Genomic DNA, 288,358 nt, shown 5'->3' with positions numbered 1-288,358 from the left:
TTTACAATTACATTAGATAGAGCTCCAACTAACAATGCAATATTCTTCTGCTTCATTTACTCAGTGCTCAGTAGTCTACTGTATAACAGTAGCATCTGGCTGTGTTGAGAATCTTTTGTGAGATCTCAGAGGTGAAAACTCAGATAATAAAACAAATATCCCACAATGCAAGCTTAGCTGCTAAAGCCAAGTCTAAACCCAAATATATTACTAACAGGGAAAAACATTTTTCCAGACTCTAGGACAAATTGCAGGATGGCAGCGTCTTTCATGGTGTGCTATTTAACTATGAAGGCTCTGCAGATCTCTCCTTCCTCTGCCCCATAAAATTCACACTGGCTCCATCAGTGCACCTGCAGATGAGAAATGACAAAGGCAAATGAGGAGGCAAAGTTGCACTTAGCATCTGCCATCCCTTGCAAACTGGAAATATGGAAACCAGAGAGAGTGAATATTCCCAAATGAGTAGGGGGTATCTGTCTTGTCTTTTTTCCTCCTAGAAACAGCACAGTATTTTGTGAACTAAATCAGAGAAAAAGCTTCTCACCATTACAGCTTATTCCAAGGGAATGAGTAGCCCTGGGAGTGTCATTCTGCAAGAAGCATGAAGGCCAAATATATGAGGACAACGTTGCCCCAGCCTCAAAAGCATGCTGCTCTTATTGCAATAATGGGCTCCCCCAGAAAACACTGTCTGCCCACATTTACTGGCTAGTCCTGGTCGGACCAAGAGGAATTAAATACATGGTTAGAAGCACTGAGCACTTGCAAGTCAATACCTGAACTGATTGGATTAGTGAACCAACCAAAAGCTTAAATCAATTGTCCGTTTTTCCATAATGATGGGAGACAAATAGGAACAACTATAAAACATTTTGTGGATAAAGACCAGCAAGAGCAGTAATTAGCCAAAAATCTAAATAATTATTTTACTGACTGAGAGAAATTATTGTTATTTCTGATAGGGAAACAAGGGAAGAAAACAACATCAGGTATGTGTTCTGCCATGTAGAATCAGCTGTTCAAGTAATACAGGACAGACCCACAACTTTTGTAGTGTCTGATGAAAGTTACATGGAAATTCACTGAGTTTGGAGAATGGGCATCTTTGTCTGATGAAAGTTACATGGAAATTCACTGAGTTTGGAGAATGGGCATCTTTGTTCTTGAAAGAAGATTGCAACCTGGTTGATGCTGCAATTTTCTGCATTTCAAGGGAGAAGTTTGTTGGTTTTTTTCTTGGTAGCTTTTTGCAAATATCCGTGGTGTCCTTGTGAGGGGAGAAAATGATTAAACCAAAGAGTTGAAGAATAACTTCATTTTTCCACAGAGATGGATGTGAATGGGGGATGCAGGGACTAACAAATTCTTAGAAAACTCCTTGTGGGGAAAGAACTATCAGCCCGGCCCAAGTGCAGAGACAGAGACACCCTGCAAGCCCTGATATCTGCCTACAAAAGGAATGAACACCCAGAGCAAGGAGTGTTAAACCTTGCAAGGAGAGACACCTGCCTCTATCACTGTTCAGCTGCCTAAAACAAAAAAGGCAATGGCAGATGCAGCTGCACCAGCTGTGCCCACCTCTGCACCAAAGCTGGAACTTTTGAGTGAGGGCAGGGCAAGAAAAGCGTTGGGAATTTTCATGACAGCTCATCCTGAGCACCAGACCAGAATTCTTTGGAGCAAGCTCCACCACATAAAAGATGCTCCTTGGAATAGTTCCTCCAGCATGCACTGTCACTTGAGTGACAAAGACAGCATACTGTGTATTACCCCATTTCATTCTCCTTGTGGCAAAACCTACCTTGGAATTTCATCCTGAATGCTAAATGGTGGCTTTTCTCTGGAGTCTGAGTGATTCTCTTTCACATCTTGTTCCTCCTCTTTCTGCTGATGCTTGCCTGCTACAAAAACATTTATAGCAGTAATTCCTCTGGCAACTTACTATGAACCAATCTTTGACTATTCAGGCAAGCACTGCCTTTGCTTGACTCCCACAGCTTTTAGAGTCTTGGAGCCTGGTTGGATCCAACTTCCTGAGCAAAATTACTCTCTGATGATAAATATAGCTCACAGGCTGCTGGGCCTCCAAGGGAGGGAAAATGACCCCACCAGACATCTTTGCTCAGGTGTAGCTGGCTGTGATCACACAGAGAGTGCTAGCCCACATTTGTGAGCAAGAGATGCAAACAGTAGAGAGTAAAAAAAATCTGCTCTCACCCCGATTGTGGCCATTTGAAACCCTTCTCACTGGCTTTCTGAGGCTTCCTCTAAAACTGGGTATGAGGTGCTGTAAAATCAGAATCTCCAGCGTCAGATAAGAAACTGTAAAATAAAGCATTGAGCCAAACAGAAAATGGCTATTCCTTACTCTTAACATATACATTTCCTCTTCCTTACAACCCTCCCCCACAAAAAAAAAAAAAAAAAAAAAAAACAAACACCAAAAAAAAAAAAAAAAAAAAACCCAAAACAAAACCCAAAAAATCTACAGCTATTTAAACTGCTGTTTACTTTAAATTTGGCATCAAAAGTTGGCTGGGTCTTCTGAGTGCATCCTGTTTTCTGGGCTGTTTTGCCAAGGGTGGGCCATGCCAGTGCCCCCACTATGGCAGTAGCCTATGTGAGTAAACCCAACCAGAACCAGCTCTGGCTCACACTTGCTCTGCATCATTGCAAAATACCCACTCCTCTGTGAACAGACACAGCAGCAGATTGAGCAGATGCTCAGTGAGAGTCTTCAAATTTCTAAAGAAATGCTTTTCTTGTCTGCAATGTTCTTTCAGAAGCAGTACAAATAAACATTCAAGGATGATAGCTAAATCTATTGTCAGGTTCCACTTAGCACTTGTTCTAAATTGAATTTTATGTGTTTGCATTAAACACAGTTGGGGCAGGGAAAAAAAGGGAAGCCATCAGCAGAAAAATCTTTCTTAACTAAATTCTATGCTTTTTTTCTATCTGTAAGTGAAGCCATTCAGTTCTGTGAAATACTGGCAACAATTTCTTTGCACCAGTTAACAAGTAGATTGAAATCCTCATGAACTGGAGAAGAATATGAAAAAAAAATGTTACTTACCAGTGTAATCAAATTCTTGATTAAATCAGAGACAAGTGTGAAGAGAAAGTAACTGCAATGGAACTATGTCACAGCCATGAGGTTTAGGTAACTCATCCTGTGCTCTTCAGCAAAACACTGAGCAAGTGGAAGCTTAGTGACTGCCACAAAAGGTGGGCTTGAAACAGATGTGAGTGGCTGACAATGCATGGCCTCTGAAATGCAGGAGGTCAAGCTATATAATCCAAAAGGACTCTCTAGCATGGGAATGTATTAATTTATGATAACATTGCTCTTAGATCAGCCACAAGGCCTATCAGGTCATGGAATATGCTGATAAACTTGACAAGTAATCAGAATATATGATTATTGGAAAATGTTCACAGTTGTTAGAAGTGAGCCAAAGGTGTTCACACATGGTTATCGAAGACTTGGCTTAATGACACCAGATAATTAAAGCATTACCCATTTAGTCTTTATGGCCAGTATATTACCGTTTATTTTTCAAATGCTTCAAGCTACTAAATATGATGAGGAATTAATAATAAAAGAAATAAAGCAGGAAGATAATTCTACTGAGCCAAGTTTCACATATATAATTGATGTTCATTCCATTACCAGAGGCCAAACATTCCTTGTTTCACTGACATGAATAGCCCCACTGATATAGTGCAAGTACTAAGTAGGATCCAGCCTCTGATGAGATGCTTATGTGGTATTCCAAGCTTGAACAATATTGTACTATTTTAAATGGATGATAAATTCTCAGGGATTGAAAAATATTGATGTGGCCCTGTTACTTTGTAGAATTGAAAAATTACACATGGTCCAATATTTTGAGTGCAGATATTTTAAAGCAACAGTCATTACTAGAAATCCTTACCAACATTTCTTAAAGAGTTTGTTAAAACATTTGGAATGCAAAGTATTCACAGATAATTCTTATTTTCCTTTGGCTAAAAGGAAGCTTTGTAAAGTAAGACTGCTCCTGGAAGCTTTTAAATGACACTAAGTATGGTAACCAGTGCCCTTTTTTCAGGGCAGAGTAAAGGTCTGCAGCTGTTGTTGCTTTTGTTAAAATCTGATTCTGTTTCCTTGAAGAGAAGACAAACTACATAAAAGCAAAAACAAAAGATTGATGCAGCGTCTGTGTCAGATAACAGCTCTTTCTTGTAGCTCCTTTTTTTTCTTTAGCTTGAGCACAGCACTCAGTTTTACAGGCCAATCTGAGATGTTGCAGAATTGTTGTTGCATCAGGCTTGACAAAGTGTTGCTTATCCAGACTCAGAGTGATGGTCCTGGCTGGCAGATTCAGGCTTAAAAAAAAAAAAAAAATTGAAAGAATTAACAGAAGTGATGAAACAACACAAGATAAAGGTGACAAAAGGAAATTCAAGTCCTGTGTTCTGGATGATATATGTTAATAGAAGTTTAAAGTCTGCAAATACAGCATATGAGGCTCAAACTGAGCGTCCTGGTGAACGCCAAGGCTGTGTGATCCCCACCACTGTGCAAAAATGTCCCAAGGGAACGTATTAACTCCATACTGAAAAGGAGAACTGAAATCAAATTAACCATCCAGGATCACACCACAGAGACATTCTTCTTCTCTAAATTTAGTGAAGAGCATGAGATTATGAGTTACTTCATCCATCTGTATCTTGCAACACCCTGTATTTCAAACCATGTATCCTAGATCTTTGGAAAGCCAGCCTGAAGGATGATCCATGTATCTCATGGCATCATTCTGAAAAATTTAATAATTGTCTTTTCCTAGAGGTGTTCTCTGAAGCTGCAAATAGCAGTGACTGAAAGAAACTGAAAAGTGTTCAGACTTGCAGGCACCTTCCAGAAATATCACAAGACATATTTTTATGTCTGATTAAGAAGAAATCTTTTCGTGCTTCTTTCCCAATTCTAGCAATATAATCCAAATGCACTAATCAAATAAACAGCCCTTACACTTGAAAAGGGATGCAGAAAAGCAGGAGTCTTAGACATGTTCTGCATGTAGTTGAACTGAGGAAAACTTACATTTTCAGCGCTGGTTCTTTTTGACACCTAAACTATCTGACTAAAATCAGCCTGGTTTCAGAATTTCTGAGTTCTCACCACTATCCCTACTTTTGCATGGTAGCTTCCAAGATGAAAACCTGATTTTAAAAAGAAAGATCAAAGCCTAATTCTGTAGTATCTGCATATGGTGTGGCTGCTTGCAACATGAGGATCAAGCAGGGCTCAGCCAGCTCTTTAATAGCCAGAGCTTTCCACTCTTAGTCATAGATTCATATTTACCCTGAACACCATAACCATTTCCCCAGAATTCTTGGTGTTAAATTCCAAGTTAAAATGGGAATAGATGCTTTTCCTGCTGAGCACAGAAGTAAATCAAAATGAAGCAATAAAATGAAAGCTTCGTTGCTGTCTACAAAGCTATTTTGTATTAAGAATTTAGTATACAAAACTGTACTCCTGTTGTGCAAAATGTTTGGTATACTTCGATAAGAAGCCAATGGTAATGGCTTTCTTAGACAATTTAATTTATTTTATACTGATTGCAGGACCTAACAAAACCACAAATTCTTGGCTTGGCATGCATTAAAGGAAACATAATGAAAACTGCAAAATGCCCTGTGCACAAAAAAAATCCAGCAACAGAATGAAGGAAAATGTGACTACCCATAAGGAAGCCAAGAGTGTGGATAACAACAACATTGAAACTTATCTAAACTTTACATTTGCACAGAAGGAACTGCCACTTGCAGCACTTTTGAAAGAAATTTAAGAAAGTTTTGCCTTGCTAATGCAGTATACTCTTTCTATCATGATAAACCACAAGGTAATGAACTTATAGCAATGAGTCTGCCTGACCTCCCTATCTTGTCCAAAAGACAATGAACAACAAGTGTCAGGCAAAGAACCCAAAGAATGCCATCTCAGTAGTTACTTCCATTACACTGGCACCAAATAATAACAATTAGAAGCCAAAGTAGGAAGGAATTCTTGCCCCAGAGGGCTCATATCCCAAGGCCTCAGTTCTGCAAAAATTCAGGTAGAAATAATTCTTTGGGTTTTTTAAAAAGCAACATTGGCATGTATGAGCAGAACCTGATGTCAGGTGTTTGAGGAGGGTTTTCTACCACAAATCTCTCTCTATCTCTCTCCAACAGATAACAATTTTGACACTGCCACACACAAGCTGGTTCTCTATCTAAGCAGCAGATCTAAGGGTGCAGATGACCTGTCACCTAAACTGAAGTTCTGGGATTTTTATATTTCTGTGCACTTTTTTTTTTTTTTTTAATTCCACTCCTGAGATTTTCTGCAGGGAAAGTCAAGAAACCTGCAGCAGGTCTGGTCTACTTTTTATTTATATAGTCATAAACAGGAGTAACTGCACTGAAACAACTGAGAACTCAGGAGGGAGTGGGATCGGTCTGTGGTCATCAGGATTCCTTCCATTTTATTTGTTATATTTACCTCTGTCATTTTGACATCAGAAAACACAAGAGGAATAAGCTGAACTAGCAAGGGACTTTTGTGTCCACAATTTGAGGGATATAGCAGTTAGAAAAGGACCCTTATTCCTTTGGCTTATAAACACAGAACACAGAGCATTTCAGGAAGCTGAATCACCGTGTTGGAGATGTATCCTTCACTCTGGACTCTGACAGAGCGTAGCCACTGAGATCTTCAGACCTGCTCATTAGGATAGGCCTCATGCCCCTCATGAACCCATGGACTAAATCACCTAAATTTTGATGTCACAATATTTTCAGAGATTTAACTCAAGCTTATACTCCAGACAACAGCCTTCTCTCACTTTCCTACAGGCCCAGGCTTCCAGTCACCTTTAAAGTAAACCCACCTTTACCAATGTGTAGCACAGAAAGCCTACTCCATTTTCCCTGGTAGATTAGAGCCCTGAACTATAGCAAGGAGACACACATAAACAAGTCTTTGCTATGCCCCAGTTGGAGCAAAACATTGGACCCAAAGGGGTCTCTTTTTGCCAGTCTATTAAACATTCCCAGTTAAGGATTTCTAAAGCTCTGCTGAAGCTGTTAAACTTCACCAGAAAATTACTCTCTGAGCCAGAGAGGAAGGAAAACTAAATGGTTGAGAAAGGATGATTCAAGACCATGCTCTGAGGGGTAATGAATTCTTTACAAGAAGTAAAACTGTTTCACAAGTTAAATTTGTCATTTCTCCTCCAAGAGCAGCAAGATCCAGTGTTGAGTTTCTGAGCACAGTTTCAAACCTGAGTCTCTTAAAACCCTCCAGGCTTGTATAGCCAAACACTTAACAGTTCAATCTCCAAAGGTCTTGAGTTTGTTCCTGATAATTTCAGCTGTAAAGATTAATCAAACAACAACTAAATCAGGCTACAGAAGACCACAGAGGAGAGAAACAAAGGGGATAGATGGTCAGAAGGCCCAAAGGGGAGATAGCTGTGTGACTTTGGATACTCCCAATGGGACTGTGGATGTCTTGGGATGTTAAAGCCCAATTTGTAGCTGAAGAGGCTTTAAGACTTTCAACAAGGCCAAAGCAGTCAATTTAGGTACTCAATGTGGCTCTTAAGATTCAAACGTCATTATTATTCAAACCCAAAAAATTTTTGCTGAAATTCTGCAGCTCCTGCACCTTCCAGACCTCTGTCATTTATTTCCCAGCCAGAAGCAACCTATTAGAATGAATGGAAAAAATCTGACACTACAAATTCAGTCCAAATAAAAACCACTCTACAAATTCAGAATATGGTTATTCAGATGATTTACTGGACTGTATCTAAACCTACTTTTGATTGTCAAATGTTAATAGAAACCATTGTAGCTGTTTTTTAAGAGAGAGAATTTTTATAGAGTTAAAGAACATCTTTACTAACTGGACTAAACAGGACAAACTGTTCTCTGACAGTTCAGCTACCAGTGGCAAGGAGCAGCCTAAAGTGAATCAATTGTTAGGGGACAGAGAGGGACATAGCTCTGAAAGTCAGAACATCCAAACTCTGCTTCTCTCTCCTCAAGCAGAAGCTTAGCCAGAAATCATTAAATCTGTGTACAAAGCTGCCATGGAGCCTCCACTCTCCTTTCCTCTCTTTCTCCCTCCCACAGGTGTGGAATTAGCAGCACACCTGACTTCTGATTTCACCCTCTTTTAAAATACTGTATCTCACTCCTCTCCTTCTGGGGAAAAAGTCATATCAGCTGTATACCCTGATGTCTGCAGCCTTTAAAATAAAGGGCAGCAGGTACAGGTCTAATTAATTGTCTGATAACGTTGCTATTTGTCTCAAAAAATGTGGACAGTAAAAAAAAAAAAACTGCTATAAATAGAACTTCAAAGCATAAATCCTTCAGGTTCACTGTAGAGACATGTAAACCATAATTCAGAAAGTCTTAGGAGGGAGACCAAAACCTAGACACAGGTATGGACTCTTTGGGGTAAACAAGCTTCTAAGAACTCCAGGCAGTATCCCCCAGTGTGCTGGGATCCATAATGGCTGAGTATGGTTCACAGCCATAAGAGATGTCCATTTCCCCTTAAGGAGGGCCTTAAGCAGCAAAATAGGATGAAGAAAGCAACAAAGAGACCAAGGTATCACTCCAAAGAGACGTGAGGAAGTGTCATAATTTTTACTTTAAAATAAGTAACTTACTGCCATGTACTCCAGGGTCTGCCCCAACCACCACTTTGAGGTGCTCAGGCTTCTAAAATAAGGCTATGGAGGGAGCTGGGCACTTGCACAAGGAAGCAGAGTCCCAGTACATAGAGCAGAGACCCAAGTCAGGGCACCTTGGAGACAACACGGTGTAAAAGGTGCATCAGGCCTCGTTCACAAGCATTCCCATGCTTCAGCTCCTAGGAGAGCTGGCAGTGTGTGCCCACTGCTTGCTCATGGAAGGAGTCATTTTTCCTAAGACTGCACCATCAGTAGTGCTGTAGGTGGTCACTACTTGGCTACAAGCCATCAGGTAGGATCACTTGCCCAGCAAGTAGAAGACCAGGGTTTATTTCCTGGTTGCTCTGCTTCGTCTGAAGCTGGGCTCTTCAAACTGTTCCCTGTAATTGCTTTTAGGCTGTGTTCTCACCCATGGGAAAGGTAGATTTGAATTCCCCAAGGGAGTTACCCTATGTGTGTTGGAGTGCTCTGACTTCTCTGGAGGCAAACAAACACAGGAGTGGTGTTTATCCCACAGTATGACCCTCTGTGTTCCATGGTACAATTTGTGAGAATGTATTCCCTGGGTGAAGTCCTCCAACTATCACACAGAAAAAAGAAGAGTTTCTGATTTCACAGGGCACTAGGATGGGAGATAAGCACTGAACTCTTCAGCTCTGACAAGTCAAGGTATTCCTGAGCAAGATCCTTCAATGGATGGATGGATGGATGGATGGATGGATGGATAGATGGATGGATGTAGCAGCCTGAACTGCTACAAGTAAAGTCCAGGGTAAAGAAGCAGAAAGGGCCTTTGCATGGTATCCACAGATGTTTAATTCAGCCGTGAGGTGAGCTGTTCAGAGTTCCCCCAGCACACACACATCTCAGCTCTCCCTGCTCTCTCCGCAGGGGTCCGGGGCTGAACCTGGTCTCGGGGCAGCACAAACATGAAGGCCAATCAGGGAATAGGGAGCGAGTGGCTCAGGGACATAGGAACAGACATAGGAACAGGGAAAGGAGCAAATGGGGTCTAACAGCTTTTTGAGGGAAGCTTCTTGTGTCTCCCTAAACCAGGGAAATGCCCTTCAGGGTCTCTGTAGATGGATGGATGGATGGATGGATGGATGGATGGATGGATGGATGGATGGATGGATCAATGGATGGATCAATGGATGGATCAATCATAAGGATGGAGCCTGTCAATTTAGGCAATAGCTGAAGTTTGAAGAAGTTTTCAGATTAAGGCCTTCCAGCCCCACCCAGCTGTATGGCATTGTGGTGGCTTGGTTATCTATTATGACACTAGGAGTTTGGGAGAGAAAGCAAAGCTACATAACATCATCCTTCAGAGAAGTCTCTGGATCTCTGGACCAGCTTTCCTCCCCTGGGTCACATACAAATCCATAATCTTGTGGGTCACAGCTTAGACAAGTCTATGCCCAAATAGAAGATACTGGAGGGAGGAAGTAACCTTCATTAGGGGGGAGTATTTTGGCTTTGCTATAGTCCTGGCAATTAATAACTCACTGGCCACTTTGTTGACAAAGTGCAGCTCCCCAGGCATTCTTGGAACTGTTACAGTGATATATCTGTTAAAATTTTCAATCCACTCCAAAATTTAAAAAAAACATTTATTTTTCCCCAGTTCATTCTGTTGTCAGGAGACAAATGCTGTAGTCCACACTCCTTCAGACTAAACAGCAAAAAGAAACTCAAAAAACCTGCTGTCCTGATTTAGAGACAATGATTTTCTGTTCTATTTCTGTTTTATCTCCTTCTCTCCTCTTTATTAATCTATTGCAAAGTAGGGAACATCTCCTCTGCCTTCAGTATCAACACAGAAAAAGAGCTAAGAAGGCAATGCATCTCACCTTGGTCCTCAAAACCAAACCAACTTCCCTTTCTTTCTAAAACAAAGTAGGGAATACATCTTCCCTTTAGGGCACTTTCACTGATATGGGCAGTGGTGTTTTTCTTCTAAGCCACCTTGTTGATCTGTTTAGAGAAAATTTCCTCTGCTCTCCCTGTTTCTAATGTCAAGCTACAAAAAACTAGTTGGGTTTAAGAACGTGACTGGTTAACTTATACCCTGTAGTCCTTAGCAGTCCATGTGAAGCTGAATTCCCACTGTGAAAAAGGACTTAATTGCCAGCCCAGATTGGCTGTCTCATGGTCCCACCACAGCAGGCACTGGGCTAATTCACTTCAGACCTTCACACAGGAGTCGAGTCAGTTTACTTTTTAAAAAGTATCTTTGTGTTGCTGAAAATCTTCAAATTACAAATAAGAAAACCACAATCCACCTTTCCCATGGAGTCTGAAATTTCTGACTTATCTAGAGGTTGTTTCACCAAGACCCAAATTCCATACTGGGGGAGCCTATTCCTCTTTCCTCTTTGCTTGCATAAATCCCAGACTACACAAATTCATTTCAAGTTCTCTTTATATTCAACATTACTGTCAGTCCCATTTTCTCCAAGTTTGTGCAATATTGTGGGTTTGGCCTATGGGAGCTCCCATGCAACCCTGCATGAGCATGTGCTTCAAGGGATGGTCTGAAAACATATTTTCAGTGACAACCCAGACAGAACTTTAGAAGATAATGCTAGAAAGGTTCAGTTCTCTTTTGAACCCAACCCCAAAACATCTTGAAAGAGAATACATAGCCTTCTATAAAAACATCACCCAGTTTATTGTTAGAGATATATTTCTAAAATGTCAAGGTATGCAAGAGCATTTTAGGTAGCCTGTTGAGGGATTTTTTCAATTTTTCAAGTTTTCTACGATCACTTTCCACATATCTTATCTGAAAAAGTGCAAGATGCTGAGCTCTGTGTTTGCAGTCATTAAGGAACCGAAAATCGGCACCAAAAGGGTTATCTGGGCTACCAGAAAAATGAAAGATACTCATCTTGGTAGCAGACATTCTCTGGTATGAATAGCATTTCTTTCTTGCTCACACAAATGCTGGAAAATCCAGTGGAGGCAAGTGCAACTTTGTGAGAAAGTCATATTTTAGAAAGCCTGTTTCAATAAACATAATGTTGCATAAGTGGAACTCAAAACAGAAATAAAAAGGCATCTTTGCCTTTTATTAAGTGTTGATTGTTAACAACTGGGACCTAGGCCCTCGGAGTTCTGTCTTTTCTTGCCTGTGGATCCTGCATCACTCCAGACACTTTTGTTCCAACACAGCCATATAGGCTAGAGGGTCTACTTCTGCTCACAAGGATTTTTACAGAAAGGCAAAGCTGTGCTTGTATCTGGGACATAAGTCTTGAGCTCCTTCATCAAAGAATTCAATATCTTAGTTATATTCTTCATTCCTGAAAACCACTTCCCTAGTTCTGAGGAATTTCCACTGAGGAAAAAGAAAAAAAAAATCTATATTTCAATGTGTTTATCTTTTAAGGAACCTTCATATATGAATAGCTTAAAGGATCCTTTAAATTTTCCACTACGAGTGAAAGACAATTGGACAAAGGAGTTGGAGCAGAAAACCATCCTCAAAGCAGCTGTTCCAGGATAGAAACACAAAGGAAGACTCTTGTGGTTTTTGAGTGAGTGTGGGGCCAGTTGGTTTTCCAGAGGTCATTATCCTCCACTTCACCACCATTGCACTTAATAGGTTAAGTCTGAATTCCTGGAGGAATCTGAACTATGTAGCTTAGGCTGCCAGGGTGAAAGAATCATGAACAGGTGTTTATTAAAAAATGAAAAACATATTAAAATAGAAACCTAGCACCCAGATGCAAAAGATGCCTTTTAGTTCATTGCTAAAAAATAATTGATGCAAAATCCCTAGATAAACGCTGAAATGCCAAACTCATCTGCTGCTGTCGTTGGGCTAATTATAGTGGTTTCTGAACCTCTGCAGTTAAGCAAATGACAGGGTTTCTATTATAAACTTAATTTTTAAAATTCATCAGTGAAAAAAGAGCCCTGCTTTGAACTGAAACTCACAAGCTAAAAAAAGTACATGATTTTGCAGACATAGAAAGCTTGTTTTATAGCAGGAGAAATAAAAATGTAGCTAATAATTTTGATTAGTAACTAGTTTCAAAATATCTCCTGCACTGGATTTACCTCTAGTATTTTTATGATATATTTTGCTGCATAACCTAAACATTTATATTTCAATAAGTAGGACTCAATAAATTTTAAATGGTTTGAATATAATAGCCGGAGACAAAAAATAGCAAACAACACAATTCATTCCAGTAGAGATAAAGAGATCATATTTCAAATAAATGTTTAAGCTTACACAATGGATATCTAAGGCATCCACTATTATTTTTCAGAATTTCCATTTAGACTATTTGAAAATATCTCCCTAAGTGTTATTCCCAGCATATTTACAAGTATTTTTCACAAGGAAATGCAATAAAGATATGATAAATAGTCCTATCTGGCCATGCCTTTCAATATTGGTGTAATTTTCTGGAGTCAACAAGTGCCAGTCTAAAACAACCTTATCTAAATATATGCTGATGGCAGAGCCCTCTCAACAGCAAGGTCCAGGCTCAGAGAAATGCAGAGGCATAAACCCACTGCTTCAAAAAGGAGGTTTTCTGTTTAATGATCTCTTACTGAACTTCACCCTTTTCCTGTGCCATGAGCAACCAACAAGTAACATATTTAGGATCATCTCTTACTGATCCCCTGTTCCATCTTGAGCTGAAATTCAGTTTTCATGGTATTGAGCACTAAAGCAACGCACAGAATAATTTCTGCAAAAGCATCAAGCACTAAGATATTTTTGACCAGCAATTCAAGAAAACAGCACAGGACTACTTTTTAGTAAGAGTGTATATTTTAGTAAGAGTGTATCTTTGAAGGACCTGGACCGCACAATAATTATTCACTGTGCCACTTTTCAACATTCACTTCTCCAACTTTTGACCGCTCTAATAGTAAAAAGGGTACAAATAGATCTTTTACTTACTTGCTGTCCTTCTGTTGTACTTTACACTGAGTTTTTCATTCTTTGTAAAAAAAAATCTCAAAGTGACTCTTCCAAAGAATACTCCTTTGCACTATCAATCAGCCTGTTCCAGAAATTCAAACATCTGTAAGTCCCAGTAATGACACGACCCCAAAACATTCATCTAGCAGCCTCCACCCAATGAGCTGGTGGCCCTTGCAAAGAGACCAGAATTCTTAAAAGATGTTACTTAAGTATCAGTAAGCTAAAATAACATTTTAAGTATTGGGAATTCACCTGAATACAAATATATTTTTGATTTTTAAAGATTTACCTGTACATTTAAAAAAAATATTTTGCAAAGGAAGATATATTGAGCCTGGAGAGACTTCAATGATTTTACTTTATATACCTCTACAAACCTATGGTTATCAATTCCAACAATACAATGTTATTTTTTCAAAATAACTGTAAAGAGAAAACAGGACAAAAATAAGGCACTGGAATAACAGGTCATTCATCACAAAATTAAATATTCTGAAAACAAGGGTCTACTTTTAATTGCAACACCAGCCCAGTATTTTTATGACTGTTATTTGTGCACTAAATTATTTAATAATTATGCAAAAAGCCCTGAAATTATGCAAGTTCAAAGCTATTTCTCTTTAACCTTTGTACAGTATGTAAAGTAAGAAAACTACTTGTCTTTGTGCATTTTTTCATATTCTCTGAAGACTGTAGGTTCACTTTTTCACGCTAACATTAAAATACCAAACATGAACAGATGTTATAAATAAGTATATAAGTACTCCTGCACTAAGTTGGGTACTCGCATTTCCTTGGTGCCCAGTTGCTACTGGTTATTCCTTTCTCTTCCCTTTTGTTGTTGGGGTTTGTTTTCCCTTTAATTGAGTACTCCAAGGATCTGGTCTCCATCATAAGCTGAGGAACCAAATCCTGAAACAGATTGGGATGGGATAGAAAAGTTTCTGCTTTTTTTAAGTTGTACTGAAAAAAAACTCTCATTTGAACCATTTTCTCTTCGACAAGCTCTCCGTGCATGTCCTCAGATTCTTTGTGATTTGCTGGAGTAGGGATGTTTTGGCCGAGAACAGATCCATTTACCAGACCTGCAGAACAACCAGGGACCTCAGAGGTCCTCTGGCTGGTCAAAGGTCCTCTGCACAAAGCTCACTGGTCAAAGCTTACTGCATAACTGCAGCTCAGGAAAGTTTCTGACCAGATATAAATTTTGGGGGTTTGGTGCAACTCATTCCCAAACCAAGCTGAAATAAAAGCCACATGAATGAACATGGTGAATGTATTCGTGGCTGGAAGAGAATAGCAGGGGGTGAAACAAACTATACCTTTCTGAGACAGTTCATTGCTGTAATCCTTGCTTTTGGTGGTGTTAATATGTTCCTGTTTTACCCCACAGACAGGGCAGCAAGGCTGCATGAGACATGCTGGAGAGAAAAGTCAGAGTTACAACCTAACACAGCAGGTTAAAGTTTTCCCCAGAGAACAGTCTTGTACTGAAATATAACATTTTTTTATAGTGTTGAGCCTTCAGTGTGGAAATCCTGATTTCTATAAAAACTTTGTTATGAGAAAGTAAAACAAATCAGTGAAACCTCAGATTACAATGCTTATATTTAACTCAATACCTATATTTAATAGGTATTTTTTTCCTTGAGATCTTTGTAAAATACATCAACTACCAACACTCAAGTAAGAATTAAAAGATATTTATTTTGTTGAAACACAATTCCTCAAGAAATCCAGCATTAAATATGTATAACATTTCCACTCCACTTGAAATTTCAGATTTGGTAGTTTTACAGCACAGTGTAACAAGTTTTGAAACCCTTTCCCACAATACGGGAATTCCTATTTTTGCTCTCATCTACAGTCTCTTGACAAAAATCATACACACACACCCCTTTCATACAAGTAATGAACATGGCTGGAATGTCAAAATGAATACATTATTTTATAGGTGCTGTCACTGTGTTCAGTGTTGGCACCCCAGGCATCCAGGGAGCACACAAACAATTGGCATGGGTGGAATCAGTGGAGCATAGATCAGTACCCAACTGGTCATATTTACCCAATACTGGTTATATTTGCTAGGATGGTGACAGGCAATGAGAAGATATTTACTCCTGAGTTGAAGCATGAAGAGATTAGCAACAGCCAAATAGTAACTGGAATAGGGATCCCTCAGTATGACACAGCCTTACCCTAAATGAGCCACAGGCCCAAAGGGTCCTGTCTCTAGAACTCTTTCTGCACCTTGTAATTTTAAATTCTTTGACAATGATATAGCCAAATATAAAGATATAGCCAAATATACTGGAGCTAAACATGAAGATATGCTTCATGGGGGCCATTTCATAGACATAAAAAGGATCCCCTTTCCTCTTCAGTCGGTGGTTACATTCTTGTTTTCCAAACACATTAATTAGAAAGCAGAGATCTTGACTCATTTTAATTTATGTGACTAACAGATTGAACACAAGATGGGCGATGCCAATTCCAGAATATGAATATTTGCCACCTGGATCCACTCCATTTCTGATTTAAGAAGATTTTTCAGTGATAAGAAATGAAGCTGCAACTTCTGTATCTTTGACTCTGTAACCACGGAAACCAGCATTAATTATATGTATCACTAAGTTTTAAATGTATTCAAATTTAACACATAATTCTGAAAATATTGAAGATGTTTTTCCTTTTCTCGCTCACCTTAATATGTTACAGTTTGCCTTCTGGCTTATTTGGCTTATAAGCAGTTTCACTTATAAAATTATAAAAGTATGTAGGTGAAAATTACACTCATTTTCTTTTATGTAACCAAGAGGTAAAGCCATGTAAATGTTTGATCACTCACCTCCTACCACTGCTGTAATCACATGTGTGGGGTTACATTTCATGTTAAGGAGGTGCCATTCCCAACAGGGAGAAAGCAGCAAAGTTCTGCCAATGACTTTACAAAATAGCAACATCTCTATGCAGGACAACAGTGAGGGCTCATGGAAACAGGAATATGAAGGAAAGGAAACAAGGAGGAAAGAACCACAAAATTTTCTCATTCTTCCCACTGCTGTACCATAACCCCATAATAAATGTCAGAGGAAAAGCTGAAATAAACCTCTGAGGAAATTTTAATTCCCAGACTTGCAACTGACATTTTGGTTTAGTGAACTGCCAAATTTCTGACCATGCTTGCTCTGTTTTACCAAATTCCATGACTGATGCCAGAAGGATCCTGAACCTGCATATTCATCATTTAGGCCGTGAAATTATCAGAGACACATTCAACTACTTCATATTTTTTTCCTCAGCTAAAAGGGCATCTGCTATAGTCAAAAATATTATGTGGAAGCACCAGAGAACTGACAGCATAAGGCTTTAGATCAAAAGCCTTATCAGTTATTATCCCTTTTTTAATTCATACCAATAGCTGAGTATGGAAATGCAACTCCAGTGCCAGAACCCAGGTGGATGACAATGATCCAGGCTTGGACCAGAGCTTCTGGGTATGATCACACAAGTGAGCTGAGCAGTATCTGGGATTAATCCCTGGAAGCAGAATTCAATCATAGCAGTGTTAAATTGTGAGGCACATCCTCTGGATGGTTCTGGCCAGAAGCAGTTAAGTTTCCAAACAATTCTGAGATACAGCTCAAGAGCTGATACAGATCCAGGACTTTTTGTAATGCATATTTTGGTTGTGGCTACTCTATTTTGGACACCAAAGGCACCCATTAGCATGGACACAGCCCAGAAGTGCCAAAACCCAGACTCAATAGGATATCTATTATAGCACAAAAAGTACCACTGAGTTTGACTTGACAAGTTTGACTTGATGCACACATGTACTCTGTCATGCAGAGAAACTTGTTCAGTTCTCCATGACATCTGGCTGTTGGTCTCCATCTATATATCACAGAAATTTCTCACATTGATATCAATCAAACTGAACTGAAGGAACTGCACAGGAGCCCGAGAAGGCTACAGAATCCTCCAGGGCTATGTTTTCTCTGACCAATTTAGTGTTCATAACCAGCCTGCAAATAAAAACTACCCATCTCTGGAGTCAACAAAGGACAAGGGCTGTTTTGGTATTTAGGGAGAGGTCACAAGCTTTCCTAGGTTCCTTATTTTGTCAATGCAGAGACAGATCCCTCCAGTAGGTGATTCAAATGAATTGTTGAAATTCAGCTGCAGTAGAGGGCAATTCAGGGCCAGGAGCCTCCTAAGACAGGTTAACTTCAGGTGCCACCCATCACAGTTGAATTCCTCAGAACATTTCAAGATAATATTTGATAATTTATTAACTTAAATCAAACACTTTGCATTTCATAATAAAACTTCAACAAGCAACTGCTACTTTAGAATGTCACCTCTAGTAGATAAGACAGAGGAAAAAAGAGGAATGCCAAGTGAAAGTCTTCTGTTAAATGGTCACAGGCAAATCAGCTTAAACAAAATCTGATATCCACAGAGAGTTTGATTCTCTGTGTTTAATAATATCCAAGAAATCCAGGTGGGAAGAAATACATGAAGCTATCAACTGAAAATTAAAAAAAAAAAAAAAAAAAAAAAAAAAAAAAGCAATACTGATAGGGTTGCCTCATTTATCCTGTCCTGGTTCACAGAAGTAACTTTAGATCCAGGTGCTGCTTTCTACCTGGTCTTATTGTGCCAACATTGTAAATCAAAGATCATGTTTATTCAACAACAAAGTACCAAAATGATCACTTCTTGTTTCAGGAAAATAACAGATTTGAGAAGCAGAAGTAGATACTCCTGAACCAAAGACACTAGCTAAAATATATACCTTTTCCTTCTTATGCTATTGATTTGCTCACTGGTGTTGAGATGCAACATTTATCTTTGGTCTACTTACTTTTAATGGTAGCTTTCAAGACACTAAAATGTGGGCACTGTAATGAATCCCCTGAAGCCTATGGGAGCAATTTAGTAACCTCTGGGAATGACATATTAGGACTGCATAGACCTTTTTGTTTATATTGTAGTAGTTCCTATCACTAGTGGACATTTTGGAGACAAGCTGGTGCAGCCCCTGTGCCAGGTTGGGCCAGCAATTATTTGTCCTTGCTGGGAGTCAGGGCACTGCAGTGGTATGCCAATGGGCTAATTAACTCCTGAAAATACAAGCTGCCCTAATTAAAAAGCTGTAAAAACACAACACATTTTGAAACAACTTGAGTTCCACATGGGATAGCAGTAGTTGACACCACTGAATTTTCTCCCCATTTTGTGGGGCCAAATGAAGTTAATGGTTTGTTTCCACTAGGCAGCCACTGAATCTGATTTACTCTCAGTATGTATCCCCATGCAAAAATCACTTCAACTCAGATTCCTCAGCTTAAGTAGAAGCTCAACTGGAAAGAAAGTAGTATACATATGTGTACTGTCACAGTAGGTGTAAGGGGGAGAAATAAGGAATGACCACCAACTGTTTCTTACTATACAAAATTTAGAATCAACTAATGAAGCTACCAGGCAATAAGATGAGAATAAGTGAAAAGAAATTGTCTACCCCCAAGATATACACAAAATAATAATTAAATTACACAGCTTGTTACCACAGGATACAGTGGTTTATAATCAAGTTCAAATAGGGATAAATTCAGAGAATCCACCAAATACAAATGGCCCAGATGTAGAATCTCCTTTAACACTGTTGTTTTATTTAAATACTTGCTGTAACCATTTGTTACCAACCAATGACAAAGAGAGCAGGCAGGATTTGTACCTGAGTTATTGTGCCTGTAGTTCTCTTAGTTTGTCTTGGTCACATCCTCAGGACTTAAGAATGAGAACTAATTGTACTTAGTGCAGACTCCAAGGGGATTGCAAGGCAGTTTTGGAGACACATTTCCCTCACCGAGTGGATCAAGGGCCTGATTATGCAGACCTATTCCTAAAATATGACCACATATTGGTCCCATATGACCACAGATCCTCTGGCAAACCCACTGCAAATGCTGTTATGTTGTACAACATGCAAAGCTTGCTTGTTGCACTTAAGGATTTTAAAATCTCCATTGCTGGTAATTTTTTTCCAAGTTTATTAAATATTTTCTTCCATATTACTAGATTATTGAAGTCCTAAACTCATCCCCTTATTATTTTTCAAAAGATAAAGAGCTGAGAGAAGAGGATGGGAGTGCAGAATAATGGAGTTTGCCTCCTCTTTAGTTAATCAAGAGGGCTATCCCTTTAAAAAACAACCTCTTTGTTACTACAAGCTGCTCAGTACGCAAAGTCACTGCTCAATTGATCCTGGAAAATAACACTGACCTTTCATGAACTCTTCCCAGGATTTTCCAAATCTTTTTGGATTTGTATGTTTTTAATAAATTAAATATTTTACATTCAGCTATACTTTTACAGAAAAAATACTCCAATGAGAGATTTAGTGAGACTAAATGATAATGGTCTCTGAAACTGAGGTTGCTGAGAAGTCTAACTCAGATGAGTTTACCTTCTGAGTTCCAGTTCCATTATTTCCTATTCACTGCAGGTTGGACTGGCTGCCAAGGCTCACTGATATTAACCCTACTTCTGAACTCACCCCTAATTATCTCCAGAATATCTGACAGCCAACTGAGTGCAAAACTCATTGGCATTTCATCCTATTACAAGGGAAAGAAATGGGCCCATTGAACTGGTTTCTTTGTCCAAGCACAGCACTAAGCATCTGCATGAATTCCTATTCCCTTTCCCACAAAGCAAACATTGCTTTTGCTGTAAGAGGGTAGCAGCCCTATTCTGCAGTGCAGCTCAGTACTTCATGCCATTGTCTGCAATACACCCTCCTATAAAAGCAAACTCAAGCCCACCCCTGCCTGAAACTCATATTAGATAGTGGAATCTTAACAATCCATCAAAAAAACTGCCAGAATCCATTGTAATACAAGACTGTTTCAAGGAGGATTTACAGGTTGCAGGTCTTTGGTAGATGGTGGTGTTACACATCTGTGAATTCCCATTGCTGTGCATAATTAGGAAGTATTTACATATGCTACTGCTTTTCACTGTTCTGAGGCACTCAGAGGATGCCAAGCTATTGTATCATAAATCTCATTGTTGAAGCAGATGGAGCTCCTTGCTCAGTTAAAACTTAGAGTTAGGCTTAATTAGAAAAGCCTGTGCAGAATATTCTTTATTTCTTTACCAACTTATCAAGTTCTTTATATTGCAAAGCAATTCAGATGAGAGGTCTTTTGAAATGTGCTGCTAATAAGCATTTTTACACTTTCTCTTGCAGACGGCTCAATCACTACACACTGAATGATTATTTCCCACCCTTGTCCAGGCACAGTTACACTGCAATTTTCCTCTCTCTTTCCCTCTTCCAGAAAAATTACACAAGTGGCTGTTTCTCTAGTGTTGCCCATGTAAGGATATCACAACACTGCTCCTGTAAACTATCACAACAGCTCTTCAGGATGCTAATCTCATAAGCTTTTGAAGAAATTGAGTGCAAAGAGTTTAACATGAAAATTCTTTAAAAGCTGCTGAAGGTTTGGTTGCTTTTCTTTTTTAGCTCACACTAGCCTCACTTTCAGAAGCATAGCTCAGCCACAAACCCAAGCAGTGAAAACTATGAATGCTTCAAACCTTAGTTAATTTTGCAGAGGTCAAGTTGCATCTCTTTTGGTACCCTGACTAAGGTGCTGTTGCAATTCAAACCTGTAGAACATAATTTTGTAATTTTTGGTCAAGGGGTGGGCTGGACAAGCCTGCATAGTAGGAAATCCGTTTGGTATTTTAAAATAATTTAAGGAATTTAGTAATTTGCCCACACTGGTTCAGTTTTGCAAGGCTTCATCACTCAGTCCTGGGATTGTGTTTGAGAGGTTAGAGCTTCTCCACAGCACAACCCCCACCTCAGCTGGGTGGGCCATGGTGCAGACCAGCCCAAAAAAATCACTTCTTGCCTGTAGCAGCCACGCACAGCAGCCAAGAGGCTCCCCAAGCCATGTGCTGGGAAGCAGCTGCAGGGACACAGCTTCTGGGACAAATCAGATTGTGCACAGCTAGTGATATAAAACCCAGCTAAGATCAGTGTTAAATGCCATGGCCCTGGCCACACTTATGTTCTAGAAATACGATGCTGAGACCTGAGCTGGATCCAAAGGGATTTGTTTATTGGTCTTGGTGATGTGTTGGCAGCTGAGTTAGATAAACAAACAGCATTTCTAGATGCTGAAGTGCTGCACCTCAGCTTAGTAGCCCCTGCCAGATCCAAGCAAACTCTTCTATTGAGGCACTGACAATCCACTGCTTGGGTCCAGGGCATTTGCAACTGGCAGCCAATGCAGAATGTTGGTGCTGCACATAAAACCTTCTCCCTCCTCCTATCTATTCACCACATGGGATCTGTGGTCCAACTCTCTCTCCCCCTCAGGCTTCTCTGCAATTTAATACACTTCCATCTTCATAACAGTCTGGAGATGCAATCTTGTCAGAAGCACAAACATAATAGGAGTGACAGTAGCAATGTCCTCCTTCCCCCACCCAGTTACACCAAACATGACATTTTAAAACAAAATTTGGTCAGTGTTAGGAGCAAGATTACAGGATACAGGTTGCTTCTCATTTCATGTAAACAAACAGGAGACTTTGTATAGGGATTCTGAGCATGTAGTTCACTTTCCTTGGCAGAACAAGTATTTTGAGGCTTCTGCTCTATTCAGCCCTTGAGGATATATTTGCATTCAAGACAAAATTTCTTTCCTCTGTTTCATGCTTCTGTATATCTCTTTGTGGCTGCAGCGAGGCCAGCATCCTCTTAGGGGTATTAGACCAAACTAAAAGCAAAAGAACAGAAAGAACAGTAAGAAGGTAAAGCCCAGTCAAGCAATCAAAATGGACTTTGCACTCTGGTAATTCCCAGTTTGCACTCTACTCAAAAAAATAGCAAGCTATGTAAAATAATTTAAGAACTTCGGGGAAAAGCAAGCAGGTGAAACGTGCAAGTGCACATAAGCTATCATCACAACCCATCATAATCATGCTCTTCTCATGTTCCTGCTGTGACCACCTGCGACTCCTTAGCTCTCTTGGCATGGGAGAAATGCCAGTTTCTAGCCTCCCACCTTGGCTTCTTCTGATGTAACTTAGTGAGAAATTCTGTCACATACTACCACAGCCTGAAAATGCACATACTGTATCTGACTCACCACTCCTGACCCTTCCCAAACAGGGTTATGGCTTTCAATTTTGGGATCTGCTTAGCAGCAAAATCAGCTGCTGACAGAACATGATGCATTCAACAGTCCTGAAGCCTAGGGGAACACAACAAAGCTAAGTGGCTAGGCAAAGCCCACAGAGGTAATAAAGGAACAAAATTATTTACAATGGAGGAAACAATAGCAACTTCTCAAAAACAGATCTGTGAACATATTAACTTCTTGTTAATCACAGTAAGGAAACAGAGAGATCACATACCAGTCATTAACTGCTTCAAATGTCACCCTTTTATAATTCCCTCAAGCCACAGACAACCTGTGTTCCAAAATCTCCAGACTCACGCCATGGACATAGCACCACCAGCTGTGAAAGTCAAATTATCTGCCTTTCCAGTTCACATCCTCCTGAGCAATGGTTCTTCCACATTCAAAGATTGTGTATAGCAACTTCTTTCTTCCACCAACCTGTTATCTTCCAAAGATACCCATTGCTCCTCTTCAGGCCAAAATGTCTGTGAAGAGATCTATGCTGTGAGTTCTCAGCACCCTGGTCTCTCTAATATTGTTAGTGACTACTGTTTTTTCATCTTTATAGCCTTTTCTTGCTATGGCACATTCAGAGGCCTTGTCACAGCTTGATTTCTCTCCCTGGTCATAGTCTTCCTCTTCCCATTTTCAAAAGCTAACTACAAAGATTTCCCACACTTCATCTTTCTTTTCTGGTAAAATATTTTTCCTTCCCATTGCACAGGAAATGTGTACTTTGGTCTGTCCACCTGCTCAGAACTTCTTTCTTCCCTTCACACTGTGCAATTATCTTTCACAAGCTGCTTTAAGCTCTGTAGCAACCCCAAGTGCTGAAAATCCCAGCAAACATCACTGAACAACTTCTTCCCCCAGCGTGAAAAGCTCATAAATGTGAGATATGCCACTATGCGCAGTGTTATCTGTACATCTCCCTCCAATCTCCACCTCCAAAATAATCCCCCCACCTCTGGAATAGGAGAAGATGCTTAACTTTTAGAGCCAGAAGCTGCTTGCCACAAGTGTCAAATTAGCAGCAGAGGCTGAACCCTGATGAGTTTTTACAGCTTTCAAAAGCTGTGTCCCTCTCTATCTTCTGGTTTTTGAAATGATATCTCACCATTCACCCCATTGTCCTATCTCATCGATTCTTTTTAATGAGTTAAAGCTGTTCTTACATCTTATTTAATCCCTCACAGCAAAGCTCTGAAAAACTACAGGCACATTTGCTCCTTATATGTTATGATTCTAAGGTCTTTACAAGGGCAATTTTAAATTTTCCTTGCTCTATACAGCACCAAACACAGCAGGTCCTAACTCTGTGCATCACTAACCACTACACAGTGAAAGGCAAATAATGAATAGAGCTGTCAATATTTAACTTACTGAGCATTTCCCTGGGGCCCTCAACACACCTCTCAGAAACTCCTGCTTAGAGGTTCTTTCACAATGAAGAAAACCCATCCATTTGTTCACTCATTTTTTTGATTTTTCTGTGGTGTGACCTGCAAAATACCAATGATACTTCCATACCAAGTTCATCATCTCTCAACACAAGATCCACTGCCTTTTCACTCCCTCTCAGATCAAGGCAGCTCATTGAAGTGTGAGACTCCCTAATCTAATATCTTCAGCCTTTTCTCACCACACATTTCAAGTTCAATTAGTGAGAGTGGAGAGGGTACAATACTGACATGCAGGACAGACTTGAACAGGCTTTTTCCCTTTTTCCCCCTGCTGTGGTTTAACCCCAGCTGGCAACCAAGCCCCAGGCAGCCACTTGCTCACTCTCCCACCAGTGAGATCAGGGAGAGATTCAAAAGGGTAAAAGTCTGAAAACTCATGGGTTGAAATAAAAGCAGTTTACTAGGGAAAGCAAAAGCTGTGCACACAAGCTAAGCCAAACAAGGAATTAATTCATTATTTCCCATGGGCAGCCAGGTGTTCAGCCATCTCCAGGAGAGCAGGGCCCCATCACACATGACGGTGACTTGGGAAAACAAACAACATTACTCCAAATATCCACCCCTTCTTCTTTCTTCCTTCCATTTTATATACTGAGCATGATGTCATATGGTTTGGAATGTCCCTTTGGTCAGTTTGGAGCCACTGTGCCACTGTAAAGTGAATTAACTCTACCCCGGCTGAAACCACCACACCCCACAGACTCTGTGCTCAATAAAAAGTAGGCAAGAGAGAAACTTTAATGAAAAGGTTCCTTTTTCACACTTACAATTAAATCTATGTAATCCTTAAGGAGCTCTGAATATTCCAAGGGCACCCAGACTAGTCCAATGGGCAGGAGAAATTACATGCCAACAGGCTGATTCAGAAAGATGTATTCTTTCCCCAGAAAAATGGAAATTTCTGCAAACTAGAACAGTAGTCAGGTTTATAAAAGCAGACCTAATGAGCAGAAAAGGCACAGGAAAATAAAAAACAAGGGGAGAGAGGCACTGTCATAAGACTGTGTTTAGCAACTATGTTTCAAGGTCTTACTGAGCAATGTATAAAATGTAGCACACCAAGGCTTCAGTTTGAGGCAACAGGGAAGGGAAGGAGGGCTAATTCTGCAGGTCCTGCTGCTCTCTGATGCTGTGCCAACATTCAAACAGGGGAAAACCATGAGGATAATCTCCCTTCAGCTTGCAGCTTAAAAGTCCATATATGAGACAACTTCAAAATATATTAAAGCTTCCCACATAATTTCTAACATAAAGAAAATTAAGAAAGTCAGGCTTTGTCTTAAAGAATCACTTTCTTCAAATTGAGAAAGTGCTTAAAGTTGAAAGAGTCGTGAGCTAGATTCACAGTGGGTACAGACATAACCAGAACTTTTGAAAGGAATTACACTAACTTTCCTCTGATGAACATCTACCTCTGTTGTCCTGGTTGCAAAATCACTCATCTCAAAAACAGATCAACTTTTTGGAACACAAAAATGCATTCATGTTTGTATGATTTTTGTTGTAGTTTTGAAGTAGGATTGCATAGTCACTGATATATACAGAACTTATTTTGCCATGTCTGAATGTCTGATCCTGCATAAATAGATTTTTGTTTAACAAATCCTTTGTTTCCTGTTGCTTTGTTGCCCAGGGGTTAATTTTGGTATGCCACATGCTAAGGAATATATTGCTTTGAGTCAGAAAACAGCAGGGATGCTGTTTGGAATGTAAAGAGAATGGAGTGAATCACTGCAGAAAATAAACACTGGGCCCTATGCTTTGTCACTGCTCTGGTTCTGCTCTTGGTCTGCCTGATCACAAAAACCAGACATTTTTAATACAGTGACTCAGCCCATGTGTGTTCGCTACAGAGTGATACACCACTGTAAAACACTGAAGCATGATATCCAGAGGGACGTTCTGTCCCACTGGATGGAACAATTAGTGAAATTTTGCAAGCACAGCTCTACCCTTAAAGAATTCTGACTCACCAGAATACCATGGGAAACTTGCACTGGATTAGAAAATACTTCAATCAATAAGATGCAATGGGTGTTCCCAAATACCCACACAAAGGGTGAGACCATCAAGAATTAGGGGCCAAACAAGACAAGCAAAAAGGCAAGTATTAGTGGCTAAGGATATTCTAAGACTAGCCCCATGACTCAAGAGCTGCTAGAGGATTTGGTCTGGCAGCCTTCCAGGTCACTGCACACCAGCCTCGGCCAGCTTGTCAAAGCCGAGTAGATCTGAGCTGATCGTGTCCACTTGTTTCATCATCATGTACCATGAGATGGCTCTTAAGAGACCCCAACACCTGTGACACTTTAACAGGAGAGAGGTACAGAGCAGGGGTCTAGCAATACGAAAGGGAAAGCTCATCCTCTGCCCTCACATTTAGCCAGAAAAAGAGATTGTAGAGACAGTTCTTTGGAGAAAAAAATAGTAGTCCATCATTTCTGTAGTAGGTGGCACCATATTCTGCCTAGTACAAGGGCGAAGTGGCATCAGAATACTTATAAATGCCACATAAAAAAAAGAGGAATATTAAGATCTCCAGTGTGTGGCCCTCCAGCCTCTGCTTGAACAGATTGGAGGTTTTGTGGCACTGGCTTTGTAAAAAGGTGTGAGAAGGGACCAGGTGACCTCACCATTTAGGGGAGAATACTTTTGTCCTTCAACTAACAGCTGCTTTAGCCAACCTTCAGTTTGGTTGCACTGGGGAAGAAGTGGCCCACTGGAGAATGCCCCACATGAGGAATCCAGGCAAAGAAGATCAGTCAAAGGCTACATCTCTCCCCCACTCATGCCAGGCCAGAAGCCCTGTAGGTATCAGACAGTCCTGCTGCCATCAGTCGTGCCCACACAAGAGCAGCCTTCCTTTGGACAAAGGGGCAGGAAGGTTCCAGCACCACCCACATTCCAGCACCTGATGGAGAAAAGGGTTTACCCACCATCTCCCTTCTCTGCCTCAAGTACTACACAGAGGTGAAACCTGTCTCACACAACTCTGACCAGGCCCCTGGATCCCTGTTCATAAGAGAAGCAGAGAGGGTGGTAGAGGCAGTCTCTGAAAGCTCTATGTCTCACTTTGTCCTAAGGAGAGGGCAAGAAATGGGTTCAAATACTTGCAGGGTCCTTCTTTGTCATTCTCCCTCTTCCCATCTCCATCTCTGTAGCTTACACCTACAGAGAGAGGCCTGAGAGACTGTCCTGCTTTCTTGCTTCATGCAGATTTTCATCCTTCCTTTCTCAGAAGCCCTTAGCCTCTTTCTGTTTGAAAACAGCTTTCAGGCTTTCTGGACTTCCCTGCAAAATGCAATCCAAATAAAAAAGTCTTATTTCCCCTTCTTAGATTTCTTCCCAGCCTGGCTTTGGATCCACATCAGCAATGCTAGCATAGACAGAGACTGCAGGAATCCTCTCAGCTCATGCAAGAGCAGCCAGCCCAGAAATCCTTTAGAATTTTCCTCCAGAGCACACAGAGCCTTAGCCCTGAACATTTAAGCCAAAGGTCTGGTTCTCAAGCACATAGAGGCAAGAATCAAAGAGGTGGTGCTGGTTCCCTTCTTTTGTCTTTTAGGGCAGGAAACAAGTATAGGGGAGAATGAAAGGACAAGAATAAGGAAAGGAAGGCTCTCAGGATCTCTTTGCTTTGGTGACTCTCAAATGGGAAAATATGGCTGTACTGGTCCCCTGCAAGTCTTGAGAAGGTAGAAAGACTTTGGACCATGCAGGCAGTCAGATCTCAGGAGAGGAAGGTGTCTGCAACAGAGCCCAGAGCTCAGCTGGGTTGTACATGGTGTATTTATTAACAGCTTAGGTTCACAGTAGCCTCCAGGCTTATCCCTCTTTCCAGTCTTTTTCTCAGGTATTTTTCTCAGTGTGCTTTTTCTCAGGTACTTGTAGAGCCTAGAGCGAGTCTTGCTTTTGCTCCTTGGCCCAAATTACAGATGTAGCCCACCATTTCCTCCTGTTCTCTACTGAATAATGCTGTCTGGACTATGAGATCAAGGATTGAGGTCTCCATGTTTGACCACAGTGAGGTTCCTGCCACCCACAATTGCCCAGTTTCAGTTCTAGTTCCATTCTTATTCCTCAGCATAAGTGCAGTGACAAAAGTCTCATGCTTTGGGTCATGGCCAAGCATGGGCTCTTCTGACTGCCCTGACCGACCTCATAGTCTCACCCCCTGGGAAATGCACACATGAAGGACCCATAACTGCAAGACCATGGAACCATGGCCCCTACCTGCCTGCCTTCTCTGTCATCCTGACACAAGGCATCCCCAAGGCATCCCCACACACCTTTCATTAGCCAGCAGTTTTCTTATGAGAAAGGAAAAAGTGCCAAATCAGTGCCACACATCCAAGAGCACTTCTGCATCCTCCTTCCTCTCTCCTGTCTATCCCTATAATTCCCAAGCACTCTCACAACCCCATCCAAAGCAACCACGGCCTCAACACGTGCCACAAAAGCTGACACTACAAAATCAACTACTTGACTTTCAAAGTTATCCTTCCTGCCTGTGGGGAGCTATCAAACACAGCTCTTCTGGGTATGCCAGCAAAACCAGAGTGAAGCAACAGCATTACTGGGAGTTTAAATCTACTTGATACTGTTTTCCAGCAGCCATTTTCCAGGTTGATCTTTCAATTGATCAATGAAGATTCCTATGCTGCCTGAATAGAAACAGCAGCAGCTCCCAGTCCTGAGCAGCAATTCACTCACAACACTGCTCTGAAATCTAAGCCTGTGAACTGGTGTATTCAATCTCAAAGGACTGGACCAGCATCTATGACCCAAACTCTGCTCACAGATTCATTTTATATCAAAGGCCATAGTTTGGCACAGTTCTTGATGCTGCTGGGTTCTTTCGCCTGCCTGTTGTATACATGCAGTACTGAATAGCACTGTGGGGTATGTTTACCCTGTAGGGTAAACCCAAAAGAACAATTCAATCACTAGGAAGGAAAAGGGTTTTACTGTGGGGCAAACCTATCTGAGTGTCAGTAACTGATGCCCAAATGGTTACAAAGGGTTTAGTCCAACTCTCATTAATTTCCGGGACAGCTTCTTGGCTAAGTTACACACACTCCTTTGAACCATATCTTAAGGCCTTCATCCCCAAAGGAAAACAGCTTTTCAGGCAAAAATTAATGCAATGAATAAAACATTTAAGCAAGATCCTTGAGACTTTATTTTCCCTATGTGTTTGCCCAGTGGGCGCCTGGCATAAACATGCAGGTCAGAGACAAAGCTACAGAACAAATAATTGGTTATCACTTCTGCCAGCCTTAGAACTAATCACTACATGGATATCTGTACCACTCTTTCTGTCTTCTGCTTTTGACCTCTGCTTTAGTATGCTCTTTAAACAGAGTATTTTGAAAAAGAGCTTATGTATTTTGCCACTCCACTCCTCTGCAGCTTTAGGGAAAGCTCAGCAACACAGTTCTTTAGGTACCTTCAAAACTTCCAGCCCTGAATATTAACCCATTTCCCATTTTACCCTCACACTTCAGAGTTCTTCAGCACTACAAAAGAACATCAGTAGACTTTTAATTCTCTTTTTTACAATGGAAAAACATATTTCTCCTTCCTGCTGCTATGAAAAGTAAAGGATGCAAGAAACAAAAGTTAAATGTTCTGGCAGAGTCTTAGATGTCCAGCCAGTTATCAGTATCTCTTTCTTCATGCAGTTTTTATATCTCATGTCTTTAACCCCCCTTCATTTCCCAAGCCAATACAGGCCCACTCCTACAGCACTGTTCTCTAGCTTAGTGAAGGAAACATTTTGCTGATTAGCAAAGAAGAAATTCTAATTCTGTTTTCTTTACAGAAAGACTGGAATTGTCTCCTGAGGAAAGTCCTAGAAGGTCAATTGAGTGAAACAGTTGAAACAAGGTATCATGTTTTTCAGGAACAAGGGGGGAATACACTGTAAAGAGCAGTCCTTAACTGGCAAGAAGTAACTGTTACACCTAAATGTACAGAAAGTGCTTGATGATAGTGGGATGATACGGCTTCCACAGGGAATTTCTGCCAGGGAGGGGGAGAATAGCTGAGATGCAAAGGGAGATGTTTGTATCCTCCCTTTAGTCTGAGGAGACATGACACAAAGAAAATGCACTCCAGCATATCCCTTCCCTCCCCTTAACAGCATTCTAGATCCCTTTTCCCCCCACTTTCCTGCATTTTTTGTGCACTTCTAATGCTTTTTGGAGAGAATTATTCTGTATTGGGCCAAATAACAAGTGTTACTGTGGGAAGCCCCTACAAGGAGAAAGATAACTGAAAAGAGGTAGTGCTGTGGAGTCAATCTGACAGAAAGTGTTCATAAGGATCTACAAGGGGCTTATCAAAGTCAATATTAGCAGGGGAGTGGGTAGTTTTGCAAATGAGTTACAGGACGGGGGGAAGAATCAAAGCACAGTTCTGCCAAAATCTCATCCACCAGGCATCACTCCTGACATATCCTTACCTCATGCAGGAACTGTGCAGTGCTATGGCTTCTGTCCAACATCATGGCCCCACCACATGAGACTCTGCTAGCAACTCAAATCCACCAAGCATCTGCACTGGGGACACAGTCTCAGTGCAGGAGGAATGAGCACCTGGAATATGACATCTAGTTGAGTCTTACTACACACATGAAACCTGTACAACATGCTACTCCCACCTCCAGCCCATTTTATGACCAGATAGAGGAGGTCTCACCCACTGGGGGGACAAAAACACACCAAAAATGTGAGCATGGAGCTGTCCAGAGATAACACTAGATCCCAGACTCAGTATCTCTAAGCAGTGAGTGATCTAACACTAGTATAGCACAGGAGAGCATCCACAAAACATATGAAGAACAGTCAGGCCTAGCATCAAAGCCAAAACTGTAGTTTTGGTTTAACTGTAGTTTAAGTGAATGTTAAAGTTTACTTTAACTGTAGTTAAAGTGAATGCCTGAACATAAGTTCTGTACCACAGCACTGACCTTACAGAAAGTCTTCCTATAATTATATCAAACTCCACAGCAAATGTTTATGCCATACTGTAATTGGACCAGCTGCAAGATCTGCAATGATAGAAACCCTTTGAAAAGGTTAGAATTATAATTCTATAATATGAGACTATTAATGGACATTTTATCATTTAAACAGTGACTATGGGGAAATACTTTTCTTTCTTTCTTTCTTTCTTTCTTTCTTTCTTTCTTTCTTTCTTTCTTTCTTTCTTTCTTTCTTTCTTTCTCTTTCTTTCTTTCTTTCTTTCTTTTTCTTTTGCTGTAGATGCAGACATTGTGAGCAACTGTCACTCATATTTTTTTTTATTTGCAAATGTTTCTCTCCCTTTGGGAATAGCAATCATGAGATCATTTGAAAAGAGGGCTTAAAGGCTTTAAAAAGTTGTAGTATTTTGTGCTAAAAAGAAAGCTTTGGAAAAAAAATCTCTAAAGCAGTAGGGTTTTATACTGAATAAAAGCTAGGAATAATAATACTTTCTTTTCTTTCTTTTCTAAATGCCACTTTGCAACTTCAGAATTTAGAATTCAAAAATCTACTTTATTCCCAGCTAAATATAGCCCTGTATTTAGCCCTAGCTGAGGTTAAGGTGTTTCTACAGGGAACTCCTATTAGTCTGCCATATTCTCTAACCACAGCAACAGACAATTTTTTGTCATTATTAACGTGTGGTGCTGCATTTCCCAATGTTTTTGCAGGAATATGAATCACACTGACATTCAGCAGGATTTGTGCTCCTAGATAATATTTGAAAATTCTACCCATAAATATTTATATTCAAAATATTGCCTGAAATATATTTCAATAAAGCCACTGTCCCAGTTGCAGAGAGCAATGACAGAGTAGCATAAATAGTAACAGCAAAACCCAGGCATTGCACAGGTGAGCCACAAAAGTGAGTCTCTGAGGGGGAAGGCTGAGCATGGTCCAGTGTGGGATAGCACAGTGAACCACCTCACTGCAACCCTGACAGACAAGAGCAGAGCAGAAATGCCCTGGAACAGTTGGCATTTCAGTGGCATTTCAGCCCAGCACTTAGTGTACTAATTACAGCAAATGGCAATACCCTGTTCCAACAAGACAATGGGCGATGGTTTTAAACTGAAGGAAGATTTGGTTAGAATAGATATAAGAAATAAGTTTTTTATAATGAAAGTGGCAAAACAGTGGAAGAGGTTGCCCAGAGAGTGGTAGAGAACCCATTCCTGGAAACATTCAAGGCCAGTTTGGATGGAGTTCAAACCACCTAGTCTAGTGGAAGATGTCCCTGTCCATACTGGGGGGGTGGACTAGGTGACTTTTAAAGCTGCCTTCCAACCCAAACCATTCTACAGCTCTCTGATTCTATGAAATAACACAGCCCTGCCCTGTAAAGCTCGGTCAAGACTCTTGCACTTCACAGAGCACATGTGCACGGGCATCAGCAGGGCTTTTAGCCCCACAGGCAGGGCCACAGGCTGGATGCAGGCAGACAGAGGCAGGGTGCAGGTATGGCTGGCTCCAATGGGCTGCTATGAAACCTCCTGGCTGCAGGGCTAGGATCAGTCGGCTCACATTTGTACTGTTGCACAGGACTCAGACAAATGGCAAGCCAGAAAACTCAGATTCCATTTCCAAAGGTAGAGCTGGAGGGAGGAGAAGATAATTTTGCAAGGTTTCAGGGATGCACCTGAAGTGCTGCATCCTGGGATGGAGGTGTGAAAACAGGACAGCTGGGAGATGGCAGGCCCAGAGGATGGAGTAAAGAACAGTTCAGTGTCCTTCCAGATGGCCTCTGGATGACAAAGTAGAGTTTCAGCAGTGAAATCATTGTAGGAAAGCTTTCTTATCAGAAAGGAGGTGTGGAGGAAAGGTAAGTATGCCAAATGAATACAAAAGCTGTGGAACTGGAAACAGCAAATCTCTGTGTGAATTAGCATCAAGGGATCCGATCTGGCAATACTTGTCTAAGATTTATATAGCCCTCAAAGTAAAGTGAGAAAGACAAGAAGTAGATGCTGCACAAGTATTTCTCACAGGTGCTCAGGGTGAAAACCTTTAGGAATAAAACTCCAAAATTACCCAAAGAGACCCAGAAGCTAAAAGCAGACACGTAAACCCAAGAGAAGACTTTGATAAGCAGTTTTCCCATGTCAGAAAAGAGCCTGCACACACAGCACACGTGTTCCCACAGAAAGCAGTTCCAGAGTCCCATCATCTCTCCTGCCAGGACACAGCTGTCATGTGAGGGAAGCGCACCCACATGGGCCACTCCAGCAGGGAAGAGAGAGCAGAAAAGTTAAGTCCATAGAAAGACATTTTAAAAAAGGAAGTTTTCTCTTCCTTTCTCTTCCTTATTCACAAATTCAGCTTTGCCCCTGAAACAAAGACACAAAGCTCTAAACATAAACATCCCAGCACTCAATGTAAGTGCAGAGCAGTGGTGCTGGTCAGGTATGAGATCCTCAGCTTTGGCTCAAGGGCCACATTCCCCCTAGCACTTACTTATGTTCTGGGTACCCAAGAGTAGCCTAGATCATCTTAGCACAGCAGCAGAATTACAGCAGCTTATGCACCCCAAAGTAAGAGGCAAGGAAAACTCACCTGAGCTGTGATCTGCTGTGACGACTCTGCAGCTGATCCAAAAGCCAGCAAGTGAAAAGCTGCTGAGTATCTGCACAAGACTGCTGAAGTGTCCTGGCAAAATTTCCATGGAAGAGTAGTAGATGCCCAGCAACATAGCATCCTTTTGTTAAAAAGCAATAATTTCTCAGTTTCCAAGTGTTGCATTATTTTTCTATTCACCACCAAGCAAGAGAGAGAGGTTTCAAATATACATGTGACTGATCAGATTACCTAAGTGATCCACTGATTTCCTTAGGCAAATGAAACAAACAGAAATGTTAATGCTGCACAAGAACTGTACCTGATGTAGCATACCCTTCTCATCTGGCCAGTGCCTGTGTCACATAGAGCAGCAAATGGGCTCACTTTCACTAAAGTCCCAGCTTCAATAAATCCGTTGCTCTAGCAAGAACTACTCTGTGCAAGTTGGTTTGAAAAAAATTAAACCCTTTTTTTTTTTTTCTTCTCTGGTTGGCAGCTCTTCCTAACCCAAGTGACATCCACTTTTTATAGAACCCTTTCTCTGCACACCAGAGTGCTAGAGTATTCCCCAGCACTGAAATACCTTTGTCTCACATCTACCATTATTATCAGGTTTTTGTGTGAGTTCACCAAGCCAAAATGTCAAGCAGACCAGCCATAATCTCTACCCATGCATGATGCACTGCCCTTGATTCAGTGCTTCTGAAACAGCTACTGAGTGCAAGGCTGGACTGATGCCCACATCTCAGCACAATTGCCAGGGTGACATGACCCAGCTGGGTTCCACACGATTTGGATACATACTGCAACCACATCACCCTGTTGCACTAGGAATAAACTTTCACATCTGCTATTTGATAGGGGAAGGAGTGTGGTGAAAGGGCTGAGTGGGACAGAGTTAAGATTACAGTAAATGGGCTGTAATGTCACAGGCAGCAATAGCAGCCATGAGATCAGTTACATGCCATTAAGAGTGGTAACTCCTCATTTCCTTGTTTTTTTCTGGGTCTGAGTCTAGCATGTGGCTGCCTGAACAAATCAGCTTAATGTGTTTCTCCATCTGTTGGGATACAGTGTGATAAGCTTGTATAATTTGTAAGTTAATTATTTACATATGTTCCTGAAACTGGAGGAAAAGAGAAAACTGCATGCAGGGAATGAGCAAGGATGGAGGAAAGGCTGGGGGACATAATGACTGTGTTCACCTCTGATCTCACTGCAGCCAGGACAGTTTGTTGGTTCCTAAGGATTTTCAGAAAAAAATATGAGTGAAAGAAAGGAATCCAAAATGCAGTCATTGGGTTTCCAGCTAAGAAGAACTAATGCTGAAGGAACTTAAGGACTGTTATGAAGTCCAAAGTTACCCTGCTGAGGCACCAGGCTTCCAAGTGTGGCAGGAGGGAGCTGGGAGCCACTGGCACCCCGTGATCCTACTCCCCTACTGCAGCTCACCACCCTGGGAAACATGCTCAGACACGTTCATGGGCCAAACAGTCCCTCAGATAAAGGTGCTCCAGGCAATGTAAAGTGGAATCTTAACAATTTACCAAGTCTTTTATAATTTCAGTGTTTACCAAAACCAGTTTTTGTGAAAGAAATCTATTGCCATCAAAAGAAAATGTTTTCCAAACCTTCTACAACTTGTTATTAGCTAATTTCATATCACCCCATCTTACACTATAAGTACAGCCTTCAAGACCACATTGAGGTCAAGAGAAGATGCATCTGAGGCTACCCTGAGATGGTGCTCTTCCTTGCTACAGCATGTTATAGTAAACACATTCTCATAAGAATTCTGTGAGAAACAAATACAAAATTATACTGAATTAAAATTTCTTCTACAATGTGATGTTCCTGTTAGAGTTTTATTCCTAATGCAGACTTCCCACCAAAATCAGTGAAACTCATCTTTAACCAATCAGAACAGATGACAATAATTGCTGTGATTCACTTCTCATTTCTGAGAATGAGGGTCCTGGCTAGTTTTGACAAACAGACAATGCTGAGGAGAAAACGCCACAATACTGGAGAGATTTTCTGCAGTTCTACCTCGGAGAAGAAATTCGTAACAAGACAAGTAGCACCATCCTCTGGACATCAGTGGGAATCCAGCACAAAGCAAACAGGCTTGGTCCCTCAGGTAGTGCCAGATTCAGATCTCACCATCTGTGGAGTTCCTGGTCTCTGCAGCACTTGCTGGAATTCAGCATGAGGTCTCCCTCCACCCTGTGTTCAACAGTCTCACAAATTTAATTCAGTATAAAAGAAAAGCCAACGGAGCAACAGATTAAAGTTATAAGGAAGAAGAAATCAGCTAAAGAGATAAAACTAAGGAAAAGCAATATATATCAAGCTGTAAGCAGAGGTCTTCTGAGAGTTATTTACCGTAAAGTTTTACAAAATGTAGATCACTATCACATTCTCCAGATTAACACAGAGTCATTGAGCCAAAGCATAGCACAGAATTCATTCTGACATTTACATTAAGGAAGGTTTTGACTATGCATTAATATAAAATAAAATCTTGGGGGTTTTTTCATATTTCATCCATGAATTTAAGGACCTTGCAGAAAAAGAAATCCAGATGCTAGGAAGACTTATAGTTCAAAATAATTCCTCTGTCAATAGATTCTAGGAGATCCCAATTTCTTTATGTTATTTTCATATTTCTGTTTATTTCTAATCTATTTTCAAGTTTGCATGCTGTGTAAGAACAAATTAAAAACCTAACTGTTTCTTCTTAAAAACAGCACTAAATTGGGAAGTTCATTCTTGAGCAGAGATATCTGGATTTTTAACTGTCACGGGACAAAAGAAAAGATTCAAATCATCACCTCAGCTGGAAAAATCAATGGAGAGGTCCTGGCAGTAGTTTATCAGACAGCGTTGATAATTCCCTCTTGTTTCAATGATGTCTCTAACAGCATTTTAATTAAGTAACCTGCTTAAATGACAGAGCTTGAAGGCTGACATCACTTGTGCAAGATACAGAACCATGGAAGAGGCAAAATTCACAGCTCTTCGACCTACAACAGTGCCGGATAATACACAGGCATTGCATTAGGGGATAAGCAGAGATAATGACAAATCTAGATCAGATGGGACTGTAAGATCATTTCATTAGGTATTCAGACAGTGTCCTGAAAGAAAAATCATTTGGACTTTTAGGAAAAAACCCAAAGATCTTATTACTTTCAATATAGAGCAGAAAGGAGATTTAGCCTTCAATTTCCCTAAAAACACTGCCAATCCTAGAATCTGAATGCAAATCAGATGATCAGCCTGGCAGGTTGGTGTCTTCCTCTGTTTCACAAGATCAGATCCAAGTAATATCATCATCCTTATCGAGAAACATAAAAATATTTAATGCCAACAACTGGAGTCTATTCTGGGACACGTCCTTGCAGATGCTGAGTCTCCAATTTGGTGACAACAATGGCAACAAATGCTCAGCTGGGCCCATTCAAGGAAATAGCACCTGACTTTTGCTCCCCTGTAAATACCTCCTATGTAGATGTCAAGCACAGATCAAGCTAGGCTTTGGGGATGGTTCCTGATAAACCTACCAGGATCTTTGTGCAATGGCAACAATTGATTATAGCAACAGATAGCAGTGTGGACCAAACTTGCAATATCTTCTATGTAGAACCGCCTCATATCCTGACTATAGGAAAAAAAAAATTTAAAAAAAACTTATATTCACAGATGCAAAGACATTTTGCCCAACTTTGAACTCACTCCAGACATTGCAATTGGAAGCAGAGCTCAAAGCACTGCAGTCCTGGCCTCTTGCCAGCTCCCTGCCCAGTGCAGGCTGGTGCCGCTGCTGAAAGAAACTCTGAATTGGTTCAAGGCTGTGTTTCCCAGCCCAAGACAGAACTTTGCAGCACACAGATTAGGAGAGCTGAAGTCAAGGACTGCTGTCAAGGACAACTGCAAGCCACCTGGGCCTTGCATGGAAAGAAGGCAGTTGCTCCGTTCTGCTGTTCTTCTTGGGTTGTTGTGCTCTATTAGAAGGGAGCCCACATATGTGTATGTGCATATCCAGATGTGCTCTGCCTTCCTCTCACCAAAGGAGCAGACAGATGGCCCTCCCAATCTCCAGAAATTGTAGTGTCCAAGTGATGCTTCTTCTCTCTTGATACTGAATGAAGATCCACTGGACCATTATTCTTCTTGTTGTGCTCCAATCCCATTCTCCAGTGAACTGCTTTAGTGATATGTTCCTTATATCTATAATTGCATGGAAATAGAAATGCATGTCTTCTTCCACCTGCCATGCAATCTTCCAACAACACCCATCCATTCTTTGCAGATGAGTTTCTTAAATGGAAACCAGCTCAGAGCGTGATCATTTCTTCATGCAGTCAGCCTAAAAATAAAAATCTAAAGGTGAGGGATCCAAAATATGTGGTGCAATGACTGCAGTTATCAGATCTAAGGAAGATGAGAACACAAGGACTTTAGCTGCACAGTAGCTTCTAAAGAGATGAATGTACCGATTTCAGTGCTGAAAAACAATACTTCTGTCTTACCTTTTCTACTAAAGATGCAGAAAATTTTCACATAATACCTGTGTGTTCTTCTGCTATTGATGTTGAGCTCCTATGTACATCACACTGCTTAAGGCTGAATTTGTTTCACTTAAGTTAAAAAAGCAGCCTGCCCATTTCCCATTTCTTAAATGTTACTATTGTTATGTCTTTCTTCACAATGGTTTCCTAAACCCTCTCTAATGGCTTGGTGGTTGTTTAAAAAAACACAAAAACTATTTTATTGCCTTTTTTCCCCCTAGAATGTTTTGGCCACTGAAAGTGGAATCACAATCCCAGGGCTATTGGTCTGGGGAGATATGTATGCTCAACCAGTGCTGGGAACCTTTGGCCTCAAGCTTTGTGGCTCATTACCTACTGAAATGCAAGAAAATATGATACAGCCTGTAAGGGATGAGGGTCTCACTCCTTTTGCTCTATAAATGACTCCCCTTCCACTTAGGAAGAGGTGCATCAAGTTCTTCTGTGCACAATTCATACACAGCTCAAGAACCCAGCAGCTTTTATCTGGGATGCTGTAGGCTAAAACACACAAAAATTTCTTTCCCCCAAGTTCAGCAAACCAGAATTCTCCTTGCTCTAGTCTCCTGTTGTAATGCATGAATTGCACTGAAACAGAAAACTGGCTGGAAATCCAGTGATCACAGATACTCTAAAAATGTTCCCAGTGATTCCTGGTTTTCTGTCTGGTTGAAATTATCTGATACCCCTGATCACTTTTCTAAATGTCTAGAATTTCAATATGTCGTAGTAAACATTACAAACTAGAGGGACCATGCTTGAAATACTTGTAATAGTAAGAGAGCAGGGAATGTAACAGATGTTCATCTTCATCCTGGAGATCACTGAACTAGACCTGCCTTTACAGAGTACCAATGTTCAGAATGTGCCATATCCAAAAGCCCTGGTTTTTCTTCAAAAAAGCAGAGTGTAGCAGCTTTGCCTTCCCAGGTCCACTTCTGGTCCAGTGCTGACTTGGATGGAGCTGGGAGAGGGAACAGGCAAAAGGTAGGCAGAGAAGATGTGGTGCTGATGAAGGATCATCAGCCCTTCGATCCAAAAGGCATTACCACTTCCACAAGGAGGATGTTTTATGGTGTCTGTTCTCCTACTACAAACCTCACCTCAACATCTCCCTGAGAAATTGCAGCAACTGATCTCCCCAAAGGAACCCCAGTAGTCATTTTCTCCACTACAATTCTACAATTTAGAGCTGATTTTCTTCACTGTCTCCAAAACAGCAGTCTGAATTTCTCTAGTTTTGTGATGCTGCATTTTATAGTCCACTGGACAAAAAGTTTCAAACACTATGATTCTTCCCTTGCATTTATTGCATAGTTACTTGGAAAGGAAATCTTTAATTGCCAAGTTTTTCTCTTCGTTGGAGCCACCCATTGTAGTTATTCACAGGGCTTTTTGTTCCTGTTGCAGGCACAAAACTCTAAGTGATGCTAGTTAAGTTGCTGTGGTGTAAGTAAAGGCTAAGATTTTCTCATCCTAGAAAACTCCTGTAGCTTCATATTGTGACCTTTTGTAAATCCTCTCCTCTGTGCTGGTCCAGATATATCTCCAAATGCATGACATTTGAAAAGTAAGAACTCTACATATGCTATAATTATGTTTATTTTTGTCAAGGTCTGTGCTTTGAAACTCTTTGAAACACTTGCAGTAGGCCACAATCCAGCATACCCTGTAAGGCAGAATCAACTTCTAAGGAAACAGATTAATGTATTAAATATATTTGCATAGTGGTCTGCACAAGCACATTAGTGAAATTTTCAGCAATGAACCATCTCAGAATTTTCCCTGAGCTGTTTTGAGCAGAGCATTACTACAGCTCCTTCTGGAGCTGTTTCAGTGCATGCAGTACATTAGTCTGATGTACTCAGTGAGGAGAAAGGGAGTCCCATAGTGGACACTGGCCAAGAATTTGAATCCTTGTAATTTTGCCAGGCTACTCCAACAAGCCTTCTTCTGTTTCTCATAAAGAGTAAGATGAAAAGGCTTTATCTGTTTACCAGCTTCAGGTCAGAATTCCTTTGAAATGTCTGCGTCTTGTCTAGGGAAGAAGAAAAAGTTAATACTTTCCCCAACTCCTTTGCATAAGCCTTTGTGCTAATATTGTCCTGCTATTTTTTATTTGTCAGATCCCTTAAGGCCATTTCTATATGCATCTAAGCACACTAAAGCTTAAACAGAGAGGTTTCCCACTTAATAGCAGTACTGGTCATTCTCTTCTTGTCAGTACTAGAAGCATCGTGTCCTTTGACATTTCAGTGATGTATAAACCTGTTGTCTGGAATACAAATGTGAGCTGAGAACTGATTTTGTAACAGAGTAGATTTTAATTTTCTTGGAAAAATAGTTCAACCTTTTTAAGTTCTGTTTCCAGCTTTTCCACTGGACAGGCAGAATTTGCTATGATTACACAGCTGTGAATGAGTACTTCAACATGAATGTTACCTGACAGAAATGATTACTGCAATGCCCAGGAAAGTCCAGTTTAAGTGAAATGTCTTCTATTAGTTGCCTGGACTTAAGGTAATTGCTGCTTCTGCTTTGCAGGAGGTGCTGAGCTTAAACTGCAACTGGCTTATTAAGCAGATCCATTAAAACCAAAGACTGCCAGTACATTGCTTCCCTTAGCGTGAAGGTTATATGCTAAAAATCAAGATGTAAAATTGTAGGTTCCAAAATTTTCTTTAAGCCTATTTACAGAAATGGCAGACAGAGGATTGTCAGACTAACTCCAGATCCCTCCTCCAGGCAGGAGGCTGATCACTCCCTGCTCATCCGCTGGGTGAGCCCTTGTGCTTCCAGAGAAGAGACCTAATACACTTACACACAGACTCCCCTCTGGAGAAATGTATTGCTCTCCACTGATTGCCTAAGCCTCTTGTTTTAAAGACCCTTGACTTAGTTATGGAAAGTCAGGTACTGTCTTCTCCACTACCTCCACAAAATCAAGAAATCAAGTTCCACTTTTCTCTTAAAAAAATAAATAAAAGAAATGAAGAAGAGAAACCACAGATGTAGTTATAGAGCTGATGTGGTAATGACAGTCTAAGATTTTAATGAGAAAAGTTACCTTAACCAAATAAACCAGGTCTTCTAACATAATTTGAGAAACTATGTTCTGGATAGGTTCAATTATCTTCTGCTTGAGTATCTCAACTTTAAAATTTATTGGGGTTTATTTAAAAAGTTGTCAATCAGGTTCAGACTGTGACAGTAGCTTTTCCCTAAATTAGTGGTGAACCATTCTCTGCAGTCACACATTTTCAAAGTGGTATTTCAGTGACAATATGACTTAAGGGGGAGGAGGGGAGGCTAATAGACCTGACTTGTTTGACGACGTTCATGAAAAGGAGTACATTATGTCTTTTACAGCAGCAGGCTCCATAGCATCAGTTGCTCCATAATCCCATATTGCCTGGCATACGTCTGGCATGTAACTGCAAAGCAACACTAAGGAAGGATCAGTTTTGTCCAAATCTTAATTCACCACTATCTATTAGCATGTTTCTAAAGTTTCAGTCTTGAGTCTTTCAGACTCAGTTTTAAATTAAATAGTGTTATGGGAGGATGAAGGGGAGTTTGATGTTTTCATTTAAATAGCCTTTGCAGGTAAGATAATTCAGGCTCTCTTTTCCCTGCTGCAGCTGTGTGCAATTTCCAGTCAATAAGCTGAGCAAACGGCGTCTGCTCACAATAAAGCAACCAGCAACAGCCACAGCAGCTGATAAAGAAGCAGAAACATGTCCTAGCAGGGATTGCCCTTTTCCACAAAAGCCTTCAGGGCCAGGCTTATGTAGGGGAGACCACACACAGACAAGGGAGGCAACAAGTTCCCTGTGGCCCCAGGGCTCCTCCTCCTCCCAGCAAGACCGGTTTGGCAGCCAGCACGCTGGAGAAACCAGCGCGAGGTACAAGAGGTGTCAGCAACCTCCCAAATCAGGCACAGGTGACAGCCCTGTGCCACCCTCTGAAGGGCTGGTGGGGCATGTCACCTCTCTGAGGGCAAGAACCCTTTGCAGTCTTTTCCCATCATGCACAAGATGCTTTTCTTCTGCCCAGCTTCCTTTCTTGACCCCTTGTCAATGACCACTCTTCCTTGCCTCATTCTTTTATTCAGTTTCTCTTTCATATACTTACAAATTACTTAGTAATATACTTAAGATTCAGCAGGCCTAAAGCTCCCTCACCATTAAATGAAAAGCAAAAGGCTAGCATGGCTCTTTTCTCAGCTGGTTCCCACTCCCCCACATCCTCCTCAGCCGTCTCCATGTGCCTCCTCTAAGACAGTGAGACTTTGCTGTCTCACTGCTTTGGCACAGAAAAGACCCAGATATTTGTCAGCAGCATTATGCAAGTGAGCCAGATGTGACCCAAATATGGGATTTGCAGGTTGGGGTGGCCCATGAGCAAGACGCAATCCAAGAATGAATTTGTCTCAGTTCTGGTACCATCCACCACTGGGCAATGAAGCACACAAACCTATGACCAGACTGCTGTCTTCTTGTCCCAACAAAACATCAGGTGCTGACTCTTCCATTATGCTGTCTCAGACACTTGTGCTTGCATTTATGAGTCTTAATCAGCAGTGAGGATCCATTCCAGTGCTTGGTTCCCAGGCAAAAGTCACAGCAAAGCTTGGAGAGGCAGGATCACCCCCCTGGGAGTTTCAAAAACAGCACCTTTATTAATTTCTCAGTGGCTGTGGTTTTTAAAGGAGAAAAATCATCTCTTTCAACATCATGGTAGAAAAAAAAGTGAAATACAGACTTTGAAGTGGTGGGGAAGCACCATTACCTATTCACAGACAGCAGTCTGGTGTTCACTACATTTGATAGGGAGGCTACATGCAGCAAATGCATGTAAGGACACTTTTCCTCCAGAGAGCAGTAAAAGTGCACTCTTCACACTCACATGCCACATAAGCTACTTTTCACACAAGCAGCCCAGCTGGCTCCAGCTGTCCCCTGCTCTGGGGAGATGACTGCTCATCACTCTTTATCCTTTCTTCTTTCTGAGCCATTCCAAACTTGCTGAGAGTCCACCACGCAGGCAGATAGATTGTCATCCAGCTTTGGCCTTCTCAGTTCAGCTTCTTGTACCAAAATTTGCTTCTTCCAGCTTTCATCTCCTACCTACTTGAAAGGTTGAAGTACTTGATCTAGTTATATTTTATGTATCCCCAATCTCTGACAGCTGAGTTTTACAAGGAATGCTGAATTCATCATCTACGTCCCTTATCTTTTCTCTGCTTCTACTACTGTTCCTTTGTCCACCCATAGGCTTACTACAAATCCTGTAATGCAGGCCAAATTTCCAAAATACTAAGCTGGCTTTCAAAAGTTAATACCTGGGCCAGGTCTAAAAAAAAAAAAATCTATATTTAAATTGTCCAAGAAATTACAGTTCCTACTACGTAATAGCAGAATATTAGTTGAACAGATGATGGAGATTAATAGAAAAAGAAAAGAGTTTAGCTTTATTATTGCATTTCCTGGTTAGTCAGGAGTTTATTTTCTCCCCTTGGAGACTGCATTGGCATTGTTTGCATTGGATACTGTAGTCAGCCTGCACAGTGTGTTACCAAAGACACTCATGATGATATAGTCACTCAAAAAATAACACAAAGATAACTCACAGGGAAATATTGCAAATAATGAGAAGACTATGACTAGGGCTTGACATCTAGGACTATTCTCTCCTTTTCTTGGCTTTGTGGATTATATGTTTCCCTCCTACAAGCCTCACAACAAATTCACCTTGCCCACACAGCCCTGAACAGCCATAATTCTGCAGACCTGACGACTGCTCAGTTCACTTGAAAATTTCCAAATCAGAAGGCATGCACTAGGTATACACAAGAGTATCCCCAATGTTACATCCACTGTCAGGATGTAAGGACAGCAAAATCATCACTTTCCCACAGGTTTCCTCACTGGAGCAGATCCAGCGAGTCAGATTAACATGCTTCCCATCTTCCCCAAAAGTGCACCCATCCCAAACCTCTTCAATGCCCCTGTCATCCTCTGCCAGCCCCCAGCAAGCCTCCCCACCTGCCTGCGCAGAGATCTGACAGGCTGCGGAATCTCAGGGGGTTGTGGGGAAGCAATTACAAATGAATTTTGGATTCTGGATGAAAGAGCTTGACAACAACTGCTCCAGCCTTTCTGGGAAACACAGAGAAACCAGATCCTAATCTCCCAATCCTGTCCTGACAGTGTGATCTTGCATCAGTCACTGCCATCTGTGTGTTCAGATTTCTCAGGCACCAAACAAAGCCTGGCTGCACTCATTTACCTACAGAAGTGTGGGGATGCAGAGTGGATTCATTAGTACTCATGCAGAACTCCGAGAACAAAGTAGCCTTATGCTGCTAAATACCTTCAAGCCAAAGTCACCTCCGAACAGCCAGGTTCAAGCATGGATTTGGTCTATCATTCCCAGGTATTACTTTTCCTCTAAATAAGAATGATTTCAGCCTTTCCCAAGTTCAGAACCGGATGGGGACTGATTCCATGAAGCAAGCATTAAAATTGCTTTTGATCTCCTTCCATAAAAGTAGAAAGATTCAATACACACATTTAGAAGGTCACAAGAACCATTCCAGTAATGCTCCTGTTTCACATGCTCTAATTGTCTCCCTGTGCCATACTGGGGAAAACGTGCAATTTTGTTAGAAGAACCTCACAAGTGGTTGGGGCTTTCCCCCTAGTTAAAATAAAAATAATTTCAACAAACTGTACTTTCTCGGCTTCATTTAGATTCAGGCAGGATCTGAGCTCCCCCTGCTGTTTGCAAAAATAAAAGCGACGTATGGCTGAGCTAGCTGAATTCCTAATACCGCGTTTCTCCGGCCAAGGGCAGGCTCTAGGGATCACGCTATTTGGTCTTTGGCTCGGGCTGCTTCATGGAAAGAAATAAGTAGCTAAGCATCAGTAAAGGCCCGTTCTTACAGCCACACCACTGAACACGGAAAATATTACGTTCAGAAGGAGAGAAGAGAGCTTTGCGTAAAAACAACAATTTGATGTATGAGTCAGAAGAGGAGAACATTTACACTAGCCCAAAAAGGTATTGACCTTAAACTATCCTCTAATCTGTGGCCAGAAGAGGATCCAGCCCTTTTATAGCAGGCAATATTCCCAGCAACATTCCCAGAGCTGAGGCTGTGTGACGCTGAAATTACTACATCCTTTGTGGAAAGAGGTAGTCTGCCCATGGAAAGATGTACTTTTTATGTATGAAAATATTCTGATCTGAGGACCTCAGAAAAAAAGCCCAGTGCCCCTGCCAGAACAGCCTTAAGTCAATAGGGAGCAAGTTTACACTAGGGAATCAAGGGTTTGGGGATGCTCACCCCGACAGAACGAAGAGTCCGGTTATCATGAGCCAAGGGTTTCAAGTCCCATTATTAAAATGCCTCTGGCACCTCGGTGTGTGGTATGAATTCCCCTTAGATTAACCACTCATTGCCCTCAGACTTTTAACTCTCTCATCAAAGAGGCAGACACCTCTGAACTGCTCTCCAGGGAAGGCTAAATTAGATGCTCTGAATCACCCCCTGGACGAGCCCCTTGTGCGGCCCAGACGGGGAGAACATGGCAGGATCCTGAGCCAGCTGAGATGCATGAGTGCCTTCAGCACCAGCCCTTCATCTCCCCATCTCATTTGGTGCTTTTGAAAAATAATGTCTTTTACTGATGTTAACCCCAAGGGGGGAAGAAAAAATAAAAATTTTTAAAAATTTAAAAGTTTGGGGGAAAAAAAAGAGGGAAAAAAAAAAAAAGAAAGAAAGCCAAGTTCTTCCAATAAGAATTCCCAACTGCTAAAATATTTTCCTGTTTTTCTGGTTGTATGTCAAGTCTCATTAGGCTGTGTTAATGAACTTGTTCCAGGCAAGTTTTGGCATAGTTGTTGTTTGTGGTTTTGCCTAACACATGTTAAAGGGCAAACTAAGTCTGTCTCTTTTTCAAGTAAATTTAACAATCAGAAAAGTTGGGTGGGAATACAAAAGGAGAAACTCCTTGCAGTTTGCAATTCAGTACTTACTCTACAACAGTAAGAAAGAAAAAAATTGAAGTAGTGTTCTGCACTTAGATTTGTCCCTCTACCATGGTACAGGGATGAATGGCACTTTTAAGTGGGATTCAGTATGGTTTTGTCTACATTTGGGCTCTGTTTCAAAGAGCAGCAATCAGAAGGTACCTCACAAAAATCCTGCTGTGCTCTTGATGCAGCAAGTATTTACACCAGCACAGCCATTGCCATTCCTAGAAAGTTTCAGTAGATTAGATACATCTTTGTGCTGTAAACAGAAAGGTCACATACCACTTTTTGGAGCTAGAATTCCCCAGCTTCCAAGTATACATGGCACAAAAGAAGCCAGGTATGAATAGCAGAGATATCCAAAGCAATGAGGGCTACCAAAGCAAGAGCTTGGCATCATCAGTATTTTCAATATCTCACCCCAGCCATTGCATTCCTGGAATATCAGCACTCATTTCTGAAGAAAAGAAAGTTAATGGCGCTAAGGAAAAAAAATTCCATCTCCTAAACTTTGGCTACTGCAACAGAGATACTCTGTAAGAGAAATTGAAATCTCTAACAGCATCTGGATGATAACAGAGGGGGTGAGTCAGCCACATGTTGCTACTGCTTGCTTTGTTTATGTTTCCCATACTACTTTGAGTTTCTCCATTTTTATTTATTTTACAGCACTGGGATTGCAAAAACTGAGAGCTATTACAAAAACAAGGTCAATGCCCTGCTGAAAGCAAAGTTTTGCTAAACTATCTGTACAGCTGATTCTGCAATCCTCATATTGAAATGAATTGTGAGAGCCCAAAACAGCTGCCAGATCACAAACTCCAAGTAGAAGGCTTGCTCGATCTTCATCCATCTACTATGTGCATCAACAAATCAAAATAATTTAGAGATGTAAAGATTTCCACATCTCTACAATCAGCCAGGTGCACAATATGCACCATGCAGGACAAGCCTGTTAATACTGAAAAGCTAAATGAAAGCTGTACCACTCAAGAGCCATGTTTGGCAAGTCTGTACTACTGTCACTGACAGTAGTCACTCTGGTCCTAGAGAACTGCCTCTTCAGAACAAGTTTCTGAGGTGTATTTCTTTGTCCCACTGTTATCCAAGTGATAAACTGCTGTAGAATAGGAAGATGTTTATTCCTACCATCCTCTTTCTATCTAACTCCTGCCTGATATGCCACTAGCATCTCTTCAGCTCCAACAAGTATTTCTCAAATCAATTTAGCACTCTATTAACAGTTATCAAAATCCCTTGGTTAACCATCAGCCAAAGAACATCTTTCCAGCTCTCTATTCCTTCCTCCAGCACAGTGGCAAACAGCACCCAGTAGTTTTCTCTTACCACATCCCAACTCATACCTAATAGGCTCCCCTTACCATTTTTTCTACCTACCAACCTCTGCCAGCAGTACAGGTGCTTAGCCAAGACCCGAGAACTTTGGCCACATCGCAGCACTATCACACACCTTTAACAGGCCAATAAAGGTGGCTACACCACACAGCACATTGGCAGCACACAGAATCACCAGGAAAAGCCCATAGCATCCTCTAATGCAAAGTTGTTTAACCTGCCCCAAAGCACCACCGCTATCCTCTGCTTATACCCTTTGGACAGTTGCATCCAGGTTTCCTGAAAACTGGCAGTGTAAACACAGCTGTGGACTTGGGTTCTGCTGAAGCCTCATTATTGCAGTTCAATTATTGTTGGCTTTTCTCCTCCAAGTTCCCAAATTACCTCCAGCCTCTATGTTGTTATAAACTAATTAGGCTTTAATAAGTCAGAAAAGAAGGCAGATTAGGATAATTAGGCCCTATGATTGATTACTGGGGCTGTTGTGGAATATACCAGGTGAAAGGCAATGAAGGAGAGAGTGGGTATTTGCAGAGGCTGGGCAGGGCTAGAAAAACAGACACCCAGATTAACCCTGAGAAATATTAGTCTTGAGCTAAGCTCAGTCAATTAATTGTAAAAAAAAAAAAAACTTAGCATAGATTCTTTGTCATTCTTTGGTTGCAAAGGAAAAACCAAAAGCTTAGACATAAGATGCTGAGGGCCCACACCTCAGCATCTCACCTAATGTGCTCATCTCTCCCACTTGCTGAGGCAGCAGCCTGAGGGGTGCAGTGATGGCAGCGCTCTGTCCTTTGCATCAATCTGTCACACAGCACAGGAACAAGAAAAACACTGAGCCCTCCTCAGCTCTCCTTGCCTTGAGAGCTTCTAGTGAGGCTTTGAGTCCAGCAGAAGTACCTGCCCCTGTGGCCCATCCCACTGAGCACTTGCAGCCACCCAGCCAGAAGATCTTTAGCAAACACCCCAGAACAGAGCCAGCTCTGTGCTCTGACTCATGCCCTCTGAATCCAGGCATGCCATTTTATTTCCCACATGATAATAAAAGGGTAGTAATACTCAGCTAGTCGGCTCATCACATCAGCATAGCAAAGGTTTTATTTAATAACCTAATCCAGCTCTGAAATACATCCAGTTTTAAACCAGTTTAAAATAAAAACTTCTCCAAGCAGTTACGGATGAGTCAGTTTATCATGTTGCTTTAAGTGAACTTTGATAAAATGTTCAAAGAAAATTTCTGTCCCTGTGTGAAGCAACTCTGAGTAACAGGGAACATTTTCAAGAGACAGCTACATTTTGAAAAACACCCTAAGTAATAAGATTAAACCAAATAATTTCACCCATCCTTTCTTCTTATTATGTATCCTCAACACATCTGAAGATATTTAGAAACCTGCAAATGTTAGTCATATCTGGGCAGAATACAATTATGGTTCATTGAAGCTCTGGCTTATCAAACCCTTGGGTAAAACTGTATGGCAAAATTAGGAAATAGGGAAATTACAACTCTGTCTTGTGTGAAAATTAAAAAAAAAAAAAAAAAATTTGCTCCAGAATTAGAAAGTTCCATTTGGCAACATTAGGATTATGATTACTTAAATATGCCAAGTTATCAGTCCCTTGACAAGCACATTAGAGAAAAATCCTTTTAAGATGCCAGCCCTATAAATACACAGATTTAACAGGAAGCAGGTAGGCACTGATGAAAAAGAACCTCTTATCCAAGAGCTTTCTCTGAAGAGTATAGCAATGAGGTGCGGCTGCTCGATAAGATGAACTCAGGACCCAGGACTAAGTCACTGAACTTACACATTGCAGTAATCTACAGGACAAAGGTTTGTAGTGAAATATAATTGCAATAGCCTAGTCTGAGAAAACAGCACTTAAGTAAAGGTCTATGGGGTTAAAGCACTCAGCTAAGGCACAGAAAAACTATTGTGTCTCCAACCTGCATGGTTTTGGGCACATCATCAAATACTACCTTTAATTCTGGATCCAGCACCCACATTAGAAATAATTGTAAGCTCAGTTCAAAGTTGTGAACATGAACACCCCTGTTCAGCTGCCACATAAGCATCTCAGGTCATGACCCCACATCTTTTGACAAAATGCCAGGTTTTGTGAGGTTAAGCTACATCAAACCTTGTTCAAACCTAAACCCAGAATCCAGGTGTTCAGTCACAGCTCTTTCACAGACAGGTTCCTCAGGGAAAACTGTAGTACCTGATGCTCTTCTTGCAGAGCAAAAATCTAATAGTTTACACTCTCAGCCAGTAAGTGGGAAGCTGAAAGCTGAATTATTTCTTCTACTATCAGAAACAAAAAGCCCTGTTTCTCCTCTACTAGGTTACACATTGAAACACAAACACTCTGAAACAGAGGTACAGGTGCACTTCTACTCAAATAGTTTGGGAGTTTGCCTGCAAAGAACAGGCTGAGGACAGTTCTAGACAAAACCATTGCTGCTTTATGCTCTTTCTGAGCCAGCGAGAATATTTTCTGCACAGTGACAAGATTTTAAAAGAAAATAAGGGCGCTGTGCCCATATAGCAACCTGGATTGTGATATTCAGGGCATTTTTCAAGGAATTACTATTTGCACATTTGAAAGACTGGAGGTTCAGGAGAGAACAGCTTCTCCATAGCTGTTGGACTGGGTAGGTGATATCCTCAAAGTCCTTTTCTGATCCAAAAAATAAGACTCACAGTCAAAAATTAGAAGGTGTGTGCATTTCCCAGCTTTACTCTTTTGTCCCTACTACCCACCCCTCATTTTGGAGCAAGTGTTTCTAAGTAGGCACAGGGTTACAGGGAGGTGCTTGAGTTAAGGTTTCTGGGGCTTGGGATTTACCACCCACCCCTGTTCTCAGCCACCCTGACTAATGAGCCGTAGGCAGCTGCATGCTGCATATATTGACTCTGGGCAATTTGCTGCTTAATGTACCATCTCTCTGGGGTCATCAACTTTTCTGTGCCTCAATCCTCATCTAGAAAGACTGCATAGCCATGAGGGTATTTGTGTACATGGAAAATGGCCCCAGGAAGGAGATTCTATGGAGATGCCAAGTCCCTTTTTTCAACCCTTCTGATACATTAAAGACAGTGACAGCTTTTGATTCTGCTCTCGTCACTTGACTTTCAGATGCTGAAGCCCTTTTCCGGGTCTCTTCTTGTAATCCCCATTTCAAGAGCAGTTACAGAGAGGTGAGACTGACTCGTGGCACTCCCAGGAGTTTCTGCAGCACTGTTGCTAAAGGGCCACACGTTCCCTGCAGGTTGATGAGATGCATGCAGGGAGCTGCAGTAATTAATGCCAGGCAGATACGAAGAGGAAAAGGTTGTTTCTAGTTGTGAAGAAGCAGGTTTGGCAGAGGTTCTGCTAAGACAGTTCCCACACTTGAGCTGTAAAGTAAATGCAAATGTTTCATAGTGCCCTGAGCAAATTTCACGAAGTTCAAGCCAGGACAGCAGAATGGCTCCTCTGAAGAGCCTTCCTCCCCAGCTCCTCCTCAGTTTCTTCTCTGCTGCTCCTGTGCAAGAGAGGGAGGCACCAAGAGCTTCCTTTTCTTGGTGGCCTGCTGAAAATGTCTCCCTCCACATAAGCCATGGAGAGACAAGCAAAAGTGGGGACAAAAGCTCAAGCTTCTTTTCCTTGTATGTAGGGATGATTGTCATTATTAATCTCACAGCAGAGAGGTAAATATGATAACTTCATGACTCAGGATGTGCCTTAAAGGTCATTCTCTATTCCTATCCCAAGCCAAAGGGGAAGAAGGAAAAAAGCCTGTTGTATTCATGTTCTCATTTCTCTCTGAGGTGAGTCACCCTACCAGTTAAACGCTATAAAATGACAAACATTGGTAAATAAGATAGGATTAATGATACTGATGACTCAACTGAAATAAACACACATCAGTCACAGCTCAGCAGCCTGAAAGAACCTTCTGAAAAGAAAAAAACCTGCTCAAATCAAAGACAAGATGATTATTGCAAATCTGCTATTAATAAATATTTTTTATGACAAAGCATTCTACGCAGTATTTATATTCCATTATGCGCAACACAAACCAAGCGACTGAAAACATTACTCATAACAATTGTGGAAAAAAACTGTGAGAACTCTTTCTCATTTCTGCTAGGGCAATGCAATTGCCTCTTTTAAAATCAACAAACTTGCCTTCATATAAAACCCTTTTGTCCCCTGGCCTGGAAGATTAAGCTTTATTCACAGATTTGCACCTGTTTTCTAATGCCAAATCTGAGAAACGGTCTGAGTGACCAGCCAGCAGAGTGCCCGGCTCCCTAAATCACCACAGAACTGCACGGCATAGCAGGTGTACAGGGATGGAGGGCATGGAGGCAAGCCTGCAGCAGCTAGAGGGTGACAGCTTGGCTCTTCAGCTGCTGGTGAAAGGACTGTAGGCTTTCAGCCCAGGACGTTTCAGGGCAGAGCAGCCATCATGGACTTTGACTGCATTGCTCTTATGGCTATAGGTATTCCCTGAGGGAAAAGCACAAACAGTGGCACAGCACATCAGCAATGTTTTTATCACCAGCACACTCTCAGGATATGCTCACTTATGCACCTGTGACCGCCCCTCTCCAGCAATGGACTCAATAGACCCTGTGCTTCCTGCACATTCTCTCCCTCCTGTATTTTCATTTTTCCTAGATTAATAACTCTCATTCATCTGATAGCATTTTTGTCCCTAAACAATGTCTTCATCTATCTGGAAGAGTACAAATGAAAAAGATTGAGCCAAAATGAAGCCTAGATATTACAGGAATTGATGTGTGGGCTCTCTTGCAGGAGGCAATTCTTTTTCTGCTTCTGCAACAAACTCTCTTCCTGATAAAGTCTGGAGATAGAAATCTTGCCTCCCAATATGTGGCTCTCACTGAAGTCACCAGCAGGTGTTTGCAGACAGAGGGTGGAATTTGCACATGGGGAAGAATCATTTGCAGTTTGCTTTTCAGAGCAGTTAAGCCTGATCTGTTGGAGATATGTATGTGAGTCATCTCACACTCACTCACTTTTCTCCCCTTCTGAACAGTGAGAAAACTTCAGTCTAGTAACCACATATCTGCTCTGCAGCATCTTTATGTTTTCTTCTCCGAATACTTCACAGACAACTTATAGAGGGAGAAAATTTGTACCAAAATATTGAACAATTTTAGGCCTGATCTTGTGGAACAGAAATTATGGACTTTCCTCCTTGATCACATATGCCAGAGTGTTTTAATTTACCAGGATATAAACATAGAGAAAATTTAATGTCTTTGGGTGTAAATCAGAAATAACTCAAAGGAAGGCACTAGAGGATTTTTTTGTCATTACTGGTGGTATATGCCATATATCACATAAACCACAGACTTCAAGGCAAAACTCTGTTCTCATCTAACATGGTATAAATCCAGAGGAGCTCAGCTCAGCACACCAGTCTCCCCGTTACTAAATTCGTTCAGCTGTGTTTCTGATTTAGCAGTTGCAATGCAAATGTCAGTGCTGAAAAGGCTCTGAGGACACAAAGCAGCTCTGCAGTTAACCTTGAAGCTGGGAAACTCCTTTGGGCACCTGGCTCTGTCACAGGCTCAGTTCTCTAATTTCCTCAATCCCAAATCAATTCTGCCTCTTGCAAGCATAGTTTATAATTTTTCCCACAGTTTCTCTCATTTATCAATTCTTCATTACAAGGACAGGCCCTTAGTAAAAGTTAAAAATCTCTGACTAGGTGGAGAAATGTCCTGTGTTAAGTGCTCTGTTATACAATAAATGCAACTTAATCCCTGCATGGCACAACTCTGGCATTGAATACTGTCCATTTCCTTGCTCTGCTTGGCATTAATCATCCTTCTCTACAGGCTTTTTAAGCAAGAGGATTTTTAGGAGGTAAGTATTATTGGCTATGTGGCCTTATAACAAAACTGTCCTTTGGAACTTCTGAATGCTTCCCTGGGCAATTGCAATAATTTCAATAGCTCTGTGTCCCCCCCCCCCCCCCGAGTTCATATGAAAACAATTAGGTTCTGAGAAAGCATCTACACAGCTGAGCTTCCAGTCTAAAGGAATGAGGAAATCTCTCCTCCAGCTGCTGTGAATTTTACATAAAATTATCAGTGAGTGCAGTCCCAAATACAGCTTCTCCCCCTGAAAATAGTTTCTCCGAGTTAATGACTGAGGACTGAGCATTTTGCCATCATTTCTTTAATCTGCTTTGCTTAAATGATTATTAATTTAAAAAATTGGGTTTCTGAATGCTCTGGATTATTAATAAATCATTAACAGACACTAACTGGAGTTACATAAATAGCCATGGCACAGGAATATGATTAAGATGCCTGTCCCAGGTAAAGCATTATTTTCACATTTGAAGGGATATAACAAATAAAAATTTGCAACATGAAGAACTGAATACTGATAAAATAAGATAAAACAAGTGGTTTATCACACTGGCACAAATGTTACAAAGGGCAAAGGCAGTCCCTGGAATCCCATACTGTGAAACTAGTATGTTCAAGCAAAGAGCTGCTCCTGCTGCTGCCCCTGGCCTCACCCCCTGGTTTCCATCTCACCTGTGCCCCTATGCCTCTAAGAAGCCCTCTCCATCTCAGTGGTCCTTTCCAAAGAGGAATGGATCCCATCGCTTGCAACATCCAAAATAGAATAACTCCTTGTAATCTCAATTTCTGCCTATTACCAAGAGAATACAGCTGCCCCGAGGTGCTCTTGAATTTTGCCTGGGTAGCTCTTGTCCTTGGAAGGAGTCTCGTGACAATGTCTCAGGCCTACGTAGGTAATTTGTTAGGCAAACCTCTCTGCATGCCAGAGCTGATCAGTATATTTTCTACAAAGTAAAATTGGAAAATTGAAGTATTCTTGTCAAGACATCAGGTTTTGAGAAAGTTTTTTTGCAAGAGTCATATAATTTACATCCTGGTGGTTAGAGATGGGGCAGGTGAAAGAGCTGGGTGAAACTCCTTTCCCTGCACAGTTGAGGAAGAGCTGTAATGAAATCTTTCGACCAGGAAGAGGGATGGACTTAAACACACTCCAGGCACCAAGTGCCTTATAGATAAGGAACAAAAAAGCAGTCTGACACCTTGAAAATCACTGCAAACAGAGTAGTCATCTTCTAAGTCAGTTCTGCTTATACAGCAGGCCGAAGTAAAGTGGTTTCATGCAGAGAACAGTAATTGAAAACAGTCATTGAAGTGGTAAACAAAACCAGAATGCTAAATATGAATGTGCAGTAAGTGATGGTGTAGGTTTTCCTTCAATATTAAGGATTTAAATCCCACAGTGTATTTGCAATAACCCAGGCTTGTTTTTAAAACATTTTGTTCCAGATAGCTTAAAACCCTGCTCCCTCCTGGCAAGGAGAACAATAGTTTTCTACTGGAAGCTGAGGATAACTTGTGCTAGGGTGAGAAATTCTGCAAAGTTCAACCAAGGCGCTCACAGGCAAATGGGGTCTGTAGCAAGAATAGTGGGTCAGAATTTTTTTTTTTTTTTTTTTTTTTTACTTCTTGTCTGAAAAAGACACCTCCAACAACACAGAGCCACATAGCAACATGCTCGGGCATTGACTCTGCACTGAGTCAGAGGGAAGAATGCCATTTCATGACTCACCAGCACCACTTATGCTGCATTGTATAGTGCTAAATAATCTAATCTGTCTATCTACTTGAGAGCCTTTAAAGAGCACTAGTATGCAATGTAAAGAGTTTTCATTGGCATACATGAAAGGCATTAAAGTCTGGATCACACTCAATGGAAAGCTGCCATAATTTCCACTGGGAGTTGGACCAGAGTTTATATATGCAATGCATCATGTTTGGGAAAGCTCTTTGGGGGGGAAAAAGGAGGCTTTTAAAATCAAAAGGTAATAGCTATCAAAGACAGTGTTTTCTGGACAAAGTTTTGTTCTCAGGTATTCTGCATTATCTGCAGATGAAGATCTTTCTTTGATGTCGATGAGAAACCAGCTCATCAGGGGAGCCCTATGCTGACAGCCACATCTGCTCTTGCAGAGGAATCAGAGGACAGTTGGTCCTAAGCTCCTCAGACAGGCATTGGGTTTCCCGGCACTTTCCTGCAGGTGGCACTGCTAAATTTTTTAACAAAAGTGAATTTTTGTGAACTTGAAATTCTCAATCGTTTAGTAATCTTACCTGAGTGGAAAACCCAAACCACGGGCACCATTTCCCTGTCCCGCAGCATGCCTCACAGAGGCACAAAGAAGCCTGTGTCTGATCTTTTTTCCAGTGAAAGTCCAGGGGGAAAAGAAATGAAAGGTCAAGACCTGTACTCGTGTCATCAGCTGAATACTTTCCTGCTAGGAGCTCAGAGCAAATGGACAATTCTGGATTTAATTTCCTCTCAAGATGACAATTATAGGATCTCCCTACCTTCTAGATTACATAGTAATACGCAGGTGTGTCAGAGAGGTTTCTTGTCTCCAGCATAAAACTTGTGCTTCTCTTTCAGTTCACAGCCTGGGTTAAATGAGCCATGCTGCCTACTGTTGGCTCCTGCTAGCAATTCCAGTGCCTCACAAACAGTGCTGTAAGATCACCACAAGTGCCATGTTGCTTCTCATCTGGCAGAAGAATCGTTTCTTCTTCTCCAACTCTACTCACAAATATGGATATTTGCAGCAAATTAAAACAGTCAATCAAGGAAGGAAAAATCAAAGTGGCAATGGGAAAAAAGAGCCATCTGGAGGGCAGAGGATAATCCACCCCAAGGACTGTTCACCCCTCATCATCCCTGGGTATCCCATCTCAAATCCCTATGCCACAGAACTTCAGTGCGTTTGCATATAACATACAGTTAATGATGATACAAGAACCACTCAACAAAACATCTCCCCATGCAAGAGCCAAAGCCAAGTTGTCAGCTGGCTACTTAATAATGGACTGACACTGGAAAGGCAGTCCCAGACAAATCCAAGCATGTATGCAAATGTCAGCAATATGTGTCATTTCTCCTGCTAACACTATCTACTTAACATCTGATACGTAACTTCCGAATATGTTCTCTGAAGGTCAGTACTTTTCTCTCTGAATAGTGTAGGCAAATTCACAAGCTTTCAGAGTCCTGCAAAAGTTTGAGGAGCATCATGTGGCAGGAATTTCCAAGTGTATAATTATGTTATAAAAACATCCCTTTCTTGCACCAGTTATGGACCTGTCACCATCATTTCCTTGATCCCTTTTGTCATCAGATGCAAGGAACAGTAACTAGCAGGGACACATGCCTTTGGAACAACCTACACAGAAAGCCTTGTTCCTGTCCAGGCTATCAGTCCTGGACAGGAACAAGAAACTTCCAGTTTCTCCCCATACTGGCTGCTTTCCTTACAATGGGAAAGGAAGTCAGGCAGTAATCTGAGCATACCAAAATTATAGCTTCTCTGGTGGCCATATTTAAGGAAACATGAATATAATCATAAGCAGAGGCAAGCTTTTGTCATGACTGCCTTCTTTGTACCTCCTCTTCTCTTGATGGAGGATCTCTCAGCTTCTTATGGCAGCACTGAAAGATGAGAGAAAAAAATATTCCTCTTTTCTTTCTCTTGCATCTGTACTCATTTGACAGGCACTCAACCCAAGGACGCTTCTTGCCTTCCAAGGTGAAAGTTCTCAAAAAATGGATGCTGATGTATCCGGTAAACCCCTAGTTTTTACTATCATCATGGGATTCAAGTATCTGGAGAAGAGATTTGACTTATGAGGGATGGCAGCATTGGCAGCTCAAAAGTTCATTCATCCTCAAGAGCATATATATCAGCTGAAATGAGTTTCAAAGGACCATTTACTTGAACTGATTTACAGGTACACCAGCAGAGACAGAGACACTTCTTTCAATGACATAATTTTATTAGGCCAGAAGCATTTTTGCTACTACAGCCAAGATCAGGATATTTTTTTTTTTTTTTCAGAAGGGAAGCTTTACTTTGCATGCATTTAGCCTCAGGAATACAGTTTCCTGACAGTATTGCCAAGAGCACATAATTTTTGCAACAGAGGCAACACTGGGAAAATTATGTGCTTCACTGGTCTTGACTGGAGTCCATAAATGCTTTTGCAGCTGTCACAAAGGGCCTGAGCCAAAGTGTCCAGCGCAGGTATTCTGAGTGACCACATGATTCCAGCACTGCCCTTCTCTGTCCTGAGGCAGAGGCAGCTGCTTTGGGCTGCTTGTGCCTGCCAGCACTGGTGCAAGCTGCCCAGCTCCACCTCCAAGGAGACAAAGGTGCCTGCACGACTGCATGCACTGCCATCACAGGCAACACCGTGGAAGAGACTCTAGAGAAGGTGCAAATATGCTTTATTTGATTATACTGGGGTTTTTCTCAGTCCCAGGGACCTCAAACTACAAGCAAACAAAGTGCTTCCCAGGCAGTCGATGGTGTGGTGCATCAGCTCACCAGACAATCACACTCCTAAAGCAGAAGTATGAGCAATGTCCATGCACAGCAAGGCTGACGGTGACATGACAGGAGACAGTTTGTAGGGGGAAGGGGTAAATTGCATAACATTTCCCACCTCCTCAGCAAAGTCAGCACTTCATGAGGAAAAATGAGGTGGCACAGTTTTATATTTTTTCGCCCCCATGAGAAAAGGAAACTCTTCAGCCCTGGCATTTTCACCTCCAAACTGAGCCTGTGGGACAAATTTTCAGCTGCTGACTCAGACAAATGCCCAGTGCTTTCCATGGGAGTTTCACCCAAGCTGTGATTGCAGGATTTGGTCACTATTCTATATTAAGTAATTTTAACTCACATCTATGCCACTGTTCATGTAAGAGATTGCCAAAGTCCAGGTTATTCCAATGTCTCCTCAAAGCTTTTCTTTAAGTCAATGCAATTTTTTCTCTTTCACAAGGGTGGTGGGCAAAAAAAATTAGAGAACTGTGAATGATAATTCCTCATTTAAACTTCTCAGAGGAGAATGGGGTTTAAATCTAGGAAACACTAAGTATTGCTAGGTAGGGACCATTTTTTGTGCTTCTTCTGTGACAATAAGCATTTGGCTGAAATTTAACTAATAGTACCTGTGGATGGAATCATTGGCCCTGTAGAGGATCCCATACCTTGCTGTTGCAATAGAGTCATGTCAAATATAATGCATTCACGTTATAAATATTCTAACAGCAGAGACATAGTCAAACTTGCTTCCAGATACACAGGGCTCAGCCTGACCCAGCTGATCACAGAAATGCTTCACCCTGAAGCAGGGCAGGGGGTGGTGAGATGAAAGAATATTTTTTTACTCTCGTTTGTCTTAGATGTTTCAGCACTGGGGTTGTTGTACAGCAAGACATAATCGGGTACTTGGATGGCAGACAGCCATCAGCAGCACTGAGGTGAAAATTATCGTGCTATAATTCAAGCCCTGTCATGCCTCATTCCTTAATTATACAGTTGTGATTACAACGGAATCATCTTTCTATAGTATGTCCCAAGCTGACATCACTTTGATTAACAACTCATTTATCTGATTACATAGTAACTCAATAACATTTTGAATTGGAAGGAAACCAGGAAGCCCTTTCATGCCCATTCAGCTTCCTAGCTAGTATGCATATAAGTACCCTGTAATTTTATCTTTTTTATTTATAGCTTGAAGAATGCTTTAAGGACCTGGGGAATGGAACAAGCAGTAAGGTACAGAGATTTGGAGAAAATAAAAAACCTAAGAGCCCTGAGAGAAGGAGATAGATCCTAGGGACCTGTAGCATTCCTGCAGCTGGTGCCATCTTCAAGCTTATGTACGTAACCATTTGTTACAGAGGGACTCAGAGGCCCCAGGTATGTCATAGCCCTATTATGTTCTGAGCAGGCCTCTAATTGAGGAGAGTCTGTTTCAAAGAACTCACAGTCTTAGGCTTTGATTCAGCAAAGAACTGAGGCATTAAGTCTCTGACTTTAGGCTTCATTATCATACCTCCTCTTGCAACACCGACTCTTTCTTTTATGACTCCTAACGATTCCCATAATATGGTGCAGTTCAAATCTTCAAAGTGCTATAAAATATAAGTAAATTAAGCTTTAAACTGCCCCAGTGAGATCAGCAGACAGTTGGTTCAGAAGCAGAAACTGACTCATAGAAATATGAAGTGACTTACCCAAGGCCCCATGTTAAATCATTGATAGTAAGTTAAACAGAGAAATGTTAGTTCCTAAATCTCTGTTAGCCCACCACACCTTGCTATTTTTTCTTTATTCATCCATTTGCTTTAGGTAACTTCCTACATATGCTGTTGGAATAAGAGAAGATGGCCACTGCAAATGACCATACATCATGGCCTTAGTCACGGTAGGATCCAAGGGAGAGAACTATGGGACACTGCAAGCATATTTCAGCAGAAAGGATGCCCATCAGAAAGGGCTGGTTAAGTGAGATCAGTATTGCACAGAAGTGCACTCATTCCATTGAAATTCCCAGTTGGAGTCAAAGTAGCTAACAGAGCCATTGCTTGGTTCATTCTTCCTACTCAACTTGAGCAGCACTTCAGGGAACAGGAATGCCCACTGCAGTGGCTGGCATCTGCCTGCAACCCAGAAGGCTTTCCATTGCCTCATGTCTCCCTACAAAGCTAAGGCATTGACCAGAACTGTTGAAACAATTAAAAATCATGTAATCCAAAACTGTTTTTTAAATAAGATCTATGACATTTTTTTTTAAAGCTGATTTTTCACTCCAGCTTGTTCAGAACAGTTTTGATAACAAAATCATGCTTTTCTACATTCCACACAACAGTTTTAGCTGATTAAAATAGCACTCCAGCTTGTAACATCCTGAGGAAAGGGATGTCTGCCACACATGTAAGGCAGAGAACACCTGCCTTGTATGTTGCTCATTGTCAGTTCATGATTATAATTACTTTTCTTACCCCTTATATAAAGCTCTATTCAATTTCCAAGGCATTTCCAAAGCCAGTGTGTGGTGAACACATTGTTATCAACTCTGCATATAAATGTTGTGGAGGCATTTCATTAGTTGATATCTGCAGGCTGCTCTGAGTTTCCAAGACATAGTTATATCCACTAAACCCCAGATCAAGCCCCTTATGATGTGATGTGTTGCACAAATGCATATGAAATAAGCCATTTGCTATCAACGCTCACAACCTGTGTGACAGATCCAATGCAGCAGGTGTGACTATCACGTTCTCCAGTTGTTTCCTGGTCCAATGTCTGTTTATTGACCTCCCTGCAGTTAATCTGTGAATACTTCCCATTTCTCTTCTTAACTACACAGACATGGCATGCACTCTGCTGCAAGAGAAAGATAAAGTTCATCATGTGGATACTCCACTTGCCTCGAAATGTTTTCCTAAGTGCCACTGGAATTGAAATGCTGTGTACGCATTCATGGCAGATTGCAGTTGAACTGAACACAAAATGGCAGCTGCATGAAGATTACAATATCCTCTAATACATTTCGAGGGACAGCAGAAAGCAAATCAGCATTTCACCATCAGCACATGTGAGTTCATGCTGAAATGTAAAACCAGGGCATGATCAATTTTATTAACAAGCAGCAGGAAGAATCCACAAGAAAATTTCTAACCTGCTTCAAAACCACCAGGAACAAATCTCTACTGTACAGCTCATTGCAGTAACAGTTACTTAGCTGTCTCACCACACAAAGCCATCTGGCTTTGGTTTTTGTCCACAACCCAACATTCATTATTTGAAAAGCTGGAAAATGTCTCAGGCCAAAAGTTATCCGGCTCTGAGCAACTCTGGACAGATTGGGATTGTGGAGTGAGAACCATCATTACAGACGTTGGGATCCACAGATCTTGGTATAAATCCAAACTCGTAACTCATGAACACCCATCCCTCCCCAAATCTGAGCAAATGTACACTATCCTGAAGGGCTGAAGCCACTGCATTTGCTCTAGACGTGCTCTGCTTTCTAATGGGGAATAAAAGACAAATCACAGTGAAAACATGATTGTGAAAACTGATTGCAGGACCCGTCCTGCTTCACTTCTAGCCCAAGGCGTCGATGCTAGGGGAAGACAGCTATAAACAAGCTGCACATAATTATTCCATTATTACAGTACATGCCTACTGCGTGGGTGGGAATTCTTCTATCTCTAGCATGCTTCCCTGCCTAGCTTCCTCCATCCCCCATCATCTGTTCAATTAAGCAAGCCAACCAAAGGACATTACCTCAGTATATTTACAGGGCCTACCAAAGCAACAGCAGACAATGTTTGAGGAACTTTCAGACAGGTGTGCATTTGTCTGATTAATAATAATAGTAATAATAATAACAATAATAACAGCACTCCCACAACCTCCATGTTCTTTACTTCTTTTCTTTGACTTTCCAGCTATACCAGGTGTAAGTTATTTGCATTTTATTATTATTTTTTAAAGAGCAGTCATTAGGGAGGGTGTGAACATAGAAGCACACTGCATCTGGCTACAACCTTTGCCAAACTTTGACTCTTCCTTGCATTCCAGGATTAGGGTCAGGGTTAAGAACTCCTGTAATGTGGTGCTATAGAAACATGTACCTCTCAGCCAGGGCCTGATTCTTTACTCATTTATATGGATTAAATCAGGGTATCTGCTTCAAATCAGCTGAATATTACAGAGCTGAAATTGTAAGAGGAAATTTTCTTTTTTTCCTTAAAAAAAAAAAAATGGGGGAAACAGAATGTGTTTTCTTGTGACAGGTTTCCTTTGCATATTTATTCCCACAAGTACAGAGCTTTGTTTGTGTGGTTAATGACAAGGTGTATTAATTGGACAAGAAACTATGTATGAAATGATGACCAACAACTTCCCCAGAATATCCTAGCGCTTCCATCAGTTGAAAGGATTGCATAATGAAGTAGAATTTGGATAGGTCTTACTCTTTCTGTTGAAAAATGGGATGGACTAACTCTTTGTAGGGAAAATGTTTCCCACACTTTTATGACCCAAGCCTCAGTGGGCCTGACTGGAAGATGTTGCAGCACTCAGGAGTATCACTACATGATACTAAAATGCTAGTTAGGGAATAGTCCTAAATGATAACTTAAATTAGCAGTGTTCCCGAATATGTTGTCACAGAATTTGTGCTTTTCTTCCTCCACTTTGACTAACATAACACCAACTAGGATGGGTACCTCACCCACAAGGACAGGCTACATTAGAGTTGCCAGCCTCATATGTATCTCAGCAATTTGATATTTCTTCTGTTTATTGACACACAAGAGGCCTTTTCCAGTTTCCAAGCCCTTGAATTCACACTCAACTTTCAGCTTCCAGAGGATCATATTCTACAATAGCAGAGATATGAGGCAACACCTTGGCTGGCACATCACTACACTTTTCAGATCTGTTCACCTGTAGGGTAGGTGGGTCATTAAGTTCTTCAAAGACTGCATTCCTCTACCAGCTCCCTTCCAACTGAGCGCTACTTTATATTAGCATTCTTTATGGAGTAAAGGTTCATTTCTTCAGCTCCAGCTCACTCCTGGACTGTCCAGCCTGCCATTGTCCTGGACAAGGTGCTGCTGTTTACAGCTGTGCACCATGGAGGTAGGATATGGTGCCGTCACAAGTAAACATTGGTTCCTCCTTTTTGTGCTGCTGTAAAGGACTGTGCAAAGTAGATGGGAATGGAAAGACAGTTGCCTGTTCCCTTGAAGGACAACAGTGAATTCTGAACATGCAAATCAACTTTCTTGCCCAAGAACAAAGAAAGCAGGGCTCATGCATCTTCCTGATCCCTCAAAATTTTTGCAGTCAGAAGGTTTTGCTCATAAGACCTACATTAAACTTCTGAATTAACAGAAAGTAAAGGATTATTCTCCCTCATCTAGCATTTTCCCATTGTGTAAAAAGAAATAGATCTCAGTGTAGAGGAGATGGTTGTTCTGCCTTCTGCAGAACTGCTTTTCTCCATCAAAAGAGCAGAATGCTATAATTAGATGTTCAGGATTTGAAATACAGTTTTAGCTTTTAGCTTTTAAGACAATTTTTAGCTTTTAGATAATTTCATAGTTTTAGCTTTTAGATAATTTCATAGAAAAAAATCTACAGCCTTTTAAACTGTAGTGAAGAAATTATTTCTGTTCAGATAAAGACTAACATTTTGTACTCTGGAGTTTGCTAATAGCAAACAAAACTTGCATTTATTATCTGCAAGGTAGACTAAATTTGTGGCAAGACTGGACAAGGACAGTGTGACTTTAAAAAGGCCTGCTTTCCAAAGGACTTCAGAAGACATCTTACTATCACTAAGATCTTCAAAAATGCTGCTCAGCTGACATCTAGAGCTACAGGCAACCATGTTCATGCCAGAAGCAGCCTCTTCCTTCTGACACTATCAAGCTTTTTTGATAGCATCTTAACTAATGCTTGAATCCTGTCTGGGCAAGATTGAACCTACATATTCTCCCACTTGTCTCCAAGGTTCCAAAACAATAAATATATTCTAGGTATATTCTGTACATGGACCCAAATTCATGGCCAGGCATTGTACAGAATACCACTGTAGAGAAGGTGATTTTATATTTATCACAATACCATTTTAATCCAATCCTAGGTGATTACTTTTAGGATGGGTTTATTCCCTTTTCCAACAACTCAAGGGGTGGAAGAACAGAAAAACAAGTGTCTTGTCTCTTAAATGGTAGACCTAGCTCTGAATACCTTGGTACCAGTGAGAAGACATGTCCCTCTCCTCAGTGGGCAAAAATTCTAACAGCAAAATCCCACACAGTCTATACCAGGACTGTCCTGGAGGAAGGTACTCCATTCAAGGAGCCCAGCTGTTGAGCTCTTTTCCCCCATCTCTGCATGGTAAGGAAGTCTGAGTGGTGAACAGCCCAGAGTCAGGGTGCCATGAGACAGTAGGATGCCTGGAACTGGGCGATGCAATGTCTAAGAGCCCATAAGGAGCTGGCCCAAAGCGCCTCAGTAGTATTTCATAGAGAAATGAAACAGACTCTGACCATTGCAACATTTGACACCAGAACCTGCAAAGTCAGCTGATTTTGCGAGAAACTTGCTGGTGAACACAAGTGTTGGCAACATGTGCTTTGTACTTGCATGTGCTTTGAAACTGTAACATCTTAAACACCAGGCCAAATATGTTGTAATTATTCATTTTTCTCCTTCCACTATTTTTGATAAAACCACATTGCTTGTTAGAGGAAGCCTTCTCCCAAAAATCTTTACTGGTAAAATCAGTGAATCATATAAGTGACCTTTTCTCCATTTAACAGCCTCTTTCAAACTCCTCTTTCCAGCCCTCTAGTTGACAGAAGAAGCTAAGTGCAGCCTGTCCCAGTACACAGGAACTTCATTCTGGTCCTGGGTCTGACACCACGTTACTGCCTGACCTTCATCTCCATGGGAATCCATTTCCCTCTGTCGGCTCTGCCATCCCTTGCTCTTATTAGACTAAATTCTCCTAGAGAATGACTGCTTCTCATTAACATGAACTCTTTTACTTAGCTTAGTAGAAGCCTGACATAAACCCAAGAGTTTTAATGCTTAAATGATGTAACTGCCCACCTAGGGGAATTTAAAGAAGCCAACTACTAATGATACATTCAAAGATGATCCTCAGGCTGGAACTCCTTTAAGCTTTGGAGCAATATCAAGAGCCTGGAAATAATTCCCAATATTTCATTTGTATGTCTTGATTTTCCAGTTCTGATACAAATGCAGCCAGCAGTAGCTGGATTTTAAGGAGGAGACCTGTATACTGCCAAGAGAGATGATTTTGTGCAACCCTTATCATTCCATTTACAAGAGATGCCCAGAAAAGAAAAGAAGTTAATAAGCATCTTTTAACACTCAGGGGCTGCAGGAGAGGCTTCCTGGGTGCATGTGAAGTCTGCACTGTCTCAACCTTGAATGCACTGTCTGTTAGAAGTGAATTGCACAAGCTCAGATTTCCTCAGAAAACAGCAGTTTGTTACTGTGGGCCTGCAATAAGTTGCTACAGCACTGAGAAATATTCCAGATAAGCAAAATCTTCAGAATGTAATACAGTGTGATTGCTTTCAGGAAATGTTACAATGCTGACCCTGCTACATCTGTGAGTCAGGTTTGCATGGCAGGCAACTGGTCCCCGTGGGTGGGATTTCTTCACTCTCCAAAAGTCAAACTCCAAGATCTGCTCTAATCACCATGGGCTCACTATTTCACAAACAGTGAAAAAAATCACAAGCAATTTCACACCAATTTCTTCTTCCCTTTGACTAAATGCAAAAGATAAAAGTTGTCTAGGTCAAACGCACATTTATGTACCCTGTATCCTAGACCCAGAGATGGCTAAACCAGCACTAAACCCTGAAGCTGGAATCAAGGCCATCACCATTCTTTCTCCTTTCTGGTGCTTGTGTTCACACTGCCCAATTCAAATTCTTTCACACATGGTTTATCAGTCTGAGATGCAGGTATATAAACTGAGATGCAGATCATCACACCTACCTTCATAGAGTGTGACTGATGCTTTCAAGAGTTAACTTTGAATGGGAGATTCATAATACTAATGGATAAAGGTTTAAATGACAACAATATTCCTAAAGCCACACACCAAAAACCAAACCAAACCAAACCAACAAACAAACAAAAACTCTAACCAACCAACCAAAAAAAAAAATCCAGTTATCTTCATTTGATTCCTTCTTGAGCAGCTGTACTGCAATTCAGTGACCTCAGCTGGAGAAAAATAATAAATTTTTAGGCAAATCCTTGAATTTCAAATACCTTTAAGCAGGGCAGTACCAAGGCAGAGGGTGAACAAGGTAACAAGGTGACAAAGTGGTTAGGTAACAAGACAAGGTGAATCTGAAGACTCAATATTGAATATGTTTTTCAGTAATGACGGAAGTCTTTTTGATAGAATGATGGAACCTGCAACACATTTTGCTAATAAAATATCATCATCTTTTTTTTACCAGTAAGTCTTGATTTTTAAGCATTAGACAGAAGATTGAAACATGTTGTGAATTTCAAACACTCAAAAAATATATCCCAGAAAATCCTAGGATGTGCATCTGCTTGACATCACTGTTTGTACTGACAAAATTTGGGCTGGCATCTGAATCCAGGTACATCTTAAAGTCTTTCTTATGTTGGATTTCTGAGCCATGTGCCCAGTACACAAGATAACAAAAATCATCAAAGAGACACTAATTTTACAACCAGGAGCAATAAATCTCATAATCCTGTAGGATTTTTTTCTCCTTTGGTCAACACAGTAAACTCTCCTTCCAGAGTGATAACAAGGGTTCTGATCCATGTAGAAGATCCATTAGAAAATTTTTGGGACATGAAGCTTTAGAAATGTGAAAGTAATTTTGGATCAATAAGACACACAGGAGCAACACTTAGAAAACAATAGTTCAACAAACAGGGTTGCTGATCAGTTGAACATGGGCATGCTAACAAACAGAAAAGGTCTCATGTTTTGAAGGATTAGGTTAGCAGCATGATTTACCTAATAAATATAAATATATAAAATAAATATATAATTCACCAAGCCTCTGTCCTTCCCCCATCATATATTTCTCATCAAATATTGACTGAAAAAATGCTCCTTGTACTCTTCTACTCCAACTGAACTTTCTGGTCCCATTTCAGTTGTTTCTTATAACCCTTACTCAGTTTGCTCTCCACCAGTGGGGAGGTTTGGGGTACACAAGGAGTTGGGAGGGGACACAGCCAGGGCAGTTGACCTCATCTGACCAGAGGTATGTCCAGGGGATACAATATGGCATCCTGCTCAGTACATAAAGCTGAAAGAAAAACAAGGAAGGAAGAAGAACTTTTGAAGTGAAGGTGTTTGCCTTTCTAAGTCACCATTACACGTGATGGAGCTCTGATGTCCTGGGGATGGCTGAACACCTGCCTGCCCATGGGAAGCAGTGAATTTATTTCTTGTTTTGCTTTGTTTTATCTTGCTTGCATGTTCAGCTTCTGCTTTGCCTATTAAACTGTCTATATCTCCAATCCACAAGTTCTCTCACTTTCACCCTTTCAATTCTGTCCCTTATCCCTTTGCAGGGGCAGTAAGTAGCTGTGTGGTGCTCAGCTGCCTGCTGAGGTTAAACCATGGCAGGGGAGAAAGCACCAGAAACTGCTCAAAACCCAGCTCTCACCTGTGTGTGCTTGCAATGACCCTGCAAAGCACTCAAGCACCTGCTCAACTCAGCGCACAGGTATATCTTCATTGACTTTGCTTGGACAGGTATGCCAGGTATGCAACATCATAGAGGGCAAAGCTCTTCACACAGCAGTTTTCAAATGCTTCCCTGTTATAATTCAATTTCTGACATTCTCATGACTCTAAATATTCATCCAAACAGTTTAGTATCTGTTGAGTCAGGACGCCACTTGTAACCCACTTGGGGCATGACCTCTAGACTCAGAAGAACTGTCCTAAAGCCCTTTGAGCACACACCAAGTTTCTGTGGTGATTATATGTCAGTGTGTGACCACTACACAAGCAAGGGAAACCTCCCCTCTCTCATTACCAAGGCTGGTTTGGGCACTAGTCCAGTTCTGCCAAGTCCTTTATCTTCCCAAGTAGTTAGTAATCAGTTTGTTTCCACCTCACCCATATTTACTCTGGTAGCTGAACATCATCCCAATAAGGTGAGCAGCTCATTTGGTATTCCCTTTCCTAACTGGAGCCTTTAGGCATCAGATCATGTTCGTGCAAGACAGTAGAATAACTCAAAGTTATAACTCCAGTTATAATTCCAGTCCTAGTTGACTGGGGCAGTAGAGAGCATAGATATATATCATCTGCTGCATTTAAGATTAATTGGTTGCTGTGACCCAACATTTCAGATGAGTTTTAGGTACCATTTTATACCACTGGGATAGAGCATTCCCATATATCTGAAATATCTAGCATAGCTCCAGTTTCAACCTATGATTCTAAGTACAATATAACAAATTAAGTAACCAAAGGAGCCAACAATCAGATGTCTCATGCTAAGAGGCTAATAGCAGAAAATTAGCACAAAGGAAAATGTCATCTTAAATGACCATGTAACTGTCAGATAGTCCAGAAGAGGACTGCTGGATCCAAGTATATGATCTCTGTTGCAGCAGAGAAAGATGGTCAAAAATCATACATTTGCCCAGAAAGGAAATTTTTACCATGTATTCATGAAACCAACATTTAGAAAAAGAAATTTTAACACTTTCAAACACATGCCATCTCCTATTTTGACCCTCATTTTCCATGTAGACAAGTATTTTCTTAAAAAATCCAACACTGTCAGATTCATTAGTTTAAGTGACTAGACTACAAGCTGGGCAGCCCTTGAGGCTCCATCTATGCTCTGCAGTGAGACAAGACTTCTCAAAGGCAACTCAATCCCATCCTAGGCAAAGTAGGTTTTGTCACCTGATATTTTTTTCTTTCCCTTTAATTGAATGTTGCCTTGTTGTTTTATAGCTTGAGAGGTTAAATAGGAACACCACCACCCCCTCTTCGACTTTCTCTCTCCCATTCATTTATTTGTATAACTCTTAGTCATCTACTCCCTAACAAAGTAGTCCTATTCTTTTCAGTTTCTTCCTGAGGGAAGTCTGTCCATACTTAATTATTTCTGTTGCCTGTTCTCAACCCCCCTGTGTTTCTGCTGTCTCCTTTGTCAGGGCAAACTGCAGTTGGTAGTCCTGATTGTAGGGCTGACAATTCACACTAACAATTCACACTATGCTGACTAGTTGTGCAAGACATTCAAGTTAGGGGAAGAGAAACTCCACATATCTTGCGTAACGAACCAAAACCATGTAAATTACTACTGAATATGCAACTAGGACTGCTCTGCTTCCTACAGCAAAAACAAAAAGGATGGGAACTTGTTGGTAGGCTTTTTTGTGTGTCCTGCTTAAAAGCCAAGAAGAGCTGAGGCTGTAGGAAGAAGCAGGAGTGCTCCACAGAAAATTTAAATACAGTCTCAGACAGGGTGCCTTACTCTCTAAGCCCCCTGCTTGTCCTGTTTCACTGTCATGATTGTTACCTCACAGTCCCTTCTCCTTCCCCACAACCCCTGCCAGCCTGGACACCAGAGCAGCTCCTACCACTCTCAGCAACCAGCCCCAGAAATGCCCTGCTCTCTTATTTTGCCAGACTCACCTGTCTACTTGCAAATCCCCTTTCAGCCCATCACAGTGGCACAGACATCCCACCATGACCCCCCCCTCATCCCTCCTCAGATCTGCCCTTGCTCAAAGACAGTGGACAGCTCAAACAGACAGCATGTCCATAGGAGGAGGAGGATGCTCTCTGACAGACTTTGCCCTGAGGAGGGCAGTAATTGGGCTGACAGGGCCAGTTACCACAACTGACCATGTCCCTGACCTGCTCTTCCCACATAAACAATTTTCAATCTTTGTTCTGAAGGACACAACTAGAACATAGGCCACATTTCTCAAAAATTCTCCCTAAGTGGCACCCAAAAATGGATGAAAAGAACATGTCCAATGAAAAGCAAGAGCTGATGAAGCCCTCAAAACTGACTTCATTCCCCCCTTTCCTCCCCTTTTTTCTAAAAGCAGCTGAGTTATTGTCTGGCTGGATGGTAAATGTGATGCTCTGTCATGCTGTTCAGACCAAATGCAGGCGGAAAGCTGCTCACAAAAGATCATCAACCCATGAGTGACTTACAGTGAAAAAATGTGGCTGATTTTTGACAGTTGTGGGTGTGCATTATTGGTACCTGCAGCAAGATGGCCAAAGGAGGGGAGGCTTTCCCATGAACCAGCAGCAGGCTGGTATGTCCTTCTAACCTGATTAAATAACACAGTATTGACTCTGCCCCATGGCTGGGCATCTTAGGTAAGAGTGAATTGTGAAATCCCAGCCCAGTATTACCCTCTGACACTTGCTTTTGAAGAAGTTACCACAGAAACCTCAAAAGCAGGTTTCAGTGAAACACATAAGGCTTTAGTCCTGCACCAGCCCTGTACGAGAAAGTATATTTCATCCTTCCCAAGGCCCCAGAACTCCACAGGGGTCCTTGTCCCAAAGTCAGAACTGCCTTGATCCTCTGGAAATCCCCATAGATGCAGTGAGACCATAAACCCCCAGCGGAGTCTCAAGCTGAATCTGAGAAAAGAGCTGCTTGAAAACACCAAGTAACTGCCATGCATGTTTACAAACCCCAGTCTAGGTCTAGGTATCTGGCTGATGAATAGGGGTGGCAGCAGATGGCTGCAGGGGTTCCCATCTTCACCTCTGAGCCCTGCCCCTGCTTTGAGACAGCTCAGCTGCTGGTGTGGCAGTAATTGAACCACTGTAAATTACAGCCTAGTGTGTTAAGTAGAACCAAAGCCAGTGCCAGTTTTTCTGTTAATATTACTGGTCTGAAAATTGTGCTGGTTCAACAACTGCTTCCCAAAGAGCTAAGCCACCTTCACAGCATGAATGAACACTTCCAAGAGAGAGGTGGGGCAGAGAGCCAGCGGCAGGAATCACTGCAGCCATCCCCGGATAAGTCAACATTGCCCCATGAATCAAAGGACTTACAAACTGAATCCAAGATGGGATGTAAAATATTACACATAGCTCTAATAACTCTGGGGGTTTTTGGGCCTCATGATGTATGGCATTCCCCCATGGCACAGACTAAATCCATGACTGCATGCTTTCTAAGAAGCTTAGGAAGTGATTGTATAAAATTAGTATTAACTAGTTTCACTATTATTAAATGGAAAATTAAAGCTTTCAACGCTAAGCTATTCAAGGTGTTTGCTACACAAATGCTTTGTAATGCCCTCATCAACAATAACCATCATTACGGTTGCTCCTTAAAAGCTGGGGAAAAATGCATAATCTCTTGTAGTATAATCCACTTTCCTAGAGTAGGCATGAATTTAAAAATCTATTAAGAATGGTGTGTATGGAAAGCAATTTCCTGTAAGATCACAGAATGGTTTAGCCATAAATGGAGCAAACTCCATCAGTTAAGCTGCAAAGGATAATCAGACATATCCTGTCCCAGATTCATAACTTCAATTTATCTGCTTGGCTGACTTCGCTTCACTTACCATATTATAGTTTGTGGTTCCAGTGTACCAGGATACTTCAGGAAACCAAAAACCATGAAGGATATTTTCTTTGCACCACATTTTGGTAATCTTAAAAGTTATGAATTTTATTCTCCCCTTTTTCTCTTATTTTTTGAGGTCCTCAGCACTTACAGGCTTCAGATCCATTGTGTTACCTTTGGCCAGGCAAACAAGCACAAATTCCCCCTCCTGCGCCTGCTAAGACAAACCAAGAAAAAGCTAATATCACTGCCAGCAGGACAAAGCACTGCTACTAGAATAAGGGACAGCAACTGTTGCTGTGTCAGAGACTCAGAGTTGTCCATTTGCAAGAGGAGAAAAACAGGGTCAAAATACCCCAGGGTTACAATGAGGCATCAAGCTGCCAGGCTGAACCAGAGAGCTTTATCTGAGTAGAGCACAGTGGAGACGGTTCCTATAGTTTCCCTGTTTTGCAGATGAGAACATGGGGACCAAATTGTTTAAGGCCATCCTGTGGGTCAGTGGTAGGGCCAGGACTAGTTTTCTCACAGCCTCTGATCTGTACACATAGTTTTCTAGAATACCAAATTCTACATACAGCATTCAAAGTTAAATAAGGCTCTAGACATCAAGAACAAAGAACAGTTCAGATTTGCTGCTATAATGGCTTCTTGATTGCCTTCTTTGCTAGTATTCATAAGAAAGGAACATGAGGGGGGTAAAACAAATTTTAAACAATCTAAAATCCCCCCAAAACTTTCTGATTCTTGCAAATATTTGGGTGGGAAAAAGTTTTGTTGGACATCCCCATGTACACTGAACACAGAGGCAATAAATTCTCAAAGGCAGGGCAGTCTGCCAGGGACACAGGCAAGGTTTTAATGGATGAAGCTCTATGTTCAGCAGAAATTAACTGAATGTGAGATGTCTGAAGTGAGACACTTCTGTCTCAGTCCACATCAGAAGAACGCACCTCTGTACTCCCAGGACTGTCAGTCATGAGTTGTTCCTTGAGTGAAGCTCCCAAACCAGCCTTTTCTTATTAAAACAATAATTTAAAGAAAAAAACTTAATCATACAACTATAGTTGTTGGGTTCAGATTTCTGAAATTTTTGTGTTGGGGGGATGGAATGGCCTTGATTTTAGAGCTCCTTTATGACAAAGAAAAAATGCTGCACCAGTGTATGTGCAATATTCACTAGCCACCTTCTAGACAACACCGGCAAGCTTTCTCCAAATGCTTATTGTAGGAAGTACAGTCCTTGCTCTCTTCTTAAGATGCTGTGTGGCCAAATATACTCCAGAAATGCAAATCTGAGAATCCTGTGAAGTGCCAACATGAGTGGAGGCTGTGATATATCCCACATGTCAGCCCTTGGACACTTCTGCCTATGTTCACCTATGGAAACTGAGGTATCAGGAATTCTCTTGATCCCCTCAGCACAAATCTTCCCTCTCCCCCACACTCAGTGCAAAGCACTTTCCCTGAATATCCTGGCCTAGATTTTGCCATCAAATATCTTAGTGCCAACTCACTTTTGATTAAACAGGGTCTGTTCTTTCATAAAAAGAGCTTTAAATAAATCTCCTCTGTGAATACTCAGGGTACAAGAAGCAGGAAAAATCGGATTTTCAGGAGCCCTCACTGTTGTTTTTCATTAAAATTAGAAGCAAATGCTCCCATTAAACTTAAGGAGAACACTGCAACCAGTGCTAAGCTATTTTAAAATATCCTGTCTGTATTGACTAAAACCTACAGTCTTACTCCAAATGAAAATCAGTTCCATGCAAGAGGCTTAAAGGAACTAGACTATGAAAAATCCATAAATTAGCTCATAGGCTAATCATCTCTTCAAAGTCCTTCTTATTTGTTTCCTTGGAAATGTAAATGCAACCAGAAGAAAAAGTCCTGAAGCTCATGAAAGTGCTCTCTCTATAACTACATGAAAAAGATCTGAGGATTTAAGCAAACGATGAGTGCTCAGTAATAACCTCTTCAAAGTGCTCCCTGTATACTAATGTCCTTGATTGTGATAGTCAGAGGAATAATAAAATTATACTGACTGAGATTTGCTCATTCAAGTGGTGCCTGCTCGAAGCTAATTCTCTGCATGGAGGTCAAATTCAAGCCACTAAAAAACTAATTCAAGCCACTATACAACGAATAACTAGATAGTGCAGCGGTTGGTTGAAAACCCTACCAATGTTTCTAAAATATATGGCTGATGCCTTTCTCTTGGTTTTCATTGATCTCTCTTTTTCCTGTTCAGATTGTAAATGAAGAGGATTTGGAGGAATGGAGATTTAGTCTGCCAGATTTAATCCAGCATAAACCCCTGCTTCCACAAGGAGATACCTAGAAAGTGGTCATAGGCTTCTGTGAAACAAGTTGGTGGGAACATCTGGCAGCAAATTTCTTAGAAGATCATTGTTTCACAGGATTTTAAAAGGTCAGAGTATGATAAATTCCCCTACAATAGATACTACTGAGATTAATGCATTCTGGTTTAAATCTGTATTTGCCTTCATATTTCCCCATTTTACAGAATTTATACCATAACATCTAATCTCAGGAACACTGGCACAGAAGCTTTCTATTTTTGTTTGGATTTTCCTACATTGCAGGCAGAAATTATGCCCATTTTTAAAAAAGCAACACACCTTCTGTTATTTTTCTAATCAGTTATATTCTCAGGTTCCCTCATTGTTAAAGAACCTCCTTGATTTTACTGAAGTATGAGTTCTTTCCACTCAATCAGCAAAGAACAGTGTTTTAAATATATGTAATTTTTAATGTTTTCAGTCCTCTCTGGTGTAAAGACAAAACTCCAGTTCCTATTCCTCCATGCCACCAAGACTGAGCTATTCCTAAAGAAGCCTTCTTCTAGACAAGCATTTGTAAGTGGCTACCTCCTAACATCCCTAACCAAAACCTGACCTGAGAATTAGGCCACCCTACCACTCTACCCAACATTATATCAAGCCGTTCTAAAATTGCTTCTTCAGCAAATATATCGTATTACTTACCTCTTTTTGTCAGACAAAAGAAAGCATGACTGCCCACTTAGATAGTCCTAACTACATCTTCCCAGAAAGTCTAGCAGCAGTGAAATGTTCAAGCTTCCCTCTGGCAACTGAGGCTCCCAAGACTCCTGAGCACAAAAAGGGCAAAACCCCATACTAGAAAGCACAATGTCACTCGATCTCCAAAGGGTTATTTATTGCCCACATCACAGAAGCATTTTCACAGCGCATTCCCCAAAGAAATTCCCTCTTTAGGACTTTTGATGCCTTTGCTCAGCCAACTCAGAGGCCCTTGTGGATAATAAAACTACAGTGTAGCTCCTACACTGCTCCTACACTGAGTGGCTCTAGAAGAGAGAAGCTAACCTCCCTAGGCACCTTTGCCATCTCCCAAGAGGCTTCCAGGAATGTGGAGTCGCACGTACTTTTCTATTTGATGGGAAAAGAATAACAAGACATCTAATAGTCCTCTGCATGCTTACAAAGAAAGTAAGTTTAATCTGTGCATCAGGAATTTTGTACACCCTCTTATTCCAGTCCTTTCCACTAAAGGGCTGGCTTGAGAAAGCTTGGCTGTCGCCAGGGCATTTGCACTCTTACGCTGGCTTCGCTGAGAGTCCTTCCTGCCCAGATGAGCTCCCCGAACCCTGAGACAGCAGCGGGGACCATCCCCCGGGCCCACCGCCTGCCCCGCCGGGGCTCCCGCTGCGGCGGCGCCAGCTCCGCGCTGCCACCACGTGTCAGAGCCGGCTCCGCGCTCACACCCCTCCGGCAGTGCCCACCCCCAAACCGGGACCGTTCTGAAACCTCAGCCTCCTTCCAGTCAGGGCCGTGACCGCTGCTTGCAGAGGATTGACCCTGGCACGACGAGCACCCTCCACATTCTTCAGAGACCACACAGAGGGTGAAGAATGTCCCACCCTGAGACAGCTCCCAGCCCACTGACTGTGACAGTCATATGGGAGGTGTGGCTCTGACCTCCTCTGGTAAAGAGATGGAGGTTGTCTGTCCCACATTCTGGTTATATGTCCCACACCACAGGAATATCTAAGTGAAACTTTTAGAGGGAAGTTCTGATTTCATATGTGTGTTCTGTGATGTCTTCTAACTCAGATCCTAAGTGATAAATAGGAGCAGGGGGAATCGTGGATCATGGAGGGGTGTAGGCACTCTTCTACTCAAAGCAAAGCAGAAGCAGAAACAAAGGAGACATGCCTAGAAGCAGGGTTGTCAGGGATTCCCAGAACTTTGTTGGTGAAAACCTGGTGTCTGCTAGCTTTATATGCCTCCTAATTTGTAGTAGATTCGTTTGTTTAATGTCTGGGCTTGCTTTTCTCAAGGGCTGAGATTTCAATGCTGAAGTTGTACTGTGAATTCATCTTGACTATTATTAAATGGCTGGTGTACTAAGAGCACCATACCAGCATCTGGGAGAGTCACGTTCCAGTCCCTGCTCCAAATAGTTGTGTTTTTTGGTTTGTTGTGTTTTTGTTTTTTTTTTTAATGTGAAACAAAAGCCCACCATCCAGAGGCATTCATAATGATTCCCAAAGTCCCAGTTGACATGGAGTTGCATGCATATCCCAGTGCTCCACCACCATCCAAAAGCAGATCTGAGCCCTGGCTTCCCACATGCCATAAGTGCTTCCCAGTATTCTCATCCTCTCAGACATCAGTGGATTTTTTTCATATGCTGTTTCCTGAATCAGGCTGGACCATCACAGACAAACAGGTAGAAGTACACCTACCTTGTGAATCTCATTAATGAAGAAGCACACCATGGCCTGGTTTCTCCACAGAGTAATCCAGAAATGCAAACGTAGAAGTAATGAAGCAACAGAGATATTCCTGGAAGAAATGGTACTCCTCAGATACAAAAAAATGAGAGAGATATTTTGAGAGCTTAACTTGACAATTAGCCATTTGAATGTGCCTTTCAAGCTTATTTCCACACTTCTGGATCATGAGGATCTTCAGTATACTTCTACCTGCAGTAGCTCAGCATCTTTCTACACTACCTGTTTGTTTAGTAGAAGAAATACTGATGCTGTTGTCTCCATACATCACACTTGCAAGGACTGGAGATGAGTAGAAATGAGGTCATTAAAAGCTGGTAAATAAGCTATTATAGCCATTAAATGTGTGGATATAAATGCATGTATTCAGGCAGGACAATTAGGTTCAAGGCATCATTATATCCTACACTTCAGACACAAATATAATGCTGGATCCTGCCTGGAAAAGGTAACAAGGTGAAATAGAAAGTGGTTATTGGGTTGAGGGGTACTATTCCCTAGCATATTACACAATTACCCTATTTCCTGGGGCATTATAGTTAACATCACAATCTTGCACTCAGATAAATACAGGGAGAATACTTTGTGCTATACTCCTCGGGGGGTTTAAGGGCATTTTTTTCAAAAGCATTAGATTTTGATCCGTGTTTTCTGTCAAAATGCAGTGAATTTGGAGCAATACTGGGATAAGCAGAGTGTTCAGAAATGCTCAGGAACATATTCAGAGCTCTTAATATACTTCTGTTCTTCATAATAGGTAGAGGAGAAGAGGAAGAATTAGTAAAACTACATTGTCATAATCCCTTTTTGGTTTTTCTTCAGCTCCTAGAGATAAAATTTTAGCAGAAGGGCAGACCAACAAGAGAGCATGTGACATCTGGGTGAAAAGTTTCTTGCACTGTGGGATGGTAAGGAGCAGGCTAAGTTTTGAAAGCAGACTCTTTGACACAGGGTCTTGCATTTCATCTTGCTGTCATATTGTTACCACACCACATCACACTGTGTGACATAACCAACAAACCCTGTTGTAACCTGCCTTAGCGTGTGTCATGGGAAGGCAGCCTGCTGCTTGGTGCTTGTAAGGGTGCTTCAGGAAAAAGGCAATCCTGCTACTTCCCCACATTCTGAAGGGTACCAGAAAGGAAGTCAAACATAAAGAGCTGCTGTCCTCCTACCCATCCACAATCAGCTCCAAGCAGTCATCACTTGTTCCCCAGAACAGAACATTTCAGAAATTCCACAGTACATAGCAATATAATGCCGTTGAAATGGAGTAACGTCCCATGAAGAAAGAGGCTGCCTGTTGAAACCTACTATTTCATATTCAAGTAGGAGGTGGTAGGATAGAACACACCGCAGCAGTCCTGGCAGTGCTCACCAGGGAGGACAAATGAACTTTTAGCGCTGACTCAAGGCATTTAAATATTGTCTTCCACGGAAGTCTCTTCACACCTTGCCTTCTTCACAGCAGTGCTATCAGTTGGGAAGTGAAACCAAGTAACTACTCAGAACCTGAGAACTTTACCCTTTCCTTTTTGCTACATTCCACAGAAATTGCCAGTTGCCTCACTTTGTGGATGTCCCCACAGATGACGTTTAAACAAGCACTCTCCTGATTTATCTTGTCCCCGGGGGATTTCCAACCTATGTGGACTGTGTTTGTGGATGACAAAATACATTGTCATACCTCAAATTAAACGCATTAAACTAAATTACTGTCTCTCATGCTCTTTCTCATTTGTAAACTAGTAAATATGTATCATTGTTCCTGACATCTTCAACACCACAGACTCACCTTTAAATTCAGAGAATAAATTCTGTCCCAGAGCTCAATAAAGCTCTTTTTATATTCACCAAGCAGGTCTTTCACCTCTAGGTGCCAGCTCAGCCAAATGGTGAGACATTCCTTTGCACCTTAGCATAAGGGTGGATTTCATCCAGCAAGAAAATTTTGCTTCTTGGTGAACAGATTTTAACTGTGAGCCATGTAGATAAAAAGTCAAATTATTTCTCTTCTCAACATCCCCCCAAAACAGTTTTTTTGTCAACATGAGGTAATGGGAAGAAAACATCACTCTGTGCAATGTTATGTACAGACCCCTCTGGTGTCTACTTATCCCACCAAAAGCATCATAGTGCACAGGTGAGAGCATCTGTAATGCACTCATTGCAGGAGAACAGAATATTCACATCTTTAGATGTTTACAGTTTAGGGTGAAAAACTGGAGCAAACAAGATACAGGTCACATTCTCCCACCCAGCCTGCATTGTAATGCCTGAGCTCCGACTCACAGGGCCTTGTTCCTCTGCTCCCTTGCTGAATTTCCGCAGCAGACCGTACAGTGTGGCCATGACAGAGCTGTTGGCAACCTGCCTGGGTCTCTGCCTGCAGCAGCACACAGGGGCCATGCAAAGCCAACAAATCCCTGGGTCCTTTCATCAGGTGCTGAGAGTCCTTCAGTGCATCAAGGCAGAAATTTCACTGCGTGCAGGAGCAGCCCAGTGTGACCTCAGTGCAAGTGGCATGGGGAGGAGAGCAGCTCACCCCTGGGTGTGCAGCAGTTGCTGAAGCGAGCGGCTGTGGGCACTGGGATTAGTAAGAGCTGGGATATGCAGCTATCTCAGTGAGAGAAGCAGATTGGATTGCAGCATAGGTTAGTGTTCACATATGTGCAGGGAGAAAGACAGCATTAATGTTTCCAGGGACAAATGGGCATAACCACAGCCCCAGCTCTATAACCAGGCACCTTCAAGAGCCCCAGGATGCTGCAGCCATGGGCAGGTAATGAAGGAGAGGGGTGATGTGGGCTGAGACTTGGAGGGAGCAGGACTGACATTGTTACGGGGCCAAAGGCCCGACACTGGTGGCAGGACTCTACAGTCAACATCCTTCTTAGCTTTGAGGCTGCAGTATGGGGCAGATGCTGCTGCCACCATGGCCACAGACATGAGGTAAGGCTGGGATGGTGGCTGGCACTTGGCTCACAGACTTGACAGGACCCTGTGCTGGTGGCACATGTGGGATACTGACACAGCCACTGCAGCCAAGCAGCTGTCTGCCCTCAGGAGCAGGACTGGGACCAGCATCTGCAGAAAACAAAATCTCCAGTTGCTGGCAGGAGGCCTGCCCTCCTTGCACTGCAATCTCATCAGATAACCTCAGAGAAAATGGCTGAGTGCCTTGGCCAGCGCCCAGGCGGGACAACAAAGGGCGAGTGCAGGTGACTCAGGCCATGCCAGACACCTCTCTCTCATCAGCAGTGCCTGGCCCATGCTGCAGCAGCACCCACTCACCCCAGCCATGGGCACCACTGGGCTCCACTCCACAGGGACCTCATGACAACATTTTTAAGGGTTTAGTGCCAGTAAACCATCCCAGCTCCAGCATAAACCCTCTCAGCTGTTACAGGAGATTCTCAGTGCCACAGACTCCCACCCGCCCCAGAAGTGCCAGGCTTCATGCAGCCCCTCTCATCCCTACTTTACTCCCCAGACTGTGATTTCAATGTGCAGTTTTGGTGAATGAAATGGGAGCAGATTGCTTTTATACTGCTAAGTTTTGTTTTCCACGGTTTTGTCCATGCACAGCTCCTACTGCAAATCCCCAGTCCCTACAGGGTCCAGGCTCCTATAATTAGTATTAGGTAAGATAAGATAAAGGATAGATGCCTAGCTAATTTATTAAGGATACAAGATGGAATGTACCCTGAATGTTGAGGCATGTGACAGTTGAGGTCTATAATTTCTCACATCTTCAGCATCTTTAGTATTTTGAGGATTCCTTAGAGCAACAATTGCATCAAATTTGTTCACTGGGCATTTGAGACGCTTATCTGTAAAAGCACTGAAACAACATTCATGTTTTTCCATCCTATTTCTCAGCAGCCTTTATATACCAATTGCCCAGCTTTCAGAGGCAGCAAGTCATAGAGGAAAGGATTGCAGAGAAGGTTTTCAACCTTCATTTTCCAGGAAATTAAAAATCCTGGGGTCTCTTCAAAATTATAGAAATTAAAATGATTCAAGAAAACATGCAGATGATTGGAGGGGAGCAGAAGTCTCACAGCTGGAGAAATTTTATTCAATCAGATCATATCAGACATTACATCAATACAGATCAATGCTCAGAGAGCCCCAGATTTCCAGCCTTCTAACCCACAAGCCCATGTTTTGTTCACTTCATGTCCACTGCTTTGAGACTAGTGCAGTTACATATTGTAGCAAACAGAGATGTGCACCTCTATTACATTGTTGTTATCATATTTCTATCTCATACATTGATTTAAAATATTTTGTGTTCTCTGTGGGTATGCTTGTTCTTCTTAAAAGCGGAATATTTTACTACATTGCTATACAGTGTTTTTACAAATAGAAGCATTATTACTAATAGAATATCATATTCCAATTTACATTGAAGCATCTTTTGCTTCTGGCTGAAAAAGCATGCTTGCAGTGACTTCACAACCTCCTAAACTCTAGCTACAGCTATACAGCCTCTGTGAAAATATAAAAACAATTTGTCATGATTCATGGGTAACCCTCTCTGTTAATCCTAATAATAGGGTTAGAAGAAGAAATTTGCAACCTACTTTAACTTTTAGATTTAAGGATCTTCAAAATGTGTCCTTCTGCTGCTCTTCAGCACAAGGGCAAATGGATAGTGAAAGAGGAGCAGCACACTTGGCCATTCAAAGCCAGAAGTGCCAGATGAAAACAGGAAACCAATCCAGCCTAAGAGCAGCAGCAAACTGTAAATATGCATCTCATTGGAAACAGGTTCTCAATCTGCAGTGTTCTGAGCATACACCCTTATGCTTCACAAATGCCTGGAGGAGGACAGCAAAGCTATAAAACCAACTGCAAGCAATCTCATCTTCCAAGCTATGGTCTGGCAGTCATATAAATGGCTCAAGAATGTCATTCCTTTGTCCCTTGCCACTGAGTCACTGATTCCCACATCTTAGCTGGGGAATGGAGACACAGTCTCTTCTGACCCTGTGTTTTATGGTTCCCTGACCCCATTAATGCCTGCACAACCCTTATGGTAATAGAGAAGGGACCAAGTATAGCCTTTGCATGACAGTGAGACTCTCATCCATCCCTGTACCTGTGTGTCCCAGCTAATGTCATTTCTGCTCCCCAGTCCCCATCATTTACTAGCCTCATGACTGCTTCTTGCTGTATGAGCGAGACTCCCTGGCTGGAGTCCGTCTCTGTAATGCACTGCAGTCATCAAATTGCCGTGATGCATCCTGTCAGTGCAGACAGCATGGAGACTACAGCACAGTAAGTAAGGGTAATGTAATGCGGCCACGGGGCCAAGAGGCACAAGAGGAGCCGGGACTGGAAGCACAGGAAGCTTTCTCCATGAGGCATTAGAGATACTCATGCAGGCACTCTGATTAATGCTGCCTCTCCCAAAATGAAATATGCCATCTCAAGGTCAGCACATGAATGAAGAAGCGCATCAGGCTGAAACTCCCAGTTTGCTCATATTGAAAGAAGGAAAAAGAGGAGTGCAGAGCAGAGGAAAGCAAGCAGTAATAGCAATGAAGATTATAGAGGAACTTAATAGGGATTACTGCCTGTCATATAGTAAAGAGGGTAGCTTTTTCTCTCCCTTTTCCTCTTTTAATTCTTTCTAAAGAAACAACCTAGGCTGATAATTCTGCAGATGGGCACTGAACAGCAAGCCACTCTCAGTTCAGGAAGAAGTTCCCATTACAGTTGGCAAGGCATGCAGATGGAAGAAAGTTCAAAAGCCTCCACAGGAAAATTGGACAAAAAGTGCATGGTGTACAGAAATTGCCTCAAATAGGGACCTCTAAGGGTTTTAGCTAACCTTGAAGGCAAGTGGAAGGTGCTTAAATAATTCGCAGATGAGGAAGAAAGGGAGCAATACAGCATGTGGGGATTTGAACAGGTTTTTGCCTCTAGATTCCTGGCAGGGATATTTTTAATGGTCTGTGGGGGTGAGGTTTTTGCAGGAAGTCCAAGGAGGCTACAGGAATTGGTAATTGCTTGCAGGAGATTTGCTTCAGTGAATGCTGTGGTTTCATTACACCTCTGTAGAATCAGGCCCCATCATGTTTGTGAGTGACACCAGCTCATGGCGCTGTCTAAAGGCAGTGGTTATTATTAGCATCCATGCACCATGGATGTACAAGCTTTAACCACTTAGGCCCAGCCTTTGGGAAGAAACAGCCTGTGTTTAGCTGTGTACATTTGCAATGATTCATGAGATTGTCTGCAATCGCTGTAAAAATAGTACTTACGCAACTCAGGAGCTACTACTGAAATCCTGACATTATTGGGTCTTCCCCTCTTAGTCACACTCATTTCAATTAATTTCCATGCTGTCAAGAGAACTTCATGCAGAAAAGGCATAAACCTGAAAGAGGAACTGGGGGAGTTAGGAAATGCAGCAAAAGGGGATGATAATTTCTTTGCAATTGTGATGAGGAAAGATTGCAGCTGTTATTCCCCTGTAGAAGTGAAATGTGCAAACTCAACGAAAAAAGGGAGACAAATCTGTAGAGAGTGTTTTTCTTTTTTTTCCTTTTTTTTTTTTTTTTTTTTTTTTTTTTTTTTGCCAAGCTGATGTTTTTCTTTACTTTCAAGCTGAGCAGCTAAGGTAAGGCTCAGAGATATAAAGGAGCCTGTGTTTTTCCATCCATTTTTTTCCACTCAGCAACTACTAGTGCTGTCCAATCCCTTCTCCACTTCCACCTGGGCCCAGCTCTGCACTTTTTGCTGTATTCACAACCTAGAGTGTGCCACCTCAGCACCATACCCTGGTGTGGATCACTTGAAGGATGGCTCAGAGCACGCATAAGCACATTAGGTTTAGCCCAATCACACATAAGGAACCTGCCAGACCTCATCCACTGAGCTGTGGTTCACACCTGAGGCCCTTGTCCCCCACACCTTGGAGATTTTCCCAACCCAGACCTTATGTATCCACCACAAAAGCACAAACAGACAGAGAAGAGAGAAGGGCTCCTTATAGTGTTCACAGCTACTCTTAAAAATCTTTCTAAGTAGAACCTGAGCACCTTTCCTATACTGGCAAAATAACTTCAACTGCTGATAGATCCCTTAAATGCATGGGTATTTGGTGCAGGAGCAGCTCTCTACTGTGAAGAGCACAAAGGGTAGCCCACAGGCCCAGGCCATCAGGACAAGGGCACCTTTGGCACAAGAACTCTGTGAATTCCTGTTCACTCCCATATTAACTGAAGCCTGTGCTGTTACATATGCACAGAATTGCACTGGTGTGAGAGCTCAGCCTCAGCACTGCAGACTGGACTGGATTTGTTCCTGGTTTCTTTTACGAAACCTCTGAAATCGAGCTGGAAATTATAGAGCTCTGTGCATTTGGCCCCCTGAAAAACAAGGCTTTTGGACTGCACTCTCTCAAAATGCCAATTGGCTGACTCTGGAGTAGAATAATTTGTGTGTGAAGGAGGCCTAGATCAAGGCCTTCAGAAAGGTCTTGCCAGAAAGTTTGTCATGGACAGTGAAGGAAACCCAAATGACAAACTTTTTTATGGAAATCAAATCTCAGAGGGTACTCCTCATCTCCACAATAACAGCAAGGCAGGTGTGCAAAACGGAAATGAAAAAGAAGCAGATGTACCTGGGCCAACTCATACAATAAAATGTGGTGCACAAGCCAGATTTGGGTCCCTTATCACAATAATCTAATATCTGCTCAAGTGTCACTGTAGTACTACTGAGGCTTCCAGAGAATTTCTTCACCTTCTCACTCTGGAATTCCTCCTAATTCTTCACCTTGGCATGGAAATGGGATTTCAGAACTCAAGGTGCCCAACAATACAAGCAAAAGCAGTGTCAGCTTCCTAATAAGTTAAATAAAACTTATGCCTCACCAAGCCAAAAGTTTTCTCTTCGGGGCTCCGTGGTAGAGGATGCAAAGAGATGTGGGGTTTTTAGGAAAATAAGAACAAACAGTCTAGTACATATACACAAGATACTGAAAGATCCTTTTGCTGTACCCTGAGGTCTCCAACCTGTTAGACCTGCAGTTGGTATGAAAAGGAGCATTTAAACAGAGAGACACAACCAGGCCAGAGCTCTGACTTGAAATGTAAACACTGAAAGATTCTTAGGGCCATCACATCAGGCTGGGTACCTTTTATATGAGCAGTGTTTCAAAAAAATTTACAAGATTAGATCACAGCCTCTCAGAATGCTTGATCAGACAGCAGTGCAAAAAGCATAGCCCCTGAAACCTGCTCAAACAATGAGCAACAGCAGAGATGTGAAAGAGGCAGATAGGACAAAAAGCTTTTCTCTAGTGTTTTCTGTCCTTTCTAGCAGTGTGATGCTAGTTAAGGACATTGGTGTAATCTAGCTCCAAAATGCTTATTTCCAAAATGCTCTCCAAAAAGACAAAGAGATGTAGCAGGTCAATGTTCTTGTTACTCATCTCTCTCCTGATACTGAGACAGAGAAATGTCCTTCAGAGAGACGTCCTCTGTACCCATTTCATCGGGTAATGCAAACAGAGGTGGTGATTTGCATATAGACAGCTTTCTACTGGAAAATTGTTCTTTTTTGTAGAGCAGAGAGCAGGCTTCCATTGGTAATTAACGATCTGTGTTATGGAGCCAGCCAGCACTCAATGCAGTGGTGCTGTACACACCATTCAGATGTGGCACAACTGTTCAGAGGTCATGTTTTTCTGTCCCACAACTGGACTTCTGCAAGCAAGGCCCTTCATTAAAAAAGGGCTCAGGATTGCAGAAGAAAAGAGAAGACCATGAAGAAGAACAGGAAGGATGACAGGGAACAACACAGATTAAGAAACATCTGGACAGTTTACTGTGAAAATGTTCCCCCATATGAGACAAAGTAATAAAAAGGGTAAATCTCATTTGTGCTCCACTGATTCTCTGTGTAACAGCCTGACTGAGCTCTCTCTTGTCCAGAGTACAATCATGGACACCTAATTCATGGCAATTAAAAGGCCAAAAGTATTCAGAAATAATCAAAACCTGAAGTAGCAGAAGAAAGTGTAGGATACTGGATTTTCTCTGGACACGGGTAAGCTTAGGTAAGGAGCAGACATTCACTGAAGCATCCATTACCCCACATGTAAGGACTCATCAAGTACTTCCTTTCCAGTCTGCTCCCAAGAAGGGAGCTCTCACTGATTCAACACTCAGAAACAAACATGGAATTTCCATGTGGTTTGGGTCCTCATTGCATAAGCTTCTTTCTTCAAACCTCATGGTCAGAAAGCTTTCTCCTGAAATCCATCTTCATATACCCTTTCTCTAACTGTCTGTCATCCTCCCATGCTTCATATTTTCCCTTGGTCAGAGGAACCAAAAACCTGTGTTTGCCCACCAACAACATTAGCTTTCCTTTAAAGCTGCAGTTATCACTCTCACCCAGCAACATGGGCATGGGAAGCTCAGGGCAGAGGGAAAGAGAGCTGAGGTGTTCATGGCACAGCAGTGAGCAGTACTACTGGGAACCACTCAGTACTGGAGAGCCCTAATGAACTACATTGGCACCAGTATAAACCATTGTCTCTCTGATTACAAAATGGCTGTGTTGAAATGACTTCCAGGCCCTGCTAAAACACCAAGCTCTTATATACCACTTGTCAGCCATCATTTTCAAAGCAGTTTCAGAGGGTGGGAAATGATTTATGCAAGGTCACTGAATAGAAGCAAAATTAAACCCCTCTGTGTCTGAGTCATCTGCCAGCATCCTAACCACTGAGCTACTCCAGGAAACCCTGGTTTCTTTGTCCTGTTAGCCATCTACAGCACAGGATATAGCAACAGCAACAGCTACAGCTGTACAGCTGGAATATCCCAAGTTATCAGGACGGATTTCGTGGTGCAGATCTGAAGCACTATATGTGAGAAACAGATCTTCTTTTCATGTGCAGCAAAGTGATGCAAATCACAGCATATTTCTTCTCTGAAATCTATGGGACAGAGGTTCTCAGTAAGGCCACACTAGTATCACATTCACACTTAAAGTCGTCAAAGCAGGAAACGAATAATTTGTGAGATAGAAGAAAAACTGCAAACTCTACAGTTGCATGTAGTTAATGATCCTTCTGTGACCTTTCAGTTTTGCACCTTATCTTTCATTTAAACTATTTATTTAGAGACATAGGGTTTTATATGAAGCATACACTTCTATCCCTTTTCTTAAAGCATTTCAAGATTAAAGTGAAATGTTTTGGTAAGGAAGTTAGAGAAAAAGACACAGTGTTTTTCTCTAAGCAGTTTTACAGAGCTAAGCAGGGATTCTGCCCAGTGAGGCACAAATGAAGCAGGGAAATAAGGCTAAAGTTTTGGGTTCGCCAAATAATGCCAGGTTAGCCATATCATCACTCAGCTTTTGGTATTTTGCTTGGCTGGGGAAATGGTTATCTCAGCTCTCTGTACTGTGAATGGAAGGAGGTAACAATGCCAAGTTACAACTTAAACTGAGAGATAGACCTATGAAAAACTCAGGGTAATATGTCTATCAACGATAGGAACACTCACTACTAAAGCTGGATGGCCTGGCTTCACTCCATGTCAAGGTCACCCCTCTCAAGTACCTCCCTTTGTTTGACAGAAGAATTAGGAACCATAAAATAGTTCTCAAGATACCAAAAAGTATTTTCTTAGAGAGATAGAGTGGAAGACTAAATTGTACAGGATTAAAAAAAAAAAAAAAAATGTAAACTAAACTTTCAATCAATACATACAGTATTCAGAAATCTTTGGAAAGCTCACTTTAATCTGCAGGGTATTTGCACATCATGTCACTTGGTAGGAGCCAGAAACTCAGGCTGAGGACATCACTTTGAATTCTCCTTGGGAAGCAGCTTCACCCAGCATCCTAACATGCTCACTCCCACTGCACAACCTCCACTGAAGTACTGTGTGTCACTCCCTCAGTTTGCTGAAGCTGTAAACTCATCCCATTCAGTCTTCTGGGAACTGTTCTGCTGTTAAAAAATGTAAATAGTGGCTAAAAAACTAACCCATAAAAGCTTTGAAGTTTGCTTACAAACAAAATGCCTTCATAAACTCTCCCAATCATGTTTGTGCTAAAATATTGACTTTTCAGGGAGGTAAATATTTCTACATTGCTTATTGCATAGAAGCTCATTCCTGCTGTTTATTCACATGCCAAGGCCAGTTAGTACCGCTGCAGAACATAAAATCCCAGGCTAGAGGCTTCAGTACAGTTCCCAGCTTGTTCTCCCTGAAGTTAGCCAGTGGCAATACTTTCATTAACTTTGGTGAGAGCCAGGTTTTATTTGTCTGCCTGTAGTGCTTCTCTGTGCCTTACAGTGGGCTTCAAAGGCTGTTGTGGTCTTTAGAAAGACTTTTTTTGCAAGCAGAGTGCTGATCTCTCTTGTGTCCTTTTGTTGGACTGTGGTGCCTTGCACAAGCCATTCTACAAAGTTCCAATCATTTGTTTTTCCAAGGTAACAATCAGTTGTGGGGGATATTTGCAGCTGAGTCACTTCTAGCAAGGGCAAAAGGTAACACCTGTTTGTGCAAGTGTAAGCCATACCCCTTCTTGGGGCTGTGCCATTTGACTGTGGAGGGTGATAATTTTACCCATCCTCCTCTTGTTCAGGTTTTATTTTTCATTTTATTTTATTTTTATTTATATCTTGTTCATATTTTTATGAACAAGGTTTTATTTTTCATGTCTTATTTGCAGAGCAAGGGACTTCTGACTTCTTTTTTATCTTTAATCTTGTGGCTACATCTCAGAGTAACCATCTCAGGCACTGGACAAGTTTATATAAAGTACAGCTGTCAATGCACAGGAATAACCTCTCCTATCTGCCCTGGTAGAACAGAAAATATTTCCCCAGAAACAGAAAAAAACAACCTATTGTATTTCCCTGACAAAGTCACTTCCATATCCTCCAACTCACCTCACTCATTTCCAGCCTCCCAAACATCCTCCCTCTTTGCTAAGCTGGGAAAAGAAAGGCCACCAACAGCACAGAACTCAGGCCATTCCCAGGCATGGAAGAAGACGGACCAAAACCAGCATTCTCAGTCCAGGGCTCAGCCAGAAGATTGTTGGATCCTGCGGTCACAACCTTATTGCAAGGATGAAGAAAAGCTTCTGCAGCTGACAAGCTTTTGCATCAGGTTGAGGCGGGGAGAGAAGAGAGCCACACAGCCAGAACTGCTGACCTCATGGTGGAAGGCACATGCTTACTGTGTGCAGGCTTGGCAGAGTGGAAGCAGAGATAGATCTTCCTCAGCCAAACCCTTTCTCTTCCCTCTCCTCCCCTCAACACTTCTGCAGCTGAAGGGAGGTGGTCAAACAGCCCAAAGAAACAACAAGACTTAACTAAAGGTATATTGTATGTCAGTAGTGGAGGTATAACTTGAATCAGCCTTCTGGACACCCTTGTTATACACACAAAAAAGTTTTCTTGTCATGCTTTTTTCTTTTTTATTCTTTTTACCTTCTTTTTGCCTGTTTTCCCTTGTTCATGTCCTTTTCAATCCCCATCCTCACCATTTAACCAGACATGTTACCTCCCCTCACAACCCCAGCAGGAGTTTCTGATGATTCCTCTTGCCAAGTTGAGATGGAGGATTTTAGGAAAGGTGAGTCAATTTGGCTGAACTCAAAAGTTCAGTGCAAGCCCAATGCTGCTGGCTTTCCTGCCAGATAGAAAAATTAATTCAGAGCTAACTACTGTGCAAATGCAGTGGCAGATGTGTGGAATGGACAGATGGGCTGAAATTAAGGAGATCCATATCCTAATTCTCTATTTTTTCAGACCACAGTCAAGAAGTTATTCTGACTGCTGAATTTTCCACACTGCAATGTCCCCCTTCCCCACACACGGACACACCTTTATGTAGCTTTGGGCTTCATGCTTGCAAACAAGGAAAGACTGATCTGGGATATGAAGATCAGGGGCAGTCTTGACTATAGTGAACATAAAATGGTAAGGTACAGGATCACAACCCAGACTTTGGGGTTTCTGCAGTTAAATAAGCAGCAAAAGGAAAACCAGGGGAAAGGTACACCTGGTGCTGAATGGGACAGGAGGCCTGATAAAAAGGGCCTGATGGAAAATGCCAAGGTACTTGGTGCCCATTTTAGCTCACTTTTTGCTGGTGATACCTGCCATCAGAAATTGCAGGGCCCTGAGATTAGAGGGAAAGTCTGGACCATGAAATTCTTACCATTGGTGGGTGAGGACCAAGTTAGGGAATTTAAAGCAAATATCCACTAAGTCCATAAAACCTGATCCCCAAGTACTGAGGGTGCTGGCCAGTGTCATTGTGAGGCCACTTGCAGTTATCTTTGAAAGGTCAGGGCAAACTGCCTTGTTTATATGGGCTAGAAAAATGTAAATGTCACTCCTATCTCCAACAAGAGCAAGGAGGAAGAGCTGGGGAACTGCAAGTCTCACTTCTGTCACTGGGGTGGAGATAAAACAAATAATCCTAGAAATCATTGCCAAACATATAAAGAACAAGAAGATGACTCGACTTATTCAGCATGGATTTATGAAGGCGAAATAGAGCTTAAACCAAATAGACTTCTGTGATGAGATACCTGGCTTCGTGGATGAAGGGACAGTAATGGCTGTTGTTTATCTTCACTTTGGCAAGACTCTTGATACAGTTTCCTATGAAGTCCTCATAGATGAACTGATGAAGAACAAATGAAACAACTGGATAGTGATATAGACTGACAGTTTGCTAAACTGCCAGATTTAATAAGTTGTGATTACTGTTACAAACCCAGCTGAAGGCCAATCACTAGTGGTATGCCCCGGGGATTGATACTGCAGCCAAAACTCCAAGATACTAATTGATGACCTGAATGATGAAACATCATCAGTTGTTCCTATACCTCTGCTCAACTCTGGTGGGACACACTTGGAGTGTTGTGTCCAGTTCTGGGTACACACTGAAGTCAATCCAGAGAAAGGTCTTGAGGTTGATTAAGGGATTGGAGCATATGCTGTATGAAAAGAGGCTGAGAAAACTGGGGCTGTTCAGCCTGGAGAAGACTCAGAAGCATCTTATCCATGTGAATGAATTCCTGATGGGGAGTTGTTAGGAAGATGGAGTCAAAGTCTTCTCAGTGTCATCCAATGACAGCACAAGGGGCAATGCAATAAATTCCAATAACTGAAAATAAAAAAGTGTGGTCAAACACTGGAGAAAGTTGTGCAGAGGCATTGTAAATAAAAAAGAGGTACCTAAATATCTGGAGATACTCAAAACCTGACTGAATATGGCTCTGAGCCACTGTTTCTAGTTGTCTCCACTTTGAGCAGAGGGTTGGGCTAAGCCATCTTTAGAGGCTCATTCTAGCCTCAACCATGATGTGATGCTGTGATACTGCATTACCTTAAATATGCTGTCCTATACACCCCAGGTAAAGTGAAGCAGAAGGATCGCGAAAACTGATTCTTTTTGTTTCAAAACAAAGCCCTCTAAAAACAATAAATGGTACCTGTGTCATTCCTGTCCTGCTTTCCTAGCTTGTCCTTCAAGCTCTGCTATTGATTCTAGTGTTTCATTATCTTTTTTCATTAGGTTGCTTGGGTTTTTTCCCCAGTGAGTAACCTGAATCTTTTCCAATGAAATTTAAGCCACTCTTATAGTGCACTTACTATTAATTTAAGAAAGATTAAGTCGCTTTCTGTATTTGGGGAATGCTCTTGTGCTCCCTTTCAGTCTTCTCTAAGTTGAGTACAATTTTTTCAGTCTCAGCATGACAATACAACTCTTTCCAGATCTCTGATCATTCCTATTTCCCCCTTCTGGCCTCTACCCATCTGACCCAAATCTTTAGTGGAGTGCCCCAGACTCAACATAATCCTGAAGCCAAGGCCTCACCAAAGATAAGTGGAGCAGAAGGATGACTTCATCTGTCTCGCAAGCTGCATTCCTCTTACCAGAATCCAATACAATGTCTGCCTTTTTTGCAATCCCATGACACAGCTGATTCATGTTCAGCATGTGATCTACTATAACCCTAGAGTCTTCTCTAAAGAGAACTGCCAGCTAAACAATTGTTCCCTGTCCCAAATTGGTCTAGTTGCTCTATTTCTGCTCGATGTAGCATTTTGCACCTGCACCACTGAGCTCTTCCTTTTTCAACCTATTTCTGCAACTTGTCACAAACATTTTGAATTCTGACCATGGCTTCTAACATACACCCAGCTTTGTCATCACTGGCTGGTTATAGAAGAGGGTGAACCAGCACAGGCCCTTGCAGAATTCCACCAGCAAAATTCTTCAGTTTTCTAGATAGACGGTGATTAATTTATAGTTAAACCAATAGTGCACTGCACAAGCACAAGCACAAGTCAGCAGTCAGTATTGCATAGTGACTTATTCTAGAGAGCATTTGTCTGTCATGTCAGACTACATCACAACAAAAAACAAGATAGAAGACCCTTCACTTCTCCCCATCCCCTGAACCATTTGCCCTACTGTAATAGGAAAGATCTGCTTTACATGACTTGCTTTTGATAAATCCATGTTGACTGCTGCTCATCTTGGGCTTGCAAGCAATTTGTTTAATACTTTTTCCAGAGTTTTCCTGGGTCTGGAAAATGGACATCAGTCTGCCTCTTCCTTCTCTTCTCCTCTGTTCCCCATTTTAAAGAAATAACCAGTTAATATTGCTCAAGAATACCTATTTTATGGAAGAGTCCAAAGGAAAAGTACACAGGAATTTGTGCCAGAGCTTCAAGCTGGAACTTCAAGACTGGCCAGGTCTGTGAGACTTTTATTCCAGCGCCAGGTCCCTGATCCATGAGATGGCTCTCCTGTCTGACATAAGACAGAGGACATTGACCTACTTATGCATGAGAAAACTTGAATAGGACTTTCAAAATTACCACCTCTAAATATCAGTGCTTAAAGAATGATGTCTAACTAGCAAAAACTGATAGCTCCTGTGCCAAAACCTGGAAAGATCAAGAATTTTAATATGCAGTATCTTACACTTAGTATCTTACACTTAGTACTAGAGAGTAATTGGTTTCAAAATAATATATCTATGATCTATGTCCTGCCATTTTACTATGAATATTTTCCTTATTGCTGCTCTGCTTTATGGCTTTCTTGAGATAAATTGATACATTTTATCAGAGGTCTTATTTATCAGATATAATCTTAAAAGTAAATGATACATGCCTTTGCTAAACATGTGCACTTCCAGGCCAGGCTGCCTTAAGCAGTCAAACCAAATCAAGATGCTCCAAGCTTTGCACTGGATCTAATCAGTTACAGAAAAGGACAAAATCTCCCACTAAACTTTTTCCCTCTCTCACCTTTCCCCTGACTGGCAGGTTTTCTCTCCAGTTTTACACTTGATGGCTCCCAGTCAGGTTTTGTTTTCCAGCAGCCCAACTGTCACTGTCCCTGTTTTCCCAGAGATAACATTTCTGTACGTCAATGTTCACTATCTATCCAAGTCACATCCTTCCTTAGAATTTTTTTCCAGGCCTTTGCAGTCAGTACCTGTTGCAACAGGGGGTCTTGCAAACTTTAGTTAGGCAACATGATTGTGTTTGATGGAAGTATCTTGAGTAAACAGCTCGTTATGTACATGGCCACTTGCTCAAGAGGTTGAACAGTTGCATTACTCATTTACACATGGGATGTTTTGAAAATAAAACCCAAAATACTGCCTTCTTATCAGATAGTGTTTAACTCATTCATGTTTGCAAAGGATGATTCTGAAATTCCCTTTCTAAAGTTCCTTTCCTCTTATGACTGTTTATAAAAGGTGACCAAGTTTATGACAACAAAGGGGATGTAGCTGTAATTAATCAAAGCACAATTGAGGTACTAACACCCTGCCTATCTGAAATCTCCCTCTAGTTTCAATTGAACAAGGCTTTCCTTTCCACTTCCTAGCCTAAATTGTTGCTCTGGAATGTTAAATATTTGTCACTGATCACTCCAAAGCTGGCAGTACTTCAGGCGGGAGATAAAGTGACTTCTGGCAACTATTTGCAACATTTTCAAGAGGTTCTGAAATCCTACAAGGAGGTAAAAAAAAAAGGATCTTTACACAGAATAAGATTTTCATCATGATTAATTAATAAGCATTATATTCATTTTGGAAAATAGATAAACTGAATCAGAAAACCCTCAAACTTACCTGCATACCTAAACTAGAACCAACTAGAACTGAAGAACACTTTCAAAAATTTGACACTAACATCATGATGCCAAATTAAAGGGCTCAAAACCCCAACTGGAGTGTCTGCAATTACAAGTGAATCTGATGGAAACTCACTACAATTCAGGATATATCCTGGTCCTGGGATTGTGCTGAATGACCAGCACAGCAGGAAAGAGTTTGAAGAATGTTGTCCCCAAGTAATCACGCTGATCAAGAGGGAAACATGCTACAATGAATCAAGCTGCATTTGAAATCTTCCTTGCTATTAATATGACATGAATTAAAGGGCAGTAGGGGATGTAATAAGCTGAAAAATATGAAAAAGGCATATATTTCTAAAAGAAAAAAATCCTATTATGATACTCAGTGGGAAAAAATAAGGTTTTTGTTATAGTGCTAATTAGCACTATTCAAATAATCAGTTTAATTCACCTGATGCTATGTGTTTAGTGCTGTGGACCAGAGGTCAATAGCCCCAGCACCAGTCCTCCATTTTTAACCATTCCTGTTCTTTTGCCCTGCTGGACTCTCAAGGATGTAACTTTCTAGCTTAGCAATTTTCTCTGAGAAAAGGTTGAGTAGCCAATTTTCTTTACTCTCATCTCTATCTGGCCAGCCATGATAAGCCACAAATTTCAGAAACTGCAATAAATATAAAACAAACGAACAAACAAAAATCCCAACCCAAAGCACCATGGAAATAGAAAATTCAACTGCTCCTATTGAATTATGCTGCTTTAAACAGACCCCTTAAGCCAGGTTTTCAAGTGTTTATCACGGCTATTTACTGCTGGGTTTTTTTGGTTGTTTTTTTTTTTTTTTTTAAAAAAAAAAAAAAAAAAAAAAAAAAAAAAAAAAAAGGTCCATATTGGGTGCCGAGCACTCACCCTCTTGCAAAGACCTGGCATATGCAATTAGACCAAGCAACTATTGCACAATCCTAATTACCTGTTTACACACACTTAAATAAGTGGTCACCACCAAAGGCCATGTCTATACTGGTAAAATAAATGTTCCTGGGACTACTTCTGGCCCTAAGGCCAACTGGCATGTCTGTACAATTAAATTCCCTTATCCATCAAGACAGAGCAGCCATATCCAATCTTTTCATTGAGAGCTGAATAGCCTGTATGGACTCCCAATGCTTTGGAATAGTTGGGAAGCTTGCTGGTTAACACCATCCAGCATTGCACAATGGAACATTTTAACTATTCAATACCATGGATGATTGTGTATCAGAGCCCAGGAATGTGTGCTGCTTAATATACTAATACGGACATAGCCTGAGAATCAATTATGACCTGAAAGTTTCATGTTAGATGACAATTTTTTTTTATTCAGAACAAAAATAAATGTCCCTCTGTAAAACCAATGAAGACTGTCTATGCCTCTCTATAGACTTCATTCAATTTTGGCTTGGCTGCTAGGAAACATATAAATTTATAGTGCATATTGTTAGTATTTATGTTGCAGATTTTCCAAGGAATACCAGTCAGTAGCAAGGACCCTTGCATGAGCTGCAAATGCAAAGAAGTGTCTACATCAAAGGTTGCAAATTCAGGATATATCATCAACATGTATGGGACTGACTGCCTTGGCTGATGCAGATGCTGATGCAGATAGATGGGAGCTCTCACTGCCCCTGCTAATCCCAGGGTTGGACACGTGGGAAGCATGGTATTGAAAGATTCATTTGAGCTGGCCAGGAGCCAGCTCAAGTCCAGATGTAGTCTAGACAAATCAGGCTGCGGCTGCCAAGAGCCAGGGCTTGGGAGCTCATAGGCAGCGCTGTGTAAATACAGGCTGGCTTCTCCAACCTGGAGCTAGACAGACCCTGGCTGTGCCCTGTGGCTGCGCCAGCTGGGTCTCAGCTACCTCGGGCAGCCCCACACTGAACCCTGTGACATGGTACAGATGTGCTCCTGCCCCGCATTGAACTCCTGCTGCAGCTCCCGGCCACTGTGGGCTGGACATGTCCACATTAGAGCAACTGGGTCGGTGTGTAACCACCTGCCTTCAGCCAGAGCAGGCTCCCAGACTCACCTGTGGATTTCCCCCAGCTATTTCTGTTCTATGGGCAGCACCACAGGGAATGAAGACATGTCACTGGTGGGGAGAGTCTGTGGCTAATGCATGTGGCTGAGGCAGAGAGTGACAAGTCTGTGGCTGCACAAACCTAAATTTATCTTAGTACTTGGGCATAAATGAGGTTGATTTGTGCCTGACCCACGCATAAATGAGAATGATATTTTCCCATAGTCATTAGTTCTATTATTGAAAATTATATATTTTATAAAAGAAAAAAAAGGAAGGTATTCGCTCTTTGTCATACCCTTTCAAAATTACTTATTTTTTTCTCTCTCTATGATAAACAAAAAAAAACCCATCAGCAAGCAATCTGTAAAAATGACACAATTTGGTAGTAGCAGTAGTAGAGCTTCCTGTGTTCAGCATCACAGCCTTGGCTGCTGCTGGCCTATTCACAGCCTCCCAAGGCACTGATTACATTCTCCATATCAATTAATGGACTTCACTGAGCTACTGCTCCTGGGAAACTCCTGATCTTGTAGCTCAGCTGTGGAGCCACTGTACATCCACATGAGCCCCTTCCTATGGTTGCAATGCTGGGAGCTGCTGTTGGCTCCAGAGCTGCTCATTCTGCAGCCTCCCCAGGAGCCTCTGCTTCCCACTGCTTCTTCACTAGAAAAAGCCTTTTAATCTTAACTCCTCAGCTGAGTTCAGAACTGGGCATTTTAATGTCCTCCTCTACTGCAGACGAGCTTTAGGGAGGTCTGAGCCCAGGTGAGAGCTGCCAGCTCTACCCTGCTGGCACGGCTGCCTTTTGTGTTCATTTTGTGTCGTTTTGTTTTGTAGCACTGCTGCAGCTGCTGAGTTTCTGTGTTCAGTAACACTGTGTGATGAATCCAAGCTTGCAGAGCAGCTACAGAGTTGGTTCCTTATTCCCTCTAATTCTAGTGCTTCTGCAGGAGCTTGGAGTAATTAGTATTATTTACAGATATGGCAGGAGATGTTTTAGCATGCAGCACACTGGAGTGTCTGTGCACGAGATGGAGACAGAGAAAATCTGTTGCTCCAGGACTCTCCTATCAATCTGTGCTTTTGAAATTTCTGTTAAACTCTGCCTAGAGGAAAAATATTAGTCAGAACCCCCACCCACTCTCACAGTGAATGATCTCCATCAGGAGCAAGTACTGAGATATACATTATCTTGTTTAAACTTAGTTTCAGGTTCAGTACCGTGCCAGGGGCTGTGGTATACTGCTTTCAGGAAAGGGTGATTCCCACTCAAACAGGTACTTGAGAGGAGGGAGGAAAATTGTCATCCACATGTGAAGGACAGTATGTGAGTGTTCATCAGACAGCTACAGAGATAAGCCCCTAGGAGGTAAAGGAGGGCTTTATTCAACCAAGAACTATCAGACCAAGCCCTGAAAAAGAAGCAATCAAGTAATTTCTGGGAAAAAATGGGTAAATACTGCCACACTCTCTTAGTCCAGAAGCAGGCAGGCTTTGGAACTATCGGGATCTACTGGGATGGATATCTCAGGTGTCTAAGAGCCAAAGAAAAATGGCAGCCCCTCCTCCTCCACATCAGAAGAAGCAGTATATGGTCATGATGTCTGGGACAAATTCTGCAGCTTCATCCTAATGTAAGCAAGGGTGGTCTCCATCTCCACCCTTTAGAAATGTGTCCTGGCTGTTTTTTCCCACTGTACATCTGTGCTTTTTTTTCTGCATCTCCTGCCACACTGGCTGGGGCTCCAGCTGGGGGTGATTTTGAGATAATTGGAAACAATAAGGCTTTCCTCACCCAAGGATGTGGTGAGTGAACAAAGAGGGTATTGAGACACCTCAGCAAGTGTCCTGGTCCCCTGCACAATGCCAGCAAAGCCTCCGTGCCCAGTCACCCTGCCTCCACAGGGTTGTCTCTGATGACCAGGGGAAGAGACTCACATTGCTGCAGCAGCACTCCAGCCTAGGGTCCCCGGGGATCTCCCAGCTCTGCCACATCTCCTTTTGCTATCACCACGCTCAGGTGCCAGGGCCTCCAGAAAAGCTGCCCATTGCCGCTGTAAGAGATGTCCGGGGCTGGGCCCTGCGCTGGGATGTCGGGAGGTCGCAGTAGGCCTGTGCTGCATACCTGGGCTTTGCTGCAGTCCTACCGCTGGAGGGGTTCGAGTTTCTGCTGCCTTTCCCGGGTGATTGGCTGTGATTACAGCATGGAGAGTTACAGAATGCCCGCACATATTGTCGCAGGGCTGCAGGCAGGAAGGGTTTCCCTACTGTCACCCGAGGTCATCACCTGAGCCTCCATGTGGGCAAGCACTGAGTTTCAGCTCCCCAGCTCTTGAGGACCCCTGCACCCAGGGGGAATTTCTATCCACATCTTCAGTCTCTCCTCCTGCCATTGTCCCCAGTTGCACCAGTGACAGCCCCGGCCTCAGAGGGACTTGCCTTCCTCAGGGGTGGGAAATTACCTATTCATCAGTGGGGTAGGCACAGGAGCCCAGCTCTGAACCCTGTCTTTCCAGAGCATCCCCAGCATGACACTTTCTGCCCTCTGTTTTGGTTATTAATCACAAGTTTTCATGGTTTGTTGTGGTTTTGTTTTTTTTTGTTTTTTTTTTTTTTTTTTTGTTTTTTTTTGGTTTTTTTTGTTTTTTTTTTTTTTTTTAATGAAAGGCCCAAGCAGGTCCAGCTGTCAGCTATTCCCATTCTCTGGGTTGTTGATCCTAGGGGAGATGTCATAGCTGGCAGCTCTCCTATGTCAAGCATAGGCACTGCAGAGGAAATAAAATGAATCTTACTGCTTTCCAACAGATAATTAAATATTTGCAAGCCAATTATTTTACCTCTTTTCCCACTTTTTTTTTTTTTTTTTTTTTTTTTAGAAAGACTACTCCATCACTTTCAGAACAGCTCTTGCTTCTCTCCCTACTGTGCAGCAGCCTGGAAGAGAGCAACACTTGGAAGGAGAGTGCAGAGCAGCTTTGCCATAAGCATCACATCTCTGAGAGATTTCTCATTTCCTCTCCAGCCTTCCCAGGACAACACAGGGCTCTACTTGCAGCCTCTCAGACAGCCCACAGCATTAAACCAGGTATCAGCTGCTGCTGACAGGGTACTGGGAAACTTTGAGACACAAGCTTTCCTTTGCCAACTGCAGAATCAAAAAAACTGCAGAATCAAAAAACTAATGCAAATAATGAATTTTACCTTATCAAGCTTTTCCCTTTGACTGTGTATAACAGTCACATCATGATATCCTGCAAGGTGACATTTCCTGTGAACAGTCAAGTTGTCAGGGAAGACAACAAAGCAAGTGAAGTGATAAATTAGGAGCAAATACTTGATGAGCACATTAGCATACAAGAACTTGTTTCTTTAATCTTCTATCAAACATTTAGTAAGAGGGCGTGGGGTGTTAAATGAAGCACTGTTCCAGTTATTTGCTGGTGGAAGTTGATGCATGTGCTGGGAGGAGAGCAAACAGTCAGTGCTGGCCAGCGGGAGTAGATCTTTTCGGCCCTGCTGATGTCAATGCCTGCTCCCTGCATGGAAAAGATGCAACATGTGTTAGATAAGTGAGTCATCCCGGGTCAGGCCCACAGCCAGCAACTGCTGAGCTCTTTTCCAAGCTCTGCTACTGATTTGCTTGATGGCCTTTGTGGGTTTGTAAGGCCAGAAATTTGTTATTGCACTCTCAAATTGCCCCTTCAGAAAGCAGCTGGTTTCTTGGCATCCTCTGCTTCTCACAGTTTCCTAAAATAGCAGCTTGTCTCTCTTACCTCCTTGCTTTCCTACCTGGATAATAGAGACAATTGCTCCGACGTATCCTAGTGGTGTACAGACAGAAAAGATCCTGCCAAGACAAATGTGTGACATCAGGATCTCTAACCCTTTGCTGTAGGATGGAGATGTTTGAGTCACACAGACTGAAGCTACAGAAACACTGAACTCCGTGTGGCTGACTTCGCCCCCTCAAGCATCCCTGGGCTGTTGCTTCCCCATTAATCCCCCATTAATAACTACTTTTTTACATCTGTCACTTGGCCAGCTCTTAGCTTGTACCCTATTCATCCTGTGTAATGTGAGCTCATTAATCAATTTGTCGTGTGGTGGAGAAAGCCAAGAATACTGTGTGAACCAGATCTCTAATCTTGTCCAAAGGAAAAGACAACAGGTTTCTTTGACAAGAGTTACCTTCCACAAAACCCTGTTGATTAGCATTGGTCTTATTTTTAACCTCTAATGGCTTGTTGTTGGAGGCCTAAATGAATTTTTGGTGATTGTGTTGAGGGATACTGTCCTACTCACCAACCTATTGTTCCCTGGAGTGCCCCTTTTACACCAAGCAAGTTCCAGAGCTACTCTGTCAGTCTCCCGTGTGTTTAGAATTCTTCTGGATTAGTAAATATAAAACTTTACCAAGCATTTTAATCTTCTCCTTTAAGACACAGAGATAGCCAGGATAGATGATGTAAAAAATGTTTAATTTTAGCAGATGCTGCCTCACATCTCCATTGTTCCAGATGGTAAATTATGTACTCACTCCATCTGCAATATCATAAGGGATGAACATCCATCTCCTTCCTAAATGCAGAATAGAAATAGACTTTTTTTTTTTTTAACACAGTTTTTGATTTTACCATCTGCATTTGGCAATTGATCTATACAGCCATGGGGATGAGTTTGGGAGAAGAGGCAGCATTGTTCCTGACATGATTATGTCAATGTTTTCCACATTTCTCTCACTCTTTTGGCTGTTGATAGTCTATTAATCCTTTGGTTTCCTTTTATCAATCACTTACTTTATTTTAACTTGTAATTTATCAAAATTTCCTTTGGGTTTTGCCTGATTTATACATAATTTCTTCATGTTATATTGCTCTTTCTACATCTCTTTTAGAACAGGCTATTTCTTACCCCACATATCTATTTTCCATCTCCATTATATCATGTTTTGTTGAACAACCAGTAGAATAGTCTTGGATATTTTCCAGTTTTCATTAACACTTCACATTTTACGTTTATGTTCCCAGTCAACTATGCCAGCAACAGTTTTAAATACATGCAAACACACACATGCATGAACACATAAACACAGCAGAACCTTGACCACTCAGACATAAAAAGACCAAAAAAAAAAGGTCACATTAGCAATAATTTGTATGAAGTGGGAACACCAAAGAATAGACTTGGCAATGTGTTGTAATGACATCAAAGTGAGAGACTGCATTTAACCCACCCTCAATATGGTGAACAGGCCTTCAGTCATGTCATTACTAGAAAAAATTTCTAATCTTTGTCTCCTGGATGGTGCTCTCTGCTGCTCCACTGAGGTCTCAGTGAAGTAATGGGATGTGCCATGTCTCTTAGAAGATACAGCCTGTCAGCATGTGCTTGGGTTTCTGATAATGACACGCGTTCTTCAGGTCTGCTGATTTCACCAAGGGCACCAGCATTACTTAGATTTTCTCCTGAAGAGGCTACAGCTAGAAATTTGACCGCAAGGTTACAAAGGCTTAACTTGCCCTATGGCTACTAATGTTTCATTGGCAGAAACCCAATCTTCGATGCAATCTCTTCCAGTCCTACCAGGCCATACTCTTGTCTATGGCTTAACTGTTGTTCTACCACAAGCTTTGCCAAATCCTCCACCTCCTAGATACCATCTTCATGGACAAGCCCAGATGTCTGGAGCATTAAAAGCCATTGATGAGGTGAAGATTGTCAAGCATTATAGATGCGGGGATCCTCCTCCCCACTTAGGGCAGCAATAATATCCCATTGGGTTTTGGGTTCAACTTTGTTTGTATTTCTGAATATAGAAACATATGGGTGTTTATGTTCACAGATATGTCTGTACACCCTGAATACATAGGCTGATAATTAGTGCTCTAATCTACTTGAATGAGATAAATGTAATTTGATTACAGTCTGTGGTACAAAAACAACTACTAATTTTTAGATTGAATGATTAGTCCTTCCATTTCTGTCAGAAGGAGGCTCTCTTTTGTGCTAGCCAGTGCTCTTTGAAGCATTGAACCCCTACTTTTTTAAACTCTGGGGAACTGCTGTTGGCTGTATGAAATGATCCAGCTAACAGTGAATTAAAATCCTAGTGTGATTTCCTTCTCTGAGCTGTGAAAAGGTGACTGGAGGACTGAACACCCTGTTCTCTGTGCAGTGTGGTGGTCTTTTCAGCCACCCATCAGTATGTCATTTCCAGTTTTATTACGTGGAACTTCATAAATCACATCTCATTTCTTGCAGTACCAGAAGGAAGACATTTCCGGCTGGTACTGGGCACAAATGCTGTGCAGGCTTTTAGAGCTTGGCAGCTGTACAGAGCCCATCCTGGTGCAGGAGGACAGAGATCTTGGGTTTCTGAGAGCATCAAAATGCTTTTGACTCTGCCGCTTTACAACTGACCTGAGTAGACTGCATGAGTCCATGTGGATGCTATTCAATTGATTCAAATCAGGAAGGTAGGACAAGCTAACAGCAGTATGAGAGGAGAACAGCAGACAAGCTGCTCCAACATGCCTCTGCTAGGCACTTGCCTCAGTGCCCAGAACAGCTATGTGCAGTCTGGGGTTGAGTTTTTTTGTGCTTTTCAGGTTGAATATTTACCTGTACTTAACAACCATGTGTCAGTATCTGCTGCATTCCCCCCTCAGTGTCCCAAACAGTCCCCTCAATAGTACAGTAAACAGTTGCTTTGTCTTTTGTCTTTATTAGTCCCACAGGAGACAATATTGCCTTTGCTTATAACCCTGTGCTCTTGCTGGCATGGCTGTGTTCCTGCCAGAGCACGTATTAGTTCCTGAGCACAGGGTTCTTACAATGTGTTTTGTTATGTGCTGACACAGACACACACACACTGGCTTACCCTAATGACATGAGTCTCTCAGAAAACTGAGAGCTAAATTGCAGGTGGCCATGGGGGCTATACAGGATCCAAAATACTGTAGGATGTCTCCCTACATCTCAGAGCTGATTTCAAAGGAACAGAGAGGCTAAAGCAGGGGTGGGAAGAAAGAAAGTAAAAAAGGTGATTTACAGGCCTAAACAGTCTTCTGGCCTTGTTGGTCCTGATCTGGCTTTCTCTTGTCAGAGAATGGTCTTTGCCTAGCTGAGCTGCTCATCCTGAGAGCATGAGGGTATCTGAGCTCTCTCGGGTCCTGCTCCAAATCCCCAGTCATGGTGACATGGGCCCTGCACTCCGCTAGCTTCGGTTTCATCATTCCACACATCTCCTGGCGCAGGCAGGCATGGGAAGCAATTCTTGGCAGCTGCCTCTGGAAGCACATTAGTACTGTACTATAGGAGTTACTGCCACCGAGATGTCCTCATCTTCATCTGGCTCTGTCAAAGGGAGCCACTGCCCTTCCTCCAGGAGAGACCACAGTAGTCAGCAGCACAGCAGGTACAGAAAGGAAAGCCCAGCATAGAGAAGGGATAGACATCTGCTTCAGCTGGGAAGCCTGGCTGTCTACAAAGCAGCTTAAAAGGTTATCCTAGGTAAAAGAAGGCAAACAAAGAAACTTGTGGGCTTGTTTCCGTGGATACTTGCCTGGAAGTGGAGGCATCCTTTAGAAGTCTTCATAGCCTCAGTGCCATGGACTGTTATGAATCACTTGGGACAAATACATCCTCAAAGCAACAATGACTTTTTAGTCCATTGTAAGTAGCTCATGTGTTGATGTTTTAGAAAATAACATTGCTTAATGTGTTTATATTTTCTGAAGGATGACGCAAGAATGTCTCTTTATAAGGTAACTAGCTCTTGTGGAAGGATCCACATGGCAGGTACAGCACTCACAGCACAATTATCCACAGCATCCTAGTGTCATTTGCACAGGTTTTTTTTTTCAGGTGTTTGGACATATTCTTTGTCACTGTTAATATTTTTTACTCCAGCAGATATGTGCATGGCACCCTTTTATAGCTCCTTCCAATTTTGCTTGCCGCAGGGGCAAAACATTTTTCAGAACTTCCAAAAAAAATTTAGTGAGCTCCCTTATGTGTGTTTATGTAGCCTTTCATCAAAGACTATAGAAAGAGGCCATGTGGTCTTGTGGCTAGATCAAAGCTAGAAACTCCTGAGATCTAATCTGGGCTGAGCCAGTGACTCACTGGGTGGTTTTGGCAAGTCACATGATCTGTTTTCTCAAGTTCTATCCAACTGAAAAAAGCAGGCGAGAAATACATGCTGAGTCCAACCTGAGCTTTCCAGCACAGATGTATTTACAGGAAATAATCTAAATTGATATGCCACACATGCAGGCTGCAGTTAATACTCTGCAACAAAGATACCAGGCTTCTGGCAATGCATATTGACTTTGGGCCTGTGGCTCTTTCTTTGCATCTGCAGTTCTCAAAGAATCTCAACACAGGCAGGACTACCTGAAGAAGGGCATGTATATATAGGTGAATCCTCATGGGCGATCTTGCTCTGCAGTCATGCTTTTCACTCCATTTTTTAACCCACCTCCAATAGTGCATATCACACATTGTCCCCTGCACTGGCAAAGGAGTGTGTTCGGTTCTCTTTCTGAACACAGAAGGCTGACTAGTTGAGAGAGTTGGGGCTGTTCAGCTCGGAGAAAAGAATACTCTCTCAAGACCTTGTAGCACCTACCAGTACCTAAAGGAGCTACAAGAGAGCTAGAGAGGAACTTCTTGCAGCTAGTGATAGGATAAGGGAGAATGGTTTTAAATTGAAAGAGGGTATGTTTAGACTGGGCAGAAGGAAGAAATTCTTTACTGTAAGGGTGGTGACAGTGGAACAGGTTGCCCAGAAATGTTATGAATGTCCTATCCCTGGTAGTGTTCAGGGCAAGATTGGATGGGGCTTTGAGCCACCTGGTCTAGTGGGAGGTGTCCCCGCCCATGTTGGAACCAGATTATATTTAAGGTCCCTTACAACTCAAACCATTCTGTGGTTCTATGATTCTATTATTTTATTACCCTTTTACCAGACCCTCTCAGGACTCAGTGCATGAGTGCACAGGTCCTTCATGCATGCATACAACAGCATTTTTGCTTTGCTTGTGCCTGCAGCCTGTAACGCTGCTGTCAGGCTACATCTGAGAGGGAAAAGCCCAACACAGCAGCTGCCTGATCCCAATCTCCAGTTAGTATTTACCCAACAATTCCTCCTGGAGAGATTCTCCACTGGCAAACAATTTACCTCATGTCTTTTTCCCTTACACCTGTTTTGAGGCTGAGAACATTCAGAAGGTAATCCTGATCCCAATCTACGTAGTAATCCTTTCAGCCCAGCACAGGGTGGTGTGAGCAATCTGTTTGCCTGACAGTCATAATACCTGGAGGATGATTGTGTGCCTGAGGTTACCCTGTCATGTGCAGTGGTGTTGAGTCACAGGCCAGGGGGTAGGAAGGGGAGTAAAAGGCTAAAAGTAAAAAGTTCCTACACAAATCCAAGATTTTCACTATTACTGAAGCCCTCTCATTGTCTGCTCATGCTTGAAAGCCCAATTGAAAGTCCCAGGGTGCTTCTTTGCTTTCATTAAACTGGGCGCACCCTCAGAATCATGTAAGCACATGCCTCGCTACCCCTTTTCCTCCCTTCCCCAAACTGAATAATCCAGAAGGCTGAGCTGCAGTCAACAAGAGGCAGCAGAAGCAAAGTGGCCAATGGCCTGGCATCACCCACACAACTATAAAATACAACCAGCATTCCAGGCTCTCCTGGCAACACCTGGAAAATTCCCACCCTCAGTTGCTCCAGTCCCAGGTCTCTCCTCCACATCCTCACTCTTCCTCCTCCTGCCAAAGCACTGGTGGGTTCTTGAGCACATATTGTGCCAACACACACCCTAACACAATGCAATATTTCCAGTGCCAGAACATCTAATGGTGCTGAATATGGGTGTTCCCATGCCTCTTAAACCTCCATGGGCTGGTTTTACTTTCAAAAATGGCCATGTTTCTCTTATTTTCACAGTCATTTGCAAGTGAAGCTGCAGCTGAAGAGCCCAGAGGATGTCTCATTGCTGGAAGTAAGCTTTGAAGATGTTTTTGGGAGCAAAAAGAGATTCAGACCCTAAGTCTAAATCTCAGAAGCTGTTTAGAAGTACTAAGGAGCCATCTAGATTCATCTGCAGTGAAGGGGAGTCTGAACCAAAACTAATCAAAGCTCTTAAAAGGATTAAAACCCACTCCTACTTAACACACTGCCACTGGCCATCCTGCTGATTTTATTCTAAACCCAAAAGAAATTTGTCATGTGTGTGCCCCAGGGGAAATAAAACCAGTTTTCCCTGAAAATATGCCTGGATTTTCCTGATGGGCTGTGTCCAGATTTTGGTAGTGGGAGGCTTCAGGGATGGCTGCTATGAGAAGTTACCAGAAGTTTCTCCAGTGTCCAGCAGAGCCAATGCCAGACGGCTCCAGGATGGACTCACTTGCTGGCCAAGGCCAAGCCATGCAAAAATGAAAGTAACACCTCTGTGATAACATATTTAAGAAAGAAAAAAAGTTATTGCGCAGATGTAATTGAAGCCAGAGATGAGCAAGGTGAGAACATGTGAGAGAAACAGCCCTTCAGACAGCCAGGTCACTGCAGAAGGAGGGGCAGGAGGTGCTCCAGGCACCAGAGCTGAGATTCTTCTGCAGCCCATGGTACAGCCCATGGTGAGGCAGCTGTGCCCCTGAGACCATGGAGGAGCGCAGGAATGCAGAGATCCACCTGCAGCCCATGGAGGAAACCTAGGCTGAAACAGGAGGACGCCTGAAAAAGAGCTGTGACCCTGTGGGAAACCCTGAACCTGTGGGCAGGGACCTATGGACCCAGGGAGAGAAGAGTCATGCTGGAGCAGGTTTCCTGGTACAACTTGTGACCAGGTGGGGGACCCATGCTGAAGCAGCTTATCCCTGAAGGACTGCACCCTGTAGAAAAGTGACCCACATTGCAGCAGTTTGTGAGGAGGTGCAGCCCATGGGAAGGACTCACACTGGAGAAGTTTGTGGAGGACTGACTCCTATGGAAGGGACCCCATGCTGCAGCAGGGGAACGACTCTCCCTGAGTAGTGACAGAAACAACCTGTGATGAACTGACCATAACACCCATTCCCATCTCCCTGTGCCACTGAGGGAGAGGAGGTAGAACTTGAGATGGAGGTAGGGGTGAGGGTCAGGTGTTTCTAAGATTTATTTTACTTCTCATTATCTTGCTCTGATTTTGTTAGTAGTAAATTTAGTTAATATCTCCAATTTGAGTCTGTTTTGCCTAGGACAGTATTTGGCGAGTGATCTCTCCCAGTACTTCCATGGGCACAACAGGTCTGCGGTGACTCCTTCGGTGCTGGGCTTGTCCTTCCTATCACAGCAGGCACGGGAAGACACCCATTCCCACTGCCCAGGTTGGACAGGGAGCCACGGGACTGCACGGTACAAGTTTGCAAGTCAGGGTCTGAAACTTGAAAAAAAAACATCATCAGACTCCAGCAGTGTTGGCATCTCCTGTGCTCTACTGAATATATTAACGAGTAGTATCACAGTAAATTCCAAGATGAACTGGAGTAATTAAAACAATAAAATCTTTAAGATTGAGAGGATGCCCTTTATTGTCCACCTACAAGGTGAACAGAAAAAGAGATCTTTATATCTGTATCTATAGCTCTTCAAAAGCGATTCCTGAAAAGAGCCTAGGAAACAGCACCCTTTCCCAGCATAGAAACAAGAAAGGACAGAAAGGACAGAAAGGACAGAAAGTTCAGTCCTCTGCAAGGCCGTAATCCTGCTCTGCTTCTTCCCCTCTTCTTATCTCATGCCCTGGTTCCCCCAAAGCCTCTCCAATAAACCTTCCACACTGGGACTCATTGGAGCTGCAATGAGCAATTCTCGCATTTTGCACGTGGCTGAATTTCACTCCAGTGAGTAAAAAAAAAAAACCCAGCAGTTGGATTTGGTAAAAGGAACTTCCCATCTGCGTGGCAAATATGGGAAGAGTCACAGCTTCTGCCCCCAACTCATATGGCTCTGCCCTGGACAGAGAGCCCAGATCAGTGCTTTACTTTGCACAAAATGCTGACACCAACAAATACCATAGTAGTGGAAGTAGCTTTAACAAAACCCTGCTGGCTAGCACAGCCCTTCTGAACCCCAGCTGCCTTTTCTTTTTTTTTTTTTTTCTTTTTTTTTTTCTTTTTTTTTTTAATTGTTTTGAAAGTTAATTGTTGAGCCTCACAAAAAAAAGTAAAAAATTTGAGTTAGGCAACTATGCCAAGGTTAAATTGGGTCAAATCCTGAAATCTTGACTTCAGGCCAGACTCTACAGTTCCCACTGATTTATACAGGAATGTTGCCTGCACTGGAGAATTTCTCCCTGGTTTGCTCCTCAGGCTCTGCTGGGTGAAGGCTGAGTTTGAATCTCTAGGTTTGACCCAGTAGAATGGCATCACAGAGTGCAGGCCAAGACTGATTTGCTTTAGATTACAGTGGTTGTGTTATAATTTATGCCAGAGCAAAATTGAGCATACACTGAATGTAGCAGCCTTATAGTACATGTCAGAGCTAGATAGACCCTTACAGTCTGGGTGGGGATTTTCTGCATGTGGAACCTGTGGAACTAGATACCCCAAGCATGGAAACTGGATCATCCCTGCAGAAGGCTTCATGGAGCTGCCAGGGTTTAGTTGCAGCTCTCTGCTTGCTCAGAGGCATCTGGTTTGAGTGAAGCCTCTTGAACTCCCACATGGACTCACAGCAGAGAGCTCAGTGCCCTGCTGCTCACTCCCATCCCTGGCTGTCTTTGCTTCCATAACTCCTTGGCATTTTTTAACACTTTGCTAGCAAAAGAGGAGAAACTGGGATTGGAGATGGCTCCATTGGTACCATGCTGTGTGTCCTTGTCACGAGGAGCATCCTCAGCTGGCCCACAAAGGAAAGACCCAGCTCCCTCAGGCTGCCCAGCATAGAAGCAGATATGAGATGAAAAGGTCTTTTTGCTGATTTCTGAGCATGCATTTTCTATACACACTCAGAGTGACTTATTTATCCTTCTTTTGAATGGTTGCAGCAGTCTGGATCAAGGCTGTATCACTATCCACATAAATTTGGTTTTGTTTTTGTTTTGTTTGGTTGATTGCTTCTCAATTTAACTCCTTCCTATTAGATCTTTAACTGAAGAATTTTTCCCATTGTTTTTGAGGACAACCCACATCCCTTGGTAGCTGCAAATATATATAAGGAAAATGGTCCATTGGTAGCTTATCCTGTTGGGTGTTTTATGTGATGATCACTGAAAGAATCGCAGTGCTGAACTGTACATTTTCTATGTTTGGCATGTGGTGAGACTAAATAATCCTGTCTGTTACAAAGTCACTCATGCTAGTTGTTTCCAAATGAATCAATAACCCTTTTAAAGCCACAGCTCTGAGACCATCTACTGCTGTGATCCATCCACCACTGGCTTTTGAACTGCCTACAGTCATACCCAGCATCTGTTACTCTGTGCAAGTCATCCCACTGACTCCAAGAAGAGGTGGGGGTGTTCAGGGCTTTGTGTTTAAGTGGCAAACCATGGACACGCTTCCACTCCTCTGGTGCTGGGAGTCCATTGCAGCTGGTGTGCTTTCCGAAATGATTCATCCTGACCTTTGCTTGAGACATACAATGGCTTCCTAGCAAAGATGAACCAGATTTCTGGAAGAAACACTTTAAAACCATAGTGGAAATTTTCTAGAAATAATTAAATGCAATCATTTTCAAGGGTCAAAAGATCTGGACACCTGTTTCCTGGAAAAGCAGTGAGGAGGGAGTGGGCAGCTCGACCATCACTCAGCTGTCCCAGTGCCCAAAGAAGATTAACACCTGGGTAAAGGGCAGGTGGCAGGTGTTGAAGACAGCAAGACTGAGGTCAAACTGGTGGGAAGAAGAGATGTAAAGAATGTATTGCTTCTCTAGACGCCTCTGCACAGCATAGAATAATGCAGCGATTTGTATTGATAGAGACCTTAAGTATCATCTTGTTCCAACACCCCTGACATGGGCAGGGACACCTTCCACTAGATCAGTTTGCTCAAAGCCCCATCCAACCTGGCCTTGAACACTGCCTGGGATGTTTCTCTGAGCAGGGATGTTTCTCTAAGCAACCTGTTCCAGTGCTTCTTGAGCTTCACAGTAAAGGTTTTCTCCCTAATATCTAACTAAATGTACCCTTCTTCAGTTTAGAACCATTCCCCCCTGTCCTATCACTACACTCTATGACACAGAGTCCCCCCCCATATTTCCTGTAAGGCCCCCTTTAGGTATAGGAAAATGCTGCAAGGTTTCTCCAGAACCCTCTCTTCTCCAGGCTGAACAGCCCCAGCTCTCTCAGCCTGGAGAAGTGCTCCAGCCCTCTGGTCATTTTCAGGACCATCCTCTGGAATTGCTCAGCAGGTCCATGCCCTTCTTATGCTGGGGGCCCTAAAGCTGAATACAGTATTTCAGGAGGGGTCTCACAAGGGCAGAGGGGAATGCATGTGGCTCTGATCAATCTCACTGTGCCTTTTTGCTGTGGAGAGACTGTCAGCAGCTTGGGATGTGTGTGTGCTGGAAACCCCTAGCAGTTCCTTCAGCACTGAGACTGCAGATGCTGGAGGCAGGCACTGAGCCACCTCGACAAACCCAGCCTGTAGAGATTCCATTGAACCTCTGACTATGAGGTGGGAGACCCAGTTAGCAGCAAACCCCTTTCCCCATGTCACAGGTGCAGGGATTTTGCCGAGGGAGGATGTCAGCTATAATAAGCAATCTCTTCTATCAGCACACAGCCTGAGCTCCCTGCACCACTCTGCCTGTCACTGGGTGAGGCCTTTTCCTCTCAGGCTCTGACTCATGCCCACATGCGTGAGCAGGATGTGCATCACGGGCCAGTCCCAGGTCAGCAGCTCAGCCCACAGCGCCCTGCGGAGCAGCCCTGCCAGCGATCCAGAGCCATGCCCAGAGCTGGGGACAAGCTGCATGCCACTGCAGCATCTTCTCTCCAGTACACCTAGACATCTCAGGATGGACCATCTCCTGCCAGTGGCTAATACTGTCTATCTGCAGGCAGCAAGGCTTGCCTGAGGAGCCTGCAGGCAGGGGGGTACCTCCTATCTGGGGTCCAGGTCCCATCCTGACACAACAAAAGCACTCTCCCTGCAAAGCCACCCCTGCCCCTTGCTGGAGGGAGACTGCTTAAGGCTTTGGCTGTGGTTCGCACACACACGTGTAGAGCTTGGGCCACAGCACAGCATATAAAGGTGCTCCCTCTCCACTCAAAACACAAATCCTGCTTTTCCCCATGTGCCCAGAAAGAAGGAAGAAGAGAAGATTGAGAAAAATGTAACTAAGTCAGGAAATCATTCTGGAGGAGGGGCAGCAGTTCCTCTAACCTTGCACATGGGGAAAGAAAACTATTTGCTGACTTTGCCTTATTTTTTAATTTATTGTTTTGCCAGCTGCTCAGATGAAAGGACAAAACTGCCTGCTGTAATGAGGCAGCCAGTCAAGCATGTCTTTGCAGCACGAAGCATCTGGCTGGGACACTAGTAACAAGAAGGGAATAGTCCAAAGGGTTCATTGGACACATCCTTTCAAATCCCTCTTTGCAACAGAGAAACCGGACATTTGCTTGTTCTTGCTCACATGAAAATCCAAAATCTCCTGGAGATCATTGCTTTCACCAGACAGGGCCCTTACATATTAAGGATCACAAGACCCATGATAAAAAATGCCATGAATTCACTGATTAAACCTTTCTGCCCACTGGGCTCAAGTCCTCACCACTCTGGTGGCTGTGGCTGCCTCAGAAGGCTACTGACCTGCACAGAGCACAATGTCACCTCCAGTCCCCATGGGGAGCGAGGGCAGCAAAAAGATCCTCCAAAACTGGGCCAGCTGCTCCTCTTTAGTCATTCCTGTTATATTGCTGTTGTTTGAAACATATTCCCCTTCCAAGCAAGGTAATTTATTGAAGCAGTGCCAAGCTCTGCTGTGGGATTCATAGCTGCAGGATTTTGAGACTTCAAGGTACAGATAGAGTCAAAACAAGGGCCAAGCAAGGCTTCCAATCATAGGAAGGTCCTTGAGGATGCTTAAATATCAAGGTGGGTATCAGTGGGCCACAGTGTCATAGAAACATGAAATGCTTTGGGTTGGAAAGGATCTTAAAGACTATCTAGTTCCAAATCCCCCATTGTGGGCAAGCACACCTTCACCTAGACCATGTGGCTCAAAGCCTAATCCAGCCTGGCCATGAACACTTCCAGAGATGGGGCACCCTCAGTTTCTCTGGGCAACCTGTTCCAGTGTCTCACTACACTCACAGTAAAGAATTTGTTCCCAACCGAAATCAACCCTCTTTCAGCTTAAAACTGCTACTGCTTGCCCTATCACTACAGTCCCTGATAACAAGTCCCTCTCCATCTTCCCTGTAGGTGCTCTTTAGGTACTGTGTCCCTGTGCTGCAGGGAAACACCACAGGAGGTGCCTGCTGGGCACCAGCCACACTCTCATGCACATCTGTAGGCATCAGGCAAGGGCGCATGCTTCTCCCAGGGCCAGATGGACCTGTTGGCCTGACAGCATCCTGCCTTCCCCCAGCTCCAGGCAGCTTGGGCACAGGCATGAGGGTGGGGAGGAGCAGGGCTTCCCACCATACTTGTCAGCCAACAATTTCATAAATGCACCAGGTAAGTTTTGCACTTTCACCTGACGTTTGAGGATCATTGTCCCCCTGCAACGGAGGCATCTGGCTGAAGTTTGTGAGCCTAACTCTGCTGCCATTAGTCACTGGGGGAAACACTCACCCCAGGTATCCCACTGCCCATCTGCAAAGTCATTCTCATTGCGTGTGTGAGTCTTGCCCCAAACTATGTGGGTATTTTGTCTCCAGTTGTTAGTGCAGCAAAGGAAACTCGTGGTATTTGAGCCTCAGCGAGACTATGAATCTGACAAGTTGAGACTTGACAGGGATGTTATCACAAGGCCCAACAATGGCTTTACACTCAATTACATTTATGGTTTCTGCAATTCATCTAAATGTTTATGGCTTTTTCACTACCAGGAAGTTAAGAAAAATTTTTTTTAAAAAATCATGAAAAGGAAAACAAATTTCTGTAATGAACAATTTGCTGGTGCAAGGCTCTGAGACAGGAAAGAAACTGAGCAACTACCTTGGGTGGTGGGGAAGAGTCATTTTCTGTGGTGACCAGAGCTATATTTGATTTCTTAGGCAATGTCAGCTTTTGCATGCTACATTCTTTGGCTAATTGCCAGCACGATGTGTAACACTTTAGCCACACTGTTGTTACTTAATCCTTTCCTAATCTGCAATTTGCGCAAGAGGAGTAAAATCTAAGCAAAGCCACTGAGAACATCTCCACTAATAATTTATCAAACTCAACTTTTGTTGTTGGCAGGAGACGGTAGTTGATGGAGGTGAATGTTTTCCCACAACAGCGCCGTATCATAAACACGGGCCAGCTGATTCACGCCACACTTATTTTCTGTCATCCACCCTTCATGTCACCCTGATATTTCTTCGAATGATAAGCCTGTGTGTGTGCTCACAACACACCGCCGAGGTCCCAGTTTCATCTCTTTCTGCAAATTACACATTAATTAACCATTAATAACAGTGGGAGTTGCATGCAGAAATCCACACCCGCCGTGATGAGACCGTGCCCTTGGTGAGCAAGTGCCTTATTAATCACCTCCACCTCATCGCTGGAGCTGCCTCCACAGCCCTGCGAGAAAAACGGCCCCGCAGAGGGAAGCATCCAGGCGCTCGCCAGCCCTAATCCTGCCTTAAAGAAAAGCGTTACCTCTTGCTCTATGAATTTTATTTATTCTGGTCCTCTGGGCAGTGCTTGCTGTTGTTAGAAACATGATTGCTTCATACAGTTATGTTAATGTTTGCGTTTGACAGAATGTAATTGATACTTCGGCTGCTCCAGTTTCAAAGCCAAATTAGGAAATGAAGTGCTGCACATTAGCTTGTTTAGCTGGTTAAATACTGTAAATAAATACATGCAGAGCAATGAAAACTAATGAGTTTTCTTTAAGGCATTTTCTAAATAGCTGGCTTCACAAAAAGAAGAAAAAGATGCTGCTGTGAACTTATATCCTGAAGGATTTCTCATTTTGCTGCAACAAAAGTTGATCCTGTCTGAAATCTGAACTCTGGATTTCACTTGGAGAACAGGATTTTGCAAGTTATGGAGGCATCATGGCAAGAACTGTTGCAAATTTCACGGTACTTTTATCAACAATACTTCTGTGACATTGCATTTAACAAAGCCATTTTTTTTCAAGGGATTAATTCAGACCGTGGTTATTTGTCAAGTTATTCTTCTCAATGCTCACTTCTTTGTAAGAAGTATTTGTGCTGCTAAATATGTGCATTGCCATAAGGCTGAATGTTAGGCTTTTTTCCTTGACAGAATGCAACAGCATGAAAAAAGTAGGGAAAAAAATTTGGTTTTCTATAGAGAGATAATCTGTTGAGAATTGCTTGACAGAGTGCACTCAGCACTGCTGGAATAATAAGTATTTCTTAAGTTATCTGTCAGGCCTGCCCTCAGTGCATTAAGGGAGAGCTAGAGGAGAGTATTGCATTGGCATTGTGATCCAGCCAAGGGCAATGAATTTTCCTCTTGTATATCTATAAAATAACCCTGTTCTTTCACCCCTTTGCTTTCATAAATACTACATTGATGCAGAAGTGTCTTTGCCTAACTTGAAGGTGTTCTACTAAAATCAGTGCACTGTTTAGCACAGATAGAGCTGAACCTCAATCAGTCTTTTTTGACTGCAAATAACCTCAGCAAGTATCACCTCCTTGGCAGAGATGTTGACCTTAAACCTGAGCTTGCTGAGCTGGCTGTTTTACCTGGCACTTTCAGAGGAAGCTGGTTTACAAATTCTGCTGTGCTACTTCAAAAGAAAATTATTGAACTGGTGCCTAAAATGCAGCTGAAGTATTGAGAGTTGATAAAAATACATGCTTAGGATGTAAGATCTATCCTGACTGGGAAGGTGGTTCAATGCTGGCTTAGGATGGAGACCAGGATGTTGTGAAAAACCTCAATTTTTCCTGTGTTTTTAGCAACAACAGAGGACTGAAGTCTCACAGCACCTTTCAGAGAGGGCAATTTCAAGGTGAAAATGGTGACCAGGTCTACAAAATACCTAAGAGATTCATGTGGTCCTCAGCCAAAAGGACCATTTAAAAATAGACAAACTATGACTCTCTCAAAAAGAAATGTGTGCATTGCATAAATCAAAGTTCTCACACCCACCATCAAAGTTTAATCACTTAATATGCTGGTTCTTTCAACACGTTCTGAAACTTTGTATACAATAATACAAACGATGGGGTAACGAAGCAATAGCAATTTATTCTGCTGTACAAACGGATGTTGCATTATAATCCCTAAAGCAATACAGAGGCTGTTTGCAGATGTTACTACAATTTGGCATTTATTTTAATTGCTCTGCAGCACAGCTCATGTGAAACAAAGTCATGGGATGGCCTACATGTTCACCTACTAAGGGTGACTTAACTGCAAGGAGGAGAAAAAAGTGTTTTGAAAGTTTTCGAGGTTTCACTAAAATACAAACCTCCTGCAGCTGTTTTGAAAGGCTGCATCAGGGCTTCTGTCCAAGCCTGAAAGCATGGTAGGGCAGGGGGTAATTTAATCAGCCAGGCTATGCAGCACACATATTTTTACAAGTCTTGCAAGAATGACATCAGTAAAGTAACTTGAGATATTTTAGTGTCTGACATTCACTCAGCAAGTGCTAAGAAAATATGCTTACTGCACAGATCACTGGCTTCTCAGAGTGGGAGTCAAGGTAACTCATGAAAGTCAGTGCACTTTGCTTTATCATTGACCAGGTCCCTATTCTCTCCTTTTCATTTTCCGCTCCCCTTCTAAAAGTAAAATTGTTTTTAAAGTTGCTCCTGCTCAAGGAGCTGACTAGAAGCAGTTGCTCCACTAAACAGATTTCAAGCAAAAGGACAAAGTTAAACATGAGGCAAAGTATAAATAAAAATCAAGACTCTCTTCCTCCTCCTTTCCACTTGTGAGCGATGATCTCACCACTCCGGGTGGATTGCAAGGGTGGCTTGATCTCTTTCAGGAAAGCACATTCTCTAACCTTGATACTGCAGATATTTATACTTCTCTCTTCTCACCACAAAGAAAAGCAGCTCTAATAATCTTTCCCTTCGTTTTAATGAGAGCACCGTGCTGCCTCCCAGCAGCAGGGTCAAGCCTCTGCCCACGAGCTCTAGCTCCCTGTAACACCACTGCTCTTGGTTAGTGCTGCTCCTTTTGGCTGCTCACTTTTAGACATCTGAGATCGGATTTTCCACTGGCTGAAGCATCACATTGCCAGGCACACAGGTGCAGGATGACAGCTCTGCTGTGCCACAGCATCTTCTGCTCACAGGGCACAGAAGGAAAAAAATGCATGGGCTGAAAGGCAAGAAGGTTTCTAAAATTCAGAGGCACAGCTGTAGCTCCTCTCCCCCTTGTTTATCCCATTTCACATAACCCTGGGGACATCCCAAGCCCTTTCCACCTCACAAGAGTCAAGATCCATTGCCTGTCCCCACTCTCCCTGGGGATTCAATCCCAGGCTGAGTTGAGGGAGTTCAGGCTAAGGCATGATGGAATGCATATACAGACCATAGAGGAGCTGATAGTCTCTGAGGCCAAACCCCATTTTTTCAGATTAAACCAGACATACTGAGCTGCATTCCTCTTGAGACACCACAAGAATTGGGGACAAACATTATGAAACCAAGTTTATTAAAACTTTCTACAAGTCAGACTTTATCATCCAGGTTTCCACAGACATATACATATGTACAAATTTGACATAGTGTTTTTAGCTTTTCTGGCAGAATTTTCTACCAATATATACAAATGTACTGTTTTTCATAGAAGGGTTAAACTGTATCACAGATACAAATGTCAAGCAATCATGAGAGGTTTAGTGCAATGGAGAGCTGGAGCGCTCTGCTCTTAATGCTCATGATTCTGTCAAGTTAGTATTGCCAACAATAATTCACATTAAACTGCTCTTCGACACCTCTTATTAGGATAAAGTACAATAAAACAAGAAAACAAAACCCCAAACAGCAAGGTATGTACAAAGTACACAGTCCATGAGGTATACATGGTATTCTTGCAATGCGTGGTGGGACTGCAGCTTGCCAGGGTTAACCCTTAAAATGACTTCACTTGAACTGGGTGGTGTTGGGAACATGCATCACCCACCTCACGGCCATTTCAGAAGCCACACTCTTGCCTAAGGTGAATGGACATCTCTGCATAAACCACTGGACACATGTGAAACGAAGCAGAAATTTTAGGCAGGACTAAGCTTTACTTACCCCTAACCCAGGAAGCTAATGATTCTGATATATTCGTTATTCACACATAATGGAAAGACTATGAATAATCATGCAAAATAAAAACAAAATAAAAATTTTAAAATTTAAAAAAAAAAACAAACAAAAAAAAAAAGCAGGGGAGGCTGGAGGCAAACAGCATACCTGAATAATCAACTAAGGGTGTACAGAGATTTAACTCTTAAGACTAACTTTTTGGGAGGTGGAGGACGAAAGAGGAGGTGATGTGGTATTTTTAAGTCGAGCCGGTTGAAAAACATGGCCATGTTTACAGGTACTGTACAAGACACCCCTTATCCTTTCCCAGGGGAAGGTGCCCCAGCCGATAGTGTTACGGTTTGGTAAACGGATACATTTTGGCACTCGGAGCTAACGAGACCTGCTACTTGACAAGCTCGCTGAGGGCATAAAGTTATATAGGCTACACTGTGGTAACACGAGGCTTAAGTCTATTTAAAATGCTTTCCTGGACAGCTAATTGAATCAAAAGGGATCCAGCTGGGAGAGCCACTGGTTTCTGCTTCAGAAAGAACCACAGAAGTGATTTGTCTTACGGGTGGATCTAGGAGCTTCACGTCTCTGAAAGCAGGATCAGCTGGAAGAGCAGCAGAGCTGACCGTGGTGGGCGAAGACCTCCTTCCCTCATTAATGTGTGCTTACAGTCAGAGAGCTGCTTTGTGAGCTGGCTGCTGGGGCACATCGAGTCGATTCCCCTTTTATTCATATCTGTCAGATTTGTTCAGGTAGAGGTGTGCCATGTGCCCCTCTGCCCCTACACATTGTGGCCAGGGCTCCACACCTCTGCAGCCGCTGCAGGAAAGCAGAAGGAGCTCCCTTTCCATCCCACACCTTGCCAGACATAAGACTCTGCAGCCAAGATGCGACCAGTTACACCGGAGGAGGATGCAGAAGGCAGAAGAGCCAGACAGTTCCCACAAGGCTGCACAGGTCCTCCGGGGCTGGCAGGACCAACCAGCAGAGCAAGAGGATGGAATTCTGAGTACACTTAGGGAGTGGAGACCTCCAGGATGGCATTCACTTAGACAAGGTCACTTTTCTGACCATACTGGCACTTTAAGATGCTGTTGAGTTTGCAGACGTGGAAAAATGAAACCCTACAGAGATGCCGGAGGTAAGAACTGATGCGGTTTTTGATATTACGGGGTTAGCAGAAGAAGGAGCTAATATCATCACAGTCTCCATGATATTCTGGGACAATCTGATCTGAAGTCCCTGTCTCCTGGTCTGTATATCCAGGCTCCAAGACTGCCTCGAACCAAGGGTGAAGCAAGATCTCTGGAGCAGTGAGTCTTTCAGAAGGCTCCCGCCGCAGGAGGCTGCGGATGAGGCAGCGGGCTTTGGGGGAGACGTGGTCAGGAATACAGAACTGTCCACGCCGGATTTTGGAAAACAGAGTGCTAGGGTCCGAGTCATGGAAGGGATAGCGTCCCACCAGCAGGGTATAGAGCATCACTCCCAAACTCCACACATCGGCCGATTTTCCAGAATAAGTCCCTGTTGTGTTTAGGATCTCAGGACTGACGTACGCCGGGCAGCCGTGCTTGTCTGAGAGCGCATCGTCTTCACCTTTGATGATGTGTGTGTCTTCCAGGCTCTCTAGACGCAGCTGAGTCCTAGGGAGGACAGGAGAGGAAGCCACAGGTGAGAAATAGCAACACGCAGTCGTGAGCAAGCTCAGCAAACCCCTGCCATGGCCCCATTCTCTCTTGCATTGGCACTGAGAAAGGAAACACCTCAACTTGCAGCAGAGAAGTTACCCAGACGCCTGGGAATGTGTAATGGAAGTGCTGCTGTGTGCACCAGGCCAGCATTCAGTGACGCTCATGTTTTTTTATTAACTGGAGATTTAAACAACACAGAGGACTCTTGAGGAACACCAAGTCACCACTACCCACGCAGGTTGCAGTGCCACTGCAGGGGGTTAATTGGTGACAAGGCACTTTACAGGCACTGTGTGCCGTTCAGGCTTTGAGCAAACAGCATCCAGCTGTGCAATTCCACAAACCACAAAGCCCAGCTCCCCTCTGCACTGGTGAGGATCATTGCCTTTCCTAAGCTTTTTAATTTTTTTTCCCTTTTAGTTCGTAATTTATTCTTTTTGCCTTTTGGAGCATATCACCACACCCACCATCTCCAGGTAGAGATGGGTCTACCCCAGCCTCCTATTTTGGAGGGTAAGGGGAGCTCCCATTGGCAGGGAAGCCATCAGCCAGCCCTGGAAGGGCTCTGCACTGCCTGGCAGCCTGCTGGGGTGTAGATATGTTGGCTTCAGCCTGTCCTCAGCCTGACCTCGGCAAATACCCATCGGTTCTGCAAACGGAAAATATGACTCAACGAGAACCGTGGGCCCGGGATTGGCTGTGGGAGCCCTGAAACTGCACCTGTGTGAGAGCCCGCGTCGCCTGCCATTGCTTAACCCTCTTCTTGCCAAATGTGATGCACATGACATCGCCTGTGCAACACGTTATTTCCAAATGAGCGAGACTGTGTGCAACGTAACATTTCAACAAATGTTTCATCTTCTTACGGGAGGGAAAAGCTGCAATAGTTCCTTCAAAGGAATAGCTTTCTTTATGTGTCAACATATGGTTGTTTCAGAGGGGCAGTGCTGGTTAATTTTCTTATCACATTCATAAAAGAAATCCTGAAGAATCATTAGCCCAGTTTAACAAAACAAAAAAAAAAATCCCTTTTCTTTTGCATCAGTAATATCACCTTACATTTTTATGATATTAAGCACAACTCCATTACAGCTTTTACTTAGTTTTTTAACATTCCTTGGGATAAGCAGCTAGTCAAGAGTCAGTTTTGCTGTATTTCTAACTCTGCCACATGTGATGAAGCACTGCAAGAGCACAGAGCACTGCAAATACTCCAGAGGAAGACTGAATTATTTCCCTAATCTAAATTTAACAACTAGATTCTGTGATCTCCTCTATGAACCTAGGCTTTAGGCTAAGTTTTACTAAAGTGATTTTATTTGATGCAGGATTCCTAAAGCATTATTTAACCATGTCCCACCTTCCCTCCTGTGTGTGCCCATGATCCATGGGCACAGGGGGCATGGGAAGCACAGCAGTGGAAGTGGGATAAAAGCCTCGAAGGGCTCAGCAGCATCACTCTCATCAGCAGAGTGGTTCAGCAAGGAGACCCTTCCCAAGCGCTGGGGCTCCACCGTGGGTCACAAAGCAACTCTCCCGAGGAGGGACCAGAGCTCCAGCTCTTCACATCTCCTGCTCCCCCAGCCGGGCTGCTTCCTCCTCCCGGCACAACACCTCAGCCTCCCCCCTCTCCCTCTCTGCCTTTTATTCATTTGACACTGAATGAGTGGCACACATGACATCTTCTGGCGCTAACGAGCATCTGAACTATCATCCCTTTGTCTGCCAGCGGGTTTCAGTGAACTTCTGCTGAATGAGAGGAAGCTCCCGGCGAGCTTCCTCCCTTTCATCAGTCAAGATCTAACTAAGAGGGAGTGCGCACCGGTTAAATCCGTGACCTACTACACACACGTGATGAGGACCTACTCGGATTGCTCGCAGGTGATGCCCGGCTGACGGGGCTGTTTCCACTCCCTGGGACGCTTTTTGTGTCTCTGGATGTGGCATTCCTCCCTCCCCACTCACCCCAGGGCTGGCTGCTGACAGCCACTTACCTTTCTTCATTAGAGAAGACAAATTTCCTGAGCTTGAGGTCACCAAGTACGATGGCTGACTGGTGGCAGTGAGCTACAGCAGAGACAATCTGCTTGAACAGCCGGGCAGCCTCCTCTTCCCTCAGCCTCTTGCAGCTCCTCACATAGGAGTGCATGTCCCCAAAGTCCTTTTCAAAGAACACATAGGCCTTGGTGTCCCCGAGAATGACTTCGACAACCCCGGTGATGTTTCTGTGTGACGGCAGCTGAATGTAAGGTCGGATCTTGTCCTGGTAGTGTTTCAGGGGGAACACCTATATAAAGGAAATTAAACCCAAATTCATTCTCAAGGGCGTTGAAAGCTGCAGCTCGCGTAGCAACTCTCCCCAAACAATGACGAGGGAGCTGGAGGGGAGCCAGGGCTCGGCAAGACCGGCAGAAGCGGCTACCGAGACCCTTCCTGTTCGTTGTAAATTGAAAGGCTGGGGGGGAAACTAAAACAAACCACCGTTCCCACAGCCTTTGGGGGGAAGGCGCTCCGAGGTAAGTCGGAGTCCCGGCTCACTCGCCGGGCGTGCAAACGCCGCCGGGGGCTGGCCGGGCGTTCCCAGCCGGGGAGCAGCGGGAAGGATGTTCGGCAGGGCTGTCCCCGGGCCGGGCGCTCGGGCGCGCCGGCAGGACCCGCTCCCCACCCGCGCGGCTCCCGCTCACCTTGCAGCGCAGCTCCCGGCCCGAGCTGACGCTCAGCGCCCTGGACACCTGCTCCCGCTCGGCCAGCGGCAGCAGCAGGTAGGAGGCGATCAGGCTGGGACCCGCCGCGCCGCCGCCGCCGGCGGGAGAAGCGGGGGCACACGGCGACCCGGGAGCGCTCAGGCAGTCCGGGGGGCCGCATTCGGCGAGCCGAGGGCACTTGGCGGCCGGCGCTTCCTCGGCAGGGCCGTCGTGCAGGGGCTGGAAGCGCTTGGCCGGGGCGCTGCGGCAGCGGGCGGCCGGCAGCAGGGACGCGGGGCGGCTCATGGGGGGAGCGGAGCGGGCGCGGAGCTACAGGCGGGCGCTGCGCGATGGGCGCATCCCTTCGCTCTCCCCGCCGAAACCTCGGGCTGTGTCCACCATCTGCTGCCGAGTCCGCGCTAAAGTAGTTGGAGGCTTTTAAAAAAAAAAAAAATTAAAAAAAAAAAAAGGTGATTCTCCTCCTCCTCCCGGCCCTGACGCACGAGAAATGGGAGGAGGGAGGCTGGGACACGCCTGCTCCGCTCCGCCCGCTGCTCTCCGCGCCCCGGCCCTGTTCGCGTAGCCGGGCGGGGCGGCGGGGGACTCGCCGCGGGACTTGTCGGGGCCGGGCGGGGCGGCAGGGTCCCCCCTTTGACCTTAAATAATTGTGTCGAGAAAGCGACACCTTCCTTTTCAGGATCTTCTCGTCCATACAATTGCAGGTTCCCAGCCCCAGTTCTTACTTTTCACTAATCACTAAATAACCATCCCTCACCCCAAGGTTTGCATCACAACGCTGTTGTATGAGCAAAAGCGTTTAATCATAAGCGTAGACGTAACGTGCACCATCAGAAATACTTGGCACTGGGTGTTTCCCATGTTAAAACTTTATCTGCTGTCCGAAAAAGGAATAGCTCAGAGAGCCAGGCAGCAGCCAGCAGCTGAAGTGACCTGTGAGGAGCAGACTGAGAGGAGCTCCACAAGGCTCAATAGTGTGGCTTTAAAGCAGTAGTAAATAGGATTACAGCTGGGACTGGTAGTAAATGGGAAAAAAAAAAAAAAAAAAAAAAAAAAAAAGGCAGACAGCTGTAGTTTTGACAAGAATGCTTCAGAAGGAAACTCTCCAGTTTTCTCTTTCTATATACTTCTATATATGCAAATTTTCTGTAATTTAGTGCTGAAACTTCATGTTAACACAGGAACACTGCCTTTTGTTTTTCAGTAGGATCAACTCCTATTCTGTTTTGGTTTCCCCAACCCGGGTCTGTACAAGAGGCAGAGAGGGCCGAGGATGGGCCTCCCCAGCTCTGAAGCCCGTGATGCCACACGTGCAGGTATTTGCTCAGATTCCTGATAGATAACTGCACAGCAAACCCATGCATGCCTTCAGCTACTTCTAGTGTATTTTAAGAAACACATGAAACTCTTGTGCGGGATGACTCATAGCATAGCAGTCCCATTAATGCATTTAAACATAAAACGCATATGCCATAAAGGGATATCCCAGGGCCTGCATTTCTTTCTTTCTTTTTTTTTCCCCCAGAAATAAAATTCCGTTAATGCCTGCAGATTGTTTCTAAGTGATTCACCACAACTCTCAAAGCACACTATTTTATTTAGTGCCTCTTATAGGTAAAACACATGCAAGTATCTATCAGACCTTTTGTTTTACTTTTCCCTTCCTGGAAGTTTAATGATTGGAATGCTGCTGCTGGGTGACTTTAACTGGTAGGATGCCACATGTGTGGGCTGCTTCCTACATTTGAGACAGCACAAGGTGCGGGGTGGGGGGGAAGGGTATCAGTACCTTTGGGGACAGGGGAAGGGTGCAGACAAAAACAAATGGGTGCAGACAAAACAGCAATGGACCTGCATAAAGGTCTCATGAGCATTCATAGTGTGTACCAGTGTCCCCTGTAGCTCTCTCAGAGCTGGGATACAGTGTGAGCAAGAATGAAGGTGTCAGTACCCTCACCCTCCCAAAGCTCCCCCTCTCTCAGCTCCTGTCCCTGCTGAGGAGAAGTGCCATACCAAGGATCTACTGCATACACTGTTGGAAGCTGCATCCTTCATCTGCCCAGCCTCTCATCCATTTAAAACCTCTAGGTCTACCCCATGGGGACACAGTGGCACCTGAGCACAGTGCTTGGTTCAAGCTACTGGCAGCCAAATGGGGGATGGCACTGACTGGTCTTGAGGAAGGGGAAAAAGCACCTCTTGTCATCCTGGCTCCTCCAAAAACACCTGGCATGTGAAGAGAGCAGAGGTACACACAGTATTGTACCTCACAGTCCTGCCACATTCTCCTGGTGCCTGGGCAGCCTTTTCTCACAGGGATTCCAGCAATTTCATGCTCTGCATGTGTGTCCCTGCTAACTGGAGCCCTAAAACTTAGTGTGCAGTCTCCAAAGGCCAAGAAAAGATAAGCCCTGGGGCATTCATCCCAGAAGCACTGGTGGGTGCCCTCTTCTAGTTGACTGTATAGACTAAACTACAGTTGACTGTCTACATGTGACTGAGACAAACCAAAGCTTAAATCTCCCAGGTCTTTGCAAAATGGGTGAAGTTCTTGACAGAAGGAAACCTTGGTTGCTTCTTTTAAAATACCTGGCATGCTGCCAGGTACTCAAAGCCTTAATGCCATAGCTAAGCACATAGTAGCAATTATTACTCTAGTTAGTCTTGTTTTGGGTACAGAACATAGGAAAAGGTCCACATCCATCCCCACCAATCCCACCAATTCATTTCAAGATGCAGAGCAGAGAAGTGATTCCCACTTTGGCTTTTCTGGTTTTTCTAATTTTGGCCAATCCCCAAAATGAAAAAAAAAAAAAAAAAAAAAGAAAGAAAGAAAAAAAAAAAAAAACAAGAAGGATACTCTTTCTCAAAGGGCTGAAACTTGTCCTCCTTGCCCATCTCTACCAGTGCTTGCACGCAGCCCTGGTGTGGTTAGGAACCAGTGCTGAGAACAGGAGGAATTTAGGAAGAGATTTGTGATAAACTGTTGCAACATTTCAGTATTATAAGATTTTTGCAGAAAATGGAGCTACCGCACCTGACATAGCCAGCCTTGTGTTTGTTGCCATCACACCACTGGCTTTTAAGCATGCAGGCTTATCTCCTGCATTAGTCTCCTCCTGAAATCAAAAGCTATCTTTCGGGGTCTTCCTTCTATTCCCTGCACAAGCCTTCATCATTCCATCTCCTCCTTCCCCAAAAAAGACTTTTCAGACTCTACTTGCTTAGCAAGTGTGATGAATACTGTCATGGTAATTCCCAGTTGTGCCTGTGGTGAATTTGAGCCTGAATGGCTTTATAGCCCTTCAAAATGAACCAGAGCAATGTTACATATCTCCAGTGGACAGCACTGAAAATCATTGTGGAGCACAGATCCGTGCACAATTACAGACCTAATGCTGGGATAAAACATTGACTCTGTGGATGAGTCCTGCTATCCAAGTGCCAGAAAAAATCAACTGCTGTGAGCCAGCAGAATACAAGGAACCATCACTCAGCCCTGGTGTTCCAAAGGGACTTGGTACCTGTGAGGTGGGCAGGGATGACCTTTGGAAGTACAGTTCAGTAGTCTTCATGCTTGGCAAAGGACAACAGCATGCAACAGGCACCTTCCCAATACTACCAAAGTCTGAGGAGCTCTCAGTCAAAGGACATTGCAAAATCGTTACAAAAAGTAGATCCTGCCTTGGAAAAGGCCAGTCAAAGCAAGCAGGACTGCTTGCTGTCTCCTCACTTCCTGGAGTCCCAGCTGCTAGGCAAGGATCTGAGACTGCAGCAGGAGAAAGAGCCTGTGGGGTGTGTATCACAGAATGGGCATGTCCTAGCAGAGGGAAGGGTCTTGCCCAGCACAGATTTGCCAGAACTGTGGCAAGGTGAATATTGCTCTTCATATATTTTGTCTCTTTTTTGAAACAGACAAGCAGCTTAGTGCATCTGTGAGATGAAGACTGAAGAATCCAGAATTCCTGGTGCTCAGGCATTGATCCTCCCATTCCTATTATTTTATTTAAAGCAATTTTTGTTACATGGTTTTCAAGCATCTACCTGCCTTGCCCTCAGTCAGTGCTTACACTCACCTGAGCAGCTGCTTTTCCTTAGATGCTCATAAAATTATCACTGTTGCTCCAGTTCTCTGACCCTTTATCTCTATAACTAGAGCAGCCAGAGGCAATGAGAATTGTGTAACCATCTCCCCACTACCCAAGTGCTTGGGACAGGTCTGGTAACTTTGATAGTATGTCTCATGGGACACACAGAATAAATCTCTATTAGATTAGGGCACTTATAAATAAACTGGCTGCTTGCTACAGAAAAAAAATTAAAAGGTCTTTATTTTAGTTACCAGATGAGAGAGGCAAGGAACACAAATATTTTGGCTAATATTAAACTATTGGTAAAGGATTTTAAATCAATACCTTTTGTTGTAGTGTGTTTTGTTTAAAATTCACGTCTGCCCTGTTTTCCTCCTTAATCCCCTCCTCTCCCGAGCTGCCAATCTTCCCAAGGTCTTCCCTAACCCCCTCCATTCCAAGTTGTCAGTCCTCCCTTTCTCCACCCCTTTCTCTAGAATGTTCCTTGTCAATCCTCCCTATCCCTACACTTCCTTCCAGAGTTTCCCCTGTCTATTTTGTTATACTGGACACCCTATTTGTTACTTTTTGTTATTCCACTCCCCTACTTCTCCTGATAGGTTTATAATAGTTTAGTCCCACCTTAAACTACTTCCCAGCTTTACCCTCATTGGTTAATATTCCTGCACCCCCCCTCCTGAGTTACTGTATAAAACTTCTCTTCACCTCCCTGAGCCTTGTCTTGGGGCTCCATCTTGTCCATCTGATAAATACACTCTGTTTTCCCCCAAGACCCGTGTCTTCGTTGTTTGTCCTTGCGCCGAACCTGCCGATAGCTGGGATTGCAGAGCTCGCAGGGGGACGGTCGCGCCCCTGCACTCGCCGCCCAGCACGCCCTGTGACGGTGCGCTGCGGCAACCTTTATTTTAAAAGTTATCTCAAGCCATGTAATGAAAATTAAACTACTGCTAGATTGAAAGCCAAAAATTTAAAAACAGCATGTCATCTATAATCTAATGGTGTACAGAATTACCCTGCACAGATGGGCTCAAAGAGTAGTCGTATGGCCAGGTGATAAAGAAGTAAAAGTAATGTTTTTTATAGCAGAAGAGCATCTGTGATAACCCACAGCCATCCTCAGACACTGTGGAACTTGGCAGCAGATTCACCGCTGAGATATAAAACACATGACGAACACGTAGTGACATCAAAAGGAGTGCAATGTCATGGTGTTCAGATGTCTCCCCTCAAGCCCACACAAAAGCTGCTCTGAGGGCTGCTGTAGCTCAGAACTCTCAATGATTCCCTTTTGATAAGCCTGTTGTTATCAAATCCAAGGGGTCTTATGAGCAGCACCTCCTGACTTTGTTCCTTTGCTAACTGGAGAGCATGAAGGCTTCTTCTGTTGCCTGAAAGACGTGTGAAGGTTCAGGTTTTAGACCTCAAATCCTGTTTTTACTTCAGAAGTCGATTGCACAAGCGGACAGTGAATGAGTGTCTCCGTTTCCCTTGCGGTCAGAGAAGATCCTATTCATACTGAGTTTACAAGCAAACACTTCCTTTGGTAAGCTTCCCATGCAATTCAATTCATGTGCGTGCTTTCAGGCTCTGTCTTTGGGTCTGGACTAACATCAGAACAAGCAAGAGAGGCAGGCTCTCTTCTCAACTCACCACAGCCTTTTCTGCAGTGCTTTGAAATGATGAAACACACTGTGTTTTCTGCACACTGCTGCAGTCCTGTCAAGTCACTGTGATTATTCATGCATCAAGAGGCTAAGCACATACATGGGTATCTACTGGATGATGTACACCCATTCCAGAGTTTTACTTGCTTAACAATCAATCTAATGTTTTTGCTCTTTACACTTACTGGCTGGGAGCCTAGAATCTGCTGGCACCTACACACAGGATTCTCCTCTGAGCATTCTGTGACCATGTCAGGTGTTTGAAATATTATGTATTAACAATAAGTACTTTATGACCAGCAAATAAATTATTATTTATGGAAGACTTGGAATTTGCCATCAGTACTAGTCTGTACCTGTAGTGAGGAGCCATCAGCTTAAGGCTTTGGCTGTAGTAACAGAAAGGAAGATCTGTCCTTGGGACATTCTTACATTTTCCATTCCAGGAAGCCCTTTTCTAAGTGCATCTTTTTCACTGTATAATAAAGCACTATCCATTAGGCAAATGTTTAGTTAATGGACACAGCAGGATCCATACATGAAGATTTTTAGGGAAGGTGAAGATTAAGATTCAATGGCAGTGAAACTTAATAAAGTTGCACAGTGAATTCTAAGCTAGTTCTGGCCACAATACTAGAGCTATTCTTGAGAAAAATGTCATGAGGTACTTGTGACCACAGGTAGGTAAGACCTTTGTCATCAGACACTCATGAGGAAACATGAGTATCCAAGAGGACATTGTCTAAAATAAGGCAGTGTGTTGGCCTTGGCTGTTGAGTCATCAGTATCACTTCCTGCAGCCCCTGCTTTTGCTCTGGATATTTCTCAAGGGAGAACTGACTTAGTCTTTTTGATTCTTCCAGAATGAATAAGATCAGGGCTCCAGAGCAGTCATGATGAATATGCCCTTGATTCAGAGAAATGCACACTCCTTTCAGCATAAGTGTGCTAAATCTTCCATGAGATGCCTGCCTGATTAGTTTTTATCTTTATTCGTCATGGCTCCACTGATTTGAAAACTTCAGACTCTCTAGTTGTAAAATGGAGAATTCACAGGAAGAATCTGTTCAAGTGAGAGAGCAAGATTAAGAGAGCAAGTGTTAATGGCTTGTGCCTCAGGGTACCGCTGAAACCTGTTGTATGTGGATCTCTCTTGCCTTTAATTCACTATTTGCCTAAACATTTCTTTAAACCCTCAAAATACTATGTGGAACTTCTCTAGCAGAGACAGATTCTCACCAGTTTTCAGTGACAGATCCTTCTTAACTAGACTGAGGTTTGCTGCATTTGTAAAGCACACCTTACAGAAAAAGAAAGAAAAGACAATCACCTGACCTCTGAATTTCTTTTTAAAAATATCATTGCAAAATTTCTGACGTCAGACAATGAGACACAAATTACCCTGTGAACTGTTAACATATGCCTGTTTACATATGATATCTTATAGCCAAAGCAGATTAAGATTTGAAGGTTTAACTGCTGTTGAGTTTCCACTTCTGTGAATCATACAGATCATACAGCTTATTCATCACGGGCATTTATTTTTATTCTTTAACTCTTTCAAGCTACTTCTTCCCAGAGCGGAGTTTAGGGGAAATGTGGGACATGTGGGAACAGAGAGATCACAACTGCAGAAGAAACCCTAAAGTTTGCAAATGAAAGAGCAAGGAGCTGCCATTAACTGCACCCACCCCAGTGAATCAGTAGTGGTTTGTATCTTGTGCCAGGTGAGCTGACAGGCACAGAAGCCTTCCCCAGTTGCCACAGTTAGTCTGTCCTTCCACCTAGTTAAAAGCCAGATGCAATGCATGCTGATGGCCAAGCCTGGAATCTTTCAATTTAAGGAGGAAAATTACTTGTAAGAACCAACAGAAGAGAAGCAGTCATGACAAAATCAACAGGATGGCTCAAGTTCCAGGTTCAAAGAAAAAAAAAATACCATTAATCATACTAGGATTCCTTGGATGCTATGTTATAATTTAAATTCAGAAATGCCAAACATTTTGGTGAGAACTTCATTGATTTCAGTAAACACAGGCAGTTTATTCTAGCACTTGAATGTGTGTGGTGCATCACTGATTCTAATGGGACTCAAGTACTCTCACCAGCAATGCTGACACAAGTGAAAGAGTATCTGTCTTTTTCTGGATAACATGGCCATATTTTAAAAGAAGGATTTCTGCTGATAAAAGGAAGAAACCTACCTCTATTTAAATACACATGCCTATTCACCTCAGATGTGATTGTAATTAAAGCTAGGCAGACCAGTGCTGCCAAAAATCAGTCCATTTCTTTCAGTGAAACCAAGAAGGATTTCAGAAGTCAGGCTGCACTTTACTTGCTGTTCAGACTCTCTGATTCACTAACACTGCCTGGCTCAGGCTAGCAAAGGAGAGAAGGAAGATGATGTAGTTTGAAGCAGGAATATGAACATCCAAAAATACCTTTCCTCTTGGAGTGGCCATAAGTGACTGTTTGTTCTTTTCATTTGAAGTGTTGCTTCAGATTTGTTTGGTTTTTTTCTCCCAGCTGCATCATCTTAAGCAGGCAGTCCACCTTATTACCTGTGGATTAGCTAACAGAGGCTGAGTGCAGCACTGTGATGGGTCAAGCCTCTTTTTCACGTAGGACAACAAGGTGTAACCAAGACAGCAATCTCCCTCACAGCATTACTCACTGGAACAAACCATACCAGGAACTGCAGCAATCCAAGGCTATACTGGTACAAATGCCACAGGTAGCAAACCAAACCTGCTGCCACCAGTTTGTTGGTAGGAATCTGTGTATAATTTACCATTTATAATGTTATGTGTTACTGGAAGACACACTCAAACAACCCAGACACCTACACAAACTAAATTGGAGAAGCAACACTTGTGGCCATGGAAAATGTATGTACATCTTTGCATCTGAAGACTTGGGAGGCTGGTTATCACTAGGGATTGAATTAGATCCAAGAGGACAATCTTAATGCACCTCTGCCAGAAACTGCAGAGCTTGTTTAACCAATGCAAGTTTCTGTTTCTGACTATTCTGCTTAGAAATGGTTTGAGAATAAATTTAACCACAAACTTAAAGGTGAAACAAAAAGGACATTCCCTCCCCCTACCTGTTTTTATTTTTTAAATGCTATTGTTAACATCCTCCCCTGTGTTATTTAAGTGAAAAATGGTGACCCACCCTAAAAACTATAGGTTTGAGCCCCGAGGTATCTTAAAAGGGACCTGATTTTACACATAAAAATACAAACAAGTACATACTGCTCAACCACCCCCCAGTCCTTTTCAGCTATTTCAGCTGGGCTGCTGTGGCAGAAGCACCCACGCTCACTGCTGAGTTGGGAAAGGATGGACCTCGGGGGTTAGACCACATAATGGAAATCAGCTAGCCAATTCCCATGAAGTGTTTTGAACACAAAAGCCCAGTGCAAGTAATAATGGTTCAGTTCTCTTTTTCAGCTGTGAAATCAGCTTGCAGATTAATATTCTCCAATTACAAAATAACAATTTTCAGCTTGAAGTGGTTTGTGCTCTTAAGTGCAATTGGGGTTAATAATGGTCTATGAAAGGAGAGCTGTTAGCAAACAGTAACCCAGAGTGAAAACCTTAGCATATGGGTACCTCAGCTACATTTTACATTAAATGTCAGATTGTAAATTCAGAAAAATTACATAGGAAAATACCATCTAGCCCACTAAGGATCCCAAAGCTCAAAGAAACCTGTATTTTCTGCTTACTTATGCCAAGAGATAATTGTCATCTGACTGCCAAGGCAGCTCCTTTACCTATGGCTATTTCTAACTCATGTATATATATGCCTTATCTGCCTGATGTGTTCAGATCAATTTAGGCAATAAATTAGTGTCACAAAGTTTAAGTTCTTTTCTGGATCTGTGCCCCAAAGCATAGATATCTGAAGCTTATATAAAAAGATTAACTGTTTTTCAACCCAAGGCATATGGTTACAATATATTTGTACTATCTAAAATTTAGTTATTGGAATACCGCTGTAAATAATTGTAGTCTTCTAGCCTACAATATTAAGATAAAGCCTTCTGAGACTCCCAAATGAAAAAAAAGCCTGAATTAAATGCTTCTGAATTTCAAAAGAAAAACCTAAGTCAGGGCAGAAAGTTCAAAATTATAAAAACAAGGCCAAATCCTCCAAGCTGAGTGGTTGTTCTCTGGCCACAAACAAGGTGTAAGTGTGCAACACTTTCTGAAAATTCATCTCCAAGGTTTGTGTTAAAACATGGGCATGGTCCCAAACACTGAAAATCCTGCTCCAACCATTCCCAGTAGTTACAGAGACAGTAACAGAACTATCTGCAATATAAAGCAAAGTACTCGTTATTACATGCTGGTAGGATCTGCATCTCTAATACGCTGAAGAAACTAGCACGTTGAAAAGGAAGTTTAAATGCTGCAAAACATGCTTTATTTACCAAATGCAAGCTTTTAGAAATTCCAAACAAGTTTAACTGGAATTCCATATATTCATGAGTTCAAAAATCCTTTCAGTTACAGTGGAGACCTTTAACTTTGGCTATAAATGTAACATTTAACAATGATATACCTATAAATGAAACATTTGACAAATAATCAGTTATACAATCTATTTAGAATCAACAACTTATCTCACAAGACCTCTAATAACAAATTTTCTTTGTGGCAGTAGCATATCCAGCTCACGTGTCCAGTGTTGACCAGCTTTGTTTTTTCTGACTGTCAATCAGTCTTTTAAGTATTTCATCTCGTACAAGATCTGATCCTTTTACATCAACATGGCTACAGCCCATTTTAGGGCATCTGTTAAAAAGAAAAGAAAGACTCCATTAAACTGGAAGAACTGCATTTGTCAGATATAGGCTTTTGCATAACATCTGCTAGCTTTTTTTTTTTTAATCTGGGATTCACTCTTTTTCTCAGTTCCTTGTTACCTCTTGTCCTCTTCACCATCTCTATGTGGGAAAAAATAAATCTATCTCAATTGGTGAGAATCATCAGCTGAAGGAAGGAAAGAAGGTGCACAGTGAGAGATGGAGCCTTTCACCTGTAGATCACTCTCTTGCTTCAAGCACACAAGCTGCCTTTATCAGCAATGATATCAGCACTGCATGGACACCCTTCTGTGTTGCTTTCGCTCTCTGCAGTCCTCTAAAAACTGCAGGCAGATACTGCTTACCTTACTAAACTGCAGTGGAGAAGTACAATCTTCACTGGCAGATAAGCAGAGAAATTATCTTCTAGGGAAACAAAAGGGAGTGAGTCTTGCCAGGACTGACTGGTGAATCAGTGGACTATCTAGTTGGTGTAAAAATCCACCTGACTTTTTATGAGCTGTGAAAGCTCAGAAAGGAGAAATGGGGCCAAATTAACAGCCTCTAGATGATAATCAAGTACAAAATGTCTTACAACTACTTGAAACAGCCAGATAAAGACAGCAGGGTAAAAGATATTCAGGGACCAAAGGTCATTTTCCTTTGGTGGGGGCCCAAACATACACAGATGGTATCTATAGTAAGAAGTAGCACTTCTCCCGAATTTTTCCACTCTTAGAGTAACTTTTGTCTGAGGTGCTGAACTTATTTACACTCAGTACTCCTAACTTTTACTCCAGATTCATCCACAGGTTACTGTGTTTGTCATAGATCAGTCATTTAATTGCTCTGTGCCTCAGTTTTCCCATTTATCACCTTAATACAGCAATAGCTTGCCAGATTAATGAATAACAAGTGCTCTGAAAGCTTCCCACATTTCCTGTAAGCATAAAGTATTAGTATGTCCTTCCAGGCAGTGGAAAATAGTGAGCAAACCAAGAGACGTAAGAGTTGCCTCAAGGAGTGTGTGACAAGTCTGTCAGCACGGGGCTGTGTGTACGTCAGCTGAAGGGCTGGCAGGCAGGCACTGCACTGCCAAGGGCACTGAAGGCATCCTGTGGATTCAAACTGGGAAGTACTTGTGAGGAAACAGCCACTCTGTGTCTGCAGAATGAGCAACAGCTCCGATTCCAGAGTCAGGATAGCGAGGATCCTGCCCTGCTCTGCCAGGACACCTGCTCCCACAGGAGTATCCCTGGCAGGAGCACAGCCCAGCAGCCACACCATGACACTGGGATACTGAAACAGGGAACTTGTTGCAACAGCTGGCCTGTCTTCCCACCACAGCAGTTCTCAGAGTAACTGCATTTTTATGAGAAAGTTTAAAATTACAGTAGGTTGGTCAGACTGGGCAGAGAAAACCTTCTTAATTTAGTTACAGTGAAGCTGTGGCATTGCTCTGTGTGTGCTTTTCTAGCACTGGAATAACTGCTGTAAAAATGGTAAGGCTGCCAGCTAAAAGCTCAATATTAAGAACTGCCAGTGTTCAGACTGCACAAATAATTTTGGTTTGGGGATACGGTAGCTTTTAAAGCTGGGTGTTGTACAGCTGATATGATTTTTTTAACTCCAGAGTTTCTCTAGTCTTCCATTTCTTAAAAGGTAAAATAAAATTCAGTCATGTGACCCTATGTGTTTTTCAGCAGAGCTGAAACTTTTGATCCACTACAACAATTTCTCCTAAATTGACATTGTTCTGATGGATTTAACAACACAGAGAAATATTTAGCTATAAATATCCTAAATTCCATATCAGACAATGTATTCTTGTCATTGGGCTGTTGAGCACATGTTTTTTAGCCTCTCCCTATCCTCCGGAACATTCACTTTCCTCCCACTTGAGAGCTATTACCCAATTCCTGTTCATTTTTCCAGCCAAGTTTCTTTCCATCCATGTTGCTAGTTTTGTTGTTATTCCCACTATATTGCACTCATTCCAGATTTTGTAACACAAGCAAGGTACTTCCATCTAGTTCTTCAAGCTGTCTTGACACTGAGATAGTGGCTGGGCATCCCAACTGATGCTTGGTTTTATAGCAGTGCTTTCCTGTAGCAGGGAAGAAGCATGGAATAAAAACTCCAGCTCCACCTTTGTAATCCTCATGGAGGACTGTGTAGAGCCTAACAGAAATGCCAGAGCAATAGATGGGGGAAATAAGCTGCCTGTGGCATTATCTTCAGGGAAATCAGGTTGCTGGTCCCTGACAGACCTTCCTAAGCAAACTGCACTTCGATTAAGAAGTCTACAACTGGTAAGTTTCCATGAAGTCATCAGCCCCAGAGCAGGAGGGTCTGGCATAAATGGTGTAAAAACAAAGGTGAAATCAGTGATGAGATGGTATGTCCTCTCAACTTGCTCCAAAAAGCATTAGTGTTCAAGCCTCTTCTTTTTCCAATTTTTTTCTTTTTTTTCCTTAAAATCATTCTAATTTTCAAATTTATTGTGGAGAATTTGAGGTTTAAAAATTCATCTGTTACATCTTGTCATTCAAAAAATATGTCCCATGTGGAAAAGTGACAGACTATTTTGGTGATATAAGGAAAGAATTATTTAACTGCATCATGGTAGGAACTGCACTGCAATATCTGATCTCATTCTTAAATTCTGTTCTACCTAAAATGTTGTGGTTTAATATTTCTCACTTTAACACTCAGTTGTTTTAATATTTGTGAGCTGTACTGGAATATAACTGCAAAAGAAGGTGCATGGAGGAAATTTTTTTTTCATTTACTTCAAGGCTTGCTACATAAGCAGTGGGAAAAAATCACCAACTAAATTTTAGGAAACTGAGGTCTCTCTTAGTTTGTCATGGCTATAGAAATCTCTCTACTTCTGTTGTGCAGCTACAAGTAGCTGTAACTTCCCCATGCAATTCCTGAATATTTCCTTACACATTGTTTTCATTAAAAAGAAAAGCACATTCACGTGTCTAGTGCTAATGAGGAGGCTGTGACTTGGGCAGGTGCTGAAGTTTTACTTCCTGCAGCCTTTCCAATACAAATACATTTCCTAGAGCAAGTGGAGTAAAATTCCACTTACACAGCAAAGCAAATAGCTTTTCCACACATTCTTTTTAGCTTACCGGACTTTCTTCTTTTTCTGCTTTTGAGTCTGGATGATTTCTAGAATGGCATCTTCTTCATAAATATGTCCACAGACTTTGTTCCGCACTGGCCTCTTCATTGTCAACTGTAATCAGTAAGGATTGATTTAAAGGAACTGATAATGCCCATGAAAATGCTCCTTCTGAGATTTTATGTGAAACAGCAGGAAGTGCGTTTGCCACTCATACATGGCATTCCAGTCAAATTATGGGATGAGGTCCTGCTTGGTAAACTACATTCCTACTTACATGGGTTTTCTTCCCAAGCAGTATTGCTCTTTTCTGAAAATGCTTAAAATTTATACTATTTTGTTGTTAAATATAATGTTGTTTAACAGGTACTGCAGATTTGTAATAAACAAACCAATGAAGAATATGAAATAACTATTTCCCTGTCAATTACTGTAGCAGTGATACATACCTGTGTAATGGGACAAATAAAGTTCATCTGACTCCGAGTCACAGCTATATCTTCATCAATTTGTTCAATGGTGTCATTACCACGATCTGATTTATAGGAAAGTAGAATGGGAAAAATAGAAAAAAATGTTTCTTATTTTATGTAGATTGCCAATACTTAAAATAAGCTAATAAAATCCAACATTTGCCAAGCACTATGTCACAGTGATATCTAAAATACCACAGTATGTTTTGAACCACTCCATGAACAAGACACTGCAAAAAATACTGTACAAGAATGTCTTTTAGACAATGTGGATTTTTATATTGTAACCACTTTGCGTGTGTGTGTGTGTGTGTGTGTGTGTGTGTGTGTGGCTATTTACAGGCAATGCCAGAAAGAAAGGCTGGGAAGGAGAGCAGGCTGTCCTGAAGATATGCAAAACCTTTGGTATTCACTATTCAAGTTCACCAAAACCCAGTTACACACAGATGAGTCCCCCGAAGCTAACAAAAGATGAGGTGGAGCAGATCTGGCAGTCCTACCCTCAATATCAGTTTGTGTTTGAGTGTCATAAATGGGCTTGCTGTATAGCCTGTACATACTGTACACACTTTAAAAGGAATTTGTACTGTTTATCATAATGCATCATTTATAAAGTGATGCTGTTGTATTTTGATAAGACTATAATTAGTGAAAAACAAAAGCCAAAAAGTGTCACGGACAACAGAAAAGTTATTGAAGTAACCTTAAAGAGGAGGGGCAGAATGAAATTTCTGACAATTCCCAGAAAACACCCAGTGGCCCAATGCCAGGGAATGAAGGGCAGACAAATGAGAATAAATCCATCTAGAGCTGGAGGAGCTGCAGGTCCCCACCTTTACCAGAAGAAGAAAGCAAGGTATAAGCAACTCTGTGCACCCAGGGGCATACCAACTAGTGTTCCATGCAGAAGTCAGTCAGCCAAAGTCAAAAGCTAAGACATGGGAGCAGTTAAGGAAGACACGAATATGTGTATATATATATACACATATCTATTTAGGGAGAGAGAGACCTAAGTATAGCCTTAATGAATTGCATACATGTTGTTTTATCTTCTAGCTCTCCTCTGTTATTGCAAATCTAGGCTTTTAGTTGAATGCATTTGTTTATCTTTGAATCTTATTTGGTAATGACAGCAAACTTAACACCTGCCATAGCTTTCCATTCCTTTGGGGTACTTCTGCAATGCCTTTGCAGAGGCAGAGAAGGGCCCTGGGGTGCAGTCCTCAAGGTGTCCCAAGCAAAGAGAACATTTTTCTTTCTAGCTGCACAAACTGCACTCCAAGGGAGGAGTGAGAAACACAAGTGAACACAGAGAGTTTAGAATCACTTCATGATTTGCCTTCTACAGTGTCTCAGCCAGAGTTCCCTGTGCTGCTGTTGCACACTATCAGACAATCTTTGCCTCCCTGGTATTCAGTCTTCCACATCTATTAAGGACCAGAGTTTCCTAACTTATGGTCAGTCCTGCATGCCTGTGTGATACCATCACCTTCCGGATGATACCAGCAGACATCACCCATGGAGCAACCAAAACCTCTCACTCCCAGCCTAGGCTGAGCTCGCTGCCCTGTGAGCCAGCACAGCTCTGGCTGGGGACTCTTGGCATTGATGCTGCAGCCATCGCTCCACCACAGCACCTCTTGGTATGCCAGGCCTATTTCCAGACCTTCCTCCTTAACAGAGCTTGCCATTCTTTCCATTTCAATATTCCAAGCATTTAGGAATGTTTCTGACCCAGGTGCTCTAACCCCAGGTATTGGGATTGGAACTAGATGACGTTTAAGGTCCCTTCCAACCCAAACCATCTTATGATTCTACTCCTGTGAATACCACGGGAACACTCAGGCATTCATCAAGGATACTTCTGTGTCTGCTAAGGTCTCATGCAATAAACAGGGTGTGGATTCTGGGGGAAAAGGAGCCCAAATGTCCAATGTCAATCATAATTTCAAGGCTTTAATCTCCAAGAATATTAAAATACCTTCATCAGATACTGACCATCTAACAAAGGCAAACACTTGCAAATCAGAAGGAAAAAGTGGGCACAATTTAACTATAAATACCAATGCAATGAATGGTATGGACACCAGAAATGCACTTGCGTTAGTCACCAGTTTTCAGAAAAAAACTCTGTGACGTATTATTCTTAAATTGCTCATATATATGGTTTATTCTATCATAAGCACACAGTATTTGAAGAAAGTACCACTTTTGCAGGGAAAAGGGTTTGTTTTTTAATGAAACTTTTGAAATACCAAGCTGTGGGTGAAATCCCACTAAGACAGCAAGGCTAAGCAATATTGGAGTTATTGGCAGGTGGCAGCTTTGGCATGGACTGTTTTACTTCAATATCATAATGATTTTTTTTTTTTCTACAAGCAATGCCAACAAAGAGCAAAAGATTCAGATTGTCCTTAAATTAATGTATTTTAACATACTGCAGCTCTAATCTTTCCTGTGGAAAATATCACATTTTTCTATGTTGTACTTTGTTTCAACCCATGAACTTGGCATGTAATTCCAATGTACCAGGGCATCACATCAGTCAGTGGCATTAAGAAGCATCAGTAATAGCAAGATCTAGGACAGGAAATTGTTTACAAAAGATGATTTAAAAAAAAAAATCAATAAGTAGGTGCCAAGGAAGGTGGATGAATTTTTAAAATATGGGGCTTGTGCCTGTGACTTTACTTCTAAAACCCAAGACTATAAGGCATGCAAGTGGCTTTTTCTGGAAGAGCATTCACCTGTGGAGCATCTCCTGACTTTGCTGAAAGTCACCACTTCCCTCATCACTTCTGTGTATGCTCACTTATGTACACACACAGGAATTTAGGAGACTACAGTGAAGCATCCAAGTTCAAAAATATGAGCTCAAGTTTGGGTACTGGTGCTTGAGCCTCCCCTGAAGGCCTCAGGTCTCTGAATTATGTGAGCTAAATCCCAGGCTGGGGTAACTTCTTCCCATACTGGCTTTGGAGGTGATTCAGATGCCTCATGCTTAATGGTTGAAATTTCATGACTTGAGACCTAATCCTTGTAGGTGGCGTACATTAATCTTCTTGGATTCAAACTGTCCTCTTGCTGCAATCTTACTTTAAACACTTCAGGTTGCACTTCATTTGCAAAGATTTTGTATACAGCCTATCAGAGTGGGGCCCTGGCTTCAAGAGGTGATCACAGCCCAAACAAATCATTATTTATAATATTTCCTTTTCATAAGCAGCTAATATTTTTAAAAACAAATATGCAAGACTGGGATGATGCAAGTAATACCTCAAGCATGTCAATAGCAAATTATCATAAATCAGATAAACCACCCACAGATTTGTTGTTATTGCTTGATGTTCTGCATTACAGGAGAAGAGAGGAAAATCACTTTTTTTAGCGACAGTAAATTTTGCAGACATTACACAAGACACACACACATCCTAAGCTGGTCAGAAAGATGCTCTAAACTGTTGATCTATATCTGTAGCCTCATATTGGAAGATGTTTTCATTAAGGTCAAAGGGATTTTTTTTACCAAATGAAATATACGAAAATTTGGAGGATCTAAATTGCAAGTCTGAGTATTCTAAAGAAAGAAATAAAAACACTGGATCATACATATTTCAGCTAAGTCAGGTTATATTTTTATAAAATTGAGTTTTCCTTGCAAATTAAAACCAGACGGAGAAAACACTAAGTTATTGTTCACAAAATTCACATGTTGCCTTAAGTAACAGAAGTGCATACATCTATTTTGGTAGTCTGAGAGATCACATATTAAGTGCCTTAACAGTTTCTAGTTTTCCATTCCAGCCAACTGAAACGTGTTACGAGTATTAGTAACACATTTTCTATCTCACTATCTCAGCAATGATGTTTACAGCTGTTGTAATAAAACTGCATTCTTATAAAGGTATCTATTTTTGGTAACACATCATAATGAATTTTGCAACTGCCAACGTTTTTTATTTTCTTATTCAATTTTAATTAAAAGCTGGTATTAATTTATATCTCTATCACTTTCATCTCTTGATAATACTGTGACTAACATGCCTTTGCTCAGTTTTTACTTACTCTGCTGAGAGATACTCAGAACTTTTAAGCCAACTTTTAAAAATAGCAAAACCATAGTGCAGAGACATTAACTGCTGGATTGTGAATTATACTAAGCATAGATAATATACATGTTAAAAAAACTTGAGAGGAAAAATCCTCTCCACTGCCATTGTTATTTCTATAACCAAGAGACTGCTGTCTGCTCACTGCTCCCAGTGTCAGCAATGCCCTCTCCCCAATTTCTGTTTCTCTAACCTGGTTCTCAGTGAGTACATGCTGCAATGTAAACTCAATTGATTTCTTTCCTTTTGTGCTGGGCTGTTCTGCCTTCTCACCTGCCACAGTCAGACACTAATCCTGAGAATCAAAGGGTAACGTTAAGCACGTGGGATTGAGTCTTTGTAAGCCCGAGCCACCAGACAGACAAGGTCTTGGCTCCCAAGAGGGTCTATTGTACTGCTGACTCCATAGAAATAACAGCAACTCATCCAGGCTGGGAAAAATCCTATCTCTGAGAGCTCCAAGAAAAACATGAATGTTATGAGGACAAGTCAGATGCCAAGTGTTCCTGCCAGCAGGGCACAGAAAATAATGAAAGGTGGGGGAGGTGAAGGACTTTGTCACATCCAACAGTTGTGCTCTAGGAGTCAGAAGGCATCTGAGGTGAGGAAAGGCCAGGGCCAAGTCTGAAGGAAGGACCTGACACTGCTGAGAACACCAGGTAATGCTTGGAAGTGGGTCAGCATGCCCATCACTGCTCTGAATTTGAGTTAGCCTTCAGTCCAGAGAAGCAGACCAAAACAACTGTCTAGGGTCCTTCCCTAGGGATGGGTCTGCAGTAAATGCTGTAGGAGTGAAAGAAGAGGGGAAGCAGAGAGTAATACCTTCCTGGCAAACTCTCCCAGTCTCTAGCAATTTGTGGCCAAGGACTTCCTGAGTCAGAGGTAATATCTTTATCCTTAATAAGCCCTGGAGTTTTCCTTCAATGAATTTGTCTAAACTTGGAGAGGGGAATTTTGTCCTGGACCTTTCAGCTTGATTAGAGACAGTTATCTTTGCTAGAAAGGTTAGCCACAGTTTAATTTTCCTTGAAAATTACTGCAGAGGCTGCAGGTTACAGTTTAATTTGATTTTTAAGAGGAAAAATAAGGTGTGCATGCTACAGCTGCAGTCAAACAGTTCAAAGGCTTTGTGCTTTTTGCCAGAGGCATGCGATAGTTTGCCAACCAAGCCAAACTAGGCTTTGCATTAAAGTACATTACAATTTGATTACTTGCTGGTGTTGCAATACAAAGTTGATCTAAGGAAGGTGGCCTCTAACATGTTGCTCCAGATTGCAATTGCAAATCTACTTGCTCCTGCCCAGGCCAAGCAACTTGCTGGTAATTTACTGCCAAGTGCTTTGTATGTGCTCTGTTTGACAGATACTTGTGTAAAAAGCACATAGAGGGGCATTTGGTCAATCTAAAATAAAATTATAATCCTCTAAATATAAGCCATTCTTATTTTCCTGGAATGTGAAATACAAATTAGATTAATGTATTAGCAAATTTTTAGTTCCTTTATATAATAGTGAGGAAGGAAAGGGTCGTGTCTTGCACTAAACATCAATCCTCTAAAAACTCCTTTAATGCCATCAAATTGACAGCACTTGTATATTTTACAGTATTTTGCCCCACTAAGCTACAGGTCTTTTAAAATACACTATTCTAAATGGAAATACTGTTCCCATTTCACCCATTCACTACTGAGTAGAGCTGCTTGATGCCAGTTTTCCAGAACGGCCTTTAAATGAAGAGAAACTGTGATTTGATGGAAATGTTATTGGACAACTCTTACAGAAATAATATAAGTGAAGGAGATTGAAAGACACTTGCAGCTAGATAAAATTTGCTGTTTAATATATTAATAATAAAATGTGACTACACATTTTTCCTAGGGAAAGAAAAAACAACAAGAACTCCAGAAAACCCTGTGAAACCTCCAACTCACATACTAATCAAAGTGAGAAGAGACCAACTTTGCCTTTAGATTTCGGGAAATTCAGACTGTTGCCAGTGAAATTCAGTGGGAACTGTTTCTGTAGAACAGAAAGGATACCTTTGATTATAAACCACACAACTCAAACAATCTGGTAGGCAAACAGAGAGGCAGCTTTCTTGCTCCTTCTGTTATTGCAAAAAAACATGAGAAATCCACACTTCAAAAGTCCTCAGAAGACATTTTAAACTGCAGTTTCCTCATTGCTGCTGCTTGGACTCAGTCTGAAGCAGCTTCTGGGGGAGATGAAGATTACCTAAAAAGATGTCATGAAGGCTCATCAGTAAGCTCAGAGGAGCTACTGTTTCTGGAAAACCTAAGGTGGTCATATTTTTTCCATCTTAACTACCATCACCAACAATGACATGTAAACTTAAGAAGCAGGTTAAGTACCAGAAACTTGCTGAAAATAAACCAAACTGATAAACAGACTGCTTAAATGACCAGGAAACTCTAGGTCTACACGAATGCATGCCAGGCATGTGACAATGGAGCACAAGTATTAAGGATGCCACAGTATGAGTGAAACATGAAAAGTGGAATATCTTGTGAGGAAAAAATATATCAGACACAAGCTACTAAATTGTAAATATATGTAAAGAACATTTTTATTACTTGGGCTTTCTCGTGCTCTTCAGAAGAAAAAAAGGCTGAGCCATCACTGCTTCATGCAGTATAATGTATAAAGGCAATTGCCATGCTTAGAGAGCATAATTTCACGTATCAGAGATGAGAAGAATATCACACACATTTTAAAAATGAAGAAATTCACTCCAGGCACATGAAAGAAAAAGTTGCAAAAGATGCAACCAGGAAAAAAAAAAAGCCTACCATTTCATTAGAAGATGAACCACTTTCCATTACTAACATTGTGGTCAGAATCTGGAATGTCACTGATGCAATTCTAACCATCAAATGACATGAACATGTAGGGCTTGCCTACACAGGGAAGTTGTTGCAAAATAAGCGAGGGTGTGAATACAGAATGCATTAACTACTTGGCACTAACTCCGTGTGTGGACACTCCTATTCTGCACTAGGAGTGCCTTTTGGCTGTTTAGCCTAATCCACTTCCACACTGGACTTGAGGAAGGCACTGTTAATCCTGGGCTGGAGTCGTGAGAGGACAGCTGTTGGTATCGACAGCAGAGGGGAGGCCCACCCTAGCAGTCCCTGGATGGTCTATTCTGTAAATTTACCTCATATTTTCTCTGAACAGTCCATTGCAAGTATTCTCTCCAAGCAGAAATCATGTCTATGACATCTGTTAACAAAAGGTAACGTCATGTATCTTGCAACCCCTGTGGCTGGGAGTCGCTTTGCCTATTTCAGTATGTCATTTGTGCGTTCTTGTAGACATTCATTTCCAAAAAGGTGAACTGGTGAGGGCTTTTCAGGTGGAACAAGCTTCTACTAGAATATGCTCCTGAACAGAACTGTTCCAGGATAACGGACAGAAAAGGAAAAGAGCAGTGATGGGGCAAGCAGACCCGGTAGCAGTGGTCCCTAGCAGTCATCCAACAGGCTGCTATGGAACCAGTGAGCAGAAAACCCCCCAGCTACACCAGATGATCATACCCCATGAAAATTATCACTCAGATTACCATTTCAATCTGTCTCTTCACATTCTCCTCACAAGAAGTTTTGACAAAGACTTCACTGTTTTCCTATTCTAAATAGCTCTCTGAAAACACCTTAGAATACTGTGCCCTGATGCCAGAAGAGTTGTGAATACAGACACATGGAGTTTGTCACGTGTTGGGGGCACAGGTAGGAATATTTATAAACTATACCATGAGAGGAATGAAGCTCTAATCCCTGAACACTAACCTGTTGATTTTGTGATTGGCAAGAATGACACAGGCTCAGCAGCTCTGAAAATGCAGAGAAAGCACAGGAAAGAGCAATCTGTCACCTTTGAGAATGGGCAGATTTACAGTACAGAAAACCAACTCCACTACCCCTTTCACCAAAGGAAGGAGGGGGGAACAGATGTGCTTTTGTTTGCCAGAAGACTGATGTAAAATATTGCTCTTGAATAAAGACATGAGTACAAATATGAAAATGTGAAAACAAAATGGTGGGAACAAAATACCCTTTTTTCTTCCCCCTAAATGTTTAAGCACTTGAAAGAAATTTTTAGGTGCTATATTTTATTTTAAAATTAGTCTTAAGAAGACAGCATTTGCAATTTTCTTCTTAGTGATGCATTTCAATACTTCACAATGCTTTCTAAAATTCTTACCTACTTTCAGAATGAGTTTACCTAATTTTAAAATGTAACACCAAGTGAATATAATTGTGAATAACATGTGCAGTGAAGCACTATATATATTCACATAACATTTTGAGCTTTATGATTAGGATGTATAAAAAGAGAAGTTGTCTTAATCTCCCAAGTTTTTTAATAGAAATATTTTTTTCTGTATTTTGCCTATAAACTTTACCATTCCAGTTGTTCTGAATTCTGCAGCTTTGCAGTGCCTGGAACACCTCTGGGATTACCTGTCACTGCTTCAGACACTAGCTGGGTACTTGCTTGGGGCTGCATCTCCTGCTCTGCTCCTGCCTTGTTTACCAGCCCACAGTCCTGACAATCTCTTTAGAAGAGGAATTTTTCTTAAGCAACTACATTTGTAGAAGTACTAACACCCTTCTGCTTCTCCTGAACACAAAGCACTATAGAAAGAGGTCAATTATACGATTGTGACCATTTCATTGGTGGAAAACAGACAGGGCAGGAATACATCCAGAACCACCAGCACCCTGTGTCTTTCCCATTAGACCACACTTTCTTGCCCCTGAGTAACTAAGGCTACTCACAATTTCCAAATACATTCTTAGTGAATGCATCAGTTCCACCTTAAAAGCAAAAACTACAACACAGAAAAAACAGTATGTTCTAGTAATTGCACAATATCTGGTTGTTTATTCTAAGAACACCAACACTTGCACTGGAGAACACATGGTAATTTTCTAGTAAGTCATATTTATAAAATAATACATCTTTGCTAAGCTACATGAAAAAAAAAAGAAATAATAATTCATATCAAAACAAAATAAGAAATAAAACTGAGTTGTTGTTTAGTGGGGTTTTAAGAGAAACTTACAGCAACTGGCCATTGCTCAATCATAAAACTGCATGGTTTCCATTTAGATTAAAGCAGGGTGACATATTGCCTGTGTGTATGAAGACATTTTGCATGTCTCTGTATGCTGTGCACACTGAGCACATCTTCACTGTAATAATCTTCAGTATATATTCCCTAAAAGAAACAAAAAATGGTCCTAATCCCAGAATATAGAGCATCCTCCAAAACAATGTCATGGTGGCCTTGTGCAGCCAAACATAATGTTATCATTAGTTTGAGATGATTTTTCTCAACCTGACCTGTGATGTAAGATTAGGCTTCTTGAGTGGCAGCGAGTAGAAAAAAGTCTAATGCTAGAGCCCTGAGCTATAAATACTCATGGATTATAACTGCAGAAGCCTAGTAGCTTCTGATGGTAATTAGTAGTTAATTTTAAGTCTGATTGATATTTATTCTCATGTGCCAGCAGTGTAACTGGCAGAGTGCATCTTCTTTAATGCTACATGCATCAGAAAACTCTTATCATTCTATCACTGTCATTTGTATCACAAAACGTGCACTTCTGACTTCACCTTGAAATTCTGCGTGGTGCAGATAACAGACAATCTGGAAATGACTGTGCTTTATGGCAAACATGCTGGGATGATTGTGAGTGGCTTAACTAAGGTCCAACATCAGGCAGAGTCTTTCAAACTCTCAAGGTCTCTCTATGCCTACACTTTTTTCTCCAGATCAGCTTTAATAGGGAAGTGAATTGGGACAGAGAAAGGACTTGAACAGCCTCAGCACAGATGCACACAGCAACAGAAACAAGAACGGCAGAGCAGGACAAGCAGAAGAAGGGAATCTAATGTTGAATTGATGGGACAGCAGTTGCAGTGTCACTGGTGCTTTGTAATAGGGTAACAAGCACACAGCTAAATGCACAGGGCATCCTGCACAGTCTTCATCTTTCTAGCAAAGGAATTAACATTACACTCGTTATTTTAGTCTTATACTTATTACCAGAATGGAACAACATTATAGTTTACCTCTTAAGAGCCATTAACTTCCCTTCCACTCTTTGGCTGACACTTCAACGCATGTAGAAACACATATAATCCTTACCTGATGCTGAGGAAGATTGAGGGTTTGTATCTCAAAATAAACAGTTTAATATAAGTGAAATGATCAAACTGCACTAATTACAGAAGGAAACCAAAACTGAATACAAAAGAGCTACCCTAAGGAATCACCTTTTTGTCAGTACTTCTTTAACATCAGAAATCAAGCACAGCCTTACAACTCAGAATTTAGGTTAGCTCAGTGTTACTGGGACTTTCTGGTTTGTAAAGGTAGTTTAAGATTCCTCCTTTTCTACATAATTGGATAGAGCTAGTAAAAAGATGGGAGAGCTGGGTTCAGTAACTGGAAGGAATTGAAAACTTTGAAGGACTAAATCAATATATATAAAGGGAATCGGAAGAAAGTTGGAGAGAGACTTTTACCAGGGCCTGCAGCAACAGGACAAGGAGCAGAGCTTTTAAACTGCAAGAGGACAGATTAAGCTGGCTGTGAGGAAGACATTCTTTACTATGAGTGTGGTGACACACTGGAACAGAAGAAGCCGTGGACGCCCCATGCCTGAAAGTGTTGGACAGGTCTTGGAGCAGCCTGATTTTGTGGAATATGTCATGGGAGAGGGGTTGGAACTAGATGATCTCTAAAGGTCTCTTAAACCCAAACTATGTATAGTATTTCCCTGATTCCAAGGTTTTATTTACAGATACCAGTCCTGGCAGATAACAGCTCTTTGAAATCAAATACCACCTTGGCATGGCATGCATGCCAACACTAGAACATGTAACACAATTTAGAACATAATTTGTTAGACCAAGAAAATGAAAGGCACTTTTAGTAAAGACCAAAAAGGGAGTCTCTCCTTTAAAAAATGGAACAATATAAAATTCTAGTCACAGACAAATGGCACAGTTAAGCTCTCCCCATGATAAAAGCTCTCCCCATGATAAAACACACACAGCTTTAACTGAAAAAAAAAGCCAGGATCATACACTTCCTAGAAGTGTCCTGCTAGATTTTTCATTGCAGAGCTAATCAAGGTACAGCATCCCATTTCACATAAAGGAAAACATTAAGTATCAAAAGGACTCTTCAGAGGGCACATACTTGAATAATAACTATTTCTAGCCAGGGAGTACAGGGGAATCTGGAAAACAGCAGCAAGTGCATGCTGGTTTTGTAAACATAGGAAATGATCACTTCTAAACTTTCAGCTGCTTGAGGTGCTGGCCACCCATATATGACAAACCTAGCAGGGAAGAGTCACTGTATTAGTGACACCCACAGGTATGTGGAAAGGGCAGTCATTTAGCAGTAAGCAGAGTTCCTTGGGAAGTGACAGTCTTTGCAATCACACATTCCTGGGTTACTACATTTGGCCTCTGGCTTGTACAGCACAGAGCTTGAAACCAGGAGCTCGATTATCACTGACAATGCTGATCTGGAATTTCAGGAATGGGTTGTAGTAGGTCCCAGGAAGCAAACAGCACTTGTGAAGTGAAGAAGCACTCTATGCCTTTGCCAACAGAGAATGTTATGTTGCTCTGAGATGTTGCAAGAGCATGAAAGCAGTGTGGGAAAAGAGCAAATAGAGCTGGTACAGTAGGAACTACAAACAGAATCACATTATAAACCAGAGAGGCAGGAAGGTGTATGGAAATTCACACCACTCAGTGCCTGAAAATCTTCTTCAGCAAATTATTGAACAATTGGACTGTAAGCAGCTAAAGGATAACAAGGTAGTAGGAGACAGTCAATAAGTTTATTGACAAATCAAATCACGCCAAACCAACCTAACCGGCTGCTCTGATAAATCAGCTGTCCCTGCTGGACGAGAGAAGTCAGCTAACCTACATATCCTGATCTTAAATACAGCTTTTGGTGTTTTCCACATTACATCCTCCCAAGTAAACTAAAGAAATCAGTATAGATCTTCACCCAGATCCAAGAAGAAACACAATAATTAGGCTTTCTTCTGATTACAGTTTCTTTCTTTGCTAAAACAGAACACTGGTGTAACAATCATTACAGTAATGCCTAAAAACCATAATAGAGATTAAACAAGATTGTACAAGACACTATACACATTCATGAAAAGACAATTCTGGCATTGCAGAGATACAGTCTAAACAATCAGGACAGACAAGGGAAATATTTCACCAGCACTGTCAGAGATGGGAAACTGAGGCAGAAAAAGATTAAGAGGCCTGATTTTCAAATGAGCTCAACCTATTTCTTGCTGAGCTTGCTTGAAATTCTGGCCATAATCAACATCATGGAAATCAGTAGATACTGAGCTCCTTTGAAAACCAAACTTCAATATGAAAATTTGGCCCCAGAGGTCTTTTGAAAATCAACATCAAGAGGCTTACCCAAGGTCACCCAGGAAGTCAGTGGCAGGGCTGGGAACTGAACTCACATCTTCTGACTCCCACTCTGGTGCATAACTAATGTCGCCCTGTGTTCTTGTTTTAATTAGCTATGGGGAGATCTCAAACCAGAGAATGCTTTTGAAATGAAAGGAAAGAAAACCCTCGCAAGTGCATTCAGTTCCCTTTCAGAAGCATCAGCACAATGGGCTCCCAGCAACTCACAAGCAGGAAGGATTTCTAGCTTCTTTAACAAGTTTCTGTTTTCCTCAGAGAACATACATCGTTTGTTGTTTACTTTACATATATAAAGGGATTCATTGGTGAACATTTTTTCTCTAATAATTTTTTTTAAATTGCAGTATGCCTGTGACCCATACAAATATTTTTGCAGTGACAAATGAGGATAGAAAAAGGAAGCCTGCAGAGTGCAAAGGCTCCTAAGGATTAGTAGACAACCTCTGGGGCAAGGAGTGGAGACTTCTGCTATTGCTTATTATTACTACATTTTTCCCTAGGTAGAGAGAGTTGTTTGAAGTGGTTTCCTTGCTAATGCAGTGGCAGAGCAAACTATTTACTTTGCATGTATATGTGGTTGCTTCAGTACCTCTCCTGCTGTTCCTGTGGAACACCTAAGACGCACTGCAGCAGTCCACAAGTGCTTTCTGGAACATCTACATTGTCCGTATTTTCCATGGCTTTGGCATCCATAGGTCTCTAAGCACCTTCCCTGACAAGATCTCGCTGCAGAACTACTGCAGCCATCTCAAGAACAATGAAATATATAAAATTATTGCAAAGGTAGAAAACAAGTCAAGTTTGTAACAGCCCACCACATTTAGGTAAATCCTAGATGTGGAATTATTTTGTCAAAGACAGAATAACAGCTTAGTATTTCTATTCTTATTTTTTCCATTGAAAGCTTCAGCCTACTTTTCTGCAAAAGACTAAAGAGGTTGATCTGTCAGAAGAGCTCTTTAAAAGGAGAAGCAAATCATTCCCTTAACTCTCTAACCTTAATATGCCCTCTGTGATCACAGGTGACTCTGTGTTCATGGCAATCTCACTGATAAAAGCCAATAAATTTTGCTCAGTTTTCCTCATGCAGAAAGCTACTTGGTGGAGAGAAATGGAAACTATGGCTCATGCTGATGGCTGGAGATTTCATAAAAGAGCTGCTGGGTACATTATTCCCAGATTTCTGTCCAAAGAAGAAAAATGTCTTTCTTCTTTCCAATCTTCAGTCTTCTTGTACCTCTTCAGTGCTATTTTCCAATCTGCTGTATCCTTTGGGATATGTTTCACTTAGGTTTAGACCAGAATCTTACTTTTCTGTCAAAAGCACCTTCTACTTTTCTTCTTTGTAATTTTCACTGCTACAAGTTTGTGTGTCCAGCTGCAAAGCTCTGCAAGTTTAAAAACAACTTTATCTAGAAAAGCCAAGAAACATTTCACTAAAGACAAAGCAATAGTTATGGGAAGCAAACAGATGGTGAAGTGAGAGTGATTGTGTACAAGCAGCATGTTTGTTTCTTCAGATTAGCTGGGCATACAGCTTTTACTTACAGAGCATTTTTAGTTTCTTTTAATCAGCAAAAAGATATTATTTGGGCTAGTTTAGCGCTGGTTCAGGGATTACTAGTGTTTCTACAACAGAAGTCATTGGAGGGGGAGTTTGAGGGAAGGCAAATTTATTTTACAGGGCTCCATTTCTGCTGGAGAGTGTCTCATGAAGGGGTGGCACAGGAAAAAGCAAAGGGACACCTAGGAGTAAACAAGTGAGGCTGAGTACCAAGGTTGGCAGTGGTGCCCCAGCAGAGGGAAGTGGATGACGCCATGAAGCACCAGCACAGCTGGGTGCAGCAGCAGTCGGAAGGTCTCAGGCAAAGTGCTCCCAGTGCCTGCTCCTGCCTATCTGTCAGGTTCTTTTTTGCCATCTTATCTGTCTCTTGTTTTACTCCACACCCTCCCCTTCTAGTATGGCTTTCTCATTGTCTCCTCTCACTTATTTTGGATCGCAAGATTCTGGGGGAGGGAACACATCTTTGTATAGTAAACAGGCAGTGCTGTTATGGCACCATGCACAGAATTAATAATAACTCATGCAGTATATAAAGTGAAACTTGTCAAATAAGCTCAATTGTCTAGAAGAGGGGATCTCTTCAGTTAATGGAAAATATTTCTGAAAATCTTGGCATTTAAGGTTAAATTACATGTTTAAACAAACCATGACCACTGCTGAACACGCAGGTTGCACATTCTGGAATGCCAATCGAACAGGCTTATGTGGGATCATCCAAAACCTTTGTAAGCTGATAAATCTGAAAAATTAAGCTCTCCCTCATTACAGGTCTCCAAAGCACATTAATCAGGTCTCCACAAGAATAAAGTTCACTCTGGAAACAGGAATACATCTTTGACTATTTGGTTTTTTGATTGGCTGGATTTGGTAAACTGAGGCTGCATTTGAGATACTGGTGTTGACCATATACACTGTTATATGCTGCCATATAAGTTATGCATTCTGCTGTCTGCATACTGACCCAGCAATAGATCTAAGAATGTATATGACTTTTATCTCTTTTGACAAGCATGAATTTCCAAGGGCCTTATGAAATACTTTCTCCTCCTCCAAGAGAATCACAAATGGAGAGGGTTTTTTTCATTTTGGTTTAGTTTTGAACTTGGGAATTTTACTCTATATTACAATCCTGACTATGAAGTGAGCTCCACAAGGGCAGTACCAGTGCTAATTGTGTTTCACACACATCTTGCTGTCCCTAAACTCACTGAAGGATGGAAATCCCTCTTTACATATATTGCTGTCATGGCCAAAACCTTGAGAAAAAAATTTCTAGTCTGTTGAACATATGACATTTAGAATTTAAGTAACACTTAGACAAAGCATATACATGCATGAAAAGTCAAATACAATTAAAAATATAAAATAATACAATGCTTTTGAAGATGCAGGGGAAATTTTATTTGAAAGAATTTAATTAGAACCCTGCTCACACTGATCTAAAACCCTGAAAAAAGTATAAAAAAACTGGTATAAACCAGTAGCATCAGCACCACCCTACTGCACTCTCACTTTAATCCTACAAACACGTCTGGCATAGGTAGCCACAGGCATCTTTTCTCATATGCAACATTATAAAGATCTAGTTATTGGATGTTTGCATGTTTAAAGTGGGTTAAGGATTATACTGTTGTAAAAGCAAGTCTCTAACTGAAATCTTAAGCTAGCAGTGCAACATCACAAACTTCTTTCCAAAAGTAATTAACTGTCTTGAGATAATACACAACTTTTTAATGTTGTATGTAAATTCTTTTGAAATAGAGTACTTAACAATATAGAAACTTATATTGAGTGTGATTGGAAATGATGGAAACTTTCTTATCAGAGGCTAACAGAAGATTTAATCCACTGAGCACTACTTGTCATTAGTACACAAGTAGATGGGTGAAAATGCATAGAGTTATTAACACTTGAGAAATTAGGAAACCCTATAATCAAAATATTATTTTACAAATTGATTTAAATACAGAAGACAAATATGTTCAGGCAGGTCTTCTATTTCAGACATGTTATTTCCCTTTGAAACTTAAGAAAAAGAAGAAGCAAAAGAGGACAACAGACATGTCAATGGCCGAATGGGTGGGTCAGTCTTCCTGGGAAATGAATCATGCTTTTCATTCAGTTTTATGAAAGCCTTGCTTTGAGCATGCCTGTAATTACTATTTGCTGCAGTGGCACACCAGTCAGCCATGCAGTCCATTTTACAAGGATCAGGTAGTTTTCTGAGGGTTTTCTGAGGTTTTCTCTTTTAGGACACAAATTACATTGTGATTCCCTTTCCCAGCATGCAAATGAGGGCTGGGAGAGCTGATAAAGAAATTTTAGTATAGGATGGTCAGGAAGGTTCTTATATTAGAACTTATTATATTATTATAATAGTCCAACTTGCTAATTGAAAATGTACAGCAATCATCAGTATGGACTGAGATAACCAAATCTTGTGGCCAAAGTTAGCTCTGCCTCAGAACTGGCACTACAAGGACACACAAACTAACCCAGATTATGGCGTGTCTTTATCAGTTTTGGTATTTTATACAAGTTTTTATTACTGCCTCGCTTGAGTACCTGCTATGCAAAACTGAAAGAGATTCTTCTGTGGGTGATTCCAGCAAGGGTGCCCAGCCACTGTGTTGGCAGAGAGAGCACTAAGTCAGGTGCTGGAAAGTCCTCAGGAAAGTCAGCTAAGCAAAGGGATCTACAACTGTTTGTAGGGACCTTGTAACTGCTAAAGATTCACAGAGCACGTGTTGATAACAGCACTTTTGATCTCCCATATTTGGGAGTTTGGTGCTTTTTTCTGCAAAAGCCTCCTACCATCAGAGGTTAAGAGTTCTAAGGCTTTTTTAGAGTCCAAAACTCTTTCTTTCAAAATACCAGGAGACAATATTGTTTCTTTCAAAATATGCCAGAAAGAAAAAGCAATAGCAGCAGTCTTTCCCTTTCTTAGTAACTAAGAAGTAGGAAAAAAGTTTACCTACTCCTGGATAGTTTGCAGCCCTACTAAGGAAAGAGACACTTTGACATCTGCTGAAGCAGGACCACTGTGCAGCTGAAGCAATGGACTGAAAACAAGAGCCAAAAACCTTGAAAATGACTTTGCAGCTCCAAGTGCAGGACATTCAGCTGGGAGGAATAAAGTTTTAAGCTTTTCCCTTTGCTTCCTGGGTTTTTTCTAGTCACATGCTGTCTGATGTAAGATGCAGTTCCTCAGTATCTTGAAAGCAGTACCAGTGCCAATACCTGGCTGCAGACCACAACCACTAATCTTTTAGCACAGATTTGTTTATTCTATGGCAATCTCATTTGAAGTGTAGACTTGTGTGCTCATTACAATGAAAAAAAAATTATAACAAGGGGGAAAAATAAGAGAAGAGCTACAAAACTGCACTTACTTAGAAACTAACTGTGGAAAAAATACAGCTGAACTATACTGTGTTAACTAATTCATTCAAGCAACCTTTTCCCCTTTCTGCAGCTATAAATGCTGGAACATACTTATTAAAAAAGATTTTTTTGGTTTTCAGTTCATGTGTGTTTTATACATTCAAAATATATGTCACTTAAGTAAAACTTGAATCATCATCTCATTTTAGGCTATCTCATTTGTATGCAAGCAATGACAGTTTCTTTAGAGGCAGCCTGAAAAGAACAAAACAACATAAAACTTTTCACAGACTGTATTTACAGAATTCTGCTGATTTAACATTTTTGTGTCATAGAGACAATACATATATTTTATTCTGTCAGTGAGTGACTTCAACCAATCACAGCTTCAACTAGTATTTGCAGTTTATACACGTGTCTTTGCTTTTCTAACTTACTTTTCACCTGGTCATGTATCTCAGCATATACAGGCTGGGTGGAGAGTGGGTTAAGAGCAGCCCTATTAGGAAAGACTTGGGGATGTTGGTTGATGTGAAGTTCAACATGACCCTGCCATGTGCACTTGCAGCCCAGAAAGCCAAACATGTTCTGGGCTGCAACAAAAACTCCGTGGGCATCAGTTTGAGGGAGGTGATTCTGCCCCTCTACTCTGCCCCGGCAAGACCCCACTGGGAGTGATGTGCCAGCTCTGGGGCCCCTAAGATACGAAGGACATGGGAACTGTTGGAGCAAGTCCAGAGGAGGTCACAAAGATGCTCAGAAAGCTGGAACAACTCTCTCATGAAGACAAGCTGAAAGACTTAAGGTTATTCAGCCTGAAGAAGAGAAGGGTCAAGGGTGACTTTATAGCACTTTCCAGTACTAAAGGGGCTACAAAAGGGCTGGAGAGGGAATTTTTACAAGGGCATGGAGTGACAGGACAAGGCGTAAAAGCTTCAAAATGCAAGAAGGTAGGTTTAGATCAGATGAAATTAAGAAATGCTTAACATGAGGTGATGAGTCACTGAAACAGGTTGTCCAGAGAAGTTGTGGATGTTCCTTTTAAAGTGTTCACGGCCAAGTTGGATGTGGCTTTGAGCATCTGGTCTAGTAGAAGGTGTCCCTGCCCATGGCAGTGGAGTTGAAACTAGATGGTCTTTAAGGTCCCTTCCAACCCAAACCATTCTATGATTCTCCCCCTTTCACATATCTCAACAGTGGGAAGGACATTGAAGGGGCTGAAATACAATCTTAGGCCAGAATGTACAACTCAGATTTGCACAATAGCCTACAAAATGAGGAATAAAAAAGAAAAATATTTAAGCTCTCTAGAATTCAACACCAAACATGAATTTGAGAAATCACATTGTCTGACTGAAACTGAAGGGCTATTCTGAAACATGGTGATGCTAATAAATCAGGGATGCCTTTACAATGATGTCCCTTACTTCTAAAGAAGTCACAGAATAATTTGTTTTGCTTGTTGAACTGTGAGTTTAATGAGGGAATACCTGTCTTACACCACTATTCAACAAGCAGCTCTTGAATGTAAACTCATTAGAGTCAGAAGACAAAGTGTATAAATAGAAAATCTATAAAAAAAAAAGAGCAACAGCTTGAAATTTGCCTAACACATCACTTGCAAACTGACTTTTAGGCGCCTGAACAAAAACATCCTCATTCACAGGGTGCTCTTATGCAGAATTTCTTTCACTTGTGCCTCTGTTAAGAAATCAGGACACCTACTCCCGTGTCTAAACACTGGGGCAGTTTGTGCCAGTAAATGCAGTAAGAGTGAATCAGTACCTCTTCTAAGAAATGGTATTGCTGGTTACCTCATGCATTGAATGAAACCTTATGGTAAAGCTGGCACTCAGATTAGAACATTAGTTATCCACAAGCTCAAAAGGATCTAGCCATACGTTATTTTCCTGTCTTCACACAAACTGTTCCAACAAATTCTACATATTAATGCAATTATTTACACAGCCTCCTTCTGCAGACTTGTGTTAATGACAACAAAATCTTTAAAAATAAACAGTTACAGTTACCTAAGTATTTTTGGCATGCAAGAGCATATTAACACAAATTACTGATCTCAGATGGCTCAAGATCATTCCTGAAGTCCAAGGGAAAATTACAAATAAAGTTAAGTATTCCTGCCATATTTCTAAAAGCACAGTTTAAAATGTTTGAACTTCTTCCTAGCTTTTAAATATTTTTGTTCACAACACAAATTAGCATTGTTTGCTCTTAATTATTTTCTCTCAAAGGATTTGCTCTTTGCATCCTGCCAATGGTTCCTGGCAAAGCTCAGTAAAGAGATGGAACAACATCTCTGCCATTTGTGGAGGCCTGCCAGAAGAGGCCAAACAGAAGTTAAGACCTGATTTAAACAAGTCTCAGTTTTGTACAGCTGTGATTAGATCCTTTGGTTAGTTACCACCATAAATCATATCAGAGAATTACGTTCTAGGGTGGGCAGAGTGAGAAAATGAGAGGAGGGAAGAATCACTTAGTATTTTACCTGGTAAATACATGAAGAATTGTAAGTGCAGGACAAGAAAAGTGAATTCATTTGTCCTGCTCAGTGGTGAAAGGCCACTTTTCTACAATTCCAGCAAATAAAAAAACCCTCTACTACTCTCTGCCCCTCTAAATTCTCTGCCCTTCTAAAACTATAGAAGTAACATATGACTTTGTAAGGATTCCTGTACCTCCCTTAGACCAGAATAATTTTCAAGAATGATGCTTCATCTGAATTAATTAAACTTCACACTAAAAATGTGAATTCGTGGTGTGAACTTACCAGAAGAAATCATGGGCAGTATTAGAGAAATTTTCAGAAGATACAATACTGTGAATTTGTAGGGATCCAGACAGGAATTTGCTGAGCCAGCTGTCTGACTGGTATGTATGTTTTGATATCAAATCCAGCAAACATGATACAAGTCTATTCTGAGATTAAATTATGCCAAGACACACAGTAAGAATTACAAAGTTAGCAAAACTATGTTGTAAATAATGATTAAAAATATATCCAATATCAGATATTTGGCAATGAAAGGGACACCATCATGTCATTGGTTTGACACTCAGCATCTCTACTTAAAACTGGACATGTTAAATGCTTAGCAAGAATTAAAAAAAAAAAAAAAAACCAAAACATTTACTCATATCTTACTAAATTATTATTACTCAGGAAATTAATATTTCTAAGAATTTCCTCACAAGCAGGAGCTGAGGTGTAGGAGGTTCCAATTCAAAGATTATTCTAAAAAATTATTTCTGTAGGGTTAGGGAAAGATGCTTTAATGTACTGGAAATTGGAAAAGAATCAGCAGTAAGGTCCGTGATCCTTTCTGGGGATCTTTGTCGGAACCAATTTTAGTCAATATTTTCAGTAATGACACAGAGAAATGCGAAGGTGGTGACATCTCCAAGTGTGAAGTTCCCCTTAAACTCAGGTAGCCAAGTGCTGTCCTGATAATGAGGAGCTACATTAAGACTTTACAAAAGTAAGGGGTCAAAAAGATGGCAGAAGAGCTTCAATGCAGACAAATGTACACTGATTAATCTAGGGAAAAGTTATCTCAACCATACTAGCACAGTGCTGAACTCAGACCTCGTAGTTACAATTAGGAAAGAGATCCTGGGGCTGCCACTACCAGTCCTGAGGCAGCTCATTGCACAGGACCAGGAAGTCAAGAAACTGATGTGCATCTCTGGCAGTGGCATTAGGAACATGGCACTGGGCACCTTCCTGCCTGTACATCAACCACTGGTGTCCCCCAGTTAGGGTACTATGTGCAGTTCTGGTTTTTGCAACTCAAAGTGGAGTTACAAAAGGTACAGCAAAAGCCCACTAAAACAATAAAGGAGAGGGGGAAAGTGCTTTATGTGGAGAGACTAAAAATGCTGAAACCGGTAGCCTAGAACTTAGTCTGCAGAGACTGTGAGTGAATGAAAACAGGGAACCAGGCATAGGAGAAGAAAGGGGAAGGGAAGCAGATTTGGGTAACAAGTCAAGTGGCACATGGCGGATGCATTGGGCAAGAATTAGGATGGTAAGATGAAAAATACTGTAGTAATTGGGTTGCAGAACAGGTGGGAGTGATAGGCACAAGCACAGGCTGGGCAGGAGAACGTCAGCACAATCTGGAAGGGTAGCAGGAAGAAATACTCAAGGCTGCAAAAGATTTTCTACAAATACAATATGTTTTCCCTAATTATGAAATGAAACTTGAAATTCCAGAACCTCGGCACTGGGAAAATCTCCTCACTAATGGCTGGACAGGAAAGAACCATAAACTGTTGCTTTGCTGTTAGTTCTTAGTCTTAGTTACAGGGAACATCTTATACCCAAATGTTCCACATCAGCTGATAACATTCAGGCTTGATACAAATTTATCCTTTCAATCTTTTCTGGATGGTTCCATCTGAATTAAATTGCCTGCAGTAATACATTGAAAAGAAATTTCTTTGTCAGTTCTTGACCCCACCCCTCAGTGGGTTTGCAGGTATTTTGTCAAGAGGTGAAGAAGACCCACCTGCACCATTCTGCTTTATTGCTTGGAATGGAATACAATTATTCAAACATTTCAGGCATTTCTTTTTACACATACATACCACCCTCACGTCCTCCTCCTGCATGAAAATAAGTCAAGTTTGCTAGTTTTCATTCTGAGTCAGAGTAAAAACATGGATTATTTTTTTCTCAACCAATTCTACTCAATATATCTGAGAAGAAAATCAATAAAAACCCCACAAAACCCAACAAAACAACACAACAACAACCACCCAATTAAAAGCAATACCAGTTCTTCTGTTTCTTAAGTTTAAATTCTAAAATTTTCACCTTTCAAGTCTTGTATACAAGTTTTGTCTTGTTCTGGCTCAACAATACATATGAAGTGGAGTAGTGGGCTAGCAGAAGGTTGGTAGGTGGAAAAGAAGGGAGGAGTAAGGCATAACAATGAGACATATTTCTTAAGTTTTATAAGGCTATTTCTGTGACATTTCAATGAATCATTTTCTATCACCATTAAAACTTAAAAAATACTCAAGCCTGTTTATTAGCCATTGCAATAATGGATAATAAACCAACAAGGGATCCCTTACATCCCTAAGAGAGAGTTGTCTAAGTCCACATATGCTACTTAGTATACAGTCTTCATGAAAATACAATAGCTTTTGTTCCATTTTTAAAAAATTAAAACATTAAGACTAAAAAATACCGCTCATTTTGAAAATATCTCATTTTTTCAGTTGACATACTCATACCATTTGTGGTTAGCACTCCTTAACCTCTGTAGAAAAATGGGAAGCTCTGCATAATCCTGATAAGATCGGTTTTACAAAAGAATGTGTCTAAACACTGTTTACAAAAATTTCAGTTTACAGGAAAGAAAGGAAATCCCCACTGAAGGAATTGCACAAGAGGTACCAATTACAAGGTATAACGTTATGACATAAGGATATGTTTTTATTTTGATTTCTGATGGCCATATGAACTGCAAAGACAAGACTTCATCAGGTTGCATCCTGAGCATTTAGCTGGTGTCATGAGACAATAAACTCACTTCAGCCACTTTATACAGACAGATAAGTTTATCATTAGTATCATTTGTATGAGAAGAAATGGGCATTGAAAAAGAGAAGTAGCATTTGTAAGTATAAAATACAAAACTCCAGGCAGAACATTACAGAATCAATCACTTTTTTCTCTCAGAAAACCAGAAATTAGATGAAAACTGTGTCAAATATAGTTCTATGAGATTACATACTCTTTAATAAAAAATATTCCCAAGTAGATAATAATACTTTCCTATAACATATATGGCTGATAATTTTACTGAAAGCCAAAAAAAAAAAAAAAAACCCAAAAAAGCAAAAAAACACACACACACACACACAAAAAAAAAAAAAACCCAAACAAAAAAACAAAAAAAAACCAAAAAAAAAAACCACCAAAAACAAAAACAAAAACAAAAAAAACCCATGGACATTAAAAACGTTGAACTATGTAAATATATTTGTGGTTTCTCTAGAACTTAGAATGTACCCTTCTGACCTCACATCCAAGTAAATAAATGTCCTTCTTCAAGCTATTATTAAACTAAAAATCTTCTAAGTTGATCATCCATATCTAAATATAATTCCATTCATACTTACTCATATCTGTAGTTCTGCCTTGAATTACAAAATATTTCATAACAGCAAGAGTGATTAAATACTTCCACCTTGAAGTGCTCAAATTATGCAATACTCTTCTGAAACATCTTGCTAGAATACTCCTTGACACCACTTGTATGATTTCCTTTGTATTAAAAACATGCAATTAAAAAAGTATTCATCAAAATTTGCTGTCAGTCTTAAGTGGCCCTGTATGTTCACTTAGAAAGACATCTACCCCAAGTATCCAAGATAAACTATTTTCTGTATTTTCCTGAATTATACTGTGGGGTTCATTATACTGTGGGGTTTTGTGTTAAATTTTTATAAGTCTTGAAACCTAAAGAAGAGAGTAGGACATGTCATATAAAAAATATTTTTTAACAGGATAACTTTCTAAAGTACATAATTTCTATCTTAACAGTATTTCTACATATCATAAAACTCTCAGGCAGCAAGAGAAATCTATCCAGTTGCTACAAAGAGAACGGTATACAAATTCAATGAACTACTTCTTCCTAAGATTTTAATGACTACTCATCTAAAATTCAGTGATGTAAAATATCAAATAAATTTTAATAATAGCTACACTGTACTCACTACATGAGAGTCCTACAGTCCTCTGTTCCCATTACCATCCAAGTATTTCACAATAATTTTGAATAGATGAATGGGAAGAGCGATCTAACTTTGACAAGGCTATCATCTCCTAGGAGGATAGCTTAAGAGCTGTTTCATAGTTTTGGTGTTCTAGATGCCTTAGACATAACTTCATGCATCAGTTGTTTCCCAACTATCCTCTCATGTTTTGTTTTGGCTTTTTTCATATTAAAAGCTTTTATGGAAGCTCTTTTTTCTTTTTTTATTAAGGCAATAATTTAACTTCTAGGTTTATTTTCTGCCTTATTTTAGCTTATTCCTCTTAATTTACATTTCTTATTTGTCCTTTCAGAAAAATGTATCTGTGTCGTTCTTGTGTGATTATCTTGTATTTTTTGTCTATTTCCTGCACTGATATTTTAAAAAAATAAAACAATTACATTCGACTGTATTAACAATATGAAAAAGAAACTCACTGATTTCTGCATTTTTTTTGCAGAATCTAAATTTGGGAGATTACTGCTTGTCCATAAATTCTCCATGAAGTTATGAAAAGAAGGAAAGCTAGTGAGTTTCTAATATACATAATTTATGCTTTTGCTTTTAAAAACCAAGTGCATTCGACTTTTGTACTTGAAACTAAATTAAGTTTTTATATTGGTTTTACAAATTTTGAATTTATTTACTTGCATCTTCTGAACAACTACAGAGGACCACATGAATATTTTAATAACATCACACTCTCCCAAAGATAACCTGTCATGTGCATTATGAAACAGTCCTTTAATTATACAGTTTCATACTTTAAAAAAAAATACAACATAGCCTGTGTTATTGTCAGCACAAGAAGGCTGCAGAGCAATAAATAGATCAGTCTAACATTTCATTCTATCATTGTGACTCACTCAGTGTGTGGTTCAGTGTCTCATTCACTACAGACACCAAAACCAGAATTACACAAAGACCCATTTCCTCCTTGGCTCTTCCAGATGCTGCACTGACTGGTGGGGTGACCTTCAGAAAATAATTTTCCCTTCTAGTGTCTGAATTTCATAATTTGAGATGCCTTTGTTAGTAAAACACATGAAGACCTAGTGATTAAAAACAAGGTATATATGCAGTAGTAATTAAGTAAAAGCCAGTTCTCTTGTACTTATGGTGTCCCTAGAGCCACCAGCACACTCAGCAGTCTCGGCACAGGGACCCATGACAGTGACTACTGGCTTTGGTATTACATGACTACCAAAGAAGTTATCTTCTGTATACACAGTGACAAATACCAGATTAGAGTGAGGAAATTCAACATGAGGTAAAGAGGAACACAAAAAGCAATGGACTCTTGAATGCTCACTCATCCTTTGTGTTCTCAGTGAACCTGCTAACAAGGAACTAATTTTACTATGGTTTTTTTTTTTCCTGTTTCCAGCTTCTAAAGAAACTCAAAAATATACTCAACATATTTAATGGAGTTGTATGTACAGCCTAAAGACAAAAATACCAACAGTAGCAGTCAAAGGAAATAACCAAGTAATGGAGCTTATTGCTGGTTCTCATCCAAAAAAGTCCAGCTGTGTGTGGACTCACAGTGGCAACAGTGATGGACAAAGGTGCAAGAGGGAACAGAGGAGCAGGAACTTGCACTGTTGCCACCCATTACACCCCTACAGAAGATGATCTTTTTGCATGAAGATATAATGTGTAGTGCTAATACTTTCTGAATCATAAAATGACAGAATTGCTGCTAGAAAAAGGGACTGATGGATATTTACGCGTATCAAAGAGAGCTGGTATTACAAAAGACTCGGAAAGGATGTGAAACCTCACTTCCAAGTACTTATGAAATAAAGCATGCTTAAAGAAACTTCTGCTAAAAATTAGTAAATAGCACATGATTATGCTTTGCTTCTCTATTTTAATATAAACTCTCTAATAAGCTGACTTCAATTGAGAAATTAGTTCTGTGATGCTTAGTGTTCTGCCTTACAATTTCTTACAGTATACCTTTGCTTATTTAATTTAGATTTGGACCTTCCATTCACTATTTTGCACCTTTTAAGAATATGACTACAAAATAAGACTCCAATTGTGTAATAAAAATTACTTACAAAACCAAAAAAAGCCCCTTTATACCACACTCTCCTCCTTCAACCACTTCAAAGTATTAATAATGAAAAAAAAAAAAAAGAAAACAAAACCAACCCAAACACAAATTAGTAGAGGCTATCAATATTATTCCCAAGAAGTGTCTTGAAACAAGCATCAATCTTCTTGCAAAGGAACAGGTTGGGACTTAGAAGATCTGGGCATTATCAAGTGTAACATTTAGGTTCGTGCTTTACAGAAATTAAGAAGTTAACTGAATTTCTCCTTGTTCTGTATCTAGACTTAGTTTATTCTGAGTGGGAATTATTTCTTACAAAACATTTGTGCAGCACCCAGTTTATGGGATAAGCATCTTAATTAAGATGGATAGAATTTATTCCTGTGATTGTATACATAAATGTGAATAGCACAGCAATGGGAACAGATTGGTGGGTGGGGAGGAACTTGAAAATGTATGCAATAAGAACAACGAAGCACTCACTCAAGAAATCCTTCCAAACAATACCAATTTGCCTAACTATGCTGACAGCAAAATACAGGTAGGGGGCCTTAGTTTCTACAATTGGAAATGCAAATAGGCACATTAACAGTGCAGAACTCAGTGCTACTGACATTGGGCACAGCACTTCTATGACACAAACACATGCAGCATTCAAAGACTTCTCAGAAGAAATCAAGATATTGAATTATTTTCCCTTACTTTTAATATATGTTGCATCCAACTTTTAAAAAGTACAGCATTGTTTTTCTCTCCATAACCCTCCTGTTCTCTTATTGCAGCAAACATCTACAAATGTCAGTTAAAGGTTCATTTATTTCCTTGCTGATTTCCTGTAAAACGTGTGACTCAGCATGTCATCTGAACCTGTTACTCTGTGTACTGAGAGGACATCGAACACTTTTGCAACCCTGCTCCAGCTGCACACTTTCCACCTCCTTTTTCTGTGAGCAATGCAAAAGTCATCGCTGAGCCTGAGCTGATCATTACCCTGTGACTAAACTGAGCCCTGCATGTGTGAGTGCATGCACACTCCCTGCTGGAGCCATTGGCCTTCTTTATTCACCAGAAATGCAGCTACTTTTTCTCTGATCACTACAGTAGAATGCTTTCTTTTCTCCAAATAGTTCTGATGTTCACTACACTCCTGAGGGATTCCCTTGCATCACTGTCCTGCAATAATTCTTTCTGAACGAGATCAACTTTTAATAACGTAGATATATTTTCAAATGCAGCCTGGAATGATTCAGATGTTAATTTTTGAGTATTTATTAGAAATATTTATAAGATTCTCCTTTTCACATGCTTATGATGAACTCCTTCAGTCCAAATGGCTGGCTGTTTAGCATCACAGACCTAGGACTAAAATCATTTCACTCTTAAATCAACCTTTCTCACATGACTTCCTCCTATTTGGTCTTTTAATTTCTAAAAAGCTTTGGCTCCTGGGTTTTCAGAATATCTTTTGTTTCCTAATGTAACTATTTCGGGAAGCTACTTCTAAGTTTTTTGGGGTTTATTTGAAGAGGCATTCAAAAGACATACTTCAATTTTTGGGTTCAATATTGTATTACCCTACGTTTCTGCACTTAGGATAAAGAAAGTGCTTCACTCTGCAGGTTTAAACAGAATACTTGAATACTGTAGAGCATATCTCTATCCAAAATAAGAAGATTGTGCTCTCTAATTTGTTTTCTTGGCATAATTTATCACTTTACAAGCCTCTCTTCTGTCTTTTCATTTCCAATCTAGATTTCTTCATATGGTAAAGTATTTTTCTGCTTTTAATAGTTTTTCCTGCCTCTCTTTGAACTCTAACTGCCTTCTCTTTGAAGATAAAATCTCTCCAGAGGAATACAGCAATCATGATGGAGATTCATAATTTCTATAGAATCTCTCAGCTTTCCCTACTCATTTTTAATATGATCCTTTTCCTCTTGCTGTACAGTGATGAGCCTGATTTGGGGGATCCAGAAAAGAAAGCACTCATTATTTTGGGCACTTCTTGTCCCTTTGTTAGTACCAATACATCTTGCTGGAGAGGTTTAGGCTGAAATTATTTCTGCTGCTAAAGAGCTTGGGAAAATGAGCCTGCAATGGAGACAGCTTTATCCAAGGACCCTAGTGTATTGCTGGGATCAGTTCTTGGGAAGGTCAGAGCTCTCCTCCACAGAGTTATTCTAAAGAATACAAGTGCAGAACAAAACCATCTCACTGTAATATCTACTTGACCTCAGGAGCTGACTCTGTTTTGAAGTGTATTTTATACTGACTGAAGTAGGAAATTTTCTGACAGAAAATAACTTAATTTCTCCTTCTGCAATGCCCTGATTTTCTGTACCATGTCCTTTGGAAGAAGAGACTGATGGCTGCCAAAGAGAAGCCCCTTATTGCACTCCTTGTGCTTGTACCAGGCTGTGGGACCCAGCTGACACTTCCCAGATATCCTGTGGGCAGACAGGAGGCTTTGAGTTTAATCACACCTCTGCAGACTTGAAGTTCTCTTTTCTGTAGGCATTACCCCTAAAGTTATCTGTGCCAGCTTGAACTGATCTATGGTATTCTTACTGTAGCTCACCGTTTTTCTACTCTAGACCAAGTATATCTTTTTTTTTTTTTTTACTTCCTCAATAAGTTATTGTGCTACTCCCTTTTTCCAGAATGGACCCCCAAGTCACCTCAAATTGACTCTCTTTCATGACAAAATGTGTTACTTATTTCCATTTAATATATCCTCTCCTGGTACGTGTTTAATTCCTTTTTGAAATAAAATGCTTCTAGTGTGGCATAGAAGGGAGCTTAATTTTTCCAAATCTGATAAAGACTTTATTAACCACAACAATTTCAGATTTTGTGCCATGGGTCAGGAGACCAGACTAATTCCATAGTTCAATAGTACTCTATTGAAATTATTCTCATGCTTAAAAAGTTCAACAATGTTAACCCGTTTACCACCTAAACAGAAATACTTTAAAGGCTTTCTGAAAGCTTTATGGGTTCTGGCACCCTAATTCTGAAAATTGTCTCTGTTCATTAGGGTTAAGTTTCACTTGCACAACTTTACTCTTGATCAGCAGGCATTTTACTGGGGCTCCTTTAGGCCAAAGTTACTGTGCAGCAAGTATTCTCCAGGTTTATGTTCTGCTTTAAGGTGTGTAAAAAGACAGTCTAACAGGAGAAATAAATAAACACTATGTTAAAAAAAGGTGATTTGAAAGAAAAGGTATTAGGCTGTGACAGAGGAGAAGTGGATTCTGACTCTGTTCAGACACACTTTCTGGAAGCTACTGTACAAATCACTACAATCCACAAAGAGAATGATATGCCTAACTTTCCATGAAACTCCTGACAGTTAAGGCCCCCTAATTTGTTGTTGTTGTTGTTGTTGTTTTGTTGTTGTTGTTGAAAGTAAGTCTTCTTTTTCTGGGTCTCCAGTATCCATCCACAAAACAGGCATACTATAAAACAGCATTCCTTCTGAAGCAGCTCACATATTCCAGTTAATATGCACAGTATAGAAAAACCTAGACAGTACTGACTGTGTGTGGTAACTCAAAAAGAGAGGAGGAAAAGAGAAATACATTACAATCCCAAAGCTGTACTTGTCTTTAAAATAAACAGTCCCAGCATCTCAGCAGTCACAGTTTCTCTGACACACACTGCTGCACTAGGAAGATTCCAGAAGAACAAAAACCTTAGTGACTCTATTAGGATGGAAAAAAGACTACCAGCAAGAGTACCTACCCTTCCTTTTAAAAATAATAGAAAGAAGAAACATTCCTACATTTGAAACAGAGTCAAAGATTTTCTGCCAAAATATTGCTGTCATTAAGTTTTATGCATTTGATTTACTGCTGCTTCCTGCTGCTCCTATTTAAACTCTCCTTTCCAGCAGGCATGTAATCAAAAACATACTGTGTTCCAACAGCTTGCTTGTCATGGCTATTTATAGGAAATAATTACTGATAGAAACTTTAAGAGAAAAATAAAGTTGTACACATGAAATTATTTGGATAATACTAATCAAATTCAGTTGGATCAACACTTCACTACAAGATCTGAAGTTCAAGGCAGAATTGAGTCATATTTTATTTATTTTTAGCACCTATTTCACATTGCCTCACTAAGATCTACACTGCAGTTGAATCCTAGCATGTCACAGAGATGTGAAGCTAAGAGATATTTTTGCAGCATCAAGTTATCTCATTAGGTATGAAAAAAGTTTTCTCTTTATGAACTCTCACACTGGTGAGAGCAGTTGTCATTTGCTCAACTTATTTACAATCTATTCTAATAAACAGTGTAAAACAGGTCTTTTTTGCTGTCTTTTGATGACAGCAAAAGTTTTTGAGAAGATATTCCATGAAGCTCCCAAAGTTTGGAAATTTCATGTTCTGCTCGAAAATAAAATGCGCTTGTTAAAAAGTTCAGTAACATAAAATGGAACAAATCACCATGTATGGTGTTCAACAATCTGCTGAACAGATGGAGATTTAAGGCTGCAAGACTGCAAATTAAAGAGCACCCAAACATTTTCAAGAAACATTAATACAGTAAGCTTGTTGGCAGCACCAAAACCCCTTATTTTAAGGCTTTTCAAGACTTAAGCCTCTCGTTTCATGATGAAATTGTCAACTGCATCTTTTCAAGCTAACTGTCTCAGTACACTAAAACTGTAATGAGAGACAATGATTTAAGGACACATGGCAACATACTGCAACAGGAGGCCAAGTACCACGAGTACCTACAGATGGAGCTAATGAAGGTTTCATGTATTAGATACCCTGATGTGAGGGAAAAGGATACCAGCACAAAGAATTCCAAAGAAACAGGCTGCCAGAATCCACTTCATTATTATGAGATGGTGCAACCCTACAGTTTACCTGTTCACAGTGTTCTGTTAACAGTTAGTATAAGGAATCCAAACTGAGTCATATCCATAAAAGTGCAGAGAAACTGGAGAGCAGCTGTGTTGGTCAATCAACAAATTACAGGCAACAGGAAAGTCCATCTGTCCATCAGAGCTCTGATGCATAAGGTATATTCTGTTACCAGCAAAATAAACCACAGAGTACAAATTGGGTAGTGAGAAAATATACATCCTAGCAATCCAACAGAAGATTTTCTGTCAACAGGGCAAGGTCCTAAGAACTTCTGGGACTTTTAGCAGGGTTTTGTTACTTGTGAACACAGTTATTAAATAAACAGGGAGACAAAGAATAAGCTTCCCTCTATCAATGACCTTCACTCAGCAGCAGCACTTTAGTTTTTCCAGGGTTGAAAATAAGGCAGCTTTAACACAGCCAGCTGGCAATATCCCCCAAGTATTACTTCACAGGAGATGCTGAACTTACAGGTTCTTCTGTGTAAAGAGAGACATGTCTGTATTTCACCAGCATACTGATGAGCCTCCTTTCTAAATTCTGAAGTGATGGTTCTACAAAGCATCATAATAAACTACCTGTGAGACAGAATATGGCCTTAAGGACCGTCACATTTCAAAAGAGTTGATGATGACATACAGTTGTCTGCCAGCACCTGTTAAGCCATTCTCAGAAGTGCATGAAGAGCAAGAAGAATAGCCTCCAACATATCAGCAATGTCCCTCAGTCACCAAAGCAATAAACCACAATCAAACATTCTTTTAGCCATTCAGCAGAAACGCGATGATGAGGCAACCTAGATCTGAGAGTGAAGAAATTAAAGCAGACAAAGCACCTAGTACAAAATACACAGCAATGCCAAACTTGGCCCACAGCCTTTCCAAATGCCCTTGACAGGCAATTCAAACTATTCTTTACTCCTTCTTTCCAAATGGAAGAAATCTTAGTATTGCTGAAGTTAAAAGCAATACTCTCCATTTAACAGTGCCTGTAATTCATCTGCAGAAAATTAGCTGCCAGACTTTAAGGCATTTTTTCTCTTGGGTAATACTTGGAATGTTCATCGACTCTGTAGCAGGATCCCAGCATTTCTGTTTAGGTTTCCTTTCATAGTTAAACATTGCAGCAGCTTCTATGTTGCTACATTATTTACATTTTTAATAACCGAATAATAAACTTTCTACTTCCCCTATCTTGATGGCCTTTTTTCAGTCTGAGCTCTTTGCGTTTCCTTCATGTTTCTGCAGCTGCTAGTAAGTGAGAAGCTGTTTTGGATCGTTTTGAGTGTTCTACCACTTTCTGCTCAAGAAACATGATTCTAGGAACAGACAAGGCAGCTGTCAGGAGATTATTTCACAGATGCACTTGGCATAATGTGAAGCCATTTTCAGCTGGCAAAAGCTGGAATAAATATGTAATACCACCACAGAAAAACAGCAGGCTTAGGAAAAAAAATGATGATGAAATCAAGAGTAAGCAACAGCACTGCTGAACTGTGTTTTGGTGTTCATAATGCCCTTCCAGAACTTTGCACATATCTCAGTTCTGTTTAGCTCTACAAGTCCACACTCCCTTTCATGAGGCACCAAACACAGAGGCAAGAGGAGACTTTACAGAACAGGACAGGGACTGACGTAAGGCTATCAACAACCTAGGTCAGTGGCACATTAAGCTGTGCAGATTCAGTGCCGTGTTTTACCTATCAAACTCCACATTTTATAGGGCAATAAAAATATTTCCTTGATTACACAATAGGTGGACATTCAGTTTTGCTGTTTACATCAGGAATTTGCTTATACTCCAGTTTCTGTTGCGTTAACAATTATGAGACTCACAAGCCAAAGTGTAGAGAACAGAGATTTGGATGTTGAACACTCTCTTATCTTGCCATCCAGAGGCTACACTGCAGAGCAAGTTTGATTACATTTCTCACAAGCATGTTTAATAAGATGAAATATTTCTGGATCACTTTGTGTAGCTGGAAGAGAATAAGTGAGTTTATTATTTGTTACTTTCCAGGTTTATCTGTATTCAGGTAGCACCCAGCTGTGTATAGTGTTTTACCTGAAAGTTTTGCTCATGTTCTCCCAGAGCAATACCTAATAAAAGGAAACACAACAGAAGAAAGATTCAGCTTATATATAATTCAGTTAAGCACTTTTGCTTCAAATAAGAGGCTTATTCACAGCGCTGTAAGAAGAGACTGAAAATGCACACTGTATTGTGTGGATACAGAATCCATAGCTAATCCTGTATAAAGGCACTAAAGTGAAAATTCCAGAATTAACAAACAACATGCATTTTCTCTTGCACATCACATTCCATAAAGCATTTGTACTGTAAGCTGCTTGGAGCAGACCCCTGACACTATTAATTAATCTGTAAGAACCATGTACATTAGGGACCACATTTAAGACTTTTTCTTCTTTTCGAAGTTCAGAGGAACAGATTTGATTTTACAGCTCTGCTATGAATTAGAGGCTAAGGAACAGAAAGCAAAATCTCATTTTAAATAATGTAACGGGTTACTTGGGGTTTGTTTTCGTGATTTTTTTAAAAATTTGTGATTTACCTTAAATTACAGGAAAGCAGTTTTGGGGGTTTAATTTTCAAAAAGGTGTTCATATCTGAAAGTCTCCAGTCTCTTCCAGCTACACCACCTGCCTAATATCTGGAAGAACATTTAGGATCACATGTTCAGGACACACCCTGAGCTATAGCCAACATTCACCATTTCTACAGTCATTAAGGGATAAAAACATCTCCAAAAGAAAGAGCTTTTGTTAAATCAAACACTTGGTTGGGGTCTAGAGAAACAATAATTACTGGAATGCCACATTTTGGTAAACTTTGGACTATATATATTTCTTCTTAGAAAGAGAAGACAACACAATTACAAACTTCCTTAAAACTCAAGAAGAGGAAATTAAAATCTTCCATGTGCCCAAATTCATAACTAACTTTAAAAGTGATTCTTGAGAACAAATAATCAAAATCATGAACACATTATGCCCTTATTGATCCTCCTATTCTGCTGACCACACTTTTAATACACACTGATGCTCTTTTAATACAACTCAAAAGAAGCCAATCCAAAAGGGCAAAAAATTGAAATGTAATTGGGGGAAAAAAAAAAAACAAAAAAGGAAGAACCAGACTGGGCATACATGTTTTAAAAAATCTGACATTGTGTGAGTTTATAAATCAAAATTAGTTGTTAATAGTTCTCGTAAGTTACTTCCACGCCCAGACCAGAACACCAATTGAAATGTTCTAACTACAATATTCCTTTGCCCAGATATTTTCTTCTGAGCTTGTTAAGAGAATAAAATAGCATGGACCAAATGCAAAATTATTTGATGTAAAGGTACATCCATCATTGCTTATCTTTTGAAATCAGCCTCTCCTAGAAATTTAGAGTTTCCATACAAATGTAGTTGCAGCAAATCAGACTGTTCTAATTTATGATTAGAAAGAGGTCCCACACCTGCAGCTTTGACCACATTCACTTTACACTTTCCAATCCACTTCTCCTCAAGCCTTTCTGGCATTATCTCTCCCCTGATATCACTTGCTTGCCAGAACTGCAGCATTTAAGATTCAAACCCAAGCATTCCCTGAGGGAGCTGAATACCCTTTATTCCTATGAATATGTATCATTATGAATACAAAACTATCATGAACAAAAGCATTTTTCAAGAACAAGCTTTGAGTGTATTTTGCTACAGCAAATAAAGAGCTATTGCAAAGGCAAGTATTTTGAACAATAGGTGTCTGCACACCTGGGAAGTTCGCAGTCAAAATGTAGGCAATTAGCAAGTACAGAATGCAGTGTTCCTTTAAAAATCTCAAAATACTTATCTGGACAATTAAATATAACGGCCTTTTATGTAGATATATATGATCAGACTGTGTAAAACATTCCAATTCTGGAAGTTCTGTTTGTAGTTTAGTACCATTTATAACACCAGTCCTGAAATGCTATTCACTACTGTGGTGCTTGTGCATCCATGCTACTTAAAAAAATATTTAAAACTAACGTTTTTTCTTCAAGGATTTCCAATGGAAGACTCCATTCATCAACAGGCTGTATGCCAGTGGTTTTCAGTCTGTGATCTGTGACACTGTAGGGTTTAATTAAACTTATCCTTGTGAGGCTTAGACTTGTTCTTGAAGGGCCAACACCAATAGTGTGTGAAGCCTGCATTTGAAATTGTTACCTACTGCATTAGCAAAAGATAAATCACACCTATATTAGCAGGATGAAGATCTATAGACCAGCCCTCCCCAAAAAAGAGAAGCTGTTTAAAAGATGCCAAGTATCCTGGATTTCCCATAATAGTCTCTTCATTATTTAGTCCATACCATCTACTGTATTTACTAGTTTATCAGGCTGTCTTATAGGGTGGATGTAGACTTCTGTTTGTCGAAAAAAATGTCACTACTTGTGCCTTTTTCTGCTTCAAAAACTGAGAAGAGATCACTGTTCTCTGGAAAAGGACTAGCTGTAGCATTCTCTACTGTTAAAATAGGGATAAACTCTGAGCTCTAATCTTTCCAAAGTGCTATAAGAGGATCATCACTGATCATCACAACTGGATGCTGTACCAGCCCTAAACTTTGCCTGCAGATACTCAGGTTTTATTGCATCTTTTCTGTTGCACCTGTAAAGAAAAACCTAAAACACTCTACTGTATAGAATGCAATAAAATAGTAGCACTTCAATAAAATATATTAATTACTAAAGAAAAAAATATAAATTTCTTTCATGTCCCCATGTAAAGCCATCTGACAAGGCTAGTATCAAATAAATTAAATTGATAATTTGGTACTTTGCTCTCAAACATATGCACAAACAGATCACATTCAGCAGTTTCATCAGAAATAGCAGTTTAAGTAATATAGTAAAATAGGGCTTATAATTTTCCTAAATGGTATCAACTTGGACTGAAACTGATTGAATTACAGTCAAAAAAGTACATACACCAAAATCACAGAGCCAAAGAAAATTATGCAATTTTACCTCACAATTCTGACAACTTGTTCTTTGGACAGCTCCATTACTCATTTGAGTTGAACCAGCGACCTGAAGTTGAGCCCAAGCATAGGGAATAAATTTTTGTCTTTCCTATAATAAGGTCTGTCCATTTTACTCAACATAAACTTTCTGAAAAGCCAACACATTTGCTTCTGGGCTTAGTAATATTGAGATATAATCTAGACTTGGCACGAGTCCAGAGAGGAGAAAGGAATATGATCATTCCCCTACCTAAGCCAAGTGGACTACGTGAAGAAAGAAACTTTCTGATCAAAGTGGGATAAGATGGAAGCCTTAAGGAGGAAAGGGGAAGATTGGGAAAAGCAGCTTGAGGGGAATGGAATGAATTGAAGACTGGTAGGGATAGGAAAAGGGAAGTTAGGAAGGGAGTTTCCTTATTCCAAATTTAGAAAAGGAGTGATGTGAGATGACCTATGAAACCTGACGCAAGACTGCAGTCTGCTTTGCATAAATCCTGAAGTCAGTGGGAACTGTGTGACACGTATCAGCTCTGATACCATGTCCTAGGTTTCTCAAAAGCTACCCAAAACATTTATATTAATTTCTCTGAATTTCAGTTTCCCATCTGTCAAGTAGGAATAATAATAATCCTCTCATATGGATAATGTAAAAACAAATTCATTAATGATTGTAGATACCGTAATAATGAGGATCATAAAAAAGCACAACAGAAATACTAACTCTGCATTAGGAACAGAGTTTAATTTGTCTGTAGTAAACAACAAATGGGACTTTTGTTCTCTAGGTTTGTATCTTAGCGAAATGAAATCTTGGTATTTAAGAACTCACAGACTAAGCAACACCTATAAGAGCAGTAAGTAAAAGGGACTGACCATATAGCCAGGAACGTAGACAATATGAAATACTGAACCAGAATTCAGAGGAAAAAGTAAACTGTGATTGTAACTTAAAGGCTATCTGATTGCTTATGTGAGGGAGAAGTAGGAATGGATAAAACAATAATTTAAATCAGACACTTTTTAAGATTGTCGTTTTCATAATTGCCTTTTAACACCAATAATTGCCTTTTAACTCCACATTATGTGTGTGCTTATACTGACGGTCATTCAAGCACTCATGAATCTTACACATTGACACTGTCTGCACACCTGTATACAGATATATATTAAGCAGTTTTCAGTTAAACCAATAAAACACATCTAGAACTAACATATTCAGTGCTACTACATAATGACGTTAACAAATTCACTTGTAGCACAAATTATTCCTGTACAATAGCAGCTTGAAAATGTAGTTTTCAATTCTTTTGAACTTAGACTAATCTTAAAACAACAAATGATGAAAGTTCAAACAAAAGCTAATTTTATTTAATGAACTAACCAAGGAGGTATTGTGAAACTATTGTGCAACCAAATGCTAAGCTAATTATTGTGAGAACAAATAACTGTTGCCATAGTTACTGGACAGTGTTTTCCATAATCACTTTTATCTCCTCAATAAATCTTTGTGACGCAACAAATATAAAAAGTTGACTGTAAAATGACTATTATGTTTTGAACTGTATTTAGTTATGAGTGATCTGTCACTGTACTTGTGTTCTCATGTTTGTCAGAGGATAACAAAAGACAGGTATTTGCTCAAGGTAACAGGGAAACAATTACAGCTATAGCTTGGCTTCTGGACTGTAGTTCATGTTGCTGAATTTTAGCACAGACATTTTCTTTTTTGTATCAAACACATTTGTGTTGATTTGTTTGTCTTTAGACTGTAAAGTATCAAGAAGGCTGGGTTGTTCTCTCTTTTCCCCCCATTAGTGTGTTATACTTTTATGTTAGTTCACATTAGGTGATGCAGTGAACTCCACAGTAACTGAAAGCTAAAACCAAAATTTGGGCCATGAACAAGTGAACATGAAAGCCAACATCAAAAGTACATATCACTACTGATTGAAACAAACTCCTCTGCTCTGACTGCATGCCCCCATAAGGAAGCCCAGTCTGTATTATGCTACAGATTCCATGACTGGCTTCTGCAAAAAGTGTCCTGAACTAATAAATATTCTATGCTTTCCCAGTTTTTATGTCCACAGTTACACCAGTGGATTCATGACTAAATCTAATTCCTGGAATTAATCTCAGTTTAAAAGGGCTTGAGAAAATACTAGTTTTGACTGGCAAACTCCAGATAATAAAGACAAGCAGAGATACCACAGAATAGGCTATCTATTTGGAATTTTCCAAATTCAACATTTGAGCATAGACATTGAAATAAAATCCCCAATATTAGAAAAATAACGTCTTTTAGACATTTGTATTAAATGGCATTTCTCTGCTTCTCTGATACCCTGAAATTTCAAGGAAGTCCTGCCATCTTACACAGGATACTGCAGAAAGTCCCACAAACCAGAAGTGGCTTCAAATAGGTTTCTGTCTTAAATTCACGAGTAATTGATTATCAGCTAAAGCTAGCCACAAAATGAAAAACATAATGTTGACCGATTTAATATGTTTAATAAAAACACCTTGTGTATTCATAACCTTTTTTTCATGTATGTTCTGATTTTCTGATGAGTTCCTGGAGGGGAAAGGAACTTCTCAAACACAAAGCAATCTCATTGTACAAGGCATTCCAAATTTTCAGCTCCAGAGGCAGGAAATCTGGCCACTGCAAGGTCCACAAGATATAAAGCCATGTTACATGAGAGAGGCTCTGTTGCCTCTACAGTTTCTCTGACTGTCCCAACAGCAGACTGTAAGTGTTCCAAGACTGGGAATATGGCAGACCAGAGAGGCAGGAAGGAGTCTCACCAGAAGAGGTTGTGTTAGAGAAGTCTTAGGGTTCCTGAAGCTGAAAGTGCCATTCCTGATAGTTTCATAATGTTTACATAAACAAGAACATCACAGTTCAAGTCAACACTGGGAGACTGTGTCACATTTCAGAGCAGCATCTTGTCCATTATTTCCCAGCAAATATTTTCACAATTTTCAATACATAAGAAATCTTCTATTTTAATCAGTTCAGCAAACAAAAATCATATTTTTGGCTGTTTTCATCATGTCTGTCAAGCACAAGGACAAAAGAGAGGCAGAATTTACAACCACAAGAAACTTCATTTCTATAATAAGCCCTACAAAAAGTTGCACTGGTTTCTATCAAGTTTAGATCTATGCAGATTCCACAATTTTCTTTAACCTTTGCAGGTCAAAACACCACCATTGTTCCCTGAGGAAGCAGCACAGATCACAGAGGGGATGACTGGCATAGGCCATCTTCACATTTCACTGATTTTTGCTGCTCCTATTGCCCTCCAGAAGTCTCATGGCACCTGTGCAGCTCAGATCTGAGCCTAGAACTGGGGCTCAAAACTCTGTGCCATTTATCTTCCTGCTTCTCAGCTGCATCAGAATCTAATGTATTATATTAAGACAAGAAACAAGATACATAAAAAAGCACGTAATCAGATGGTTAACAGAGGAATCAGGTAAGTGAGAAGGCCCAGCATAGACAATAATCACTTATAAAATAAGATTTGAAAACAGCAAAGAACAAAGAGGAAATAAATTCTACAGTACTACAGTAAAGAATACTTTTAATAGTCTAAAAGGGACTCTAAATGATGAATTTTGGATCACATGTCAATGACTCATGCATTCCTGGATAATTTTTTCCTCCTTTCTAATTTTTCCAGCCTGGTAAGAAGCTTCATTATTAATTTACCTAAGTTTGAATGCTCAACTCAAATTAACCTTTAGCATGCTTTTCAGTGTTTCTGTAACAAAGCCACCATCTGGACATCACTGCCTGCACTGTCACTTACCAAAACTATTTCTCAGATACAGAATAAAACATTGTATCTATTGCAAGGATAACTGTTTAAAAGAGACAACTGGATTAATTACATTCATGTTACCTTGTAACAATGAAATTTTAGAAAGCTAAAAAGCCTTGAACAAATAACCAATAATACATGCTGCTAGTGTCCTAAATAAATCCTCACAGTCCTTACTCACAGCAAATGTCTTTTGTTAGAGAAAGGAAGAATTGTGTTGCAAGAATTGTATTCATAGGAATTACAGTACCAACTTATTTTACATCAATTCTATATAGTGATTGAGAATATTCATAGGTTTAGTCCAGATTATGCTGGAGATGGAGACACTTCGTGTAGCCAATAAAATGTTTTGGGTTTTCTTTTAATATTGTTCAGCTTGTTCATTTGACTACAAGACTGTGCAGATCTTGTGCTGTGATGGATTTTAGCTTTGCTGGTATTAAACTGCCAAGTATTCAGTGTATTACACAGAAGCTTCACAAGGTCAAAAAATCCAGTCCACACTCCCTGGGCATGGGAGCACATTTTGTGCTGTGAGCTGGGATGCAGTTCTCAAAATATTTTGATGTTTTTTACTTTCTGTGCACAAAGTTACACAGACTTACACAGTGCATCTCAGAGACAGCATCTCTTTCTCCATGCATCATGCAGACCTTGATTAAACTTTGAGCACCAGCTTGTAGGTGATACCGAAGCTTGTTTCTCCAGTAACGTGACAGGACAAATCCTTATGAACTCAGATGATAGGACTGGATAAACTCTGCCAATACAAGCCATACCATGCTGCCAGACAGCCCTAAGATGCAGAAAGCCCATTCAGTGGGCAAAAGCGGTGAAGTCAGGAAGGAAAGTTGAATAGTACCTGAAAGAAGGAATTCAGACTTCAGTGGCTGAGGAGATTATTAGATTCAGGTCAACAGCCTCACTGGAGTGATTCCTAAACTCTTCTTTCATAACCTCACTTCTAGAATTACAACCCTATTTCCACTGCAACTTTTAATAGTGTTCATATTTACAAATCATATCTCTTTATAGTAATTTTGAAGTTTTCATAAAATTTTGTGAAGTTATTCCACAGCATTATACACAGAGAAACAAAATACACAACTCCTAACTCTGCACACACTTGCATCATTTGATTGATGGAGTTTCCCTTGAATTCCATGAGTGTAAATGAAAAGGGGGACAAGGCTCTGCATCTCTTAGATAAATAGAAAACATTCTTTGTACCATTACATAAAATTCACTTTGCAAAAGACTTCTAAAGCTTTTTCACTATTTTACTTATTTCCTTGCCTGATTAGCTTTTAACCAAATGTACATGTTTTCCTTGACCTATTTTCAAACCTAACTAATCCCTAAATCCCCCAGTTATGCAATCCTGAAGGATTAAACGTTTGTCATGAAAGACTCTGGATTTGTTTAGACTGAATAAATTTCAGTGGTTTACATGCAGTTCATTGATTAAACTACATTCATAGAATGCTGGCTCTTGTCACAGGAAGTCTGCCAAAGTAGCTCTATTTAGATGTATATAAGCTTCTGCTCATAGTTAAATACACAAAATACTAGCATGTGGTGCACCTTGGAAGAGAATTAGGCTCTTCTTGATAACATTTGTTCCACCTCTGCAGAAGTACTACCATAATATAATATTTATATTGCAGTACCACCTGAATGCCAGCCTGGTCAGAAAACCCCTGTACTGTGTAAAATGACAATCTCTGCTCCAAAGCAATCAACCTAAAGGGCAGGACAAACCAGGCGGAGGAGATAAACAAGTGGGTTGGTCTGGGGATGGTGACAAGGACAGGGTAACAAATAATAGGATGCACAGGATTTGCAGCCAGTGAGGAAGAACAATCCCAGTGTGCCATCTGCCCACCCATAATTAGATTAGAGTTCTTTCTATGCAGTGCAGCAGAGCAGTTTAGAAGAGACACTTGGAGGAGAACAGGACCTTCTCCTCCCATCTTAGAACTTCTCCTGTGCCTAGTAAGGTGTCAAGAGACAAAGAATAAAGATGCCCAAGGAGATGCCCATGTGTCAAGGACCTAGCGAGGTAACAGGTCACAGACAGAAAGGGCTAAATCCTCACAGAAGTATATTTTGCTTGTTTTTTTAAGGTTTTGCTCACACAGCAAGAACATTCTTTACAAGTCACCTTCATGGTGGTTTAAGCCAAGTGGTTTTACTTCTCATTACAGTGAGCAAGGAACTGCTATTTCCAGTTACAGTATCTTAGTTTAAAAGGTAAAACCTCAATTTCATGACATTGAACACTTGCTTTTTACTTCTTAGAACACAGTGAGGTCATCTGCAGAGAAATGAAGATGTCTTTATTGTAAGTGTGAACACCAAGAGAGTGATTTAGAAGAAGTAAAAACGTATTTTTTTAGGGTATACATGAACCTCTTTAAATGAGGAAGTCAATAGTATTTTTCTTCCTTAAACTGTATGTCTGTCTCTCTTAGGACAGGAAATCAGAATAGATGACCTGCTTTCATCAATTGCTGCTTTCACCTACTATAGCAATTGCTGTTTTAAACAGCTGAAATAAAATGGTCATATAAAATTCACCTTCAAACCTTCTAAGTATGTAGAGTCGAAAATTATTTAATGCATCTAGATTAGTGCCCTTCAGTTCTGAAGTGAAGAATTTGGGATTTTGTTTTCAATTCATTCTGATAAATAAATCACTCTACAATGTGAGCAGGGACTGTGCAGTAAATAGCCATGGAATTAAAGTTTAGCAGAAAGAGTTATAGCATTGCAACATTATCTACTGAATATAAAATGCAAAAATAGGACTTTCCATGTTCTGTAAATTTTCTGTAAATATAGTGTTTTGCACAATAACATGCTCCATTCTTTCTGGAAATGTAAGTAATTTTCAGTTTCTGCTAGGACAGGAAAAACAGCTCACTGAACTTGTGGCCTCAGTATTGCAAAATTCTGTACGGATAAACCAGCTCTTAAAAAGAAAGTCACACTACTTGTTCATATTATGGGTGGATACCCCGAGTGGCTGCAAAATATGACTGAAACCATTACCCTGCAGATAACCACAGCTTTACAATAGGTACTGACAGCTGCAGATTTGCTGTACTTAAGACAAAATCTGGAGGAAATTCATAGCTGTCACAGCTGTGTGCCTGCATTTGTAGCATCCCAAAACAAAAACACCGATCAAGGATGAAAAATAGCTGAGTAAAACTGAAAGCAGAAAAATAAAGAAGACAGTTGAAAATAATGGAAATTAGGGAAATTAAAATTAAGGGAAACTAAGCATGTCTAAGGCCTTGAGAAACAAAAGGAACTGTGCTAGTGCTGGGCAGCCTTGTCATGCTAATACTCATCAGAATACAGATTAATCAAAACAAGTTAAAAAAATCACAAGTGGTGGTGAGCAAGAAGATTAATACAAAATCTATTTCCTTGAAAATTAGTTCACCAAAGTAAACCAAGAATACAATATTAAAAAAAGCAGCAAAGGTTTTTTTTTTGTGTGTTTTACTTTCCTAACTTTTAAAGCAGGTATTTTGATACTAAAAATTATGGGTTTTTTTTTTTTCCTAAACACATACAGTCACAATACACTATCAAACCAGTTAAATTTATTTACTATTACACAAACTAGACTGCACATCAAACAGCTTTTACTGTCGTCTTCATACAGAAGAGCCTTGCTCTTGCTGGATTATCAGCAGAATTAGCAGAAATCACCTGGAGCACAATTCCTGTTGCTCCTACTTCAACAGCAGGCAGGATTTAGGAGTACAGTTACAGGACTTGTCATTAAGGATTTCCCAGTGTAACTCCAGCTGAGGCATGACCCTCCCAGCACCTGGGGACATACCACAGGGCACTTGATATCCAGGCCCTCAGCAAGGTCAAACAAGACTGAATGTATAGAGAGGGCTCTGGTGCCAGGCTGTTTCTCAAGGAAACGATCTTCTATGAAGATGTCAAGCTGGCATCTAGATAGAAGGCACTACCACTGTGAGAGCAAAACTTCAGAACACATTTATCAGCCATTGACCAGAAGAGGAAAGACCACAGGGCTGGAAAGCAGGGAAGTGAGATACGGGCACTGGAAGGAAGTGAATCCCCAGGTCTGGGGGATTGGCACAACACTCAGCAGGAGTAGGTGGCAGACACAGCTACAGAAGTGGATGTATACACAGCACATAACACACACATGGTATTTGAAAAAAACTTCAGGAAAGAGGGAAAATTCCCACTTAGACTGGTCCTACTGGTAACTATAGAAGACCATAAATGCAAGTTTAAAGCATAATGGTGCCAGGTCAAGCCCTGTAGTAGATGTGGGTTCATGCTTAGCTCATGTATTTTGCATTCTTCAGTGTATCTGGACAGACTTTGAATTACTTGATAGTACACTCAAACTTAATGCACATAATTCCTAACACTTCTAACAGCTTTTCAAATACATTGGTATTTCCTTTGATGTGTGCTTAAGATACTTATTTTTGAATGTAAAATTAATGTATCTCATCCAAGAAAAGAAAGCCATTTCTACATTTACTCTCAAACCTCAGCAGAATACTACAGTTTGCTGGATTTTGGAGGAAGAGCAATCAAATAGCTTCCAGTTCTACTTTTGAAAAAAAGGTAACTGAACTGAAAGAAGTAAAAAAAGACTGCCAATGTCAAGAGTTACAATAGGATGTGGAGAAATGACATTGTCAACGGTTACAAAAGAACACACACACAATGTCTAACAAGATGGAAGATGCAATTTCTCAAAAAAAAAAAAAGTGTTAACATTTCTTTGCCATGTTTAAGTCACCAGGTTTAACTTAAATATTCATTTTCACCTGAAATAATGTTGAAACCAAATATTAAGCCAAACATATGTGGAACTTTTGGAAGATCACTGTAGAGTGGGGATGACACTTACTTCAGTGTTGACCAGCATAAAGTCTTGGCATATGTTATGATGGTGTGAAATGCTTGCTGTGGCACATATTTCCTGTACTGTCTCGTAAGCTTTAGTTGATGCAGTATGCAGATTAATTTCCAGTGTTCCATATATGAAACAGCCTTTATTATCTAATTACTGTTTATTAATTAATTTCTAGAAGGGATGTCTTTGGATCCATCAGCATAAATCCAATGTTTTTGGATTACAATAGTATCATCAATTTAAAGAAAGATTTCTAGGAAAAGAGCAGGACAGAAAACATTATTTCAAGTTAGCTCTTTTGTTCAAGACTTTGGTTGTTTATTTTAAAGACATTTTTAAAACATCTTTTTTGCCTAATGACTGCTTTTCTATTTTAAATCTTAAACAATCTGTTCATAAACTACCTGGAAAACAAAGTATTGAAAATTAGTTGAAAACATCCTTTCATTATCATTCCTGGAAAAATGTGACAGTCATTATCTATAATGAGACTTCTGTATTTACAAAGAGTTAATTTAAATATCATGCTGATCTCCCCTCTCCAAGGAGCACTGAACGATCAGAATTCATTATGTTGCCTGTTATAATGATGTTACTTCTTGTTATGATGAAGACAGCACAAAAACCACACCAGAACAGAAGATACATCTGGTAAAATTGAAATGTCATTTTACACAAAAATCAAAAATCTTCTTTCTCCTCATACTTGGGTCAGACCTGCACTACAAGGCACTGCCTGAACACTGACTACAGCTTTCATGATCCACTCTCAAAGGTTGACTGACCCACAGAGATAATATCAGAGGTTCTATTACTCAGCCACACATCCTAATGAGAAACTTTCCCATTTCTGCACCACAACCACTGGCAGGTTGGCTCACAGACACACCTGTCTATGCCTCATCCAGGCAGGTCAATGGTTTGTACAGATGGTCTGAGACTACCAAGGCAGAGGAGCCAGGGAATGCTGCAGCGCCTTACATTTCAACATGGAGGTGTTCCGGGCTTTTATGCAACTGCATCTAAGGAGGTTAAGGAGCTGTAATTAGCACACATCACCTCGCTGTCACTGCAGCTAATCAGGCTGAAAAATCCCAAGTGTCTCCACTCCTGAGCAGTCCTGCTTCTTGCAATGGAATTTTCAAGCTCTTCTTGCTAATTGCTTACACTGCTTTCAGACTCTCTGGCACCATGGAAAGCTTCCTTTTGGTGTGGAAACAGAGGGGCGAGGGGGGTGGGATCCTTACTGTGGAAGTGACCTTTTCTCTCTGCTAGGAATCTCAGCAGAGGCATGGACTCTTCTGAAGACATCTGTTGATATTAACAACACAGACCAATTTAAGGTATATTCATTTTATTCTCACTGAATTTAGGGGTAATCCTGGGCTCTGTCTACACTGTAAAGTGAACAGCTACTCAAAACAAAATATTCTAGGCGTCACATCTGGTACCACACTGCCAGGTGCCAGCACTGCTGTGGCTCAGGCTCAAAGCATCCAAATCATGATTATAAATAGCCGAGGTTATGTGATCTGCTGGTGAGTTGTGGTTGTTAGATGCTCAAATCTTCCTTACAACTATTCAGATCAGACCACATGATTGACAGCTTGGGGTCAGGATAGCAGCCTCAGCTTTCCTCATTGAGATCATCCTCCCAGAGACCTAAGTGTGCACCTGAGCACACCCAACATATACACGGTGGATAATGGGCAAGTCTGTAGCTGAGAACAGGCTTAATAGTTCCTTTGTTATCTTCAACAGCCATTTACTCAAACTTGAGAATCTGTAACCTATTAAATTGATGCCTGCTCAGTCTAAATGTGACGTTCCCACATCACAGACACAGATTATCTAAGACCCAGCTGTTTTAAGTAATCATCCAACCATCTGCTCTTTCCTGGTTATGGCCAGTGCCATTGGGCTTCTCTCTTCCTTGCCTTCCTGGGACCAATGGTAAAATATTTTTCATTGCAGGTCTGGCCTTGTCAGCCTCCTCTTTTCAGGCTGTAGAATACTGTTTTCCTTTATCAGCTTCAGAGAAATTTTTACTGAAGTCATTTTGAAGATTACATGACTGTTTCACAATATGAGGTACAAGTGTACTTGTAGCACAGTCACTATTTAGGGAATGTCATAAGCATAAAAAAAAATTCTAACAGCCAAGAACTAAATACTGTTTAGATGTTTATATCCATATCATATCATATCATATCATATCATATCATATCATATCATGTTAACATGATTTCACTTTTGTTTTGTGGCTACTCTTGCAACTATACAATTTTTAGAAATGAGGTTTCACGAGTTCACCTTGAAAAAAAAATGAACCCCTTATAAACTAAACAACAAATAATTTTGTTGTGTTGCTATGTCAGATGGATGATATATACAGGAAACCTACTTTTAATGTCGGTCACTCAGTATCAGAATTAATTTTTTACAATTAGCTGTATTGCCAACATAAATGCAAACCTTAAGTAGATCTGTACATTAGAGATTAATAAAAAGGTTGAAAACACAAAAGCTTCTGAATGTTTTTCTAGAGGACATAGTTTAAGAATGTCAAGGACAAATCTGATATGTAAGAATAGGGTAGTGCACAATATAGTCACTGAGTTTTTAAGTAAAAAAAAAAAAAAAAAAAAAAAAAAAAAAAAAAAAAACAAAAAAACAAAAAAAAAAAACACACAGAAAAAAACCCCCACCAAGCTAGCAATCTCCCGCCCTTTTTATTGAAAGGTCACTGTAATGCAATAGGACACAGTAAGCAGTTGTGAAATTAAGCCCTCCAGAACCTGGCTGCAGCTTTGGAATGTGACCATTGTTGTGCAATGTAGTTTGTCACCATCATATGAAAACCCCATTGGGAAATACATGCTTTGTTTACCTGCTCATCACAGATAACCATCAATTGATTCACATTCTGTAGTATTTTACTAAGGTCTAAAACAATACCCAAACTGCAAACATGATCTTTTTCACTAAGCACCTCTATTCAAGATATTTTAGAATAAGTTTCATCCATCCTACCTACAGAATGTTTTCTCTTTTTTTGTGTTTCTCTTTAAAGAGGAGGTATGTCAACAGGCTCACAGCCTATTAAAAGCTTCTCTGTTCTTGCTACCTATTTTTACCCACCTAAAAAAGTACAATGATGATGCTGAGCTAGATATTCAGTGGAATATTAATCATGCTGATGTCTCAAGCAGAGGCTTCACTTCTGCTCAGGAGGAACAAGCAGCAAAAGCAAATTAACCCACACGTTGAGACATCTATATAAGCAGAAGTATGAGCACATTGTTCCAACTAAAATCTCAGTTCTCTGGAATTCTGGCAAATCTCAGGGTACATCTACACAGGTGGGTGTAAACAGAGCTCCTCTGCCCATTCCCTTGGTTGAACTGATGGAGACCAGTGCTGATTCAGAATTTGTATAGCCACATTTGCATGGCACTGGCCTGACTAGATGTAGAGACAAGGCAGGCAATATGCCTGCACATGTCTGTAGACACTCATCTACTTTCCCCATCCTACAGAGGACAACATAATAAAGATGTTAATCAAACCTCTCAATGAGGGAGCTAAAGAGATACTCCAAGTTTATATATAAACTAAAAATATGTCTCCAGACTTAGATTCCTAAATGTGGATTTAGGAAATTAGCTTTGCAATATGCAGTGTTGATGCAGCAAGTTAACCTTCAGTATCTTAATTTCCTCAAATAGCACAATTGATCTGAAATACACAAGCTAGTTATGCCTTAAATGAGGAGGTTTTGACTTGTTTAGTGAAAAGCCTTTGTCTTTGGTGACTTGACTGCCCCAGGACTAAGGACTCTCATGACTTGGAAGATCTCTTCATTTACAAACATCTGTTTGTCATTTCTGATCTGAAGTTAATCTCAGGGCAAATTTGTCCACTAACACATCACAGATACACCTGCTACCAGAAGTATAAAAGGCTTGCCATAGATTTTTAAGTGTGTAAGAAACAAAAAACAGAGGCAATGAAATTGCTACACTAATGGCTTTTGAAAAAGGAAAAACTTGGCAGCTGTTTAGAAATGAGCATTTTAACATTCAGACTCTTTAAAAAAGGTGACAGTGATTAACAGTTCAGTGATGCCACTGGATCTTGTATGACTATGCTTGTGAATCAACCTCAGACAAACTGCAGCAAAAAAGGGCTATTTTTAAGATTAAAGGCTCACAGGACAACCTTAGTCAGAAAGGTTGGTTCTAATAGGGCACAGTCACATAAAAATAGTGCAACAGACAAAGAGTAGCTTTTTCTGGCTATCTGTAGCTCATGCTGTGCAAGTAATTTAATGGCAAATTTGTTTAGTAATAACTATATTATTCACAACTCCACAGGAATAATGAATTTCACCCTAAGCATCCTATCCATTCATTACATATGAGAAAGTTCCTCAGGTTAGATGTTAGATTTGAAGGGTGGGGGAAAAAAGCCTCTACTCTGCTGTTGAAAGCAGTGCAGGACCTGGATATATCCACAGAACCTAATTTTTTAGTCCAAAATTCCTGTCACTTTTCTGTTGACAACTCACAGACACCATGGTGCTGATACTGCACCTCAAGCACACTTCAAGACTCAGTGAAAGAATGTAGCAAGATCTTCATCCTTACAGCCTGAAGTGGTTAAGTGGGTATGAATTCTCTCAGCCCTCTGCATGATTTACAGCTTTCTATAATGTGTTCTCTTTGCTCTATCATGTGAAAATATGAAAGAAAAAATCTTCTTGGATTCATAACTGGAACAGCAAGTGATTTGAGAACTGAGAGTTTTCACCTGTCATTTTAAGATGCACACATAACAAACAGGATGTTGGTTTCACTTCAACTTCGTATGTATTTATGGGAACAAAAGTTAATACTTTGTAATAAAGTTCTCGTTAAGGTCTAGACTATGCTTCCATGTATCAATCTAGAACTCAGCACATGGTCTTCTGATGTGTCCTAGAGACTCCACTGCCTTGCCCTTACTCTGTCAATGTGTGAACATGTACATGGAAACACAGCATACAGGAGGGGAATAATTTGCTACAGCTTAATAGAGATATTACTTACACGACATGTACAGAGATGCCCAAGAGATATCATGCCTTAGGCAGCTCCAATCTTCCTGATGATCCTCTGAACAGAAAAACCTCCTACACAGAGCTGACTTTTAAAAGGCACAGTCTTACTCCTATCATAAATTCTCATGTCTATATTCTGCCTAACATGCCTGGAGGTGGGGCTGAGGCACAGCCTATACAGTAGCTATGAAGAGGTTGCTAAAGAGCATATACCATGAGTAATTACTGAAACCATTTTACTAACAGGGATTTGGGGGTCCCTGTCAAAGAGTTAACACAGAAAAAAAAAAAAAACCCCAAATAATCCCACTTTATACTGTTTGATGTAACACAATAATTTCTTTATTCTAGGTTTAAGAAAATAACATGGAATCATTTTAAGTATGATTGTTAGTCAGGAAAACAAAGATAAATACTTTAAACTTTTTTAGTTAAATTTACTGAACAATTTTAAATTTTAAAGAGAAGTCTTCAGTGCAGTGATCACAAATTCATGTTGAAATGAGACAGAAGAGTGCATATCAGGACAATACTTAGGATGTCACTGTTAAGCTTAATTAATCATTCTTATTTCTCTCCTGAGTCATCATAATGAGATTTTTTAATAGGGAAACCACTTCAAGAGAAATTTTTGAAGTTGATGTTCTAAGAGATTAGACAGAGCAAATGCTTTAGCTTACAAAGATCCTGCACAGCACATATTATTAAACGTACAAATGAATGCAACTTACAGTCTCTTATTTCCATAATCTGTAGTTAAAGGAAGAGATATATAGGAAGGTTTTTCTCCATACCAAGGGATGTGGGATTTTACATTTTTAGCTGTTTTGAACTTCCATTATTAGTATTTTAGTTTGATTTTTTGTACCTCCTCTGAACACATGCAGAAGGTTGCATGCTGGTAGTATAAGATTTTTCTTCAATTATCACAGCAATATTTTTAAGTAGAAAAAAATATGGAAAATATTAAAGAATTTCCTTATCTATTGTTCTAAGAAGTGGCTTTTAGTTAGAAATAACATTTAGGTGGAATCAAAATTTTAGTATAATGAAGAGTGATATGTGGCTCTACCATTTCAGGATCTCATCACATGGCTGCCTCGGCAGGTTGCTTTTGGTTTCAGCCCTCTCTCATTACCCCTTCCCATCTGACTGAAATCAGCTGATCTTTTCAGGCATTCCCACAGTCAGCCAACAGGTTACTCACTCTCAGAAACCCAGCACCATATTTAGGGTGTGCCTTTTATATACAGAGGCCAATAGGAACACAGTTGCTTCATTCTGTCTGCCCCTTCAGAGCTGTCTGACCTCCTATCACAAAATCCTTGCCAACTCAAGAGAAAACATTCTCAGCCTACAGGCTTGGCTTTCTGAGTTGACATATACCTTTGCCGACAATGCAAATCAATAATAACAATAAAGGTATTTTAATATATATAAAATATATCTTACATAATCTGAATAAAATGTAATTAACTTTTAACATCCATGCAATGATTTCATTATCTCAGCTTAAAAAATAATTCTCAGAATCTAGAATCTCCAAGAAAAATACTCTTCGTTTCACCGTTTTCTGATTAATTCAACTTTGGAAGAAAAATAAACACATTGCTGTGTTCAATGTTGTTGCACAAGATAATTCACAAGAATGAAATGTGTTCAAAGTTCCTAGAAAAAAATGCAGCAATGCAGGCTGCCAACTTGTTCAATGTCAAGCTCTAGGCAGTATAGCAGGACTAGCAGTAAATGACTCATAGTGAGTCACGCTTTAGCTATTTTTGCTTTTAAAGTAATGCCAGGCGCTGTGTTAATATTCAACCCTGAATAAATTTAGCAATGCAAGAAAACAAGTGTTTCCATGGTTGCTCCTTCACAATGTTTATGGTATATACACAGCCATTAGGCACAGGAATTAAGCCAAATTAAGAATATGGAAATGTTCCTCTTTCATTTACAACTGAATTTTGCTACACTGGGTTTCATGACTCACTCAGCTACTAGTTTTTCCAACTCTAACAAAAATGTAAAGCCACAGCTAGCACATCGCTGCTTGCTATGTTAGTGGTCAATAGCCACTACTTTTCTCTAAATTACAGCTTGTGCTGCGTACACTGCTAAGCTGGAAGCATGATAATGAAGTATTTTTTTCAGGACAAAACAAGACTGGCATGAAGGCCTCACTAGTGAATTTAGGTACATCCATCAAGGGTAAAATGTTCTGTGACACTTTTAAGGAGGAGCTGGCAAACCTAAAGTCAAAGACGAGGACTGAAGGGAGGAAGGAGGTTGTGGCATCACCTGAAAAGGGAGGAAGGAGGTTGTGGCATCACCTGAAAAGGGAAAGCAGCTCCAGAAAAAGGAGGAAGGATGCTGAAGCTGCGGAACAGCTGGGTAAAATTAGAGAAGTGGTGATGAGAGTATGACAGAGCTGGAAAATATCTTTTCATGACTTAGCTGTGATGTGACAATACCCATACGCAGGCATGATTTCAGTGCAGCAATCTACACAGCCATGTCTACTTAGGTGAGCAAGTATTTGTGGAATTCTGGAATATGAGCCCAACTAATGTAGACATATGACAAAACAGATATAGACATCAAAACAAAACTCTTCTGGAGATCAGAAAAGAAGAATTCAATCCATGTTGTAGGAAAAAAAAAAAAGACCCACAAAAAACCCAAAGCAATGGATGCTGCAGCAAAGGTTAGGTGAATAGCTTACTTTGCCCACACTAATAACAGAGCTGCCAAATGACTACATATGATTGCTAGTTGAACTTTTTTGTTCCCATTTTAATACAGTGATTTATTCATTAGTCTTAAATAGCAGTAATTACTATTTTTATTGTAGAAGCTGATAAAGCAATCAGAAAGCTTTTACATTTTTTCCCTCAAAGGAAACTCTTTAGCTTTTCTGCATGAAGTCTTCCATCCTGTGATAATCAAGGATTGTTTTTCTGCATGTTTTCCTATCTGACTATAAACTAGCCTCTTCGTTTATACTGGGAACTTAGATAGATCCCGATGAACGGCCTTCCTGCAAAAACTTCTCTTGGTTTCACTAAGTCTCAGACTGACCCTTCAACTTTCAAATAGGAAGCAAGAGAGGGTGGGCTAGATCCAAAGAACTGAAGCAAACTACTAAAGTCCAAAATGACGAAAAATTCTGTCCCATGACCTCTTAACCCTGAAGGTATCTATCGCCAGTAAGTCTCTCCCAGGTTCTCCAGGGATCTGAAGATTTGAGCTCTGTACTTGTGCAGAGCTGCCCCAGCCTGAAGATCTAAGAATACATTGTTTGTTCCACAACCTCTGGCTCTTGAAAGGAGGTACAGCTCCATTCAGGTGGAAGAAGAGAAGGTGATGATGGAGATGTACAGAACCCAGATTTCTTTCCATTTCCTGCCGCAAGTTAACTACTGGAGTACGCAGTCGTGTGTTTTTCCAGCCCCCTTCCACTTCCAACTACACATAGTGGCATTTTGCTACAACTGAAGGACTGCAGAGTGCCCTTTGCACACCTGCCTGCAGCCAAGGGGTTGCTGAAAAGCCTATGAGCTATTATGTGATGTCAGATGTGAACTCCATCCCACCCAGCAGTCTAACTCTGATGATGAGTAATGAAAATTGCTACAAAGAGCATGAGGCAGGGAAAGCCAACAGCAATGTTTTCCTGGTATCGTCCAGTCTCCAGTAATCCAGTCAGGGGAGGATTCAGAAAGGAGTCAAACATGTCATCTTCCTCATAAGGCTTTTTTCAGGTGCTTATTTGTGAATTTATTGGCATCGCTTCCTGGGAAGCTGCTGTAGTCACAAGGCTATGGTATAAAACATAAACACTCTCACCCTCACTCCATTAACTGCTTCTCTCCCTCAACAGGTATTTTTAGTGCCTGTTGGAATACCTGTTAAGCAACTTGTCTTTAATCCTAAAATCATTCACTGCAAGTCTGGTAACACAAATCTACATCCACATTTGAGATGATAAGACACGATAAACCTATCCACACTTGTAAAGTCAGATGCTATGTCTGAAATCAGAGCTAATAACTACTGAAAGGTGACAACTTAAACCACTCCTCAGTTGTGACAAAACATCTGAATGCTCCAAGCCTGTTTAAGTGTTAATGCTAACAAAGGTGTTTGAATTATTTGACTTTGTGCTAATGGAGATTGAAAGCAACATCCCTTAGGTTACCCCTGAGAAACAGTACATAGAATTAGCACTTCAGCTCCCCGATAACATCAGTAATCATTTGAGAGCCTGGAATTCCTAAATCTACAGATTAGAGCCATGGTCCATTTCCTCTCCAGACACATAATACAAGCACAGGTGCTCAGTTTCACAGTAAAAGAGATTCATTACCCTTGTGTTACTTTAAAGTTGGCACATTTTTAGTCAACTTATGCAACACTGTGATTGACATACAGATGTAAAGCACTCTGTGCTGACGGAACAGATTTGTCACTGAACAGAGCTGTTCAAGAAGGTGTGCCATAGCTCTCCTCCTGGGAGCCAAGGTACGTAACTCTAGGCTCTGGCATCCAGTCTGAGGTCCACAGACCTAAAAGATGGGTGTTGCAGTCCTTTAGTGCTTCTCTAGCTTTATTCCTCCATTTCAGCTCAACATCTAACAGATTTGGGGGAGTATGAAGATATACCCAGTATATTAATGGCATAAAATTAAAGTTGGAAAGAAACTATGCTCTACTGTTAGTTTAAGAAGGAAATGGAATAATATGGATATCAAAAATTATGGTAAGCAGCCAATGCACATGAACATCTGATACGTTTATTAATCTTGCCGTACATTACTATTTTGTATGTTGTTATATGTTGCAAGTATAGATCAGGGAAAACAAAATTCCACTGATTTCAGACCTACACTGGCACTTACCAAAGCAAGGTCTACCACAACCTGCCACACTTCTGAAGAGCCGCATGGCAAATAGTTTCAGGACCCATAAAACACCAAGAGTTTACTTTCTCTGAACTAGAGTTTTCTGAAGTTACCATGCAGTGTGATATGCACTGATGGATTATTATTTAGTTAGCATTATCTCAGAACTACTTGCCTGTTTCTCCTCAAATGTGTTTTGTCCCAGCAGTCAATCCAAATGCATTACTTGGAGGAGTAGAGTTCTACTTGAATTAGTATTTCCAATGATACCCATGCATACTGATGGCACAAAGTTCCATCATATAAATGACTGAAATTAACATACAGAAAGAGTGAAAAAACCTTTTCTCTCTCCGGATAAATATTCAAGTAACAGAAAAAAATAAGTAAATAAAACAAAGTTCTCTAATTTTAAAGCTCCACTAAACTTTATTTTTCTCCTCCCTCCTCAATATACTAACTTCAAAATGAGAGCTTCTCATTAAAAAAAAATTAATACTGAGGTGTTTTCCCTTTCCTCTTTCTTTGATTTTTTTCTCCTTGCACTGTTCTTCACCTGTTTTCTTGTGATCACACTTAAAATTTATACTGTAAGCTCATGGCAAAAGATTGGAATACCTGTATCATCTGACTTTTAAATCTTTCTGAATAGTGGGCAACAGATATAATGGCAAGTAAAATTGTACTCAGCTGTCAGAGGCAGTCCTTGTATTTTCACTGCTCAGATTTGCAAAATAGTATGCACTACTACACCAGTAAAGAAGTGAATGGAAACTCTAAGTGAAATCACTGGTGATTTATTACCAGAAAGCAAATTTCTCATAGGGTATAATACATCTATTTAACATTTCTGAATTTTAGATACAATCAAGGTTTAGTACCTATCCCTATGCTTCTCACTCATCTGAAATTTATAAAATATTTCTGATGAGTTCATGTATGGTCACAAGACATGAGATTTTATAAGTTTCCATGTTGCACAACTGGACTACCATAGAGTCAAGAAATGTAGGAACTGACTGAATTGAACTAAACTCCATTAAGGGAGAGCATCTCTAAGATATGTGTACAGTGTACAGTGTAAGCCAGGGTACAGTGCTGGAACAGGAACAATGAGCAAAAACTTGGTCACAGACTTATTTTGCTTGAAATTTCTCACCATCTGAGCAAAGTTCTAAGGTTTTTTATCATCCTTCCAAGAGAAACAACAAAGAAAAATTTAACATATTTCAAGATGGCATTTTGTTAGATACTGTGATTGAATGCAACATCAAGGGACTAGAAGCAGCATCTAGAAGCTCCCTTCCTGACCTATATATTTATATGAACAGTAAAAATGCCATGCTGGTAGCCATCAATGTGCTCAGTTAAGAGAGAATTATCCCACAGTAGTAACAATAAGTTAACCTAAGTATTATCCCTAAGTGTATAATAATAATAAAAAATTATTTCCACGTAACACTCTATTTCCTTTCTAAATTTTATAGACTCGGTGCTGACCTGAAAGCCAGGCTGATATAAAATCAAGAATTACATCCTGAAAAGACTTTTGCAATGGAATAAAATGTAGATCTTTAAAAAATATATGTATAGATTAGATGACAGACATAGAAAGAGATAAGAAGATCTTATCCTCAAGCATCTGCTGATTAGAAGGGCAGATATTTATAAAAGGAGAGACCTACATTGGATGCTCTTTCTCATTTAGATTATGTCCTCCCTGAGCAGAGTGCTTTACTTTAGGGCTAAAAAAGTCAGTGACTCAGTTATTTCCTTCTGCAGTTGTTGCCATTTTGATATATAGTTAAATACACTGTGGTCAGAGAGAGAGGGGGACTGATTCCAGAGTTACAGGTCAATCACTTGCTAGGTCCAGAGTCAGTCAAGTTCTGACTTTAAATCACCAAGGCTGAAACTCAGGTCTCTTATACCCCACGTTACTCATAATGGAGAAGAGTTGTTGGAGGGGAGTGGGTTGATTCCTCTTTCATTTTAACTCTGAATTACATGTCAGAGCTCTAAATGCCAAAGCAAGAGACTTCTTATTTCAATCAATTGCATTAAAAAGGCAATCATTTCATCAAAGAAACCCTCACAAGGTCTACTGGCTATTGATGTTCTTTGTTCATCCACTAACACAGTTATTGTTAATGCAAGCTTCTGCATTTTCAGGGAAAAAAAAAAAAAAAAAACACTAATTTTTACCCTGGAAAAGTCATTCCAGATTGCAGAAGGAAACTTCTGATGATTTCATTCATTCTGGTCCTCACAAACTAGCAAGGACAGTAGCTGTGATGGTAATTTTGCACTGTGGATTTGTTCTTGGGTACCATTACAGCTCCCATTGCTATAATGTGTGAGCATCCCATTTATCTAGTTTGTTTCTCTAGCTGATCTTTCCAGAAACTGTGAAATGGAGTAGTTTTAACTCATTCCATTATCAGGCCCTCATCTTTTAATCCTTCAAAACTACAAGTGGGACTAGCTCACTCCTGAGCAAATCAATTAGTTTCTCCCAGGAAATACCCAGACAGGACAGTCCCAAAAGGAAAAGCCATGCCAAGTTTCTCTTCTCAGGACAGTCCTTATTCCCTAGCCAGAAGTCAGCTCTCACTCACTAATGCCTCTTGACATACTCATTTTATTCCTCTGGGGCTGCAGTTTTCCCCCTCAGCATCATGCCATGAAAACATTACTCTGGCACACGAAAACACACTTAGGTTATTATCTACAGTTCTTTGAACTCAAAAAATCACAAAAACATAATAATGATGCTTTAGTGCCACTAGAGAAGCAGGGCAATGGAATGTTTTGTACTCAATCAGACATGGCTGCTTTTCTCCACAGGCTACCAGCCCAGAGCAACAGGGATATGAGCCAGCCCAGGTCTCTTCTTGCACAGTCCACAAAGACAATACAGCCAGAACTGAATCCCAGACACGGGTGTAAGGTCCAGACCCACAGAGTTTTTAGGGACCTAAGTCCCAGTGATTTGTTCTGAAACGAAATGACTCAATCTTAGACAACAAGAAGGTAACAAAGCAAAGACCTAAACCATAGACTCCTAAACTTCAAATGACCTTCACAAGGGCTGGATCCTCTTTCACTTCTTTACTAGTCAAGGGGCTGTCTGTAAGGGATTTTACGTAAATGAAAAGTGCATATCCCACACATATCACTGAACCGTCATAACACCAATCCCACTTTCAGCTGGAATTTTCAACTCTTGTGCTGAAGTTGTTTTCTCATAATTAGTTAATAAGGGCATTTTAAAATATTTCTTTACATTGAAAATATAAGGAAAAATACACTAACATTACTTTTCAGCTGATTTTCTGCCATCAGAGCTAAGTATAGGGATAAAAATAGGCCAACTAAGAAGTAAACTACAATTGAAGAGAAACACTGATCTGTAAATCAGTTATGTGAGTCCATACAAGTAACTTCAACTATCTCCTCAAATTTCACCAGTGCTGTGGGGTAAAAAGTAAAACTAACTTGCCTACCTCAATGTGATGTTGTGAGGATTAATTGGATGAAACTCATCAAGCAATATAATACACAATGTCTTGCTGCAGCTTGTTTTCTTATCCTACTAAAAGCAAATCAAAGACCTTAGTCTTTCCTGGAATCTGTGATAGACTGTTTTTAAAAGTTAAAGATAATTTCTTTCATAGTGACATTTTTTCTATCCCAAACTGTATCTAAAAAAACATTTTTTCACACCACTATTTCTCAGCATATGCATAACTTAAAATATACATATCAACAGGGCATATGGCATCGACTTGAACATTAAACCTAAAATCTTCTCCTTTCAAAATATTTGCTTATTGATAATGACTATAAATCCATACTAACAAAATGATACATACTTTTTCCTTTTAAAGACTCAGAGACTTTTTTTTCTTCAGTGGAGAATGCAAGAAGAAACCTTACAAATGCAATGTACCTACTTTCCAAAGTACATTACAGTGACTGGTTTCCTGTGACAAAAACTTGCCTAAACTACTATTGAGTCTCAAAATTATTTGTCCCCCATTAAAAAAAAATTTTAAATCTTTCCTACATTTGCCAATCCAGTTCTTAAACTGTTCGGCATAACCAGCAATATTGTCATTCACTCAAATCTTATCATTTTCCACAAAATCACTACTGAAGCACGCATCTGTTGTGTGTTTGCAGAACCCACAGTTATCAAGGATTCCAAAGTGCACGTTATCAGCTGCTACAGAAGGGTTATGAGATTTGTCATCCTTTGTGCACCAAACGTGACACTAAATAACCTTCAGTAAATACAACAGTGGCAGCTAGGGTCACAGGAGAAGAGATTATACCTTCTGGTTAGCTCTCCATACAGAGTATCATACATTTAAACTGCTACATGGAGAATAAAGACAGATCTTAGTTTCATTCTGTGAAGACAAAATTTCTCATAATTTCTGCCAGAAGATAGATGCCTTTGATATGTGTATATGTATGTGTATAAATGTATGTATAGATATATTTTGGCATGAAATAAAAAGACTCAGTAATACAACTTCAAACAGAAGGTGGGATTTAAACTTACAGAAGACACAAAATGCAAAGTTACAATTCCTGCAAGGTTTAGCTCCTATGGGCTCACTCCTGCAAGGCTCTTACCATGGTCATGCTCCAATAAGGAAGTGAAACGTGCCAGCAATCTCACTCATTTCAAAGGATCTACTCATAAAATTTAATTTATGTAACTTGCTTAAGCATTTCACTTAATCAAAAGGAGATCACTAAGCACTTTGCAGATCTAGGACCCTTATGTCTAAGGACAGCATCAATCATGTGGTGGTAAGGACACAAAAAAATTTCCTTACCACACACGCAATCATTTTGAACTTTCTGGTATTAGCAAATTTAGTGAATACTCCTCCAAGTACTCAGTTATTTGGAAAAAATAACGTAGGCTCTTGGGGGTACAAGAAATGGTTATAAAAAGGAAAAATCAACCAACACTCTTTCCTACTACTTACAGTCTAAGAAGGTTTGAGTAGAAAAATGAAAATGTTTTCCAATAAAAATAAGAAGTGGGAATTTAGGAAACTAAGATAGTTCTGAAAACAGACTTCAGAAAAATCACTTGCTGTTCACATAAAACCTGTCTGACAGTGTTTTGACACATATCAGAGGTGAAGATTTTTCATCACTTCACAAACTCCAGCTAAAGTAGCTGCATAATAAAGGCTCACAGATTTAGAGAAAATGTCTGAAAACTGTCTGAACGATGAGCAGAAATGAAACTGCTCTGAGGCATGATCTCATCCTTACTGCCACAGAGATGTACTTGCCCAGTTTCATTTCTGCACCTTGGCTGCTGCTGAAGTTCAAAGCTAAGAAGGTCTCCTTCCCACAGAACTGCCAAGGGAAGACAAGCTGAAGGTGATACAGCACCATTCTCCTCCCTGAGTATTGGAGCACTGCCTGACACCTGTCAGGGGACAGGGAACAACCATGCAGCTTCCTTTCATCATGGTGGCAGCAAATATCAAAAGAGAAAATATATTAGCTTAATTTTCTGTTAAAATAAGGTTGTATTTAACTGCTTCACACTTTGCACCATACCTAAAAACTGTGCTGAGAATGTTTTTCTCCTTCAAATCTCAGTTAATTTCTAAGTAGCAAGACAATGTGAGAATACAATATTTAATTGTTCAGATGTTCTAGAATACAAATGTCAAACTTTGCATAAAAGATACATAATCATTAATGGTAACTCATCCTAGAAGGCAAATCATTTTAGTATCTACCCTGTCTGTTCCTTTGAGATAGAAAAGATTGGGAAAAAAACAAAACAAAACAAAACAAAACAAAACAAAACAAAACAAAAAAAACCCACAAAACAACAACAAAACCAAACAAAGAAAAAAAACAAAACAAAACAAAACAAAACAAACACAAACAAACAATAAAAACCAAAACAGAACAGGAAAACCTCTCTGAGAAAATCTGGCAGAAGTTCTTATATTTTATCTAATTGAGCAATAAAACCAAATTCCAGAAAAAAAGCTAAAAACTGAACCTCAACAGTGTATGTGTTCTTGAAAAAAGCCCAGAATTGTGAACTAAGTTGCACCTGGCAAGGCTAATAGTTGAAAACAAAATAATAACCAGGAGTTGTTGATGAAGTTATCAATACATGTAACTCACATCCAGCAGTTTTGAAGTGTGTCCCAAAATCTGCAGACACATTATAATGTGCTGTTGAGGCCAGAATTGTAGGACTCATGCTTTTGAAAACACAGCTCATACAGGAGAAAGTAAAGAATATACAGATAACCTAGCTTAAGCATGAATGCTGAAGATTTAACAGGATGGCCTTAATTTCTTTTGACAAAATGACCCCACCAAAACCACATGTACATATAGTATGCTTTAAGGTAAATTACCAGCTTATGGAAACTAGTAATATCTTTTACAGATTTTATTAATCTTCAGCTCTGCTGGTATTGCAAGTGAAATGTTTAATAAGACAAATCTGGATTTCAGGCAGCAGTAGCAGAATGATGTCCTCATATTTTTTAAAGAATATTTTCTATAGTGTTTATTTAATTTGGTTGGTTTTTTTTTTTTTTCCAACAGGTTGGCCAGTTAGAACTTAATCCCATAGCTTGAACTTAATGTATCACCAGAGCATACACCCCTTCCTCAGGCAATTACAAGGCAGAAAGTAAATCCAAAGTCAGTTATCAAGATTTTTATCTTCTTAGTTACAAACACCTAGAAATGAGAAATTACAACATAATGGTGGGGCAGTAATAATTTTATGGTTATGTAGGGAGTGAAAATTATACCGTTTTGTGGTCTGCAACTTGGTATGTTCATTCTTAGAGTAGTGCCAAGAGCTCTATTAAACTCAGAGATTAGTGCTGAAATGCATAAAGATGGGAAACAAATATACTAAGCCTTCAAGCTCTAATCCTAGGGAGTCTTGAGATACCTGATCTGAAATTCACCTTTTCAAGCATGTCCTATTAATCTCTATAGGGAAGCAATCCAAAGTCCAGTGGGAAAATTCTTTCCACTGGTTTCTTTGGGTTTTGGATAGAGTTCAAAAAGAAATCCAGAATTCAAGGAGAGCTACAGGACAGCACCCAGAATATAATTTTCCAGTGGTATAAATCATTAATCTATGACTCCTGAAGTTCCTGCGATACCAGTTTATGTTGAAATCAAAATGTAGGATGGGAGGGAATAGGTACAGGGGTCAAGGGACAGCAAGCAGAATAATATGATTTCAGAACATAATCATGACTGGGGAAGAGCAACACAAATAGTGTCAGAGCCCATGAACTTTCCCAGCAGCAGTAATCAGAGAGATATTTTAATGACTGCTATATGTGTGGGGCAATAAAAGTAGACAATTTTGTTGTGTTGCATAAATAACCAAACTGTTTACTCTTCAATTTTTCTGGTAATTTAAGCACAAATAACCTAAAATTTTAACACTTGAAAAAATTACATGAATTTTTAAAAAACAGATTTTAGTAATCTGCAGTGTTGTACGGTGCGTGCACAGAAGCTGTAAACCTGAGAACACGTACACTAAGCATTTTCCAACAATACAGTTCTACGATTAAAGCAAAGGTCCTCTTAGTGTTGCAACACATCCTATGTTGTGAAACAGGAGCAATTTGTTTAAGTGACAAATGAAAACAGCTTACCTAATCCTTTTAGGAGATCCTATCAATTAAGAAATAAATGTGAAAGGTCTTCAAATGAAAAAGCCCACCTTACAAAAAAAATGTGTTTTTCATGATATTTGTTTTCAAACACAGAACACAGCTGGAGCTGTGGGAGTCTAAATAAAACTACCCAGGTAATTACACTGGCTTTTTTCTACACAGATGTCAATTTAAGTTTTTAAGAATACTCATATCAGTTTGAGCCATAAGTGGCAATTCTATATTTCAGGGCAGTCAGTCAGATTTTACTGCTTCAAAGAATCATTTTTAAAAAATCAGACTTACATTGTTTTTTCATCTCCTTAAGTTGATCTTTAAAATACATATATTTTTCATTCCTTTGTAAATCTGAGTCACTGTTCATGCTCTCCATTTCAAGGAATTTTTCTTGTGCCAAGTTTTCTAAATCTGGTAAATTTTCTGGTTTTTCTCGTTTTACCTGTAGGGAAGAAGAAATAGACTGTATTCATTATAACACATTTTAATACAAAGCAGAAGACATCAAGCAAAACTTCATTAGCATAATCTCAGTTTCTTTTGACTACAGTTAGGCTTCCTGCTCTGAAGCCATAACCTCCAAGTAATTAATTTCAGTAAAAGTATGAAATGTAGATATTAGCTTCTCAGTGTCATTTAACTCATTTTCTGGGTACTTCTCACAGTAGCAAAAGGGAAAACTGACCCTTGCAGTCAAATTTACCTCTGTAAGTGGTGAAGGTAAACACGTTAACAGGAACCAGCATAACACTTAATGAGAATGAAACCAAAGTATACAACTCTATACTTACTCTTCAGAAAGCAAGAAAATAACAGAAAATCTGAAATAACTTTTAAGAGTTTTGCAAAAACCTCCACTCTCTCATCACTTTGGAATCAGGTTTACAGAAGCCTATAATCTACGTGCAAGATTAGTGTGACAACACCAGCAAGAACAGTACAGCTAATGTGAAAGGAAACCACCTCAATTTATTTGTGCTGTGTGAACAAGAAGTATTAAGCCACACAAGCAGGCAAAAACACAGTTTCTTGAAAAGCACTTACTTACAGCAAATACATCTGGAATGATCTGAAGAATAAATACCCAGAAAAGGGAAGTCATCACATAGACAACATTAAGATATTCTAAGAATGCAAAAAGCACTCTGGGACCCCCCTAAAATCAATAATTGGAGATTTCTGTTTCTCAAGGCAACATTAAATTCTAGGGAAGTGTAACTTTGACAGTTCTTCATGAGAACTAGCTTAGGGACTATGCTGTGCAATGAGGATCAGCAACAGCACCAAGTCAGAAAGAAGGTGGACATCTGTCAGATCCTTAATTCTAAGCATTTTCTGAACCAGAAAAAAAGCCACTTCTATCCCAAAACCATGTCAAAATATGACAAACTGAAAAAAAAAGGAGGTAAGCACCATTTCTGCTGAGCCACTCTTCCCCTGCCACACATACTAAATTCTGCCCTTCACCAGACCATGACTCCATTCATTGTGAAAGACAGGAAAAAAAAAGGAGCCTACTGAAAACCAGTCTATTTCATCAAATAATTTACAAGTTTAAAAGTTTACAGAAACCTTAGAAATCCTACAGAATATATTTTGTTTCAGGAGCCAAATACATAAATGTTCACATAAAAATGAAAAAAAAAACCCCACCAACTTTATTATCACTTAAGCAAAGCAAAGAAATCCCTAGAACTATTACTTCTTCCAAGAGCAAAGCCAGTTTGGCACATTTACTTTCAGCAGACGCAAGTTGTGGCAAGAAGAAAAATAAGAAAAATACATGCACTGCCAGGTGATAGCATGAAGTTTTCAAAGACATGTGGAGATAAAAGATCACCTACCACAACATCCAGCTGAAAATGGGAAAGACTCAGTAATACTTTGGTACCAAAGGAGCACAGTGACTATGAAAGACCAACAGCATGTCATCAGAGATGCTCAGATAGCTGCAGGAGCCAGGCAGGAATGTAGAGTCCTTATCCCATGAAACTTGACCAAAGGAACAAAGGAAAACAGAGCATCCTGTGCCCAGTGCAGCAAGAACAATCATTCACACTCATATGGTTTGCCTGTGCCAGCATCACAGCACCCTGCTGCAACAGAAGGCCTATCACAACCCCAACCAGCATTGTTCAGTACTCAGCTGGAGAAGAAACTTGGCTATCAAGTGTATGCAAGAACAAAAAGGCACTTACTAAATCAAAATTCATTTAAAATGCAAGGCATTACAAAAGAATGCTTTGATCTGGACTCATGTAGTGCAAACATATTCCTTTCTGCAACATCACACTGATTTTACCGACATTCTTTCTTTAACATAAAAGTAACATATAGAACACACAAGAATAGTCCAAATAACAACTCAACACTAAGATCTGCCCTCATGACAAATGAGAGCACTATGGTCAGATCCCATATAGAAGATCCAGCTGTGTATACTAAAAATAACCCTGAAGTGCTTCTAAGTTGCTGAGACTGACACCAAGAGTAAAATAAATGATGTGGACATTCATCACAGGCATCCATCAGCAGTAAAGACAATGTCAATAATCTTTTCCTCTCCACAGAGACCACATTACACATTGATAGAGTTACATCAGGATCTCTTTATCTTTTTCTTGACTCATGGAAGATTTGAACGCAGATATGCATCAACATAACATCTTCAATCATACCCTCAGACTGAGAGGTGAAAAGAAGGGCACAGCCAATGTTAGTTCAAACGGTGGTTCTCAACTCCAGCTTCCAGAGTTAAAAGACTTTATACATATGAGCAGAAAAAAAAGGCAGGAACTGTAACTTACAGCATTATGCTACCAAAAAGGACACATGTTTGAGAAGGTGCATTTCATCACTCTGTGCTGGTGCTAACTCACCTCAAGTACTGTGTGCAGTTTTGGGCACCACAATGTAAGAAAGATGTAAGTCTGTTAGCGAGCACCCAAAGGGGGCCCACAAAGATGGTAAACAGCTTAGAGGAGGAGCTGTATGAGAAATGGCTGAGGTCAGCCCAGAGAAGAGGAGACTAAGGGGAGAAGCTCATTGCAGTCTGCAGCTTCCTCACAAGGGGAAGTGGAGGGGCAAGTACTGACCTCTGCTTTTTGGTGGCCAGCAACAGGACCCAAAGGAAGAGCATAAAGCTGTGTCAGGGGGATTTAGATTGGGTATTAGGAAAAGGTTCTTCACCCAGAGGCTGGCCAGGCACCGGAACAGGCTCCCAGGGAAGCGGTCACAGTGCTGAACCTAACGGAGTTCAAGAAACATTTGAACTGTGCTCTCAGACACATGGTGGGATTGTTGGGAGTGTCCTGTGCAGGGCCAGGAGCTGGACTCAATGACCTTTGTGTCTCTCTTCTAGCTCAGGATACTCTTATGATCCTATGATATGTACACAAATAAACTTTGTCTGTGTCACTGTGGAGCTACAAAAATTTGCATGAAGACATCTCACTAACCTCTAGAGAATGCTTACATAAAACTCTCTCTCAGCACCTAACAAATCCTAATGCCATAAGTCTATTAAAGTAAGAGCTAGCCTGCTCTTTGCTACGGGCAACATGAACAATTCCACCAGCTATTAAGAGAAAAAGAAATCATTCACACTAGCTCTATTCCCAATAGCAACACATTACCAGATTGTGAGGACAGCCCAGCAATGCTGCACATACAACAAAGGCTCAGACAACCACCTCATACAGAAACCTAGAGTCAGATGTGAGAGATGCTCAAAGAAAGCACTTTCTTGTAGTTTAACTTCTTTCATGTTTATAATTTAAATTCAGTTTCTGTTCAATTCCACGTGATTGCTTTCATTAAAATCATTAGTAGAGACACCATTCCTGACCACACTCGGTACTGTACCACACACATGCTATTACTGAAATGCCAGGTAGACCTTCTGGAAGGTCAACACATCACAGGGGAATAATAAGGCATGTCCACCCACTATAATAACAAGCAAATACATTTTGCTGTGCACAAGCAATTTCTCTTCAGTGCTGCATATCCTATGCCTAAGAGAGGGCTAGAGAATGGTCTACACAACAACATAAATGAAAACAAATGAAAGAAAATGTCCTTTCATTGGGGAGATCTGTGAGGATCTCCCCTAGATCCTCACAGTGGGACAGAATAACAACATCTTATACACTGCATCAGCACAACAACTTTACAGGTTCATTACAGTTTTCTTTAGCTCTTGCCACCCACCCACTCCTACTCTACAAATTCTTGATGGATGTAGGAATGATGAGATCAGCATAACAAAATGTCTGACGGCAATACAAACATAGGGTATGGCTAAAGGGACAAGGCAAAATTATCAGTGTTCAGGGCACCAAGTTGGGGTCATGCTTCTTCTTGGTCTCAGCAGCATGTCAGATAAATGCTTACCAGCAGACCTGAAGTCACTGACATGTTCAATTCCTCAGAATAAGTTACTGCGCATGAGAACCATGAAAGACACATTAAGCAAACAACTGTTTGTTTAGCAGCACTGTCAGCCAAAACCAGCATGCTAAGTAACACCTTGCAGTCATTAGTCAATCCATTGAGAGCTACATTGATTTTGAAATGGGGTGGAGGCATACACACCCTACAAAGCATCCTGGAAATTACATGTAACAATGAACTGGGAGTGTTCAGGACATATGGTGAAAAGAAGTATCAGTCACAACATCTTGTTTACAGAAACAGAAAAAGCAAAAGCATCTGCTGTGCCATACCAGCAAAGAACCACACGGGTTTTTACATGGGGGCTCAGCAATAAGGAAAACAGACATGTTATATATAACATATATATACATACATGATCGACCAGCAGTCCGGATAAGAAAACATATTTGCAAAAGCTAACCACATCATTGTTTAGGAAAACGTAGCTGTAGTTTCACTATCAAAAGATGCATTTACTCATGGCCTCACACCACACCACCTGGTCAGAGCGATATCTGCAAAAGGGTTTCTGTGTTTGACAGGCAGTGCTTACGGAATGAGCCACTTCATGACATGTCTTCTCCCAATATCTGTCTGTAAGGATACACCTTCCTCTCATGGATTCTTCCACTGGGAGGGTGTCTATTCTATGCCTAAACTGTTAAAATTATGCCTCCAAAAATCAGGCTCTTTGAAAGGCTAGCTTGCAGAGCCTAAGGAAAGAGTAAATGCAGGGTATTCCAAGGGACAGTCTGGGGAATTTTTATTTCATCAATTACCATAACCACCAAGTCAAAAATAAATTATTCTGTTCCTAAACCAATCTCAGAACGAGTACGGTCAAAGGTACCATAGACTAAAATTGGACCAGTTTGCGGTATTAGTCTCCATACAGTAAGGGATCAGTGTCTAAAAAGTCACTAATTAGCATAACCCTGCATGCTGCACTGCAGCATTTAATAATTGTCCTGCCCAGTCCCAAAACACTTCACAAACATTAAAGAATTTAGCCTCAAACACCCATTGTGACATGTACCATGTATTTTACAAATGGAGAGGCTGTGGCATTAGGAGATTAATAACTTGGCCTAAGGTTGCACAAGGAGACTGCGGCAGAACCCAGAATAAATAAATCCCAGTTCTGTGCTTTGAGCACAAAGCCATCCTTTTACCTTCTCCTTTAGCTGAGGGAAAGTTCAAATTAATATGTGCATTTGGTTCACTCTCTGTAAAGAGGCCTGAAACAGCTTGTGGCTGCTTGGCAAACCTTGTGATAAAAGAACAGCATTCTGCCTGTCACAGAAATGCTCCACTGGTCTTTGCATTGCAGTGGTTCAGCATGTGACACACCATGGTTATTTTTTAGCCTTTTTTTTTTGTTCTCTCTCTAGCATAGAAGTCCTTTAGCTGTATATTTTTATCCTGTCACTGTTCCAAGGTACTCTTTCTCAGGGCTATCTTTTATGTCCCTGGTATTTGGAAACTTGCCAGTAGCATCCATTTTATTTCTCAGAACTTTCTTGCCATACCTGAACCATGTTGCAGTTTCCTCAAATCTGTGATAAAATCTACAAAAGAACTGTCTTTTCATAGAATTCAGAATTCTCACCAGCATCTTTCAAACCATGCATTATTTGTTCCCTGTAATTTATTTCCTGCAAAATATGGGCTTCTGAAGTTTAATTTATGGATATTATTGACATTTGAGTTTTGTGAGGTATAGAAACATTCCTGCTTGCTAATGAACTTTTAAAAGACCAAGTCAGCTGAAAGGGCAGAATTTCTTCATTTTCCAGATTCTTTGTTGTTTCGTTTATGAAAAGGAGTGTGATTAGTCACTCAGTGCTATAAAGCTCAGAGGTATGTAGTTATTTAGATATTTATATTCTTTTGGGACAGCACAAAAAAGGATATGGTGATGTTTCCACCTAACTCCAAACTCAGAGTAATTTAGACTGTATTTACACTACAGCCATGTGCCTCTGCATGTGGCTACCAAACACTGACAGCAGCTGCATCTTTTGAAGAAAAACTTCTTATAGTTCCTGCTGAGACTGAATTTCTTACTTCTGTGAATTTGATTTTGTGAAGGAACTCAATCGATTTTTCAGCCAGCCAACTTCAGGTCCTTCAGGAACAGGTGTGCCAGCCTACAGCATCCTACAAAGAGCCAGTTCAGAACCTGGGAACCTCGCATTTTCTGAACTGACATAACTTTAAAATGTCTGAACCAGACACGGACATATCTAAATCTGTTTATTTCCGAGAACAAATGCCAAGAATTGGCTGAAAACAACAGTAAGAATGTCAAAACAGCCTCTTTGAGCATCTCATATCATAGAGAAAGTAACTATTCTTCCTTTATTTATCTCTGCTATGCAACAAAAGCAAACAGAAATGCATGTCACCTTTCTTATTTAACAATTCCTACATCCTATTATATCATCCTTACCTCACTAAATTATTTATTATTACAAATATGCAGCCTTTCAACTCACATATTTATTTTACCTCAGGGTAAGTCAAAGTTTGCTGTGATTATTTATTATAACCAATTTTTTTTTTCACTGAGAGGGAAAATAACATGGGAGCTAAGTAAATTTGTGGGTTGAGTCACCCATACACTTTGTGAATCATGTGAGAACCAACTCTAAGTGAGTCACCACTGTAACTGAATCAGGCTGCAAAATTTCAGCTCAACCTAAACAGTCATTTATTATTCTTCAATGGCGAGATACAAACCCTTAGCAAATATCAGATCATTTGTTGATGCACAAATAAAACACTGCACTTGGAAACAACTGCAAGGACAGTCAAAAAGTGTATCAACATTCAGCAGCAGGAGCTGCAGTACCAACACAGCTCAGCTGCAGCCAGGATTGCCTAAGGGCCCACATCTGATTCAGGAGATTCAACACCTCTGTACATCATCGCTGCAGGGCTGGGACTCCAGTTGAGCAACACCTTTGCAGACTATTGTGAAATACCAAGAGAGGCAGATTTGTAAGGGCTGACCCACACTTATGACACATACTGCCTTAATAAACCAGGCCAGCACAACAGAAAATCACAGTCAGCACGATTCAAATATCCCAAAACTCTGCTAAAGTAACAGTATGAAGGTGAGGCAGGGTTGCCGTGGTTCCAAAACAGCACATCAACGAAGTGGTTGTAGCTAGGGTGTCCCCATAATAAAACTGCCTGTACCTTCAACAGTTTCCTTCCCCTACTTTAAACACAGCTGCACACGTTCAACCCTTAAAAAGAAAATAAGCAGTGAGAGGCACACACTGCTTCCAGGTATACTGGGGTGTATCCAAGCAAACTCTCTCAACTCCTGGCACTCAACAGTCATTTCAGTAAGGCTATTAATGGACTTTGGCCACCCTGGTTGCTTCCTGTCTCCTGTTTAGAAAGGAACCATATATATAGGGTGGGATTAATGTAAATGAGCACCAGGTGAAAAAACAAAACTGCCTGTGTGCACACAAAGTTTACAGTCTGAACAGCATCTCTTGGGGTTCCCATATATTAGAAGTTTCACCTCAAGTAAAATGCTCTACTCCACACACATTTTAACAGAAAAATTCCACCCATTTGTATTTACCCCAGTTACTGACTATGGTAGAGAGAAGATGGTGAACACCCTTTTGCTTCTCCCCAAGACCCTTTGTGCAATGCTTTTCAAAGTGCAAAGGGGTAAAAATAAGCAACGAAAGGGGATCTTATTGAAATACCAGTATTAAAACTACCTGTTACCAGTAACATAAAAATGGCTCACAAAAACAGCAGTAAATGTGAGTATTAAAGGTGTGGTTTTCCCAAGGTACCAAACTGAAGAAAGCTCATGGATATTTAGCACCTTAATCTTTTCAGCATTTCTGAAAGTCTGAAATTTTGCTGTAAGGGTTGGACTAAATATTCTTAATGACTTCAACAAAACAGAAGTCTGTCTTCATCTTGTTTTCTGTATGTTTTATTCTATATATGAAGTACAAATATGACAAAGCAAAAACTTTGCTTTGGAAATAACCTACACAGCTGGCATTAGCATCTGCATCTTAGTTCAAAGCCACCTTGCTTCATACTCTCCACAATAAAGAACACCTGAAAAACTGTGAATAGTGTGAGAAAACTGCAACTGAGCACAATAGTAGCAATAGCAATACCTAACTGTAAAGTGGACTTGATGAAATCTGGTAGCCGACTCTAGAATAGGAAGCACACAAGAAGAGTTTTTAAAAATTCAGGGATATTTGTCTTGCAACCCTCTTGTAATTCATACACAGCATTATGGTTCAAGACATGGTGAAGGAGCAAGGCTATCTAACTACCTAAAAGTTCTGCCATAAATAGAGTTTATATGAAAATTAATTTTGGTGCACTAGAGATATATAGGATTTTGCACTAAGTAGTTTTGCCTGAGCACAGATGTAACAGCAAAACTAACTAAAAAGGCATGTAACAGCAAAACTAACTTACAATTTTATTCTTATAAAAATGTTGCTTTGTTTTAACAGTGTTTTAGAAACTGTGAGACAGATGGTGCATCTGTTTTGGCAAGGTTGATTCAGCAAATGCATCAGGCTGCTGAACCAGTTTACCAAGCTGCTGATTAATTCTCATATTTAACAAATACATTAACATGGATATTAGAGCTATTTTTCTTTCTTTAATATCCCACTCAAACTGATGGGAATTTAGACATTGATTTCAGTGGGAGCAGAAGAAGGCCCTAAGGTGATTTCGGATTAACAACCTGTTTACTCTTGTATGGCTCTGCTTGTTTGACTAAGATCAGTAAAACCTATGTTTTCTATAGTATGGAAATAAAGGGCTAAATCCTAAAACAAGTACAGTTAAGTGTTATCTTCAAAAGCTCCTATAAAACACTGATTTATGCCAGCTGTGTAGCTTATTCCCATATAAATACAAAGTGTGACTTATCCTTCAAAGGCCTTCACACAGCAACCATTGTTAAAATCTTTTGTTTTTCCAGAGGGATGTTTTCCATATTCTTTGGAAATATTCTTTCCAAATATTCTTTTCCTCCTGTGAAAGTCAGGCAAGCTTTTTCAATTTTTATCCCTCTTGGGTCTTTTTTTTCATTCATCTGATGAAATTCTTGTCCTCAAAAAGTTCTTCAGCCCTGACAGCATTTCTTCTTCATACTCTCCAAAACAGCAATGTGAATAATTTAATCATTTTTCATTAGGAGTAAATGTAGCCTTTATATTTTCGAGAAACAGCAATAAGATATCTTAAGTACAGATTCATGCTTCATTCAAATGGATATTAGTTGAAAAACACAAATCCTGGTTGAAACTTGAAACCTAGACCCATCAAATTAATATATCTTTATTAATATGCAGATCAGGATGGCAATAATTCCATCAGAGTGAGCTCCACCTTTAACACAGCGCAGTGAATTCCGTGATAGCACAGGGCTGCACTAAGCAAAACAAAAAAATCCAACGAGTGCAACTGTACTAAGCCTCCCAATTTCCTTATAAATTGGGAATACCAACCTTACTTATACTCAGTGGGTACAAATACCTCACTTGTCCCAGTCTGTGCGTGGTGGCAGAATTGCCTTTTATTTTGCACTTTACTGCAAATGCCAGGGAGACAGTCTCTCCTTTGAGCCTTTCTACAGACCACATTCTTCCATCCATCTTAGTGGTGTTTACTTATCCAACTTCCTATTGGGACAGCCCTCAATGGAGCTATTAGCCACTAAATCCCAGGCCTTACTTCCAGTCTTACCCTTCTTGATTTACCAGTTCTAGGTGACAGCTTGTGCTTCTCCCCTTGTCTTGCCAAACACTATGTGCTCTCCTAGTACATGCTCGAGTGATTCTTTTCCCTTGCACTGCACACTCTGAAATGGTAACATACCCTTTCTGTTACATAGGTGTAACAGGATATCCCCGTTCCCTAATTTTTACAGGTTCCCTGCAGGCAGACGGAGAAAGATGTTTTCAACTGCAATGCTTTTCCTCCTCTTTGCTTATAGGTCCATCTTTGTAATTTAGCTTCAGAAAAAGAACTGGATCCGAAAATGAGCATTTCAACTTAGCCTTTGCTCCTCGTATGCTAGATGATGTTGCTGTTCTTCTGTAGCTACCAGTTTTTGCAAAGAGAAGGTGTGCTGTGTGACAGCCTGGATTAATCTTGTTTACATAACCACCCTACGCATCCTTCCCATTGACCTTCCAAAATCCTTGGAGTCTATCCACACCTTTCCTGTTATCTATTATAGTATCAAGAGGCTGATTTGTGCCATCAGATAACTGATGATGCCAGTCTCTGTCACTCTACCTGTTTGATTTTCAAAACAAATGCATTTACACTCTCTCTCTCCTGGTCCTTCTACTGTAGGAAAGCTCCTAACATACATTTGGGAATATATCATTAAATCCTCTTCAAAATCCTTTGTTTACATCATTTTCCTTTATTATGATGCCAACAAATGCTTTCACAACTAATTGTTTCTGTGCCAGCTGTGTGTCCTGCACGACTCAGCCCAACATTCCTCATTCCCTTTTGTACTGAGCCTCCCAACACTGGGTCCTCAAAACTTTGACAAAACCTGAACAGTTTTTTTGCTATAGGTCATTACATTAGTATCTTCATCTTAGTTCAAAGCCACTTTGCTTCACAATCTCCACAATAAAGGAAACCTGAAAAGCTGTGAGCTGTGAGCAGTGTAAGAAACTGCAATTAAGCACAATAGTAGCAATAGCAAAACCTAACTGTACAGTGGACTGGATGAAATCTGGTAGCTGACTCTAGAATAGGAAGCACACAAGAAGAGTTTTTAAAAATTCAGGGATATTTGTTTTGCAATTCATATGCAATGCCTTTTAAAAAAGTTAAATGCAAATTATCAATCCAGGTTTAAAGTTATGACTAGAAATGAAATCATATTCCAGCTCTCCAGCATGTATAGGCTCCCCCGTTACATACAAGCCCTTGATTTTGTTGTTGGAAGTAATTAAAATCCAACTTTAATTTCTAAATATTTCATATTTAAAATAAGAATTTCTTTAAATGAGACCGTGTGATTGCAGTAGCAATTTACTCATGTCTTCAAAATGTGACAGCAGGGTGAAAAGAAACAGGAAAAAAAGAGTCCTCACCTGCAGTTGGAAGGCTGAAGGAAACAGTTCTGCCTGAGAGTCTGCAGGACAATAGGAAAAACAGGAGCACAAACCAGTACTCTTCAGATACATTGTTAAAGTGCTGTTTGTAAAAGCAAAATAAATTTAAAAACTTAGCCTCAAATTTAAATACACTTTTCTTAATATTGATTTGGCTGACAAGAAAAGGTGTTAAGAGTAGAAATCTTATTTGTCTCTCCAAGAACTTACTGACACAGGAAGCCACCCACTACAAGTTTGGACATAATACTGGAAAAAAAAATCAGTACTTTTTTGACTATCAAAAACATTCTCATTATGCTGTCTCATAATCACAAAAAATTTATGCTGTTCATGATTAGAAACTGTCATTTATCATAAGATTTAAAAGCATAAAAAAGTAATTGTCTTCTAAACTTATCACTCTGTGCCTGCAGGTATTTTCTTTCTGTTATTTTTAAATTCAATAGAGAATTTTTTTTTTCCTTATTCCTCAGTTTCTACAATGCTATCACATTTGTCCCCCAAGTTCTTTCAGGCTGCTAGCACAAGCCCTATGCCAGCCAACTCTCTCGGTAACACCTCTCCTGCCATTTGAACTTCTCCCTACATCTTCCTGAATTTACAGCCTTCTTATATTTAGGTTTTGAACTGGTTCTTCCTCTTTCTCATATAACTTTGCTTTCCCTTTTTAGATTCTTTTGATGCTCATCTCATCACCATTCATCACAGTTTTTAGTACTGCACTTTCCTTCTTATAACCCTATCAAACTTGCTTTTCCTTCGTTTCTCTGACTCACTGTATATCACACGTTAAACTGATTCCTGTCTTATTACTAGCACTAATTATGGGATGCCTCCATTCCTCCTTTTATATATTACATTCTCACTGAACACCTGCTGAGTCACTGGCAAAGGATTTAGGGAGCAGACACAGATGCAGGTTGCCTCCCCTGCACACAGCGGTCAGCAGTCTTGCAAGAACAGCGGTTTACACTGACCTCCTCACGGGGTCTTGTAATGCTTTCCCTCCCAAGTGCACCCACTGGTACCTAGGATTATTTTGCTCTGAGTGCTTCTGCTGCAAGGTTTCCTCACTGTCAGTGACCTCCTTAAGTTCACCTCATTATAAAGTGAAAATACACCATCCAAAGTGGAACAGTATAACTCAGTTTAAGTAATTAACCTTGTAATTGCATCTCACACTTCAACAGGAATCTTCCTTATGAGTACATGTCACAGTAAAGTACTTGATCTGATTCTACTCAGTAGTTTTTCTCAATCAGATGAAATTTCAGCTACATCTCAGCCAATCACTTCATATTTTGGTCAATGCCTGTAGTATAACTATTATCAACTCCCATCATAGAATCATTAAGATTGGAAAAGATCTTCAAGATCAACTCCAGCTCCTGAAAATCACCATGTCAACTAGATCATGGCACTAAATGCCACATCCTGTTGTTTCTTGAACACTTCCAGGGATGGTGACTCCACTGCCTCCCTGAGAAGCCTGTTCCAAGGCTTAACCACCCATTCAGTGAAGAAATTCTTCCTAATATTCAAACTGAACATCCCCTGGTGCAGTTTGAGGCCATGTCCTCTTGTCCTGTCTTTGGCTGCCTATGAGAGGAGGTCAACCCCCACCTGGCTACAGCCTCTTTTCAGAGAGTTGTAGAGAGTTGTAAGGTCCCTCTGAGTCTCCTTTTCTCCAGGCTAAACACTCCCAGCTCCCTCAGCCACTCCTCATATGACTTACTCTCCAGACCCTTCACCAGCTCCCCCGTCCTTCTCTGGACTCGCTCCAGCACCTCAATGTCCTTCCTGAACTGCAGGACCTAGAACTGGACACAGTACTTGAGGTGTGGCCTCACCACTGCAGGGGGGGGACCAACCCCATTCCCCTTAGTTTTTCTCTTCTGCCATGCCATATAGAGTGATTATAACATTTATTGCTTCATGAATTTCTCTTCTTCCCCAACCTCAGCAGCCCATCCCCTTGTTCAAGGGATTTTAGTTTTGACAGGAGACACAGTTCACCTCTGAAAAATATAGGGTAGTTGATAAATGACCTTGTTTGTCAAGTTCATGACATAATTCCTGTGACGAGCAATGAGGAATCTCATCTTGTTATATAAAATACTACATGCAAAAGAACCCAAGAAGAACAGGACAAACAACTCCCCGAGGAAGTTATGGATTGCAATCAGTAAACAAATGCATCATTAACCGGTCAACCATTTCATTGTTTGCATGACAGTATAAGACATGCCTACTGCAAACCTGGGTAACAAATCTGGGAAAAAAAAAAAAAGAATACTCAACTCACTGGCAGAAGAAAAAAAAAAAAAAAAAACTCTTTTGCAGAGTCACTACCTCAAAATGGAATAATTAAAACTCCTACTTCAGAAGCTGCCACTTTGAAGTGGAACTGCAGATCTCTATTTGCATATTAGGAACGCTTGTGTCGATTTCCATGCTCCATCTGGGCAAGAGACTGCGGATGAGGATGACAAGGCTCTGAATTAGGACAAATCAAATGGATGCAGACTCATGAAATCCTGCAGAGATAATTATCAGTCTCAAGATGGTGTAATTAGTATATTAGCATGGTTTCCTCCTTTAGCAGTAAATACATTTTTACAATATGTTATGTCTTTATGTCTGCTATTTAATATGTCAGCCTTGCTTAAACTCCTTTGCATCCTTCTGTTTGGTCTGTTGCACTATTGTAACTCCCTACTTTGTCTCAAGACAACTAACTAAATGTACAAAAAGACTATGTTGTAGCAAAGATGCAAACTGTAGCACTGAAGCTTTAGAGATCTGGCTATCCAAAGAAATCCTCTCCCTAAATTAGACATTCAAAACTTGTATAAAATAGATGGAGAAAGTCAGTGTCAAAAAACAGGAATCACAAAAGCCAGCTATCAAAGCAGACTGTCTAAGAGACAGGGAGTTTTACTCCTCTAATGGCAGTGGGTGCCTCCTCCACAAACCCTTTCCTTTAGTCAGTTGCTTAAGCCAGACAAATCCTTCCTCATAAACAATGATGAGAGAAATCCACATGCTATCAGATTTAATATCTCAGTGGTTAAAACAGTCATCAGCAAGGTGAGTGACCCGTTTTCAAATCTCTGCTCATCCCGTATTAGTTGTCCTAGCCCATAGGCTATTGGGTATTCAGGGGTAAGACATCTCGATCTCTCCTGTTTGAAGTTGTTCCACTTTGTATAACTAATTAAAAGATAATTGCAGCAAGTATTTGAACCTGACTCTCCCACATCCCAGGTTATTGCCTAACCATACAACCGTGGATTCAGTTTCTCATTTTGTTTCTTACATCATGTAAGCACTTTTGAAAATCCTGCTCTCTGTATTTTACATACAAATATTTACAGAGCAGAAAGTTATTTTCATTTCAGAATTACCACTACAAATATCTCCCATTCTTCTCCTATACAGTCTCAGCTCTCTCTCTCTCAGTGGTGAAAACTAGGTGGTTTTTTCTTTGGTGGTGGCGGGTGATCTTTTTGTAACCCTTTCTCACCAGAGAACCCCATTATGCAAGTATAAAACCAACTTTTTCTGTGGTTCTCAGCTTTGATTCCTTGCTTGAAGAAGGCAATGAGAAGCCTCAAGCAGTATTCATAGATAGCTGAATAAAAGGATATTGATATTTCACAATGATTGATGATCACTCCTTGGAGTCTAAAAATATGGTATGTCTGCAGCAAGCACACGGGGTGATGAGCAGCTCTCTGCCCTAAAGAGCTCACAGAGTAAATGATGGAGCTGGCACAAAAGCAAAGACATGGTATCAACCACACATCGGGAGAAACACAGATTACAAATCCAGCATAATGATGCACAAGTGAAAGCTTGCAAGGTCTTTCAAAATAAGGAGAGCCTGGCAAAACAGGCATTTATTCAAGGAATATAGGAGCATTGTAAGCTGATGAGAGAAAGACATCAGACTAGGGAAAAAGTACTTCAAGAAGTAGTGCACATGAAAAAATAATTCATAGAAGGCTGTTCAACTGGTCTACACAGCAATGCACGTGTACATTTGTTTTACAGTTATCCCAGTATGAAACTTGAAGATCTTTTTTATTTCAGCTCACATGTCCTCTATGAGAATTTAAAAAAAACAAAATAAAGGCAAATCCTACCAAAAAAAAAAAAAAAAAAAAAAAAAGAACACAAACACTTATGAGAAAAGCAAGACTACAGAGAACACCGACATAACTATTTTAATTCTGTTACTGGCATAACCTCCCGCATGAACAAAGCCTGAGTTTCAAAATGTGAAGTAAATATAGTCTGAGATGACGGAAAAATTTAGAAATGTTGGGTGAACACTGAGTTAGGAAAAACTAAGACTGCAACCACCTATTGTGAAATGTTAAATGCAACATTACACAGCAAGCAGATGAAGAACTGATTTGGAAAAAAAAAAAAAAATCAAAATTTTGGCTGTGCAAAGACATACTGGCTCATATATGCTTTCCCAAAACGTTTCTGCAGTACAGCATCCTGTTCATTTACAGGTCACAGGAGTTCTTCCCCTTAGCAGAGGCTTGTGGTGATACAGGCACAAACTCCTAGAACAAAATGTTAGTCTTTTACAATATTTAATTTTTGTAGAGACTTAAACATTTAAATATGCCATTACAAAATTAAATGACTCAGTATAGATGTAATTCAGATGTACCAAAATGTATTAGTCATTCAATAAAAGAGGAACTGAGGATTTACTAAAAATACTTTACAGAACAAAATAACAACATATATTTACTTTACTGAATGGTTGTTGTGAAAAGTATATAAAACCAAATCCTGGATAAACCGCTCTAATCTGCCTACCCTGAAACTAGGAATTCTAGTTCTTGACCTGAACCAGCACAACTAACTCACATCCATCTTCCAACCCGTGTTTTGAACAGCAGAGTAAGAGGAAGCAATGTGTGATGTGATCCCAAGGCAAACAAACTGGGCAGGAAGTCACCAACCAGCAGCAGGGAGCTCCCTGCCGGGAGGGAGTCTCACCAGGGACAGAGCTTCCCTGTCACCTCCATCAGCTTCCTATTCATCTACAGGAGATGGGGCTCCTTAGGGAACACTACCAACAAGGAGCCCTGCCATCAGGGCACAAAACCAGAAGCAATGCACTTAATATGCAAGATGGATTGCAGGGAGTTTAAAAGAAATCCCAGAGACGTCACGAAGAGAAGCTACTCCCAAACAGTCGTGAACACAGTACACATCACCAGTGATCACTGCTGCAGCCTTCCTGGTACTTTGACAACTCCTTGAAGTGGTGAGCGTACATTCTGCTGTCCAGAGCTTGGACTGCTCAGCTGTCCAGCGCTCCTCCCAAAGTAGGCAGCCATGGAGCCATGCTCAGGTCGAATCACTGCTCTCCTCAGTAAGAAGCAGCCAAGAGTAGCCAGTGGGCTTCACTTCAGGGGTGCTGCTGAGGAGAGCAGTAGGATCTTTAAAAAATTTTCTCCAAGGTATAAACTTAAGCTCCACTGGAGTAAGAATTACAGATGTCTGCTAGAAATACTGCACAGAAGAGAAGAACAGTCCAGGAGGTTCTCAGAGTGTGTGGAAGAGAACTTCCTGACAAAACTGGTGAGGGAGCGAACAAGGGAAGGCACCTGTTGGACCTGCTGTTGTGAATAGAGAAGGACTTGTGGGTGATGTAACAGTTGGAGGCTATCCTGGGCATGCGGATCACATGACATGGTGACAAAGGATAAAGAAAACACAGAGATATTTAATAATGTCTTTGCTTCAGTCTTCAATAGTCAGACTGTTTTTTTTCAGGGGACCCAGCCCCCTGAGTTGGAAGAGAGGGACAACAAGCACAGTGAAGCCCCCATAATTCAAGGGCAATTGGTCAGTGAGCTGCTACAGCATTTGGACACACATACGTCCATGGTGCCAAATGGGATCCACCCAAGAGTACTGGGGGAGCTGGTGGAAGAGCTGACCAAGCCACTCTCCATCATTTATCAGCAGTCCTGGCTCAAGAGGGAGGTCTCAGTTGATTGGAAGGGAATCAATGTAATACCCATCTACAAGAAGGGCAGGAAGGAGGATCTGGGGAGCTACAGTCTTGTCAGCCTAACTTCAGTGCCAGAGAAGGTTACAGAGTAGATACCCTGAGTGCCAACACATGGCACATATAGGACAACCAAGGAATCAGGCCCAGACAAGAGGGGTTCGTGGTGAATGGAGTTAAATCCAGCTGGCAGCTGCTCACAAGTGGTGTTCTCCAGGGCTTGGTATTGAGGCCAGTCCCATTTAATACCTTTATCTATGATCTGGGTGAGGGGATCAAGGGCACCCTCAGTCAGTTTGCAAATGAATGTTGACACTGAGGTGCTGGTGCATGTCCAAAGAAGGGCAACAAAGTTGCTGGTGGGTTTGGCGTGTTTAGCCTGGAGAAAAGGAGGCTCAGAGGGTACCTTATTGCTCTCTGTAACTCCCTGAAAGAGGGTTGTAGCCAGATGGGGGTTGGTCTTTTCTCCCAGGTAACAAGTGACAGGAGAAGACAAAAAACAGCCTGAAGTTGCTCCAGGGAAGGTTTAGATTGGATATTAGGAAAAATTTCTTCACCAAAAACATTAAAGGGTATTTTCCAACCTTAATGATTCAATGATTCTTTCTATTCTGTGGTTCCAGGCAGAAGGGTATGACTGAAGGACCAAGAAGCAGATAAAAACTTGCATTGTTTGGAAGCTGGAATACCACGACTTCAGGTAACGGGAATACAGCTCTGCTTCCTCTTCCAGCTGTGCCTAGCTAACAGTTTCAGAAACAGCTGGAATGTTTGGGGATAAAATTCTGAGGGGGTATCTCAAGTCTTTGGACTAGTATCAGTACTAAAGAAAGCACTGGTGTTAGTGGCTTATGTTGCTCCCTGTGTAAAGCAAAAGAATCCATCCCTACTATCCATGTGAGTCTGCTGCTTGCCTACAACCCAGACCACTGATGCTGCAGACAAATTGCCAACACTCACCCAGCCTCCAAATTCTACCTCTTGCTGCCATCGCCTGTGGGAGAGAAGTAACACAGCCAAGGGAAACCCTGAGCAGCTCAAATGGAAGAAAGAGCTCAGAGCAAATATGAGATGGCAGAAATCTCACTGGTGCTCTCCTCAACCCTTGTAGTCCATGGAGAGGCCTGGCCAGCAGATATAACCAGCAGATTGATACCTGTCTGCACAGCTGCTGTCAGCAGCAGGACTTTGGTCTCTTTGACTACAATGTCCCATTCAATGAAAATGGACTGTTAAGAAGATATTAAAGCCACCTGACAAAAATAGTTCTGTGAAGAGATTACAGTTCTAGTGATGATGACTTTAAATTAAATTCACTGAACAATGGACCCTTTGCCCAGAGGTAAAGGAAGGAAGGATAAAGTCTGTGTAAGAAAAGGGCACTTGGGAAAGTTACACATTTCTGCTTGGAGGGAGGGCATGCACAGGCTAACCTTGGGTGTCTGGGTACTAACACACAGAGCTTGGCCTACGAACAAGAAGAATTGGAAGTCCATGCACAGTCAGAGTGTTCTGATGTCATCAGGATCACGAAGATTAAATGGGACAGAATCCATGACTGGAAGAGTGTCATGAAGGCACTTGGAGAAAATGGAGAAGAATGGCAGTTGCACTTTCTTACAAAGCTCTATGCTGAAGTCCAGTGTGAAACCAGAGATTTATCTGACAGGAAACTCCTGGTCAAAAGCAAAGGCAAAAGAAACATGAGCCATGCAACCTGGGCCTGTCACACCCCACCTGTTCAAGGGGATGATGAACTGGATAATGCTGTATAGAAACAATGACCAAAAACAACCCAATTACCAGACTTGGTCCTCATTAGAGCCACATGGCATTGTGCAAGCAATCCAGGATATTTCTAGACCAGATGGGTGATAACTTTTTAATGCAAATGCTAGAGAGGACAAACAAAGGTAATATCCTATATGACCTCTGTACACAAACATGGAAGAAAAGTGGCAAATGTGGTCACGGGTAGTAGCTTGGGAGCAGTGACCACAAGCTGATTGTATTCAGGATCCAGAAGACTGGGAAGATAAGGAGAAGAAACAGGACTAAGGATTCTATGCAAATGGCCTTTGGATTATACAGGACATGGCTCCTGGGACGTTAAAGCAAAGAGTGCCATCTTAGCTGATAAATTTTTGTAGAAAACTTACTGCCAACTGAGGAACTAATAATAATCCTATTTTACAAGGAGATTGGCATTTCAGTAGAAGACTCACTGAGTAAGCAAGGAGTTTCTTAATGAACTATAATGCAAAAGGGCAGCATACAGCAAACAAAAAAAAAAGAGCACAAAACCACTACTTTGGAACTTTAGGAACAGTGAGAAAATGAAAGCACATTTAGAATGAAAATAAGTGATGGATGTAAATAGCAGCAAGACAGAGTTGTGTAAATTCAGAGGAAATGTGAGGATGTTGCTGACTGGAGGAGATAACCAGTGGTTGTGCAGACGAAAAAGGCTGAGGTACTGAATACATTTTTGCCTCCATTTTCACAGGCAAAGATTACTCCTAGATTTCCAGATGTACCAGGATGGTTTGAGAAGAAACATTTTAGGGACAAGTTAGGAATAGTTAGAACAGCTGATGTATTCAAATCTATGTGGACAGACATAATTAACCTGAAAGTGCTGAAAGAGTCAGCTGATGTGTCACTAGACCTGCCTCTCATCTCTAAAAAAACATGATCATTGTGGCACACTCCTGAAAACTGGAGAAAGGCTAGCACTGTGCCTGGCTTTAGCAAAGACGTAAGAAAGGCAACTACAGGCCACTTAGCTTACCACCAGTCCCTGGAAGGATTACATACCACATCCTTCTGGAATCTACCTCCAAACATGCAGAGAACAAAAAGGTAACCAGCCACAATCAGCACAGACTCACAAAGGGCAGATAATGCTTGATGAAACTGATGATTGCTTCCTGTGATGAACTGACCTAAAATGCAAATGTGGGGAGAGTGGTGGATGTAATCAAATGGTCTGCTGGGTAGACTGAAAATTACTGGGCCAGCCAGCTCAGAGGGTAATGCTCACAGCAAACACCAGTTTGCCATCCAACTGGTAGCCTGTACCAAGAGGTGTATTGTAGTGCTGAACAGAAGAGCTGAATATGTTCAATATCCTCACCAAAGGCCTGGATGATGAAACCAAATGCACTCTCAGCAATCTTCTAGGCATAACTAACCCGGCGGCATTTGACATATCAAGCAGTAGAGCTTTAATCCAGAAGGACCTTGAGGAAAATCAGAACTGGTAATGCCAAGTTCAAGAAGAAGAGTTCTACAGCTTTTCTAGGGGTAGGACAACCCCAGGCACCAGTAGATGCTAGGGACTGACTGGCCTTGCAGCAGCTCTGCTATGGTAGATGCCAAGTGAAATTTCAGGAAATGTTTTCACTGTTAATTAGCAAATTGGGTATGGCTACATTTGGAGCAGCATGGCCAGCAGGACAACAGAAGTTATTCTTCCCCTCTATGAAGCATTGATTAGGCAATAGTTGAAATACTGCATTCCATATCAGACTTCCCAGTTCAAGAGGCATTTGGAGAAACCCAAATCTGGTAAGGGGCTATGGACTCATAACAGACAGAAGCTGAAGAAGCTGGGGTTTTTTATACCCATAAACATGAGGCTAAGAGAGGCAAAAAAAAACTCTTTGAAGAAGAGTTACAAAAATAGTGGAGCCAAGCTTTCCTCAAGTAATGAAAACACACATACAATTGTGTTTTTTCTGACAGTGCTATGAAATTAATGCTTTCCTTTTTAAAAAATAAGACATGTGTTGTTGTCTCTTATCCAGTATCTCCAGTACTAAGCAACCCACATCCACAACTTAGTTGACCAAATTTATATATCCCAGTTGGATCACATATCTATTTTATGACACTGTTGATTGGGATATAAAAGGCATTTTTATATTCATCAATCCAGGAATCTCAAGGACTGATCTTAAAACTTTCAGATTATGATCTATCAAAATATTTTAAAAATCTACATTGTATTTTACTTAACCATCCAGGAAAACATTTTATCCCATTTGGTGTGGTTGAAATCAGAGCAGGACTTCAGCTGAAAATTCATCAAGTTTATAAGAAGGGGTCCTACCAGATACCCACCCAGAGCTGTAGTTCACCTCCTCCCATCAATACTACAAGAAGATTTGTTATTTAGAACAAGTTATGAAGGGTTTTTTTGGGCATTAAGGGAGAAAACTGGCTGCAAGACAAGAATCTAGCAGAAGATTCCTCCCTTTTTTGGTTCAAGTGGGTGTAGCTCTGCAAACTTCAAGTTGGATTTTATCTGCTAGTACCTAATTATTAAATGGTTTATGTGGTTTTATACTATATGGATTTGAAATGAGCTTTCAGATTAAGAATTTTTCAATTATGTAACAATGCCCAGAGCAGGAGCTGTTCATTTACTTATTTTTTAAATAATCAAATATGTAAGAACAGAGAGATAAATTATTAGATATCCTGAAAACTTTCCAAATATTAAAATTATGGAGGTGGAAGGTTGTTTTTAGATAGAATAATATTTCAAAATAGGTTTCAAATAGAGAATAAATGTCATTTATCTAAAGCTCCATAGCCATTTAACATACATTTCAGGGTGCATTAGTGCTTGTGGAGACTGAGTTTTCTATGCAGTTTATTTTCTGCTTCTTTCAGATATGGCACCTCACATCAAAGACCCACCCAGCATATTCTCTTCCCTTTAACAATGGCAGAAGCAAAAAGCTGGAGTAGGAATCTAATAAGCAGCAAATAGAAAGATCTTTCCCTGTTTCTCACCACATACTTTCCCTACAACTAACAACTTGCAATTTAGGGATTTACCAAGCCAGTGACTGTATTTGAATCTTCACATCTAACAGCTGTCAAGGATTTTTTCTTCTATTAATTTGTCCAGTAGCTTTTGGAACTCACTAATGATTTTGGTCTCCATAACATCCTGTGGCAACTAATTCCACAATGTAATTATTGACTGTGTAAAAAGTTACTTCCTTTTCTTGATTTAAAACCTGCTGCTGGATAATTTTATTAAATGGTTCTTTATGTGACACATGGCGAACAAACACTTCTGTTCCATCCATGACTAAACATTGCTATTATAATCACCTCTTACCTGAATTAACTGACAGTTTCTCCTTGAGCAGAAGCCACACCTGTAATCCTGTATAGATGCTTTTTCCTTTAGCTGGATTTTCCCCTTACCATAAAACAATCTCTTACTATTAAAAATTTACCAGGTAAATAACTGCTGAAAAGAACTAGTATAAGAAGGGACTAACATAAGGAGTTTGGATCTGAGTTTTATAGGGTTTGGAAATGGCCAAGTGTAAACTCACGCTGAACTGTAGCAACCATTACAACTACAGTGACCTATGCTGTGCACATAAACCTGGTTGATAGGATTTGTCTGATATTTGTTTATAAGCCTGACTGATGAAGGTGGCCAGGCATCTGCCAACCTAACTGATCAATTAAGGAGGATGACTTGCTAAACTCAGGTCCAATTAGTCCATAAAGGGTTGGTAGAGACACACGTAATTGATGGGCCAGCTCTGTGCAGATGCAACTGATGGGCCAGATTCTCCTAAAATACTGTTCAGTGATACTTCCATGTGCTCTGTCAGATTATGTCTGCCAAGAGATACAAAGCACTGCTGCCAGTGGGAGAAAAGGCAACAGTGCTGAGTCTTCTCCAAGGGCAGGTGACCAACCAACAACAGCCCACTCCGGGTCACGCCAAAAGAAGGTAAGAAAGAGATTCCAAGGCCTAAACAGGATGCAAAAGAAAAGGCAGAGAAGCTGCCCACCAATCTGAACAGCAGCATTCCATTGAGAGGAGATGGTGGTGAGGGCTATGGCTCATTGTTAGGGAATTTAGCAGAGAGCAGTGGGGAAAGGTGGGGTTGTTTTGTGAGGACTAAGGGTATACAGTGGGGTTATTAATAGCTTCTCCAGAAACTCCCTCTTTCAAGAGACAGTTTTACTGAACTGGACCAAACTGCCTCTAGCGCAGCCCAGCCTTTACCTGCATCCCTTCATCACCTCCAACTAAGCATAGAAATATCCATGGAGAAACATTCCATTTACAGCCCACACTTTGTATTACAACAATTATCACACCCCACAAAACCACACCCTCTATGTTTTCCCTTACCAGAGTTGCCATCTTCCCAGCAACTCTTGTAAACTCACCACTGCATCCAAGCCCTCACTATCCAGTCTTCTCTCCACAAAACAGGGGAAATAAAATCATCACTACAGCTTTGAACAGTGGATGAGTACCCAGCTGAACAAGCACTGTGAATCATTCACACAGAAGCAGTGGCAATGCAGTGAGGCACTCACATTTGAAGAGTGCCAGAAGAGTTAAGAGTAGCAACATAACTGAGCTTTTCATTTCTCTGGTTTTATAGAATTTATCAGGTGTGGTATGTGTGAGTACATGTAAACATGGGAACTTTACACTTTATGACGAAGTCTGGAGTGCATCTGATGTACACACTTATTTTCTTAAGTCTTTTATAGTATTTTTCATCTACTATCAGTATTAACACACGAGTCTAAGGACAAAAGAAATACTTCAGCTGGTGAAATCAGCTTGCTCAAGCTACGCACGCAGCTCAGATGAAAAAGATGAGAGCCCAGAAATTAGCTCAACTTGCCAACCCTTATTATCAAGCACGCTGTTTGTAACTCACAGTAGGTTATCAACAATGGGGCCACATTTGGGAGATACTGTGACATCTGGTATTGATTTCTGGCAGGATTCAGGTATTTTTTGAAACTTCTTCAAATTGGAAAGATAATAAAATGCATACATACTACGAGGCATATTTTATTTTTTTAAATTTCAGTAGGCACTGGATTGGGCATAGTTGCATACTGCAGCACATCACAAACACGAAGAAGTCATGCTGCTGCTTTGAAATCACAGCACTAGCTTCCCTCAACAGGAGCAATGTGGAATATGAGAAAGAAAAACAATTTGACATTTGCAGCACAGGTTGAGCACATGTTAAAAACTGTGAGAAACCCATTATTCAATTTAATTAAATAAATGTCAAAAAGCTACTCTTAAGTCCCAGCATCAAAAAGTAAAGCAAAATGTTCTCCATTTTTACAAAAGCCCTAAATACACAGTTCTGTAAAAGTGAAAACATTCACAGGAAACCATACTACAAAGTTGCATGACTTTGGTCTATTCTAAATGACATGCAGTAAGTTGCATGCGCAGTCCTGTTTACACAGAGTATTGAACAGCTCAACAAGAAAAAGTCCCAAATAATACTGTTCATGAGGAAGCCAGGAATGAGAGTTGCAGCTCCTACCACTAACTCCTTCTTAGCTGAAATTCTTTAACAAAAACAAATTCATGGCAATAGCAGCCACCCAAAAAAGTGTGATCTAGTTAATGCTATAAGCAACATATCTGTGATTCATTATAAATCTGCTAAGAATTTTGCTGAGGGAAAATCTGGGTAACTGAGTATTTTTATTGATAAGATCAGTTTAAAAAAATACTAGGAGAAAAAGGAGGAAAAGTAAATGTTTTTAAACGAGTAACTTAATATTTAAAATTCTGGAGAAGGAATTTTAAAGTATCCAACATATACATATGATTTCTGGAAACAATTACAGTAATTAAAACAACAGTCAGCCTTTGGAGGGAGACATTTTATGGAAGGCATTCCAAAAACTGCCTCTCCACTGACACTGATCAATTTGGGTGTGTTCAATTAACAGGAGAAACTAATTTAAAGCAAAAACTCCTGCTGCTGAGACTCATCCAGGATTTAACACTCAACTTTCACCCCCTGGCTCCAAGGATTTAAATCCTTGACTGTCAGCAGGAGCTTTCTTGATGAGATGATTAATTTGAAATACTATTTTCACTACTGAGCAACTGAAACTACAATGCCAGTGTTTCCAGTAATAAATTTAATCTACAAAAAAAAAAATCCATTATTTGAGATTAAGATAGCTTTTTAATCTGGCTATTTTACCTTAACACCCACCAGTTTCATTACATTTCAAAATTTTATCTTCTTTCTCTAGGCTAGGCTAAACCGGACAGAGTTAACTCAAATTGACTCTGAAATGCAGACACTGCCTAGAATATAAGGATAGAAATCACAGGGACTTTTAGTTGCTCTATATGCGACCTTGCAGAATTTCAGAAAAAGTTCAGACTGCAAATTGCAATCTTCTGTGTTAAAATAAAATCATTAAAAACTGAATTCAAATAGCTTTGAATCCTTCAGGTAGAAAAAAAAGTATAAATCTCTTTACAGACAGTGATATGGGATACCGTCCACATGACTGAGATTGTGGTTGGGCGAGATGGTAAATTCAGTTTCAGGATGCCTTGTATGAGATCAAAACCACCACAGCTGCATGACACACCAACTGAGTATAACCCACTCTGCCAATTCTAATTTTGCACAGTTATGCTCCATCAGGTAGTGTCTGTCCTGCAGCCAGAATACAGCCAGCATAAACAGTATCATGTGATCTGGCTTAATTGATGAGCATGTCCCACCAGGTGATTTGGAACTGCACAAATGCAGTGTTAATAAACACAGGACCACAGCCCAAAGTATACAGTGAAACAATTTGTCAAGGTCAACCACACAAGCTGCTAGTAGACCTGAAAATAGCATCCAGTCCTTCTTAATTGCAGGCTAGTTTGCTACCTACTGGGCAGCACTGCTGCCCAACATAGCAAACACGGCTTTTAAATTACAATGTGGTTCTCAGGACTTCTCTGGCACATTTGTTCTTAATACTATCCCTGCTGCCACCATATCTACAGCGGTCCCAGTTCCATGTGATGGCCATAGGTCCAGAACATTTCTTTTCCCCCAGATCTTCACTGCTATCCAGCTGTGGCCCCTGCTGCCCCAGCCTACCCACACAAGCCAAGGGCCATTTCAGCAACTACAATGTTGACACTGCAAATATTTAGGAAAATGTTTCACTTGGCCAATGTAAGCATGCACAGTGAAGTCAAACAAACCTATGTCCATATGCAAGAGTTTCCAGGGTTTATTCTCCAAAAAGCAGGACACATTTTTATGCTTGCTAAGACACACTAAGACACACTACTGAGGATGGGCTATATAACCCACATAAAATAAAACACTATTACTACTTCTTTATATGCTGCTCACTAAAAAAAATATTTTAATTGCAGCTCACCAAATGTTGACTCTAACATTACTATAGAGAACTACACACATAGATCACTAATTCTCAGAAAATAAAAAAACGGTCTCAATCAAATGCTTAGCCTGACACAGACAGAGACTTTAACACAAAAAAAGTAAAGCAAATATTATAAAGTAAATATTAGAAATATGTTGAAATGCATCTTTGTCCCAGTTTCTGCAGGAAGCAGAGAACATGCCTACAACAGTGCTGTATTATTTGAATTACTGTTTGGAGATGGCAGTAGGACAGAGCAAGAAATATACCATTGATTAGAAATTATATCAAAGAAATCGTACTGAAGAAACTTTAAAATATTAAAAAACTCCATAGCTAGCTAATGCTAGAAATAAGCTTGCCTGTAAAAGCTTTAGTAAGTCCTGTGGCATTTTATATATATATATATATATATATATATATATATATATATATATATATGCAGAGGCATAATTACAGAGTCACATATTATTTTCCTCTACTATCCTGCCCAAGTCATTATAAGGATTTAATCCAATGCCCACATTTGCTTATTCTCTAAGATGAATGATCAGTCTGAAGTGGCTTCATGAGTAGATAGCAAGTAAACTAGAACTAAAGAGGAATTCCAATTAGAATTCAAGGTACCAAAATAAAAGCCAAGAGGAGATCCATTGTTAAAAAAAAACCACTAAAGATGAAGTAAGTTCTCAAAAAACCTCCAAAGACATTGGCATTGGTACAACATCTTTCACCAGGGTTTTGACTTGTTGCTGTTGATGGTGCGCCTCAGTACGCTCTGAGTGAATTTCAAGATGGAATCATTTGCTTTTACAACTAGAGAGTCAGGATAAATGCAGCAAAAGACTACAAGAGTTCTTTTATTCTCCCTTCCAGCCCAAGAAAAGATATATCCATTCCACTAAACCCATTTTTCTAGTACTTCACAAAGACCTTCCTGAGCAATTTCTGGGCAGTAGAGGACCTTTTTGATAAAAAGAAGGTCCCAAAATTTTCATGGCTAACAGACAGTATTTCAGAATCCAGAAACACTGATGTCAGAGGAAATGCTCTGAGCTCAGCTGTACAGTGAAGATCACAGTTGCAGATATGGATATCATCAGTGGATTTTGCCCTAAAATGTTGTCATGACAGTGTAGCAAGAGGGAAAAAGAAGAGCAAAGTGCTTATTAAGAAAGTGTCAGCACCAAACAGTGTTGCTTGTTCCATGAAACTAGAAAGTTCCATGTCAAAAAATGTTTCACTGACAACACTATAATGAGTATCACAGTGTCAGTCACTGTCAGAGAGACCCAAATCAGCTAAAACACGTGAATCCCTTGGGCTTCACAGTCTTCCTGGTACTTATTCCTACAAAAAACTCAGTGACAATCTGATTTTTAAGCACAACCCTGTCTCTAACAGACAGCAGCAGTCACTGATGACCCTGCTGGCACTTGCCACATACACTGAACCTGGTCATCATGTTAGTTCTGCTGCCATAGCTGTGCCAATGAAGATGAGAGCTGGCTGGAACCACATCCTCTGCTTGAGCTTACTGTTCCTTCAAAGACCACACTGCAAGTGGAGCTACCACTGCAGAAGTGTTTTGTTGCTTTAGTTTGCTTTGTCAAAAGAGACAACTTGGATGTATTGGCAGAACCTTCTCCAACAGGACTCCTGGCCTACAAAGTTATGCTGGCAGAGGCTGGTTAACAAAGATGTTAAGTCCCTTTCATTTTTATGAGACCAAGGAAGACCATCCAAGTTACTACAGCAAGTTATATCCAAGTTATACTGAGTTTTAAGTGAGGAAACTAGAATTCTGCCTTACAGGTTGCAAATCAGAGACCATGAATTTAACTGTACAGTAGTTTTAAAACAGGATTCTTTACTTTTCTGCAGAGGCTTTTAGATCACTCACAAGCTGTACACTTGGAATACAACCTACATCACTGAAGGGAATTATCCCTCTGCAGGATTACAACCTACACAGTTTGTCACTAAGATAACAGATCCCAATACTAAGTAATCTGCTCTAAATTACTGACCCACTGAACAAATATCCCCTCTTATTCACACTCCAAGGACCTTACTAGTCTAAAGGGAAGAACCATTATCAAAAATACAAAACAATTTTAAGAATAGTTCCTATATATCCTGTAGAGACAAAATCACTCTTGTACAAGGAACATGGTGCACCCCTCACCTTTGCAAAGGAAGAATGAACACTTGACAAGGTGTGAAGTCACACAGGCATAAATGACCAACACATCCAGACTTCAAATCCTCTCAAGACATACACTTACATCAGGTGTACGTAGTAGTTTTGCAGATAAAACCCAACAAAGAACATTTTAATTTCACTTCCTCGGTTCAAACTATAATTAACTTTAAATTACATTACAAGTATAATTGCTTAAATCAGTCTCCATGCAGGATAATCAGAAAACAAAGATGTCAGCAGCCACTGACAGTGACAGATATGATTCAACAAGAACAATGTGGGAAAGCTCTAACAGAAGTAGGGATAAAACTCCAGCACCAATGCAACATCTAATATTTCCATATTTTCTTCAGCTCAACATGACCTCCTTCCTAGCACTCTTTCAACCAGACTCTTCCCCATATGTCTACATGATCTCAAGACTTTCCAAGCCCATGTCCTTTACCTTTTCCTCTGCCTTTTCTTATTCTGAGTGCTTCCTTCTCTTAGTCCTTTTCTTAAATATGTCTCCTCTGTGTTTATTCCACCTTTCTAAGGTTTGGATTACATTCTGTCACAGAGCTCAGGATTAGCAAAAGGCAGACAAAGTGATGTTTGGCAAAGAAGTAACTTGCAAGAGGAAGCACCAGGCAATCCTTGCCAGAGGTGCCATTACCACGTTCAACAATTTCCTGTCACCTGCAAAAGAAACAAAATAGCCCAGGTTCTCTTTCCCTAAAGGAGGAGAAAAGAGAAGTGGGAATAATGCGACTTTAGAAGTTAGTTTTACCTTCCTCGTTCTCCAGTTTGATCTACAATACACTGTAATTCATTTTATCTAGAGAAGTCTGGGGACTTCAGAAAATTTACCCCAGCTTTTACAGTCCCAAAGAAACCAAATGCCTGAAAAGTTGAGAGAGTGGTCAGTCCACCACCACCATCCCTGCTAAGCCAGAGAGCAGAGTAGAAGTAAGGGAGCAGGCACAACTGCCATGACCCAAGAAGCAAGAACAGGAGGACACAATAAATCAAACTACAATGCCAAGTACAACTTTGCTTGAACATTGTGCTCATCAAGTAAATTCAGTATAACACCTGTCTGTAGGGTACAACCATGCCCTGCTGACACAAGCCACTTCCTCAGAGAGCATGCACAGTTAAACAAATGTTTTACTGGGTCTTTACATGCAGACAACAGAATGCAAAGCTAATGACTACAGTTAGGTTGTTACATGTACGGGAAATGCCAATTTTTTTATTGTTCACAGTGTATAAAAATGAGCACCTGGCATATTGAAGATGTGTTAGCTTCATGGATTCACCACCTAGAACACATTCTCTGCACAGACAGGAAATAAAATCAAGTATCTTGACTCTCTGTGTGGATTGTCTTCCTGCACACTGGGTGAAAGAATCCATATTTAGGATAATACAATATGCTGGCATTTTGGCCACTTGAGAACTCTGTCAGAGTAGGGAACTTGAGCCTGGGTTCCAATCATTTGGGTCCATTTCAAGAGTATAAAAAATTCTGCCAGAGATACTGCAGCTCCATCAGTCTTTCATTGTTACACTAAAAATAAAAGTGCTGTCTGGACTTTGCACGGTAAGGACCCAAATATTGGCTAATTTCTTTTAAAAATACCCATTAAAAATGAAAGAAGAAGCAGCAACAGAAGTCCAGTCATTACACAGGTACAAGAAAATCCAGTGGCACAGGGAGTTCCCACAGACAAAGGATTTCCCACAGCCTATTGTTGGAAACACTATGATTCAGTTGCTCACTTCTTGCTCAACAGGCTGCTGATTCAACCAGAAGAGGATGCTGGTATGTCTCACCTTCTGCATTCCACCTACTGCAGCCTAAATCAACAAAAAAACTAGCTTTGAGAAAACATGTGACTATATCTCATGCTAGTTTCAAGTTATTTACATTACAATCCTTTAGTTGTACAACATCACCTTTTTGTCAATGCTATTTAAAGATACACATAATAAAATAATATATCAGGACTGCTGCTGTCTCTTATCTTGCTAAATTCCAGTTGGACATTTCACTAGAAGCAGCTGGTTAGAAGGTGAAACACAGACTATAATATACTTTCAGATTCGCTGCTGTATGAGGAAACTACAGATCAGAAAAATCATCAACATACAAACTTATAAAATAATCAGATAAAATGTGTTTTACAGCTGGAGACAAATCCTGTCGATGAAGAACAGTCTGCTTGTGAAAATTAATGACCTACTGCAACTCCCTAGAGAAAGCCCTCAGGTAAGGAATTCAGATGGAACCAGGGAGCAAGTCAGTGGAGGCTATTTTAAACCCAAGCTACTCTACAACTACTTCCAGGTGCAGCCCTAAATTCAGCAACAGTATCTGTTTCCCAGAAGCAGATTTTAAGCTGTCTCTGACAGGTAACTGGAGATGGCAGTGCAGCTCCAGAGGCATGGCATGCAGCTAGCCTCCAAAATAAAGCATGAGCTGTTATTTTTCAGAGAACAGATTGTAACTGTTCTACAGCAGAAGTTTTTCTTATACTCACAAAGGTTTGTTCTGGATGCTGGCAGGGGAAAGGACAAGCAATTCCCTAGAGTGAAGTAGGAAGCAGAGACAGGAGAAGTGTGGCTAGAGGCTAACAAATTAGCCATTACCAAGTTTATAATCCGTGTAGACTCTAAAACATGTTAAATATCTTGGAGCTGCATTTTTGAAACCTTAGGACTGAAATAACAGGAAATGAGCTTGTTTCAATGACACAGAGAAGCTGCATTAGAGGAAAAAAGAGGGGAAAAGGAAACCTAACCCTTCCAGGTGTATTTTTTGCACACCAGCTCAGATATGCACACAACAGATACTGCTGAATTCAATGCTAAAAATCACAAATGTATCACTGCTCTGCCGAAACCAAAACCAATATCTTCAGTGAAGCACTTGCACCTGCGCTCAACTTAAAATATCATCTTAAATATCAACTTAAAATACATCTGAAGTAAACAGGACTTGAGTGCTTTGTTGGTGAAGGCACAGACTTGCCCTTTATAGTCCTAAACTTGAAAAAAAATGCTGGTAAATGGAAATAATGAAAGAAGTTTAAAATTACTTGAAATTCCTATTAGAATAATAACACATCAATTATTAATTGGCTTATAATCAAAATATAAACCGTGTTTTGCTCAAGTCTGGATATACATCATTATTCTCTAACAATGACGACTGTGTTACAATTTACTAGGAAAGCTTTAAAAATCATGAATAGTCCAAATAAAAGGAAAAAGTTCTGAACCATCCAATATAAACTAGGAGGTCTGCAATTATGGTGATATCTGAAGTGAAATGTATATTCAAAGACTACATGGGGAACAGTGCTTTTATTTACTGTTGCCCCATACTTGCTGATGCAGACATAGTTTTGAACTCCTTTTAAATATGTATATTTAATTATCTGAATTAAGATTTTTCAGTTAAGCATCTAATCAAATTTTTAAAAAATTAAAGGAAAACCTTTCTAAAACAGAAAAACCATGTAGGCATATCAACAGAACTAGTGGGAAATGCATTGCTTTGTTCTCCTTTTACTGCTTTTAAAATAACAAAAAGCAATAGCAAGATAATAGCAAGGCGGGTTTCATTGAAAAGGTCCACTACCTTAACATTTTGCAACAGAGACTTCCCACCTTGAAGGGAAATCAGGGATTTGCTTTTGCCTTTTCTAGAGAAAGCCACAGAAAACCGTCACCGAGAAGTTTCTGTGCAGACAGACACTACTCAGGGAGCTGAGCTCTCCCGCCACCGACGTGGCCTGAAACTGAGCTTCGGCCACCGCGGACCTGCCCCTTCCCGTCCCGGCTCTGCCGCGGAGCCGCCGCGCGCTCCCGCCGGGCCGGGAACGCGCCGAGCCCGGGCCGGGAACGCGCCGAACCCGGGCCGGGAACGCGCCGAGCCCGGGACGGGAACGCGCCGAACCCGGGACGGGAACGCGCCGAGCCCGGGCCGGGAACGCGCCGAGCCCGGGCCGGGAACGCGCCGAGCTCGGGACGGGAACGCGCCGAACCCGGGCCGGGAACGCGCCGAGCCCGGGACGGGAACGCGCCGAACCCGGGACGGGAACGCGCCGAGCCCGGGCCGGGAACGCGCCGAGCCCGGGCCGGGAACGCGCCGAGCTCGGGACGGGCAGCGCGCGGGCGCGGCGCCCCCTGGCGGCCACTGGCAGCGCCGCCGCCGCGCCCGGAGTTTGTCCGTCCTTTGTCTGTCCTTTGTCCGTCATTAGTCCGCCCTTTGTCCATTCTTTGTCTGTCCTTTGTCCGTCCTTTGTCTGTCCTTTGTCCATCCTTTGTCTATCCTTTGTCCGCCCTTTGTCATGGGGCAGAGCGGGGCCCTGGTTCATAGAGCGAGCAATCCGCCAGCTCACTCTTTACCAGCAGAGTCAGGTGGCAGGAAGGCAGTGGGAAGCAGGCATTAAACATTGGTTCCCTGCAGCCACAGTCATCAGTTTGTTCCTGAAATCAACTGCCTCACTTCCATCTTCCACAATAATTTTGGTGGTATCACCTGAGAGCAGGGGGTCTTAACTACAGAGTCCTCAATGCTTCCCAAAGCATTACCCATATTCCTAACGGTGCGGGTTTGGTGGGGAGAAGTTAAAAACTCTGCCACCCTCTAGGAAGCTGGAAAAAAAAGAGTTGTACTGGCAAGTTCAGTATTTTATACCTGTGAAAGAGCTGCCTTTCCAATTGTATACTGTTTAAATATAGCATTTGTGTCCTTTAAAAGATAATATTTAAATATGGGTATGTTTTCATAGCTTAATGAGAAGAGATACTTTACCTGATTTATGGTTTCTTCAAATGCTTTTATATAATGATTAAGTTGTCTATCCATTGTAGCAAATTCTAACATGACTTTTTCCATATTGTTAACGTCTTCTTCATCATCTGCAAAATAAAATATGTGGAACATGGGTGATCAATTGCATTATTTTCAGGCAGCATTTTTTCTTTGCAAATATTTTATTTACAAGTATGCATGCCATGAATATCTAACACATTTAGTAAGTCTCAGCAGGTGTTTTCAAGCTACTCAAACATACACTTTTTTTTCTCATTTTGTAACTGTAATCTTTGACATTTCTTGGGTAACTTAAACAAACAGCTTACTCAGAAAGACACTTCCCTGGTTTCATGTGAACAAGAGAGAGTATGTGTAATTTCATCTACCAACACCTAGTCATTAGGCAATCAGAACATATTCTGTAAAAGTTATATTTCATGACTCATCACATTGCCTCAGAAATAGGCAGAATAAACCTAAATGCCCTCTCAGTACAGTATAGTTCACAGCTATAATTAGACCTCTTATCCCCAATAAACACAGCTACAGGAAAATCAAAACAACAGGAAATAATGGAAGAATGGATAGTATGGGTGATTCAAGCAGTAAAATTCTAATTGCTAGGGAAAATCAATTAACACAGGTCATGTGATTAGTAATTCATATCTACTTTTATTCTCTTCTGCATTCCTCCTAATTCCATTCCTTTCATCTCTAACTACACCTCTGCTTTCCCATTCTAATGTTGCTGTGCATCTGCTTAGATAAGGACCCTCTGTAGGTGCTACAAGGCTGAACAGCCATAGCTGTATATTCCCGACACAGCTGCATGTACCACACCAAATGCTGCCAACTGCAGGAGGACAGCCAGCCACAAGCCCTGAATCCATGCAGGAAATCAGGAAGTGAGGAAACCTATGTTTCCACTTCTGCTACTCCCATTTATTCCTATCCTGCAGTTTCCGGGTATAGAGAAAGCAGCTGGAAGCAGCTAGACTCTGTGAAAGAGCCCCAAAGTCTGCCATGAAACATTAGGGGCTGTCATTTGATGGAGCATTATTTAAAAGTACTTAAGTAGCCAATCTGTGCTGCTACTTTTAAGAAGAAAATTGTAGTACAGCTTTTCAAATTATTTTTTTTTGGTGAAGAAAGGAAAATGTCTTCTGATCTGGCAAGCTGGCACATTGCTTAAGTTCCTAACTGTATTATTTTGTTAGAACATAAAAACCTAACTCTGCAGAAAGCTGACACAACTGTATGTAGCCATCAATTTGGAAGCAAAATCTGAAACATATCGCTCAGAGACAGAAACATCACACCATATTGAAACAGTGATGGATCAAGGAAACAAAGGAAAAGTGCTAAGATATATTTACACAAAAGAAGCTACATAATAAGCTATCCTATTTTGTGAACATGACAATTACAGTTGTGACATTTCCCTTAATTATATATAGGCTTGGTATGTATCCATTTTTCATTAAGTAAATGAATGGATACTGCAGACAGAATATTGGCATTCCTGCAACTTTCTTCTGAATAATCAGCATTTCCCTCTCCTCTTTCCCTTCCTTCCCACCCAGTTTCCATGTCCTATCTGGTAACTATGATCACACTAGTTTTCCTTCCTGCTAGGAAGCATATGAAGTGCCTCCTTCAAGGCTGACACAAAGGACACTCCATGAATCACAGGAAAGGTTTGTGTAGCAAATAACTGTCATTCTCCTCCCATGGCCAAAATGAATCATATTCAAAGAAACTACAGTGGCCTAAATATTATAAATATTTTTTTAGGGGAAAAGAAATGCATTGTTAAATACCAAGAGAGCTGTACAAATGCTGTTTTACCTAACAGTATAAAAATAACTTTAGGTGAGGAATAATAATGTTGCATTCAGCTTGAGAGATGTATTTAAATAAAGCTCAAACATCTCGGCAAGAGGGACATTATCTCCAAATACATCCTGCTCTACATTCTTCATCTACTGACCATTCCACCCATCCACCAGCCTGCTTTAAGTCTCAATACTGTTCACTGCTGTTTCCCTGATGCTGTTCCTGCACACGTTACACACATCCTGGGAAATTGCTGAACATGCCACTAAAACACAATCATACCCTGCCCTTGGACATACAGAAAGATCTGAAGGACTGCGTACTGATCAGTTGTTGTCCATACCCTATTTCTCCACATTGACAGATACTACAGTCCATTTTCTGTCTGAAGTTTAATTCATAGGGTGCTGAGAGCTAAGAGTAAATCTCCTACGTTGCTCCTAGCCACTTACCTCCCTATCTCTTAAACAAGATTTAAAAGAAAACTTACATTACAAGCTATTCTATTTGCCTTTTAAAAACTCTCGTTCTACAGTGCACACGGAATAACCTGCTGTGCAAGGCTCCTCTGCTTCCCCTTCCCCTGAAGAGCCAAGAGCATTTCTGCCCCTCCCTAGTAGGGAGCAGATGAAGGGCAGAGCTTGGGTGCATATGATAAGAAACTGTGACTGTATGGGGGTGTAAAGTTTTACAGCTCACCAAGGCAGGGATCCCAGCACCTTCAAGGTTTCTTCACAGCAGACTCCACCACAGGCTAATCAGAACACATCAGCTGACTTGATCTTACTAAGGAACAAAAAATTAGAGAAGACTTTTCTGTCCTCAACACCATCCCACAACTCCTCACAAATCCCACCAACTACTGGTTTAGCAGCACTACAGTATCAAAAATAATTAAAATGTAATAATTACATCAGGCTTTTGAAATATTCAAAAGGCATTGTCTGTTATTCACTCTGCAAGACCTGCTGCTGCTTTTGTTTCATATGTGAGGGTGACAGTGGAGATCCATGGTAAAGAGATTCAAGGCACTGACTCTTTTCCAGCAGACCATGAGCACACTGACTGCTGAATACCCTCCAGGCAGACTCCAGCTACAAAGCCAGACAACTCTCCAAAGTACTCAAACTTTGCGCTCTGTAGACAACAACCTAGCTTAACACAAAAAGCAAACACTTTGCAAGTGCTGGATGAGTGCCTTTCTATTATCTAATCAAAAGTTATTCTAATCTTATTTCTAATTCATATCTAAGGAATGCATTCCAAACTGTCTGCATATGCTTTTAGTTACTGCCACAAAATACCATTGAAGTGCATATTGTAGTCTCCTTGTTATCTAGGCTAAATATGTTGAGTTTAGTAAGCATTTCTTCACAAGTCATTTCCCTCACCACTCAGAGATTATACATTTTGCAATATTACATTTTTTACTCACAGAAAGCCCAGTTCAAGGCCATAATTTCATTTTCAAAGGCCCATGTGCATCATGTTAAAATTAGCTGGCTGAATATGCAGTTTGCAGTTATGAATTCCAGCTCGTACGATTTTATGATCTCTTATTATAATGGAAACAGGGATATTATTCTGAAAAGTCTCCCTAAATATTAAAGAACAAATAGACTAGCAAGGGTTCAATTTCTCACTTCTGAAGAGACCAATCATGCTCAGGTGCCTTAATGCTGATTTAAACCATAATCAGTCAGGACTAAGTTATGTATCATGAATCCACAGTGTTAAAATAGAAGTTGCAACAGCAGAGTCCAGTCAGCACTGATTTAATACATCCTCTAGTAACACTCATCTAAAATTTACCCAAAACTTGCATTTCCTAACATCTGAGTTCATATTTACTTTAGTTTCCTGTACACATCCACAAGTTAGCAGAATTTCTAAAGATTTTTCACAACTACCTCTTTCTGTGCAAAAGTTACCACATCAGTATTTGTTATTTAGGGTATTACAGCTGTCCTGCAGCCAGTACACACCAATCTAAATATACATTCACTTCCACTGCAGACTATCTTAAACACAAAATAGCCTGGAATACCATGAAATTACAGGAAGGCTCCAAACTTACAAATACAAGTGTACTCAAAATGAATGCTTAAGCACAGACAATGTGGATTAAGATGAATATATACATACTTTCATATCTTTATAGTATTGGCTAACAAAAGTCAAAATTTCCATTTAAAGAAAGCAGGACATGTCAGTTCTACCTCTGGCACTACATATTAGTTTGTTTTGAAATTCAAGGCTACACATTGATTTTCCCATTATTCAAGGCAGAAGAGGAATGGTATACCATTGCCTGGAAATTCTGACTGTAGATTTCAGACTTTTCAAACACTCGTAACACAAACACCCATCACTTGAGCCATTAGTAACAGTGGTAGTAGGCAGTTGTCTTCATATGCCCCAGTAGCAGAGAAAATACACACTTTGCCAGCAGGTTTCAAGTTACTGCTGACAGCAGAGGAACACAAGCTCTCTGACTCCCTGATTTAGTTCCATCTTTTGTACAAAAAAAATACAGTCTCAATTCAAGATAAAACTAAGTATTTTTGCTGACATTTTTAGTAAGCCCTTCATTTACAGATCCAAAAGTGTTAAGACTACCCTCTGCACCCCCAGTTCTGGTCTACTCAAAACTGTTGATAATTCAAGTTGGACAGTAGATCTCGAAAAACTCAACCAATCCACACTCTTTAAGAACAGATTGACAATGTGCTTGGAGAAGACAGTAGTGATGCTCAGCAGTGAGAGGACACAAACCTGTGTAGGAGAGCACTGTCTCATCTCCCCCCTCCGTCTACACAGGAGTGAAGCTTGCCACAGCACTCCAGACTATACAGACCAAGAGGAATTTAAGCAGGAGACTGATTGCTTCTGCAGCACTGAGGGTACAGGTTACGTTTTCTCCTGCATACATGGACAGCTCCTCAGAAAGCTTTCATCAAAGATTTCTTTGAAAATCTCATTTCTCTGACCTGGAACATACTTTACATATTAGGCTGCAGAAAGAGCAGCCTACAGAAAATTCTAAACAGAAATACAGAAAATTCTATACTAAAAGAAATGAGAAGCCATACAAAGGAACAGCAAAAAAATGGAGAAAAACAAATTCATCTCTCAAATGCAGGTTTCTTCACATAGAGAAATGGTTGAAAGTCAACTGCCCAAAAAATCTCCATGGAGCTGTCTGGAGCTCCAATTGCACAAACCACTGCAATTCGTAAGAGAAGAAAAATTATTGCTGACAAAGGGAGCAACAACCATACAGGGAATGGCAATTGGTGGAATTAAGGGGAATGTGGGGTAGTAATTGCAAAATTTCCCTCCATGTAACAGTCAGAAGCTACTTACTGCTGAAGCTAGTCAAAATGAAATCTCCAACTTGTCAGGAAATGCCTTAACTAGGCTTTAGTGAACTTGAAGCGGTATTTCCCTCACTGTCCCCTAACAAAGCCACTCTTTCTGCATAGGAAGTTTCTTCACACACAGACTTAGAGACTGAGCGTGCATGATTTTAGAGACCAATACTTCCACCTAGATACCAGACTCGCAAAATGAAATTCCATGAGTGACAGAAAGAGAAATCTATGCCAGATGAGTGGTCTGGCTTGAGCAGGGGATTGGGCAAGATGACCTCCAGAGGTCCCTTCCAATATCAGCCATTCTGGGGTTCCATTACATTCTTCAATATTTGACCTAATCTCATTTGAACCTCATCTCAAAGCCATTTTTCTGGAAGATGGCTTAAGTGAGTTCAAGTCCTCTCAAGGAAAGAAGGAAGAGGAACATGAGTTTTCAGTATTCTACCAAAGAAAAAATCTAAGTAGGAGGAGCAAAATTGAGAGGACAGTGTGAGGCAGGACTAGCAGTACTTGTAAAGGAAAGACCAACACAGAAAATAAGAACACAGGTAGCACCAGAACTATCACTTGTGAGTGATTTTTAAAGTTTCATCTTATTTTCTATTTGGCTTCTGTTAAGAAACTGCAAATTGAACTGCAATACTTGAAATTAGGTCAAGCATTTTACTCTTCCTGAGTAAAGTCTTCTGAGGTTATATTTTAGAAAAGAAAGGGCTGTGCTTTTCAGTCTGGATTTAAACATTTGCTTTATCCACCAAGTAATGGGAAAAAAAAATCTTCAATTATGCATTTCTCTCTGCTTAGTTTTTTTATTCTTTTTTTTTAAAGTCAGTTGAGCCAAGAGTGTGTCTGTTGGATTACAAACTACGCCTGACGAAAAAGCCCTTGTCTTGTATTACAAACCATTTCCCTGTAGGCTATGACTGTTTGAAATAGGAACAGAGTCAGTGGCCCAGGAGACTCCTACCAATCCCATGGATAAGAAACCCAAGTACATTACATTGTAGAGAACCAGAATTTCAAAAGAAACACACCATGCATGGTCTAAACACCCACCTTGAAACATCTCAGTTGCTGAGTGCCCAGTTTGAAACATCTCAGGGAGCCAATATTTCCAGTGAGTGGGCGTTGCACACATTCTGAAAGCAGTCATTTCAGAGTGGACACAGGGAAACTGAGGCACTTGGCATTACTAACCACTTTTGAAATTAACTATATTATTCTATAATAATAACAACACTTTTCCTCAACCTGAAACCCCCTTAAACTCCATCGCCAGCAGAACAAGGCCAACAGTGCTTTTGAAAAGCAACTTCCTTACAGTACTTTTTTTTCTCCAGACTAGCAGGGGAAGGCTAAAAAGCTATAAAGATCCCAGTTTAGACATGAGAGCAGTAGCAATGATCTATCTGACCAGGTATATCAACCATGGTACCCATACAGACTGCAATGTAAAGAATGGCATTATCTCTGAACACCAAATGACACTATGCTGAGCTAATGAAATAAACAGGGTTCTCACACAGAATTTGATGTAGCAAAACACTCCAACATGTGCTGACTTGCTTTGCTGTATAAAATCCAAAGTAAAATATTATTCAACACAAATAGAGATGGTTTAATTTAGGCTGAGACACACAAGTAATACGAAGACAAACTAAACTCTCATAGAAGTAAACATTTGCTATGAAACAAAAATAGTTTTATAGATGTATACATATTTTTTGCTATTGTAAGCTCTATACTCGATGCCACATGCATGAAGGCAGGTAGTATGCACACAATTTTCTCAAACAAAAATGGCATTTTGCTTGACTAAACACTAAGGCCTGTACAATTCCCAGACTATTTCCCACCCTTCTGACAAGACGTGAGTACTTGACCAGCATCTCTTTTCTCCTTACTAAATTCCAAGGCCATGGTGAGGTTAATCTTTATTTTACCCATAAATGCCTACTTCATTTTGGAGAAACACCAATTTAAAGTTAACAAAGACAATATACCTAGTAAGCAGAAGCGCTGAAAGGAGGATAAAGCATTTACAGAATGCAATACTTTTGAGAAGCAACTCAAGCTCTGCACTACCATAATTCTACACCAGTCTCCTGGCATCACTGTGATATGCACCCAGAATTACAGTTCTCTCTTCAGCAAATGACTAGATCAGCATTCCTCAACACTAGCACAATACAAGCCCAAGAAGAACAGAAACACAAGTTATGTTGACAGACAAGCAGCAAGAAAACACCAAGGCTGAGGTTCACATACATTTTCTTTGGCAATAAAGTGAATTTCACAGATCATTTCCCCAGGCGCTCATCCCTGATGTTGCTCTTCTGTTCCTTGTCTGCTGCCCATCAGCCATGATAATACAGTCTTTCATAGGGTCATACTATAAATTGGATTAATGAAACAATTCAAACTAGAAATAGCAATTTGTCCTCCAAACCCATGCTATTCCAGTAATGGACTCTGAAGTGCAGATATTCAAACAGTTGTACCAGTACACTTAAGGGAGTAGCAAATTGTAGCAGGGTGGAGATTGGGGGCGGGGGGGATGTTGTAGATGTGCTTGCCACAGGGGGGTACTTCCTAAATCAACTTGTTTGGCAAGAAGGTGGTAAAGGAACCATATCTGTGTGTTTTCAAAGTGAGGACATAGCATACATTATCTTCTCAAAGAAATATGACCAATCTCTCATAAAGAGAGACACACCTCCCTCGTGTTTTCCTAAATATATATATTTACAATATATATAAAATACATACTACACACAGACACGTATCACTCTCACCCCAGTGGATTTTAACAGGTGATGAAATTAAGGCTGAAAACAACATTTACAACTAATTTTAATGGGAAAGAATTTTCCTATGACTAACAAAATGTTTCTTGCCTCTGGAAGCATGGACATGTCTGCACCACACAATAGAGCCTGGCTCAGTGCCCCGAGCTGCTGCTGACCTTGCCTTCTTCAGAACAAGAGATGTGAGGGCTGGGAATATTTAAAAATAAGAGGTTTAGTGCTGCCCTTCTTCTACCCAATTTGTCCTCTCAGAACTTGTTAAGGTAACATTAGAATTTGGGGAAATTTTTTTTTAAATATTTTCCCTTAAAAGGAACAGCAAAATAATTGTTAAGGCCTTGTAATTGCTATTATTTGATCTCTCAGAATACTTTGTAAAACCAGTACTTAAAAAGACGAATTTAATTTCAAGACTTTTAATGGGTCTTTACTGTTCTATAAAAGACTCATAGGCTGCTTTATGTATGATTTCCCCTGTAAAGAAATATCAGCAAAATATTTTTTTTTTATTATTCCAAAAAGTTCCAAGTCCTAATTTCTTACTTGTTAGATTTTTTAAGCACAATTTCTTCTGTATTACTCAAGATTTCTACTGGCACATTATGAATTCTACAGAAATAATCCATGCAGTTTTTATTTACAAGTCAACTGTATTAATGCTTTCTCTTGCCAAAACCCAATTCTTCTCATATTTTAAATTGCACTGACAGGTGAAAAATAAATATTTTAGTGTGAAGTGCAAGTCTGTCTCTAATAAAAGGCATGATTGTTATGAGCCAGCAGTAAATAATACCATTAGGTTTTTCACAAGAAAAACCTTACTTCTGTTAATGAACCAATTATATTTCTCATCTTAGAGAAGCTCATTCAAGGAATACCTTCATTAAAGTAAATGCAGTCATTACTTAGAGTTTCCTCCATTTAGGGGATACAGGAAATGGGTTGGAAAGACTTTTCAGAGAAAAAAAAAATCGGTAAGATAGGAAAACAAGCCCTTTTCACCCAAGACCTTCAAAATTCTCAGAAACATTACTTCTCTGTCCCAAAGTGGAGGCAGCCTAGCTCAGAGCTAATAAGCCCTCATCAGAGCTTATTTAATCACTGTAATGTTTCAGTAGATCTAGCTGTCTTGGCTCTGGGCTTAAGCTACCATAGTTTCTGAGTCTGGTGCAGCTACGTGTGAGCTGAAATCCAACTGCAGGGACGAGACTTGTGGCACTCCAGCAACAGGAGCCACACGGTGCATCAGCAGCGTGCTGGCCGGACACGGCGCCGTGAGCGGGGACAGAGCATGGCACAGTCACCTCCCAGAGCGGCCGAGGGGCTGCATCGTGCACGGGCCTCGCCCTCAGACCCTCACTGCACACGGGTCAGTCCTGCTGCTGTGCACAAAGCGCTCAGCAAAGCCCAGTGACCACCCAAGTGCCCACCAGAGCGCAGGGACCTGCCCTCTGCAGCGCACGCAAAGCCCCGCAAGCAGGCTACAGTGTGCACTGAGCCTGGCCCAAGCAAAAGCAACAGAACTCATCTCAAACAGGAAGGTAAGACCAAGATAATCCCCTCACTCCAAGACAATCCATCACTGTCTTATTTCAGCGCAGTTGAGCGGTCACAGCTACATTCACACGCACAAAAAACCCACAGAATCCAAGCTAAGCTTCCACAACCAACTGCAACAGCTTCATGCAGACACAAACGAACACTCATCAAGCACTTAAATGTTAACATTACCAACCCAAAACGAAACAGATGGGGGAGGAAAAATGCCAAAATATGTCTGGTTTTTCAATGCCCAGTATTTTGATTAGATGCTTAAAAACACTTTTTTTTCTCTGAACCCACACAGCCTCCCAAGTATAAGTTTTGATATTTCTGCTTCTACAACCCATGGCATTCCTGACTTCAGAATTTAGAGAAGGTTATGGGTAGCCCCAGACAGAGCATGGCTGCTCTTTTGCTAACCAGCTGGGGCATTGGCTGTGCTGCAGCTGAGCAGCAAGCTCAGGGTGGGAAAACAATCCAGTTTTCTAGGCAGCTTTGGAGACAAATCTGGCTGGCAGCAACTCCACATTTTGCACCACTGTGAACAAAGCAGTGAAGTCTCTTAAAACAGAGCTGACAGTGGTTCATACACATAAATGAATAAACAAAAGACAATTCACATTCATAATATACAGCTGACAATAGAAAGGTTGATGTTTTAAAATCAGAAACCCTGATCTGTATGATTCTCGGAAATGCAAAGGTTAGTTGAAATTGATATGAGTATCATCTCCAAAGTTAATTTTTGCAAATGCAGATGTGCTTTGGATATTTTCCAGTTTCTGCTGAAGAGAACTGACACAAAACAATCAAGGTTAAAACTAAAGGAATCTAGAAAACCAATGTCTCATATAAGCAAAGGTCAAGTGATGTTCCCCAAGCAAACATCCAATTCAGCATGAATCACATACTGATGTGGCACTTGAAGTGCTAACCATGCCACAGTACTAAAGCTAGTGCTTTCAGAGCACATAATTCCTCAAAATGACCAAAAAAACACCCAAAACTCCAACACCAAAAAAAAAAACCAACCCACATAATCCTCTTACACAGACAAGGCAAAGGCAAAGACTGCACACAAACTTCAAGTGTAATGAAAACCAGCATTTCTTTCTGCCTCTAGCAGGCTTCTTTTGCATAAAACTTCTGTGAATTGGCAGATCTCCTCTTTTTGGCATACATTGCTGGTATGTGGCATTCATTCTGCTGCTTCAATGCTGGTAAGTGACAGAGCTAAATCTTTCCATTGCTGAAATTTCACTTCCAACAAAATTCATACAAAAAATTGTCATATTACAAGGAGCTGCTACTTTCTTATCACATGGAAAATGCATATCTCTGTGCAAAAAAAAAAAAAGCAATGCAAGTCTGTATTGCCTCAGTCTCTCATACACACACAAATATGATTTTGAGAGGAAACAGGAATTGTTTGATGGCTTACAGTACACCACACATGATGGTGTATCAGCATGTTTTTTATATAATGCTGTTATCTTTGTCCATAGTAGGAAAGAAGGAGCTTTGAGGGGCCTCATGGCTTCTCAAAGGGTAGTTTTGAAAAAACAGGAATATAAATTGAAACTGAATGTGGAAATGTTCTGTAAGATAAGAAGTAAAAGGTTGCCTCTGTTTTAATTTACACAGAACTGGTAAACTATGCCATAACAATTAGTCATTGTGTTATTAAAATAAATTAAAATCAGAACCATAGGACAATGGTTGAGATTTGTGTGGCTAACATGCACTAGTTGAGAGAATTTTATCTCCTTTATACTGATATGTTTTTGAATTTTGTTCCATTTAAAATCTATTTTTCTATAAAAGTGATTGTGTACAAGTCTGTACATTCAGTGGTGAAGTCTTGATTACCTTGAGACATCAGATCAGACTACACACCTCTAACAAAGCATGGATAAAATCTAAAAATACCAAGAAAATATAGAATTTGAATGAGTTATGGCATACCTAATTCTCTCAAAAACAGCTGTGAATTAGATCCACACCCACAAGTAATAAACTTCAAAAAATGAAGTCTTCTGAAAATGTCACATTAATCTACCCATGCAGTAAATGTCTACTCACCCACTACTTACTAAGATGATTAGTAAGGAAATCACAAGTTAAACTTTATTCATCTGAAGAAAAATAGGAAAGAGGTTGCAAGGTTGATTTAACTCAGAAGATATTATTGTCACTTGACATTTACATGCAATGTATAATTCCATTCCCACTTACAGTCTGGGGAAAGCCTGTTAAAATTACTTCCTTAATGTGTGAACACTTCTTTGAATTGTGTTCTCTTCATCTGCCATCTTCTCCTTAAGCCAACTGCCTCCTTTTGTTAAGTCTTTTTTAATAGGAAACTTCATTACATGTAATTTAGGGAGCAGTTTGAGATTGACACCTTCCATTGAGTGCTACTGAAGATGCATATTTCAGAGCACTCTAAAGTATCTGTTGATAATGTCAAAAAGGCAAAAGGGTCACACAAACATATGCTGAACAGCTCTAGCATGGGACTAATTGGAATTACCACATCTATCTTCTCATTTTCACCCACATGGACCAGTCCTCCTTCCATTTATATACCAGACTACTCTTCGCCTTTGTAAAAGCTAACGCCTTTGGGGCAGCTACAGAAGTTGCTTACATGGAAACACTATAAGGCAGGCATTCAAACAACTTTTGTCATCTAGAGACTGATCAGCATACTGTTCTGCTTAATCCTGTTGATGTGGCTTTCTTATTTCTTATTTCTTACTTTTCCTTGTCCTTCATTACACATTTCTTTACCCCTTACTCCTCTTCCCTTCTATTTCTTCTCATCCAGTTCCCCTATTCCCACTTTTTTTCCTGAGCACTTGCTAGCTAGTTTTTTGATTCTTTCTCTGTGTCCAAGTGCTCTCTCCCCAGTGATCACAATCTTTGGAGGATGCCTCTCCCTCTCTCCCATCCTTTTATGTAATAGCAGCTCCAACAGACTCATAGTTGTTGTTTCTGTTTTATTGGCACAAAGGTTCATTAGCAAGAAAAAAACCCCCAAACTGAAACAACAAGAAAAAGGGCATAAGTTCCCCAGTCATTAGAGGTAACTGCACAGTTTGGGAACTCAACTAACATGAACACTGCCCGAGGGTGCCTGGGCAGTGTGAGTGACAGCAGTTACTTGGTTACTACGTGCCCTACACACAAGGTTGTGCTGCATGATGCTCATCAGTAATGTCAGACCCGTCTTCAATGCCTGAGAGAGGTACAGGGATTGTTCTGGTTTTTAGCTTTTTTTAAGAAAGGGCTGACTGTATGCTGACAGTTTGGCAGATGCATCCCTATCTTTAATGGCACATAATGTATAATTAAGGCAAAGACTCTAAGCAAACAAGAATAAGACTAAATCCTGCTAAATGCATCGTCCTTCAATAAGCTCTCTCAGTATTTCAAAGAAAGAACAACACAAATTACTCATGCCTGGAAAGTGGGTCTTACACCAGGACTGACTAAAGCAGCTCAACTTGTGAAGTTGAAGATGCTTAAGGTGACTTGTTCATGATCTACCACTAATACCTTGAAGATTTCTGAACATATTGGGCTCTTTGATTATCAGATAGAAATGTAAGATCCAGTGCCTGAAAACTGCAACAAAAAAGAAAACACAAGGTTGAACTGTTTCTTCAGAGATAGGATGGATTCTTCAGTTGACTTCTTGCTGAACTGTGGGTTTCACTGTAAATTTTCTTTCTGTAAGCAGGTCTAGTAGCACATTTTTTGAATCAGTGTAAAATTTTCTCTCTTCACATATTCCAGTATTATTCCACTAATGAACACCAGACTACCCTCCTGTAGACACGGTTGTGTCTCACTCATAAACTTCATCTAAGTACAAATCTTCACTTAGTGCCCTGTGTGTATTTTAGTGGCTCAGACCATTTCGTATCACCTGTAATTGTGGGATCACACCTACAGTTGTGACACTTCCTATTTGTCAATTCACCAAAAGGCAGGGGTGATATCTTTGCTGATCTGTTGTCTTCTGCTACCTTTTAATTCCCCTGTACACATATTTTTCCTGGCTATCTACCTATCTCCTACTTTTTCCAATCACCTACCACCATTACAGACAATTCACATTTTTAGACTCTTGTAACATAATTTCCCCAGGCACAGATGACATAAGCAAAACCAAAAGTGAATATATACACAGGAGTTTGAGATATTCATACATCCTCACAAAACATTCCTGACACCTTTTTTTTATAGAAGGCAAACTCATGTTCTGTGAACTACAGTGACTTCCTCAAGGCCACAGTGTGATGCCAGTTTGAAAGCACAGTTAGTCCCAGCCTTGAGGACTCAGAAAAATTAGACTCAAAAGCACCTCACTTATTTTATCTCATTCATATAATGCTATTATGTGTTCCTTGTTCTTCTTCAGAAAAAATGGTAAACAAAATGAGGAGGGAAACAAAATAACCTATGAAAATTATAATTAAAAATATTTTAAAGCTCCAATTCAGACCACCAACCCCTGCCTATCCTCCAAAGGATGGCATTTTTCATAGTGTCAGTAAGGAACACAAAAGTCTTACATGCAATTCTAACTGAAAAAGCAAACATTCCCCTTTAAATTCCTGGAATTTAATCAGTACATATTCATTCTTCACTGGAGCATCAGTGTGCTATATAACATTGGTATAAATTTCATAAAACATGTCATAAAACCTGGATTTGAGTCAGAGGGTTTTTTTTTTAACTTATTAAAAACCTCTAGTTATTAATTCTATGTTCACTTACAGAAAAAAAAATTATTTGAGTATCAAAAAAAAAACAAGGTAAAAACTAGTAACAGTCTTGAATTCTTGAAGAGACGAGCAAAGACATAGGAAAAGAAAGAAAAAATAAAATTTTGAAAAGCGTCCTGTGTCCATTTGTAGGGATCTGGATGAAGTTTCAGAATGATCACATTTACATAAGGGCTTCTTTCATGTTTTGACCAAACACTAAGAATATGTCAGCACAATGCTCACTTTTTAACCAGATAAATTTTTTCCTAGTGGAAAGAATCAAGAAAATAAATACAATTGCTTTATATTCCTACTCCTTCTGAATGCTGCCAACCCCAGGTTTTTTTCTACTTTTGTGGTTCCTCCTCCTTCCCTATTTTTATGCACACAATTAGATCACTGAAAGCTAAATTCTGATCTACTTAAATTGATAAAAATTAAAACCTTCAGAGTGGGTTCTTCAAAGCCCACACTACTTTCTATATATACCCTATGCCTCTACATTTAAGCAGGAGTTAGTAGTATTATTTTCTTATTGCCACATTTCTGTAGCAGAAATATGATGATAAGAAAATGACTGATTTATATACTACAGAGAATATTTTCATACAGTAAATTACTCAGATAAATATTCCTCTTTGGCTTTTGTTCAAAAAGGCTGATTTATCTTTGTGCTAAAGAGCCCACACAGGACCTCTGCAGTACTTCATAGTATTTCTAAGCTGCAGCAGACCATCAGCATCATTCTGCTCTGATCTCATGCACAGCAGAGGCCAAAGAACCTCACCCAGCAATTTCAAGCCTATAACTCACAGCTGTAAGCTCACTCATTCTCTCAAGGTTAACATCACTAGTGCACAGAAGGTCTCCAAAAAGGTCTGCACAGCATTTAAATCCCACTTACGATCTATTTTGAAGACTACTGAGATTTTATGAGGTCTAGGACAGAGAAATTTATAGTAACTATGGGTACATGAGGTAACCCACCAGGTGACTGCAAATCTCTCTGACTCACAATGACCTCTGGGGGAGAAAACTACCCACTGCCTTAGAAAAATACATAGGAAAATGGAATAACTATTCACACATACATATGCATGTATTTGACATCAGGCACTATGTAAATACCACCTACCATAATCTGTGAAATAAAACTGTGCAGTTTTCATCTGAGCACTCATAAGAGCTCTGACAAAACCCAGGACTGTCCAGCTCTGACCTTCTGCTCAGGTGCACTCTGTCAGTCCATTTCCATGAGAACACACTGATGACAATTATTCTGTCCAGTTATTCAGATAAGCTTTAAATCAAGCCTGGATTTCACTCTGAATGATACTCGCTGCATTAACCACAACATAGCTGCTTCATGCAAGAATAAATGTATAACATGCCATGATCTGTATTGATCTGATAATACAGATTCTCTTTCTATTCATCTGAATCCTCCATTTCTATTTTACTGTCACTACATGCAAAAGCATGCACCAACACCTCTAAATCCATTCTAGGAGTGAGTTCCAGAGTGTCACAGCAGGTGAAGCAAAAAGCAAAGCCTCTGCTGCCACCTAAAGGGTTTCTCTGTCCTTCGAACTGCTGAAGTTGAGGAACAAAAATACTTGGATGCACCCGGCTTAATCAGCACCCAAGCTGAAAAAGAGCTATCAGAACAAAAGCATGCTGCTTAAGACAATAATACAGCTGCTTAACATAGCTTATTACAGCTTAATATAGCTGCTTTCCCCTCACTGCACTGTGCTCTTCTTGCAGTCAAAATTACAGCTAGGAAATAGTAACAACACTACATATTTGCTTCTTCCCACTTTGTAAGATTACAGACTACAGTCAGAGTGGGTTTGGATAAATATAAAAGAACAAAAATCTTTCATTACAAGTCATATTTTTCCAGATTTTGAAACAAGGCACATTTCCAAATTCTCCTTCTTTGGACTGCTTCTTTGAAGAACAGCTTCCAGAGCCAGCCCATTGTGTTCCAGCAATGGGCTCATCAGTGCTGGATAAAAGCATTGCAAGTAAAGAGAGGTAGAAAAAAAAATTAATCCAACTCTCTCTTCTCAAAATTTTTATATTGACCGCAGAGCATAGTGCAAAAAATATATTTTTTTTATTTTCAGAAAAGCATTTCACAAGAACTCAAGCAGTCTTTCTTGTTTCAAAGAATAAAATTACTTGAACAAGAAATACTCCAAGTGTAACTCCATGTACTTACCTGCTTCAAAAAAAAACATATCTTTCTCATTGTTAGTTGAAAGGTTAAATATGTGTAAAATACTACAAGAAGCACAGCACAATAGAAGCATAAGTTAAGATTAAAATCACATCTTCCCTAAAATGATTCATCTTAAGTGAGGGATTTGAAGGAAAGCAAAAGTAGTATTTTTGAGAAAGGAATATGGAACTTTTTGTTTCCCATACCACAAAATACAAGCTTACTTTGGACAATAGGAAAAGAACTTCCCCAAGAAAGATGTCATTTTGGTGCCTACACTGAGTTTGTGCACGTCACCAATCAACATCACAGACATTGGTGTAGCAGCAAAGCAGATCAGTGAACAAGCAGCTTCTGGCAGAGAGAAAACTGGGGTTAGAATAAAACTTCCTCTGTGAACAGCATGGTATCATGAGGGAATTCTTGCAGCTTCACAGGAAGCATCTAGCAGAGTCTAACACAGAAGGATGAACTTCATGAATCATTGGCCTCTCTTCATTTTCTACCTCCTCATAACTAGAAAACATTTCTGTATAGCAAGTGTCAGTGAAAAGCCATTTATCTCCAGGATGGACTTTGACATTCTATGCCTATATTCTCCAACAAGAAAACAGAAAATCTACATTTAGGTTCTCCAATAAGAAAAAAACCTTCCTACAGTGCATATAAAACTGTTTGCTACTTTCTTCTCATAAGCACCCTCACAGATCTATGGACCTAAGAGTGAAAACCGAAGTTTGATTTCTCATGAACAATCCCTACAACACAGAGCACAGCTTTGACCATTATGAGGCCACTGTGAGGCAGGCGCTTGACCAAACCACCACTCGTATGTGATAGAAGGCAGGATGTGCAAGAAAACATCTGGACATTGCTTATCTTGCCTGGACAAGAACAGGGCAGCAAGGCAAAGTTTATTCTGCTTGTTTCCTCAGTCAGAGGACCTCCATGCTCGCACCACTTACTCAGGCAAGTCACAAAGTGTCATTCCAGCCTATTTGCTACAGCCTGTTCCCAGGACAAGTACCTTATGTCTGGATTATTTTTATGAAGCACAATGATCTCTAACACCATGAAAACTAAGAGACCATAAACATTTTAGAAGCACAGGTGTCAGCAGGTTGATTTCTGGATCTCAAATCAATTACATCATAGTCATTTCATGCACAAGAACTTTATCAATGTCAAGATTCATGTTATGGTATGATACTGCAGGAATCCTGCATTTGAATTTCCAAGGAAAAATAAGCTAGGGAAAAAAAGGAACAAAGAAAACAAATTAACCAAATTATCTGATATTCAAACACAGCTACAGAGTCCATTTTCATACTGGAGTTTATACCATTCCAAGTAGAAATTTTAGGTCAATGACAGAGAAACTTACATGGAAAGGGCCCCTCTCTCAGGGATGAACAAACTTAGAATGTTCAAGTCTGACTGTTTTAGGCTGCTACAATGGGTTTAGAAAGTCACTCCAAAGAATAGTGGATATTCCATAAAAACTCATCCAACTGTCTATCAAAAGGCTGGCAATCATTTCATAAATCAAGGCTAACTGCCACGTCTCTATGCTCCACATTCCTTCCTATGTCAACAACCCTCAGCAATGTTTAGAGCTGTTCTTGTTAACACCATTCTAAGTGAGCAGCGATATAAGTCAAAGTAATGTGGGTAATCTCACAGGGTTAGAAGATCCTATATTAACAACTACTGTTTAATTAGTACTGAACAGGAATGATGACACTGGATTTCAATCAACTGGAGATGAGAAAGCAGTCAGAAAAGGAGGACATGGCACATATGAGATGAAGTGCTGCACACATGAAGAAAAGTGCAGAGGCAGCCCTGGGACAGGGAAACAGAAAAATGGAGTAAGCAGACAGAATTGAGGTAAACTCTGCTGGCAGAAGGAGCAGGTTATGTAATGTAACCAGACAAGAAAGAAAGCCAGAGCTGTAACTCTTAACTTAATCTGGGGAACATGCCAAAGAATTGTATCACCGACATTTCTAAGACCCCTGGGCCTGTTCTGTACACAATGGTGAGCAGAAAAACACTTCAAAGGATGGTAAGAAAACAGGAGGAATTCTCAAGCAGAGCCTGATACTGCTACAGGAAGATCACTGCTATGTAATACAGGTGGCAAACAGCCATGGGAAGCAGTTGACCATGACATTTTCTGCAAGTTTTTGAAGAAAAGGTAGCTCTTTTTCTTTCCTCAAGTAAGATTAGAATTCACCTGCAGTAACTGCTTCCCAAAAACAGCTATTCCACATTTCATGGCCTCTACACTTCACACTGGGAAAGTGATGTGTGGTTGAAAGAATGTCCCAGACATCAAGGAAGGATCTTGCTTTCACAGAAAACACATTCAGCTAATTAGACAAAACCCTAACTGTTCATTCTTTAAAATGCTTTTCAGAAGTTTCATGCTAAGAAATTCTTATCTTGTCTGTAGTTAGTATACTCTCCAGACCTCCCAGTTATTTCCCATTTGTACTGGACAATCCTCCCAGCTTGCACTCCAGCCCAGACAAAAGAAACACCCCATCTAAAGAGCAGCTGTTGGACTGGAAGCCTGGAGATGACCATGAGTTAGATTTCTTCATTCAAATATCCACAGCTCTCCATAGTTTACAATCCCATATTCTTGAGAAAGTTCTGCTGAAGAGTCACCTGAAACTGCCATCCTCAGCAAGCTGACCAAATTTACATCCAAAAATTTTGAGTAAAGCTGGGAATGGATGTTTGTCATGGATATGACAGATTTGTCCTGGGCCAGCATATTCTTACCATAATCAACACATCAGTCAACATGGAATTGCAGGTTTCACTAACTCCAAAACCAGAGAATATAACCTGGATGTCCATGAGTGCTTTCTAAGTCTACAGAACTACTCCAAGTAGGTAAGTAAAGACAGTTCAGCAACCAAGAGAAGTTAAATTAGCAGTGCAAACAGCTGTTCCTCTGTGTGCAGAGGTGTCAACACGTGGCTCAAAGTTCAATACTCAGAGCATTACAATGCATAGATGTTGCCAAACATCTAAGTGACTTAATGAATTCTCTTTCTGCAATCACACTACTAAAGCTCTAAACCAGAATGAGCCAAGATTTAGGAAGATGCAAATTATAGTAGAACTGAGAGGATTTTACTTGCATTACTGATTTTGAACAGTGTCATCTTCAAATTCGCAAATCTATTAGGTCTCCAGTCCAGCAAAGGACATAAGCATGTGCTTTAGCCTTGAAGTATTCAGACCCTTGGAAGGCTGGTGGACCACTCACAAGTATCAGTGTGTCCTTTCCTTCAGTATTTTACTAGCCTGGGCCACAGAATGTTCACGAGTATTTTGAGCATAGGCAGGACATACTGAAACCAAGTGCGCAGTTTGTTCTTTTGTTTACATCATTTATTTATATAGTAACTTTTCAAAATGCTTCTATGCAACAACAGTGTTCTTTAAAGAAAAGAAAAATACAACCATTAGACAATGTCAGTATCTAAAAGCTAATCAGCAGAAAGACTAAGAAGGACAAAAGGTTTATCTTTCTGTTTCACTCATTAAATAAAATGAGCTTTTAAATTGGCTGTTTCACATTCAGTTTACTAAAACTTATTTTCACCTCTAGATCCTTAAACCCTTCCAGGATTTTTTAAAATTCTGTCTCTTTGCCAGCACATGTTCTTAACACCAATGTTCAATGCTAAAAGTCAGCAGGTTCTCAATTGACAGGGAGATTTTAATCAAGAATTTAACTTCATGGACATCAACAAAACCCCTTAAAAAATAAAAGGTTTTCATGATCAGATACATTAAAATTATTCTGTACACATTGAGCTATTATTGATAATAGCCTTATCAATAATAAATAGCCTTATTTTTCTAGACATCGTACAACTTCATAAATGAGCAATGCCTGACCCAAATATTGAACACAAGTAATTTATTTTCATAAATCTATACAGGAGTAGAACAAAATAAACATTTAATAAATACATTTTACAGTAAATGTTTTCAGGATTTTGTATGTGGAGAATAGGAACTAAGAGAGGAAAAATCACTCACTGAACTAACTTTTCTGTCTTTTCAGTTACCTTAAGAAGCAAATGTAATTTTTTCTCATGTACTAGGCTCTGTAGTTCACTACTATTCACAAAACACTGTTCATTATGAAAGACTAAAGAAACAAAATACACACACGGAAAAAGTACTTGTGAACTAAAACAAACAGTTGCAACAGAATTCCTTGTTTCCACAAAGCCTAGCAATGAAACCTGTCAGAAGCTGGACAGTCAAATTTTGCAAAGGAAATTAAAGCAAATTACAAATGAGATAGGAAGAAGAATACATAAATATATTATCTAACTCTGTCTCAAAATTAAATCAGTATTTTGCCTCAGAACATGAAGACAAATTAGGATAGATGAGCAACAGCTTTAGAAACAGAAATTGCCACATATGAGCTGGAGGTAAGAGCTGAACAGTCAAGTCCAGAAGATCAGATGATGCTAATTCTAAAACACCAAGAGTTTACCAAAGCATGTCATGCCACAGAAACCCGGTATCTTTCCTGATGGTATTCTTTAGGGGGAACAAGAATTTGAAGTCCAAGCAGAGTACTCAGGGGAATGAAAACCAAACCTTAGAGAAGTGACAACTTTCACTATCTGTTCATTCCACGTAAATACATCTGCAAGGAAAGGTGTAGGAGTGAAGAAGACAATTGTTGTAGGTAAAATTGTCATTTGGGAACACCAGACCAAAATCCTACAAAATCTGGAATACCTACAAATCTGGAATACCTTCTCTGTAGTGCAGTGGGATGTACTATGATAATAGATCATGCTTGATAATTCTCTAACCATGATTCAACAGGAAAGTTGCCTCTGCTAGAATATAACATGTTATGATCTAGGTAGGAGCTGTTTTCCAGTCACATGATGTAATGTAACTGTAACCAGGTATTTCATCTCCTTCTGTTTGGACAGAATGCTAAAAATGGTCCTTTTGGTTACTGAGTTAAATGAACAAAATAATTTCAAGATTTTAATTAAAGATTAATGTGTCACAAGCAGGTAAATGAGGAAGAGACTTTTCCTAGGAGTACAAGGCACAGACTTGCAACTGCAGACCTGCACAGTTGAGCTTAAGTTGCCTTACACCCTTCCCAATAGGAATGCAACAGAGGCTTCTACTGAAAAGTGAAATTAATAAAAAACTTTTATTTTCTGTATAAATAATTAACTTCTGCAGTCTTGGAGATGAAAGAATTCAATACATTCAATGTATTTCTATGCATTGCTTATGACAAAGCAGGAGAGATGGTGACTGCTAAAGCAGAGGGGAAATGGAACTGGTTACACGAGTTTTATGTCAAAGGGAATCCCCAGGTGACTGTTCAGACAAGCTTTCCATTTCCTCTTCCTGCAAGAAATGGCATTTCAATTGTCTCTGACAGCAGTATGGATAAAAAGGTGAAAGGAGAGAGAACTATCACACTAGACAATGAGAAAAATATTAGTCTTGATTGTACATAATCCTTGGCTTAGTTGAGTGCAAGATTTATAATGAACAGCAGAGCTTTTCTTTCAGAACATTCTTGTTCTCCACTCTGCACTCTTTATTAGAATTATCAGGGGTTTGGAGCTTTAAAGTTTTTATTTTTCCCTAGTGAAAACATTAACAAAGATCTAAGATAGGGAAATGGATCAGCTAATGTTTGTCTTTGAAAAGTAGCTTTGCAGTGCTCCTTTTATTGCAAGTGAAATAGTAATGACAAGACTGTTGACAGTAATTAGAGATTTAAAGTACCCCACATTGGAAATGTCCAAATTGAAGCAACCTAAAAAAAGGCCTGATTTTCAGGAGAGACAGCATTTAAAAAAACTGCATCTCCTAACAGGTGTCTCAAGCTTTGTATTCAACATCTTTAGCATTATTTTAATATATTCTGCCCTGAATGTCAAATAAAATACACACAAAGAATCAGTATGATACTGAAAACTCATTTGAGATGGTCTTCTCCATCTCATTCAGCAATGTTAAAGTTTCTACAAAGCTGTAAGGTAACAATCATTGGAACACAATTAGTCTTGGCTGTCACAAAAGCAAGGACAACGTTTGTTGGGTATTTACATTTTCACTGAATTTATCTTTTAAATGAAATCTTTCGTTTAAGTGAAATGATTGTAATGAAAACACCCTGGCCAAACCAGAAGAGCTATAATAAAGATTGATATTTACAGTAATTAAGTCAAAATACATAGCTCTGGGACTCATCTCTCAGATTCAGGATGCAATACAAGCAAGAATGTACTTACTGAAACTTTCCACAAGGTCAAGGGCAACCTGAGTAGCCACATCCATTCCAGAGTTGATTAAGGACTGGCAGTTTTTCAAAGAAGAAAGAGCAGAATCAATTGCATTGAACGAGACTCTTGGATCACCTGACATCTTGAAATTGTTACTCTAGAAATAACAGGGAGAACAAATTAAAAGCAGCTTGCACACAAAGAATTTCGGAGAGAAAACGTAAGTTTTAATAGATAGCTAAACATAAAGCACTATCAACAGAATCACTGAAGCATTAGGGAGCAGGGATGAAAACTTAGCTCCCACGATGTTGATAATTTCAGTGCAATTCATCACAGGTTTTCAATTCACCTCCTATTCAGTATTAAGCAAAACTACACCACTTAAAGCAACTCACAGTTTTCCTCTGCTCATTTCTATTGCTAAACCACAGTGAAATTCAAACTCCACAATTATGTCTGCTTGAAAACTACTGCTCTATTTCAGATCCAAAAAAAGTTCCAAAAAAGCCCACATGCCCAAAAACTTGTCTGGGTTATCTAGACATATAATCAATTAGGCTAGGAAGAAATATGATTTCTCACATTCAATTTAGTTTCACCAGCAGTTGGCCCTTGGAAAAAATAATCTAACAAAGTGTCACTCTACTAAGAATATACTTAAGAGTAAAACATCTAGCATAATTTTCAAATAAAAGCCCACCTTAAAAATGCTGCCTACTTCTGCCAAAGATGCTACAAACTTTTGTTACCCATCTTCCATTAGCACAAAATAAAGCCACACAGGTACCATTGTTTATCTTCTTTACCACCCTCTGGCTCCACAATACACACCCACAGCCTACACCCTTGTGGGGATTAGCTGCTCTGTCATTAGTAAAACCTTCAAGGGTTTTTGCTTATGCTGTGCCTATCACACTGCTCACAACTTCTCAAAAATCCCCAATTTCTGCTATTCCTTTTTCGTTCTTTGCCATAACCCACTCAGACATGTAGCTACTGTGAGAAACATGAACCTGGTATGCAGAATTTTATACTTCAAGTTGCAGATTAGAAAAATTCTGCTTCAGTTTTAGATACACCAAAAAAAAGAAAAATAGACACAGCAAAGCAGAAGTCTTAGACAGAAATACTGCATTTTTCCATGTAAAGAATAACTAGTATGTTCAAGTACTATATTGAGATGCCATTGGGGGAGATAGAGAGCAGAATCCACAAACAAATTTGGGGTATACCAGAAGGGGAAGAGTTGTTCTATCAGTAACAGCCTTTAATAGGCTATAATCCAGCAGCAATCTGGAAAACATGTAAATAGAAAGTACAGTGCTTTTCCCAAGCTTTGTATCACTAAGGCTGTATCTCTCTCTACTGCTTTCCCTGAGACTCCAGAACTACACCTTGTGCTCCCCTTAACCTGAACATTGACATATTCCTCACAAGTACCATGCAGACCATGAGACCTGAATACCTGCTGTCTCTTAATGTTTATTTCCAATAATTTTCCTTTTTTCCATTTATAAAATCCGCTTGGCCAGCCAACACTATCTTTTACTACACCATCTTTAGGTCATGTGCTTCCAGCAACATTTTAACAACAGTTCAACCTCACCACAAATTGAACTTCCTAATTACATGCAAATTTTTCTTCCTCTCTATCCCCTTCTAAAGGTGCATCTTTCCACAGATGCAGCAGGCTTCAACAGCTCTTGTTATGTCAGCTTGTGCTCTCCCTGACAGAAGACTGTGACTGCTATCATTAGAGATCTTTAAAGGCTGTCAAACCGACAACAGAAGACAAGGGAAAGTTTCCTTATAGAACTCCCTGAAGGTAAAGAAAAAGGATGCTCTTGAAGATTTAATAAAAAATTCCTTCAGCTAGTATATTATTTAACTTTTTTTTAAGGTACTTGTTTGCCATCTTAGCAAGACTGTTTGTATAGAACCTCTGTGATCCAAACATACACTACTGAATAGTCACATAAAATCATGTTAGCAGCTTTATCTTTCTAAGCCCATTTTGTGTATCAAAGTTAACAAAGAGAGCCTAATTCCCCTCTTGAACTTGGTAAATCTCACTGAGAAAGCCTGCTGTTCTTTTGGAAATTTCATAGATACACACTGTGAAAGCAGGAATCTGAAAAAAAATAATACAAACAGTGAAAAGTTTAAAAGGCTCCTTCATTCTCATGAGTAAATTACACAGGAGCAGAAGTTACTGGTTATGACATTCAATCATATTGCAGTGGTAGGTTCATCTCAATCTGTCTTTTGGAAAGTAACTTCTTTTAGATGAATTTTCCTTTTTTTTTTTCTTTTTTTTTTTCTTTTTTTTTTTTTTTTTTTTTTTTTGGTTTGGTTTGGTTTGGTTTTTTTTAATAAAAGGTTATTTTTCTTAGAAACTGGTTACAATCCTATAATGCCCCAGCCTACTTGATGGGTTCAGAGGAAGGCAGTGGGATATACCCTGGGCAGTGCATGGGAAAAACAACCAAATTACCAGGAGACTCAATAACAATTTTTATTTCCAAACTTTGGAACATTCAAGTAGAGTAAGGTACTTGGCAAATTTTAAAACATCTGGACAAAAATAAAGTACTTCCCAAACTTTAGCTCAGCAAACTTTAACTTCTCCAGACACAAGAAGACACTGGAAGTTTTCAGTCTGACTTACGTATTTTGAGAAGAAGAATATGTAAGAAAACCAGAGAAAGAAAGAAAAAGAAAATGGGGAGAGAAAGGTAGATGGCCATCACCCCAGGATCCAGCATTGTCTCAGCAGCTTCTAAACCCCTGGCAGTGGAGCATGTTTGGCACACGTGTTGCTTTCCTTTTATCTTCCATGCTCTGCACTTCAGGGCTTACAGGTCCTGCTCCCCCATCACTTCCCAGCTGGCTCTTTTGAGCCAGTCAGCTGTTCCTCAAGTCTCCTACAGATCCTAAGACAAAGATTTCACTCTTTCACAACTTTCTAAGTGAATTCTTCAACTTCAGCTTGGAGCTGTCCATTCTACCTTCCAAGGGAGGGGCACATTCCTCTCTGGAACTAGTTTCACTGCAGTGCTTCTACCACACTCTTTTCGGCCAGGAAGGTCTTCAGTGGGTGCATGAAAGCACTTATAATGTGCAACCCCCAGCCTCTTCACTTCTGGAAAACACAACCAGCAAACTCCGTGCTGAATGGGAGACTATCGAGGACATTTTTTTTTTCTTTCTTTCTTTCAGGAAGTAATGAAATGGTCTAGACAGGATAAAGAACAAAAGAAACCCTAGTTTCTATTCCGTTCGCTATTTTAAATAATTGAGAAAACTACCTAAACTTTCTATTCTTCAATATCTCAATTTGTATTCTTATGTAGTATTCTATAGTATTCTTCAATGACTACGAACCAGAGGCAAGAAAAAAGTATTATTTGCTTCTGTAACAGCAGCTCTACAGGTGTCAAGTGCTCTCCGAGCGGCAGGATCAGTGTCCAGCCCCAGGCACACTCGGTGATGAGCGGCCACAGGGAGACAACCCTTCCGTGTACGGGCGGGGGGAGCAGAGCTCGCCGAGCAGGACGCTCCGCGCTCCCAGGGCCTCTCGCCGCCTCACCCGGGCCAGGGCAGGCCGGGCAGTCCCGCACGGAGAGACACGGGCCCGCACCCGTCCCGCCGCCGCTCCCGCGCCCCGGGAGCGCTGCCCTCGCCCACGGAGGGGACGGGGCCGGCGGGGACAGCCACCCTCGCCAGCGGCCGCTGCTCACCTCGTCCCCGCAGCTTGAGAGGGCAGCTGTCTCGGGGGCGGCCCCACGCCGCCCTCCCCGCTGTAGAGGCAGGCGGGCGGCAGCGCCGGGCACCGGGCAGGCGGAACCGCCTCATCAACCGGCGCCGTCATGTGATGGGAGGGCTCGGCTACGTCGTCGGGAGCGCCGCCGCCTCCCTCCCATCCTTCCCACCCTCCCTCCATCCTCCCGTGCCCGCAGCCGCCGCCGTCCCTGCCCGCAGGCGCTCCCGGGGCAGGGTGAGCGCGCCGGGCGGGGCGGGCGCCGGCGGGAGCCGCCGAGGGAGCGGGGCCGCCTGAGTGCAGACTGTGAGTTCGACGGTGGCGGAGCGGGACGGAACGGAGCGGGACGGGACGGGACCGGGTTCGGAGCCTGTCCGGCCGCTGCCGGTCTGGAGCCCGCTGTGCTCCCTGTGGAGCAGAGCCTGCGGCGGCACTGGGGACCGGGAGGGCTCCGGGCGCTCGTTCTGGGTCAGAACTGTCTTGGGACAGCTCACTGTCATCTTAAATTTATCGCAGTGGTTCAGAAAGTGTTTGGTGAAAAGTCAAACCTGGTCATAATTTCCCGTTTCTGAAGCACAGACGCTTATTTTTGGTACTGCACGCCGTGTCCCGCAGGAAACGGGTGAACGAATACAAGTGAGCAGGAAATGCAACCACAGCATGGAAGCTCGTTCTTTAGCAATAAATAAAGGAACGGAGCTGTGTCATTTCCATTTGCTATGAAAGTTTTCCTTATTGCTAAAACCCTTATGATTCCTTTGGTTGTCTTTTTAAAGTGGCTCTTAAAAACACATTTTTTGAAGTGGCTTTGCTTTCCTTGGGCCCAATCTCCTCGCCTGGTCATAATTGCTTCAGTATTTGTGGCTGGTTCATTCTTTAATAGTGTTCTTCAACTGTTCTTCAAAAGTTCACACTTCCCCTGCCTGCTCAAACAGGTCACTTCTCAAACTAAGTGTACATGCTGAAAATGAATTCTGTGCATTTTTTCATTTTACAAAGCTGTGGATAATTTCGATTTCATAATTTGAAAGATTGGAGAGTATGCTTAAATATCCACAAGTTAAATGATCAAAAACATGAACACAAACCACTCTGGATGTGTGTGGGTTTGTTTTTACAGGTTATTAATGGCGCGGCTGGTTTCTTCATCAGGCTTTCTGCTTCCAGTAACCTAAAGAGTAAGGATCAGAATCAGACTGCAGGACTTCTGCTGCTCTGTCACATCCAGCTCCACAATGGTGGATTTTCTGGCTGAAAACAATCTCTGTGGTCAGGCAATTCTTCGGATTGTTTCCTGTGGAAATGCCATCATTGCAGAACTTCTGAGACTTTCCGAATTTATTCCTGGTGTTTTCAGGCTAAAGGACAAGGCTGATCAGCAGAAGTATGGAGATATCATATTTGATTTCAGTTATTTCAAGGTAAATCCTTTTATTGTTAAACTTCTCCTTAAAGCATTGCTGTCCCACATTAAGATGTTTCAGGTTGTGAAACAGCCATTCCTGACTATTGTGTTTATTACTATTACATCTTCCAAAATGTTTGATGAGTCATCTGGCCTGTGAATTTTGATAGATACCAATTATATAAAACGTGAGTATTGGATTCTGGGGAGCTGCTACTAGTAGTAGTGGTAGTAGTAGTAATTCCTGCAGGACCACTAAATTAAACTTCCTCCAGGAGGTTCTGAGCCTGCATGGTTGGTTGTTTCCCTTCAGAGCAGTGCCGTGGGCAGTATGCCCATCTTTCTTCTGTTAATCTGTAGCTTATTCTTTGCAGCCATGAAAACTGCTTTCTGCTTTCCTGTCTGACAGTGCTGTGATTGTTCTTCCTCTGGACTTGTCACATGCGCTGAATAAATAAATAAATAAGTCAAGGAGAAGTGTCCATGCAAAGCCCTTATTTCTCTTTCAGAATTAAGCTTGCAGTACTAAATTCCCTCTGTCATTTTCCGCCATGATTAAGAAGGAACATCAGAGATTATCTAATCTGACTTTATTTGGACTGTACAGTACAAGAAATGGTAATAATAAAGCAAGGGAGGCACTTCTAAAATTTAAGTCAATTTCATTGTAGTAGGAGTTGTAGATTTCAGGCACCTAGAGGCTTGGATACTGAAAATCCAGAGCACAAATGATTTCACAGTTAACTTTAGATCTAAAGTGCTTGGTAGAAGTCTTTTTTTTTTTTTTTACACAAATTACTTGAAAATTTAAAAGCAGATAGCTGTAATTGGTAAGAAATACAGTAATCCTTAAAGCCACAGTATTTTTGAATGTTAAGAAAGCATAAGTGTGCTGGTTTTCATCGTTAAAACCAAATAAATCCATAGAAGTCATACTGTTAAAGCAGAGATTAGAGAATTTGCAGATATTTTTACTGTAAATACACCCCTTCTCTATTCACAGTTCTTAGAATTACTTAATGAGGAGAGATTTGAGTTTTGAAAAGTTGAGACTATTTTCTTTGTCCATTTGAACTTCATAGGCAGTTTGGCACCTGCTTTTATCCTTTGTTTTATGTAGATATTTTGCACAGAAAGAGAAGCAGAAGAGTATTTTTTAAAACTCGGATTGTCAGCTGGGTATTTTCAATTAAATTTTAACAATAATTCCAATTAAACTTTAGCGTTATTTTCATTTAGTTGGTGATGCTAAGACTGCATGGTGCTTATAAGAAATATGACAGTGGTAAAGGGTTAGAAAAGTTGTACAATCGCTTTAAGGAAGTCAGGCTCTTCATCCCAACTCTTTTTCCCCCATGATTCTTAATATCAAAGTTTCTGCATTAATTCAGGAGACAAGTGCTGTGCTAGATGTAGAGTCTGTGGAAAAAAAATATGTCTAAGATTTTCAAGCAGTTTGAATGTATGAGAAGTACTAAGCTTTGTGGGCGCTCAATGTTATGGTTTCTATCTGAGAAGTCAACCAGAAGAAATGTGTAAAGGAAGAAATTCCATCAGGGAGATAGCACTACAGAAAGCACTCAGTGCCTTCAGATGTGTTGGAGCTTTACTGAAAGCATGGCTATTCTTTTCCATTGGTTACATTGGATAAATCATATTTAAAGTCATTGCAGATTGTAACAATGTGTAAAACTCATCTTTATGGAATCAATATTTAACCATAAAGTAGGTTAGAAAACTACAGATCCTTGTTTTGGTAAGAAATGGTAACTCTGGTTTGCACACAGGGGTGGTTGTACGTGGTCTGTGTCCTACTGTAGAGAAGTCAAGTAGAGATCAAAGTCAACTGTTGTCTGTAAAGGTGAGTTTCTGTTTTTCAGGGGCCTGAAACATGTGAAGGCAAACTGGAAGCCAAGCCTGAGTTACTGGATTTAGATGAAGAATTTCGTGAAAACAACATTGAAATTTTGACAAGATTTTATTTAGCTTTTCAGAGTGTACATAAATACATTGTAGATTTAAACAGGTATGGTATCTTGAATACATACGGATTTTCAAAGACCAGATTACTGTTTTATCTTATTGATGAGAAGCTTTTTCCTTAGAGACCCAATATACTCCTTATTGAAGCATATTCATGTGCACCAGCAAACCTGGGTTGCTGGAGTGAGTGCTAACCTTTACTCCAGCAGTTCCCTACCAGGTTAATATATGACTTGAAAACATTTAACCTCTCTACCTCATTTCCTGAATTGTAAATCTGAGTTAGTTTTTCTTTACCTTAGAGATTGTCCAGATTTTTTTTTTTTTTAATAAAAGGAGAATCTATATTATTAAGCTAATTTTTTTTGGTCTTGCAAAACAGAATATCAGGTAGTTCGGTTTTTTTAACTTTCATTGGTGTTATTTTCTTGAACTTAATTTTTCAGTGAAGATGCCATATGCTCAAGCTTGCTACTCTGACATGTAAAAAGCAAAATTGAGGCTTCATGAAATGCTCTAATAAAAAGTTACTGAGAATCTTAAACATGAGAGTTGGTTTTATTATTGATGCTATGTGAAAAGATTAAATCTTTGATATTACTTATTAAGTAGTGTTACTAGAAAATCCTTTAATAGGAATAAATCTTCTGTTAATTCAGGTGAACGTACTCTATTTCTAGCTCTACCTTCCAATTTGCAATTGAGATAAATTTATGGTATTTCCAGGAGCTATACTTAGGTAACTTGAAAATATGACAGTTTTACTACATTATTGCATGGCAGCCTTCCCAGGCTGTATCCACCCATGACAAGATTACAAGGATGAGCTGTAAGCTGCCAGGTATCCTCCAGTGTCTTTCACATACACCATCAGGATATGGAAGGAAACTTTTGCCAACTGGTTGACGCTAACTAGGGGTTCCAGTCTCTCATTTTTTAGGAGAGCCTCTCTTTTTTTTGTCTGAAAAACACCATGCTTCTTGTATTAGGGAAATATTCTGATGCATCTGTTGACTTTCACAAAAAATGTCACTGATTGAGTTCTAGTTTGAGAGCAAAATAGTCAATGACCAAAGTTTTTGTCATGATTCCTAGATACTTAGATGACCTCAATGAAGGAATTTACATTCAGCAAACATTAGAAACCGTCCTCCTTAATGAAGATGGAAAACAGCTTCTAGTGAGTATTGACTAGTTTTGTAATAGTAGAAGATTAACCCACTCAGTAAGAGCCAAACTAGACAAAAATTTAAGTTTACCAAATGCATGGAAATGCTGTGACTCACTTCAAGGAGGACAATGAGTAAAAATCCTCAGCCTGCCATTTTTCATGTTGTGTTGACTACGTTTTTGACATTGGGTTAATTTGCCAATACAAGTTTTTCATTAAATGTTGCTTCAAAATCATGTCTATGTGATTTTCTTTCTTCATTCTTTCTCTTTCCAAACAGTGTGAAGCCCTGTATTTATATGGAGTCATGCTACTGGTCATTGACCAGAAGATTGAAGGAGAAGTCAGAGAAAGAATGTTGGTTTCCTACTACCGATACAGGTCATGTATATAGGTGTACTGAAGCACTCAAGGCTGAGATGTGTACCCTCCAGTATATTCAGTAATCTAGGTCATTGAATTAAGATAAGTGGAAATATTGACACCTTTTTAATCAGCTGTCTTTATACAGATAGTTCAGCAGAGCTCTCTGAATACCAGTAGAACTCCTTGCTTTAGCTTTTATCTGTGTTTGCAAGTTCAGCTGCAAAATGACCAACAGATTTTTCATTCTGTTACAACAGACATTTGAAGTCCACAAATAAACTTTCAGCTAAAGCTTTTGGGCTGCAAGTGCCAGCTATGAAGTGTCACAGGTTCCCAAATGTGCAAGGAAACTTTCTGAAAAGTTCTGACTATCTAGATGACAAATGTATTGCAAGTCAGACTTCTTGTAGTTACAGTGCTTTTCAGGTAAATCAATAACAAGTTTTACAGAGTAAGTTCTCAGCATCAGGGTATAACAGCTGGGGTCTTAAAGGGTATCAGTGCAAATCCTTCCACACATATAAAATACTGCTTTAACTATGTTTATGCCTCCCAGTATATAATGAGAGGTTCTTTAACTCTGGAATGTGGAAGTAAATTGACAAGGGGAATCCAGAAATGGGGAGAAAGAAAATGAAAATTTAAAAAAGAAGGGAAAAAATGGAACAAATTCTTCTCTGAATATAAAGCTCCTTCTTTCTGTTTCTGAGTTTAATTTTCTGTTTGTTCTTTTTCTGCTTATCTGGAATTTCAGTATGGACATTCACCAGTGTCCTATAACATGGTATTAATGGAATAAACAATCAAAAACCTCCTTTAGACTTTAGTATTTATTAATTTTCTTGTGAGAAGGGTGTGGTTACAAGGGGTGGGAGAAAAGGAAACTATTAGGTCACATAGCTCATTTTTTTGTTCCTCTTTTTTTTGTAAAACAGTGCAGCCCGATCCTCTGCTGACTCCAATTTAGATGATATTTGTAAATTGCTTCGAAGCACTGGATACTCGAGCCAACCTGGAGCTAAAAGACCTCCAAACTACCCCGAGAGTTACTTCAGCAGGGTTCCTATAAGTGAAACATTCATTAGCATGGTTATCGGCCGCTTACGGTCAGATGACATTTACAACCAGGTAAGCCACCCTGAGATAAAAGAGGGCTTTAAAGGGGAGCATCAAATTCATTCTCAGGTTAATTACCCAATCATGAAGTGCAGAAAAAAATAAATGTCAGAGGTTGTGGGGACTCTTGAAGTCAGGTAGTCCAATGTGGCTCAAGTACAGTCAGTTGGAGCAGGTTGCACTGGGCTGCATCCAGTTGGATTTTGAGTATCTCCAGAGGTACAAACCACAGAACCTCTCTGGACAATTTGCTGCAGTACTTGGCCAGCCTTGCAGTATAAGCATCATTTTTGTTTAATGTCTTATGATTGGACATGTCTTACTTGACTCATTTACAGCATAGTAAAATCTTACTGTAGCCTGTTAAAAGTAGCACACATCTATGCAGTCAACTTTTACACTTTGGAAATACATCTGGTAAATATGCTGTATGAGTAAGCATGTCCAGCTTACCTAAATAAACTTCTTGCCCTGTAGTATCTGTACACTGCACTCTTTAATGTGTCCCATAATATTTTCAGGTGGTTTATGATGCACTGTATTATGTTTAGCTTTGTTTTGTTACTTTTTCCAGGTTTCAGCATATCCATTACCAGAACACCGCAGCACTGCCCTGGCTACTCAGGCTGCTATGCTCTATGTGATACTATATTTTGACCCTTCTATTCTTCACACTCAACAAGCAAAAATGAGAGAGATTGTGGATAAATACTTTCCAGATAATTGGGTAAAAATTAATCCTGTTTTAAAACTGTTCCCTGGATTTAATGTTATAAGAACAATTGAAATTATTGTTACAGTATGTGTTACAGAAATGTAATAACAACCTAAAACTAGAACAGATTCTTCTCTGTGGAAATTTTACTTTGTTCAGAGTGAAGAAGTCCAAGTCAAACACTCTGGATAAGCATGGAAGGCTGTTCTTTGAAAGTGTAAGTTATTGTCTTAAATGCTTCAGTCAACTGCACTCTAATACCATCAAGATAAAGTAAGTCCCAGGAAAATGTGTGATGGAAGGCATTTTAGACATCTTCTAGTCCAGCCTTCTCCTCAAAGCCAGGTTGACTTCAAAGCTAAATCAAGCTGCCCAGGCCTTGCCCAGTTAGCTTTGTAAATGTCTAAGGTGAAGACTCTGTAGCCTCTATGGACAACTGTGGCTGCACTTCTTCACTCTCATGGTGAATTTCTTCCTTCTTTACCACTGGAATTACCTTTGTTACAGCTTGTGGCTGTTGCTTCTTGTCTTTTCACTGTGCACCTCTGATATGGGTCTGGCTCTGTCGTAGTTGTAACTTCCCTTTAGGTGGTGGTAGACCACAGTGAGATTTCTTTGACATCTTTCTTCCAGCTTAAGCAAACCGTGTTCTCACATACTGTGTCCCCACAGTTGTGTTAGTGGCCTCCTGTTCACTTCATTCCAGTTTGTGCATGTCTGTCTCAGGAGCCCAAATCTGGACCCATTTCTCTCAATAAGACCCCATGAGAGCTGACTAGGAGGAAAGATTCACTTCCTCCAATCTGCTGGCTGCAGTCTGGCATAGCCCAGTGTCTGATTATTCTTTGTTATAAGGCTGCATGTCTGATTCATGTTTGGTTTGTCCAGCAGGACACTTAGGTCCTTTTCTGCATGATTGTGACACAGGCAGCCAGTTGTGTTGTTGCAAGGGTTTGGGTTTGTCCCAAGTACAGAACTCTGTATTTGTCATTTCTGACCTTCATGTGGTTTCCGCTGGTGAATTCTACCAGCGTGTCAAGAATGCTGTAGAGGACAGTCTTGGTCCCCAACAAATCATCCCACACTGATGTTCTTTGAAAACTTGTTTAAGGATTAGCTCTGTGCTATTGTCAAATAATACAGAAGCTAAAGCTGTCACTACATGTGCTTCTATAGACCTTTCCAGGAGTAATTAAAATGGAATTACTACGTTTCAGTACTGATATTTAGGATTTCCATCCAGAATCCCTAGTCTGCAAAAACTCCTGTTGAAATAGGCTGGTATGCAAGAATAGAGTCCCTAGGTTGTCTATATCAAAGGGAATCAGACTTAACAAAGAAACTGTAAGTTAATGTGTGTATCTCTGTTGGCTTCAAGTTGTATTCTTCTATACCATAAGTGGAGCAGTAAAGCAGGTAGGGAAGAAACTGCAATAGCTGACTATTCCAGTAGACATTAGAATCCCTCTGTTTCTGGAGAACTACAGGCTTATTTTTAGAAATGAGAACATGACACTGCCAATTTTTGATTATGCCAGCATTTTTATTAACTTGACTTCATAGTACAAATTGATATTTTTAGACAACACCTATCTTCTTGTGGTCAGGTGTGGATAAGTAAGCTGCATCATACAAAATACTCAACTCCTAGGCTGATTTCAAATTTTTCTTAGCAGTTGAAGTGCTAAGTTCCTTTTGAACTTCCTGAAGTTCCTTTTGAGGAACTGTCATCTATAGGAAATAATGAGCTTCACTTCAACAATATGAGAGAGATCTTCATATCAGTAGACCCGGGTCCCATTCATTTGCCTTTCTTTGACACTGCCAGAAGAGTTCAAAGGCTGACAGTGTTATCATGCCTGTATGGAGGAATATTGGAGCATCATTGTGACAAAGCTCGTAATCCTACAGCTCTGTACTTCCTTCATCTATCAGTAAACCAAGTCTTCAGTTTTTAATCAATTATCTTACAAAATCTTACAAATACTTGTTACTTACTCACAATTCTGTATTTTTAATCATTCTTAAACTTGTTCTAGGAGTCTGAAATCAATTTCTCTTTGCTCCTCAAAAATCATACTGTTTTACTGTAATTTCATTCTGTTGTGTCACTGTGAAAGATTCATTACAGTTTAATTTAGTCCTTTGGGCATCCTCACAGTAAGATTAATTCATCTCATTTTGCCCTCCCTATCATAGTTTTTTTCCCCAGTTGCTTTTATCAATCTTCTTCAGAGCATCATGGAAATGAAAAATAAGTCATGAGTTCATGGAGAAAAAAAATTGAGTATCATATATAGTGACTGAAAGAATTGTCATCTTGTTTTCAGAACTAAGCTTCTAATTAATTGTGTGCCTTTTGTTTCAAAGTCTTCTTGCTTTCCCAAGGTGGTACACCAAAAAGTACTGCTACCAAAAAAGTTCAGTTATCTCTCATTTATACCCACAGCATATCCCTTTCTGTCATATTGCTAGATGAAAACCTTGTATTTTTCTTAATAATAACATAAATACAACTTCTTGTTTTCTGCTTCCAATTTTAGGTCATTAGCATTTACATGGGAATCACTGTCAATCTGGCAGAAGCATGGGAACCCTACAAAGCTGCTAAAACTGCCCTCAACTACACACTGGATCTTTCAAATGTCAAAGAGCAGGTACATAAGCCAGCATTAAGTATTTTTAGCAAGATGCAAGATGTGTGAGCATCTCAAGTATGTGACATCAATAATGCATGGGTCTTTTCTTCCTGCATACAATATATGTATTATATTGTCTGGCAAACTTAGGGAATATGAGTAGAAATTTTTCCTTCATCTTTAGGGAAGAAGTTAACCAAGTAGAACTCAATTAATAATAAATGTGGAAGGGACTCACAGCTGGTCTGTGAGTCAGAAAGGGTTAGTGAAAGAGAGGAGCTGATAAGAGTTGCCTTTGCTCCTGAAAGGAGCTTTACCAAGGCCTTCAGGCTGGAAACAAAGGAGAGAGAGAGATAAAGGAGGGGCAGGCTGCCTTGCTCCGATGAATATTACGTTGCTTGATTCTGACCAATGAATAAGTATAAACATTGTGAAAGAGTATAAAAAGACAGCATGCTGTAAAACAAATAGGGAGAAGCCTTTTTAAATACAGTGTGTTCTTCAGTTTGTTATGACTGTCTCACAGTGACAAATAAGTATCTCCATTCTGTGATAGATTTTTGTTGTTTTTCTTTCCCTTTAGGCAATAAAATATTAGTACCTTTTCTTAGGAATAATTCCTAGAGAGTATATAAGTGGATACATAAAAAAGTCTGCATTTTTGAAACATTGTGCTTCCTGTGTAGCCTGGACTCTGGAACTACTTTCTGTGGGAACACGTGTGCTGTGTGTGCAGGCTGTTTTCTGACACAGGAAAACTGCTTATCAAAGTCTTCTCTCAGCTTTACGTGTCTGCTTTTAGCTTCTGGGTCTCTTTGGGTCATTCCAGAGTTTTATTCCTAAAGGTTTTCACCCTGACCACCTGTGAGAAATATTTGTGCAACATCTACTTCTTGTCTTTCTCACTTTACTTTGAGGGCTATATAAATCTTAGACAAGTATTGCCTTGCTTTAAAGTTAATCTTGCATCCTTTGTCATGCACTTGCAGTGTATAATATTGCCTAATAGTATTGATAATAATTTTTTTAGCACTTTTTTTTAACTGTGTGCCCACTAAGCTCTCGGGAACGTGGTGTATTCCATTTGAGGCAAGGATTTTATTGATGCAGGCTTTGTGTGTTTCAAGGCCAGCAGATACGCTGCAGTCACCGAGCGAGTGCGCACGCAGGTGCAGCAGTTCCTCAAGGAGGGCTGTCTGAGGGAAGAGCTGGTGCTGGACAACATTCCCAAGCTGCTGAATTGTCTGCGAGACTGCAACGTGGCCATCCGCTGGCTGATGCTGCACACTGCAGACACCGGTAAGACACTGCTGAGCTCTCAGTACTGCTCCACTGGGGCTTCATTTTGCGCCCTGAGGGAAGTTCAGTTCTGCTGCTGTTGAAGTCAGCAGTTTCCTCTACTGTTTGCAGGAGATTGTTGAGCTGTTGTTTTGCAAATAGTCTCCTAAAGCCTTGTCTGAAATGGTACATGCATTTCCTCAGTTCTTGTGAGCTGAACACAGGTACAAAAATTAGTAGAAGTAATGATCTTATTGAATAAATTTTTCTGATCTGCAGAAAAACATCATTCTAAGTTTTATCCAGCTCCAAAAAGAAAGCAGTGCCCAACTTCTTAAAATCTTAGTAATTAACACGTTGAAACCAAGTTTTTTGTTCTGTTAAACTGAAATTCAGCTGAAACTGTTGAGTAATGTCTCTCATGTGAGTTTGGGTGTGACCTATTTAGACATTCCCTTATTTGAATCCTTGGGCTGTCTTTGAGGCTTCTTGATATACAAGAGGGCTTCTGTTACACCTCCATACAATTTTTGTAATGGTTTTAGAAATACTGATCTCAAGGCTTCTTGGTCAGATGGACAAAATTCACATTTAGTTTCAGAAGCCTGCAGAAGTTTTAAGAAGGCTGAAGCATCACAGAAACCTTAATTATGTCTATTCAAAGGAAGAGTTAGTCCATGTAAATGGAAAACAAGTGAGGATTTACATACGAGAGCAAAATGTTTTTGCCTTCAAGTATTAAAAAAGAACGTATTCACAAAGATTGAAAAGTTTGGCCAAATTCTATGTAACAGTGGGGAAATGTTGTCTTCCTATTTTCAGCTTGTGATCCAAACAACAAACGTCTCCGCCAGATAAAGGATCAAATTTTAACAGACTCGAGGTACAATTCCAGGATCCTTTTCCAGCTACTTCTGGATACAGCTCAATTTGAATTCATTTTAAAAGAGGTAATGTGCAGCTAACCAGAGTCTTCTAAGATATCTAACCTGAAAAATCAGCTGGGTATTTTTAAAAGTGACTAAAAATCTAAAAATCTGCATAGCTTTTTCATTCAGTAAGCTTCTGTCACTGTATGTCCATCACACTGTCTGTGTTTATTAATATTTTTAATTTTGGTTTTAATATTCTGGCAATATCTTGAAGTTATGTAGTAATCACTTAGTCAGTTCCATCTGTTTTCAGTATTTTATTTCATCTATAGAGATATGCCTCCTTTCCAGTTTTGTAAACCAAATGCTTTGGGTTTCAGTAGATGTTCAAGCAGATGCTGTCAGAAAAACAAGCAAAATGGGAGAACTATAAAAAAGAGGGATCTGAAAGGATGACTGAGCTTGCTGATGTCTTCTCAGGAGTTAAACCTCTTACTAGAGTGGAGAAAAATGGTAATTATTAAAAATTATACTGCCGAGGAAAAAGTGATTTCTATTTATATTTCTAAAGTGATACCAAAATAAAATACATGAGTCTAATAGTGACAATATAAGATCAATTTTCTTGTCCCTGAGCTGCCAGAGTTCTCTTTATCTCTTGTCTTCTTCAGGTTTTCACCACATACTCCATATGTAGGCAATATTTAGGTATCTAATATTTAGATTAAAAGCATTTTTCATTCCTTTATTTAGATATACCAGTTAAAACTATAAAATGTCAGTTCACTTCTATATGTATAATGGAGTTCACATTACCATGTTCTATGTACAAAAGAGTGAGAAGATCATGTCCATTACATTTAGGGATGGTTTACCTCTTCCCTTATTCTTTCCCTGGCTGTAACCTGGATTTCAATTGCATCAGCATTTTTTCAAACTTTCTTTTACTTCTCCTCTACACTGAGAGGTATTCTACAAGTTCTCTAAGGACTTAAAAGTTGAATCTGTGCTTCTTTCCAAATTCCTTGCACTATTTTTTGAAACACTTATTTTTTTCTCTTGAACTGGTGTAAAAATAAGGGTTTTTTAAATGCCTACTTATGTTGGTAGGTGTTTTAATGTTGCATGTGAAGTTTGCATGTTGAAAGACTAGAAATGTACCAATGAAATAAAAACTTGTAAAAATTATCTCCTATGTGTATAATTGTTTGTTTCTTTTGGCTAGCAAGTTTCCTCTATTTTTGCTACCCATCATATATGCAGAGATTTCATTAAATTTTTCTTAATTCTTTCATAGAAAATCTCCAGGCTTGGTTCAGAGAAATCTCCAAGCAAATAATGTCTCTGAACTATGATGATTCCACTGCAGCAGGCAGAAAAACCGTGCAGCTAATACAGGCTTTGGAAGAGGTATGGCAAAGACATTTTGAGATAAATGACCTTTTCCTTCTGGAACTGGAACAACAGCATATTTTACACATGTACTGACGTCTAATAGCAGAGATACAAAACAGATCTGCATTTTAACAAATGTTTAAATCTATTAGATCTTTGCTGTTACATATATACGGTAAGCAGTTTTGTTTAAACCTTGGTATTATAAAATACAGTATGAAAGGTCATGCACCCTGTAGCAGGGGTTTGTAGGTTTTTTCAAAGAAATTAATGTAGTAGTTAACATTATTTGGCAATATTACTCATTTTTTAGAAATTCTGAAAATAAATTCATTTGTAACTGGAAAGGCAAAATAAAAAAAAAAAAAAATCTGTATTTTTTTTGTATGTGCTGCTTCTATTTCCAGGTTATAAAAGAGTACTCAGAAAGATGTTTCACAGTACACCTTCTTGAATAACTTTGTGAAATTTATTGTTAATATACTCTATAACAGGCCAGGATTTAAGTGTCCTTACTGTTGCTAAAATCCAGAAGTGTCAGTTTACTGATTCTGTTTGTATTGCTGTCCTTAAAGATGAATAGAAAACAACAAAAAAGGAGTCCTTTTATGAGTTTTTGTTTGGTTTTTTTTTTTTTTTTTAATATAGGTCCAAGAGTTTCACCAGCTAGAAAGTAACCTGCAAGTTTGCCAGTTTCTGGCTGATACCCGCAAATTTCTCCATCAGATGATCCGAACTATCAACATTAAAGAAGAGGTCTTGATCACCATGCAGATAGTTGGTGATCTTTCTTATGCTTGGCAATTAATTGACAGGTATGTTAGCAGGAACTTTTTCTTCCAGTCAGTAACTATTTGTAAAACTTGTGGGAAATAACATGCATAAATGTTTGTAAGACTATAAATGTTTCCATTTAAAAACAGTCTTGAAGCATTATTCTGTGAGTTGTTGAGTATACTGAATTATAATCAGCTTGAATAGGAATTAACATCCATCCTTCTCAGGTTGTTAACTGCAGGTTAAGTGATAGTGTAACTTTTTACTGCCTATCGTGTTCTAACTATAACAGCTCTGTTAACCTCCTGTCTCCATCCTTTAGTCTTATTAAGTGTTCTCTAAATTACTGGAGTTCATTTTTCAACCAAAAACAAATGAGGAAAGACTAAAGCTCAGGAACTCTGTTTCCATGGTGGGATTTTGCTGAGCTGCTACTTCATTGCCATGGCTGTTCACACTCCCTGATGCCTTGTCTTTTGTCCCACCTCCCCTTTTTCATACAGGGTTTTTCTAACCAGTATCTCTTCAGACCTAAGTCCTCCTTTAGCAAAGTTTGTTAGTGATCTCCTGTGCCATTTACACACTACACTGGTGCTGTTGACATACAATTAAACAGTTGAAAATAACAGTTCCAGGGGAAGAAGCTGATTGGTTTTGTTTGTTTCCTACTCCAGCTTTACATCTATTATGCAAGACAGTATAAGAGTCAGTCCATCTATGGTAACTAAACTCAGAGCCACTTTCCTAAAGGTAAGTATGAGCAACACTGAATGTACTTGAACACTGCAGGTCAATTAAAGAGTTTGTTTAAAAGGCCTTAAGCTCTGAAATCAGTTAAGACTTCCTCTTAGCAGCATCTTCTATTTTTTTTAGATAGTATTGAATTAACTCAGGGTTAGTTTTAAGAAAAAAAAAAACAAATTATGCATGTTTTATAATGCAACAATTACGTTCCTGCTGTAAAGCACATAAGTCTCGTGGTCCAGCCTCTACTCATTACAGCTGTTTTCTGGAGGCATTGGTGCGCAGATGGGATCCTCTGCATATGGATCAGAACAGGCTGAAGGAATATAAAAAGTTATGTTCTCTGTTTTATTTGTCTGTCAATGAAGCTCTGGCTTCAGATGAAAATATCCTCTGTAGAAATAAGAATGGGAATTAGTGTGAATGAGAATATAAAATTACAACTGAAACATCCCATGCACCTGTTAAGATTTTGACAACCTTAGGGAAGGTAGCCTTATGGGCTGTTGGACTTCTTTGACTTTTAACAATTTTTTTTTCTCTTGGAAAGCCTGGTATAACACTGCTCCTTAGGAAGAATCTAGTACTTTAGGTCATAAGATAAGAGCCTGAGCAAGAGAATTCAAGCATATAATTTTCATCAGAAAAACAAAGGTGAAGTTAAAATGTTAACTTTATTTCCAGCTTGCTTCTGCTCTTGATTTGCCACTTCTCCGTATCAATCAAGCGAACAGTCCCGACCTTCTCAGTGTGTCCCAGTATTACTCTGGCGAGTTGGTTTCCTACGTGAGAAAGGTGGGTGCTTGGAAGGCATAAGTGCCTTGTTCTCTAATTATTTTTTCTTAATTGAGGATTATATTCTTAATGAGAATATACTGACTGGGGGTGTTTCTTCTCTCATTTACAAAGGTTCTACAGATAATTCCAGAAAGCATGTTTACATCTCTTCTCAAAATCATAAAGCTTCAGACTCACGATATTATTGAAGTGCCTACTCGCCTTGATAAGGACAAGCTACGAGATTACGCTCAGCTGGGACCACGATATGAGGTGCAGTTAAAACAGGGAATTCTGAAAAAGCAAACCTTATGCGTGGCCAACTTTACCCTAAGTTTAAATCTATACAGCTCCATAGAGTTACAATTTAACAGTGAAATCAGATTTGTTGACTTTAAGTTAAAACAGACAGGTGTTATTGTGAGCATACCTTAGGTTTCACAAGGATAGATGAGTAACTTTTGCACTTCTGTTTGTAGAAGTTTAAACATTTTATCTTGTAGAGAAGGAGAGGAATAAAAACTAAATAAATGTATAAATGAGCATAAATATATTTTTATTTATTGGAGAGGATGGAACCCTGAAAACCTGAGTCTGAAATGAATCCCTCCATATTTGGCATTCTTGTTCCAAGAGGAGGAGGTCAAAGACTGAATAAGCCAGCAGGGTTAAGCTTTTTGCTGCTCTCAAATGAGGAGAGGATAGAAGCACGTTGATTTGACCAGATAAAGCTGCTGTTGCTCATTTTGTCTCTGTTTTTTCTTCTGCATTGTAACCAGTCTGGAAGAGTGAGCAAACATTAAAATTACGTGGTTTTATTTTCAGTAGAGGAAGATGCAACACAAAAACCTGAGTAGATCAGTCTTTCCCCCAGAGAATCTAATAATCAGTTAAGATGCCAGCTTTTCCCTGGAGATTTTGCCAAAGTGCTCACTTGTTCGGTGTTTTCTGCAAACAAGCTGTGATCTCTGATTAAGCTGATGTTCAGTCCTGAACATTAAAAAGTCTCATGGGGGAGTTTAAACCTAAAGTGAGTCTGGCTTGTGTGTGGGTAGGAGTGAAGGAGAAGGCTGTGTTCAGTAATGTTTTATTTTGAGGCGGTAAAAGGAAAACAGCTTATTCTAAAGCTTTTCACTTAAAATTTCTGCTGAACTGTAGATCTGAATGTGTCTTCTCTATTCTGTATTGTAAACACCTGAAAGGCAAAAGACTGGCTTGTGTGAACTCTGAGCATAAGGATAATAATAACTGTAAATAATTGTAAAACTTCAAGTGAATGTGCTACCATATTAGATCAGTTGAAATACTGAGGTGGACTCACGGTGGCAGCAGGCTTTATTACAGAACAGCTACTGTGAGCTGTGTTCCCAGCCTGCTCAAAGGTACCAGCTGAGAGTTTTGTCCAAAGTATTTGTGCACACAAGATACGGCTGGTCTTCCCTTCCATAATCCCTCTGAAGCCTCTGAGAGGTACCTGTTCGTTCCTACTGCTAATACACTTCCATTTATCTGACTAAAAGAAAGGTAATTATATAAGTAAGTCTAGAACAAGATGTAAAGTTGAAAGTATATCAGCGCAAATTATTTAAATAGAAAATAGGAAGCTACTACTGGGAAATATGAACTTTTTTTAGAGTAATTACTTACATCTATTGAATTACTTCAATGAGTTTTTTTCTGTTACAGGTTGCCAAGCTAACCCATGCAATTTCAATCTTCACTGAAGGTATCCTCATGATGAAAACTACTTTAGTTGGTATCATCAAGGTAATGATCCATTATTTCAATAGGAAAAGGTTGTTTGATAGCAATTAGTACTTTAGCACAGATTTCAGCACAATATATGATACCTCAAGGAAAAATAAAAAGATAAGAAAATATAAGTTTGCATACAAATTTTCAAACAGTGATGCCTAAATTGGCAGCCAGATAAGAACTATGTTTTTTTTTAAGGAACTATATTTTTTCCTAGGAACCCACAGTCCCCATTGTTAATAGATTCATCACTGTACTCAGTGATCGTTGGAGGTTTTTCCTGCTGGAGAGCTTTTCTGAAGAGCTGTTTCTTCCATTGGTATAATCTGTCCTGCAGTTTTACATTAAGGCTACATTGATACCTCTTTGAGAACTAGAAGCAAGTATTCTTGAAGAAACAAACACTTCTTAATGCATTCCAGCTTCTTAGAATTGTGCAACATTCTCAGTGGATCATGAACAAAATTTGAATATGGGAACTATAAACCTTTGCCATTCAAGTTAAAGAAATCATTTATTCTCTAGGAGAAGAATGTTCATTTTTTATTCTTTGAACAAGCTCTGGTGGTTGCTAACAGTGCTTTCCTGTTTATCAAAAATATTCAATATCTTCCTTGGTACAAAATAAATTATATTTTTTATACCTTTCTGACTTTAAAGGAAAAGTGTTTCTCCTACTTAGGTGGACCCAAAACAATTACTGGAGGATGGAATAAGAAAGGAGCTGGTAAAACGGGTGGCTCTGGCTCTTCACAGGGGCCTCATCTTTAATCCTAGAGCCAAGGTTGGTTTTAATTTTTTATGTATCTTGCATGTGCAGGGACCTCTTTTATTATACTGCCTTATAAAAAATAATTTATGCTTTTATGTGCAGATTTCCTTTTTGTGAAAAAGGTTTTGGACTGCTGAAGGTTATTTGGAATTCTTTATTTGATGTTCAAATGAGTTCATAAACTGCCAAGAGTACATAGAATTAAAAAATATTTATTTTATTCTATTCCAAAGTGTCCTTTCAATTCTGAATTCACAGTACTGCCTTTGTCTGTGATGATTGACAGGTCACATAAGCCAAGTAAGCATAGATAGGCAATGATAAAATAAGAAGTGACTCCTTGTTTTGATCCTGTCCAGATTGTTGAATCTCCCAGATCAGTCAATAGTACCACTGAAGGCAAAAATAAATACAAAAAGTGGGAGGAAAAAATATTTAGTAATAATTAATTCAGATATCAAACTTTGATAAATTTCTCAGGCTTTTCAGATCTGGCTGGACCTACTGAAATGTTCTAGAGGTTGCTCTATAAGGGTATTTAGAAGCCTTTAACATTTTCTTCTAATTCTACCTATTCACAGTTCTGGTCTTATCTTTTTGTTGTTGTTTGTCTCCAGCCAAGCGAACTCATGCCCAAACTGAAAGAAATGGCAGCTACAATGGATGGGTTCCATCGATCATTTGAATATATCCAGGATTATGTCAACATATATGGTTTAAAAATTTGGCAAGAGGAAGTGTCTCGTATTATTAACTACAACGTGGAACAGGAGTGCAATAACTTCTTAAGAACAAAGGTGCTACTCAAACCCCAAAACAACAAAAAAGTTGATAAATGTCTTTAGAGTTGGCTGTTAGAGCCTGTGACTGATGGCATGTGTACCCATTGTTTATACCATTGTAACTTCAACCAAATGTGCTACCTAGTGTATAAAACATCTGCCCCCAGCTCATTCTGAAATGTTTCATCATCCCACCTTCATTATTTGTACAAAAGAGGAAATTACCCAAACTAGAATATCTTAATGTATTTTTGTAATAAGATTGATTCTTCTCTTAGCTTTATTCTGTTTTTATAGTGTTCTGCTATGTGTAATTTACAATATTGTGTTACAGTGTGCTCCTTTTAAATGGAACAAAAGGAAAATTTCTAAGCAAATTTAAAAGGTGCAATGGGAACACTGCAAATTACTGTAAAACTTATTTTTCAGATTCAAGACTGGCAAAGTATATACCAGTCTACTCATATTCCTATACCAAAATTCACACCTGTGGACGAATCCGTAACATTTATTGGTCGTCTTTGCAGAGAAATCCTGAGGATCACAGACCCAAAGTAAGTACTTCGTGTCACCATGCATTGGATAGCTCCAATTCCACCATACACAAACCAAAATACAATAGATAGTTTTTCCTCAGCTGTCATATCTTTATATAAAATCAGATTTACCCAGTCCATCCTGTGCATTTTAAATATAAGTCTAGAAAAGTGGTGATTTTAGTCTAAGAAGGAAAACAGTGTGTTAAACAAATGGAGGAGAGAGAAATCAGGGACGGGTGACAGAACCCTGGTGGAGAGAGGAATAGCTAAACATCACCAGAGATACTTAGACAGTCTTTCTCATCTGTCTAAGAAAGGTAACTCATTACTGAGAGTATCACAGGAACTGTCTGCAACTTTTTCTGAAGTTGTTTGCTGATTTTTTCCCCTCAGAATCACATGTTACATTGACCAGATGAATACCTGGTATGATATCAAAACTCATCAGGAAGTAACCAATAGTCGTCTCTTCTCAGAGATCCAAGATACTTTGGGTACCTTTGGTCTCAATGGCTTAGACAGGCTGCTGTGTTTCATGATTGTAAAGGAGCTGCAGGTAATTTTTGAACGTCAGTTTCTCAAGGCCACAATGCTTCATTGTTTAATAATGAATTTTTTAAAAAAATCTGTTAATTACTGAAATGGTAAAGTTAAATTAAAAGCATTTTGAAAATGATTGTTCAACCCAAAAGTGAGAATTTCAGTTACAGATAAAATTATGGAAGTTGGTGCTCTTAAGTAAATGGTGCTGTGTAATTCCAGGTTGTGTGGGGATGCTTTCTGAAGGTGTACACTGTGTGTGTACTTAAAAGTTGATTTCAGGTCATCTTCTATTTTTCTGTTTAGATATCAACAAAGATTGTTTGGGTCTACCATGATACATCAGGTGTCAATTCTATGAAATTACTGTTTCCCTAGTACCTGTTGTGTGAAACCAAGTTTTTTGTTTCCTGAGAAGAATCTAGTTCTAGCCTGCTTAGAGATTTTAAGGGAAATAAGTATCAACAAACACAGTTCTTTCTGAAAAATTGAATTACTACTTGTCCATAGTGGATATTTGATACTGACAAGGGGGATCCTTAATGTTGTAACATTGATTAACATAACTCCAAAAAGCAAAAATTGTAACTACAGAATTCCTCAACTCTTCATCTATGGAAATAGTCTTCCCCTGCTGTTAAAAAAGGCTCCAGTGCCATCAAGATTAATCATAGAGTGCATGTGTGACAATTTTACTTACTTATTTCTTTCTTTTGTTTAGAATTTCCTCAGTATGTTTCAGAAAAATATATTGCGTGACAGGTCAGTACAAGATACCTTAAAAGCACTTATGAGTGCTGTCAGCCCCCTCAAAGGAATCATAGGTAAGTGCTTACTGGTTAAGATGGAAGAAAGCTATTGTCTTTGTACAATTGCATTTATTTCTCTTCTTACTTGTTCTTTTTTTAATGCCTCACCCTTATTATTTTCTCAGCAAATTCAAACAAGGTTTATTCCGCAGCAATTGCAAAAACACAGAAGATCTGGACAGCTTATTTAGACTCCATAATGAAGGTAGGTTCATGTGACTTACTGTTAGTTAAAATTCACTCGAGGCTCTTTGGTTATATTGGCCCCTCCATTCAGGAGGGACATGGAGGTGCTGGAGCATGTCCAGAAAAGGGCAATAGAGCTGGTGAAGGGTCTAGAGGGTAAGTCCTGTGAGGAGCAACTGAGGGAGCTGGGGGTGTTTAGCCTGGAGAAAAGGAGGCTCAGGAGGTACCTTACAACTCTCTACAACTCTCTGAAAAGAGGCTGTAGCCAGGCAGAGGTTGGCCTCTTCTGAAGACGCAGGTAACAGTGACAGGACAAGAGGACATGGCCTAAAACTGCACCAGGGGAGGTTCAGGTTGGACATCAGGAGGAATTTCTTCATAGAAAAGGTTGTTAAACATTGAAACAGGCTGCCAGGGAAGTGTGGAGTCACTGTCAGGTGTTTAAGGACAGACTGGATGTGGTACTCAGTGCCAGGATTTAGTTCACAAGGTGGTGTTTGGTCATAGGTTGGACTCAATTATTTCAGGGGTCTCTTCCAATCTTAATGGTTCTGTGATTCTGTGATATTTTAATCTGCTTATTTTACTATATTGTATTATATTGACTTGGAATTATGTAGCATCACAAGGGGAGCAGGCCTGGGTTTCCAAGAGCTCCTGAGCTTCGTTTGTATGGGTACCTCACACTCCACAAAGTGCTTAGCACTGAGATTCATAAGAAATTGTTCACCAAAACCAGAGTCTGGCACTAGAGATCTGATCTGGGCAGACTAAGTTAGTGTTCAGTGTCAGGAACTCCTCGCAGTGCCTTGTGACCATGATATGCCCAAGGATAAAGTTTGGAGCAGTAGCATTTCCCAGACTTGCCTTGCCTCAGAAGGCAGGTGCTGAAGATCTGAACAAGCTGTCCCACTATCCTGGCTCTTTATCTTGTCTCTGTAATGATACAATGGGACCAGTGTTTCTCAGAGTGCTGTGGATGCTTATGTTGCTGGAGTGAACAGGAAAGGCCAGGGAAGGAGAAGGTTGACTGCAATGAGCCTCTCTGATGTTTTCTTCTCCTGCTGTGCTGACCCTAAGATTTACAGAGAGGTGGGAAACAGAGTCCAGGCATTTTCACTGACCAATGAAAAGCAAGTAACTGGCATTTTATACCTGTTACCTTTTTGTGCCCTTTTCCCTGGGCCTGTACCTGTGACCAGGAACTGTGTGTAAACTTCAAGCACTATGACTACATCTCTGCTCTGAGTGCACTGTGCAGCTGGGGTCAGTCCTTGGCTCCACCCTTCCTTCATTGCATTCAGTATAACACACCACCCTTTTTGTGTTTGTGTCAACAGGTTGGTCAGATGCAGATTTTAAGACGGCAGATTACCAATGAATTAAATTATTCCTGCAGGTTTGACTCCAAGCATTTGGCTGCTGCTTTGGAAAATCTCAATAAGTAAGAAGCAAAATGTTCTGAAGAGCTGCATGTATTATTGTGATGTAATTGTTCATCTCAGCAATCCTTAAAATCTAAAATTACAAAAACCAAAAATTACAAAATCTAAAATCTACAGCAAAATGTGGAATGTGATTTGTGTGTGGATTTTTGTTGATCAGTATTTGAATTTTAACCCAGCAAAAACATTAAAAATAAGTACTTGGCAAGTAATTAGTTTGAACATGCAGTTTCTAATAGCATTTTTTTATACCTGGTTCTGAAATCATATTTAGATGAGAAAAAGGAACAGAATATGTGTGATGCTGATTTTGAATCAAATCTGATGTTTGTAAAAAGATACTCCAGAAAAGGTGTTTTACTCTTGATTGTGGCCATATAGAGTTTTTTGTACCTTTGAGATTGTTATTATTAGTATGACGTGTGGCATCATGTAGGGTTTATTCAGGGGTAATTTTTTAAATTATATAATATAATCTATTTTCCTTTTAGGGCAATACTGGCTGATATTGAAGCACATTATCAGAACCCACTACTGCCTTATCCTAAAGAAGACAACACTCTTTTATATGAAATCACAGCTTATCTGGAAGCTGCTGGCATTCACAATCCATTAAATAAGGTCAGATATACAGTCTAGTGTTTGGTGCAGTTTGCTTTTTTCTATTTTTTCCTTAGTTGAGAAAAAAAATAATTTGTGGAAGACCTGTACTACTCTTTTTTTTTTTTCCCCTCAGATCTACATAACAACAAAACGTCTGCCATATTTTCCCACCGTCAACTTCCTATTCCTCATTTCCCAGTTTCCCAAACTTCAGTACAACAGAAATTTAGGTAATGTGTAAGTTGCTGTTTCTCTAAATCTAATTAAAACCTATGTGAAATCATCTGTAGAGAAGATAGTAAAATTACCTTCATAGAAAATACACAGTTCCTGACTTTATCAGTTCAGTTCAGACAGTTTTGTTATACTATTTAAGCCAAATATAATAGGGTAGGAAACAGAATCCAGACTCCTGGGTTTCTCTTTCTATCCTATGACTCAGTTAAAATCATTAAGCCATTCGCCATGGAAGACATGCAGTTGTTAACATTAGTTTTGGACTTTTTTGTGTGGGCAAGCAGAAGGGGACACAACAAAAAAGCCATGAAGACTACATTACATAAGTTAGCCTGTGCTAGAAGAATATGGTCTGGTTTATAAACATGTATTGTTTTGGGTTTTTTATGTGCAGGAGTGGTGTGCAAGCGGCCAGCTGACCAAATTGACTGGCTTCCTTTGGTTCTGGGGCTCCTGACCCTGTTGAAACAGTTTCACTCAAGATACACAGAACAATTTTTGGCTCTGATTGGTCAGTTTATTCGTTCCACGATGGAGCAGTGTACAAGGTATCCATGTTTTACTTTTTACCCAAGTATCACCTCTGTGAAGAGGACTTCAGCAGTGAAAAAGCACTGCTTTTTCAGTATTTTTGTTCTAACAGAGTATAGTTGACATTTGCAGTCTTTCAGTACTTGAAGGGATCTTATGAAAAAGGTGGAGTGGACCTTTTTACATGGGCAGACAGGGTCAGGAAAAGGGAGAATGATTAAAACTAAAAGAAGGGGGGACATTGAGATTTATGTTAGAAGGAAATTCTTTCCCATGAGGGTAGTGAGGCACTGGAACGGGTTTCACAGAGAAATGGTGGATGCTCCATGCCTGGAGGTGTTCAAGGCCAGGTTGGATGGGGCCCTGAGAAAACTGGTCCAGTGGAAATTGTCCCTACCCATGGCAGGGCTGTTGTAACTCCATGATCTTCAAAGTTCCTTCAAGCCCAAACCATTCCATGATTTCATTAGACAATAACAACAGTGTATTTTACTAAATAGAAGATTAAAACACTATTTCTATTTCTAATGGAACCACATGACAGCTAGTGGAAATGGTGTTATTTGAAGGCTGTAATTTAATCCAAGTAACTGGTTGATTAGTAAGAGTGTGATCTCTGTGGTGGTTTAATTTTAGCCAGAAGATTCCAGAAATGCCTGCTGATGTAGTGGGTGCCCTCATGTTTCTGGAAGATTACATTCGGTACACCAAGTTACCAAGAAAGGTAAGAAAGAATTCCGTATCTCTAAATATGCCCCTAAATACCCCAACCATTTTCCCTGGAAAAAGGAGCAGGGAATGTGTGCTCCCACTCAACTTTAGCAAATGAAGGGATCTGGCCAGGGAGACACTGCTCACACCTTCCATTTGTACTACAAATGAGCCAACATAACAAATAATAGATCAGGGTCCTGCTGATGCAGAAGCAGCCCTGGTTTGTAGAGTTCAGTCCCATTACTACAGGAATAAATAGATGAATACTGATAAATAAAGGATTTCACCTTTGTGCTACTTTCAAACTAGTCTGTTAAATTTAATATTCAGTATACAATGCTGGGGGCTGTTGGGAAGGTAAGAAATAAAGTAGAAGTGCCAAGATATTTCCAAGTAATATTAAACTTAGCAGTATTCTAAACACAGGGCAAACAGCTAATTAGAAAGTCCAAATTTTGCTGAAGCACTGTATCCAGTCTTTCCTTCACTTCCTGCCATAGCCTGATTTCCCAGGCAGCTTCCTTGTCTCACATACAAGGGAAATGCTAAAAATCTACTTGTAGAGAGACTTTGTTTCATGTTTAAATGCAACTTAACTACATTTGAAGATTATATATTATTTATACATAGTACTAAAAATAAGTCATAATCCTGATTGCTGTAAAAACTGTACTTCTGTGGTTCTTGCATAAGCATTCAATAGCCATTTCCCAGCTAATATTCACAGTGAAGAGAGTGAGATTCTTCCAGTCTCCTCTTCCCAGCCCACAGTTCTGTGTCAGTCCTGCAGCTGTAGCTGATGCTGTGTGGAGCACAGCAGAGAGGACAGCAGCATTCCTACTCTGTACCTGTGCTCCTGGCATCTCCTCATAGCCCTGGCTGTGCTGTTCCTTCCTTGCCTTGTGCACATCTGGGAGCACATCCTGATGCCAGGCTGGCTCAGGTCAGTAGTGTGTGCTCGGTCATAGATCAGACATGCTTGTTAATGGATGAATGGACAACAAATGGATAATGCAAATGCCTGACTCTGCCTTCCTGTGTCCCTCAGGTTGTTGAAGCACACGTGCCAAGCTTCATTTTTGATGAATTCAGAACTGTTCTATGAATATGGAGAAGGACCAAGGCTTTTCTCCAAACCTGAAATGAGGAGTTGGGGCCTGAGGATGAGGCAAGTACAGCTGTTCAGAACTGTGTCTTTTCTTTGCTTCAAGGCAGTGCCTACAGCTGTCGCTGTGAAATGTAATCATCAGCACTAGTCTATATAACCCTTGTTTAAATCTTGGCAGGATACACAGCTTGTATCTCCTCTAAACAGTGTACATTTTGTCCTGCACATTATAAATGCTGCCTGTAATTGTTAATGTATAAATCATTTAGGTTTTTTGTTCTGAAGAATTACCTGTGAAAGTTTGACTTTTGTATCAGAAATGAACAATGAAATTGGAAATAAATGTGTTGGATAGTTTGCCAGGATTGATGATTCCAAATACAATTTTATTTTTAAAATAATCAGGAGTGAGAATGCATATACAGTGTAAAGAGGTTTGATGTCTGCCTGTGTGCTACAAACATTTAGTGTAATTCTATAGAGGACATAAAATAATTAAATATTTACAGCTGAAAAGTCCTGTTAGACTAATTAAAGGCACAAATATTAGTGTAACTGTAACATATCTAATGTTGGGAACAAGATGCTTAGTCACATAATTTTCACTCATGGTACCTGCAGTGTCCCCTTCCCCAAGATTCACAGATGCTCATGATCAAAAGGAATGACAGAAGTGAGAGGGTTCACAAAAACTCAGAAAGTTTTATTAGTAAATTACACACTTGGCATGGAAATTGATATGTTAGTCCCTAACCTCCTACCTAAGCACACAGCAGTAGGGCTTGGAAAAGGAATGGGATGAAAGGTGGGGTGATGAGAGGGATAGAGAAAGAGAGATGGATTAAAAAGAGAGAGAGAGAAAGACAGGAAGAGAGAAAAAAGAGATCATCAGTCCTGGCTGCAGCACAGTTCCAGCTGATGGGGTATCCTGGGGTGCACACCCAGGCTTTGTGGGGGTACTTTTTTAAAGATAAGTTTTTCCCGCCCTAGAGATAACTTTCTTGACTGTCTTTGCTTATCTCCAGGCGCCAGAACAAGGACGTTTGTCTCAGACATCACTTCCCTTCCTCCTATGGCCCCATTTCCAGCCACAACAATCCTTGGCTGTTATTACAATAATCCTTGATTGGCTCAGCTTTTGGAGTTTGCTATGTGCACAAGCCCCCTTATCTTCCAAGCTTCCACAGTATGGAACATTTTACACCTGGCTTAATTATCTTGCATGGGGCTGCTGTGGAATTGCCAGCAGGGGATGTTACCCTATCACAGGGACAGCCTGGTCATTATCAGGCTGAAAAAGAGGAGGCAGAGGCCATGGCTAAAGGTAAAGTCCCATACTGGGGGTCTGTCCAGCCCACACTCCTGCTTAGAGCAGGTCAGCTGGCACAGGGTGCTCAGGGCCACAGGCAGTTGAGTTTTGAGTATTCCTGGGATGGAGACTCCACGATTTCTCTGGGTGATCTGCCCAGGTGTTTGACCACCTAAAAAAATAAGTTTTTTCTTATGTTAAAATGGAATTTCATGTGTCTCAGTTCTTCCCATTGGCTCCTGTCGCTGTGCACCACTGACTGTAACTGACTGTCACTCTTCTTTTCTCCCTCCATCCATTGAATATTTGTCCACATGAATAAGATCCCTCCTAGCCTTCTCTTCTCCAGGCTGAGCAGTCCCAGCTCTCTCAGCCTCTCCTCCTATGATAAGTGCTCCAAGCTGTTAATCGTCTCCATGGCCCTTCAGTCTGTCCTTGTCTGTCATACTGGGGAGTCCAGCACTCCCCAGCATCCAGATGTCTCTTGCCAAGGCAGAGCCAACAGAAGGGTCATCTCCCCCACCTGCTAGCAGATGTGCTAGCAGATGTACCACCAGCTCTACCCAATGCAGCCCAGCAGACTTGTGGTCACTGCTGCAGGAGTGAACTGATTTTCCTAGGATTCCAGGGAAATCCAGGGGGAAGACACTTCTCCCCAGGAACAACTTTTCTGCCAAGTTGTTTTCCAGCAGTTGCTGAAATTCATGAGTTTTGTGTTGGATGGCTTCTCCAGCCTGTCCAGGTCCTGCTGAATGGCAGCACAACCCTCTGCTCTGCAGCTGCTCCTTGTGGGTTTGTATCACCTGCAAACTGCTGGGAATCTGTTGCCCTAGTCATTAGCAAAGCCATTGAACAGTACTGGCCCCAGTATCAACCCCTGAGTGCTCCACTAGGAATTGGCCTCTAGCTGGACATCATGGTGCACATCACGATGCCCTGGGCCCCACTGTTGAGCCAGTGCATTGAGTTTGGGTTTCCCTTAGTAAATCCATGCTGAGTACTCTCACGCACCTTCTTGTTCTTTGTATGTTTGGGAATGGTTTCCAGGTCTATTTGTCTCATCACCTTCCCAAGGTTTGTGGCGAGGCTGGCTGTCCTACAGCTTTCCTCATCCTCCTCCTTGCTGTTCCTGAAGACAGGAGTGATGTTCAGCCCTCAGGATCACCACCACCATTCACAGGACATTGAGAGTAGCCTGTCTCTGACACCTGCCTGCTCTCCTCACATCCAGGAATGCATCCCAGCAGCTCTCACAGAGTCCTGAATGCCCATATTGTTTACATGTGTTCCCCAACCTGGTCCTCCTCTGCTGAAGGACTGAGTTCTGATCTGTGGGGTTCAGCACCCCTGAGTGTTGTTGTTTCACCTATTAGCAAATCAGCTTTTGCAAAAGCTGAACCCATGCCACAGTAACCTGGTTTTCAGGGTGGGGAAGGGTTTTAACTCCTGCATGTGTGGGTTTTAACTGTGCCAGCAGCTGTTCTGGGAGTACAGCCCTTCCCTCTCCAGCAGGCAGGGGCTTGCCCAGCACCCAGCTCTCTGCCCATCCACACAAGAGCTTTGATGCTGTCTGAGACACAGCAGCTTCCCCTGACAGCCTGTGCCCTCCTGGCCTCCACATCTCCCTCCAGGTCTGCTCTAGGTGGATGTACAGCAAAGTGGTTCAGGCAACTCTGACAAGAGCCCTGAGGTCAGCCCTGCTGTACAGATCTGGAGAGTTGTGCTGAGTTACACATTTCCAGGAATGGAGGAGCCTGGGCTACATCTTAGCAGGAGTGAAGAGTACCGGCTGAGCTGAGAGCGGACATGATTAACACAGCAATGGCTGCACTCCTGCACGTACACCAGGGGTGGTGCAGGCTATGAGTCAATCACTTTATAAAAATCTGTACAGCCCATTGCGCTCCCCTGAAGGGCAGCATGGCACTGATCTCCCCTCAAGCACAGAATCACAGGATCAGGTAGGTTGGAGAAGACCTCCAAGATTACTGACCATGAACTTTGACTGAACACGACCATGACAATGAGACCATGTCACTGAGTTCTACATCCAGTCTTATCTAAAACACCTCCAGGAAGTGACAGCTTTTCTTAGGCCCAGAATTATACCATATTCTAGTGCCATTATCCAGCTGTTGTTAAAAGGTTAACAAGTAGCAGTGTATCACTGTGTAAATCATCATTTAAGTCATCCTCAAGTCACAAATTCAGCTATTGTCCTGTGGTGGAGTTGACTTTGGCTGGAGGCCAAGTGCCCATCCAGCTTCTCTTATCACTTCCTCCCTCAGCTGGAAGGGGAGAAAAAATAAGATGGAAAATGACTTTCATCTTGAGATGAGTCAGTTTACCGAAGCAAAAGCAGAAGTTTGCACATGCACAAGCAAAGAAAATAAAAAATAAAATTATTCTCTACTTCCCGTCAGCTGCTTCCCAGGAAGCAGGGCCTCAGCAACAGAGCAGTTGCTGC

General features: G+C 40.5%; 3 protein-coding genes and 1 long non-coding RNA gene across 5 annotated transcripts; 2 read left to right on the top strand and 2 right to left on the bottom strand.

Annotated features, from left to right (window-relative positions):
* Positions 1–116,791: 116,791 nt before the first annotated feature.
* Positions 116,792–122,181, bottom strand: TRIB1 (tribbles pseudokinase 1). The gene is made up of 3 exons (XM_053994936.1): positions 121,780–122,181; positions 121,090–121,382; positions 116,792–119,047 (listed from the first exon to the last, which is right to left on the bottom strand). Exons 1-3 carry the CDS (start codon positions 122,083–122,085, stop codon positions 118,579–118,581), a joined length of 1,068 nt encoding a protein of 355 aa, XP_053850911.1. The 5' UTR covers positions 122,086–122,181; the 3' UTR covers positions 116,792–118,578.
* On the top strand, positions 121,782–126,211 carry LOC128816946 (uncharacterized). The gene is made up of 3 exons (XR_008440058.1): positions 121,782–121,857; positions 123,002–123,113; positions 125,713–126,211. It is a non-coding gene; the product is annotated as an uncharacterized LOC128816946 (long non-coding RNA).
* A 5,755-nt stretch (positions 126,212–131,966) lies between these two features.
* NSMCE2 (NSE2 (MMS21) homolog, SMC5-SMC6 complex SUMO ligase) lies at positions 131,967–259,506 on the bottom strand. The gene is given in 8 exon segments (XM_053978258.1): positions 131,967–132,360; positions 135,515–135,621; positions 135,957–136,042; positions 199,075–199,228; positions 232,677–232,783; positions 255,570–255,717; positions 259,304–259,404; positions 259,407–259,506. Coding segments are annotated over 8 exon segments (924 nt in total). The 3' UTR covers positions 131,967–132,239.
* On the top strand, positions 259,507–284,947 carry WASHC5 (WASH complex subunit 5). 2 transcript variants are annotated; one of them, XM_053978248.1, is made up of 29 exons: positions 259,507–259,560; positions 260,444–260,744; positions 262,609–262,754; positions 263,807–263,891; positions 264,163–264,263; positions 265,184–265,376; positions 265,939–266,091; positions 268,623–268,736; positions 269,846–270,017; positions 270,819–270,946; positions 271,252–271,381; positions 272,166–272,278; positions 272,912–273,078; positions 273,715–273,790; positions 274,469–274,579; positions 274,694–274,834; positions 276,248–276,328; positions 276,999–277,100; positions 277,706–277,885; positions 278,300–278,424; positions 278,803–278,965; positions 279,671–279,773; positions 279,884–279,963; positions 281,285–281,388; positions 281,881–282,010; positions 282,126–282,222; positions 282,624–282,777; positions 283,397–283,484; positions 284,523–284,947. In XM_053978248.1, the coding sequence occupies exons 2-29, from the start codon at positions 260,559–260,561 to the stop codon at positions 284,577–284,579; spliced, it is 3,480 nt and encodes a 1,159-aa protein (XP_053834223.1). In that variant the 5' UTR covers positions 259,507–259,560; positions 260,444–260,558; the 3' UTR covers positions 284,580–284,947. The 2 variants fall into 2 exon arrangements, with proteins under 2 accessions (XP_053834223.1, XP_053834214.1); XM_053978239.1 differs by having other exon boundaries at positions 259,542–259,629.
* The last annotated feature ends 3,411 nt before the right edge of the window (positions 284,948–288,358 follow it).

This window comes from Vidua macroura, chromosome 1 (genome assembly GCF_024509145.1).
Source record: "Vidua macroura isolate BioBank_ID:100142 chromosome 1, ASM2450914v1, whole genome shotgun sequence".
Lineage (NCBI taxonomy): Eukaryota > Metazoa > Chordata > Aves > Passeriformes > Viduidae > Vidua > Vidua macroura.
The sequence above is the reverse complement of the archived record's forward strand: the minus strand, read 5'-3'. Positions and strand labels throughout refer to the sequence as shown.

Coding starts and splice junctions, on each gene's coding strand:
- TRIB1 (XM_053994936.1), bottom strand. CDS start 122,085: ATGAGCCGCCCCGCGTCCCTGCTGCCGGCCGCCCGCTGCCGCAGCGCC. Junction 121,383..121,779: donor GCCGGGAGCTGCGCTGCAAG/GTGAGCGGGAGC, acceptor TCCTTTATATAG/GTGTTCCCCCTGAAACACTA. Junction 119,048..121,089: donor GTCTTCTCTAATGAAGAAAG/GTAAGTGGCTGT, acceptor TGTCCTCCCTAG/GACTCAGCTGCGTCTAGAGA.
- WASHC5 (XM_053978248.1), top strand. CDS start 260,559: ATGGTGGATTTTCTGGCTGAAAACAATCTCTGTGGTCAGGCAATTCTT. Junction 270,947..271,251: donor TTGAATTCATTTTAAAAGAG/GTAATGTGCAGC, acceptor GGGTTTCAGTAG/ATGTTCAAGCAGATGCTGTC. Junction 282,223..282,623: donor TCAGTACAACAGAAATTTAG/GTAATGTGTAAG, acceptor TTTTATGTGCAG/GAGTGGTGTGCAAGCGGCCA.